The sequence below is a fragment of the Sorex fumeus genome, unplaced genomic scaffold (assembly GCF_029834395.1).
Source record: "Sorex fumeus unplaced genomic scaffold, SorFum_2.1 ptg000020l, whole genome shotgun sequence".
NCBI lineage: Eukaryota > Metazoa > Chordata > Mammalia > Eulipotyphla > Soricidae > Sorex > Sorex fumeus.
In genome coordinates this window covers 639,569-927,926 of record NW_026606077.1, presented here as the reverse complement: position 1 = coordinate 927,926, position 288,358 = coordinate 639,569, and the positions used below count along the sequence as shown (strand labels likewise).

Here is a 288,358-nt window from a genome sequence, read left to right as displayed (position 1 = left end):
AAATGGTCTCCAGTCAATATCATTTTTAAAATTTATAAGGAATCTGGATATAACTTTTATTTTTTTTGGTTTTTCTACTTGGTAATTCAATTTACATACTAACCATTTAATTCTTCTAGCCAACAATGTTATGTGATAACTATGAGTCACCGCGACTACAAATGTATTCTGTCTATGAACTTAAACGTACAAATGATGAATACAAATATTTCTCATCTGCTACAAAAAGTGAGGGGAGATATGAAAAGGAAGTTATTGCTTTCAGAAAGTGGTATGTCATATAAAGTGGGTTTTCTGCTTTTATCTAGGACAATGACCAAAGATATATTTTTATAAAAAGAAAATAAGATCAGAGGATTACATCAATGCCAATGTGTTGTTTGAAGTATAACATACAGTTTTGTGAAATGTTACTATTGAGAAAAGCTGAATAATGAGTATAGGGATCTCTCTGTATTACTCATCAGAACTTCAAGTAGACCAATAATTATCTCCAAAATTTCCCAAAATGAAATAAAACATCCTACCTTTCATCTAGTGTATCAGAGAAAACACTGATGAGGCACAAAATGCAAGTATATATGTTAGATAATATTAGATATATACTTCATAGTATATACTTTCCTGTGCACTAATCTACAGGTAAAGTTTTTAAAATATAGCATATTGGAACTGGAGAGTTATAAGTGGATAAGTTCTCTGCCTTGCACATGATAAACTGGATTCAATCCCAGTCACCACATATGGTCTTCCTAGCCTTGTCAGAGTGATCTTTGATTGCAGAGCCAGGAGTAAGATGGGATCCCCAAACAAAAACAACTAAAGAAACAAAACAAAAAACACCAAGAACAACATATTAATAGAAAAACGTGAGGTCTAGTATGAACTCAGATTAAGAAACTGACAAATAAAAGAAAGTTCTTAAAACATAGTTTCAGAGAAGAGCAGTATCTCACGCCATGAGGAATGCATTATGGAGAAGGCGACACTGTCAGAATGATGGAGGCAGGAGAGACAGTACAGCAGATAAGGTTTTGCTCTTGTATTCCGCCGACCAGGGTTTGGTCGCCAGTACCTCATATTGTCTCTGAAAACACACCAAGAGTTATCCCTGACTACATCACCAGGAGTAGACTCTGTGCACCGCCAGATGTGGCCCCCCAAACTAAAACAAAAGAAAACAGAACTACCAGAATAAGTACCAGCTTGGGCACAACAAGTATTTTACTGCAGTTTCTAAGAAAGGAACAGAATGAAAGAAGGGATTCAGATTTAGGATAGGCAAACTGAATAATCTTAGTAGGCTCTGGGATATGGCCACTGTTTCCAGCTGTCAATGGTCTTACTCCGAAGTGATTGATATGTGGGCTATGGACTAATTGTCTTGCATTTCATAAGTTCCCTTCTGCAAAGAGGAGTCTTTCCAAGAAGGAGCAGAATGAAGGGTATATTGAAGGAGGCAAGAGGCCAAGGAAAGGTGACTTTTTCAGATAATGGACTTGTTCAGATTAAGTAGTACAGAGCACGTGTATGTAGGGCAGATATTAAAACTTACAGAAGCATGAAACATGGTTGAAGCAATTAATGTCTTGGAGGTCAGCTTGTGCCAAAAACCTCAGAGAGACATAGACTTGTTTTACATTGTTTATTTCTCAGTATGAAGTATAAATTTAGACATTTGGGAAAATTAAGTATTTGTTGCTAGTAATTAAATTATACTTGGCCAGACACAACAGGTGCCACAGGCGCTCACTCCCCACCCCAACGCAACTCGGGACCCAGAAACCCAGCCACCACCACAGGGCCCCGGGAAGGGGCACCTCCAGCAACTCCAGCCACTTCTGCAGGGAGCACCGGTCCATGTAATTGCTCCCCTCCCCCCACACACACAGAGGTCTGTGGACTAGCATCTGGACTGGCTGGGGGCGTGCACATTAGTGTAGGGGCGTGGTCTCCATTGCAAGTTGGCGTGGCCTCCCCAAAAGTGGGTGTGGCCTTTTCCCCGGCGATATTTCCCACCCCCAGCACTCTGGACCCTCACCCCAGCCCTTGCCTTCTAATTCTGTGGGGAAATTTTGCAGACACCTACACTACAATACAATAAGAATCCACTAGCTTACTCCAATTCTAACAAAAGACCAATACACAATAGAAGCTGTATAAACCCAATACTAAAAGAACACCTCTTACAAACCTTCACTAGATGTCTGTCATAAGCCAGAGAAAAAAATGCCAGAAAAGATGCTCTTAATCACTTCACTTAATCACTTAACTTCCCGTTAGTCGTCGATTTGCTCGAGCGGGCGCCAGTAACGTCTCCATTTGTCCCTGTCTCGTGCTAGTGTAGCCCAATGGCATCTCTTCGCTCCGGGAACATGGAGGGCCTCAAACCGATCGTTCATGACCTTGACAAAGAAGTCTGACCATCTGGTAGGTGGGCGGCCACGCGGTCTCTTGACATCCCTTGGAATCCAATCAGTAACAGCTCTAGTCCAACGGTCGTCTTTAAATCTCATTACGTGACCAGCCCATCTGATTTTCGACACCTTGGCAAATGAGACAGCGTCCCTGATCCTTGATCATCGACGGATGTCAGAACTCCGGATTCGTTCTCTCATTTGAGTGAAACGTGTTATTCCAAGCATAGCTCTTTCTATTCTTCTTTGGGAGACCTGAATGGCGTTCTCATCTTGTTTCCGTAGGGCCCAGGTCTCTGAGGCATATGTTAATGCAGGAAGAACAGTGGAATCAAAGAGATGTGCCCGGAGCCGGAGGTTCTTCTTCCTCTTAGCTATTTCTTCGACGTTCTTGAAGGCGTTCCAAGCCGCTCTCTTCCTCCTGTGCAGCTCGGGTGCCAGGTCATTTGTCATGTTGACCTCTCGACCTAGGTACACATAGCTGTTGCATTCGGAGATGGTCGTTCCATTGAGAGCGAATGGGGCGTCAGGAACAAGGCTGTTTCTCATAAACATTGTCTTCGTAAGATTCAGCTGTAGTCCTACCTTTCCACACTCACGGTCAAAGTCGGCCAGCATTTGTGCCGCTTGGCTGATGTTTGGTGTTATTAAAACAATGTCATCAGCAAAGCGGAGGTGGTGTAGTTGCCGACCATCTATCTTCACTCCCATTCCTTCCCATTCCAGTCGTCGCATGATGTTCTCGAGGGTGGCACTGAAGAGTTTTGGTGAAATGGTAGCACCCTGCCGCACCCCTCTCTTGACATCAACGATCACTTCTTTGTAGAATGGTGAGATCCTGGTAGTGAATCCGCAATACAGCTCACGGAGGATCCTGATGTATTGGGCTTGAATGCCCTGATTGGCTAGGGCTTCAATGACCGCTTCCGTCTCAACAGAATCAAAGGCCTTCTTTAAATCAATGAACGTTAAGCAGAGCGGCATCTTGAACTCCCGAGAAACCTCAATGAGTTTGGTTATCGTGTGGATATGGTCGATGGTGCTGAATCCTTTGCGGAACCCTGCTTGCTCACATGGTTGTCCTTCATCTAGTGTTCTGCCAATCCTATTCAGGATGACTCGAGTGAACAACTTGTAGATGACAGACAATAGGCAGATCGGGCAATAGTTGCCAATGTCATGGATGTCTCCCTTCTTGAACAGTAGTACGGTCCTGCTGGTTTTCCATTGAGATGGAACCTTGCATTCAGACAGGTAGAAAAGATGCTCAGGCCCTAGAAAAAGAGAAGAGAAGGCACCTTCGACCAGCCTTATCCAGAATTCTTTCCTACAATAAGAGTGAACAATGCTAGTGAATTTCAGGGTTTTACCACTAGACAAACAAAACAACATGAAGAAAAACGCAAATTTCCACTACAAGGTGAAGACGAAGAAAAGATTTCCGAATTCTCAACCGGGGTCACATACAAAATATGCTCTCTCCAATAAAGAACTCTGGGACAAAATGCAGAGGATGTTCAAGGACCTACTCAAAGAATCAATGGAAGAGATATCCAGAAAACCAAAAGAAGAAATGAAAGAAACAATAGAAAGGTTAGTCGAGAAAATACAGGAAGAAATGAGAGCAGAAACAAAAAAAGCTATAGAAAAAAGTGTCACAGATAAAGGAGTCGATAGATGTAATTAAAAACTCAATAAGTGCCCTTAGAAATAGGATAAGTGCAGCTGAAGAGAGGATCAGTGAGCTTGAAGATGAGCAACAGAAATCCCGTAGGGAAAAACAAGCAACAGCAAAAGATCTCAAAATGGCTTTTAGGAGAATAAGAGACCTAGGGGATGACGCCAAGAGGAACAACATTAGAATCATTGGAGTACCAGAAGCGCAGGGAGGCAACCCCAATGAGAAAACCACAGTCAAAGAAAACATTGCTGAAAAGTTCCCAGAGTTAAAGAATGCAGACATACAGATCAAAGGAGCCAGGTGGGTGCCAGCGAAAAGAGTCCCTAATAAAAACACTCCAGGGCATATCATAGTCAGAACGATGGATGCTATGGACAGAGACACAATACTACAAGCAGCAAGGTCAAAGAAGGAAATCACATTTAAAGAAGCACTTCTTAGATTTACAGCAGACCTATCAGAGGAAACCCTCCAAGTACGAAGGCAATGGTGGGATACAGTGAAAAAACTCAATGAAATGAATGCTTCAACAAGAATACTTTATCCAGCTAAACTCTCACGCAAACTCGATGGAACTATACACCATTTTGTAGATAAACAACAGCTCAGGAACTTCATATACTCAAAACCAAAACTAAAAGAAGGGTTAAAGGGGCTCCTGTAGGATAAGAATGAAAACACTTAGAAACACAACCAACTTCTACAGAAACATGGCACAAAATCCCATGACAATAATCTCTCTTAATGTCAATGGCCTAAATGCACAAATCAAGAGACACAGAGGGGCAAAATGAATCCAGAAACAGACACCAGCATTCTATTGTCTATAAGAAACTCATCTGAACAATCAGAGTAAAAACAGACTCAAAGTAAAAGGATGGAAAACAATCCTGAAAGCAAACAACTCCCTCAAAAAAGCTGGGGTGGCCATACTAATATCCGACAACATTAATTTCATGTTGAAAAAGATTAGAAGGGACATCAAAGGACACTTTATCTTCATCAAGGGATATGTACAACAGGAAGAAATCACACTCTTAAATGTATATGCAAATAACGAGGGAACAGCTAAAAGAAATGGAGCAAACACTCCTGAAATTTATATGGAACAATAAGCTCCCACGAATAGCTAAAGCAATTCTTGGGAAAACGAAAATGGGAGGAATCAACCTACCTAACTTCAAGCTCTACTACAAAGCAGTAATAATCAAAACAGCATGGTACTGGAACAAAGGCAGAGCTGCAGACCAATGGAACAGAGTTGAATATACTGACATCTCTTCCCAAACATATAATCATCTAATCTTCGATAAGAGGGCAAGAAAAGTGAAATGGAGCAGGGAAAGCCTCTTTAATAAATTGTGCTGGCAAAACTGGACGGCTACATGCAAAAAAGTGGGGTCAGATCTCTGCCTAACGCATGCACAAAAGTAAGATCGAAATGGATTTATGACATCAACATCAGACCGGAATCCATAATGTTTATTGAAGACAAAGCTGGCAAAACTCTCCATGATATTGAAGTTAATGGTATCTTCAAAGATGTCACGCCACTGTCCGAGCAAGTGAAAACAGAGAGAGACAAATGGGACTATCTTAAACTAAGAAGCTTCTGCACCTCAAAAGAAACAGTTACCAAAATACAAAGATAGCCTACAGAATGGGAAAGAATATTCACCAAATATACATCCGACAAGGGGTTGATATCAAGGATATGCAAGGTACTGGTTAAATTACACAAGAAGAAATCATCCAACCCCATCAAAAAATGGGGCGAGGAAATGAACAGAAACTTTCGCAAAGAAGAAATTCGAATGGCAAAAATGGCACGTGAGAAAATGCTCTACATCACTAATCATCAGAGAGATGCAGATCAAAACAACAATGAGATATCATTCCACACCACAGAGACTGGCCCACATCCACAAGAACAAAAGCAACAGGTGCTGGCGCGGATGTGGCGAGAAAAGGACCCTCCTTCACTGCTGGTGGGAATGCCGGCTGGTCCAACCCTTTTGGAAAACAGTATGGACGATTCTCAAAAAATTAGAATTTGATCTCCCATTTGACCCAGCTATAGCACTCCTGGGAATATATCCCAGAGAGGCAAAAAGGTATAGTCGAAGTGACATCTGCAATTGTTTGTTCATTGCAGCACTCTTTACAATAGCCAGAATCTGGAAAAAACCTGAGTGCCCGAAAACAGATGACTGGTTAAAGAAACTTTGGTACATTTACACAATGGTGTACTATGTAGCTGTTAGAAAAGTTGAAGTTATGAAATTTACATACAAGTGGTACTACATGGAAAGTATCATGTTAAGCGAAATGAGTCAGAAAGAGCGGGATAGACACAGAAAGATTGCACTCATCTGGGGAACATAAAGCAACAAAACGGGAGACTAACACCCAGGAATGGCTGAGATTAGTGCCAGGATTTTTGCTCCATGACTTGAAGGCCAGCCACATGTGCTAGGTGAAAAGGAAGCTCAGATAGAGAAGAGAGCACCAAATAAAGGGTGTTGTGAAGACCCTCCCAGGGTGGGAGAGACATGCTAAAAGTAGTCTATAGACCAAACATGATTGCCACTCAATGCCTCTCTTGCAAAACACAGTACCCAAAAGAAGAGAGAGAGAACAAGGGGGAATGCCCTGCCACAGCGTCAGGGTGGGACGGGGGGGGGGACGGGGGGTGGGAGGGATGCTAGGACCCGTGGTGGGGGAGGATGGGCACTGCTGGAGGGATGGGTACTTGATCATTGTATAACTGAAACCCAAGCACAAAAATTTATAAGTCTATAAATGTACCTCATGGTGTTTAACTAATAAAAAAAATGATAAAAAAAAAAACTGCTAACAGATTTTAAGGAGGACATTTCTAGCAACACAATAGTAGCTGGAGACTTCAACATTCCCCTATCAACTCTGGATAGATCAACAAGAACAAAACTCAGCAAGGAAACATTGTCTTTGAAAGAAGAAATAGAAGAGAAAAGACTTATAGACCTGTACAGGGCTTTACACCACAAAAAGAAAGAATACACATTCTTCTCCAGTGTGCATGGAACATTTTCCAAAATAGACCATGTGCTAGGCCACAAAACATACCTCAGTAGAATCTGGAAGATAGAAATACTACCAACAATCTTTTCAGACCACGATGCACTGAGAATATAAATGAATCACACACAGACACGGAGAACCAAATCAAACACCCGGAAATTAAAAACTCAATGCTGAGCAATGAATGGATCAGGAAGGAAGTCAAGGACGAAATCAAAAGATACCTGGAAACAAACAAGAATGAAGACACAAGCTACCAGAATTTATGGGATGCAGCAAAAGCTGTATTAAGGGGAAAATTTATATCTCTGCAAGCATATCTCAAGACAGAAGAAAGGATACACATAAACAACTTGACTTCACAGCTCAAGATCTTAGAAAAGTAGCAACAGAAGGAGCCCAAAGTAGGCAGAAGGAAAGAGATCATAAATCTTAGAGCAGAAATCAATGACATGTAAACCAAAGAAACAATCCAAAAGATAAATGAAATCAAGGGCTGGTTCTTCGAGATAATAAATAAGATAGATAAGCCCCTAACAACACTCACAAAGAAACAGAGAGAGAGAACCCGAATAAACTGAATCAGAAATGAGAATGGGGATATCACAACAGAAACCAAAGAAATTCAAAAGATCAGCAGAGACTACTTTGAAAGTCTGTATGCCACGAAACAAGAGAACCTAGAAGAAATGGATAAATTCCTGGATTCCTATCATCTCCCAAAGCTGAATCAAGAAGATATAGAGTACCGATATAGAGTACCTGAATAGACCTATTAACATCAAGGAAATTGAAACTGCAATCAAAAGTCTTTCCAAAAACAAAAGCAGGTCCAGATGGCGAATTTTTCCAAACATTTAAAGAGGATGTATTGCTAGTTCTTCTCAAGCTTTTCCACGAAATTGAAAAAACAGAAATCTTCACAAACAGTTTCTATAAAGTCAATATCTCCCTAATTCCAAAATGAAACAAAGACATCGCAAAAAACAAAATTACAGGCCTATAACCCTGATGAACATGGATGCAAAGATTCTCAACAAAATACTAGCAAATAGAATCCAACAACTCATCAAATAGATCATACACAATGACCAAGTAGGATTCATCCTGGGGATGCAAGGATGGTTTAACATTAGGAAATCAATCAACATAATCCATCATATCAAAAAAAGAAAAGATAAAAATCATATGATCATATCAATAGATGCAGAGAAAGCATTTGACCAGATCCAGCACCCGTTTATGATGAAAACCCTCGCCTAATTGGGGATAGAAGGGACTTTCCTCAATATAGTTAAAGCCATCTATCACAAGCCTACAGAAAGCATCACCCTCAATGGGGAAAAACTAAGAGCCTTCCCCTTAAGATTAGGGACGAGACAAGAATGCCCATTCTCTCCACTACTGTTCAATATAGTACTGGAAGTACTTGCAATAGCAATTATACAAGAAAAAGATATTAGGGGCATTCAGGTAGGAAAGGAAGAAATCAAGCTCTCATTATTCGTAGATGATGTGATACTATTGGACAAACTTTGGACAAACTGGCAGGCTACCAAATATAACCTACCCACACGGCAGAGTCTGGCAAACTCCCTGTGGTATACCCAATATGCCAAATACCAGTAACAATGATGGGTCTCATTCTCCTAACCCTGAAAAAGCCTTGAATATGTCACTTTAAAAAAAAATCTCAGGGCTAGGACGAAGAAGACATTACTGGCACCTGCTCAGGGCAATTGACGAACAACAGGGTGGTTGTGGTCGTGGATGTGATACTATACTTAGAGAACCCTAAAACTTCTACCAAGAAGCTCCTAGAAACAATAGATCTGCATAGTAAAGTTGCAGGCTATAAAATCAATACCCAAAAGTCCGTGGCTTTCCTGTATGCAAATAGTGAGAGAGAAGAAAACAACATGAAGCAAACAATCCTGTTCACAACTGTCCCCCAGAAATTCAACTACCTAGGAATTAGCTTAACTAAAGAAGTAAAGGAACTATACAAAGAAAACTACTAAACGCTGCTTTAGGAAATAAAAGAGGACACAAGGAAATGGAAAATATCCCCTGTTCATGGATAAGGAGAATTAACATTGTCAATATGACAATACTTCCCAAAGCACTGTACAAATACAATGCGATCCCTATTAGGATACCTATGACATTCTTCAAAGAAATGGAGCAAACACTCCTGAAACTTGTATGGAACAATAAGCCCCCACGAATAGCTAAAGCAATTCTTGGGAAAAAGAAAATGGGAGGAATCAACCTCCCGAACTTCAAACTCTACTACAAAGCAGTAGTAATTAAAACAGAATGGTACTGGAACAAAAGCAGCAGAACAGCAGACCAATGTAAAAGAGTTGAATATACTGACATCTCCCCCCAAACATATGATCACCTAATCTTTGATAAAGGAGCAAGAAATGTGAAGTAGAGTAAGAAAAGCCTTTTTAACTAATGGTGCTGGCAAAACTAGACGGCTACATGCAAAAAAAATGGCTCATATCTCTGCCTAACACCATGTACAAAAGTAAGATCAAAATGGATAAAAGACCTCAACATCAGACAAGAGTACATAAGGTACATTGAAGACAAAGTCGGCAAAACCCCCCATGATATTGAAGCTAATGTTTTCTTCAAAGATGTCACGCCACTGGCTAAAGAAGTGAAAACAGAGATAGACATATGGGGCTATCTTAAACTAAGAAGCCTCTGCACCTCCAAAAAAACAATGACCAAAATACAAAGACAGTCTACAGAATGGGAAAGGATATTCGCCAAAAACACATCCGACAAGGGGTTGATATCAAGGATATACAAAGTACTGGCTGAACTCCACAAGAAGAAAACATCCAACCCTATCAGAAAATGGGGTGATGAAATGTACAGAAGCTTCCTCAAAAATGAAATCTGAATGGCTAAAAGACACAAGAGAAAATGATCTACATCATTAATCATCAGGGAGTTGCAGATCAAAACCACAGTGAGATATTTCACACAACAGAGACTGGCCCACATCCAAAAGAACAAAAGCAACAGGTGCTGGTGCAGATGTGGTGAGAAAGGGACCCTCCTTCACTGCTGGTGGGAATGCCGGCTGGTTCAGCCCTTCTGGAAAACAGTATGGACAATTCTCAAAAAACTAGAAATTGAGCTCCCATTTGAACCAGCAATTCCACTCCTGGGAATCTACTCCAGAGAGGCAAAAAAGTGTAGTCAAAACGACATCTGCAGTTGTCCGTTCATTGCAGCACTGTTTACAATAGCTAGCATCTGGGAAAAACCTGAGTGCCCGAGAACAGATGACTGGTTAAAGAAACTTTGGTATATCTACACAATGGAATACTATGTAACTGTCAGAAAGGATGAAGTCATGAAATTTACATACAAGTGGTACTACATGGAAAGTATCATGCTAAGCGAAATGAGTCAGAAAGAGAGGGATAGACATAGAAAGATTGCATTCATCTGGGGAACATCAAGTAACAAAATAGGAGACTAACACCCAAGAATAGCCAAGATAAAACCAGGAGGTTTACTCCATGGCTTGGAGGCCAGCTTCACACTCTAGGGGTAAAGGCAGCCCACATGGTGAAGGGAGCACCAAAAGAGGGGTATTGGCAGGATCCCCCCAGGATGGGAGAAGCATGCTGAGACTAGACTCTAGACCGAAATGTTGCCACTAGATGCCTCTTTTGCAGGCCACAACACCCAAAAGGAGAGAGAGAACAAAAGGAGTGCCATGCCACAGAGGCAGGGTGGGATGGGAGGATAAGGGGGGTGGGAGGGGTACTGGGATCAGTGGTGGTGCAAAATTGGCACTGGTTGACAGATGGGTACTCGATCATTGTACAACGGAAGCCCAAGAACAAAAATTTGTAAGTCTACAACTGTACCTCATGGTGTTTCACTAATAAAAAAGTTTTAAAAATATTACTCAAAAAATTATACTTGGCCAAATGCATTCATTTACATGAATTTGTACAGGTATCTGGTTTTGTGGATCAATAGCATGTAACATTTTCCTAACATTATGTGCAAATTGATATTTTAAATAACTGATAGAAACTATAAACTTAACTCAGAAAGTTCAAAAAGTTAGCGAAACTAAAATAGTGACACAAAAAGTAAATGTATAAATAGAATGCATAGAGAGTCAGAGACCTATGTTCAGTTAGTTTCACCTTAATGCAGATGCTTCTTTCTTCTGGTACCACCAGGTCTACCCCTTTGCTGCTCAGGGACTACCAATGCCACATTAATTTAGGACTTTTTCTCACCATTCTCCACATTCCCTAATTCTGCAATAATTCTTTGTATATCCCTATCTCTGCTCACACAAAATTTCATTACTTTCAGGAATTTGGTCCATTGCCTAAGCTGGTACAACAAAAATGTATACTTGCTCATGTGTAGAGGAGAAAAATATGCCCAGTCTCTTTCAGTTATATATAACCTGTATTCCTACAATATATAGTCCCTCCACACCAAGTTTCCTAAATGGACTTTTGGATTCAATAACATACTTCCTAATTGAGACACACATTATTTGGAAATGCTGATAGAGGGAATAAGATTTTAAATTCTTTTATCAATGATCACTGTTGTTTGCCCTACGCTATCCTTTACAGAATTTTCTCAGTCCTTTGAGTTTGTTTCTGAGGGTCTTAGAGTAAAGCCCTAATTCTGCTCACTATACTATCTTTGCTTACTTTGGATAATTCCTTATTATTCTAACCTTTGTTCTGCATTATAGGAATAAAAACATTGAGACGCAAATCACAGACTTTTATTAAAACTGAAGGAGTACTGTTGTAATTATCTAAACTAATTAAAAAATTTACCCTTATTGCCATTCATTATTGTGTTCAATTTCAAATTTACTATAACATTAATGACAAAAGGAGAAAGAAAAAGACAATCCTTAAAAGATTGCATGGGGGGAGATGATATTTCAAGATTTCTTTATTCTAGAGAAACATGTAAATAAATAAAATCCATAAAGTTAAATAATTACTCTTTTTTGAGCATTTCAACTGAATAGTCTCAAAATTTTCTTAGAAAAATAAGCAAATATTTCCACTAGGATTTAATGTATACCCTTTAGCATGATTAACATAACATAAATATCTTCAGCTTTGAAAGAGAAGAATCATTTCAATAAGCATTTTGGTTTTTTACTGATGCTGTTATTTGAGACATCAGAGCAGACTTGTGAAAAAATAATAATTCCTTCCTAATCCTCATAACTCCTGATTAAGAAATAAATGCCAAGAATGAAGAATAAAGAGATTTCTGACAATGAGTAAATAAATTAGCTGGCTGTGAATTTGTTTAACTAGGCAAAACACAACATATTCAATTCCAAAATACTACAAAATTTTTATAAGAACACTGAAAAGTAGAATGAAAAAATTATTACAGGAATAATCATTTATTTCTTTCTGGAAAATCATGTAAGTAGCCCTAGAAGAACACACTGAAATTTCAGTGGAGGAGGGAACTTCTCTGAAAAACAAAAACAAAAACAAAAACATGATGTTGGTAGTTGACAAATTGGGAGTACCCTGCTTAAGCAGAAGAAATACAAGGATCATTAATGCCCAAAACTCATTATCCCCATGAAAAATAGAATTAGAACCACAAATAAGAAAACAAATGAGAACATAACTGAGACAAGTAGGAGGTGGGAGGCATGCTGAGATTACCCGATGAACATCTTTTTCCCGCTAGTCAACTCTTAACATAAGCACTAAAACAATTTCTCAAGAATATTTCTTTCTTTTTTTAGAAAGTAGAAGCTCCATTCTGAACAGAGAAAAGAAGATGGAAATTCAAATGAAGTGAACTCTTCTCCAGGGGCATTATTGTGTTTGAGGAACCAGCTAAAGTCATAGTGTATTCACTACAGAACAATGACTATTAACTAAGGAAAAGATAATTCCTCAATACTTTTTTTAAATTTAAGAATTAAACTGGCATATAGCCTTAGGAATAAGCCTTATGCAAATGAAAACTAAACAGAAAAATATAAGACAAAGCAAAAAATACTGTTCAAGGATGAAATTCCACCAGCCAAATAAAAAGAAGACTGATCAGGAAATCTGGGAGTGAGAACCACAGTAAAGAACAACTATAGCTACCAGTGGTGAGATGTAAGAAATACAATGACAGATGTGAAATTTTAAATACTAAAAATGTAAAATCAATATAATATAAATATAAATTGAGAAGGTAAAAAAATAACAGGAATTAACAATATCATTCCAGAGACTTATATTCAGTCTAACAATGTTTCATCAAAACCAACTTTACAAGTTATGATATTGTCTCACCAATAACTTGAGAGGTAATGAAGCTCTAGGCATTATATAACCATAACCTCAATAATTTCATAAAACAGTCCCTAGAACTGGTTCAAGGAACTAGGGCGCATGTTTTGCATTTGGTAGGCCAGTTTTAATCTTTGACACCTCACGATTCCCATAACCACCAGCTAATGTGGTGCTGGTGATCCCTGAACATCCGCAAGGTAGATCTGGTGCTTCCCACCACAGCAGGGCTTGTGGAAATCTTCATCCTTGGATGCTCAAATTGAACTGCCCACCTGTGTGTTACACACACACACACACACAGGCACACACACACAGGCATATTTCTTATTCCTAAATTAAGACCGCAAGTTTTCTTTTTTCCCTCTTAAGACATTAGCACTCTTACAACTAATCCAAATACCTTTAGACTCAGACTGGGAGATAACTCTTCCTTTCCTGGCTTCCAAAAGTTAATAGACTGAATAATACTACTGGATTTTCCTGCTCTTTAACTTATGAAAAACAGATCTGGGATGTCTTAATCTACATAACTACATGCATCAATAATAAGTCTACAAAAATATGATGTGTCAATGATTTCTCTCTGTCTCCCCCCATCTATAAACACATCTGTAAACTCAAGTTATCTGAAGTAACCACAGATTATCTGAAGAAACAGGACTCATTATTATTATGACAACAATCAATTATGTTTTTTCTTCTACTTAAAGGAAGGTCAATATATTTACTGATAGGGATAAAGCAGGTGCTGTGAGAAATAAATAAAAAAATTTTGAAAGGATCTCCCAAACAAAACTCAGAGCTGTAATATTTATGTGTGCAATGTTAAAAACACAAAAATGATTAATTTATAGCAACAAATGAGTCAATCTAAAATGTTCATAAATGTCTTAATGAGAAATATCAAAATAATAATCAATAATTGATGTTTCAAACCACATCAGTCATAAAAATGTATTTTTAATATAAAGCTATCTTCCTATTTTACAAAAAGTGTCTACAAATGAACTGAAAAAATGAAGATATAAGCAAAGGATAGACTTAGTACTGAGGCATGTAAAAATGTAGATTAAGAAGTACAAGTAAGTAAAGAATAGGATAAAACAGCAGTATTATTCTGTCCACAAAAATATATATTTTTATTGAGTTTATAAAAATGTAATTTTGCTGAAATATTATATTTCTAATTTACAAAATGTGTCTACAAATGAACTGAAAAAATATATAATCAAAAAGATAGGAACAAAGGGAAAAACACAAAAAGAAATAAAAATGATTGAACAATTGAATATAATTTCCCATTCAGAGATTTGATGACACAACTTCATCAATGAAGTATATACATTTATGCTCATACACATTTGATAAAAATAAAAAATATTTTCAATATTCAAAAATAAAGTTACAATGCCTGTCAAAATACATGTATCTCTTTTATTTAACGTTAAGTTGGAAGAATTCACCATGAAAGATACAATTACAAATTATTCTGAGTAAACAGTACAAAGTGTACTTAAAGTCACAGGATCAAGCACACAGGAGAACTCTTAACTAGTAGTAGTCTTAGTAAATAGGTTAAATATATATATATATAAGTAAAGTAATATAGAAAAGTAAAAAAATGTAGAATGTTTTAAATAAGTTTATTTGTCTACATTGATGGCAAAATGCATCCATATATGTTACTAGGGGAAATTACAGCATGCTAAACTTTACCTTGAATCTAATATTTTTAAATGTTCAATCTAAATGTATACTAAATGTATACTATCTACATGAATGTATCTAATTTTTTTCTTTTGAAGATATAGTGCAAAAGAATAAAATGGCTTTTTTGAAAACAATGACGTGCTCTAAGGACTGAGGCACTCAGTCTGCATACGTGCTTGACTGTCTAGAAGTAGGTGAAAATTGGAATAAATAACCAAATGTAAAGAAAGTACTGAGATTGCAAATAGACCACTGGTTTGCACCTTTTTTTATGCTGGTGGACTGGCATAACTTTGTGGATTGGCAGTTGAAACCTACTAGGATTTCTCTGAGTTGGCAACACAATCCGTAACCCAAACACTTAATCACTAATCACTTAACTTCCCGTTAGTCGTCGATTTGCTCGAGCAGGCGCCAGTAACGTCTCCATTTGTCCCTGTCGTGTGCTAGTGTAGCCCAATGGCATCTGTTCACTCTGGGAACATGAAGAGCCTCAAACAGATCGTTCATGTTCTTGACGAAGAAGTCTGACCATCTGGTAGGTGGGCGGCCATGCGGTCTTTTGACATCCCGTGGAATCCAGTCAGTAACAGCTCTAGTCCAACGGTCGTCTTTAAATCTCATTATGTGACCAGCCTATCTGATTTTCGACACCTTGGCAAATGAGACAGCGTCCCTGATCCTTGATCGTCGACGGATGTCAGAACTCCGGATTCTTTCTCTCATTTGAGTGAAACGTGATATTCCAAGCATAGCTCTTTCTATTCTTCTTTGGGAGACCTGAATAGCGTTCTCATCCTGTTTGCGTAGGGCCCACGTCTCTGAGGCATATGTTAATGCAGGAAGAACAGTGGAATCAAAGAGATGTGCCCGGAGCCGGAGGTTCTTCGTCCTCTTAGCTATTTCTTCGACGTTCTTGAAGGCGTTCCAAGCCGCTCTCTTCCTCCTGCGCAGCTCGGGTGCCAGGTCATTTGTCATGTTGACTTCTCGATCTAGGTACACATAGCTGTAAACCCAAACACATTTAAATTAATCCAAAGACCAAATCAAACAGAATTATATGAAATTCTGTCCTCAAGAAATATGAGAAACCTTAGTGTAGAATCCCTTATTGTGGCAACAAAGAGAAGGTGAAGGCTCAAGGCAATTGTACCAGGAGCTCAAGGGAAATAAAATACTACAATATAGTTGTCCACACTGAATTAAGGCATGCTTTTTGTTGTACATCCTATCATTGCATGAAACACTCTGACTTACAGTCCATAGATCTTCCTGACTGTAACCTTTACCTAAAGCAATTCCCATTAGCAACCATAAACACATTAGACTCATTGACCTTTGTTCACCAGCTTCTGTCTCTGAAATGTTCTCTTCCATAACACAAATGAGATTAAAACTTTTTTCTTGAGGTCTATCTTAATAATTTTGTAACCCTGACTATAAGTGAACAATTTTCTTCAGCTCCTTAAGCCTCAGAATACTTTTCTTCAAAATAAAGGGATTGAACTTGACATCTGTTAGTTCTAAAATCCTTTGAGCTTATGTTATGTAAGCCCCAGATTTAGTCTTATGAATATATCTCATTCCTTACCTGGCATGTGAAAGAATGTTTTACTTCTTCTATAAATAAAAAGAATATTTTATGAGATTAAGTCCTATATACACTTGGATAATTTGCAAATAGTATGAGAAAAAAGGAAATTTATTTGGTATCTTTTGCTTGTATTCTTCTCTTAGAATATATTATTATGCCAATAAATGGTTTATGTATTCATTAAATATTTTGATTAAATGTTTTCATTTAGCACTGTAGCACTGTCTTCCCGTTGTTAATCGATTGGCTGGAGCTGGCACCAGTAACATCTCCATTGTGAGACTTGTTGTTACTGTTTTTGGGGAGCTTGCCAGGCTCGGCCATGCGGGCAGGATACTCTCAGTAGCTTGCCGGGCTCTCTAAGAGGGTTGGAGGAATTGAACCTGGTGAGCTGTGTGCAAGGCAATTGCCCTACCTGCTGTGCTATCATTCCAGTCCATTTTAATTTAAAATAATTACATATTAAACACTCAACACATTTATGCATACCCCACTTATACAACTTTGTAGTAATGGTTTATACAGTAAAATTATGCTGAAAATATTGGTAAATTTAAAAAAACATTTAGAATATTCTTATGAGATTGAGTAGATTAAGTGTGGATATGTTCATAGCTGTCATATGCAGTACTAATTACTAAATTGTAGTAATTCAGCAGAAGGAACAGAATTTTTTTTATTTGCTTTATGAAATTATGTCATTGAGAGCAATTTCTTGAAATGAATGCAACATATGAACCTATTGATTCTTTTTGATTCATCCTAAATATTAATAATGTGATACTTTCATTGCTCCAAAGAAAATTGCCATACCGAAGATTAGGGCAGACAATGAAACCTGTTAATATCTGAGAAAATTCACAGAAAATTTTGGTCTTGCTACTCGACTGAGAAATAGTAATAAGGTAATCAACAAATGTTATAGTACAGCCAATACTGATTAAAGCCCTGGACCGACATAAGAGCAGAAAGTCATGACTGCCAGATATTGCCCCCAAATCCAAAAATGTATAATAAATAAACAAATTTATTTACATATTTGAAGATTTTAGGTATTTAATAAAGAATACATGACTATTAAAATGTATGCATATGAGATAATCATCTATACAAAACTGAATCAATAAAAAAGCATGCTGCATTTTCTGAATATTTATAATGACATAATATGTGGTTTTCAAAAACTATCTTTTTAATAGGGAAAATAGTGGAAAAGAGTAGAATAGAAACTTTTAGTTATATTTTAAATACTACACTTGATCTTAGCCAAAAGGCCGAGGGTCTCAGTATCTAATTTAAAATATGATAAATATGGATAATGATGTTTTGTTGTGCTGTGCTGTGGAAGGGGGGCTGAGGTCACATTCAGCTATGTTCAGAACTTAACTCCTAATTCGGCACTTAGGGTTCACTGTCGGCAGTGCTCTAGAATGTATTCTGTACTGGGGACAGAACCAGCATACTCTATGTACTGCATATTCTGTACTGGGTAACGAGCCATAGTGGCTGCCTACAGGGCAAACCTTACCCTGATATTATCTCTTCAGCCCTTGAAATTTAAAAATTATAATACCAAGGAATTTAGAATTTTTAAAAATTTCAGACTAGCATATGCTAGGTAAAATGGATAATTTTTGACGTTACAAAAATGAGTAAGCTAAGGATCATATTCTTGGGAGTTTCAAAGGCCAGTGAGAAAAACCGGATACATTAAAATCCTATGATAGAAATCAATTTTATAAAGGGAGGAGTATTATCAACACTCTTTGGGAGTTGGTTGCAATAGGGTCAACCAAGAGCAACTTCACAGAGAAGCTATGTTTGCTTCAAATATAAGAATGTACTGAGGGAAACCAAGATGGGCAAGTTATACCATAAAAATATAGAAAAAAACCTTAAAACCTATGCTTCATAATAACTGGCAGTTTGGGTTCAAGGAGTCTTGGGGAGAAATGAATATGAAAATGTTTATAAAGACATATTCCTTAGTAAGTAATAGACTGATTAGACATGTAAGTTTAGAACTAATGGTACAAATTTTGTACTTACAAAGATTAACAGAACAGAAAATAAAGTCGCAAAGTAGATACTGAGATATCAATTAGGAGACCACATTAGTAATTCAGAAAGACAAAAAAAAAGGCATTGTAAAAAGCCCACAAAGGATCTTTGAGAAAAATTCAAATCCTTAAGAATGCAGAATTAGAGCTAGATACCTAGTGGAGGAATAAAAAAAGTCTTTTTTTTTTTTTAATGTAAGAATATTTCCAGAGGGGTTGGAGAGATAGCACAGCGGGTAGGGCATTTGCCTTGCACGCGGGCGACCCAGGTTTGATTCCCAGCATCCCATATGGTCCCCTAAGCACCGCCAGGGGTAATTCCTGAGTGCAGAGCCAGGAGTAACCCCTGTGCATCGCCAGGTGTGACCCAAAAAGCAAAAAAAGAAAAAAGAATATTTCCAGAAATCTTAGCACTGTAACACTGTACTGTTCTCTCATTGTTCATCGTTTTGCTTGAGTAGACACCAGTAACGTCGCTATTGTGAGACTTGTTGTTACGGTTTTTGGCATATCGAATAGGCCACAGGGAGCTTGCCAGGCTCTGCTGTGCGGGCGGGATACTCTTGGTAGCTTGCCGGGCTCTGAGAAGGACGGAGGAATCAAACCTGGGTCTGCCGCATGCAAGGCAAAGATCCTACCCGCTGTGCTATCACTCCAACTCTCCAGACTATACTTTCCAGAAATCTTATATAGATAAATTGTTGAATGGAAAAATAATTGACACATAAAACACAGAACCTGGACCAGTGAGATATAGAAAAAGGTAAGATGCTTTCCTTGCATGAAACCAACCAAGGTTTGATTCTTGTGCCCCAATATGGTCCCCCGAGTCCCACCAGGTGTGTCCTCTGAGTAAAGAACCAGGAGATAGCTCTGACACAGCAAGATAAGGCTCCAAAACCACAAACACATTGCGGTTTTGGAAAATAAATTAATTTATTCAAATATAGGGGTAGGAATTAAGTTAATAAAGAGTTTAACTGAAAAAGACGATATGCCTTCTGGTAAACTATAAGGAGTAATTTCTTATATTTTTATGGTATATATACAGACATGTGTGTGCAGGAGTGTGAGATAGTGCTTTTTATATTCAAAATTGTATATATTTGAAATTAATCTTGTAGTTAACAGTTTAAATTAAATTATTGAAAGCAAATTAGGTATGCCATGTTCTTTATCCCAGGCAACTATAGTGTAAATTTTGATATGCCACTCTCATGCATTCTAATGTATCTCAAATTGAACGACAAAGTTTAAAGCATCTCTACTATACTATACTATACTTTACTATACTATACTATACTGTACTATACTATATTTATTTCTCTCTAGTAAATACCAAAAAAGAGTATGTGAATCATCATGAAATACTGTACCAGAGACTTTAACATGCTTTTCTAAGATTTTATGAAAAATGATAAATATTTGTTAATGAAATAAAACTTTAGCAAACCACAATGTCAGTTTCCGTAAACAAAGTTTCTGCTTATAACCAACATTAAATCTCTGATATAGTGTCTTCTCTGACTCTACAAATAACTATATATATATATATATACATATGGATAGAATATTTGAGTTGATTTTTTTATAAGAACTGGAGCTGGGAGCATCCAATTTAGATTTCTGAGGAACAAAAAATTACTCAAATGAATTCCATGATTGCCCAACAAGTGCCAGAATCTTCTCAATCAGAATTTCTTTGTGCAGAGAAGCAATTAGGAGCTTAAGTGAAATAGAGTCTGACTGATTTGAACAGGCAGAGATCTAAGTGCCAAGTTGTTTAAGAAACTTCCATCTATCGGGTGGTGCTATACTTAAATGGCGAAAGCGCTTCCATGTGGAGTAAGCCTTTTCCGAAAGGAATTATCATTGGTACCTTGGCCAGATGCTGACTGCATGCCCAGGAGCAGGATCTGAGTCCCGAGTATACGGGACTGAGAGCTAATATCAGAATTCAGTCTTGAGAGACTAAAGATTGTTCAATCTAGCCAGATTGGAAGAATCTTACCGAATACCATACACACTGGAGTGATAGCACAGTGGCAGGGCATTTGCTTTGCTCACAGCCAGCCCGGCCGAGCCGGGTTCGATTCCTCCGCCCCTCTCGGAGAGCCTGGCAAGCTACCAAGAGTATTCAATATGCCAAACACAGTCACAAGAAGTCTCACAGTGGAGACGTTACTGGGCCCGCTTGAGCAAATCGATGAACAATGGGAGGACAGACAGACCATACACACTAAAGTGAGATCCCAGAAAGGCATACTTTTACAGCAATGATAATAATCTAGAGTAAGAGATGGACTCTAAAACCAAATTAAGGTACAAACAAATGTACTTTAACAATAGCAGACTAATCAAGATTTCCTGCAGGAAAAATACAATGTGAAAAACTGCTTGACATAAGAAAAAAAAACTACCTAGGAAAACATAATTCATGGCTCAAGGAAAAAGTGATCACTATTACTAGACACCAAGTTATCTTGGATATTGAAGTTGATAAATAAGTTTAATTAGGATTTATCTTTTTTGACTAGTACCATTAGGATATGACTATTTTATACTAATCTGTAATCACTTCACTTAACTTCCCGTTAGTCGTCGATTTGCTCGAGCGGGTGCCAGTAACGTCTCCAATTGTCCCTGTCGCGTGCTAGTGTAGCCCAATGGCATCTGTTCGCTCTGGGATCATGAAGAGCCTCAAACCGATTGTTCATGATCTTCACGAAGAAGTCTGACCATCCGGTAGGTGGGCGGCCACGTGGTCTTTTGACATCCAGTGGAATCCAGTCAGTAACAGTTCTAATCCAGCGGTCGTCTTTAAATCTCATTACGTGGCCAGCCCATCTGATTTTTGACAACTTGGCAAATGAGACAGCATCCCTGATTCTTGATCATCGACGGATGTCGGAACTCCGGATTTTTTCTCATTTGAGTGAAACATGATATTTCAAGCATAGCTGTATCTATTCTTCTTTGGGAGACCTGAATACCGTTCTCATCCTGTTTGCATAGGGCCCAGGTCTCTGAGGCATATGTTAATGCAGGAAGAACAGTGGAATCAAAGAGATGTGCCCGGAGCCAGAGGTTCTTTGTCCTCTTAGCTATCTCTTCAACGTTCTTGAAGGCATTCCAAGCCGCTCTCTTCCTCCTGCGCAGCTCGGGTGCCAGGTCACTTGTCATGTTGAATTCTCGATCTAGGTACACATAGCTGTTGCATTCGGAGATGGTCGTTTCGTTGAGAGCGAATGGGGCATCAGGAACGAGGCTGTTTCTCATAAACATTGTCTTCGTAAGATTCAGCTGTAGTCAGACATTTCCACACTCACGGTCAAAGTCGGCCAGCCTTTGTGCCGCTTGGCTGATGTTTGGTGTTATTAAAACAATGTCATCAGCAAAGCGGAGGTGGTGTAGTTGCCGACCATCTATCTTCACTCCCATTCCTTCCCATTCTAGTCGTCACATGATGTTCTCGAGGGTGGCACTGAAGAGTTTTGGTGAAATGGTATCACCCTGCTGAACCCCTCTCTTGACATCAACGATCACTTCTTTGTAGAATGGTGAGATCCTGGTAGTGAATCCGCAATACAGCTCACGTATCTGTAATAAATAGTAATTAATGAAATGTTATCACTGATTAAGCAAGTCATTTTAAGTGCAATATTATACTTACTCCTTATAGAAAGCCCTAAATGATAAGCACTATTGTTTTCCCCTACTGCAAGGTTAAAAACATGAAAATTACAATAAATATATCACCTAATTCTGGTGTGTATGCAGAAATTATCCACTTAACATAAATATAAAAATTATATAAAGAAAATTACATATTTAACAAAATTTCAATCATATGATGCTCAGAAATTATTTGAAAATATTGATGATTTAATATAAATTTATTAATATTAACATAGAATTAGCTTATCTCTGTGCAACTAGGCTTTGCAGTAGAAAAATCACCAAGCTATCAATTCAGTTTACCCAAGTGCATTGAACATAGCAATAAAGGAATTATAGAGCCCGGCAAGCTACTGGGAGTATTCAATATGCCAGACACAGTAACAACAAAGTCTCCAATGGAGACATTACTGGGCCCGCTGGTGCAAATTGACGATCAACGGGAGGGCCTTTACCTTTTACCTTATAGTGGGTAAAACACTTGCTTCGTACGTGGCCAACATTGATTAAATCCTTAGCCCTCCCCCCACCCCTGCCCCCATATGGTCCCTAAGCACCACCAAAGTGATTTCTCAGTGTAGAGTGAGGATTAAGGTTTATCATCACCAAATGAGGTCCCAAATGCATTGAATATATTTTAAATGACCAAGAATTAATTATTTAAATTATATTTAGTCAAGAGAAGATTATAAATACATACAATAGAAACATGAATATTCCATGTAGATTTTTATTTTTGAAGTTCTTAAAATAAAATATCTCCCACATACCTTATCAGGTATCAGTTAACTCAATAGCCACAAACTTCAACATGTTTAAAAAATGCGCCTTACCAAAATGGCAGAAGCAATATTTCCCATGGCAGAAGCAATATTTCCCATTTCAAGTTGATAGTTCAAAAATAACACCAATCCTGAGGTTGTAGTGATAGCACAGAGGTAGGGCATTTGCCTTGCACGGTGCCGACCCGGGTTCGATTCCCAGCATCCCATACGTTCCCCGGAGCACCGCCAGAAGTAATTCCTGAGAGCAGAGCCAGGAGTAACCCTTGTGCATCGGTTAAAAAAAAAAAAGCACCAATCCGATCAACAGCAGTGTGACACCAGTAACACCCAACACTGTGGGACACTGACTAATCAGCCTGACTCAGTATAGCTGGGAGAAGAAGTTCCAAATAAACACAAAATACATACAAGCACGCACACACACACGGTATGACTTCAAGTTCTATAATTCTGCTATTGATATATTGTTTTGAGATTTAGCAATGATAATAGCACAAGGATAATGGGATGATAAGCGATACAATAGCCCAAGAGAGAAGAGCAAGAAGGAGGTTCTGTACTAAGAAGACTCTTCCCCAAATTTGCATCACCACTTTCTCTGTGATGTTACCTATTCAGACAAAAGCACTTTAAAATGCTGTTAAAAATACTTTTGCTGCTCATAAGAGCAATGCATTTGTCCGGAAAGATATTTTCTTTCTACGGCAAGAATAATGATTTATTGCCTAATGAAAATAGCTGGTACTGATTATTGTGAAAACTAGTCTATTATTTGTTAAATATTGTGCTAAGTGCCATAGACAAATTCAGTTCTCATGAAACTGCCATTTAAAGACAAGGAAGTTTGAAGAGATGATAAAAGGTACCCTGTGAGCCGAGCAGCTAGTGAGTGCTATGATGGAATTAGATTTCAATTCTAACATGAACAAGTATTTCTTGTTAACCACTAGATTTCAGTCGTAAATCTTTCTCTACAGAAATGAATTTGAAGCACTATGATTCAGGAGCATTCATTTGTTCTAACATATCAAAATACCTTAAATAAATAAACAAAATCAAATATCTTTTGACAAACATGCCTTTGAATAAATAAAAGTCTACATTTAACATTTTTGATGTTTGATCTGAAAAAAGTGTAAATTATTCAATTTATTCATTTTAAACAATAAATCAAAGACATATTATTTATAATTCATGGATTTTATTCAAAATAAAATTGATGTTGTCAGTTATCACTTTCAAATTTTAATTTTTGGGGCCCATACTTAGCAGTACACAGGGATTCTTTCTGACTCAGTGGTAACTCCTCACTATTCTCAGAAAACCATATGCAATGAAGAGGATCAAATGTGGTGAGCCAAATGCAAGACATGGATGATCTCTCTAGCCCCTTTACATTTTCTTCAAAACATTTTCAATGAAGCATCATTTGAGGAATAAACTTTTAACAATTAAAGATGTCTCAAGGTAATAAATAGTCCCGAGCCATTATTAAAATAATCTTTTATGGATTTTGAAAAATAAGTCTAAAATAAATAGCAAACATCAGGATGTAATCCTCCAAGCACCAGGATGAGTAATCTCTGAACACAGAGCCAGGAGTATGTCCTGAGCAGGGACAAAACAAAGAAATAGCTGCTTAATTATGCATATGAGTGATTAAAAGAACACTTTTTGTACTATCACTGTATCACTGTCATCATGTTGATCTTCACTCGAGTGGGAGCCAGTAACATCTCTATTCATCCCAGCCCTGAGATTTTAGCAGCCTCTTGTTACTCATTTTTTCGCCAACAATTGGAGGCTCTTTCAGAGTCAGGGGAATGAGACCCATTGCCCTACTGTAATTGGCAATCAAATACTCCACAGGGAGCTTCTCAGGCTCTGCCCATGCAGGCCTGATACTCTCAGTAGCTTGCCAGGCTCTCCAAGAGGCATAAATGGGCAGGAAGTGTCTTATAATGTGTCGGCGGAATGGTCTGGAAAGCGGCCTGGAGTGTGGCTGTGGTTGGGCAGTGGAGGTTGGCTGCAGGGGCTCGGTCCCTTGGGGTGGGAAGGGCTCTCACCCGCCCCGCAGCCTGGTGCAGAGTCCCTTTTGTACTATAGAAATACCCAAAGGGAGAGAAAATTGGAGATTACTTAAAATTAAAAGTAGAATGTTTTCAACCCACCTTTTATTGATGTATCATAGTTCAAATTATGATTGAAGTCCCTGTTGCACAGATGCAGAGCACCACACCAATCTCTCCACCAGTGTTGAAAGATCCTCGACCTTAATACCAAGGTTCCTTCAAAATCCCTCTCCCTAGCCTCCTCAGTTTCCAGTTCTAATATGTCTCATGATTGCTTATATTGGGAATTGGATAACTGCTGTTTGCTTCTTTATTTTTCGCATATGAAGGCAATCACCCATCCACATTCATCTTTTACTTTCTAATTCACTTCACTAGCATGAGACCATCCAATTCCTTTTCAGTTGCAGAAAATTGCAAAATTTCATCTTATGGTATTGCATTTCATATAATCAGTTTCTTTATCTACTTATCTATTTGGGGAATTTGGATTGTTTCCAGATGAAGCAGCATAGATAAAAATTACTTCTTTTCAGGATTGTGGGTTTGTTATTTCTATTTAACTTAAATCATTGTCTAATAAGTTTCTTTCTAGTTCTTTACATAATAGAATTTGACCTTATGGTTACAGTATCATTCTCCCAGCAGACTTTCTCAGATAAAGTTTCAGAGTTATTTGGACATAAGGAATAATTACCCATCTTTTGTCATCAGAGTACGTGTAGTACCTCTGCAATAAAATGGTTTCCCAGTGTCTTAATATTGCTCAGAAGGGCTTTATCTAACAAAAGTTGTGGGAATGTAGCACTGTCCTATATCACTGTCCTCCCGCTGTTCATCAATTTGCTCGAGTGGGTACCAGTAACATCTCCATTGTGAGACTTGTTACTGTTTTTGTCATATCGAATACATCATGGGTAGCTTCCCAGGCCTTGCCATGTGGGCAGGTTACTCTCGGTAGCTTGCTGGGATCTCTGAGAGGAACGGAGCAATCAAACCCGGGTCGGTCACAATGCAAGGCAAATGCCCTACCCCAGGTGCTATCACTCCAGTTCCAGTGAGAATGTAGGAAGAATAATTCCTGATGTCATTGTCATTCTTATATCTACTTAAATTATATATCAGGAATACAACAAAGTAAAGATCAAGTAGAAAATCATAAGGAGGAAGTAGATCATGCATAATGTTCCTTTCCTCTAAAACTAATTATGGAGACTAAAATGATAGCACAGTGGATAAGGCACTTACCATGTACATGTCCAACCTGGATTTGATCCCCGGCACCCTATATGGTTCCTAGAGTACCACCTGAAGTGACCCCTGAGATCAGAGCCAGGACAAAGGCCTGTGTAACACCAGGTGTGGCACAAAAAAAAAAACAGAAAAAATAAAAATAGATCTATCTGAAAGTATATTATTAATCATTTAAAACACAGTTCAGTTTGTATGTGTGTGCTTATGATATAATCCTGAATAGAAGTAAATTTTTAAATGTTGCATAATGTGGAAACAGCCTATGTGCTATATATATGTGTGTATACATATAAAATGTAATATATGTGTATATGAATATATATAAAGGCTCTCCCGTTGATCGTCGATTTGCTCGAGCGGGCCCAGTAACGTCTCCATTGGAGACTTTGTTGTTACTGTGTTTGGCATATCGAATACTCTCGGTAGCTTGCTGGGCTCTCCGAGAGGGGCAGAGGAATCGAACTTGGGTCGTCCATGTTGGCCGCTTGTAAGGCAAACACCCTACCCGCTGTGAATAGATAAATATCTGCCATATGACTCAACCATTACACTTCTAAGTATGTTCTTAAGAAAATATGCACCCCCAGTTTCATTAACAGTATAGCTCACAATAATCAAGATAGAGGAACAATATTTTGTCCACTGATGGACAAATGGAAAGAAATAGGTAATAGTGCTGTATAGATAGAAGCATCTGCATGCATATAATGAAATAGTATTCATTCAGGCATAAAATAAAAAAAGATCTTGGTATTTGCAGATTCAACATTTGTGAGCTGGAGGGTATTATGCTACATAAAGTAAGGTAGAAAGAGAAAGACAAGTAACAGATGATCTCATTTATATGTGGAATCAAAAAATAAACTTTATTCCAAAGAAATTTCTTTTCTTCAATATTTTATAAGAGCATGAGAAAGATAGATAAAGTATCTTTGAGGATTTTGTAGAACTAACTAGTAAAGTCATTTTGACTCAGGTTTTATATTTGGGGAAGTTTATTAATTACTGTTCCAATTTCTTTGTTGGCAATTTGCATACTATTGCATGTTTTCTTCTATTTCCTCTTGATATAGTTCTAAGAAATTGTGGGTTACTGAGAATTTGTTCATTTTTTTCCAGGTTCACCAAGTGAGGTGTGAAGTTATTTGTACAGTGTCTCATAATCTTCGTGTTTCTGTGGTACATGTTGGAACTTATCCCCTTTCATCTTTCATACTATTATGTCACTCTTTAAAGATATAAAATACATAAAATGGAAAGATACAGCATCGTAAGAGTTAAAATTGTTAAAATCACTGCCCTGCCCAGAGGATTATATAGACTCAAGGCTATCACTATATAATCACTTTGGTACTTTTCAGGGAAATAAAGCAAATTAAAACAAAACAAACAAGTAAATTCATATACAAATATAAATGACTCCAGACAGCCAAACTAATACATAGCAAAACTAAGAATGAAGTCTTTATGTACCACAAATTTAAACAGTGCAGAACATAAGTAATCCGTGAACACTACTGTTTGTAGTCCCCGAATAAACAAAAAAATAAAAAAAATATTATTATAAGAAAAAGACATTTTGTTCACTTGAATAAAACATATCACACTCTCTCTATCTGACATATTATGTGAAGAACTAATAAAATTAAGTAACACATGACTACACTGATAACGTGAATGTGAAGAGCTGAACAGTTACTTCATAAAAGAATACATGCACATGGAAAATATGCAAGAGAAAATGTTAATCATCACTTATTATCTCTGTAATTTCACATCAAAACAATACCAAGATATCAATTCACACCTGAAATAATGGCCAATGTAAAAAAAATGTCAGAAACAAGAATACTTGGTAAGATTATGGAGAAAAAGAAACCCATATGCACTTCCAGTAAAACAGAAATAGGTTCAGTTTCTATGGAAAATATTGGTATCTATCAAAATACTCAAGATATAACTACCAAATGATCCAGACATGTCACTCATATGTATTATATTATATGAACTCAGCAACACTAATTTGAAAAGATGTGAAAGTCTATGTTCATTGTAAAACTACTTACAACAGCCAAGTTCTGGAAATAACTGGAGTACTTAGTGACATAGATAAGTAAAAGAAGACAATGAGGGTTATAACTACAGTGGAATAGAGCTGAGACATTAAAAAAAAAAGATGAAATCTTACTTTTTGCAACATGTTTGAATTAGAGGGTGATGTTAATTAAAATAATTCAGAAGTAGAAAAATGCTAGATAATATATATGATAGGAAATTAAAGCAAGGGAATGGATAAAGTTAAAAATAAAAAAACCACAAACTCTCAGAATCTGACAATAGAAGTGTAGTTAATAATAATGTACATGAGGAACTATTATTAACATTTTTGTAAATCAATTGTAATTACTGGTTTTGGCATATTGAATAAAAAACAGATAGCTTGTGAGCTCTGCCGTGCGGGCGGAATACTCTCAGTAGCTTGCCAGGCTTTCTGAGAGGGGTAGAGGCATTTGGGGAAACCTCTAATCGCTCTTGTAGGTGTTACCACATTTGAACCCTATCAAATATGTAGTGGAGGTAGTGGAGGTCTGCCAGTGAGGTATTTATCTGGTCCCGGTAGGGATAGGGTGGGTCATCTGTGGGCAATCCAATCCCTGGGTCTCTGGTGGTTGGTGGAAGCAGACAAAGCAGGTTAGGGTGAGGCTCCTGATTTTAATCCCTTCGTCACCTGTGATTGGTGGGAGCAAGCAGAGAATCTCTGTTCCTGGGTTCGTTGAGCCTGGAGTCCAAGGTCTCAGAGTTCCACTTATCTTGTTCTGTGGGGCTTCAATCGTGCATGAGTCTCGGCCAGAATGGCCACACGGGTCCGGAAAGCGTCCTGGAGTGTGGCAACGGCTGGGTAGTGGAGGTAGTGGAGGATATATCATTCCCAATGTTCTCCCTTCTGAAATCCGACACGCCATTTTGTCAGTAAAGAAACGAACTGCACCCGGCCCAGACAAGGTCAGACCTGAACACCCGAAGAACCTGCCAACACGCTATCTGTCTGAATGCAAGTTTCTGTCCCAATGGAAAACCAGCAGGACTGTACTACTGTACAAGAAGGGAGACATCCATGGCATTGGCAACTATCACCCGATCTGCCTATTGTCTGTCATCTATAAGTTGTTCACTCGAGTCATCCTGAATAGGATTGGCAGAACACTAGATGAAGGACAACCATGCGAGCAAGCCGGGTTCCGCAAAGGATTCAGCACCATCGACCATATCCACAAGATTACTAAGCTCATTGAGGTTTCTCGGGAGTTCAAGATGCCACTCTGTCTAACGTTAATTGATTTAAAGAAGGCCTTTGATTCTGTTGAGACGGAAGAGGTCATTGAAGCCTTAGCCAATCAGGGCATTCAAACTCAATACATCAAGATCCTCCGGGAGCTGTATTATGGATTCACTACCAGAATCTCACCATTCTACAAAGAAGTAATCATTGATGTAAAGAGAGGGGTTCGGCAGGGTGATACCATTTCACCGAAACTCTTCAGTGCCACCCTCGAGAACATCATGTGACAACTGGAATGGGAAGGAATGGGAGTGAAGATAGATGGTCGACAACTACACCACCTCCGCTTTGCTGATGACATTGTTTTAATAACACCAAACATCAGCCAAGCGGCACAAATGCTGGCCGACTTCTACCGTGAGTGTGGAAAGGTCGGACTCCAGCTGAATCTTACAAAGACAATGTTTATGAGAAAGTCTCATTCCTGATGCCCCATTCGCTCTCAATGAAACGACCATCTCCGAATGCAACAGCTATGTGTACCTAGGTCGAGAAGTCAACATGACAAGTGACCTGGCACCCGAGCTGCACAGGAGGAAGAGAGTGGCTTGGAACGCCTTCAAGAGCGTCGAAGAAATAGTTAAGAGGACGAAGAACCTCTGGCTCCGGGCACATCTCTTTGGTACCACTGTTCTTCCTGCATTAATATATGCATCAGAGACCTGGGCCCTACACAAACAGGATGAGAATGCTATTCAGGTCTCCCTGAGAGGAAATGAAAGACCTATGCTTGGAATATCACGTTTCACTCAAATGAGAGAAAGAATCCGGAGTTCCGACCTCCATTGACGATCAAGAATCAGGGACGCTGTCTCGTTTGCCAAGGTGTCAAAAATCAGATGGGCTGGTCACGTAATGAGGTTTAGAGACAACCACTGGACTAGAGCTGTTACCGACTGGATTCCACGAGATGTCAAAAGACCAAGTGGCCGCCCACCTACCAGATGGTCAGACTTCTTCATCAAGATCATGAACGATCGGTTTGAGGCTCTTCGTGTTCCTAGAGCGAACAGACGCCATTGGGCTACACTAGCACACGACAGGAACAAATGGAGATGCTACTGGTGCCCGCTCGAGCAAATTGATGATTAACGGGAAGTCAAGTGATCAAGTGATTGTAAATCAAAAGAAAAAAAGTAGTAAAGTTAGAGTGACCAAGGAAAGGTGTATCAGAGAAAAAAAAGTAGTTCATTAGGAAAATACTGGTATTTTAGCTTCCAATGTGGTAGAAGAGAGGGGTTCAGCAGGTCGTCAAATTATTTTATGAAAAACTCTCATCCCAAATCCAATGACTTGTCAAAAGTCTAAAATCTCAATATTCAGAACAGAATACAATTTTCAAGAAACCATTATTTTGTTTAGACATACCTACCCTTATGTCACTTGTGCAACTTAGATATACTGGTTCGAGTTTGTATTGACACGTTCAGATTCAGCAGCTCAGAAATATGCAGAACACATTAGGGAAAAGGTGCTTACGGAACAGCATTTCTAATACAGCATAGAAACAAGTATCCTTTGGGGGAAAGAAGATTTGTTCCTTCAGCTGGGTAACTCAAAACGAACTTCTCAATATGAAACTAATTCCTATAAAATAAAAAAGAAATACTATTATTTCTCAAAATATTTCCTTTAATAGCTTACACCTAGAGTAAGAAAGTCAGAAAATTCCCAAAATTTCATCTGTTTTCTACCCAATAAGATACCTCTGAAGTAAAAAAGCACAAAACCTAACTTCTTGAGTTAGAAGAAATGGAAGATGCAGAAGGATAACACTGTAGCACTGTCCTCCCGTTGTTCATCAATTAGCTCGAGTGGACCCAGTAACATCTCCATTGTGAGACTTGTTGTTATTGTCTTTGGCATATTGAATATGTCACGGGGAGCTTGCCAGGCTTTGGTCATGCAGGCAAGCTACTTGCCGGGCTCTCCGAGAGGGGCAGCGGAATCAAACCTGGGTCAATTCTCAAAGGAAAATACAAAATATGGTAACTTAGGCTGCTGTAACTGTAAACTACAAAAAGTGATCAAGATTGTTACCAACCTTAATAAACAGCTTTGTAATTCTATATCTCAAGGTGCTTCAATTAAAAAAAGTTTTACCACTGAAACATGAGATAAAACAATGATAAGAAATCATTATGTACTTATTAGAAAGTTTATTTTAATAAAAATAAATTGTTAATACCAAGAATTTATAAGTGTGCAGAGAAATTGAATCTTCCATATCACAAGTGGAAATACAAATACAACTTTAGGAAAGTTTGAAAATTTTCATGCGATTAAGCAAATGCTTACTTGTCCAAATGCTTACTTGTCATTCAGCACCCTCGATCCTGTATATCTACTCATGTGAAATGAAAACCGGATATGTGTATATACAACAATATACATTTAACAAATATTTAAAGTTGTCTTATTTATAGCTGTGAAATACTAAAAACTCATTGCTCTTCCATCTAAAAATGAATAAACAAATTAGACACCAAGTTTAAGTGCCACATCTATAATATTGAAGATATTTTATTCCCATTACAATATTTTAAGGATGAAAACACTAAGTAAACATAAGAAATTATAATATTTAACCATTTAGTTAATATCAAAATGATGTAAAATTAAAGTGGTAACTAAAAATGACATTAAATTACAGACATTATAATTTTTAAAAATTTTATTTAAATAATTTTTTAGAGACCTGAGAGTTAACATAATAGATAAATCACTTACCTTGCTGGCAGACAAGCCAGTTTTGATCACCTGTACCTCATATCATTCCCAGAGCACTGCCAGAAGTGAATTCTGAGCACAGAAAAAGGAATAAGTATTGAACACTGCTGGTATGGTCCCCAAACAAACAAAATATATTTTAAAAACTCTATCATGAATTGTCATGAATTATATGCAGAGGGACAAAGCCATGCGGGTTCCGGGCCGAGATCTCCAAGCCTACTCGGATTGGAGTTGAGCATCCTCCACCCAGATCCTCCAAATTCCCAGTAGGCGGGGGTCACACCCACCACCTGGCCCCCTGGCGCCATGTAATCCCATCAGCGGCCAAGACCCAGAGACTATAAAATCCAGCTCCTGGAACCGCGACATCTTATCAGGACATCTTTTTATGACATCTTATCATCTCATTCCTACTTTGGACAAACTTGCAGGCTATCGAATGTAGCCTGCCCACAGGGCAGAGTCTGGCAAACTCCCCGTGGCGTACCAAATATGCCAAATACCAGTAACAATTATGGGTCTCATTCTCCTAAAGAGCCTTGAATATAATCTCAGGGCTAGGATGAAAGAGATGTTACTGGGGCCTGCTCGAGGCAATCGACGAATAACAGGATGATGAATGAATGAATGAATGAATGAATACTATTAAATAAAATTTAAAAGAAAATGTTATTGTTAATATATGATGCACAGTATCCTATATTCTATATACTATACTATCCTATGCAATGTTTAAAGATTTCTTTATAAGTTTTCAGAAGTGCATAAAGTTATCATGTGCTAGCAGAAAAGTAAGATGAGCGGGTAGGGCGTTCGCCTTACAAGCGGCCAACATGGCCAACCCGAGTTCGATTCCTCCGCCCCTCTCGGAGAGCCCGGCAAGCTACCGAGAGTATTCGATATGCCAGACACAGTAACAACAAAGTCTCCAATGGAGACGTTACTGGGCCCGCTCGAGCGGGCCTCGAGCAACACCTGTTCTTTTTGGGCTGGAGCGATAGCACAGCGGGTAGGGCGTTCGCCTTACAAGCGGCCAACATGGCCGACCCGAGTTCGATTCCTCCGCCCCTCTCAGAGAGCCCGGCAAGCTACCGAGAGTATTCGATATGCCAGACACAGTAACAACAAAGTCTCCAATGGAGACGTTACTGGGCCCGCTCGAGCAAATCGACGATCAACGGGAGGGCCTTTACCTTTACCTTACCTTTGTGAAGCCAATTATATACATTCTATTTAAAATCTGTAGTAGGTCCTTGGTCCTACATGATTCTCAAAAGCAGTTGCAAATGATTAAGTCAATTCATGATGATTTTCATCCTATGATGATCATCCTGTTTATATTTCCATATGCTAAAGTATTCCAACTTTTTTTGACCGATTTCTAATATTAAGAATAATATTAGAGGTTATTTGCATACTTTAATTATATAAATTTCTCTTCATGTTCTTGTCCAAAGAAGATATAAAAAATGAATCTTTCCTTTTATTGTGTCATAATGTTCATAAATGTCCTCATTTAAAAGACAAGCTTCCCCATTTTGCATAAAACAATTTTAGCGCTGCTAATTATTATTTCTTTGTTATTGTGTTTTTCTAATTTTTTGATTAAGTAAATTATAACCAAACAGATACATTATTCCATCCTCTCTCTATTTGTTACATTTATGTGGCAATATTTACAATCTGTTATTTTCCAAATATTTCATCAATGATTCAAGGAAGTACCTTTATCAATTCAATTGCCACTATTGAGGGATATTTCTCTGATCAAAAATTTTTAAAGCTGGTAGGGGGTATGGTGCTGCCAGCAGGTCAATCTGTACCTGTGAGGCGAGTGCATCAGCAGCCTGATGGCACCTTCAGACTTTCATATACCCCAAAATTGCTGCTGTGCCTTTGGCCAGACCCCAAAAACTTGGGGCAAAGTTTACCAAGAAAGTAAACGGCCAAAAGTTAGGTATGTGGGAAACACACCCACAAACCACCTCCGGCTCAGCTATATAATTGGAGGCATGGCCTCTCTGGTTCCTGAGTGAACTGCTTAATGGCCATGATCCCAGAGACTGAGAAACGAATCTTGGAACCCAGCAGCTTTTGGCAGACATGCGTCCAGTCCCTGCAGTAGGTTACAGGTGCTGGGCCATCCCAGGTGAGAATAGGTTTTGTGCCTTGGCCTGTCCCCCTGGCAGCCCGGTGGCCGCCATCCTCCACTGGACAGTCAGGTTTGGGCCCGCAGTGACGACACGCAGGGTCTCACGGGATGGAGGTGGAGCTGGTCCTGTCCTCCCCACCCCAACGAGACCCCAAGTCATCGCCCACGAATGGCCTCTCTGGCTCCTGATCAAGCTGCTTAATGGCCATGATCCCAGAGACTCAGAAATAAATCTCGAAACCCAGCGGCTTTTGGCAGAAATGCGTCAAACCTCACAGTAGGTTACTGTTGCCAGGCCACCCCAGTAGGGAAAGGGTATTGTCTCTCTGCCTGCTTCCCCCTGGTGCCTCGGTGGCCGTCACCCTTCAGAGGCTTTTGGACAGTCAGATTTGGGCCCACAGTGACGAGACACACAGGGCCTCATGGGATAGGGGTGGAGCCGGTCCTCTCCTCACCACCCCAACGAGACCCCAAATCATCATCCACGAATGGCCTCTCTGGCTCCTGATCAAGCTGCTTAACGGCCATGATCCCAGAGACTCAGAAACAAATCTCAAAATCCAGTGGCTTTTGGCAGAAATGTGTCTGGAATCTGCATTAGGTTACTGTCGCCAGGTCACCCCAGGGGGGAAAGGGTGCTGTCCCTCCACCTGCTTCCCCTTGGTGGTTTGGTGAGTGCCATCCTCCAGAGACCATTGGACAGTCAGGCTTGGGCCCACAGTGATGAAACTTGTTGGGCCTCACAGGATGGGGGTGGAGCCGGTTCTGTCCTCCCCGTCCCAACGAGACCCCAAGTCATCGCTCACGAACAGCCTTTCTGACTCCTGATCAAGCTGCTTAATGGTCATGATCCCAGAGACTCAGGAGCAAACCTTGGAACCCAGCAGGTTTTGGCAGAAATCCTTCCAGATTTAAGTGTTAAAATTTTGGAATTTCAAAATCACGCAGCCACTATTGCAGCCATGCGACATCATATGTTATTCATAACCAGCAATAGAAAACAAATTGTCTACTGTTGCCTTTTCAGCAGATCTGAGTGTTGGGGTAAAATCTCAAATAATAATGGTGGGTCTGGTGTCGAAATATTGAATATTGAATGTGATCAAAGTAGAATGTGGTAATGTGGAAATCATCTGCCCCACAGGTAGGGGGAGGGTGTGGGATGGGGGTATACTGGGGTTGTTGGGGTTGGAGAATGGGCACTGGTGAAGGTACGGGTGTTTCATTGTATGACTGAGACTTAGACCTGAAAGCTTTGTAACTGCTCTCATAGTGATTCAATAAATAAAATTATTTAAAAAAATTTTTAAAGCTGAGATCATATTGGAGGATTCAATCAATAAAACATCTCTACTATAATTTGTAAGGATTTTAAAGGAAACACAAAAAAGAAAACATCAAAACAAAGTATTAGTAGAATAATTTGGGTTTCCTAGAAAGACTTAACACACCCAATTATTATTTACTGTTAAAATTGTTATCTTAATAGTTTTTATAACCATTCAGATCTCTTCCACTGACAATCACTTCAATCAATCAAGTCACTTTCGTCGTCTTGCTAAACTTTCTAGTAGGCAGATGATGGATTTGCATCCTAAGAATAGTCATGCCAGCACTTTCACAAGAAACATTTTATACAGGAATGAAGAAAATGGAAGTATTTTTCTTTAAGCTGGAAATGCTGCAGATAGTTGAACATCGAGATAGAAAGTACAATTTGTTAGGATCCTATCTTCTGGCATGTTATTTTGTAGTGCTTGACTCTGGTTATAAGTTTCTAATTAGCAGGTCATCTAATTATCATCAATTCTTTTTGCTTTGGTCCATGCAGATATTCTTTAGATTGAGTTAGAGAAAGACAAGGAAATTTTTGATACTTTGCTACATCAATAGCTTGTGCTGAGGGAAGCTGGGTTTTAAAGTACAGCTCTTTGCTCTTTATAGACTGCCTTTTTTTTCATCATGTTTCGGTATACTAGTATCAGAGTTCTTTTGTGCTTATTCTATTGTGTATACGGCAATCTCAATACAGTAATTTCTCAATAGAGGTAAAAGAATCTAAAATTTTAAATGTAAAATAATGCCAATGGAAAAAATGTTTATGGAGAAGCAAATGAAAGGAATTAGATAATCTTCCTTTCTTAAAGTCATTTGTGTCATTTAATATATACTAATCAAATATAATCCATTCCATCTAGTCTTAGTCAGCATGCAATATGCTCATATGATAGGGCAGTATATTCAGTCTCTTCTTTGAACTCTGTCATCAGTACAGTTTCCTCATTAAAAATTTAGAGAATGAGAATATTTATTAGTGTATCTTCTTGGAGTAAGAATAAACAGAGCACTTTCCATACCTGATATTAAATGTTCAAAACACAGAATTATTATTGGTAAATACATTGAAGATGGTAAATGCAGACAAAAATACTTAGGGAATTTTACCTTGCTTTCTAAAATATTCAATTTTATATAAGCACAATTAATCCCAAAAGTATGAAGGCCTGATAAGCTTGAGGTATGTCCTTTAGATTTTGTTTTCAGTGAAGTCTCTAATATAATAGCTCACAGAAGAGTAAAAAGGAGAGTGATTTATTTACTCTGTGAAGTACTGGCAACTAATCATTTGAGATCACGTACTAAATTTTTGTTGACAGATACTTTAGCTGCCTAGCTGCCTTTTCTTTTCCAATTTATAATCTGTCTCGTTAACCTAGTAGAGGGGTTTTTTTTTTTTTTGCTTATTTGTCTTTGCTTCCTGGTCTTCATTTTTTTTCTAATTGAATCACCATGAAATACATACAAAGTTGTTCATGGTCCAGTTTTAGTCCACAATGTTCCAGCTTCCATCCCTCTACCAGAACACATTTCCCAATACCAATGTCCCCAGTTTTCCTCCCATCACAGACACCCACCAATCTCTCTATGGCAATCATTTTCTCTCTCTCCCTCTCCTTCCCTCCCTTCTTCCCCCCCACTTCTTCCCTCACTCCATCCCTCCTGTGCATATTCAGCATTCTTTTTTTTAAGCATTCTTGTTCTCACTCTCTCTCTCCTTATGGGATTTGAGTACAGACACTGAGAGGTTGTCATGTTTTTTCTATTTCCTTTACCCATTTTCAACAGTTTTTTTTTTTTTTATCCAAGGCCATTCTAGCTATCGTTGTCATAAAGGTCTCTTCTCTATCCCAACTGCCTTCTTCCTAGGACTTAAAATAGGTTTACAGATGTGGACCAATCCTACTGACCCTTCTTTCTACCATCCTTGGGAATTAGTCCCATATTATGCTTTTTTATATCCCACAAAAGAGTGCAGTCATTCTATCCATCCCTCTCCTTCTGCCTCATTTTACTCAGCATGATAATCTCCGTGTCCGTGGATTTATAAGCAAATTTCATGACTTTATTTTCCCTAATAGCTTCATAGTGTTCCACTGTGTAGATGTACCATGTTTCTTCACCAGTCATCTGTTTTCAGACACTAGATTTTCTCCAGATTCCGGCTATTGTGAGCAGAGTTTCAATGAACATAGAAGTGCAGATGGCATTTCTGCCGTGTGATTTTGGTTCCCAGGATATATTTCCAGAAGCAATATTGCAGGGCCATATGGAAGCTCAATTTCTATTTTTTGAGGGATTCCAATATTGATTTTCAAAAAGACTGGACAGTCGACATTCCCACCAACAATGAAGGAGAGTCCCAATCAGCACTGGTTGTTCTTATATTTCAGAATGTGTGCCAGTCTCTGTGGTATGAGACAAAATCTCATTGTTGTTTTAATTTGCATCTCCCTAGTGATTAGTGATGTAGAGAAATTTTTCATATGTCTGGCTATCTGTATTATTTCTTTCAGGAAGTGTCTGTCATTTCTTTTCCCAATTTTTTAGGGGGTTAGGGTTTTTTTTTTTCATGTTTAGTTCTACCAGTGCCTTATATATCTTGGATATTAGCCCCTTAGCAGATGGATATTGGGTAAATAATTTTTCCCAACCTGTGGGCTGTCTAGGTACTTGGTCACAGTTTCTTTTAAGGTGCAGAAGCTTCTTGGTTTAATGTAGTCTCCTTTGTTTATCTTTGCTCCCACTTGCTTGAACAGTGTTGCTTTATCCTTGAAGATGCCATTAGCTTTCACATCATGGATGGTTCTGCCCACACTTTCCTTCATGTACCTTATGGATTCAAGTCTGGTATTGAGGTCTTTAATCCATTTTGACCTGACTTTTGTGCCTGGTGTTAGAAAGAGATCTGAGTTCTTTTCTTTGTTTATTTGTTTGTTTGTTTGCTTTCTAATAGCAGTTTTCCCAGCATCACTTGTTGAAGATTTCCTTGCTCCACTTCCTATTTCTGCATCTTTATCAAAGATTAGATGATCATATATTTTAGGGTCAGTGCCAGGATATTAAAATCTGTTCCACTGATCTGTGGGTATATTTTTAAATGCTGGTTTAATTATATAGCTTTGTATTACAGTTTGAAGCTGGAGAAGATAATGAATCCGATCTTCTTTTTCCTAGCAATGTCTTTAGATGTTCATGGGGGTTTATTGTTCCATGTGAATTAATTCTCCTAAAGAGCCTTGAATATAATCTCAGGGCTAGGATGAAAGAGACGTTACTGGGGCCTGCTCGAGGCAATCGACAAATAACAGGATGATGAAATGAAAAAAAAAAAAGAAATGAAATCTATTTCTTCGAAAAATGGCACTGGTATCCTTATAGGGATGGCATTGATTCTATATAACACTTTGGGGAGTATTGTCATTTTGACAATGTTAATCCTCTCGATCCATTAGCAGAGAATGTTTCCATTTCCTCATGTCCTCTTTTATTTCTTGAAGTAATGTTTGCTAGTTTTCATTATATAGTTCCTTCACCTCTTTAGTTAAGCTGATCCTAAGGTACTTGACTTTCTGAGGCACAGTTGTGAATGACATTGTTTTTCTAATATATCTCTCTTCTTTTTATTATTGTACATAGGAAGTCCATGGACTTTCTTGTAAATTCATTAGAATTTTATAAATATAGTATTAAGTCACCTGCAAATAGTGAAAGCTTTACTTCTTCCTTTTCGATCTGGATGCACTTGATATTTTTTTCTTGCCTGGAAATTGGCAAGTCATTTCCAGTACTGTATCGAATAGGAGTGGCTAGAGTGGGCACTCTTGTTTTTTGTATGATCTTAGGGGGAAAATCTTTGTTTTTCCAAATTGAGAATAATACTTCTGGTTGTTTTATAGAAGATAGCTGTCAGTATATTGAGGAAAAGTCCTTCAAATCTCATTTTGTTGAGAGTTTTTTTTTAATCATGAATGGGTGTTGAATCTTCAAATGTTTTCTCTGCATCTGTTGATACAATCATGTGGTTTTTATCTTTTATTGATATGTTGTATTATGTTGATTTACTTGCATATGTCAAACTTTCCTCCCTTCCCCAAAAAGAGTCTTACTTGGTCATGGCATATGATCATTTTGATAAGTTGTTGGATTCTATTTGTCAGTATTTTGTTGAGGAACTTTGCATCTGTGTTCATCAGGGATTTGGGTCTTTAATTTTGTTTTTTGGTGGTGTTTCTGTTTGGGGCCTAAGGGTGATATATTCATAGAAACTGTTTGGAAGTGTTTCAGTTTCTTCAGTTTTCTGGAAAAGCTTGAAAAGGACTGGCAGTAGGTCCACTTTAAATATTTGAAAGGATCCATCCTGCCTTGAGCTTTTGTTTGGGGAAGAGTTTTGATTGCCATTTCAATTTCTTCAATAGTAATAAGTCTGAGAGAGATAACCACAAAAAACCACCTTTCTTCGAACACTCTTGAACTTATTCACCAACGTGGCATGGCACATGCCTCAGGCAACCACAAGCGAACATCCGAACTGGCAAAACAGTGCAGAGAAGCCATCAAGGATGACCTCAAAAACAGGAGAGCAGCAGTACTGGTAGATGCGGCAGAAGCTGGGAAAAGCATTCGTAAAGCCCGCCTGTCCTTCACCAACTACAAAACCAAGATGACTACCCTCCAACATCATGATAGATCTATCACATCTTCCAGAAGGGCAATGGAGAAGATTATTCATGACTTCTACTCAGGTCTCTTTAATAACCACGTCCACTTGCCCACATACCACATACCACATGATGGATATGTCGTTCTCAATGTTCTCCCTTCCGAAATCCAACATGCCATCTCGTCGGTAAAGAAACAAAGAGCACCTGGCCCAGACAAGATCAGACCTGAACACCTGAAGAACTTACCATCAGTACTCATCAATACATTGGCTCGGCTCTTCACACGCAACCTGTCTGAATACAAGGTTCCATCCCAATGGAAAACCAGCAGGACTATACTACTATACAAGAAGGGAGACATCCACGACATTGGCAACTATCGCCCAATCTGCCTATTGTCTGTCGTCTACAAACTGTTCACTCGAGTCATCCTGAACAGGAATAGCAGAACACTAGATGAAGGACAACCATGTGAACAAGCTGGATTCCGAAAAGGATTCAGTACCATCGACCATATTCACATGATTACTAAGCTCATTGAGGTTTCTCGGGAGTTCAAGATGCCGCTCTGTCTAACGTTCATTGATTTAAAGAAGGCCTTTGATTCTGTTGAGACGGAAGCGGTTATGGAAGCCCTAGCCAATCAGGGTGTACAAACTCAATAGATCAGGATCCTTCATGAGCTCTATTGCGGATTCACTACCAAGATCTCACCATTCTACAAAGAAATAATCATCCATATCAAGAGAGGGGTTTGGCAGGGTGATACCATTTCACCAAAACTCTTTAGTGCCACCCTCGAGAACATCATGCGACGACTGGAATGGGAAAGCATGGGAGTGAAGATAGATGGTCGGCAACTACACCACCTCTGCTTTGCTAATGACATCGTTCTAATAACACCAAACATCAGCCAAGCGGCACAAATGCTGGCCTACTTTGACCGTGAGTGTGGAAAGGTAGGACTACAGCTGAATCTTACGAAGACAATGTTTATGAGAAACAGCCTTGTTCCTGACGCTCCATTTGCTCTCAACGGAACCACCATCTCCGAATGCAACAGTTATATATACCTAGGTCGAGAAATCAACACAATGAATGACCTGGCACCTGAGTTACGCAGGAGGAAGAGAGCGGCTTGGAATGCCTTCAAGAACGTTGAAGAAATACCTAAAAGGACAAAGAACCTCCAGCTACGAGCACATCTCTTTGATTCCACTGTTCTTCCTGCATTAACATATGCCTTAGAGACCTGGACCCTATAAAAACAGGATGAGAACGCTATTCGGGTCTCTCAAAGAGGAATCGAAAGAGCTATGCTTGGAATATCACGATTCACTCAAATGAGAGATAGAATCCGGAGTTCTGATCTTGTCAACGCTCAAGAATCAGGGACGCTGTCTCATTTGCCAAGACATCAAAAATCAAATGGGCTGGACACGTAATGAGGTTTACAGACAACCACTGGACTAGAGCCATTACTGATCGGATTCCACGGGACATCAAAAGATCACGTGGACGCCCACCTACAAGATGGTCAGACTTCTTCGTCAAGACCCTGAATGATCGGTTTGAGGCTCTGCATGTTCCTAGAACGAACAGATACCATTGGGCTACGCTAGCACGCAACCAGGATGAATGGAAACGTTACTGGCACCCGCTCGAGTAAATCAATGAATAACGGGGATTAAGTGATTAAGTCATTAATAGGTCTGTTTAGGTATTCTAAATCTTCTTCATTCAGCCTTGGAAGGTTATAGCAATCCAAGACTTTTTTCCATTTCTTCAAGTTTCTCTTGTTTCATAGCATAAAGATTCTCAAAGTAATCTCTGATAATTCTATGGATTTCTGTAGTTGTTGTTATGATGTTCTCCTAGTCATTTCTGGTTTCATTTACTAAGTTGATCTCTCTTTCCTTTTCTTTGTGAATCTTGCTAGTTGTTCATCGATCTTGTTTATTTTCTCAAAGAACCAGCTCTTGGTTCTTTTGGATTGTTTTTTTGGGATTCCAGCTTATTGATTTCTGCTCTAAGTCTTATTATTTCCTTCCCCTTACATAGTTTGGACTCATTTTGTTGGTCATCTGTAGGATAACACTGTTTTGTCCTTCCTTTATAGCCTCAGGTATTTAGGTTTATTGGGTTGCTCCCATCACAGTGTTCCCATTCCTCTGTGTTTATTTGTAACTTCTCTGTGCTATGTTGACTTGAAAATATTGTTTTTCTCTTCTCCCTAAGTCCTTTGCATAGTTTATTCAGAGCAATGTCCTTTTTGTATGGACACAAGAAGACATACTTTTGTAATGTAGTTCTCAGTGATATTTCCCTCCTGGGCATCTGTTCTCTCACCTAAGCCTCAGCTGCCTTTACTTCCTTTAGTGCCCCCAAAAGTTGGGTCCCAAGGAGGAACTGGATGGAACCAGGGCAAGTGGTAAGCTATGTGCTACCCTAGCATCGAGATAGGCCTGGCCACAGTGCCATCATGCTTAACTATAAGTTAAGAGCTTGGTCATGGACAAATGCAATCATGATACAAAAAGTAATAACTAGATTTGGACCCTGCTAGGGCTAGGAATGATTAATCTGGCCTGAGTGTTGTAGTCTGAGTCTGTGGCAAGATATTCCGGGAGAGCTGCCCTACAAGTCTCAGTGTTTTCTCTTACTGTGTCCATACAAAAATAATGAGTGTTAAAATGTTAACAGTTATTGGACTGAGAAAAGGAGAAAAACACCTTAGAAGGTATTTTGCTGGGGGCAGTCAGGAAAGTCTTTCTTATGTTGATTTTGCTACCTGACTGGGTTCAGTATCAGCCCAGAGTGCTGGGGAGTTGGAGTGACAAGAGGGCTGGAGAGAGAGAGCAGGGCGGCAAGATGAACCACAGAGAGTCTAGCAAGGGGGACAGAGAGAGAAGAATGTGTAATACAGGAGCAGGCAGAGAGAGAGAGAGAGAGAGAGAGAGAGGGAGAGAGAGAGAGAGAGCACCCAAGCTGCGAGATGGAGAGCAGAGAAATGAGCGGGAGAGACAGAAGGACACGGGAATGAGAAACAGTGTGAGACCAGAATAGGAGGCTCAGAGAGACTGGGGCAGGTACGTGGGGAGAATGAAATAAATAGTAGCTGATCAATCAACTGGCTTGGCCCTCGTTTGGCCCGCTGTCTGCCCCAGGGCCTAGGCTGCCCCAACTGGGGGGTCAGCCCAGGCCCCCCAGAACCTGGGCTGCCAGGGGAAGAGCCCTCATGGCCACCTCCTGGCCGCCCTCACAATTTTTTACAGTCATCTTCCAAGATCTTAATCTGTGCGGGCCCTTTCTTCATTACTAATGAATGTTTGCAGAGCTATAAACTTTCCTCTTTACACTACTTTTGCTGTGTCCCACAAGTTCTGGTAGCTCGTTTCCTCATTCTCATTTGTTTCCAGTAATCTTTTGATCTCTTCTTTAATTTCCTCTCTAAGCTACTGGTTGTTCAGTAGTAAGCTATTTAATTTCCATGGTCTTCATTCTTAAGTTAGAAATCCTAAAGTATATGGCTCACATTCACCCAAACATAAGATATTTGAGACCAATATGGTATTGCCATGGTATAGTGTATAGACCCTATATCTACAGGAGAAATCAAAATGATTTTTTAAAAATTTTTCTGATAACAGAATTTTTTTAATAAATGTTTTACATCTTGATTGAAGATGGAAAGTGATGGTTACACCACAGGGGTGAGTCTACAATTGCCAAGCCTCTTTTATGTTGATTGTAAGGTAAATGATTAAACAAATATACTAAAACACTAACTGAAATCCAGACATTTTTTAATTTAGAATGGATAAATTGCAAGTTCATGATTTAATGTTAAAAGTAAAAATTATATAGTAATTAAAATACTTGAATGAGAATTACCTACACATGAGTTAATTTCCAAGGCATATAGTTGAGTTGACTAAAAGTCTTAAGACTTAAGTCTAAGAACCTGTAAGAATGCATCACTTCCCAGGACCAAACAAATAACATAAAACATAAATAAAATTTTGTGCATGTAAATCATTACCATAGTATGAGCAGGAAGAAAGAAAATAAGAACTCACAAATAACTACAGTGGCTTTTAAGAACATAATGTAGATATAACTAATAGTAAGGTTTTAAAAGATCTACTTGTTATACTAAAAGTCATTCAGCTCTAGTACTGTAGAAAATTTATCATTATAGGATTTTAATATTTTTATTTAATTCAAATTTTCAACTAAAATGGAAAAATTGAACTTTATTAAGGTCTTTAACTATAGAGATACATATAAAATTAAAAGCACAATCTGAAATTATTTGTAAGTCAGAAACCTCATAATAAACATATTCAAAGTAAATAAATTGAGAAGTACACTAGCATCTGGGCTGGAGTGGTAGCACAGTGGGTAGGGCGTTTGCCTTGCATGTGGCCGACCCAGGTTCAGTTCCCAGCATCCCATATGGTTCCCTGAGCACCTCCAGGAGTGATTCCTGAGTACATGAACAAGGGGTAACTCATGTGCATCACTGGGTGTGACCCAAAAAAAAGTCCATTAGCACAATTATCTTTTAAAAGTACTTAGTTTGGGTCAGCATGATAATACAGAGGGTAGGGAGGGCACTTGCCTTGTATGTGACCAACCAAGTGCAATGCCGAGCATCCGTACAGTCCCCTGAAGCCACCAGGAGTTAACTCTGAGTACAGAACCAGGAGTACTTCCCCGAGGACCAGTGGGTGTTGCCCCACATCAAAAACAATTATTTGTCATATACAAAAATTTCCTCTGTCCCCTTGGAGAGCCTGGCAAGCAACCGAGAGTATCTTGCATGCATGGCAAAGCCTGGCAAGCTACCTGTGACATATTTGATATGCCAAACACAGTGACAACGAGTCTCACAATGGAGACGTGAGTCTCAAAATGGAGATGTGAGTCTCACAATGGAGATGTTACCGGGCACGCTTGAGCAAATCAATGAACAACGGGAGGACAGTGCTACAGTGCTAAAAAAATGATGAGGATGAATAAAAAAGATACATGAATGACAATGGATGGAATAAAATATTTTCAACTTCATTAGTCATTAGAAAAATCCACAAAAAAATCCATTAGAAGCTATTATGAACTGCTATAGAATGGTTACACTAGAAACCACAGGTAATACCAAAATTTGGTGAAGATTTGGAGAAACTGAAATTATCATAAATAGGTTATGGAAGTATAAAATGTTACAATTTGACATTTTCTTAAATTGCTAATCATCAGCTTGCCATATGATCTATCAATTCCACTCCAACGAATTTGTAAGGAGTTGAAATTTTTGTGTATTTTGAACATAAAATGTAGGTTTATTTGCTCATTTTGTCAATTGCATAAACCTTGCACTTAAATATCTATAAACAAAATATGTGTAAACCAAAATTTATATGCAAATGTCCATCGAAGTTTAAAAATAAACAGTGGAACCATCTAATTCATATTTGACAACTTGATTCTCTGTTTTATCATATATATTCATGAGAAAATGTAGCAGCTTATTTCTTTCCTTTCCACATGATTAATTCACTATATGTGCTTGTCATGGAAAACAACCTAAAACAACTTATCTGATCAGTAAAGCATGGGAAAATGAGCTGCAGTCTTATGATAAAGAGAAGAGTCATTTTATTCTAAAGAAAATAAGACTAACTTGTAGGGTGTTTCTATGAACAACAGAATGTCAGCAATTATTTACAAAACAAAGGGTTTAGATTAGAACATGCAACTCTAACCTTGAAAATTCAAGTATCACCCACCCCTAACTGATATCAAATGCAATGACTCGTTGATTTGTCATATATACATATATGGAGATCATATCCAATTACACACTAATGCAATGAACAGCATGATACCCCTGAAAATGTATCTAGTGGTCAATCTGAAAGTAACAGTATGTAACTCTGCTGGAAATGCTTGAATAAAGTAAGTGTGGTTAGCATAGCAACAATTAAGAGTAGATCCCATCCCAGATTGTTTAATAAGGTAAGGCTGAGAGAGCACTGGATATATATTTAATAATATTATATAGAAACCCTATGAGTTTGAATGAAAGTAAATAGCAGTTTTTCTTCTCTGCATTACTCAGAAAGTGTCAGGGCAATTTTTGATTTGAATATTTCTAACTTAATCTGCAAGAAGAAAAAAAAGACGTGGATTTTCCCTTCAGAGAGAAACAGAAAACATTTTTCTATTCCATATATGGTCTTATTCGATCTGCCAGACACAGTAACAACAAAGTCTCCAATGGAGACGTTACTGGGCCCGTTCGAGCAAATCGATGATCAACAGGAGGGCCTTTACTTTACTTATATGGTCTCAAGTGCTGGACTGATAGCACAGCGGGTAGGGCGTTTGCCTTGCACTGGGCCGACCTGGTTAGCTCAGGTTTGATTCCTCTGCCCCTCTCAAAGAGCCCGGCAAGCTACCGAGAGTATCTCACCCCCACAACAAAGCCTGGCAACCTACCTGTGACATATTGAATATGCCAAACACAGTAACAAGTCTCATAATGGAGACGTCACTGGGCTTGCTTGAGCAAATTGATGAAAAATGGGAGGATGGTGCTACACATCATATTGCCTCAGAAAAGAATAATTGAGTTGGAGGAGGGGGTGGCTTCATTGGAACAATGGCAGTAGTGGTAAGTGGACACTGGTGGGGTGTCATGTTGGAACACTGTTTGTTCGAAATCCAAGTACTAATGGAGGAAGATGGCGGGGGAGAGGGAGGAACAGAGGGAGGGAGAGAGGAAGGAAAGAAGGAAGGAAGGGAGGGAGGGAGGGAGGGAGGGAGGGAGGGAGGAAAAAAGGGAGGGAAGGAGGATGGGGAGGAAGAGAGGAAGGAAGGCAAGGCAAGAGAAGGCAAGGCAATATTAGTGCCAAAGCACAATCACAGAACCGACAGACTAGAAACATAGAATTAAAATTTTGTGGTTTTTGAACATAAAATGCAGGTTTATTTGCTCATTTTGTCAATTGCATAAACCTTGCAATTAAATAATATATCTATAAACTCCTGAATTGGATAAATCCGGCCTTTAAAGATCCAAGTGCTCAAAGTGAACATAATCAGGTAAGAATTACCACTCAGGTACTTACATGGTCTCAAGTGCTGGAGCGATAGCAAGGATATCAAGGTACCAAGGATGTGGCTCAGTGGTAAAACATGTGTCTTGCATGTGTTAGACCTGGGATTTAATTCCCAACATTTCATGGCTCCTGAGCACTTCTGGTAGTGACTCCCAAGCCACAAGCTAGAAATAGCTATAGAGCACATTTGGGTGTGTCCCAAAAAGAAACAAACAAACAACAAGAACAACAACAAAACCGAGAACTACCACGTATAATTATTTATCACAACACCATACTTACGTAGGTAATACAAAATCTCATGCTTCCCTCCATTTAATATTGTATGTAAAGGAAGTTCAAGAGGGAATAGAATATAATTGGCTTTAGACAGGTAGTTTAAGTAGATTCCACTTAATTGGAATTTTCATCCCTTCACTTAACTTTCTGTCTTCACTGCCTTGTTTCCCAGTAACTAGCCTGTGTGAACTGTATCAATGACTCATCTGCTTGCTGAATTTCACTTGGTTCAAACTGAAATGATATTGTAAGGTCATTATGTATGCAGGGAGTGAAATGCTTATCCTTCTGGTTCTCACCCCATCAGCCAAGTCAGTGGAATGTTCTCTTCATAGCATTTTCCCCTACAGTTTCCATTAATTCTTCCTTCCTCATGCCTCTTCACTTCTGGAGGTGAAAAAGGGTTTCTTCTCTGTCATATCTTGCATTGTCTTTTCTGCCTGTGTAAGCAACCCTTTTTATTAAAGTCCTCAATTGCCTAGTTCAAGTATTTAGTCTCATTATTGTCTATATCCTTATATTAGCAGGATAATTTCCATGGCTAGAGGATTCTTGCTCTATGATGCAAATAGAATCATGCAGAATAGCTGAGCTTATGAAAAGCAGATTTATTTCTCCAAGCCAAAGGGAATTCAAATATTTCAGTGGGAGAGAACCAGGGCCGTTTGCAGAGATGACAAGGCAGGATCTTCAAAATCTGCATCAACAGCAGGATTTTTTAACCTCTGTGTCTATGTGGGGGTGGAGCAATAGCACAGTGGGTAGGGTGTTTGCCTTCCACGCAGCCGACCCGGGTTGGATTCCTCTGTCCCTCTCGGAGAATCCGGCAAGTTACCGAGAGCATCTTGCCCGCATGGCAAAGCCTGACAAGCTACCCATGGCGTACTCAATATGCCAAAAACAGTAACAAGAACTCTCACAATGGAGACATTACTGGTGCCCGCTCGAGCAAAGCGATGAACAACAATGTCAGTGCAGACAGTGTGTCTATGTGGGTCCAGTGACCAGGGAATTGCTTTGGTGCTTTGTCCTAAAAGGTTGACTGGGGGTAGCAGAAATTTTTAGCAGTTTAGAAGGCACTCTTGAGTACATCTTCATAGTGGGGATGGGAAAGAGAGATGTCCAGGATTTAGAAAAGGTTTTTGTTTGATCCTATCTGTTAAATTATTCTTGGCTAACTATAAATCAGAAGGTCTGCTAGTAATGATTTGGTAGATTGAAGGGCACAACAAAATATATCAATAGTTATAACGTAGAAAAAAGTTAATATTTTAAAATTTTTCTCCTAAAAGACATATATTCTCGAAACATCCAAAATAGTAGGTCCTCATTTCTCTTCCATTGTGTCTTCCTGATGAGATGGGGCAATGGACTGATATACAGAATAGATTCCCTTTTCTATATAAAGTATCACCACTGGCTTCATTTCACACACTGAAATTAAGTATGTTTTTAAAAGGCTTAGTTGACAAAAATCTGGCAAAGAAGTCTGATTGAAAGCACAATTTCTTTTGCTGATACACAGCCAATGCATGTCAAGAATGAAAGTGATGGGCATATATGCATTGTGAGAGATAAGAGGGTTTTGTCCTCTGAGACAACAAACCTCCTTCAGACAACAGGAAAATAGAGATATATAAATACCATTTCAAGGATCCTGCATTATATATTTGAGAATACTACTTATCTGATAAAATAAGGGTATAAGATGACTTCTTCCTTGATGAGGAATCTCAGACCCTTCCCTTGTTTCATAGGTATCAAAAGGATATTGACTCATCCAGCAGAAAATCTTGGAAATAAAAGCGTTAGCATGTAAATTCTGAATCCACAGAAACAACCCTTTCATTACTTGTAAGTAAAAATTGTATTTATAAGTAAGAATTTTAATCATGTAATTTACAAGTGAAAGCTTTCTATATCTATGTTAAATTTTATAAAACAGGGTAGACTGGGCAAAGACAAGGAGGAAGTTAAAAGCTTAAAACAAACTGCAGGAAAAACAAACTTTTGTGTGTAAAACTTATTTCACTGCAATTGTTTCTTCTCCTTTAATATTCTTTCTTCGTTATCTATAAAAACATTCATTTAACAAAGAATAAAATGTAGAGTTTGAAAAGAGAATACACCAGTACTCATCTTTGTAGGAACTCAAACATAAATTTTTGAGCACACCTCAGATACTAAAGCATAAACATTATTGAATTCAACTAGAAGAAAGATAAGAATTTTCCCCACAATTTATTTTCTTCTGTCTGCTTAAGATACATCTATGTACCATGTATTGACATTTAAATGTCACACCTTATAATGGCAATTTAAAACCCCACTGCATAAAAAAAGAGAGTAGTTCCAAAAGACTGTACCATACAGTCTAGGTGTGTTGTAGACTAAAAATAATTCCCGATGTGAAATTACACTCCCTCGTAATTAGCAAGAAGCACTCACCTAATGATGCATCACTCTGAATATTCCCCTACCATTTACAAAACCTGACCTGTGTTCTCAAAAATTTACAATGCTCATTCTTTTTTCTCCACAAATCTTATACCCACAAATGACCATATTTTCCATTCTATAACCAGCAAGGTGAGAATGACCACAAATAATTTAGGGCAATTGTTTTTCCTATTTTGCTACTTCTTTGCTCTGTTGAACACTGTCAATGCTCCTTTTCAACGCCACAGATCATTATCATGATATCACCCAACAGGCCAATGTTTGGTTTGATTGGGTCTCTGGGACCCTGGGCCACTGCTATTTTCAAACGTGGGCTACTACTATTTTCTGTAATGCTGCAAAAGCATTTTGGTGATTGAACCTGAGTGTATTTTCTTCCTCCAGTTGCTGGAGAAATGCTTTTGCTTCTGATTCTCATGACTGGCTTTGCCAGAGAACTGTATAACTCCTCCTCACTTTTAAGAAAATAGCACTCAATACCGGACAAAATCCTTTCTCTATTTCTTGTGAAAAAGCACTCTTTTGTTTAAAGAAAGAAATCCTACAGCCACTACAACAAAAAGGACTCCTCCATCTTCCTTGTGAGTAAAGGTATCTGTGTATGTGATCCACTTCAAAACATAAAGATACAATTTGAAGTCACTGAGTAGAGCTGTCAGAAAAGATTTCAGCTATTACTTTAAGCATTTTTCTTTCATATCCATGTTTTTTTCTGCCCCAAACACAAATAAGATCCAAATACGCAAGCAACAATCTTCTTAATACCAATAAGACCAAATGAAAGAGAACGAACCTTATAATGTTAGGGTAGAGGAGTGTGGGAGATGAGGAGGAACTCCCCCCTCCCCCCATCACTGAGATACTGTTTCAGTCTTCGTAACCTTAGAGTCCTTATTTTGTGAAACTAATAACCCCTCTCATATTTGCTACCTTTTCTTATTGTTTTCTGCTAAAAACATTTCTTACAGATAGAATCTTCCATGATGTGTTCATTTACTCATTTTTTATTTAAAAACATTTTCCTTTGTAAAAAAATCGTTCAATTTAATTTAATTTATTTATTTATTTATATTTTAATAAAAACAGAACTGGATTTAGCCTGGTCAGGATTCGTCTGCCAAGAGAGAATCCTATACACAGAGCCAGGAACAAACCCTCAGAATAGCCACGTGGCTCACAAACTAATAATATTTAGAAAAACATCATAAAAATTCTGAGAATCTAATCTAAGAGAGCCCATCCTATGCACTCTAGAACCTTCCATTCTATTCAAGTAGTTTCAGTGTTTCTCAGGTTGTGCTATTATCCAGTTTTATAGGACACATAAAATATTTAGCTTGATTTTCAGGAATCCCACAGATTTTAGTTTATCATAATTTCTTAATCAGTCTTAAGGGTGTTGATAATTGTAAAATCTCTTACGATTAATTAAATAGTAAATAGGAAGAAAACTGTATTGCTGCAAATAACTTATTAGTGCCTCCATACACTTTTAATTCATAAATTTTCCTTCTTTCATAACTGAGTGATCATGGTTATGTCTATATGTTAAAGAAATTGAGGGAGTTAAGAAGGAAGAGACAATCCCCTGTGTTCTCTCTCTCCTTTTCGGTGTTGTGGTCTGCAAAAGAGGCATTGAGTGGCAAACATGTTCAGTCCATAGTCTACTTTCGACATGCATGATTGCCCTGCCACAGAGGCAGGGGGGGATGGGGGGATGGGGGTGGGGGGATATTATCCATGGTGGTGGAAAATGGGCACTGGTGAGGGATGGGTATCTGATCATTGTATAATCGAAACCCAAGCACAAAAAATTGTAAATCTACAACTGTACCTCATGGTGTTTCACTAATAAAAAAAAAATCAAAAAAAAAAGAAGGAAGAGACAAATGGGAGGTAACAGGGGCAGAGGCAGGGATCTTGAACACATCAGGTCTATAGAAGGAGTGGTATATGAATTTATCTAAACCACAGAGCCAAGAATCCTCTAAGCAAGAGACCCAAACTACAATAACTAATCTTAAAAAGGTGCCTGTTAATAGAGGCAGGCTGGAGGCAGCAGGGAGCCTGGGATATTGGTGGAGGGTAGCTGACAACGGTTGTGAGATGGTATTGGAATATTTTATTCCTGTAATTCTATTATGAACAACTATGCAAATCGTGAAACCACAAAAAATATTAAAGAATTGTAAACACATACAAATATATTGTTGGAGCAGCAATCCTAATATACCTGTATTTTAATCAGTATATGTTGTTTACAAGTGAGGCGTATGTGTTTAGGTTTGTTATATCTTTAGTTTGGAAATAAAATATCTATAATAGAATATAGGAAATATTATTTTTATAAAGTATGATTCCCTTTAATTTCTGCATCTAATAAAAAATTTAAAATATTCTCATAGATTCTCCACTTATTTTTCATTATGTACTTGTATAATAGATCAGATCTCCCAATCCCCAGATAGCTGACTCTCTAACCTATGAAAATCACAAATAGTCAGCATTAATTTTGCATGTAATTTTAGGCTCTCAAGCTTAAAATTAAGGTGAATTATTTTAATGCAATTATTCTGGTGTATTCAATATGTAATCAGTCAAAATGAATAATAAAATGCAAAATTGTCAAAATACTTGAGTTTGGACAAAAGAAAGGCAGACATTTCTTGACTTCTTTTGTTGCACATTATGCAATAAAAAAACAGTACCTATAATTCAGACAGCACTCCTACTGAATTCTTCATGAACACTGAAAATTTCTATTTCAAATAGAGGTAATTAGTCAGTGATTAAGAGACAGAGAGTAATTAGTACAGAAGAGAATTGTCTTGGTTTGTATAAGAACTGCCAGTCCAGAAAAAAAAAAATAAAGACTTTAGGAGAAAACTTTTTGAAGAAGTATCTAAAGTTTTAAGGTTAATTGATTCCAAAGTTAAAAGTTCAAAACTATCAGCACAGAAGTATCAAGAGAGGCAATGTAAGTACACCCTTCAATGTGTGATTTGAACTTAGTGAAATAGTCTTCCCATATCCACAATTGCCCATCTATCTCTTCATCTGTCCTCCTGTTGTTCATAGATTTGCTCGAGTGGGCCCAGTAACGTCTCCATTATGAGACTTATTACTGTGTTTGGCATATTAAATACATCATAGGGAGCTTTGCCAGGCTTTGCTGTGCGGGCGAGATACTCTCAGTAGCTTGCCGGGCACTCCAAGAGGGGCAGAGGAATTGAACCCAAGTCAGCCGGACCAGCCACATGCAAGGCAAACGCTCTACCGCTGTGCTATTGCTCCAGCCCATCTCTTCATTATCCAAGTTTATTCATAAACATCTCCTCTTCCAAGTGTTCCCTAGCTAACGTAGACCCTACACTTTACCCTGCCTTCTCTTTCTCATAATATTTATGATAAGTTAAATTTTTTTAGTGATGATGGTGCTGGAGCAATAGCACAGCAAGTAGGGCATTTGCCTTGCACACGGTTGACCGGGGTTCGATTCCCAGCATCCTATATGGTCACTTGAGCACCGCCATGAGTAATTCTTGAGTGCATGAGCCAGGAGTAATCCTTGTGCATCACAAGGTATGATCCAGAAAAAAAGAAAAATATTATTATGATGTCTTTCCATTTTGGATCACTGTCTCTTCTGTAAATATGCAAGTTTCATTGGAAGGGAATGTTTAGAATATTCTCAACTGCATCTTTTAGCGTTCATAATAGTACCTGGCACAGCAGTGAAATATACATAATATCCTAGACCCTTTCCAGTCTCAAGAAGGTTAGACAAGGCTTCAGGGAGCCTTGAAGGTAAAGTAAACCATAAGAGAGCATTGCCGTTAAATTTTTGGCACACCCTCTATCCAAGTTGCCTTCAGAAAATCTATTCATGTCTTTCTCTAACACTTTAAACTCTCATGAGAATGCATTATAAGAACATACTATTCATGTCAAGTAGTTCAGCAGACAAGAAAAAGAGGAATAAAGAACTGTGGGAGATTCTCGCTTTCTCTTGAACATCCCTGCTTGTTCAGTCACGGTCAGGAGGCAGCCTAGGGGAAGTATGGCCCCATACTGGGTCTTCTGTCAATCAGGTGCCACCGATGTGGGAGTCTCATAGCTTCCACAGTCTACTGCTCAAAAAATTAGAACTTAATTCTTGGTCCACTGGGAAAACTCACAGGAGGTGGAGTGAAAGGCTAAATCTCTTAGAGCCTGAACGTAACGACTATGGACCCCGAGGAAAGCACTGAAGGTGAGCAGTAAGAAACTTGTGTTGGTTGTTGACTTGCAAAAGTAACCAGTGGAAGACAGCTAATAGAATCTGTGCTTCAGTATTGTGGTTGTGCACTTTATTGAAAAAACTAGAAATAAATGTGAGTTGTTGATTATTTTAAATGTTAGACCCATGTTTAATTTGGGGATAAAGATAGCAAGACTTGGGAGACTGCTATTTTTTTCAGTTAAAAAATATGTATAAAACATAAACTATCATTTTATCTATTTTGAGCATACAACTGAGTAATATTTTAAATGCATTCACACTGCTGTGAAACCATCATCACTATCCATATCCTCAATTTATTCATCATTCCATTCTCTACTCATTAAACAACTCCTAAAATCACTTCCCTCAATCCCCCCATTAATTTTATTACTATCTTTATGAATTGTTGTACCTCACTCATATAAATCGACTTATGTACTATTTTCCTTTTTATGACTTATTTTATTAAACTTAATGTCTTTGAGTTACATACATGTTGTAGCATGCATCAATTTAATTTCTCTTTTGAGGGTGAGGCTGTAAATCTTATGTCACACTTTTAAATTGATTCATCTGTTCATAGGGATGTGGGTTACTTCAAATATTAGGTTATTGTGAATAATGCCCCTGCGCCTGGTTGTCCTCACCGGGCCCCTCAGAGGGGGGCGGGTTGAGTTTCCCTCCCCACCCTGAGCAGAGCCCTGGCAGCCAAAGACCTCCAGAACCAGCTACAACCATGCTGAGACCACTCTCTACACATCCAGACAAGCCTCATGCATGAAGGAACCGACAGAGGAACCCAGGCATGCAGGTCCTGGGGCTGAGATCTCCAAACCTGCCCCGACCAGGATTGGGCCTTCTCAACCCGGATCCCCCATCTTCCAGTAGGTAGGCTTTACACTCACCAGCTGCTGCCAGCGCCAGGTGGTCCTATCAACGGCCAAGACCCAGAGACTATAAAACCCAGCTCCCGGAAGTGCGTGGCCGCATTTGTTTTATTATTTAAACATCTTATTTTTTCATTTGGAGAACCTGGCAGGCTACCAAAAGTATCCTGTCCGCACGGCAGAGTCTGGCAAACTTCCCATGTCGTACTCAATATACCAAATACCAGTAACAATGATAGGTCTCATTCTCCTAGCTCTGAAAGAGCATTGAATATGGCTCTTTTAAAATCTCAGGACTAGGAAGAAGGAGACATTACTGGTGCCTGCTGAAGGCAATCAATGAACAACAGGATGATCATGATCGTGTGAATAATACTATACATATTTGTGTATAAATACCTGTTTGGTACTTGCTCAAGGTAAAGGTAAAGGCCCTCCCGTTGATCGTCGATTTGCTCGAGTGGGCCCAGTAACATCTCCATTGGAGACTTTGTTGTTACTGTGTTTGGCATATCGAATACTCTCAGTAGCTTGCCGGGCTCTCCGAGAGGGGCAGAGGAATCGAACTCGGGTCGGCCATGTTGGCCGCTTGTAAGGCGAATGCTCTACCGTGTGCTATTGGTACTTGTTTCCAATTATTTTGGGTATTTAGTTAAAAAAAATTCAGGTCATTTTGTAATCTCATCCTTATAAAGTGTTTTAGAAGAGTGCCACTTTTTAATTTTAAAAATAGTATCTATTTAATTTTATTCAAGGCATGGTAATTTTCTGTACTGTTAATGGTAGGGTATCATGCATACAATATTCCAACACTACTGCCATCACATCCTCCACCAGCATGACTGTAATCCACAACCATTGTCTCATTATTCCTCCAATCTCCATCCTCAAGTTAAGTACTGTGGACCAGATTTCATTTCCATTGCCTCTCGTCATCTGTTTTTCCCTTATTATGAAAACGTGATTTTTTTTAACCTGGTGTCTGGTGTATAAGATATGTCAAAGTTATATAAAGCCTAGACTTAGGAGATATTTCTATGTTCATCTCCAAAGATATATTTTGATGCTGACTTCTGATGCCTATTTTAAAGTTAGAAACTACCCAGTTCATGTTTAAGGCAAGACTGTGAATCAACTCTTCACATTCTGTGTAGTGATTCAACTATTGAGTTCAGTATTCCTGAAAACAAGATTTTTTCCCCGCAGGTATTAGAGGTGCATTATCTGGAATAGAATATGTGCTTTGTAACAAAAAAAAAATGTTCATGGAAAACTGTACCTGCAACTCAGCCTCTGATATATTCCTTCACTTTCGTTTTTCTATACTCTTGAATCCGTTTTCCATGAACAGATTTTGTGGAGTCATGTGAATCCCTTTAGTTATCCAAATTAAATTATTGTGTGGCTTGCAAAACCAATGCTTGTGCTGCATTTTCTTTAGGCAATTTTTTTTATCGTTTACTTTTAAAAAAGAGGGAAAGTGGGTCTAGAGAAAGAGTATAGCAGATGAGGTTCTTTCTTTGCACAGAATCAACAGCGATGTTATTGCTGGCATTGCATACAGTCCTCCGAGTTGCACCAGGAGTTATATCTGATCTTAAAAACAGGAATAAGCCCTGACAAAACAGTGTGTAGTCCAATCCTCCTCAAAAAATAAATTATTAAACAATTATAAAATTAAAACTGAAATATTCTAGTAAGTAGAATTTCTTAAATCCCTTCCCAAGCTCTATCACCCAATGTATGATAACCACAATCTTTAATTATATATCTATTTGTTAGATTTTCTCTTTTTAAAATCTAACATATAGAATTTCAGAATATATTCTCTGGGTTTTTTTTCATGAAATGATTCAAATTCTTCTACTGAACAGTATTTGATTATGTAAATGTGGTAAACTTTATTTATTTTTGCTATGACCTATACCTCCAAGGTATAAATCAATTGATAACATAGATATAGTTCTGCTGGACATAAACCTAGGAAAACAATTTCTGTATTATAAAAACGTATATATCACTCTTTTTATGCTCCTCTCTCCCACCCCCTATTTTCTTTGGATAGCAGGAAGACCTTCAATGCAGTGCTCAGGAGTTTCAGGGGGCCTTCCCAAGGAAACCCTCTGGCCATTTAAGCTAGAAGTACGATGTGAAAATCCAAGGATGCAGAATTACTTGCACTCTGCAATATTCGTGTTTAGCTAGGTCATCTCAGAATTTCCGAGGGAACCCTAGTGTGCTCAGTGATCAGGTAATAAATTGATTTTCATTACAGAAAATTTTAATAACAAGGCATGATTCAAGCATTTCAACAAATCCAACAAGCATTATGTTTACTCACCTCCAGTCCTATGTTAACATTACTCCTTTCCCTAGAGTCTGATTTACTTTCCTTCCTTGGTGAATTACTCTTTCATATGCTAAGATTATTTACCTGAAACCACAATTGGTTTTAGTTAAAGGTAGGTTTTAGTTTAGTTTGCTTCATAATCACGATCACGAACATCCTGTTGTTTGCCGATTGCCTCAAGCAGGCCCCAGTAATGTTTCCTTCGTCCTAGCCCTGAGATTTTAAGAAGTGCCATATTCAAGGCTCTTTCAGGGTTAGGAGAATGAGACCCATCATTGTTACTGGTATTTGGCATATTGGGTACATCATGGAGAGTTTGCCAGACTCTGCCGTGTGGGCGGGTAACATTCGGTAACCTGCCATGTTGTACAAAGTAAGAATGAGATAAATAAGATGTTGCGTGGCCACAAATGTGGCCGCGCGCTTCCAGAAGCTGGGTTTTATAGTCTCTGAATCTTGGCTGATGATGGGATTACACGGAGCTGGGGGTCAGATGGTGGGTGTGACCCCTGCCTACTGGAAGATGGAGGATCTGGGTGGAGGATGCTCAGCCCCGATCCAAGCAGGCTTGGAGATCTCAGCCCCGGGACCCGCATGCCTTTGTTCCTCTGCCGGTACCTTCATGTGTGTGGAAAGTGGTCTCAGCATGGTGGTGGCTGGTTCTGGAGGTCTTCGGCTGCTGGATCTCTGTTCAGGGCGGGGAGGGAAACTCAACCTGCCCCCCTCCAAGGGGCCCCGGTGTGGACAGCCAGGCACGGGGGGCAGGATTTGATTAAGTATGTATTTTTTAAATCTGAAATTTTCTCAATTACGGTACTTGAATGTCCCTTAAATATTTAAATGAAATATGTTTATTTAAATGAAATTAAACATACATTTAGTAAGTTTTGTATTTAATAAATATTTAGTAACAAATACTAGTTGAATATTTAGATAGTATGAACTTATTGCTTATGAAAGTATTTATAAACAAGATTGCTAATCATGTAGAAAATATAGTCTATTACTAAAAGAAATACCCTCACATTCCCCTTGTCAGCTGCTGAGAGAAATTCCATTTTAGCTATTTCCATTCCATATTGTCAACATTTCTGCAAAATTCCTGGGCTGTTTCTGAAAATGGGAAGTTGACATTTCCAAAAGTTCATAGATTCTGCCTCAGATCTTAGACTCACTGGAAACTAAGAGATAATGATCGTACCTAGGCAAATGGTCAAATAGATCATCTAAAAAACCTTAAAATAGTTTTGTAAAATCCTCGCATTCTCTTAACATTACTGTCAGTTGATAAGTAACACAAAGATTTGGTTTTCCCATGAAAAGATAATAAAACAATCCATGCTCAGTTATTTACTAAATACCTACCTCTTTGATGTTCTTTCTTTTCTACTTTCAAAGAAAATTCCCTATTTTCTAACTCTGAGCATCTTTATTTCTCACTGTTTTTATTCTGGAAAATACTGAAGAACCTGGGAACAGTAATTGTACACAGACACCATGTTACCACTTTCCCGCATCAATACTGCATATCTCAAACAAATTTTTTGATATATATTAAATGGAACAGAGATGGGGGTTATTGCCCTAGGAATTTCAAGAAGAGCAGCTATTTTATTTTGCCATTTAACTTCAGACTTTTATGTTTTAACAATCTATGTTCCCAAGGACAGGAATGATAAAGACTTATAAGTGATAAAGAGCTTTACACATGCTTAACTAGAAGGTCACCCAAAAAAGGCATGACATTATGCTTCTTCTTTTGAGGCCTGGCTTGTCATGTCTATTATTCTTATTTTTCTTGTTTAATTAATCATAAAATGATTTAAAAATATGTATAGTGCTTTTGCTCTTTGACATAAAATTGTTTTATATTTTCTAAGTTTGCTTTTTGCAATAGAGTTATATTATCCTGGTTCTTAAAAAAAGTCTTGAGGAACAAAACATCAGAAAGCAAAGAATAAAATTATTTTAAATATTGGTGTAATTTAAGTGTTTAAAAAAGATATTAAGCAAATACTCTATTAGGTATGCAGAATGGAATGACAAAGAAGAGATGCAGTTCCTATATTTCATGAAATTTTTCTCTTAAAAATGGAAAAAGAAACATACACAATTTTAAAACACACTTCTTAGAAGTGTTTTGTACTTTGCATTAATTCTTGGAAAGTTGATCTTTACATGCACCTAAGCCATTAATATACCTTTAATATATAGAAGGAAATTAATATGTAATAAATATATTAGATATACAAATTTATAGTTGCTATGAAGTTTGTCCCAAACCATGAATATGAACTTGACAGTTCTAAAATCTTTTTAAAAATCATGCTACTTACGCATAAAGTTCAACATTTTTAACTGTGAAGACTGACTTAAGAAATGTGACTAGTACCTTTCCACTTCTTTAAGGTAAACGAAGAAGCAGGTATGACTTCTTCGAATTGAGTTTCTTGATCTGGCAATTTATTGTTCTCTGAACCTCTTAAAATAAAACAAGTGGGAGCTGGATTGAGGAGTAGGAGAGGAAATCTGGGAACACTTGTGAAGGGAAGTTGACACTGGTGACAGTACTGGTGATGGAACATTGTATGTCAAAAACCAATTATGAATATCTTTATAATTCACAGTGCTTTTATAAAATAAAATTTTGAAAAAATTAAAATTTTATTTTTCATTAGTAAAACCAACCAAAGTGATCTAACAAAAAATAAATGTCTTATTAATATATCACGATAGTGAAATGTGACATATATGGTGAAAACAATAAGATAAAATTAGAAAAGTAGCAAACAAATATGATAATTATACTGAGGATAAATAGTGCCATAAGAATGACATATTCAAGTCCACAATTAACAGATAAAGATATTCGAGTCAAAGATAGTGACCAATATTATCATGTTTTATTAAGGTAATCATAAATTATATATTCCATGCTGAGTAAGGAATGTGGAAACTATTATAAAAGAATTTTTCAATGAAAAAATATTAATTTTTTCCTCAATAACTACTAGGAAATATGCCTAAAAGAAATATTTGAGAATGTATTTGCTTGTTCATTAGATCATTTCTGAAACCTCTACCATGACAAGCTGTTTATAAGATGCATAGTCTAGAAGAATTAAACCACTGATTTATGATTTCCTAAAATTTCTAATCACTTTAAACTAATTTAATAGAAAATGAAAGAAATAATTCTTGACTACTTTCAATATACAGAGATTTGAGAGAAAACTGCAGTAAGTAAAAAGAAAATATTCCAACTTTTTTTTTTTATTAGAGCGACAGCATAGCAGTAGGGCATTTGCCTTGCACGCAGCCAGCTTGGCCAAGCCGGGTTTGATTCCTCTGCCCCCTCTCGGAGATCCCAGCAAGCTACCGAGAGTATCTCGCCCGCACGGCAAAGCCTGGCAAGCTACCCGTGATGTATTCAATATGCCAAACAGTAACAACAAGTCTCAAAACGAAAACGTTACAGGAGCAAAGCCTTTCAGTTCAAGTCTTGGTCGGTCATACAAAGATCAAACACCCATCCCTTCACCAGTGCACATATTCCACCACCAAGAACCCCAGTATGCCCCCACTCCCACCCCCTCCCCCCCGTCTGGCAGATTTCCACTTTACTCTCTCTCTCTACTTTGACTGCATTCAATATTACGACAAAAGACCCAACATTGTTATTTGGAATTTTCCCTAACATTCAGACCTGCCAAAATGACATCATTAGATAATTTGTTTTCTATTGCTGATTATGAAGAGCATATGATGTCGTGTGGCCACAATAGCGGCCACGCGAATTTGGGTTTCTAATATTTTAGTAATAAACCTAGAGGAATTACTGCCAAAAGTCCATGGGTTCCAAGATTGGTTTGTGTGCCTCTCGGATCATGGTTGTTCAGAAACTGGAGGAGAAGTTTGAGGTTGACAACCCAGAGCATTGCTGTGGTAGGGAGCAGGGCCGATTCCACCCCCATCCCACGAGGCCCCACGTGCCTAGTCAATGCAGTCTCATACCTGCCTGCTCATTAGGCTCTAAAAGATGCAGGCCACTGTGCCGACGCTGCAAGGTGAGACAGGCAGAGGAACAAACACCCTTCCCCTCCCAGGGCGGCATAGCACCATAGTGAAATGCACAATTCAGATGCATTTCAGTTGGGTATTATATTTTTCTCAGATTTTGCCACCACCATTCAAGCTTGTTTTTCAGGGACAAACGCTAGATTATTTACTTTCCATTGATCACTTTGCATATCAGGAAATGTCACGCAGTCGTATAAGCGGCTGCGTGGTTTGGAAAATAGTCCTGGTACCTGCACACCAGAGCCAAGCTTTAGTAGCTCATGGTCACTGGGATTTCATTGGAAGAAGGCAGGGTGACAGCACTTACCCCATCTGGGACCTCCCGGTAATACGGCTCAGTACAGGACCTGGAGAATTCTCCAGGAGTTGTGGAGCCCACCAGCCTGTTTTCTTCATTACTGTGTGCTGTAAAATGGCTGAAAATATTCCAACTTTTGAAAAGAAAACAATTTCTGATAATTTAGGAAAGCCTTTTATATATGTCTATGGTACAGTTATGTATGTGCCCTTCAGACCAAGTTTAACTGGACTCTCTTTAAAATTCTTTCTACAGGTTGGAGACATAATATAGTGTTTATGGTGCTTGCTTTGCATGGGTTTGACCTGGGTTCCATCCTCAGCACCCATATGGTCCTCCATGGAGTGATGCCCAAATGTGGAGCCAAGAGTAAACCAGGAACACAGACAAATGAAAAGAAAAAAAGAAAATGAAAAAGAAAAAGAAAAAGAAAGAAAGAAAGAAAGAAAGAAAGAAAGAAAGAAAGAGAAAGTCTATTTAAGATACACATGCTATTCGTATTTCTTTTAGAAAAAAAATCTACGTATGAATGTTCACCTTACAAGAGAGTCTTAAAATCATTCTTTTTAAAATATAGCTTTAGGAGTTGGAGCTATAGTACAGCGAGTAGAGAGTTTCCCTTGCATGCGGCCAAATGGGGTTCGATCCCCAGCACCCCACTTGGTACCCTGAGCACCACCAGGACTAATTCCTGAGTCAGAGCCAGGGGTTACCCTTGTGCGTCGCTGGGTGTGACCAAGAAAAGCAAATAAATAAATAAAATTTAAAAGAATATAGCTTTATATGCTATATTACAAAACTTCTGTCCTACTGGGTCAAATTGTTATTGTTGTTTATTTGAGGGACATACCTGGTGATACTCAGGAGTTACTCCTGGCTCTGCACTCAGGAATTACTCCTAGTAGTGCTCAGGAGACCTTATTGAATGACACTATAATATTGTTTCAACCCCTACTAATTTTTTTAAAGCAAACTTACAAGCCATATATATGTATATGTGAAATAGGAAATAATTTTATCTTGTCTCCCTTACTATTTACATACTGGATTATGGTATTTAAACATTGTTTAATAAAAGAAAATTTAGAAAAAAATTACACAGAAATCTGCTGAGAATGGAAAGTAAATGATCTAACCGATAATTTCTAATAGACCACATAGCTAAAAAGAAAACTACATTAATAAGTTCTGAAGAATTGAAAGAGCTATGCTTGGAATATCACATTTCACTCAAATGAGAGAAAGAATCCGGAGTTCTGACATCCGTCGACGATCAAGAATCAGGGACGCTGTCTCGTTTGCCAAGGTGTCAAAAATCAGATGGGCAGGTCACGTAGTGAGATTTAAAGACGATCGCTGGACTAGAGCTGTTACCGACTAGATTCCACGGGGTGTCAAAAGACCGCGTGGCCGTCCACCTACCAGATGGTCAGACTTCATCAAGATCATGAACGATCAGTTTGAGGCTCTTTATGTTCCCAGAGCGAACAGATGCCATTGGGCTACACTAGCACGCGACAGGGACAAATGGAGATGTTACTGGCGCCCGCTGGAGCAAATCGATGACTAATGGGAAGTTAAGTGATTAAGTGATTAAGTGAACACCCTAAAGAATTTTGTGCTTAAAATTGTCTTTCTAGGGGCTAGTGAGATAAAATAGTGAATAGGGCACATTCCTTGTTAGCAACCTATCTGAGTTAGAGCCCTGGCATCCTATAAGATCCCCTGAATTTCCTTTCCCACAAGTTGCTATCCCTGAGTGCAGAGATAGGAGTAAACTCTAAGTACCACTGCCTTGAAACAAGAACACATGAATTAAAAAAAATAGTCAAACTTTGCCTTTAGAACAATACTTGAACAAAAAACAAGCAACCTGAACTGATACCTTAAACATAGGGCTCCAGGAAAAGTTTTAGTTCCAACCTTCTAGTTTATTAGTTTTTCTACATGAATTGGTATTACATGCATTATAATTTTACTGTTTTCTTGTCTTTCAATTTCCTAACAGTCACAGGCAGACAAAAACTATTCTAAGTATTTTTAAAATATTTCAAATACTTTAAATACAAATTTAAATTATGAACTTGTCACTCAATCAAATGGTGGGGAATTATACAATGACAAAGTTGTTCGTGATTGAATTTCAGTCATACAATATTCCGACACCTGTCCTATCACCAGTGTACGTTTCCCACCGCCAATGTCCCCTGTTTCCCTCGTGCTACCCGCCCACTTCTATGACAGGCACTTTCTCTCTCTCTTTCTCTCTCTCCTCTCCCTCTCTCTCTCATTCTCTCTCTCCCTTTTTCAACATTATGGTTTGCAGTAGATGCTGAAAGTTTATTATCGTGTATATCCCTTTACCTACTTTCAAAACTCAGTTCTTGCCCAGAATGATCATTTCTATTATTGTCATACTGGTCTCTTCTCTATCCTAACTGCCATTTACCTCACAGGCACACTCTTGTGGTAAACTTCCGATCATTGACCAGTCCTCCTGGCCCTGTTTTCCCTGGCCTTGGATATTAGTCTCATACGATTTTTTTTTAATATCCTATAAATGAGTGCAGTCGTTCTATGTCTGTTCCTCTCCTTCTGATTCACTTTACACAGCATGATATTCATCATACCCATTCATTTATAAGCAAATTTCATTTATAAGTTGAAGCAAAGATAAACAAATGGGACTATATTAACTATGAAATGTCTGCACCTCAAAAGAAATGGTGACCTAGATTCAAAGACAGCCCACAAAACGGGAAAAATTATTTACTCAATACCGATCTGATAAGGGGTTAATATCAAAGATATATAAGGCACTTGTAGAACTTTACAACAAAAGGTCTTTGTAACAAGTGGCTTATTTCATAGGAGAGTTTTTAATAAAAGAATGTATTTCAAATCAGTCTCTACCTGGGAATCTCCCACACTCTTCCAGAAAGGAATTCATTTCTTTTCATTGTGAAAGGCAGAACTTGAAATTTCTGCAGACAGTCATTTGTTTAGTGTGCCTTCCTTGCAAACCTCCCTAAATAGTGATCTCCTTTCTTCCCATAGCCTCCTAATAATTCCTAATAACCATGCTATTTAAAATTTAAAATGGAACTAAAAACTTGAGGGTCAACTACTCCATATTACCGGGCTTCTTTATTTTTTTTAACTTTTTTATTGAATCACTGTGAGAAAGACCCTTACAAAGATGTTTATGATTCGATTTTAGCCATACAGTATTCCAACACCCATCCCTCTACTGTACATTTCCCTCTACTCTACACTGTACATTTCCCAGCACCAGTGTCCCCAGGTTTCCTCCCATCATCCCCTGCCCCCCACTCCCTGCCTGCCTCTATTGCAGACATCCTTCTCTTTGTCTCTCTATCTTTCTCTCTCTTTCTTGCTCTTTGTGTGACTCTTTCGTTCTCTGTCTCTGTCTCTCCCCTTTTGGGTACTGTGGTTTGAAATATTGGCACTAAAAGTTTATCAAGAATATCCCTTTACCTACTTTTCACCTTCAGATCTTGTCCAGTGTGATCATTCCCAGCTATTATTGTCATACCAGTCTCTTCTCTCTTACCTCAGTCCCCCACACACTTGTGGTTAGATACAACCATTGACCAATACTCCTAACCCCTGTTTTCCCTGGCCATGGATATTAGTCTTCTACTCTATCTATCTATCTATCTATCTATCTATCTATCTATCTATCTATTTTATATGCCACAAATAAACGCAGCTACTCTATATCTTTCCCTCTCCTCCTGACTCATTTCACTCAGGATGATACTCTCCATGTCCACCCATTTATAGGCATAGTTCAGGTCTTCATTTTTCCTAATAGCTGTGTAGTATTCCATTGTATAGATGTGCCATAGTTTCTTTATCGATTCATCTATTATTGGGCACTCAGTTTGTTTCCAGATTCCGACTATTTTGAATACTGCTGCAGTGAACATAGGGGTGCTATGCTGTTTCTGATGTGTGTTTTTGGGCCCCCAGGATATACTTCCAAAACTGGAATTGCTGAGTGAAATGGGAGCACAATTTCTATGTTTTTGAGAAACGCCCATACTGTTTTCCAAAATGGCTGGGCCAGTCATCATTCCCACCAACAGTGAAGGAGAATACCTTTCTCACCACATCAACACCAACACTGGTTGTTTTTGCTTTTTTGGATGTGTGCTAGTCTCTAACAGCCTGTAATTGAAATGAAGATAGATCCAGGACCAGGATCTATCCCGAATAGATTCATCCAGTAATAGGGATGAATATCCTTACATACATCCTCAAATGTATGATCATTTAATCTTTGATAAGGGAGCAAGATATGAAGTGGAGCAAGGGAAACCTCTTTAACATGTGATGGTGGCAAAACTGGACAGTCACATGCAAGAAAACAGGCTCAGACCTCTACCTAACACCATGCACAAAAGTCAGATCAAAATAGATTAAAGACCTCAACATCAGACCAGAATCCATAAGAAAAGGTCAGCAAAACCCTCCACAATATTGAAGCTAAAGGTATCTTCAAAGAAGAAATGCCACTGACCAAGCAAGAGGAAGCAAAGACAAGCACATGAGACTATCTTAAACTAAGAAGCTTCTCAAAAGAAACAATGAGCAGGACACCAATACAGCCTATGGAATGGGAAAAGATACTCAACCAATATCCTTCTGATAAGGGGTTAATATCAAAGGTATACAAGACACTGGTTGAACTCTACAAGAGAAAAAAACATCCAATCCTATAAGAAAAATGGGCAATGAAATGAACAGAAACTTTCTCAAGGAAGAAATTCGAATGGCCAAAAGACATATGAAAAAATTCTCTTCATCACTAATCATCAGGGAGATACAGATCAAAAAACAATAAGATATCATCTCATACCACAGTGGTTTGTTTCTTAAGAAAGAATGCTAATACGTAATACACATGCTTTTTTACGTTCTTAGAAAATATAATATCAATAGGTTAGAATATGGCTACTTAAGCAATATCTCCAGTTATTTATATCTTACAATTAAATAGTTTAATAAAGTTTCACTTTACTAGTTTTGAGTACAAAATAAGTCTTAAAAGTTTAATATAATAGATATAATATCTGCCTTTGTTTTTCCCAGTATTCTACACACCATAAACTAAATAACTAAAATACTAGGAGAACGTTTTTCATATTTGTAATTCATGTGACAGTAATTAAAATTTGTACATAACTTCTTATCAAACTTAGTATCTTTAGTCTTTGGTTTCAGGAGACTGAAGATTATAATGATCAATTTTTTAATTTTATAAATTTTATTGGGTTATTAATTAATACAGAACAAAAAAAGAAGGGGAATGAGGAGATAATCAGAATATATTTTGTTTAGTCTATCTCTTTATCCAGCCAGACTCAGAAAGTCCCCAGGTAAAGGGTCCAATAAAAGAGCATTCCAAATTAGATTCACTGGGAATTTGAAAAGTCAAGGTGAAAGCCATACCAAGTGAATGTAGATTCACTGAATCCAAGTGCTGTGGATTCAGCAATGAAACATGAATCTCTCAGTTCTGGGTTGCCTCAGTGGTTAAGAATCCCTTGTGATACCACTGCAATGTGTATCAATATGTGTCACTGCATCAGGCATTAGAAATTAGAAGTCAGAAACTAAAGTCTCCTGGATCCAATACAGGTAATCTTTCCTGACTTTTCTTATACCAAGAAAGCAGAAAGATTGTGGTCATCAAATGAATTCCCAGAGTATTAGCTTGAAAATCATATAGATATGCTTTGAAGAGACAATTATTAGGATGCTATCCCAGAAACAAAGATGGACTGATTTGTGACTGTGATGATAATTTCCTTAGATTCTAAAGGCTAGGGTAGCCTTATTATATCCACAGCAATGCGCTAGCCTTTATGATTATATTATTCAATACTGTTTATAAATAGGTGCTACCAGACTTACATAGGAAACAATTACTTTTTTCACTGTTGATTATACTGAAGGTGTATATCAAGGAGTCCTTTAAGCTATATATTGCCTGAATGTACACTACTTTCTCTACCAAATCTAGTAGTTTAAATTTAGCCCATATTTTACTTTTTAAAAGAAAAATTTCCAAGAAAAATTCAAATACTGGATTCTATATAAAGATTTTTGAAACATAAATTAATTTTGAATAATGCAGACTTACATGATACTATTCCAGATGAAGCTTTTCCATCTAAAATTCATGAAAGATTAAGACAGTTGAAAAACAAATGTGGACGAACTCAAAGTAATAGATTGCATATAGATGTTGGAAAACAGTAAGAGAAATGGCTTCATATTCTTTTCATTTGCATATATATGTGGGTAAAGACAGGAGAAAAGATCAAGAATCTGAACTCTGAAAAGGCATTTCCATAAAACAATCTAGTGACAAAGTTGTTTTTTATAGATCAACCAATTTTCTTCTTTCAGCATTCCTTGATAAAATATGACAAACCTTACTTCCCTGTGTCCTGTAATTTTAGGAGATTTGGGAGAAAGGATTTTGGAAATACCTATATGCAATCAACTAGATGTTAGCTAGAAAATGAAATCATCATCTCTTTTTCATATCAAATTCAATTATGCTTCAATTTAAAATGCAATATACAGTGGCATATGCATCACTCCTGAATTTAAATCCATCATCATATCTGTTTTTAAAAAATGTGGTAAACTTTAATAACATAAATTTACAGGTTGAACATTAACTGAAAGTGTCTTATTTTAAAATATAAACAAAATATAGTCATCTGATACTGATGACTTTCATCTAAGACATTAGTTAATAGTTCTATTGCTTTAAATATATTAAAAATGCAAAATATTAGGAACCTAAGGTAATTTCTTAATAATTTCCAGTATTCAAAACCTATATTGTTTCAGCATCCTTAACCTCTATCAAATAGTAATATAACAAGCAAAAGGGGTGATATTCGGTTACACAATTATAAAAAAATGATTTTAAATAATTTTAACAGTAATTGTGAAATTGTCTTGAAGACAAATCTGAACACTTCCCTTTTTTATATGATAGTTATTTTCCAATGAACTATAAAACTCTGCTCTCAGAGATATTATTAACTTATTTTTAATACATTGCACAAAAAGTGATATGCTATTTCTTAAATAATCACTCCATAGTTATATCACTTGATCACATGACATCCCATTACTCATCGATTTGCTCGAGCGGGTGCCAGTAGTGTCTCCATTCATCCTTGTCACCTGCTAGTGTAGCCAATGGCATCTGCTTGTTCTAGGAACACAAAGAGCCTCAAACAGATAGTTCAGGGTCTTGATGAAGGCGTCTGATCATCTCGTAGGTGGGCAGCTATGCGAACTTTTAACGTCCCATGGAATCCACCCGGTAGTGGCTCTACTCCAGCAGTCGTCTCCAAATCTCATTACATGTCATGTCCAGCACATCTAATTTTCGACGACTTGGCAAAAGAAACAGCATCCCTAATTCTTGTTCGTCGACGGAGGTTGGAACTCCAGATTCTTTCTCTCATTTGAGTGAAGCATGATACTCCAAGCATAGCTCTTTTGATTCCTTTTTGGGAGACCAAAATAGCATTCTTATTCTGTTTTTCCAGGGCCCAGATCTTTGAGGTGTATGTTAATGCAGGAAGAACAGTGGAATCAAAGAGATGTGCCTGGAGCCAGAGGTTTTTCCATCCTTGTAGCTATTTCTTCGACGCTCCTGAAGGCGTTCCATGCCACTCTTTTCCTCCTCCACAACTCAGGTGCCAGGTCGTTCCTCAAGTTGAGTTCTTGACCTAGGTTCACATAACTGCTGCATTCGGAGATGTTTGTTCTATTGAGAGCAAATGGAATGTCAGGAAGGAGTTCGTTTCTCATGAACAATGTAATCGTGAGATTCAGTTGCAGTCTGACCTTTCCACACTCATTGTCAAAGTCGGCCAGCATTTGTGCCACTTGGCTAAAGTTTGGAGTTATTAGGATGAAGTCATCAGTGAAGCAGAGGTGGTTTAGTTGCTGACCATCTATGTTCACTCCCATTCCTTCCCATTCCAGTCACCGCATGATGTTCTAGAGGGTGACACTGAAGAGATTGGGTGAAATGGTATCACCCTGCCGAACCCCTCTCTTGACATCAATGATTACTTCCTTGTAGAATGGTGAGATCCTGGTAGTGAATCTGTAATACAGCTCACGGAAGATCCTGATGTATTGAGTTTGAACACCCTGCTTTGCTAGGGCTTTGATGACCACTTCAGTCTCAACAGAATCAAAGGCCTTCTTTAAATCAAAGAATGTTAGACAGCAGCATCTTGAACTCCCGAGAAACCTCAATGAGCTTGCTTATCATGTGGATATGATCGATTGTGCTGAATCCTTTGCTCGCATGGTTGTCCTTTATCTAGTGTTCTGCCAATCCTATTCAGGATGACTCAAGTGAACAGCTTGTATACAACGGACAACTGGCAGATCGGACAATAGTTGCCAATGTTGTACATGTCTCCCTTCTTGTACAGTAGTACAGACCTGATGGTTTTCCACTGGGACAACCTTGCATTCAGACAGGTATCATGTGAAGAGCCAAGCCAGTGTATTGATGAGTATTGATGGCAGGTTCTTCAGCTGTTCAGGTCTGACCTTGTCTGGTCCGGGTGTTGTTTGCTTCTTTACTGACGAAATGGCATGTCGGATTTCGGAAGGGAGAACATTGGGAACGATGTATCCATCTTCTGGAATTTGGTATGTGGTCAGGTGGATGTGGCTATAGAAGAGATTCGAATAGAAGTCATGGATAATCTTCTCCATTGCCCTTCTGGAAGATGTGATAGATCCATCAGGACTTGGAGGGCAGTCCTCTTGGTCTTGTAGTTGGCGAAGGACAGGTGGGCTTTGTGAATGCTTTTCCTGGCTTCTGCCACATCTGCCAGCACTGCTGCTCTTCTCTCTTTGAGGTTTTCCTTTATTGCTTCTCTGCACTGCTTCACGAGTTTGAACATTAGCTTGCAGTTGCCTGAGGCTTGTGCCAAGTCACGTTGTCAAATGAGCTCAAGAGTTTTCAAAGACAGGCGACATTTTGTTACTATCTCTCTTTTGGCATTCCTCACACAATCATGGAGGTGCTGAACCAGTTGATCATATTCCTTCTCAATGTTGTGAACAATGGCCTCTTCCCATGTTGCCGCAATCGTGCCAAAGAGTTCCCAGTTGGTGTTCATTCTGGGAGTTCTCTTAAACTTTGCAGCCCTTTCTCCCTGCTCTGTGATGTAGAATTTTTCACAAAGGAGGTGTTAGTTCGATCTTGTTTGGAATTTTAGGACAACAGAGACATTGGTCAGGCAAAACCATCAATTGAATATGATGTGGTCAATTTCATTGTGGAACCGTCCAGCAGGAAACTCCCATGTCCAACATTTAGATTCGGCCTTCTGGAGCTGTGAGTTACCATGGATGGTCTTGGCTGACATGACGAACTCAGACAGTCTCTCACCCTGTTTGTTCCATTCTAGGTCATGTGTCCTGATGTGGAGTTCTTCGGCTGATCTTCTTGGTCCTATCATGGCAATTAAATCACTGACAATGATCTTGTAGAAGGTGTGGTCTTCTTTATAAAACTTCTATAGCTCCATGTAGAACTTCTCAATTTCTTCTCCATCATAATTGAATTTTGGTGCATAGACAACAAAGATATAAACTGCCGGCAGTGATTCACATCTATTCAAGTGTAATCGTCCGAGGCATTCAAATGAATCAATGACCATGGCCAAGTTCGTGTTGACAAGGACACTGACACCTCAGATGCCCCTTTTGTCGCATGTCCTGAGGAACAGTTCTTCTCTAGTGTCGAAAACGGCATGATGTGATTGATGCCTTCTCATCTAGGTCAGACCAATGATATTGTACTTGATCTTCCATGTGTGTAACATCAGGTCCTCGATGGATATGATTAGATGCCTCCCTAAAAGCTTCTATCCCTCTCAGAGAGCCTGGCAAGCTACCGAGAATATCCCGCTTGCATGGCAGAGCCTGGCAAGCTATTCATGGCATATTCAATATACCAACACCAGTAAATACAATGGTTCTCATTCCCTTGACCTTGAAAGAGCCACTGATACAGCAGCGTTAAGAAAGATGGGGAAGGAGAGGCTGACAAAATCTCAGTGCTGAACTAGGCTGCCCAAACGAAGAAAGACAAAAATGATTGTCTGTACTTTCAATTCACATGTGCTAGCACAAATATAAATATGTACTGTAAAAGTAGGAAAACTGGTGGGATAGTCCAATCTGAACCTGAGGACACCAATCCATGAGCACCAGTGTCCAAGTGCTAAAGAGCAGAAGATTGATAGAGAAGGGAGCACCAAATAAAGGATGTTTGGAGGATCCTCCCAGGAGGGGAGATGCATGTCGAAAGTAGACTATGGACTGAACATGTTTGCCACTCAATGTCTCTTTTGCAGACCACAACACCCAAAAGGAGAGAGAGAACACAGGGGATTGCCCTGCCACAGAGACAGGGAGGATGGGGGGATGAGGGTGGGAGGGATATTATCCATGGTGGTGGAAAATGGGCACTGGTGGAGGGATGGGTATCTGATCATTGTATAATTGAAACCAAAGCACAAAAAATTGTAAATCTACAACTTTAAAAAAAATAAAATAAAATAAAGGGAAAAAAAAAGAGCAGAAGATTGATTTACCAACTTAAAACGAGAGATTAATTTTCATCTTTCCCCTATTTTCTACTGGGTCTTCAGTGGACTGAATGACATCATTTTAATTTGGGAGAGGCAATCTATTTTATTTAGCATACTAATTCAAACACCAATCTCCCCAATAATATCCTCATAGATACATCCAGAAATAACACTTTACCAACTCGCTGGCTCCTTACCCTACTCACATTGACATATCAATGTGAACCATCACAGTAGGTTATCAATTAATTTAAAATTAGCTATTGAGAACTCTCAGAGGGAATGCTTTTTTATAATTATGTTCTAAACAAAATTATTTTTAAAAGTCTATTTTTTCTACCACAGCTAAAACTAATTGATTCATCTGCTCATGATTTCTTCAATCAAGGATGACTCTACAATGTTCTTGAACTAATTTGGTTAGCAATGATTGAAGTTCTTCTGAAGCCTCTCACCAGTAGTAGATTCATTTTATTTTTGTCTTTAGTAATTTTTTTTTTGCTTTGTAATACACAGACTTAAAAGATCATTGTCATTAATTCCTTCTCTCTTCAACACATGGTATTCCACACAGTAGACTATTCTTAATCAATTTTTCAGTCTCTAAATCTGGGCTGAATTTGAGCCAACTTAATTAGTATACTGTAGAATAAGTAATGGTAATGCCACTAAAGGTCTATACTTCAAGAGCCTCATACACTCTGATCTTTTTTAAGAAAATAAAAACATTTTGGAATCTCAGCTTTGAAATATAAGGCCAAGTATTTTTTCAATTTATTATCTATTCCCTTGTTTTGTTTTCTGTAAATCATAGATAAGTGATATCATATGGTACTTGTTCTCTGCCCTCTTCCTTATTTCACTTAACATAATACATCTTAGTTCCACCCACATTGCATAAAACTATAAGATTTGATCATTTTCACTGATGTGTAATATACCATTGTGGCTATATGTAAGATACATATTTATCTAATCATTTTATGTGGATATTTGAGGTTTTTATATATTCAGACTATAGTATTCTGTGCTATACTAAACATAGGTTAGTGTACAAATTTTTGTTCTTTTCTTTTTTGTTTATTTTGAACCACAAAAATTTTGATTAAGGCATTCACCTGGTTCTTCATTCAGAGATAACTCTGGCAGGACAAGAGGGACCCTGCAGTTTACTGGGAGATGACCTCATGATTGCCACATGCAAATACCTTACCCTCTTTAATCTCTCTAGTCCCTAGAAAATGTTTTAAAGAAAGTCCACATTAACTTGGACTAAAGGGTACCCTATATGAGTGGGTCTTACACCAAATAATTTGAAGACTTGAATAGGGAAATCATATCTTCCCTCATACAAGAAATTCAAACTTTAACTGTAACAGGGACTTTTCCCTGGATCTTAAACATTTTGGATCACTGCATAGCTTGAACTTGAAAGCCTCCATAATTATATGTTATTTCCTTAAAATTAATTCCTCAGATGGGAGATAGATAGGTAGATAGATAATAAGCAGGGTGTAATTTCAAAATTCCCCATTGTGCATCATCATTAGAATGAATTTTTTACATCTCTTCTCTTCACATTCCTAGAGTAATTGTAAAACATTCTAACAGAGTCATCTTTTTCATAGTCCAGTGAATACTACAAGGTGAAAAGTGCAGCACTTTCAACCCACCTTTCCTTTCTTGAAAGCATTTGTCTATCTCTAGATTATGGTCTAATTGGTTTCTTGGTGATTTTAGCTTCCTAATAGGTTAAAGAATTGTAAATTTTCATCAAAGGAAAGACAGTACAGCAGCAGGACATTTGCCCTGCATGAAAACAATCTAAGCACGATCCCCACACACACCACATACGGTTCCCTGAACCCCACCAGGAGTGATGCCTGAGAACAGTCAGGAGTAATCCAAGTCTTGCCCTCTGCCTCACAATCCCCAACCCTTCCTCACACCTCTCTACCCAGGTAAGCTCCATTCTGCAGACCAGAATAGAATGACATCTATTGCTTGGGGGAATTTTTTTCTTAATTTACCACAGGCTTTACTATTTCACATATGAGAGATTTTGTGCTTGCTTCTCTCCTTCTTGATTCAAGTCATGGCAAATTGCATGATTTCATCTCTTCTAGGCGAGTAGCATTCCATTGTGTATAAATAACATAGTTCCTTTATCCAGGCATCCGTTCATGGGCATTTGGCTAGATTCCAGAATTTGGATACTATGAATGATGCTGGAATGAATGTAGGAATGCAAATGTCTTTTATGAGTAGAAATTTTGAGCTTTAGGTGTAGATGCTCGAGCGGGCCCAGTAACGTCTCCATTGGAGACTTTGTTGTTACTGTGTCTGGCATATCGAATACTCTCGGTAGCTTGCCGGGCTCTCCGAGTAGGTGTAGATGACCATAACTTGAAATGCTAGGGCCTATGGAAGTCCAATCCTCAGTATTTTGACAATATGGATCATATGTGTTCATATTGTTTTCCAAAAAGGTTGCACCAATCAACATTTCTACCAGCAGTGGACTATTTTCCTGTTCTCCAAAATCCACATTTTAAGTCTAAACCTAAACAATTTAAACCACTTAATTAAAAATATGACCATCCATTCGTCCTCACAGTATAAAGTGACAGATATATATATATATATTAGAAAACAAACTATACCATCTATTGAACAGACATATATGTCACATATAGTGAAAATTTGTGTCACAAAAGCAAAAAAGCAAAAAAACATTAAACAGATAACAGCAATTCAAGGTTTGAAAATAAACCAAACACTTGAAACCCATATATAGGAAAGGCAGGAAGCAGCCCTACACTCTGCAGGGTTAGAAGAACAAAGGAGACTGAGTGGGTTGGAAGTGAGGAATTTGGAGACAGTGATTTGAAACTTGGACAAACACAGTTATCTGAGTTCTCCCCATGACTGTTGCTGGTACCTCTCCAGGATCTGACTGGATGATTACAAACCGATAGAAATTATAAAAATTAAAAACAATTGCTATAGTTTAGAGGAAGGGTCTTTACTGAGATAAATCCAACAAGTTAAAACAAAAACAGCAATCTTCCCCTCATTTAATACCATTCTTCTCTATCCATTGGCATAAACTAACAATTTTCTGGTAAAGGGAATACATAATTCTTAGAATCTCAGCCCTAGCACCACAAAGCATATTTTTAAAAAAGTACATTTGGAGCTGAAAGACAATAACTTAATTACTATCCCATTTGGAATCTTCCATTTTTAACAGGCTGAGTGAACTGTAAATGAGGATTTTAAAGTGTTTTCAATTTTAGAACCCACGCCTCATTAAATACCAATACCTACATTTCACAAATAATTTACCTAAATAAACTTATTTTTGCAGAACTGGTGCATATTACCAGAGAAATTACTTCTATTCTAATGCCCTCCAGCAAATTATACTTCATATGGACTGCAGATTACTAACAGTGATGAAATACTGCATTTTGAAGAGTTCCTTCTTTGCTTGACAGTTGCATTAAGAGTTTCCGGTTAGCTGTTCAAAACATTGATTACTTTAGAAAGTATTTCTTTAGGATTGCTTATAAAATTGGTAAAATTTCATGGTGAAAAAAGGTCTTGAGCTGCCAAAAATATATATTATATTCATTTACATGCTTATTAAAATAGATGCACAAAAGTATAAAATGAATAGCTACAGAGTAAAAGATAAATGGACTCTTAAGATATAGAATCACATATCTCAAGAAAGTCTGATACTAGTAAATAGAATTCATATAAACTTTACTAAATTGACAGTTTTATTGAACAAATTTAAATTGCTTTAGCTTAACATTGGTTCATTTATATTTTCACTTATCAAAATATAGTTATAACCTATCATCAGTATGAGAGCTACACCTCTCTTTGAAATTATATAATACTGTCAATAACATTCATATCAAGATAACAATTCATGAAAAGATTAATAGATGATATAAATATAAAGATAAAATGAGTAGTTATGGATGATAGATGGACTAAGTAATTTCTTTGATACTTGAACTTTTCTGAATTTCTCACTTAGCATGAACAGTAAAGAAAAGATGGATTTCTTCTTAGGAATAGCAGGGTAAATCAAAAGAAAAATTTCATGAGAGTAAAGAATATTGTTATGAAGAATAAAGATAAATTTGAAAGTGTTTATATTACATTGATGTTGTAAACTTAATATAAAGAAATTCACATTAGAAAAACTGTAGAAAGTTCTGTAATTGATCCATATTTTCTTTGCTATTTTATTCTACCTCAAAAATATATTATTCTTTCTCTGAGAATTTTTTTTCCTTCAGTAAAAGGCATCGTAACCAGGAAATTGGGTTCTTTCTCTAAAGACAGTTATCAAAGAGATTGTTTCATATTGCTTTGGTTTGGAGACAGTCAGTTTCAGTAAAAATGCTGTTTATTTTAAAAGGAAATATTCTTTTCTTAATGCTAATAAAAATTCATTTATGAGACTTTAGAAAATATATCTAAAACCAAGTTGTAGCACTATGTAATCTTAAAAATACTTTAAAAACATTATTCCAAATACACTTATATTCAGTACTCAAAAACATTTTGTTCTAATATTTATCACAAATTACTTTCAGATTCAGCAAGGGATTTTTCTTCTAAGTATATAGTTATATGCAGCGTATATACTGTGGTAAAGTTAAGTCCTAGGTAGAGAATTGTGTAAATTATATCAAATTCATCTCAACACCTCTTCATCTAAAATAAAAATTTAATGAAACCATAATTTTATTCATAAAACAGATGACTAAATATTGAGTATAATTTTGAGTAGAATGAGCACTCTTCCAATCTCACCAAAATGAACTATACACCTAGGTAGATACATGAAATCTGATAGTTTAGATGACTATATATATATATATATCCTATTAAATCTCTGGTGCATTTAAGCCTATGTTGTTAGTTTTATTTTTTTTTTAAAGACAATTCTTGCTATTTTCACAGGGAGTACTGATGTATCTTCCCTACAGTGATAGGAGTCCTCTGGGTTCTATTTAAAAAATTTCTCCCTCCCATTTTTCATTTCTTTGTCTAGTTTTATTATCAACAGGCTACTTTACATTTTGAGTAAACTTTATAGTCACTTTATTACTTCTCTTAATCTTTTAAAAGTACTAAACCTACAAGTGGCAATACCACAATTTTACTTTTCAATCATTTTATACTTAATAACTTAATCATTTAACTTCCCGTTAGTCGTCGATCTGCTCGAGCGGGTGCCAGTAACATCTCATTTTGTCCCAATCGCGTGCTAGTGTAGCCCAATGGCCTCTGTTCGCTCTGGGAACATAAAGGGCCTCAAACCGATCGTTCATGATCTTCACGAAGAAGTCCAACCATCTGGTAGGTGGGCGGCCACGTGATCTTTTGACATCCCGTGGAATCCCGTCAGTAACAGCTCTAGTCCAGCGGTCGTCTTCAAATCTCATTACGTTACCAGCCCATCTGATTTTTGACACCTTGGCAAATGAGACAGCGTCCCTGATTCTTGATCGTCGACGGATGTCAGAACTCTGGATTCTTTCTCTCATTTGAGTGAAACGTGATATTCCAAGCATAGCTCTTTCTATTCTTCTTTGGGAGACCTGAATAGCGTTCTCATCTTGTTTGCGTAGGGCCCAGGTCTCTGAGGCATATATTAATGCAGGAAGAACAGTGGAATCAAAGACATGTGCCCGGAGCCGGAGGTTCTTCGTCCTCTTAGCTATTTCTTCGACGTTCTTGAAGGCGTTCCAAGCCGCTCTCTTCCTCCTGCGCAGCTCGGGTGCCAGGTCATTTGTCATGTTGACCTCTCAACCTAGGTACACATAGCTGTTGCATTCGGAGATGGTAATTCCATTGAGAGCGAATGTGGCATCAGGAACGAGGCTGTTTCTCATAAACATTGTCTTCGTAAAATTCAGCTGTAGTCCTACCTTTCCACACTTTGGCCATGGTCAAAGTCGGCCAGCATTTGTGCCGCTTGGCTGATGTTTGGTGTTATTAAAACAATGTCATCAGCAAAGCGGAGGTGGTGTAGTTGTCGACCATCTATCTTCACTCCCATTCCTTCCCATTTCAGTCATCGCATGATGTTCTCGAGGGTGCAACTGAAGAGTTTCAGTGAAATAGTATCACCCTGCCGCACCCCTCTCTTGACATCAGCGATCACTTCTTTGTAGAATGGTGAGATCCTGGTAGTGAATCGGCAATACAGCTCATGGAGCATCCTGATGTATTGGGCTTGAATGCCCTGATTGGCTAGGGCTTCAATGACTGCTTCCGTCTCAACAGAATCAGAGGCCTTCTTTAAATAAATGAACATTAGACAGAGCGGCATCTTGAACTCCTGAGAAACCTCAATGAGCTTGGTTATCATGTGGATATGGTCGATGGTGCTGAATTCTTTGCAGAACCCGGCTTGCTCGCATGGTTGTCCTTCATCTAGTGTTCTGCCAATCCTATTTAGGATGACTCGAGTGAACAACTTGTAGATGACAGACAATAGGCAGATCGGGCGACAGTTGCCAATGTCATGGATGTCTCCCTTCTTGAATAGTAGTACGGTCCTGCTGGTTTTCCATTGGGACGGAACCTTGCATTCAGACAGGTAGCGAGTGAAGAGCTGAGCCAGTGTATTGATGAGTACTGACAGCAGGTTCTTCAGGTGTTCAGGTCTGACCTTGTCTGGGCCGGGTGTTGTTTGTTTCTTTACCGATGAAATGGCGTGTCGGATTTTGGAAGGGAGAACGTTGGGAATGACATATCCATCCTGTGGAATTTGGTATGTCGGCAAGTGGCTATCGAAGAGATTTGAGTAGAAGTCATGGATAATCTTCTCCATTGCTGTTCTGGAGGATGTGATGGATCCATCAGGACGTCAGAGGGCAGTCATCTTGGTTTTGTAGTTGGCGAAGACAGGCGGGCGTTAGGAATACTTTTTCCGGCTTCTGCCACATCTACCAGTACTTCTGCTCTTCTCTCTTTGAGGTCTTCCTTGATCACATCTCTGCACTGCTTTGCGAGCTCGGATGTTAGCTTGCAGTTGCCTGAGGCATGCGCCAAACCACGCTGGTGAATTAGCTTAAGAGTTTTCGAAGATAGGCGATTTTTTGTGGCTATCTCTATCTTCGCGTTCCTCGCACATTCATGGAGGTGCTGAACCAGTCGATCGTTTTCCTCGTCAATGTTGTCAACAATGGCATCTTCCCATGTTGCCGCAATAGTACCAAAGAGGTCCCAGTTGGTGGTCATTCTGGGAGTTCTCTTTTTGAACTTTGCAGCCCTTTCTCCCCACCCTGTGAAGTAGAATTTTGCACGAAGGAGACGGTGGTCCGATCCCGTTCGAAATTTTGGGACAACAGCGACATCAGTCAGGTAAAACCGTGGATTGAATATGATGTGGTCTATTTCGTTGTGGAATCGTCCACCGGGAGACTCCCATGTCCATCGTTTAGATTCTGCCTTCTGGAACTCTGAGTTACCGTGAATGGTCTTGGTCGACATGATGAACTCAGACAGTCTCTCGCCCTGTTCGTTCCATTCTAGGCCATGTGAAGTTCTTCAGCTGATCTTCTTGGTCCTATCTTGGCATTAAAATCACCCACAATGATCTTGTAGGAGGTGTGGTCTTCTTTATAGAACTTCTCTAGCTCCATGTAGAACTTCTCGATTTCTCTTTCATCATAATGAGATGTTGGTGCGTAGACAACGAAGATAGAAACTGCAGGCAGTGAGTCACATCTACTCAAATGTAAACGTCCGATTCGGGTTGTTAGGCATTCGAATAAATCAATGCTCTTGGCCAAGTTTGTGTTGACAAGGACACAGACGCCTCCAACACCTCTTTTATCGCATGTTCCGAGGAACAATTCTTCTCCAGTGTCGAAAACGGCATGGTGAGATTCGTGCCTTCTTGTCTCGGTCAGACCAATGATGTCGTACTTGATCATTCGGGCTTGTACCATCAGGTCCTCGATGGATGCAACTGATGCTAGCGTAGGTGCATTGAAAGTACAGACAATCATTTTTGTCTTCCTTTGTTGTGGCAGCCTAGGTCGGCCTTGAGATTTTGTCGGCCTCTCCTTTCTCATCCTTCTCAGTGCTGCCATGTTGGTGAAGCCTTCAGGGTCAGGTGAATGAGACCAGTTGTAGTTACTGGTTTTGGTATATAGAATACACAACGGATAGCTTACCAGGCTCTTCCATGCGGGCAGAATACTCTCGGTAGCTTGCCAGTCTTTCCGAGAGGGATAGAGGCTTTTGGGGCGACTTCTAATCACCCTTGTAGGTGTTACCATATTTGAACCCTATCAAATACAGTACGCCAATTCCGGAAGATGGGTATTTAGTGTCTTATGATGTGTTCGCAGCCGCGCGGGTCCGGAAAGCGTCCTGGAGTGTGGCGACGGCTGGGTAGTGGAAGTTGTGTAGATGGTGGAGGTCTGCCAGTGGGGTATTTATCTGGGTAGGGTGGGTCTCCTGTGCGCAATTCGATCCCTGGGTGGTTGATGGAAGTAGACAGGGCAGGGTAGGGTGGGGCTCCTGATTAGAATCCCTTTGTCACCTGTGGTGGTGGGAGCAAGCAGAGAAGCTCTGTCCCTGGGTCCGCCGAGCCTGGAGTCCAAGGTCTCAGAGAGTTCCGCTTATCTTGTTCTGTGGGTCTTCAGTCGTGCATGGCTCTCGGCCGGAGCTGCCACGCAGGTCCAGAAAGCGTCCTGGAGTGTGGCGATGGCTGGGTAGTGGAAGTAGTGTCGATAGTGGAAGTCTGCCAGTGGGGTATTTATCTGGGTAGGGTGGGTCTCCTGTGCGCAATTTGATCCCTGGGTGGTTGATGGAAGCAGGCGCCCCACCCTACCCTGCCCTGTATGCTTCCATCAACCATTTTATACATATTTCTTTTTTAAGGGCAAAATTTGTTTTGTTTTTTTAAATATTGTTATCACACTCTTGGGGTTTATAGTACTGTTAATCATAATTTTTTAAAAAAATTTATTGAATCACTGTGAGAGAGAAAATTTTGTTTTGTTTTTTTAAATATTGTTATCACACTCTTGGGGTTTATAGTACTGTTAATCCTAATTTTAAAAAATTTTTTTTGAATCACTGTGAGAGAGTTACAACCTTTCATGTTTGGGTTACAAATGATCAAAATGATCTCACAATGATCAAACACCCATCCTTCCACCTGTGCACATTCCCCACCACCAATGTCCATAGTATAACTCCCCTTTTCCTGCTCTCCCTCTGCCTCCATGGCAGACTTTATTACCCATACTCTCTCTCTACTTTTGAGCATTATGGTTTGCAATACAGACACTGAGAGGTCATGATGATCAGTCCATTATCTACATTCAGCACACATCCCCCATCCTGACCGATTTCTCCAGCCATCATTTTCATAGTGATCCCTTCTCTATTCCATCTGCCTTCTCCCCTTTGCTCATGAGGTGGGCTTCCAGCTATGGAGAAATCCTCCTGGCCCTTGTACCTACTGTCCTTGGGTATCAGCCTCATGTTATGTTATTCTCTACTCCACACATGAGTGAAGTCCTATGTCTGTCCCTCTCTTTCTGATTAATTTCAATTAGCATGATACTCTCCATGTCTATCCATTTGTAAGAAAATTTCAATACTTCCTCTCTCCTAACAGCTGCATAGTATTCCATTGTGTAGATGTACCAAAGTTTCTTTAACCATGACCAGGTAGGATTCATTCCAGGGATGCAAGGGTGGTTTAACATTTGGAAATCGATCAACATAATCCATCATATCAACAAAAGAAAAGATAAAAACCATATGATCATATAAATAGATGCAGAGATAACATTTGACAAGATCCAACACCCCTTTTATGATGAAAACTCTCAGCAAAATGGGCATTGAAGGAACTATCCTCATTATAGTCAAAGCCATCTACCCACAGCAAGTATCATTTTCAATGGGGAAAAACTAAAAGCCTTCCATCTAAGATTGGGCACAAGACAAGGTTTCCCACTTTTGCCACTCTTATTCAATATAGTACTGGAAGTCCTGGGCATAGCAATTAGGCAAGAAAATGATATCAAGGGCATACAGATAGGAAAGGAAGAGGTCAAACTAAGACTATTTGCAGATGATATCAGAAGCAACCCATGCCAGCTGACTTGGCTTTGATTCATAAATATAAATGGATAATCAAGTATCACCCAACTCTTGAGGAAACTTAACAGCATGACTTAACCCGAGTTTCTATTTCCAGAAGACAGAAAATTCAGGGTGTGGGATATAATGTAGAAACAACCCAAAATTCTACACAATATCTATAATATTGCCTCTCAGAGAGCTCGGAAAACTACTGAGAGTATCCTGCCCGCACAACAGAACCTGGCAAGCTCCCCGTGGCATATTTGATATGCCAAAAACAGTAAGAATAATGGGTCTCATTCCCCTGACCCTGAAAAAGCCTCCAATACGGCACTGTTGGGAAGGATGAGTAAGGAGAGGCTGCTAAAATCTCAAGGCTGGGACGAATGGAGACAATACTGGTGCCCACTCAAGCAAATCAATGAACAACGGGATATTAGTGACAGTGATACAGTGATGGGCTGGGGCGATAGCAGAGTGGTAGGGCATTTGCCTTATGTACAGCCAGCTCGGCCGAGCCAGGTTTGATTCCCCCGGCCCTCTTGGAGAGCCCGGCAAGTTACCGAGAGTATCTTGCCCGCACAGCAAAGCCTGGCAAGCTACCCAGGACATATTCAATATGCCAAACACAGTAACAATAAGTCTCAAAAACTGGGCCTGCTCGAGCAAAATGATGAACAATGGGAGAACAGTGACAGACAGTGATGATCCTATACTTAGAAAACCCTAAAAACTGTACAAAAAGCTCTTAGAAACAAGAGTTCTGTATAGTAGTGGCAGGCTACAAAATCAACACCAAGAAATCTATGGCCTTTTTATATAGAAACAACAGAAGACGAGAAAGAGACATTAAAAAACAATCCTGTTCACAATAGTATCTCACAAAATCAAGTACCTTGGAATCAGCTTAACAAAAGAGGTGAAGGACCTATACAGGAAAATTACAAGACACTATTTCAATAAATAAAAGAGGACACTAGGAAATGGAGACACATCCCCTGCTAATGGAGGGAGGATTAAAATTATCAAAATGGCAATACTGCCCAAAGCACTATACAAATTCAATGCGGTCCCTATCAGGATACCCATGACATTTTTTTGGTAATTTATTTATTTTTTATTAATATAATTTTTACTAGTGAAACACCATGGGGTACAGTTGTAGACTTACAAACTTTTGTTCTTGGGTTTCAGTTATACAATGATCAAGTACCCATCCCTCTAGCAGTTCCCATTCTCCACCACCAATGATCCCAGCATTCCCTTTTTGCTCTCTCTTTCCTTTAGGGTGTTGTGGTTTGCAATAGAGGTATTGAGTGGCCATCGTGTTCGGTCTATATTCTACTTTCAGCACGCATCTCCCATCTCGGGTGTGTTATTCCCTTTACTTGGGGTTTCCTTCTCTATCTAAGCTGATTTTCCCCCAGCATGCACTGCTGGCTTCCAAACCATGGAGGGAACCTCCTGGTACTTATCTCAACTATTCTTGGGTGTTAGTCTCCCATTCTGTTATTTCCCAGATGAGGTTCTTTTGAGAGCGAATAGGGCATCAGGAACGAGGCTGTTTCTCATAAACATTGTTTTTGTAAGATTCAGCTGTAGTCCTACCTTTCCACACTCATGGTCAAAGTCGGCCAGCATTTTTGCCGCTTGGCTGATGGAATGACCATCTCCGAATGCAACAGCTATGTGTACCTAGGTCGAGAAGTCAACATGATAAATGACCTGGCACCCGAGCTGCGCAGGAGGAAGAGAGCGGCTTGGAACGCCTTCAAGAACGTCGAAGAAATAGCTAAGAGGACGAAGAACCTCCGGCTCCGGGCACATCTCTTTGATTCCACTGTTCTTCCTGCATTAACATATGCCTCAGAGACCCGGGCCCTACGCAAACAAGATGAGAACGCTATTCAGGTCTCCCAAAGAAGAATAGAAAGAGCTATGCTTGGAATATCACATTTCACTCAAATGAGAGAAAGAATCCAGAGTTCTGACATCTGTCGACGATCAAGAATCAGGGACGCTGTCTCATTTGCCAAGGTGTCAAAAATCAGATGGGCTGGTCACGTAATGAGATTTGAAGACGACCACTGGACTAGAGCTGTTACTGACTGGATTCCACGGGATGTCAAAAGACCACGTGGCCACCCACCTACCAGATGGTCAGACTTCTTCGTGAAGATCATGAACGATCGGTTTGAGGCCCTTCATGTTCCCAGAGCGAACAGATGCCATTGGGCTACACTAGCACATGACAGGACAAATGGAGACATTACTGGCGCCCACTCGAGCAAATCGATGACTAACAGGAAGTTAAGTTTAAGTAAGTGAGGTTCTGTTATTCCCCAGATGAGGGAAGTCTTTCTATGTCTGTCCCTCTCTTTCTGACTCATTTCACTTAGCATGATTCTTTCCATGTAGAACCACTTGTATGCAAATTTCATGACTTCAACTTTTCTAACAGCTGCATAGTATTCCATTGTATAGAGGTACCAAAGTTTCTTTAACTAGTCATCTGTTCTAGGACACTTACAGTTTTTTTTCAGATTTTGGCTATTGTAAACAGTGCAGCAATGAACATGCAAGAGCAGATGTCATTTTTACTTTACTTTTTTGCCTTTCCAAGATATATTCCCAGGAGAAAAAACACTCCTGAAATTCGTATGGAACAACAAACCCCCACGAATATCTAAAGAAATCCTTGAGAAAAATAATATGGGTGCCATTACTTTCCCCAACTCCAAACTGTACTACAAAACAGTAGTAATTAAAACAGCATGGTATTGGCTAGAAATGGACCCGCAAACCAATGGAACAGAATATTGAATATTCTGTCACAGACTTCCAAATATATGACCATTTAATCTTTGACAAATGAGCAAGAAATGTGAAGTGGAACAAGGAAAACCTTTTCAACAAGTGGTGCTGGGAAAACTGAATAGCTATCTGCAAAAAATAAACTATGACCTCTGTAGAGTGCCAGGCACAAAAGTCAGATCAACGTGTATTAAAGACCTCAATATCAGACATGAATCCATAGGTAGGTAGAGGAAAACAAAGGCAGAACACTTCATGACATTGAAGCTAAAAGCATCTTTAAGGATGAAATACCTCTGACCAAAAAAAAGTGGAAACAATCATATTTCTATTTATCTTTATCTCTCTTTCCCTTTCTCACCACTCATACAGGTACATCTTTTCATATACAACTTAATTTTTATATCCTTTATCTAGACTTATTATTTCATAGATGCAATTTTCTCATTTATTGTTATGTACAATATCTTCACTCTATGAAGGAGACAATTTGTTGGTTATTTCAATCACTATAATGATCTTGCTCTTTAAAGAATATAGCACATACATTTTAAATTTAATTTTCATACATACTTATGTAATCACCACTTATATCAAGAGAAAACTTGCTACTATACTAGAAGAAAAAAAAAATTTCTTTCTGGGTCACAGCCAGCGATGCTCAAGGGGTTACACCTGGCTCTGCACTCAGAAATCACTCTGGCGGTGCTCAGGGGACCATATGGGATGCTGGTCATCGAACCCTGTTCGGCCACATGTAAGGTAAATGCTCTACCCGCTGAGCTATTGCTCCAGCCCCATATACTAGAAAAAATTGTAATGCTTCTTTTTAGTTATGCTTCTTCATTGCTAGCAACACAATAGTAGCCAGAGACTTCTACATCTCCTTATCACCTCTGGATAGATCAGCAAGAACAAAACTCAGCAAGGAAACATTGGCTTTGAAGGAAGAAATAGAAGAGAGAGGGCAAATAGACCTCTACAGGTCTTACACCCCAAAAAGAAAGAATACACATTCTTCTCCAGTGCACAACAAACATTTTCCAAACTAGACCACATGCTAGGACACAAAACATACCTCAATAGAATCAGGAAGAAAGAAGTAGTATCAGCAATCTTTTCAGACTATGATGTGCAGAAGATAGAAGTGAATCACACAACGACACCAAGAAACAAATCAAACACCTATAAATTAAACAGCTCAATGTTGAACAATGAGTGGGTCAGGAAGGAAGTCAAGGACAAAATCAAAAGAACCTAGAAACAAATGAAAATGAAGACAGGAACTACCAGAACCTATGGGACGCAGCTAAAGCCATGCTAAGAGGAAGATGTTTAGTGTTGCAAGCATTCCTAAGGAAGGAAGAAAGAGCCTACATAGATAACCTAACCTCACAGCTCAAGATGTTAGGAAAAGACAAACAAAGGGAACCCAAATTTGGCCGAAGGAAAGAAATAATAAAACTTAGAGCAGAAATTAATGGCATGGAAACCCAAAAAACAATCCGAAAAGGTCAATGAAACCAAGAGCTGGTTCTTTGAGAAAATAAACAAAACTGATAAACAACTCATAGGACACACAAAGAAAGAGAGAACCCTAATAAACCGAATCAGAAATTAAAAAGGGGGCATCATAGCAGAAACCAATGAAATTTAAAAGATAATCAGAGAGTACTTTGAGAATCTGTATGACACAAAACAAGAGAACCTCAAAGAAATGGATAAATTACTGGATTCCTATAATCTTCAAAATTGAACGAAGAAGACTTGGGATACCTGAATAGACCCATTCATATCAAGGAAATTGAAGCAATAATCAAAAGTCTTCCCAAAAACAAAAACCCAGGCCCAGACAGATTCACTAGTGAATTTTTCTAAACATTTAAAGATATTTTTCTAAACATTTAAAGATATTTTTTCTCCTCAAGCTTTTCCAGGAAATTGAAAAACAGGAACTCTCCCAAACAGCTTCTATGAGGCACATATCTCCGTAATACCAAAAGCAAATAGAGACACCACTAACAAAGAAAACTATAGTTCAATATCTCCGAGGAATATGGATGCAAAGGTCCTCAACAAAATATTGGCAAATAGAATCCAACAACTTATCAAAAAGATCATACATCACGACCAAGTAAAATTTATCCTGGGGATGCAAGGATGATTTTACATTCAGAAATCAATCAACATAATCCATCATATCAACAAAAGTAAAGATAAAAACCATATAATCATATCAGTAGATGAAGAGAAAGCTTTTGACAAGATGCAGCACAAGTTTATAATGAAAACTCTCACCAAAATGGGTTTTCAAGGAACTTTCCTCAAGATAGTCAAAGTCAACTACAACAAACCCATGGCAAGCATTATCCTCAATGGGGAAAATTAAGGGCCTTCCCTATAAGATCAGGGACAAGACAAGGATGCCCACTATCACCACTTCTGTTCAATATAATACTGGAATTAATTGCAACAGCAATTAGGCAAGAAAAAGAAATTAAATGCATCCATATAGGAAAGGAAGATATCAAGCTCTCACTATTTGCAGATGATATGATACTATATCTTCGAGAATCCTAAATCCTCTACCAAGAAATGCCTAAAAACAATAGACTTGTACAGTAAAGTTGCAAGCTATAAAATTAATGCCCTCAAATCCTTGACCTTCCTATACGCAAATAACGAGACAGAGAAAAGTGACAGGAAAAAAAATCCTGTTCAAAATCGTGCCACAGAAAATGAAATACCTAGGAATCAACCTAACTAAAGAGGTAAAGGACCTAATACCTAGGAATCAACCTAACTAAAGAGGTAAAGGACCTCTACAATGAAAATTACAAAACACTACTTCATGAAATAAAAGAGGACACGAGGAAATGGAAATATATCCCCTGCTCGTGGATAGGAAGAATTAAGATTGTCAAAATGGCAATACTCCCCAAAGCATTATACAGATTCGATGTGATCCCTCTAAGGATACCCATGCAATTCTTCAAAAAAATAGAGCAAGCACTCCTGAAATTCATATGGGACAACAAACGCCCACGAAAAGCTAAAGAAATTCTTGGGAGAATGACTTGTGGAGGCATTTCCCCAACGTCAAACTCTACTACAAAGCAGTAATAATTAAAAGAGCATGGTACTGGAACAAAGATAGGGCCACAGACCAATGGAACAGGGTGGAATATCCCTACACACAACCCCAAATGTATGAACATCTGATCTTTTATAAGGGAGAAAGAAATGTGAAGTGGAGCAAGGAAAGTCTCAACAACAAATAGTGCTGGCATAACTAGACAACCAAATGCAAAAAAATGAGCTTAGACCTTGACCTAACACCATGCACAAATGTCAGATCAAAATGGATTAAAGATCTCAACATCATGCCAAAATCCATAAGGTACAATGAAGACAAGGTCGGCAAAACCCTCCACGATATTGAGGCCAAAGGTATCTTCAAAGATGGCACGCCACTGGCCAAGCAAGTGAAAGCAGAGATAAACAAATGGGACTATTTTAAATTAAGAAGCTTCTGCACCTCAAAAGATAGAGTGACCAGAATACAAAGACAATCTAAAGAATGGGAAAGGATGTTCACCCAATACCCATCTGATTAGGGGTTGATATCAAGGATATACAAAGCACTGGTTGAACTCGACAAGAAGAAAACGTCAAACCCCATCAAAAAACGGGGTAACAAAATGAACAAAAACTTTCCCAAAGAAGAAATCTGAATGGCTAAAAGGCACATGAGAAAATGCTCTACATCACTAATTATCAGGGAAATGCAGATCAAAACAACAATGAGATGAGATGCCATCTCACACCACAGAGACTGGCCCACATCCAAAAGAACAGAAGCAACCGGTGTTGGCGCAGATGTGGCAAGAAAGGGACCCTCCTTCACTGCTGGTGGGAATGCCGACGGGTTCAGCCCTTTTGGAAAACAGTATGGATGATTCTCAAAATATTAGAAATTGAGCTCCCATTTGACTCACAACACCACTCCTGGGAATATATATCCCGGAGTGGCAAAAAAAGTACAGTTGAAATGTCATCCACATTTCTGTGTTCATTGTAGCACTGTTTACCATAGCCAAAATCTGTAAAAAACCAGAGTGACCAAGAATGGATGACTGGTTAAAGAAACTATGGTACATCTATACAATGGAGTACTATGCAGCTGTTAGAAAAGATGGCCCTCCCGTTGATCATCGATTTGCTCGAGGGGGCCCAGTAACGTCTCCATTGGAGACTTTGTTGTTACTGTGTTTGGCATATCGCTCTCGAGCGATAGCACAGCGGTAGGGCGTTTGCCTTGCACGCAGCCAACATGGCCGACCCGAGTTCGATTCCTCCGCCCCTCTCGGAGAACCCGGCAAGCTACCGAGAGTATCTCGCCCGCACGGCAGAGCCTGTCAAGCTACCCATGATATATTCGATATGCCAAACACAGTGACAACAAAGTCTCCAATGGAGACGTTACTGGGCCTGCTCAAGAAAAGATGAAGTCATAAAATTTACATAGAAGTGCTACTACATGAAAAGTATCATGCTAAGTGAAATGAGTCAGAAAGAGAGGGACAGACATAGAAGGACTCATTCCTCTGGGGAAAATACAGTATCAAAATAGGAGACTAACATCCAAGAATAGTCGAGATAAATATCAGGAGGTTCATTCCATGTCTTGAAGGCCAGCCGCACATGCTAGGGGAAAAGGCAGCTCAAGTAGAGAAGGGAGCATCAAATAAAGGGTTTTGGGATGATCCGCCCAGGATGGGAGATGCATGCTGAAAGTAGACTATAGACCAAACATGATTGCCACTCAATGCTTCTTTTGCAAACCTCAGCACTGAAGAGAGATAACAAAAGGGAATGCCCTATCACAGAGGCGGGATGGGATGGGGAGGGGTGGGGGGTGGAAGGGATACTTGGATCATTGGTGGTGGAGAATGAGCACTGGTGGAGGAATGGGTACTTGATCATTGTATAACTGATACCCAAGCACAAAAAATGTAAGTCCACAACTGTACCTCATGGTGTTTCACTAATAAATTTTTAAAAAAAAAATACTTATTGAAGCAAGCATTGTTGGCAGCATTTGATATAATCAATACTTAATTTTCTATTTTTTGGTTTTCAAGTTGTTATAAAATTGTGTTTAATTACTGTAACAGTGTGACTTTCTTTGTGATCAATAATGATACTGGTGTACATTAGTACAGCAGTGATAGACTTGCCTTGCAAGTCGCTGACCCTGAGTTCGATATCTATTACCTCATATGGTCCCGAGTAGAGCCAGGAATAAGCTCTGACACTGCAAGTGTGAACTGAAAAAAAAATAAGTAGGTAAAATTCACAACTCTTCAAAATATAGCTTATCACAATAAAATCACAACCAAAGTATCAATATCCTTTTCTGGTGTTGCACTATATTTTGCCACACTTCAAAAATCTCTGCCTGAGTCATGTCCTGTTTTTATAATTCCCTTCTTTACAGAGAATTTACTCTTCTATACTGAAGTAATTTGGAATCTATTGAAAGAAAATTTTTGCCCCATACACAGTTTATCCCAGTAAATATTTTCATGTGTAAAAGTACATTTGGTCATATAGGTAGCTCAATGGGTCTCATGCTTGCAGAGCATGAGCTCAAATTGCCCACTGAGAGCAATCCAGAAGTCCAGAGCTAGGAATAAACTCTGAGCAACACTGAGCACGCCACAAAAAAAATCCACATCTAGACAATTCAAATCTGATTCTATTAATCTCACATATTGGTTATAAGTCACCATTTCCGAATTTTTTTGTATCTTGCCTTTCTGGCTTTCAAAAATTGCATAATGTACACTAAAATTAGAGCCTGGCAAGCTCCCCGTGACGTATTCTATATGCCAGACACAGTAACAACAAAGTCTCCAGTGGAGACGTTACTGGGCCCGCTCGAGCAAATCGATGATCAACGGGAGGGCCTTTACCTTTACCTTTACACTACAATTGGTCTATCATACGTTCTGAATGTTTTCTTCTTGTTGATTTTTTCCCCAAGTTAATTTGTGGCCATCTCTTTTAATATGTATAGTTTCTGTTTTATGACTCAGAGAAATCCCAAAAGTTCTTCTAAAATGTTGTGGCTCAAAGTCTAACGTTCTTATTACCTACTATTATTTATCACATATGTATTTTCCCAATATTAAATGTTACTCCTATATATACCTATAGACAATACCTGAAGAAAAATTTTCTTCAAAGGGCCAAATAAAAAATCTTTCGGGTTTGTAGTCCAGATGGTCTTCCCTGCAAATGTTTAATTTTTCTATGTTAATCTGAAAGCAACCATAGATAATACAAATATCAATAAGATATATGTACTATTTTGTCACAATTTTATTTTCAGAAAACAGTATGGATGAGGTCAATACTATGTAAAAATTCACTCTATATTTTATGTTAATATTTTTACTGAGGTAATGTTGGCTTATTATACTATATAGAGATATACATGTCATAAAAATAGCAGTTGTCTTTTTTTTTTCCAATTTGGATTCACTTTATATACTCATCATTTTTCTGAGAAATCGCTCCTACTAGGATTTGCAACACAATATTGCACAATAGTGACAATGGTGTATTGAACAATAGTAGCAATCTGTGTCTTATTCCTATTTTAAAGAAAAAGCTTTCATTTTTTTTCATATTGAGGATGTTTCATGTGTTTGCTGTGTAAAACCTCTTCATATTGAGATTTTCATTTCATTTCAAATTTTAGAGTTTTGTTTAATTTCTTCCCACTCCTCTAGAAAGTTTTTTCTTTAATGGATTTTGAATATTTCTGTCTGAGTTGAAAAGCTATACAGACATATTCTTTAAAATAAGGATTAAATTCAACCTCCCTGTGGAAGTTATCCAACTTTCAATTTGTTATAATTAAAATTTCATTTATTCTAATTAAATCTTGAAGCTATAATTCATTTTTTCAGTGTAAAAACTTATAAATTGGCTATTAAAGTATTACCATATATTATATAAATTAGATTTTTTGTGGAGTATAGCACATAGCACTATTAAAATATGAAATTGACACACATACTCTATCTGAAAAATATACTAGGTATCTTCTCTCTTAACAACCGAGGTTACCACTGGAGAGAGCCACAAAATATAAACCCCCAATTCCAGCATTAAATTTAACATGCCCTATAAATGAGACAATCCATATACGCACATAATTACACAGGAAAAATGAAATTAAAAAACATCTAAGACTATACGAGGTCCATAGTCTTTTAGCATTAGGACTTCATGTTAAAACTGACACTCACATATTAGATACTTTGCATAAAAGAAAAGAATTGTAAAAAATAACCTATGAAATACAGGGTGGAAAAATTACTTCTTATTAAACCATTTTTAAAAGTACTTAACATATATAACACATAATTTGTGCTAAAATTGCCTTCAGACAATTAAAAGTGAATGTAGAGAAGAATTTATTAATAAACAAGAGAGCCAAAAAGTAGTCAATAAGAAATAAAATAATTTCATATTTGGCTAAAAAAATAAAGTGCATGAGTGAAAAATAGTTCAAAGGCCAGCTACTCTGAGACCAGAACCCCAGCGGGCCTTGGGTAACATGCTAAAGATATCAAGATTGTATATCTTGTATTGAATGGAATTAAAATGAGAAAGGGTGTCTGCACAAAGAAATACTAACTTCAGGGATGTCACTCATAAATAATGCTTTGATTTCAATTGAAGATGCAACTGAATAGGTACGGATAAGAGATAAAAATGACACGAGATGCTCATAAAAGCATAAAGAAATTGTTTATGGAAGCCCAGGCTAACTTTGTAGCCTGGGATAAAAGGAAAGTGGTGATGGAGATGAGAAATACTTCAAAAGTATAATCAATAAGCTTGGAGGATAATTAGAAATGAGAGAAGAAATCATTCGTTTTTAAATTATGTCCTCGCTTCTCACTTATTCTCTATTTTGTGCCAAACAATGATCTAAAATCTAACATTTTAAAAAAGCATAGTACGTTGTGGAAAACATTCTTACAGCATCAAAGTGCAGAATATCATTGCTCTATTAAACACACGTGCAATATACAAGCTGTCTGGCGTGGTCTAACATGGAGATAATCAACACTGCAGCCTGGACAAACGCATAGACTAGGATGTTATTAATACAGACAAAGATTGAACCAGCTTAGAAAGAGAGAAAGAAGAGCTCTTTTACATATTTTAAGGTTCAATAAATGCGAAGATCAAATTAAAATGCCATCAATACATGTGATGAGAATTTCTTACCGAATCAAGTACATTGAAAAATGGGTCAATACAAGGGATAATAAATCTAACACAACCTTATGTGCGCCTAAAGTCTCTTCACAGATATTAAGCAATTAAAAAATTGCCTGCCATAAAGGCAGGCTGGAGAGTTGGGGTAGCAGGAGGAAGACTGGGGACATTGTTGGTGGGAAAGTACACTGGTGGAGAAATGGGTGTTGGAACATTGTATGACTGAAACCCAACATGAACAACTTTCCTAACAACAATTCAATTAAAAAAAGAAATTAAAAGAATATTGGCATAAACAAAAAAATACGCTTTTGAAACTGTCTCCTAGTATAAAATATTATCATTATTAAAAATGTTAAGAATGTTGATCTAATATGTAATATTGCAATCACTGTCACTATCCTCCCATTGTTCATGGATTTATTCGAGCTTGCCCAGTAACATTGTGAGACTTATTACTGTGTTTGGCATATCCAGTATACTCCAGGGGTAGCTTGCCAAGTGAGATACTGGGTAGCTTGCTGGGTTCTCCAAGAGGGGCAGAGGAATCGAACTCGGGTTGGCTGTGTTGGCTCCGTGCAAGGTAAACGCACTCTGTCGTATTGGTCCAGTCTCATAACATTGCAATAATGTCCATATATCTGAACATCTTTGGTTACTGTTACCTTAATAGTGGAGAAACGTGAATGTTAGCTGGTTAGTCTCTGGCAAGTATCCTCTCAACTGATCATTCCAAGAACTAACTTCTTAGAAAAAAATGTAGTTGTGTAAAGTACTCAGTTCCCTCCTGCACTATGTGGCAATAATTTCTTTCACCAGACACAACACCAAACTTACTATAAAATTTCAATTCATTTTAGAGTCATCACATCTTAAAAAACAATATTGAGCTTTCTAGATACTCAAGAGAAATCAGATCAAAACTTGTAAGGCTATTTAAAAGGTATATACCTGGAACCCTCAGGACCTGCCATCCCCACCTGCACGCCCTCGGAACCGGACCCCTCCCTTCCCGCACCCGGACCACCCCGGCCACCATCCTGCCCTCAGGTGAGAGCCTTTCACCTGTACCGCAGCCTTGGCCCCTGCGCCAAGTCTCTGAACATCTTGTACCCGCCATCCCTATGCCTGCGCCCTGAGACCTGGACCCCGCCTCTCCTGCAGCTGGAACCGCCCCTGGACCACCCTCCGGCCCGCAGGCGCACTACCAAGTCTGTGACCCCCCATTTATTGCACGGCGGGGGGCGTGGCCTCCATGGAAGGGGGCATGTTTTCTACAGTAGTGGGCATGGCCTCGACTGGGTCTGTGGCCAATGGGTGGAAGTCATTTCCCCCACTCCCTGCAATCTGTAATCACTTCTCAATCTTCATCACCTAAAACTGTAAGTAACATCCTAGCGATCACAAATACAATAGTTCACTAGTCTATTCCAGTTGCATCAAAATACTAGTGAACACAAGAGGTTGTACAAAGCCCAATATAAAAGATCACATCCTCAGAAAACATCACTAAAGTCTCCACATAAGGCACAGAGGAACACAGACAAAAAATAAAGTCATCGAGCTCATCCTTATTACTCTCTTGCCACAAGAGGGAACAGTGACAGTGAACAGTGAACTGGAAGGTCACACCTCCATACAACCAGGACAAAATGAAGAAAACGCAAAAATCTCCACCACGAGGAGAGGATGATGAAAAGAGTCCAGAAGCCTCAATAGGTGTCACTCACAAATATGGCAAAGAATTCAGAGATGAAATGTTGAAAATGTTCAATGAACTTAAAGAAACAGTGGAACAGACATTCAGTAAATTAAAGGAGGAGATGAAAGAAATAATGGAATGAGCAGCCAAGAACATACTGGAAGAAATTGGAAAGCTTCACACAGAAGTGTGACAAAGGATTCGGTAGATGAAATAAAAAACTTAGTGGGTGCCCTAAACAGTAGAATGGCTACAGCCAAAGACAGAATCAGTGGGCTTGAAGATGAGCTTCAGGAAGCTTACAGGCAACAACATATAATGGAAAAAGACCTCAAAATTGCTCTAGGAAAAATCAGAAACCTAGGGGATGATTTCAAGAGAAACATTAGAATCATCAGAGTACCAGAAGGACAGGGAAGAAACCCCAATGAAAAGGCCACAGTTAAAGAAATCATTGCTGAAAAGTTCCTAGAGCTGGAGAATGCAGGCATTCAGATTCAAGGAGCCCGAAGGGTGCCAGCTAAAAGAAACCCTAATAAGACATATCATAGTCCAAGACCTATCATAGTCAGAATGATGGATGTAACGGATAGAGACAAAATACTGCAAGCAGCAAGATCAAAGAAGGAAATCACTACAAAGCCCCCCTTAGGTTTACAGCCGACCTATCAGAAGAAACCCTCCAAGCCCGAAGACAATGGTGGGATCTAGTAAACAAACTCACTGAAATGAATGCTTCACCAAGAAGACTTTATCTGGCTAAACTCTCACTCAAACTCGAAGGAACAATACACAATTTTATAGATAAACAACAGCTCAGGAACTTCATAGACTCAAAATCAAACCTAAAAGAAGGACTAAAGGGGCTACTGTAAGACAAGAAAACCCCTACAAGCACAACAAACCCCTACAGAAAGATGGCACAAAACCCCATGATGATAATCCCTCTCAATGTCAATGGTCTAAATGTACCAATTAAGGGACACTGAGTGGCAAAATGGATTCGGAAACTGAGCCCAACATTCTGCTGCCTGCAAGAAACACATCTGAACAGTCAAAGCAAACACAGACTTAAAGTAAAAGTATGGAATACAATCTCGCAGACAAACAGCTCCCTCAAAAAAGCTGGGCTGGCCCTACTAGTGTCTGACAACATAGATTTCAGATTGAAAAAGTTCAGAAGGGTTGGTGAAGGATACTGAGCTTCCATTTGACCCAGCAATACCACTTCTGGAAATATATCCTGGAGAGCCAAGAAATATAGTAGAAATGACCTCTACGCTGTATGTTCATTGCAGCACTGTTTACAATAGCCAAAATCTCGAAAAAAAAAAACCCAGTGTCCAAGAACAGATGACTAAATAAAGAAACTCTGATACATTTATACAGTGAAATACTATGCAGGTTTTAGAAAAAGATGAAGTCATGAAATTTTCCTATAAGTGGATCAACACGGAAAGGATCATGTTAAGTGAGATGAGTCAGAAAGAGAGAGACAGACGTAGAAATATTTCACTCATCTGTGGAATATAAAGTATCAGAATGGGAGACTAACACCCAAGAATAGTAGAGATAAGGAGGTTTACTCCAAGAGTTGGGAGCCAGTCACAAATGCTGGGGGAAAAGGCAGCTCAGATAGAGCAGGGAACACCAAGTAAAGGGTGTCTGGAGGACCCGCTCCAGTTGGGAGATGCATGCCAAATGTAGACTATAGATCAAACACAATGACCACTTAGTGCCTCTATTACAAACTACAACACCCAAAAGGAAAGAGAGAACAAAAAAAATGTCTTTCCACAGAGGCAGGGTGGGGGTGGGATGGGTGGGGGTGGTGGGAGTGATACTGGGATCATTGGTGGTGGAAAATGGGCACTGGAGGAGGCATGGGTACTCGATCATTGTATGACTGAAATGTAAACATGAAAGTTTGTAAGTCTATAACTGTACCTCAGGGTGATTCACTTTTTAAAAAAAAGGAAAAAAAGTATATATCTAGTTAGGTAAAAAAATGTGTATTTAAATGACAATTAAAATATAACTGTGGGGCTGGAGTTTCAGTACAGAGGACAAAGGTACATGCCTCAAATACAGTCAATTGCAGTACATATCTGGGCTGTATATGATCTCTCATCAGGAGCGATCCATGAAATTGAGCCAGGAGTAAGCCCTGAGCACACATGCATGTTTTCAAAAAAAGAAATAAATAAATATAACTGAGCATAGTGGGTAGGGCATTTGCCTTGCACACGGCCCACGCAGCCCACCCAAGTTCGATTCCTCCGCCCCTCTCGGAGAACCTGGCAAGCCACCGAGAGTATCTCGCCCGCGTGGCAAAGCCTGGCAAGCTACTTGTGATGTATTCTATATGCCAAACACAGTAACAACAAGTCTCACAATGTTACTGGGCCCGCTGGAGCAAAATGATGAACAATGGGAGGACAGTGACAGTATTCAGTAAAGAAAAATTGATGACAAATTGTTGACATATCTCTATATGTCATCAATTGATATAGTATAAAGACTGTAGCTTAAAAACAACTAAACACTGCTATAAATCAAGAAATAAAAAAGTAAATTGAAACATTTTAATTCAATTATTCAATTAAAGTATGTTCGAGTATAGATTTTTCAAATCCACTTATGTAAATTCTAAGACAGTCACTGATATTTTAAGATCGATGTTCATATACTACATTACGATCAAGGAAATAGATATTTTAGGAGCTGAACAATGCCTCATTGCTCAAGTACATAGGGTAGGGCACTGGCCTTGTATATAGCAATCTCGGTTTGACCCCAGGCATCCCATATGGTTCCCCAAGCCCGCCAGGAGTGAGCCCTGAGCACAAAGCTGGGAAGAAGCCCTGAGTACCATCCGGTAGCCCAAAAATCAAACTAAAACACAATTTTTAATAAAAATAAAAGAAATACATATTTTATTCATAATTATTAATTTAAATCAACTTTAAAATTAGTAAGCAATTAATTTTTATACTTATATGGGCTAACATTATTAAAATTATTAAATAAAGGTAAAGGTAAAGTAAAGGCCCTCCCGTTGATCGTCGATTTGCTCGAGCGAGCCCAGTAACGTCTCCATTGGAGACTTTGTTGTTACTGTGTCTGGCATATCGAATACTCTCGGTAGCTTGCCGGGCTCTCCGATAACTAGATAAATATGTTAAAAGATGCCACAAGCTCTATTTCTCAAAATTCAAATAAGATTTAAATACTCAATTCTTATAATTCTATTTTTTGAATATTCATTAAATAGATTTAATTTAAGGTATTTTAATAAGCTTTCTCTCCTTGCTTTCAAAAACATTAAGAAAGAAAAGGACAAAAGAAAAAAGTCTTTTGGTCCAAGTACTTTTCTTACAGTTCCGTGGTTTGCACATTGCCTACTTTGAAAATAAACACCTCTTTCTCTTTATTAGCTCATGCAAGTCACACTTCAAAATGAGATCCAAAAAATATCTCTTGAAGCTTCTTCTAACAATTTGTTGTATCTTTTCTTGCTCTTACATTTTTTTCCCCATTTCAAATGTAACTTAATTTTTTGAAGTAATAAAAATGATCTGACTTTCTTTCATGCTCAGATTATATGTATGTCATAAATGAAACCCAAGACATTCATGTACATATCATCTATATATAAATATATATTTATATTTTAATATACAAATACATATATTACATTCAGCACTAAAAACTTAGCAAACAACAAATTGAATACTGATTATAGATAGAATACTGGTAATTAGGATTTTGAAATACTGCTTTGAAAGTCTTGCAGGTTTCATTAATTATACAGTTATTAAGGAAATAATGACATCATCATTTTGTTAGATATTTAGGATATTATGTATCATACCATTAATTGCCTTTACGGACCTCAGAGATGAACATGTATGCAAAAAGTAAAATATAATTCATAACAAATAAATGTAATGCAGGATTGTGAATTAGATTCTGTGCAGAAAAAAGAAAATAGTGGAAATGAAAAGGAAACTAAGTATTAAAATTTGAAATATATCTGTAAATTAGTTCATAGTAGTGTATGTATATTAATTTCTGAATTTAGATGATTAAATGGTATCATTAACAGAGGAAGTTGAATAACAAGAACCTAATGTGTCATTATATTTTATTTGAACTTTTTGTTAGTTTCACATTTTTTCAGTTAAAACATTTTTAAGGAACCAGAAACGCATATGATGAGATGAGCATGGAAAAGTCTGTATTGCTTTATGTTTGGATACTATTACCTTAAGAAAAGACTTGCTCTTCGTCACCCAAGCTGTGCTGGTCTTCTCTCCCACCCAGGTCAGTTTATCTGCCGGTATCCAAACCCGGGACTTGGATTTCTCCCTGCAAGCCCCCCAGGCTCCTCTCGGACCCTGAAAGAAAAGCAGCCTTGGGCCTCTGCCCCTTCCTCTTTGTCCCCCAAGCTGTGCTGGTCTTCTTCCCCAGCCAGTCTTTACTCTCCCCACACACACCAGGTATCTTGGGGGCAGGGCCTTTTCAGAAGTGGGCGTGGCTTCAGTAGAAGTGGGCGTGGTTAAATTTTAGTTGGGCCAACGCTCACGCAGCTGCAGATAGTTTAGCCATACCAAGAAACCTAGTCCCCATACCTACACACCAACATAAAGAAACAACGCAAATCCCCACCACATGTGTATGATATGATGATGAAGAGTCCAGAAGCCTCTGTAGGTGCTGCTCACCTAAGAGAGCTCTCTGATAAAGAATTCAGATATGAAGTCATAAAGATGTTCAATGAACTCAATGAAATAGTCAGACAGATATCCAGTAACATGACAGAAACTATCAACAAATTATGGGAAGAAATGAGAGCAGAAATGTCACAAATAAAAGATTCCGTAGATGAAATGAAAAACTCAAGTCTGTCCCCTCAACAGTAGATTCCCGCAGCTGAAGAGAGAATCAGTGAGCTGGAAGATCAGCTGCACCAAGCCAACAGGCAACAACAAACAATGGTATAGAGAGAATAGGTATAGAGAGAATCAGAGTTGAGGATTCTCAACTAGGACATGATTCCAAGAGGAACAACATTAGAATCATTGGACTACCAAAAACTCAGGGAAACAATCCCAGTGAAAAAAAAAAAAACATGGTTAAACAAATCATTTTTTAAAAATTCCCAGAGCTCGACAATGCAGCCATTAAGGTTCAAGGAGCCCGAAGGGTGCCAGCTAAAAGAGACCCTAACAAAAACACTCCAAGACATATCATAGTTAGAATGATCGAGGCTGCTGATTGAGACACAATACTGCAAGCATCAAAGTCAAAGAAGGAAATCACATACAAAGAAGCAACCCTTAGATTCACAGCAGACCTATCAGAGGAAACCCTCCAAGCCCGAAGGCAATGGCAATGAAAAAAAACTCACTGAAATGAATGCTTCACCAAGAATACTCTAGCCAGCTAAACTCTCACTCAAAATCTAAGGAACAGTACTCAATTTTCTAGATAAACAGCAGCTCAGGAACTTCATAGACTTAATACATAACCTAAAAGATGAGCAAAAGGGGCTACTATAAGACAAGACAAACCCTACAAGCACAACACACCCTTACAGAAAGATGACACAAAACCCCATAACAATAATCTCTCTCAATGACAACTGCCTAAATTCACCAAGTAAGAGACACAGAGTGACAAAATGGATTCAGAGACAGAACCCAACATTCTGCTGCCTACGAGAAATTCATCTCAACAGTCAGAGCAAACACAGACTCAAAGGGAAAGGATGGAATACAATCCTGCAAGCAAACAGCTCCGTCAAAAAAGCTGGGGTGGCCATAAAAGTATCCGACAACAATAATGTTAGATTGAAAAAGATTAGAAGGGACAGTTAAGGCTATTTTATCTTCATCAAGTGATACGTACAACAGAAAGAAATTACACTCTTAAATGTATATGCACCTAAATGAGGGAACAGCTAAATATTTAAAACAACTGCTAACAGATTTTAAGGAGAACATCGCTAGCAACACAATGGTAACTGGAGACTTCAACATTGTCTTATCACCTCAGCAATTAAAAATTGGCTTTGAAAGGAGAAATAGAAGAGAAAGGGCTTATAGACCTATACAGGGCTTTACACCCCAAAAAGAAAAAAATGCACATTCTTCTCCAGTGTGCAAGGAACATTTTCCAAAATAGACCATGTCCTAGGCCACAAAACATACCTCAATAGAGTCAGGAAGATAGAAATAGTATCAACAATCTTTCCAGACCATAATGCACTGAGAATAAAAGTGAATCACACACAGACACAGAGAACCAAATCAAACACCTGTAAATCAAACAACTCAATGTTGAACAACAAGTGGATGAGGAAGGAAGTCAAAGATGAAATCAAAAGATACTTGGAAACAAATGAGAATGAAGACATAAGCTACAAGAACTATTGGGATGTAGCTAACGCCGTATTAAGGGGAAAATTTATAGCTCTGCAAGCATATCTCAGGATGGAAGAAAGGATGCACATAAACAACTTGACTTCACAGCTCAAGATCTTAGAAAAGGATCAACAGAAGGAGCCCAAATCAGGCAGAAGGAAAGAGATCATAAAACTTAGAGTGAAAATCAACGACATGGAAACCAAAGAAACAATCCGAAAGATCAATGAAACCAAGAGCTCGTTCTTCGAGAAAATAAATAAGAGAGTTAAACCACTAGCAACACTCACAAAGAAACAGAGAGAACCCTAATAAACCAAATCAGAAATAAGAATGGGGATATCACAATAGAAACCAAAGAAATTCAAAAGATCATCAGAGACTACTTTGAAAGTCTGTATGTCACGAAACAAGAGAACCTAGAAAAAATGGATAAATTCCTGGATTCCTATCATCTCCCAAAGCCGAATCAAGAAAATATAGAGTACCTGAATTGACCTATTAACATCAAGGAATTGAAACTGTAATCAAAAGTCTTCACAAAAACAAAAGCCCAGTTCCAGATGGATTCACCAGCGAATTTTCCAAACATTTAAAGAGGACTTATTGCCAGTTCTTCTCAAGCTTTTCTAGCAAATTGAAAAAACAAAAACTCTCTAACAGTTTCTATGAAGCCCATATCTCTCTACTACCAAAAAGAAACAAAGAAACCACAAGAAAAGAAAACTACAGGCCTATATCCCCGATGAACACGGATGCGAAGATTCTCAACAAAATACTAGCAAATAGAATTCAACAACTCATCAATAAGATCATACCCCATGACCAAATGGGATTCACCCCGGGGATGCAAGTATGGTATAACATTAGGAAATCAATCAACAAAATCCATCATATCAACAAGAAAGCATTTGACAAGATCCAGCACCCAGTTATGATGAGAACCCTGGCCAAAATGGGGATAGAGAGGATTTCCCTCAATATGGTTAAAGTCATCTACCACAAGCCTACAGCAAGCATCATCCTCAATGGGGAAAAACTGAGAGCCTCCTCCCTAAGATCAGGGACAAGATCAGGGACGAGAGAAGGATGCACACTCTCTCCACTGTTGTTTAATATAGTACTGGATGTACTCGCAATAGCGATTAGGCAAGAAAAAGATATTAAGGGCATCCAGGTAGGAAAGGAAGAAATCAAGCTCTCACTATTTGCAATGATAAGATACTATACTTAGAGAACCCTGAAACCTCTACCAAGAAACTCCTAGAAACAATAGACTTATATAGTAAAGTGGCAGGCTATAAAGTCAATACCCAAAAGTCCATGGCTTTCCTATAGGCAAATAGTGAAAGAGAAGAAAGTCACATGAAGGAAACAATCCTATTCACAGTTGTGCACCAGAAAATCAAGTACTTGGAATTAGGTTAAATAAGGAAGTAAAGGACCTGTAGAAAGAAAACTACAAAACACTACTTCAGGAAATAAAACAGGACACAAGGAAATGGAAAAATATCCCCTGTTCATGGATGGGGAGAAATAATATTGTCAAAATGGCAATACTTCCCAAAGCACTGTACAAATTCAATGCAATCCCTATTACAATACTCTTGACATTCTTCAAAGAAATGGAGCAAACACTTTTGAAATTTATATGGAACAATAAGCCACCACGAATAGCTAAAGCAATTCTTGGGAAAAAGAAAATGGGAGGAATCAACCTCCTTAACTTCAAACTCTACTACAAAGCAGTAATAATTAAAGCAGCATGGTACTGGAACAAAGGCAGAGCTGTAGACCAATGGAACAGGGTTGAATATACTGACATGTCCCACCAAGCATATGACAAGGGGGCAAGATAAGTGAAGTGGAGCAAGGAAAGCCTCTTTAACAAATTGTAAAGGCAAAACTGGACGGCTACATGCAAAAAAATGGGCTCAGAAATCTGCCTAATGCCTTGTAAAAAAGTAAGATCAAAATGGATTAAAGACCTCAACATTAGACTGGAATCCATAAGCTACATTGAAGACAAAGTTGGCAAAATCTTCCATGATATTGAAGCTAATGGTATCTTCAAAGATGTCACGCCACTGGCCAAGCAAGTGAAAACAGAAATAGATAAATGGGCAAAAAAGTGTAGTCAAAGTGACATCTGCACTTGTTTGTTCATTGCAGCACTCTTTACAATAGCCAGAATCTGGAAAAAACCTGAGTGCCCAAGAACAGATGACTGATTAAATAAACTTTGGTACATCTACACAATGAAGTACTATGTAGCTGTTAGAAAGATGAAGCCATGAAATTTACATACAAGTGGTACTACATGGAAAGTATCATGTTAAGCGAAATGAGTCAGAAAGAGAGAGAAAGACTAGAAAGATTGCACTCATCTGGGGAACATAAAGTAACAAAATGGGACGCTAACACCCAAGAGTGGCCAAGATTAGTACCAGGAATTTTGCTCCATGGCTTGGAGGGCAGCCACACATGCTAGGGGAAAAGGCAACTCAGTTAGAAAAAGGAGCACCAAATAAAGTGTGTTGGGAGGATCCTCCCTCGATGGGAGATGCATGCTGAAAGTAGACTATAGACCAAACATGAATGCCACTGAATGCCTCTTTTGCAAACCACAACACCCAGTAAGATAGAGAGAACAAAAGGGAATGCCCTGTCACAGAGGCAGTGTAGGATGGGGGGCATAGAGGGTGGGAGGGACTCGTGGTGGTGGAAAATGGACACTGGTGGAGGGATGGAGGGAATATTTGATCATTGTATAATTGAAATCCAAGCACAAAAATTTGTAAGTCTACAACTGTACCTCATGGTGCTTCAGTAATAAAAATTAGAATAATAAATAAATAAATAAATAAATAAATAAAAAGTCTTAGTGCTTAACTGTGGGAACTGTGTTCAGATCAACACTCTCAGGTATCATCCTCTTTAGAACCTACAACTGTGGCAAAGAACCATCTCTTCTGGGCTTACCTTTCCACCACAGGTCAAATTGTCCCCTGAAAAGCAGGTTTAAAAGGACTGACCCTCCAAATAGTAACACTTCCTCAAGATCTCCCTTCGGAAACTTTGTTAAACCCTCACTTGAACAGTTTGTCCTCCATCCCCCTTTCCTTTTTCCTACACTTTCCTTTATCAATTATTATTTCCCCAACATCTTCAGCATAAGTTTTATTCTAGCACAACTGTTTGTTCTGGAAAATCTGACCAGAATTATGTTGGAGGACTCTCAGAAAAGAGAGAACAGAGAAACTCTAAGATATCCTGCTGTGTTATAAGGCAACAATAATTTTAAAAAATCATCATCTAGAGTTGGAAAATAACTCAGTGGTCAAGATCATGTGTTTTGTGTGATCTGGGATCTGAGTTCAAATCCCAGATCTATATGTTCCCCGGACACTGCCAGGCAGAACCCTGGAGACCCCAAGTACTTCAAGGAGAGCCTTGACTGATCCCCAGTTGTAACTGCTCTGTAATCTCAAGTTCAAGCAATGAATTCAAGGGGGAATGATCTGGGAGTGGCCCCCAAAACCCTGATCACTGCCTGAGACACTCCCTTCCCTGAATCATTATACTATATGAAATTTAAAACCAAAAAATACATAGGGATTTCCGGGAAGTAGAAAACAATGTGTCAGTTGGTGACATAGAAAAATAGAATTAATAACACAATTTATACAGTTTAAGTCATTTAAAAACTCATAAATACTATGATTTCTATGGCACTTGATATGAAAGAAAGATGAAATTTTCATGTGAAAGTGATCACTGAATGCTGCTTAGAGCTGGGGAGTGACTGTGAAACGGAAGGAAGTTATCTATAATTACACGGTTATTGACAACAACATGGGTTAGCTATAACATCACATGGGAAAACAATGACCTAGAATAGCTGATAGAAGTCATAAAGGGGTGTGTGTATGTGTGTTTTTATGTGTGGGATTTATGTATTCAAACATGATTTTGTCCAAATTGTATGCAGGTCTCTGTATTCACCAATGGAATAATGGAAAAGAAAATATAATAATTGCGTTATGCTAAATTTGTCTCTAACACAATCACATTGGTACAAACAGAAATTTGTTTTCGAAACAAATGCTTTAGGAGAACTAACTATACAGAACAACAAAATTACACTTCAAGTAGCATTTGATATATGGAAAATGAGTAGTGCATGACAAAAAGAAAATGACTTTTCTGAGAAGGAAAAAGTTATGCAATGCCACATGCCATGACTATAAAATGTCACCACTTGCTAGAAATATGGTGGCAAATAATTCACAATTATCACATGAATAATTTCAATATTAAGTGCCGGAATTTAACTAATGTTAGAAGTGAGTGATGCAGAATTCAGCCAATCACAGATGTGAGTTTCGTAGTAATGACTAAGCCCATAAAATATATATTTTAATATGTATTTTACATATTTTAATAAAATTAAATTAAAAAAAAAAAGGCCCTCCCGTTGATCGTCGACTTGCTCGAGCGGGCCCAGTAGCGTCTCCATTGGAGACTTTGTTGTTACTGTGTCTGGCATATCGAATACTCTCGGTAGCTTGCCAGGCTCTCCGAGAGGGGCGGAGGAATCGAACTCGGGTCGGCCATGTTGGCCGCTTGTAAAGTGAACGCCCTACCACTGTGCTATTTATTCTCTCCTGCAGGTAACAAGAAATGCATACATAACTACATAAAAATAGCATTGCTTCATTCATTCACTCAATGTTTAAATATCTATTGAGTGCCTAGATAGGCAAGAGACTGGTATAGATACTGGGAATAAAATACTGAGTGAATAAAAATATAATGCAATTCTCTTGCATCTATTATTCTAGAGAGAAAAAAGCACCATTGAGAAAAATCTACATAAATAATTTGTAACAATTAAAGTGCTATTTACAAATAATACTAATAGAACTTGAATAGAGGAAGTGATGAAAATGATAAAGAATTCACCAGAATGCCTCTATGGTTCTGTGTATTATTACTCAGTAAAAAGTAAACATCTTTTTTGGCCCAAAGAAAACTTATCCTCAGTGAAAACTTTCTACAGAGCTAAGAGAAAGGTGTGGATATTTGGTAGACAGTTATGTTTGCTGTCTCACAAAATCTATCTGTACTGAACAGCTAGAAGAATATCAGATATATTTAAAAAATTTGCTTATCTCTGATTTTAAAGGTATTGGTATGAGACTGTAGCACTACACTGTAGCACTGCCCTCCTGTTGTTCATCATTTTGCTTGAGCAGGCACCAGAAATGTCTCCATTGTGAGACTTGTTACCTTTTTTGGCATATCAATTATGCCATAGGGAGCTTGCCAGGCTCTGCCACGCAGGTAGGAAACTCTCTGTAGCTTGCTGGGCTCTCCGAGAGGGAGAAGGAGTCGAACCAGGGTAATGATAGACTAATTAGGGCTAAATGGCTAAGAATAAAAATAGACAAAATGAATTTTAGGAGTAAATGAGTGTGAGATGTAAATCCAAATGAATCAACTTCTGAAGAATTCTTATAAAATTTTAAAAGAAGTTCTTATAATTTTATATTGCACAATAGATAACACTAATAGATAATAGATAAGCACTAATAGATAAGCACTGTACACTGTCCTCCCATTATTCATCGATTTGCTCGAGAGGGCACCAGTAGGGCTTGAGTGATAGCCCAGCGGTAGGGCGTTTGCCTTGCACGCAGCCAACATGGCTGACCCGAGTTCGATTCCTCCGCCCCTCTCGGAGAGCCCAGCAAGCTACCGAGAGTATCTCGCCCGCACTGCAGAGCCTGGCAGGCTACCCGTGACGTATTCGATATGCCAAACACAGTAACAACAAAGTCTCCACTGGAGACGTTACTGGGCTCGCTCGAGCAAATTGACGAACAATGGTAGGACCTTTACCTTTCACCAGTAACATCTCACAACAAATTGTGAGACTTGTTGTTACTGTTTTTGGCATATCAAATACGTCATGGGTAGCTTGCCAAGCTTTGCCGTGCAGGCGAGATACTCTCGGTAGCTTGACGGGCTCTCTGAGAGGGACGGATAGCATATTATATTGAATTTTACTTTATATTTTCTAAATTTATTAAAAGTATATATATATTTTAAAAGAGCAGATATTTCCAAATAATGCAGAAACATGGTGTAATTATTCTATCATATAAATAATAATATAAACAGGAAATGCATAAATTAAGTTCCTTATTTATATTATTTCCTGAGACTTTCAGAAAATTGATATTGACTGTAAACATGAACATGCTTCAAATATGATACATTTCCACAGCATAGTGAATTAACAAAATGTACTGTATGGGGAATAGTTAAGTAAATAAATCTAGTGAATTATATAGAGAAATGGCATAAATGTAATTTAATGGCTGAGTAGATATTTTCAGTTTACCCATGGAACTTTGCGCATGAAATTTCAGTCTTATTTCCGACTATATTTTAATATAATTATGTATTAATGGTTATATGTTTATGTCTTATAATAAAATTCTAAATCATAATTCCATTGCGATTAGTTCTGTAAACCTTACAATGCTTAATCTTTTTCTACTTTATTTACACTGAGTAAATATTTGTAGACACTCAAATTATTAATAATTAATATGCTTCAAGAACTCTGTCCACTGTATGCTTGATTTTATGAATCCTATCTTTAGGACTCTTCTTCCTACATTTCCTGTTTATATTTTCACAATTATTTAAGTATCATCATGATCCTATGAGGAATTTTTTTTAGTGTAAACTAACTCAACTATTTTGAAGATCCTTGCTCCTATAAATAGACAAATATTAAAATTGAAATTAATCTTAACTTTAAAAACAGGTTAAATATAGTTAAACAATTTTTTGACTGTTGAATTCAGATATTTGAATATGTAAACTACATGCAAATTAAGATATAGTTTAACTGTCTTAAATGGGATTATAGAAGATATTGTTTACCTGATTTATTTGGTTGCGATTAGTCTTTTACAGAACCTATTTAGACTGAATATGTGGACGGATTTTTTGCTTGTTTTTCTGCTTTTTTTTTTGGTGCCACACCCAGCATTGCTCAGGGCACTCAGGGATCACTCCTAGCGATGTTGAGTGGACCATTTAAGTGCTGGGGATTGAACCCTAGTTGGCTGCATGCAAGAAGAGCACCCCACCCATTATACTATCACTCTGGCCTAGATTGAATACGTCCTATATTATCAAGTTTCACAGACACAGCTAACTTCATTAGAAGAAAATCATCATATGCATTAGTGAGAGGTAGTACTAAGAAGGCTATGTAGAAGTTCATAGCTAAAAACTCCAACACCAAAAATTGAGTCCTCCCAATTTCTTGTCATTTTTTCTTTAGTAAAGTGTGTTACAGCAACACTTGGTAATTCTTAAAAATAATGATCCAAAGGGCCAGAGAGACAGTATAGCAGGTAAGGTTCTTCTCTTGCATGTGGCTGAATTGGATTTGATCCCTAGCACCATATATGGTGCATGTCTGGCCCCAAAAGAAAATTGCTTGTTTGTTTGTATGTTTGTTTAAATAAAGATAATATCTTACTGGGCTTCACATCTTGCTTGTTCTTAGCCAGATATTAGCTACTAACATTCTGAGTATTAGGTATAATTTTATTCATTAAATGATTGAAGCAACAGGACTAGAACTTGCTCTCTTTTAATAAATTACTTTTTGATTCTGGGGAAAGTGTATTCCTTTCTAGTGAAAGTAAATAAGCAGCAACAACAACAAAGAAGAGGTCTCAGAAGTCTGTTTTATAATTCTGAACTGACTTATAGAGTAACTTGTGATCTGAAATTAATTAAAAGTTCTTTTGTTGTTGTTATCGCCATTACTATTATGGACAGTTTTGAAAAATAATTTTACATCCCCAAAGTTAAACAGCTAGACTTCTCCTTTTTAATTAAAATATAAATAGCATACTTAATAACTTATGGAAACAAGCACATGGATATAATTGTTGCTTATTTAGAAATGGTTTCCTTTCCTTTACCACCACTTGTTTAATTCCATGTACTAAGCCTACTTATTCATAACTCCTCAAAGTGGTCTGAGTAATTATGCTTCATTTAAAAGTCTCTCAAGTAGTAGATTATATGCTAATCTTCAAGCACACATCTGTTAACATATTTTCACCATGGAGTGCTGTATTATCTTTGCAAAATAGCTTATAATTTTGTTTATGTCTCATAAAGGCAATTGAAATTCTTTCAGTTTACCTCCTGCTTTAATTTTCAGGAAAATACATGTGGCTCCAACAATCTATCCTCTATCTTCTAAAGCCTTTGTTTGACATATGAGTGGCCTAAACATCTTTTCCAAATTACTGTTAAATCAGGTCTTATCTCCCCCCAAATTAATGCAGAATCTTCTAGCATTTGGCTTCAAATTAGTTGTTGTTTTCTTTTTTTTTTTTAATTCCCGAAGATAGTATAAAATGCAATCAAGACTGAGAAACACCTCTTTAAAGGGAAGTAATCACAGAGGCTGAAACTGAAAGACAATTTAGAACAATGTTCACCAAAGCCCAACTAGAAACCTGAGAATCCTCTCTGAGGTATTTGAAAGGCACAGTTCCCTCAGGCTCCTACTGAAAAGGAATTTATCAGTCTTTGTCATGCTTATATTTGAGAATCACTGCTTGGAAGGATTGCTAAAATGACTGAGGACATCCAGAAAACCCTGGACCAGCATTTTAAGCAGCCAACCAACTAACTAACTAACCAACCCATATACAGTAATCCCCTTCAACTTACTTCATGACTCTTCTTCATAAAATACAGTGTTTCCTTAAAAATCTTGAATGTATCTTAATGAAATGTGTTAGCTGCTAGGAGTCTAACAACCTGAGTTTAGGGTTCTAGAAGACATGGGTGAATCAAGTCACCTCTTTCATTTGATATCTATTGTTAAATTCTGGGGTTCTAATTCTCTATTTTTTATAATTTATTCTACATGATTGAAATAAAAAGGCAGTCTTGAGATCTGTTCTTAGGTGTTGAAACCCACCTAATGAGGGGCCGAAAGAGTCTGAAGTGGAGGCACAATGAATAGAGTTGAAGATGAAAAGAAATGGAACCCTGGAGCCAGAACCCTGAGCTAGGGTTTGTGGGTACAGTGATTGCCTAATTTGTCTAGTTACACAATCTCTAGGAGAATAATTTGCTGATAAAGGCCAACCAGATTCCAACCTATTAATGTGCTCATTTCAGAACACTGATGACAAGGTGCTGTGCCTGTAACAGTTTACTGGGATCTACCCTGGCAGGTCGTGGCAGTTTCCCACTGCACTGTGGTGTTTCTGTTTCTAAGATCTTGGCAAACACACATATCGGTAATCAAATTTGAGAAATAACACCTTGGAGATTACTTTACTCTTGTAAATTACACACACAACCAGTTGACAGGGCAACAATAGAAATCTGTTAAAGTATTAATTAGACGTAATTTATTTTTAAAAAATTCCTAAGCAATTTCTATAGAAAATAAAGCTCATTGATGGTTTAAAAGTCTTTTGTCATGAATCCTGTACTTCATTTTTCCAACCGTATCATTAGTTCTTTAGAATACAGATGTAGTGACATTCTATTATAAATTGATAAGAAAACAAATTTGACCACTTTGACATTCTTCCCTCAGACCTAGACTTGATATGCAAACATAGAAACAATAGTACTTTCTAAAATATTACTTACTTAAAAAATTTCATTGTAATTTTACTGTAATCTTTTTATAAAAGTGTGTTCCTTGCTAGTATATATTCAGTCAGAGAGAGGCTAACTCAAATAATATAACAGTATCTATGCTTTCTCTGATATTCAGATAAATACTTCACTGTGTATTCTTCTTAGATGTATCCATTCCTGAGTGGATACTGATACCTCAGGGCTTTTATTTTATTTTATTCAAGCATAAAAGCATTCACTCAGTGTCTTTGCTTTCTGCAACTCTGCAACTCAAGACACTCAAGTCTTTTAACAGAAGAAAACCACTTATTATCAGATGCCTAGTAGGAGTTCTCCTTCCCACCTCACCCTACATTTCCCCACTCTTTCCCCTCCCGCACCCCCTGCAAACACACACACCATTCTTTCCATCTATTTTTGTTATATTTATAAATGTACTCCAAGTTTTTTTCTAGTATCTGGCCCCACACTCCCTCTGAGTAATCTATTCTGTTAGGATTTTAATTACTATCTGAGGAAATGCTAAAATAAAATATTTCAGGAAAAATAATGGATAAGTCATTCACAGAGAAATAAAGGAATATGGCTATTCATACTTTCAAAATATATTCATTCTAACTCAAATTGAGATAAAAACAGAATGGCAAATATCAAGCAGCCTGGAAGCCGGCAGCATATGCCAGGGGGTGAGGTGGAGGAAGCAGCTCAGATAGAGAAGGGAACATTAAGTAAAGGGTTTTGGAGGATCCGCTCAGGATGAGAGATACGTGCTGAAAGTAGACTATAGACCGAACACGATGGCCATTCAATACATCTATTGCAAACCACAACACCCTAAAGGAAAGAGAGAGCAAAAGGGAATGCCCTGCCACAGAAGTGGTGGTGGTGGGGGGGTGACGTGAAGGGGATATTACTGGGATCATGCATGGTGGAGAATGGGCGCTGGGGGAGGGATGGTACTTGATCATTGTATAACTGAAATCCAAGCACAAAAGTTTGTAAATCTATAACTATACGTCATGGTGTTTCAGTAATAAAATTTTTTTTTAAAAAATTGAGCAGCTTATTAACACATTAAGTTGAAGGGGGTATGGGGAATATGTATTGCTGGTGAGAATATACATAAGCATAGCCTCAACCAGATTATTTGTCAGTTCCTATCAAAAGAAAAAAATGCACAAATATTTTTGGTACATGCACAAAATTACATATGCAAGACTCTTAACTGCAATCAAATGTACAATGTCAAAAAAATTATAAACAACTTGAATCAAGGTTTCAGTAAATGATCTACTTATATACTTAAAATACAGTTATGCTTCAAATCAAGATCTGACTCACTATGGGATGTATACACTTCCCAGAGATATAAAGCAGTGGTACATGAAGTCTAACAGTAATAATCTTCTATCAATGATGATTTTAAAAGAAACATAATGTGTCTGGGATACAATTCAAGAGATGGAGTGCATGCCTAGCATGAATTGAATTGTCAGCACTGTGTGACCCCCACTCAAGTACCACAGTGTGTAGCCCTGCTGACCCCCTGGCAGCATAAGATGATTCAGGCAGTCTCTGAGCATCACTGGACAAGAGCACCACCAGGAGAGACGCATTTTTAAATTATTTTAAAAGAAAATATACACATTGACTAGACCAAAAAAGACATTGGAACATTAGTTTTCTATATACATGAAGTGCTAGTGGTTAAGAAATTGGTAGATATAAAGATATTATTTCAAATTTCAGTCTTTATAAATTTAAAATTATCATGTACAAATAATATTCATTAGAATTAAAGAGTGATTAAATTAAATTTTAGAATGATTTAATTATCTATAAGAAGTTCTATGTTCATGCTAAGGAAATTTAATTTTATAACTTTTGTCTTTTTATTATACCCAGTATTCCTTCTCCTTTGGACTTATTTGCTCAATGTGACACCTAAGAAAATTAAATGTTATCTGAAGTTCATAGGATCTATAAACTCTTCTTAAGAAAGACTAACATGATGGAGATTATAGAAAAAAAAACATTGTGACATCACTAGTCTTTGAGCTTCAGTAGTCTGTGTGCTACAATGGTGATTTACTGCACGCTTAAATGCCTCAATTTCATCTCCTACATTCTAGGAGTGTGGTGAGAACACAGGGAATTAAAAGCTATTTAATTGATTATAGAACATATTATATAATGAGAAACACTGACAAAGAAGACCATACAAGTATTAAAGAAGATAGTTAAACAATAGCACAGAGGAAGGGAAAAAATAATATATCCTATATTTATCAGATGCATGTGATAATTTAATACAGGGAATTAAAGGGCAGTGCAATAAAGACTTAGATAATAATAATACCTAAACATAATAGAAATCATTTGTTGAAGGAAACCAATAAATTTTGTTCTAGACAAATCACTTGAACACTTGACATCCCATTACTCATCAGTTTGCTCGAGCGGACACCAGTAATGTCTCCATTCTTCCCTGTCCCCTGCTACTGTAGCCCAAAGGGATCTGCTTGCTCCAAGAACATGAAGAGATTCAATACGTTCATTCAGGGTTTGGACGAAGAAGGCTGACCATCTTGTAGGTGGAAGGCCAAATGATCTGTTGATGTCCTGTGGAATCCAATCAGTAATGGCTCTAGTCCAGTGGTTGTATCCAAATCATATTACGTGTCCAGCCCATCTGATTTTCGACACCTTGGAAAATGAGACAGTGTCCCTGATTTTGATTATTGATGGAGGTCAGAATGCCGGATTCCTTCTCTCCTTTGAGTAAAGCATGATACTCCAAGCATACCTCGTTCAATTCCTCTTTGGGAGACCCAGATAATGTTCTCATCCTGTTTTCCTAGGGCCCAGGTTTCTGAGGCATATGTTAATGCAGGAAGAATGGTGAAATCGAAAAGATGTGACCAGAGCCAGAGGATTTTCGTTCTCTTAGCTATTTCTCTGACACACTTGAAGGCGTTCCATGCCGCCTCTTCCTTCTGTGCAACTCAGGTGCCAGGTTGTTTCTCATGTTGAGTTCTCGACCTATATACACATAGCTGCTACATTCGGAGATGTTTGTTCCATTGAGAGTGAATGGAATGTCAGAAATGAGTTCGTTTCTCATGAACACTGCCATTGTGAGATTCGGCTGCAGTCTGACCTTTCCACACTCACAGTCAAAGTCGGCCAGCAATTGTACCGCTTGGCTAAAGTTTGGTGTTGTTAGAATAATGTCATCAGCAAAGCGGAGGTGGTGTAGTTGCCGACCATTTATCTTCACTCTCATTCCTTGCCATTCCAGTAGTCACATGACATTCTCAAGGGTAGTTCTGAAGAGTTTCGGTGAAATGGCATCACCCTGCAGAACCCCTCTTTTGATGTCAATGATCACTTCCTTGTAGAATGGTGAAATCCTAGTAGTGAATCCATAATACAGTTCATGGAGGATCCTGATGTATTGACTTTGAGCACACTGTTTGGCTAGGACTTTGATGACTACTTCAGTCTCAACAGAATCAAAGGTCTTTTAAATCAATGAACGTTAGACAGAGTGGCATCTTGAACTCCCGAGAAACCTCAATAATCTTGGTCACTGTGTGGATATGGTTGATCGAGCTGAACACTTTTTGGAACCCGGCTTGGTCGCATGGTTGTCCTTCCTATTCAGTGTTCTGCCAATCCTATTCAGGATGACTCGAGTGAACAGCTTGTAGATGACAGACAACAGGCAGATGGGGTGATAGTTGTCAATGTCATGGATGGCTCCCTTCTTGTACAGTAGAACTGTCCTGCTGGTTTTCCACTGGGATGGAACCTTGCATTTAGACAGGTAGCGTGTGAAGAGCTAAGCCAGTATATAGATGAGAAATGGCAGCAGGTTTTTCAGGTGTTCGGGTCTGACCATGTCTGGGCCATGTCGGATTTCAGAAGGAAGAATGTAGAGAACGAAATACCATCCTGCAAATTTGGTATGTGGGCAGGTGGACGTGGCTATCAAAGAAATCTGAGTAGAAGTCATGGATAATATTTTCCATTGCCCTTGTAGAAGATGTGATATATCTATCAGGATGTCAGAGGGCAGTCATCTTGGTCTTGTAGTTGGTGAAGGACAGGCGGGCATTGTGAATGCTTTTCCCAGTTTCTGCTGCATCTGACAGCACTTCTGCTCTTCTCTCTTTGAGGTCTTCCTTGATTGCTTCTCTGCACTGCACTGCTTTGCAAGCTCAGACATTTGCTTGCAGTTGCCTGAAGCTTTCGCAAAGCCACATTGGCAAATAAGCTCACGAGTTTTCGAAGACAGGCGATTTTTGTGGCTATCTCTCTCTTGGCGTTCCTCGCACAATCATGGAGGTGCTGAACCAGTCGATCGTATTCCTCGTCAATGTTGTGAAAGAAAGCATCTTCCCGTGTTTCCACAATAGTGCCAATGAGCTCCCAGTTGGTGGTCATTCTGGGAGTTCTCTTCTTAAACTTTTCAGCCGTTTCTCCCCACTCTGTGAAGTAGAATTTTGCATGAAGGAGACAGTGGTATGATCCCGTTTGGAATTTTGGGACAACAGTGACATCGGTCAGGCAAAACCGTCGATTGAATATGATGTGGTCAACTTCATTGTGGAACTGTCCTCTGGGATATTACAATGTCCAACATTCAGATTCTGCCTTCTGGAACCATGAGTTACCATATATGGTCTTGGTCGACATGATGAACTTACACAGTCTCTCACCCTGTTCGTTCCATTCTAGGCCCTGGGTCCCAATTTTGAGTTCTTCGACGATCTCCTCAGTCCTATCTTGGCATTGAAATCAGTGACAATGATCTTGTAGAAGTTTGGCTCTTCTTTATAGAACTTCTCCCACTCCATGTAGAACTTCTGAATTTTGTCTTTATCATAATTGGATCAGCATTATGGATTGGAGCGATAGCACAGCGGGTAGGGCGTTCGCCTTACACGCGGCCAACATGGCCAACCCAAGTTCGATTCCTCCGCCCCTCTCGGAGAGCCCGGCAAGCTACCGAGAGTATTCGATATGCCAGACACAGTAACAACAAAGTCTCCAATGGAGACGTTACTGGGCCCGCTCGAGCAAATCGACGATCAACGGGAGGGCCTTTACCTAACCTTTTACCTTATAATTGGATGTTGGTGCATCCACTACCCAGCTGCCACTATGTTCCAGGCTGCTTTCTGAACCACTCAGGCCGAGCCTCACACATGAGTGAAGCCCCACAGAACCAGATCAATATGCTTTGAACCATTGGAACACCTGCAAAGGAGATAGGCGGCCGCCCTAAAAGCCTCTATCCCTCTTGGAGAGCCTGGCAAGCTATGGAGAGTAACCTGCCTGCAAGGCAGAACCTGGCAAGCTATCTGTGGTGTATTCAATATGCCAAAACAAGTAAATACAATGGGTCTCATTTGCCTAGTCTTAAAATGCCCCCCAATATGGCAGTGTTAAGAAGGATGAGCAAGGAGAGGTTGATAAAATCTTAGGGCCAAACTAGGCTGCCAAAACAAAGAAGGGCTAACATTACTGTACTTTCAATGCACGTATGCTGGCATCAGAAGTATCCATTGAGGACCTGATGGTCCAGGCTCGGAAGATCAAGTACAACATCATTGGTCTGACTGAGATGAGAAGGCATCGATAACATCCCGCTAGTTTTGACACTGGAGAAGAACTGTTTCTCGGAACATGCGACAAAAGAGTTGTTGTTGGTGTCAGTGTCCTTGTCAACACAAACTTAGACATAAGCATGGATTCATTCGAATGCCTAACAAGCCAAATCAGATGATTACACTTGAATAGATGTGGATCACTGCCGGCAGTTTTTATCTTCATTGTTATAGACAAAAAAAAACCCTCAAAAATTGGGGCCAGAGCAACAATGCAGTGGAAGAGTAAGGCATTTGTCTTATACACTGTGGACTGAAGTTCTATCCTGGGCATGAAGTATGGTTCCCAGAGCCTGCTAAGAATGATCCTAGAGTACAGATTTAGAAGAAATCCCTGAGCACCCAGGTGTGAGCCAAAAATCCCAATATATTCATAAATAGATGTTTGTGAATTGTACAAGTGAGTGACAGGGAGAAACAAAAGAAATTTACTATATGGGTCTTGGTTTTGTAGGAAAAAATATCGATAACCTGGATGTTGTAGTTAGCAGAAATTTATTTCAATTGAAAGAGAAAATATAGTAAACAAAAATAAATTATCAACAGAAAAGAAAATGAACAGTGAAAAGACATACACTAATACAAGCAGGTAATAGATAATAGCAAACAAATATTTCTAATAAGTCAGTAATCATAAGTTTAAGAAAATTAACTTTAACTGAATTGTTTACATCAGGACTAAAAAGCATATTTAAGTCTTTTCCAGATTTAGCAACTAGAAGCTGTCCTTAGAGAAAGTAACGGCCACTGTCTGGGTAAATACACTATTAAGGAGATGACAGTTTGTCCATGAAGTGTTCAGATAAATATCAGACTGAAACCAAGTGGGAGTGGCAAAAAGTTACTATATTAAAAAAGATCAGGATTTTCTTTCTAGAAGATAGTTATGAATTTTATTCATTCTGAATTTACTCATAAATACATTTCTGTAGTAAGAAGAAAGAGCAATATGAAGTAATATGAAGCTGAGAAACAGAAAAACTGAGACAATTGTATAGAGGTTTCCTAATGGAGGCAAGAGAGGATGGAAACAAGATCTCATGTTTTGTCTTAAGTAGGGGGATTGACAAATCCTCTTCAGTGGAAGATGGAAGATTTTAAAAAGATGAAGGGTGAGATAAGTTTTGCTAGTATTTTTTAAAAGGAGAATTTCTCTTTGGGGACTTTGTTTTTCTATAAAACAGGAGAAGTTCAAAGGTCTGGAGAGCGAGGGAAGTGTGATATGGAAAATGAAGAACATTTTAGTTCAGACTAATTGGGGTTGGAAGGGAAAAGGGAGAAAAAAAGAGACAAAAGGGATAAACAAACTTTCACCTGCCAAAATGATACTTGAGGTTTATTTTTTAACTTTAAAAAGCTGACCAAGGTTATGTAGATCCAAGGTTCTTAGAGTCCCTAAACTAGAAAAACCATATGGGATCATGCAAGTGAATTTGAAAACTGCAAAAAACTTAGCAAAAAAAAAATTTCTGAATGCACATGATGAAAAATTAATTCAAGATCAAATATATAGTGAATCTAAAGTATTTCTAGAAGCACTCACCTGTGTTGTATTTCTCGGGCAAAAGGGCTCAAGCGAAGGAAATACTTAAGAATCCCTGATGTAAAGGAACTTTTAGGAAGGTGTAAATATTCTGTCGGTTTTGGAGTTCAGTGGAAATTTTGTTAGTTTTCTAAAGACAATATTGATCTAGATACTGATGGCATAGCATTGGGAATTAATTAGGAATCTGAATCTCAAGAAATATAGAATGCAGTTATTAGGCTACCCAGACCTGAAAGCAGATATTAACTCAGGACACTTAGATGGAAATTTAATTAAACCCAAAAGGAAAAGAGAAATGGCAGGCATGAGACCTTCAAGAAATGTGATCAGGGAAAAGTCAAGCAGAGGAGGCAGGGCATATTATGAAGAGTTGCCTAACTTCGATGCAGTGCAAGACAGAGGAAAGACAAAGAGATTGTATCACTCACTCACTCACTCACTCACTCTCTCACTCACTCACATCCTGTTGTTCATCAATTTGCTTGAGCAGGCACCAGTAATGTCTCCATTTGTCCTAGTCCTGAGATTTTAGCAAGTGCCACATTGGGAGCTCTTTCAGGGTCAGGGGAATGATACCCATCATGGTTACTGGGTTTTGGCATATTGAATATACCATGGGGATCTTGCCAGACTCTGTGATGGGGGCAGGATACTCTCGGTAGCCTGCTGGGTTCTCTGAGAGCAAGAACTAGACCATTCCCAAGATACTCAATTTAAAAATAGAATTCATTTATTATAAGTAAACATATCCCTCAATCCAAACTAGCTTCCCTGTATAGATAAAAACTTAAAAACTTAAAATTCTGTGACAAATCAAAGAAGGCATATTAAAAAATGCACATCTGGGAGACAGGGTTTGGGGGCCATAACCCGTGGGATTTTAGGCTTGCTCCTGACTCTGTAACTCAGGTATCATTCCTGGCTTGTTCAGGGGACCATACTGGGTGCTAGGAATCCAACCCTGATTAGTCTGATTGGCCACATGTAGAGAAGTGTTGTTTCCTCTGTATTATCATCTCTCCAGCCCCTCCAAATGCATAAATCTTACTACAAAAGTTTATGAGGAAAGAAGTTTCAAGAAAAGTACATAAATTTATGTAACACAGTATCAAAACAAAATGGTTTTGTATGAGATTAGCATCAACTTGGATTTAAAATGCTTTTATAAAGGTTTACTATATTGTGCAGCTTACTGTATGCTTTTATTTATGTAAAATTGAAGGAAATGCAACAATTTACAGTAACATACTATATCAGTGGCTGCCAAGATATCTTTGGCTGTAGATGGTCACAAAGCAATGTCAGGATTGAGAAGTTGTAGGAACTTTTGAGTGTAAGTCTACATTATTTTGACCATAGTGATATGCCAAAAAATGGTACAATTTTGAGCTTATATAATAGCTTATATATTAAGCACAATTCTAAGTCCTTAAATCTTTTTAAAACAAAACTTAAATACAGCAATTTTTTTTAAAAAAAGGGCCTATAACATTGTAAAGATTTCATAAATACGAAACACCTCATGGAGATTTTAAATGCAATTAAGACATTTTAAGTAACCTTAAAAGCTGGAGAGATAGTACAGCAGGTAGGGAACTTGCCCTGAGTGCAGTTGACCCGGGGTTGATGCCCCAGCATCCCATATAGTACCCAGGTGTGGCCTAAATATTAAATTATTTTTTAAAAAGTTCATTACTTTAAATGATTTTTTAAATTAAAAACCATTAGGTAGAAATTACTTAATATGGCCTAAAATTACTTAATGTGGTCTAAATCATCTTTATATCTTCTTTAAAATAATCATGCTATAAAACTTGAATTTTCATAAAATTCTAAAAAATTAAAGATCTCCCTATCTATAATTAAGCAAATAACAAAATAATACAAAATAGAGAATAAACCAAAAACCACTAATAATTTAAATCTGTGAATCAAATTTATGATCACAGAGAAGTCTCTTGTGGTTGCTTTTATAAATGACTCAAATAAGCTAGTAATTCTGTTTACTTGTAATGCCATTATTTTTTGGGGGGTGGGTCACATCCAGTACCGCAAAGGGGTTACTCCTGGCTCTGAACTCAGGAATCAGTTCTGGTGGTGCTTGGGGGACCATACTCACACTGGATGCTGGGGATCGAACCCGAGTCAGCCATGTGCAAGCAAACGCCCTACCAGCTGTGCTATCGCTCCAGCCCCATAATGCCACTACTAATATAAATTCATATCAAAGAGATTGAGAGACAGAAATAATAAAGACTAGAGCTCTAAAACACAGTGGTCGTCACTGCGGACCCAGGAACACAGCAGAGACTCAACAAATGAGCTCATCTCCTGAAAGGGTGATTTCTATTCCACAGTGGTGAAAGGGTTCTGTAACTTACTAAAAGAAACCAGAATTTACTAACAAATTTGCTAGGCAAAAGACTGTTCTAAGCCAGTGGTGGCTATGTACCTGTCCTCCCGCTGTTCATCGATTTGCTTGAGTGGGCGCAGTAACATCTCCATTGTGATACTTGTTACTGTGTTTGGCATATCGAATATGTCACGCGGAGCTTTCCAGGCTCTGCCGTGCGGGCGAGATGCTCTCGGTAGCTTGCCGGGCTCTCCAAGAGGGGTGGAGGAATCGAACTCAGGTCTGCCATGTTGGCTGCGTGCAAGGCAAACGCCCTACCCGCTGTGCTATTTCTCCAGCCCAGCTATGAACCAGTGATCAATAAATTATTTTTCTCTTAAAGAACAGATTAAGCAAATCAACTGTTGTAATTTATCTCCAGGAAAGTCAGAAACTTTTCTTTTCCCCTGAACAGTTAGTATCCTATTTTTTTTTGTTAGCTTTCTAATTCACAAATTACCTTTTAAAAACAAACAAACAAGCAAACAAACAAAAGCTATATGGGGAAATTTTAGTTACAACTTGAAAAATTAGCCCCATCTGAAAAGCAGTCTTGTTAAATCACAAGGGTTCTCACAGGGGAATCTCTATGGAATCCTGAAGTTGTGTTCATTAATGGGAGAAAATCGATTTTTTTCCCCTTTTCCTCTCTCAATAGTGTACCCTCCCTTATATACTTGTTCCCACCACCACTTCCTCCTATCTTTTGTTCTTAGAAAAATGACCATTTTATATGTCTTTAGTTCATATTGCTACATTTTTTAAAAAACAAGGACATCTGACTTCTTACACAATTATCTGTATTAAATTCTTTGGAAGTAGCTAAAAATAACAGTGAGGGGGGATGTAGAAGAACAAACTTTCACCTGCCAAAATGAGACTTGAGGTTTATTTTCTAGCTTGAAAATCCTTTCAACTGACATATATTTTGTATGCTTGCAATAAACAATATTCTACTGGCATAACATGCACTATACTCTGCATCCTATAATTAAGCATTTCTAAACTTTCCATGAAGATGTCATTTTAAATACCACAAAGAGATGCTGAGTTGATCACATAAAATATAAAACAGTTCATTAACATTTGCATAAGAACAAAATAACACCTACACATTTTAAGAAGAAAAGTATTCTTTTAAATCTTCAATTTATATAGTGCATTCTTCAAAGTACTTTAATATTTTTCCAGGCTAATGTGTTTGAAGAAAAGGTGTTAAAAACAACTTCAGGTTATTTTACCATGCCTGTCTTCTCTGTGTGATAGCAACAAATGGAGTCTTTCTACTATATTGCAAGTTGTCGTCAAAATCAGTATACCATAAACTCAAATATCATTGAGGAAAATATGTTTGCAACGATTCCCAAAATAAATTTCAAAAGCAAATTTACTCCTTTCCCTTTCCTTTCTCTGTTTCCCCTGCCCTGTGTAGGTGTGCAAATGCATAATAAATTTACTTGATAATAAACACAAAAATGAGAAGAATTAAATACAGTAACAATTATTTAAAACATAGTGGGTAACTTTGACATTTTGATCTGACTATTTTAAGAAATACAAGAAAATTGGTCTTTAATTTGATAGAGGACTCAGATATTAGCAATTCCAATTTTTCTATACTTTTTTACATAATACCTTTCCTTTAGCTCGTTCAACAGAAATGAGGTAGATGAAGAGACATCTTTTAATTGTTTGCTTTCTCTGGTTTTAAGGCTGCTCCTGTTCCTCTGTGGTGGCTCTTGGCAGTGTTTAGGAACTCTGAGCTGCTGGGGATTGAAACTGAGGTTCCCACAAAGAAGTTGTTTTTGAGAACTCTCTCCAGTCCTGAGAAGAAATCTCTTCTGTAAACAGTTTGAAACTAAAATATGAACAACTGGCATTAGTGATGACATTGCATGCAAATGCGTTTCTTTGCTACGTTTTATATTTCTACACAGAATGAGGATCCGGTTTCTGAAGAGTAGGTTTCTAGGATTGACAGAACTCAGAGTAGAACTTATTATGCAAAGAAAAATATCAGGGGGGAAAGGGAAGGTTGTGAAACGGAAGTACTTTGGGGATGAATAAAAAAATTGTCCCAAGGATGATATGTGTAAATAGTGCAATTATAGGGCAATGCCAAATATTGGACTGAGGGGAAAAAAAGAACCAAAATTAAGGATGCAAATTATAATTTTAAAAAATTCTGTGCTGGTGCCAACCTGAACACCTTGGCACTATTGTACCTTTCTCTCTAATAATTAAAGCCAATCTGCTTATGGAGCGTCTCTTCCCTGGATCTTTCAAGTAGCACATTAAGTAAGCGAACCACAGCATACTAATGATGCATTATTGCTCAACAGTCTTAATCACTCAGGGACTGAAAAAGGTCTAGATGCAGATTCAACATAATTAAAGGTCTACAAGGATCCAGGGCAATGAACAGACTGTCCTGGACTTCATTTTGCCATGAGGTTGAGATGTTGATATCGAATATATTCTTTTAGCATTATTAATGTCCTTTGTTCACAATAGTAGTAAGCTGTCTCAGTAATAAATATGCTGCAAAGTTTACAGAGATGCATCTGTAGGTTATTTTGATATTCAAATCCTATTGTCTTATGCCACCCATAGAGGAAAAACAAAGATGATAATTTTCGGTCTGAAATTTACAGTGGTTCCATTATAAACCTTTTCAATCACTGTAGTCTTTGTTTAAAAACGTGATGTAGAGACATCTACTCATTTTTGTAAAATAGAGGTCACACATGGCAGTGTTTAGGAGTATTGGGTCACTCCCAAGGGTGCCCAGAGAGGTGGATCTTGGGGCTGAGAACCTTACCAGCTTTGTGTAGGAGGTTTGTTAGTGAAGGGGATTAGAATTCATACCCTTGACCAAATTAGACAGAGTCTGTTCTTTAAATGATCATCGCCCTTCCTCGGAATCCTTTCTAAATAACTCTTTAGGGAGAGGCTACTGATTTTTAAGCTTATCCATGAAGTACAATATGGGTGGGATAATTCTTTTGCCAAAAGTCATGTAAGCAGCCTAGGAATTCTGAATTATTCAATTATTCACTTGCTGACCTCCTTCAAAATTCCTATAACTACGTCAGTCTGAAAAGAAAACAATAAAGACAATTTAATTTCTTCCAATAGGAATTCCAAAAATTAATGGTTCCATTCCAAACATTTCCAAACTAATTAAATGTAAGAATGGCTAGCAATTTTCCAAACTGAAAATTTGTCCTTCAGATTAATGGTGACTTAAAGCTATGGAAGCAAAGGTTCGTGTCATTATGGCCAAGCAATTATTGCTATAGTACAGACTGTGTTCCCTTGTTCACTAGTTAAGTACTGAAAAGTATAAACCTAATTACATCAGTACATAAAACAGATGTGCAACACCAACAAATCTGATGCACTGTAGCACCATCTGTAGCACTGTCTGTCCTCCCATTGTTCATCGATTTGCTCGAGCAGGCACCAGTAACGTCTCTATTGTGAAACTTGTTACCGTTTTTGGCATGTCGAATTTGTCACAGGGAGCTTGCCAGGCTTTGCTGTGTGGGCAAGATACTCTCAGTAGCTTGCCGGGCTCTCCGAGAGGGACAGAGGAATCGAACCCAGGCTGGCTGCATGCAAGGCAAACGCCCTGCCCAATGTGCTATAGCTCCAGCCCGATGCCCTGTAGAGCAATCGAAAATATGTAAGTTTGGAATCAAAATATAGGAACTAAAATGATATGGGTTTAACTTGCACTTCTCAAATTTTTGTTGAGCTACCCTGACCAACCTGGCAGGCTATCTGCCCACACAGCAGAGTCTGGCAAATTCCCCTTGGAGTACCCAATATGCCAAATACCAGTAACAATGATGGATCTCATTCTTCTAACCCTGAAAGAGCCTTGAATATAGCACTTTTTAAAATCTCAGGGCTAGGACAAAAGTGATGTTACTGGTGCCTGCTCGAGGCAATCGACAAACAACAGGCTGATCGTGATCGTGACCCTGACCAAGTAATTTAGCTCTCAGACTTTCAACTATTTCAACTAAAATATAATGTGTAAAATAATAATTATGATTATACTAAGAATTATGGGTATACTATGAAGTAAATAACACAAAATAAGCTCCAAGAGTACAACATAAACCAGCTGCTTCTTGAAATCATGCTGTTCTGTGATATCAGTAAGAACCACATCCACAAATGTCACACAAGAGAGAAAATGAAGTACTTCTTGACTTTTCATTATACTCTCTAAAAGATATCAAGTGAAAAAATCATTATTATTATATTTGTAAACTTTTTTTTTTTTTGCTTTTTGAGTCACACACAGCAATGCACAGGGATTACTCCTGGTTCTGCCCTCAGGAATTACCCCTGGTGGTCCTCAGGGGACCATATTATGGGATGCTGGGAATCGAACCTGGGTCACCCCCATGCAAGGCAAACACCTTACTTGCTGTGCTGTTGCTCCAGCCCCCCTCCAATATTTTTAAATGATGGCAAGCAAGGTAAGAGATATATGAATGAATTGACCATTAATTAACAGATGGCCATATTTGGTCATTAGAACAGTTTTTTAAATGGATCTGACCCTCTAGCAGTGATTCTCCTGAAATATGTCATTAATACAATGGGAGATGGAACAAAAAAAAAGAATCTAGCATAGCTTCACTTGGAATCAGCTTCTCTAGTCTTCCTGTGGTGCTACTGGATCTTTAATTTATGGAGTCTACAAAAAGCCCTGTCTTCAGCAGCACAGATGCTAGACCAATAGCTTGAGCAATTATTTTGGTATTTGGCCAAACTGATGGCATCATTACATATGCTGAATATCACTGTCATGAATGAAAATGTTCTATGTAGAGTCTCAGGGAAGAGAGAGGATCCGCTGGCAGTAGGAAGGAGACAAAGGAATGCAATTAGGAAGTGTATTTTCTCTTGGACCACTTGCCCTCTGTTTTAGCATTATTCAATGGGTTTTCATTTTACTATTGGTTGATGTTACAGGGATTTTCTGCATGTTAATACCACCAAACATTAGGCAAAAATATTAGTAAATAAATTTAATGTCACATCAGTACATGTTTACAATAAGACAGTTCAATATTTTATTAAAATATTTATAAAATATGCAATCAAGATTTTAACTAATTCCATGATTGAAACTGGCAACACTGAGATCAGAGCACTAGTTCAGAGTGTAGGGCCCTTGTCTTGCATATTGCCAACCAAATTTGGTCTCTGACACCCCATATTGTCACGTGAGTGATAGCAGGAGTGAACCCTGAGCGATTCTGGGTGTGTTCAAAAACAAATAAAGAAACAAACAAAAAGCCCTGACATCATTGGCCAAGAATATTACATAAATACTTGGGCAGGGGAACATAAAAAGAGCTTTCAATGTATAAAATTATCAATATCAATTTCCCTCTAATAGCAACATCCAAAAAATCATTATATAAAAGAAATTTTTAGGACATTAACTGTATTAGAGCATCCACATATAGAGTAATAGTAGAAATAAATGTAAAATAACTCTAATGCAGCTATAAATTGCATATAAAACTAATTTGTTCAAGACAATTGCATGACAAAATAATTGCTTAAATAACCTTGGAAGTAGTAGCAAACAACCTAAATTTCTTTGCTACAAAAAATGACTTTTGTTCCTATGCATATCAAGGTGGTTTTTATATAAAATGAACTATATATCTCAAATTTGCACAGAGCACACTAAACTAGGTTAATTAGCACTGGGCCACATCACCATTGAATAATATGCACATATGAAAATGATGCGCATTTCTAACTCAGCACTACTAAGTGTTCCTTGCATCACTTGACTAATTGCTCAGCCAGGGATCAAATTAAGTGTTTAAGACTCGATTCAATCCTTGAGGACCAAAAACATAATGACAGAACAATCAGTTTACTACTCTTACTGCCAAGTGGAATCCGCTTTTAATTTATCCTGCATATCAACAACATATTCACCTTTTTAAAAAGACTGATTTTATCATTTTAATAAATCTATAGTATAATAATATGCCCTAAGGCCTTGTTGTCAAGAAGGTCTTGTTCATAGCTCAACTCTGTCATTTTCTCACTATGTAAATTATAGTTTTTTATCTTGAGAGTTTGAACTTCAGTGCACTTGTCTACAAGGTGGAAATAATACTGCCACGAGTATGAAATGAGATGACATAGAAAATATACTTAACACTATAATTACTCTTTGGATGCATGTATTTTGATAGTACTACATTTATGGAATCAAGTTTAAAATCATGAACACGAAATTTGTTTTAACTTTTCAGGTTCTAATTCCTGTCTACAGATTAGAAACACATTGGAAGATTTTAAGAAAATACTGAAACATTGGCTCCACCAGAGTAAGGACACTGGTGTTTATGATCCATTATGAAACCTTCTCTTAACTGATTTAGCACCCAATTTCTTTTCCCCAATACAAGTCCATTATATATCTCAACACATCATAACCCATGGTCTCATAAATAGTGACAGACACTGTATTCCCAGCACTATATTCACTGTCAAAATTATATTAAATGGATTAGAAATTATATAAAAAGCATCAATTTATATATGATGAAAATCTCAATTTCTCTATAGACAAGAAAATACTATATGTCCACTAATGCACCTGATTGCTAGATTTATTTTACTTTGATTGGGTCTACTGTGTCATTAAATTGCTCGCCCCTCTTCCCTCTCTCATCTTTTTCTTATGTGGGTATTCACTTATATTAGATTGAATGATATCTCCAAATACAACATATCCATCTGGAACTTCAGAATGTGAATCTTTGGAAGAAAGGTCTTTATAGATGTAAATAATTAGATTTGGACAAGTTCCTACCAGATCACAATGTACCCTAAATCTAGTAACAAATATCGTTTTTTTAAGAAGTGGAGACAAAACACAGAAAGATATGTAAAGATAATAACATAGATGTAACTATAGACAAAAAAATGTCAAGAATTCCTGGGAGTAAACAGAAGCTCAAAGATTTAGAAAATATTCTACAGAGAGAATATTGTCAGGTCAACAAATAGATTTTAAATTTCTGAGTCACTAGAACTCTGAGAATAAGTTTAAGTTACAAACTTAGTGTCATTATATTATGGTAGCACTTGCATTCAGACAGGTAGCGTGTGAAGAGCTGAGCCAGTGTATTGATGAGTACTAATGGCAGGTTCCTCAGGTGTTCAGGTCTGACCTTGTCTGGGTCAGATGCTGTTCATTTCTTTACCGACAAAATGGCATGTCAGATTTCGGGAAGGAGAACATTGGGAATAACATATCCATCTTCTGGAATTTGGTATGTGGGAAGGCGGACGTGGCTATCAAAGAGATTTGAGTAGAAGTCATGCATAATCTTCTCCATTGCCCTTCTTTAAGATGTGATAGATCTATCAGGACATCATAGGGTAGTCATCTTGGTCTTGTAGTTAGTGAAGGACAGGCGGGCATTGAGAAAACTTTTCCTGGCTTCTGCCACATCTGCCAGCACTGCTGCTCTTCTCTCTTTGAGGTCTTCCTTGATTGCTTCTCTGCACTGCTTTGCAAGCTCGGACAATTGCTTGCAGTTGCCTGAAACTTGCACCAAACAACGTTAGCGAATAAGCTCAAGAGTTTTCAAAGACAGGAGTTTTTTTGGTGGCTATCTCTCTCTTGGCGTTCCTCGCACAATAATGGATGTGTTGAACCAGTCAATCGTATTCCTCATCAATGTTGTCAAAGAAAGCATCTTCCCATGTTTCCACAATAGTGCCAATGAGCTCTCAGTTTGTGGTCATTCTGGGAGTTCTCTTCTTAAACTTTTCAGCCCTTTCTCCCTGCTCTGTAAAGTAGAATTTTGCATGAAGGAGATGGTAGTCTGATCCCGTTCGGAATTTTGGGACAACAGCAACATCGGTCAGGCAAAACCATCAATTGAATATGATGTGGTCACTTTTGTTGTGGAACCGTCCACCGGGAGACTCCCATGTCCAACATTTAGATTCGGCCTTCTGGAATTGTGAGCTACCATGGATGGTCTTGGTTGACATGATGAACTCGGACAGTTTCTCACCCTGTTTGTTCTATTCTAGGCCACGGATCTCAATGTGGAATTCTTCAGCTGATCTTCTTGGCCCTATCTTGGCATTAAAATCACCAACAATGATCTTGCAGAAGGTGTGGTCTTTTTAATAGAACTTCTTCAGCTCCATGTAGAACTTCTCAATTTTTCCTTCATCAAGATTGGATGTTGGTGCATAGACAACGAAGATAGAAACTGCTGGCAGTGAGCCACATCTATTCAAGTGTAATCATCTGATTCGGGTTGTTAAGCAATCGAATGAATCAATGCTCATGGCCAAGTTTGTATTGACAAGGACACCAACACAACCGGCGTCTCTTTTATCGTATGTTCCGAGGAAGAGTTCTTCTCTAGTGTCGAAAATGGTGTGATGTGATTGATGCCTTCTTTTCTCAGTCAGACCAATGATGTCATACTTGAACTTTTGCGCTTGTACCATCAGGTACATGGATGCATCTGATACCAGCATATGTGCATTGAAAGTACAGACAGTCATTTTTGTCTTTCTTCATTTTGGCAGCCGAGTTTGGCCTTGAGATTTTATCAGCCTCTCCTTTCTCTACCTTCTCAACGCTGATATATTGGTGGCTACCTGAGGGTCAGGGGAATAAGACCCATAGTATTTACTGGTTTTGTCATATCGAATACACTATGGATAGCTTGCCAGGCTCTGCTGTGTGGGCGGTATACTCTCGGCAGCTTGCCAGGCTCTCCGAGAGGGATAGAGGCTTTTGGGGCGGCCTTTAATCGCCCTTGTAGGTGTTACCATGGTTCAAACTATATTCTGTCCCAATGGAAAACCAGCAGGACTGTACAACTGAACAAGAAAGGAGAGATCCATGACATTGGCAACTATCGCCCGATCTGCCTATTGTCTGTCATCTACAAGCTGTTCACTCGAGTCATCCTGAATAGGATTGGCAGAACACTAGATGAAGGACAACCATGCAAGCAAGCTGGGTTCCGCAAAGGATTCAGCACCATCGACCATATCCACACGATAACCAAGCTCATTGAGGTTTCTCAGGAATTTAAAATGCCATTTTATCTAACGTTCATTGACTTAAAGGAAGTCTTTGATTCTGTTGAGATGGAAGCAGTAATCGAAGCCCTAGCCAATCAGGGCATTCAAACTCAATACATCCAGATCCTCTGTGAGCTGTATTACCAATTCACTACCAGGATCTCACCATTCTACAAAGAAGTGATCATCGATATCAGGAGAGATGTTTGGCAGGGTGATACCATTTCACTGAAACCGTGCAGTGACACCACCAAGAACATCATGCGACAACTGCAATGGGAAGGAATGGGAGTGAAGATAGACGGTCTGCAACTACACCACCTTCGTTTTGTTGATGACATTGTACTAATAACACCAAATATTAGCCAAGTGGCACAAATGCTGGCTGATTTCAACTGTGAGTGTGGAAAGGTCCAACTACAGATGAATCTCATGAAGATAATGTTTATGAGAAACAGTTTTGTTCCTGAATTTCCATTCACTTCAACGAAATGACTATCTCCGAATGCAACAGTTATGTGTACCTAGGTCGAGAAGTCAACATGATGAATGACCTGGCACCTAAGTTGTGCAGGAGGAAGAGAGTGGCATGGAATGCCTTTAAGAGCGTTGAAGAAATAGCTAAGAGGATGAAGAACCTCTGGCTATGGGCACATCTCTTCGATTCCACTGTTCTTCCTGCATTAACATACGCCTCAGAGACCTGGGCCCTAGAAAACAGGCTGAGAACACTATTTGGGTCTCCCAAAGAGGAATCGAAAAAGGTATGCTTGGAGTATCACTTTTCACTCAAATGAGAGAAAGAATCCGGAGTTCCGATCTCCGTCAACGCTCAAGAATCAGGAATGCTGTCTCTTTTGCCAAGGCATCAAAAATCAGATGGGCTGGACACATAATGAGATTTGGAGACGACCGCTGGACTAGATCCGTTACCTACTGGATTACACGGTCTTTCCATCAAAAGACTGTGTGGCCGCTCACCTAGGAGATGGTCAGACTTTTTCATCAAGACCCTGAATGATTGGTTTGAGGCTCTTCGTGTTCCTAGAACAAGCAAAAGCTATTGGGCTACACTAGCGCGCGACAGGGATGAATGGAGACCTTACTGGCGCCCACTTGAGCAAATCAATGAGTAATGGTATGTCAAGTGATCAAGTGATTATGGTAGTCCAAGAAATTTTTCTCTAAAGAAAAGAGTAATATTTTTTTCTTTTTTAGATTTTTGGGCCATACCCAGCATTGCCTATAGCTCACTCCTAGCTCTGCTCAGGGATCACTCCTAGCTCTGTGTAGGATAACATTGCTTTGTCCTTTCTCCCTTGCCACAGGAGCTTAGGTTTATCAGGTTACACCCATCACAGTGGCTCCCAAGCCACTACCATTCCTTCGTTTACCTGTAACCACTTCTCGATGCTCTCTTCCCCAACCAGTTAATCAGCTTTCCCCTCTAATTCAGAATCTGTTAATTTGTAAGGTCAGATCCTTCTAGGACACTGAAATTGTATTGTATGTTTATATTGCCTTTCTCCTCTCCTTATGTCTTTTGAATAGTTTATTTTAAAGCAATATCCTTTTTGTGTAGATACAGAAAGACTGTTAATACTATGCTTTGTAATTTAGGATTTAATTGGCTTTGAATAATATTCACTCCCAGGCATCTACTTTTTCGACTTAAGCCTCAGTAGCCCTTAGTTCCTAGCACCTTAAAAGCAGGGTCCCGACGAGGGACTGAATGGACCCAGCGCAAGCTGAGAGCTACCCTGGCATCAAAATGGGCCAGCCAAAGTGCCATGATTCTTAACTATAAGAGCTTGATCATAGACAAATGCTGTCATGATCCAGAAGTAACGATGATACTAGGACCCTGCTAGGGATAAGAAAGACTATGTGGCCTGAGAACTGTAGTCTGAGATTAAGATGGCCCTAGGAGAGCAATTCTATAAGCTTATGGTGTTTCTTACTGTATCCATACAAAATGATTTATATTATATATGCTTATATGTTTATTGGACAAAGAGAAGAGAAACACACCCAAGGCATTCCACTCTAGGGTGAGTCATTCTGCTGAAAGAGTAGCTATCCTAGAAGCAACTATCCCCGAGAGAAAAAATTCTAATCCTATTGATTGTGACCACACCTAAGTGTAATTAGTTTCCCAACCCCTCGTGCTTTGGAATTTAACTGTACTGTAAGAGTGGGCTGAGGGATCAGAATTGAGAATCCAGAGAAGGAGGAGAAAGGGGATCAGTATCCAGGTTCCAGAATCAGAAGGAGAATGAAGGGGGACTGAGAAGGAGAATGAATAGCATGGGAGAGAAAGAAGCAAGGGGAGGGAGAGGAGAGAGACAGAAATGAATGGAGAGAGAGTTGGAATAAACTGCAACTAAGACCAAGCAACCTGACCCTCATTCCTTCCTTGGCCTGCCCATCGCCATCGACCTCCCCAGGGTGGGGAATTGGCGTGAGACTACAGAACATGAGCAGCGGAAGAGATAGAGCGCCACCACTGCTGTCTTTTTTGAGTTTACACAGCTCTGCTCAGGGATCAATCCTCCATGGGCTTGGGGATACTGTGGGGTGCCAGAGATTTCACCTAGGTTGGTTGAATGTAAGACAAACACCCTAAATGCTGTATTATTTCTCCAGTCCCAAAAGTAAACTGTTTTAATAGTCATGGGAAAAAACTCCACATTTTATATTGACCCATTGCAGTATGAACCACCAAGCATCCACTGTAGCCAGGAATAATCCATTCTGGCTAGGATTATTTTCCATACAGTCTCATTCATTAACTTTCTGAGGGTAGATTACATTCTCTTGTATAAACCATAGTGGTGGGCAATATAACCCTCTTTTATTCAGTCCATATGAACTCAATAATGATGATCTTGAATGATAAGCTACACCTAGGTGGAAAATATGTACAGGTTTTAATGTATAGCCTTGAATCCAACCAACTCTGGTATGAATCTCCACTGCCCATATGATCCAAAGAGCCCAATTTAGGAGTAATCCCTAGCTGGAAGCCCATAAATAAGTTCTTAACACTGTTGCTGTAACACAACTGACTCCCTCCAAAAAAACAAAATTGGATTAGACTTGTAATATCATAGGAAATCTATACTTTGTGCAATTGGTACCAAATTTCCTTCTCATATTTTTCCCCATTAGTTCAGAAATTGGTAATTGGCAATATCTGAATAGATATGTCTGAAGACAACTGGCCATCAGAAACTGTAAACTTCAAGAGAGAAAAGTTGCTGTATACAAATCTTGGCCCACAAAAAGACCATAAAAAGAGATGAAATCAGGGAAAGAAAGATGGCAGCTGCTTGGGAGCTTTGTGGAAAGCAAGGTATGAGCCTATTGTGATGGGGTGACTGAAACCTCATGGGAAGGAGGGCGTTCCTGGTTCGTCCTTCACACCCTACCGAGGTCACAAGTTGCCCCCACAAATGGCTTTCTGGCACGGCCATGGCTCCAGAAGCACAAGGACTTAATGCAGAGCCTGGCAGCTTGCAGCAGAAAAATGAATGGACTATGCCTTAACCCACGCCACCATGCCTGCCCGGAGGGGAAAGGGTGTTGGTCCCTTCCACCTTTTTCCCTCTGGAAAGAAAGATGGCAGCCTCTTGGGAGCTTTGTGGAAAGCCAGGTATGAGCCAGTCGTGATTGGGCGTCTGAAACCTCATGGGAAAGGGGACATTCCTGGCTCGTCCTTCACGCCCTACCGAGGTCACGAGTTGCCCCCCACGAGCGGCTCTCCAGCATGGCCATTGCTCCAGAGAACAGAAACCAATCTCATAACTATCTGACTCTCAGCAGAAATACTTCCAGGGTTAATAATTAAAATACCAGAAATCCAAAATTGCACGGCTGCTATCATGGCCGTGCGACATCGTTTGAATTCTTGTGACCAGCTGTTGAAAACAAATTATTTCACAATGCCTTTTCAGCATGTCTGATTTGGGGGTGTACACTATAAATATAATGGTGCATCTTATGTCAAAACAATGAATCTAGTCAAAGTAGATAGAGTGTTAACTAGAATTCATCTGCCTCACATGTATTGGGAGGGCTTGAAGGGGGGGGGGTTATTGGGGTTCTTTGTGGTGAAAAATAAGTATTGGTAAAGGGAAATGTGTTTGATATTTGCATGACCGAGACTTAAACCTGAAAGCTTTGTAACTTTTCCCACAGTGATTCAATAAATAAATAAATTAAAAAAAAGAGAGATGAAATCATGCAATATGCGGCTACCTAGATGGATTTGGAAAGTATCATGCAGAGTGAAGTTAGTCAGAAGACGGACAAATACAGAGTGGTCTCTTTCATGCATAGGATATAAAGAAACATAGTAGGGGAATAACAAGTGCCAATAAGCAATAGAAACCGAGAATGAATCTTTAGTAGAAAAGTTGGAAGGGGAACAGACGGGAGAAGGGACAATGGTAGATGGAAGCAGACACTCTCCTGGAGGGCTTGGTGCTGGGATGATTAATGCAAGAAACTACAATTAACTGTATTGCAATCCATGGTGTCTAGAACAAAATTCAACTAGAAATGTAATTAAAATTAAAAAGAGAGACACAGAAGTAATGATATGACTTTACTCTCTTCCGGATCTTTATTCACAAACCTTTATTTCCCATCATTAAATCTATCTAATAAGCAAGGAAAGAACATTGAGGTGGTGATTCATAGACTTCAGATTCATGCCAGTATGTAGCAGACTAAAGAAAGCAAGAGTGTGAATCTGGAGGGGCAAACACGTTACCCTGTACACTGACCTTCTAAGAAATAATGTAAAAAATGGATGACAAATCTGATGCAAGGTATAAATAGGAAAGTAAATGGAATGTTTTATTCATCAATTGCATCCATGATTTCAAATTATGGAAATATGATGATAAATTAGATATTCAGAAAGTTTGTATATGTCAGCAAAAATATACTTCAACTCTCACAATATATTTTAATTGACGAGTCTAAAGAGAAATTATATTATGCCATGCCTTCATTTTGCCTCTTCTGACATCTTCACAAATTTGATTTTCAAGTGTTACTTCTACACTCTGTCCAAGGTCTTTCAACTAATCTGCCTCAAGGAAACTACTAGATTTCCCATTGTCTGAATGTAAATGTAAAGGGTAGATTGGAAGTTTAGAGAACAAAAACGAGCAACCAGACAGGTTGGCATGATTGATTGTGCTTATATACACATTAGGAGGATCAATCAATTATTGAAGAAGAATATTTTTAAAGTTCAAATGACTTTGTAGCTAATCCAAAAAACAATAGATTCCCAGGGAATCCAACCGAGATGTATAATAGGGACTAGAGCACCAGCTTCTATGAGAAAAAAAAAGTCACTATTTATATAGGAATGTTACTCATCAAAGAGGCAAGCAGATCAAGCAAGCAGCTAATGTTATGACAAAGAAGACAGACAAAAGTACACACAACCAGGGCAGGGAAATAATAAATATCTCACTTTTGGGTACAGATTTGCCCTTTGTCCTCTTTGAAAAGTGCTCCCCACTTTTCACAAATAAATAGGGGGCAACTTCAGAGAAAATAATCACATCTATGAAATCAGAAAACAATCACATCTACGAAAACAAAACAAATTCAGAAGAAAAATTATTTACCATAGGCCCGGTTACCTTTAAAAATTTGTTCTTAAGTCAACGGAAGATGGCATTAAAAATAATTTTAAAAATAGATAAGATATCTCAATTATCCAACAGATATATAGTGAGAATTTTTTACCTGTAATAAATAAAATAGTATATTTTCATTAAATTACCAGAATAGCAATATCCTGAAGTCTTAGTAAAAAGATAATTTTATTAAACTATTCCAATAAAATTATGTAGTGTTTCATATAGTCATAAGTACCTGAACACAGTATCAGTTATCTGTTCACTACAGACTCTGACTTCAAGATTCTCTTCAAAATTCTCTTTGATTTATATAAAATATTATTAAAGCAATAACTTATTACACCAAGAATTACTTTCAATTTTACTTAAAAATGGAGAAAATTATCTATGAATTCTTTCTAGAGCATTATTGCATGAACTATCTTTTTAGAAAGAAAATCATACAAATAAATATGAAAGAGGAAAGTAAATTGATCTTAGAGGAGGATTGTCTCACGATTCTCAATCAAATATTGGTTCCTAATCTTTGAAGAGTTGTTTATTTTACTTTTTAAAAGCAGTTATTCAAATGTCACCCAAGTTATGAAATTACACCAATTCCAATTCTTGTACATAGAATGCACTTCTTTCAAAGAATATTTAATTTTACTGCATAGATTTTGTATTTCATAAACATGCTTCCACAGCTACATCTACAGATGTATTTTGGTATTTAAAACCTTATGAATCAGAAGCTAGTTTTCTTGTAAGTTGAGAGTACTGTAAAGTAGCCTAAAAGGTCTTAAGCCCAGTTCATTAATTTATAATAACTCTGAATATATGTCTATCCCAATTTGCAGAAAAACAATTTATATAAGAAAATTATTAACACTTAGCAAGATATTTTAATAAAAATATTCTGCTTATGTTCTGGCATTCATTACACAATTGAGGCAGATATGATCCCTATTTTCAGGAAATATATCACCTAGTCTTATAATTAAGACAAATTAAAACCTGCTATACGGAACTACTGCCAGAAGAAGTAGTTAAGCACAGAACTTGTGTGACTCACTTATATTTAAAAATACCATATTTCCATGGCTGACTTAAGTGTTATTAGAAATAGGAAATGTAAATCTGAAGATTTTGATTAAAAGGTTCCAAGGATTTGGTATAAAACAGTATTAAGACTGCAGCCCAGAGACCATGAGGTTAAGGCTGACGTTTTTAATGCTGGGAACATGAAAAGGAAATAGAGTTTCTGCTGCTGCATTCTGGTTTTCATAAGATTTTGATTCTCTCAGCACTGCGAGGGCAGAATAGGCTCAGCCTACTTTTCTTTTGCCTTAAAGAGCAGCAGGAATAGCTGAGTTTAATTTTCAGAATTAGCATTTTTCATGAACAAGTTATTTAACAGGTCTGCACTCTGACTTCTCCTGAGCAGGAGAGAATTAATTTTTATTTTTTAATAGGTTTACTTGGAGGTTGACAATAGAGCTTATAAAGTCTAACAGAAAAACATACACGGCCATCATCAAACAAGCATAGAAATAAATATAAAAGTGGGGTGGGGAGGAATGTCCAAAGAAGTAAAATAAAAGAAACCACTGGCGTAAGACATAGGGTAGCTTTGTGGAAGTTTTCAAGCAATAGCAGTAACATTTGGATTCTGAAAAAGAAATAAAAGTAGCTTTAGAAATACCACAGACATTAAGGGCCTAGAGGTCCACGGCTTCTTGTGGCGGACTGGTGGCTGGGTTACCTGATTCAGGAGGCTGATTGAATGTGACTCCAGCCCTTCTACGACAATATTATTCTAAAGGTCTCTAAAAAATCATGTTTTTTCAAACAGATCTATGGTCAGTGTTATGATCAGAGCAAACAGTAAAACCTTCATTGATTTTAACCCTCTTCAGAAACAAATCAAGTCACCACATGCCCGAAATAGGCAGCTATTCATTACAAAAGATTCCTGATTTGGCCAACTGTTTCCCATTCAGATAAAAATTTTAAAAAATCATTCAGAGTCCAGTGGCAATCTACCTTTACGAATTGAACACACAGAAACGAATCCACCCACCCACAATTTGACCTGATATTGCTACAAATCCTCCAGCTCATTCCAGCATTTTCTTTCAACTCTCCTACTTCTGGGGATGGATTCCCCCATGTCCCCCCACCGTGCTGAATAGAAAACCTAATTTAGCAAAATATCAATTGCAAGAGTTCATCTATTACTTAAACTTAAACAACACTCCAGAGATTTAATCAAGCAAACAAACCCTTCCTAACTAAGTCTATCAAAAAAGACATAAAACGCTAAAAATACAAAACAAAAGGCCTACCACAGGTCACTCAAAACTATTAGAATTATGACTCCGTATGGGCTTATTTTGTGTAATGAGACCACAGCGTTATTAAAGGAAAAACTTTTATTTTAGCAGTGTCATTATATTGTACTTACTTGTTTTAGCAGCACTCAGAAAGAAAATGGCTGATAATATCCATGCTAAGTATCCACAAAATGTATTTAATTTGCATTAGGCAAAGTGCGCTACAGCAAATGCTTTGGAACTGCTCTCTCCAACATCTTTTCCTTCCGCCTCTTTCTACAGTCATCCTCCAGGTTCCAGTTCTCATCACCCTGCATTTCACTCTTAATATAACCTGCTGTTTTGTCTCTTCCCTCTCTCTCTTCCCTTTTCAATTCGCCCCCACACTTTCCTGACAGAATTTTCTGGAAATAGCGTTTTCTAAGCACCTAAGTTCAGTAGTTAAGGTTTACATGGGTATGTTCTGACCCAGAGGCAACACATCTAAACCAGTTTACATATACCTAAGTGTCAATTAAAAGTTTATTTGTTTCTTAAATATGCACTGAACATGGGACCTGAGAGATAGTATTTCAGAAAGGGCATTTGCTTTCGTTCAGCTAAAAATCTTTAAAGCACATACTTTAAAGTGTGGGCTCTAGTCCACGAGCTGTCTTCCTGGTCTCTAGGAAGAAAACATTTAAAAGGGAGTAAGTGGAATTTAAAGCAGTATGAAACTTAGATGTAAATCAGCAATACAGCTCTAAATTTTGTCATTTATCTTTTATTTCTCCAGAAACAAACTTACGTGTAAGTCTTGATATGCCGAGGGTAGAAAAGTCATTCAACTTCAATATTAGTCTAGTATTCATGATTAGTAGTGTACAAAGAGGTAATATTCTGGGTTGAATATATTTTATTTATATTAGAAATGCACATATATTACAAATATAGAATATTTCATTTATGCCATTAATCCATGGAAATATCTTCCATGTATCTTTCACAGTTTCAAAATTTAAGTCCAGATCAGATTTAATTCAAAACGTAAACCCTACCTTCTCTAGGTTTATACAGAAAATCTTCACCCATCTTTTACATTAATTCTACTCTATGGTAATTATGTGTTAAGTGTTTTTCTCTTTAGCTTAATGAGTAGTTTTTATGTGGAATGATTTGGTTTCCACAGTCTAGTAGAGTATCTGTCTCTTAATGAGCAATAAATAAAATATGAATAAATGAACAAATAAATTAGTTCATTTTGTCTTCATGAGCATTAAAAATTATATAGAAGTTTCATTCAGGTACCATGCCTTATGTCGGAAAAAAATAACCGTTAAAACAAAGTTGAATTGTTGACCTCTGTTATTAGCATAGTCTTAGAATTTTTATAAGAATGGGTTCCACACACACCATAGCTATGAAGCACAAGATATTAAATCCAACATTAATAAAAAGTGATGGTAATTCTAAGCAAGAAAAAAAAGGGAAATGAGAGAATGAATGACAACCTTGGAGAGATTGCAGGTATAATTGGATAAGATTTACATGAATACTTCGACTTAATTTGCCTAGGGAAAAATCAGCAACAGCAGAGATATAAACTGGAAACCCATTCTCCCTTTGGAAATAAATCATGTTTTCAAAGATTTTATTTAGAGTAGATAATAACTTATATATTAACTCATTTTGCAATGCTGTTACTAAACAGTCAACTGTGTTCCCAGGAGGAGATGGATAATGGATCATTTCAAGCTGATACACATGTACACAGAGAAAATAAAGTGTCTTCAGAAATGTGAGGAACCACCTTGATTCTACTGTCTGTATTTGGAGCCCTTTTGATAGAGAAAGAATACCTGAAGTTGAAGGAAAAAAGCAATAAACATCATGAAATGAATTGGAAGCCATTTAACTTAGGGCAACTTGAAATGACTTGGCAAAAAGGTCGTTCTGTCCAGTACAACGCAGTCAGCCTGCAGCTGCTAGATAACAATAAAAATCACTGCAAGTTTATATTAAGTACTTACTCTAATCCATGCCCTGCCAAGTACCTTGAAAGCATCATTACAGGGACCAGCAATTTAGCACAGCTTCTCTTGCATGTTTTAGGATCTGGGTTTGATTCCCAGCACTGATAAAAAAAAACAAAGCAAAATTTTACAACAAATAGAATTTACTCAGTAGGTTCATGTTGTCACATGACATTATTTCCACTTAAAGATAAAGAAACCTGCTAAGGGGTATTTATGAAGTGTGAGTTGAGCTTTATAGCACTGAAGTCATAGCACCAAGATTACTACCTTGATTTCTCATAACCTAAGATCATGCATTTTTCACTCTAGTTTTATAAAGCTTTTAGCTTTATATAATTGGTATTTTATATCAATCCACGTTCCTTTGTCAAATTTCCAAGGTCTTTCATTAATTGAAGAGGCTTATTTTTTTTTTGCGGGCAGGGGGTTTGACCATACCCAGAAAATCTCAGGGTTCAATCCTGGCTTTGGGTTCAGGGATCACTCCTGGAAGGCTCAGGGCACAACATGAGGTACTGGAGATTAAACCCGGGTCAGCCATATGCAAAGCAAATGCTCTACTCGCTGTACTTTAAAGCATTGTTGTACTCCGACCCCTTAAAGAGGCCTTTAAAAAATTCTAGCTTATTATCTTTTAATACACAATTATAAGCTCCCTGGTGTTCAGAACTGCCTGCCTAATACCTTAAATCCTTTTTTTGTGTATCTTTACTTTTAGAAAAAAATTCTACTCTCAGTTAATTCTTCCAATTCTTTTTCTCAGGACCCAACTTCTCAAGGATCTCTAAATGTTATGTCCTTGAAATTATATTTAATTTTTCTCCACATAAGTCGACGTTTATTTTGTTCTACTAAGTTCTCTGTTTTCATATAATTCATAACCTAACGCCATTCAAGGCATAGAGGCAATCTATATATAAATACATATATATTGCTTTTTTGATTTTTGGGTCACATCCGGTGATGCAAAAGGTTACTCCTGGCTCATGCACTCAGGAATTACTCCTGGCGGTGCTCAGGGGACTATATGGGATACTGGGAATCTAACCCAGGTCGTTTGCGTGCAAGGCAAATGCCCTACCCGTTGTACTATCGCTCCAGCCCCAATTTCTATAATTTTTAAATTTTACTCATTGTTCTCAGAAAGAGATAGAGAGACAGGTATTTACAAACATCTTTAAAGTACCCCAAGAGAATGGTACTGTCTAGAAGAAAGAAGCTATAAAGTTTCCGCTTGTTGTTTGTTCAAACTGAATGGAATCAAAATGAGTGAAAAAAAAAACGTTATAAAGTGTATTACATCCATTACCCCATGCTTTTAGGAAATTCACAGACTTGATACTTTGAAAGTATATACTTAGTTTCAGCAATAACAGAGAGAGAGAGAGAGAGAGAGAGAGAGAGAGAGAGAGAGAGAGAGAGAGCACTATACTTTTAGACAAGAATCCTAGATGATCAAAATTGTCCATCTGTTTCTGGTACCGGGTGGTAAAAGTCTTGGTGTTATTCTCATATTTATTATGACTTCCACATATGCGATAAAAATATCAGATTTTGAAAAGGGCATGAGGTTTGAATAAACCAAAATGTAGTGATTCTCATCTCTGAAGGTGTATCCACCCGAAGGACAGCCGGCTCCTGGAAGTAATCCAAACAGTAATCCAAAAGACTAACAGCTGAACACTTGTGCATTTTACCATTATAACAACATGGGGTGGGGAGGGAAGAAGAAGCTATGATGAAGTTATCAGCTACCCTATACCGCACACACCCCATTGCCATTGAAAAACGTCCCACATCTGTGTCTTATTGCTGGCATCTGTTTCAAATTACCCTCCGATGAGCTCTCCAGCTCTTGCCTAATTGGACACTATCAAAATAATATGCTTGTTATTGCCTGGCTTCTAGTTGCCCTTTATGCAGCAGTCTGGACTAGTAATGAATCTCTTCGTATAGAAGAGCTATGCTTTTAACAGAAACTCTGCAAGTCATGCAGTTCTATAACTTACTTAAAATATCTATTTATCAATGGTTAGGTCTTACCACTTTTTTAAAATATTTCATGAGAAAATATTTTTAAAAATCACAGGTCTAAAAGCAGTTTGTGGGGGACACGCGATGAACGATAATGCAGTAGGTAGAGTGTTTGCCTTGCTTGCGGGCAAGCCGCAGGGGTCGATCCCCAGCATCTTATACGGTCCCCTGGCACTGCCAGGAATAATTCCTAAGTGCAGAGCCTGGAGTAACTGCTGAGCATTGCCGGGTGTGGCACAGCCACCCCCCTCCCAAAAAAAAGACCAAAAAATTAAAATTAAAAGTTGTTTGAAACAAAACTAACAGAAATTAAACCCAGAGTTTTTTTTTTAATTAGCTTTAGAGATAGAACAGTTAATACACAAATTTATACGTAATGAAATTAAGGACCAAGCAAGTAGTTTCCTTCAGGTTTAATGGTAAACCAGTAGTAGAATCAACAATAGGACAAAGGCTACATTCAGCACAAAAACACTTCCATCGCAGCTCTTTCCATTATCACTGTATCCATGTACCACAAGATACATGTAGTCAGCATCAAGAGGAATAAGTTCCACTTATCTTTTTGTTCTTCTTGATAAGAAGGAACATATAAAAGATCAAGTTATACAGCTTTGAAAACCTTGATAGTGAATCAGGAGCATGAAAGCCAAAATAGTTGGTCTTGAATTTGATTTATGTCAAGTCCAAGGAGTAGTAGCATCCCTTCGCACTTTTCTAAGATGAATTTGGTCAATACAGAAAAGTCAGAATATGAACCATTAGGATAACATTTTGGTATTATGTTGCTTCCTATTAAAAGTAAATCAATAAAATATTGCCAAAAATATCTTAGTAAAATTACTTATAGAAATTTGAGAGGTTATAGCATATAGCAGATTCATTTCAGTGGGGCTCTTAAATTTTTCAGCATACATAGACAATAAAATTTTATCTGTAGATGTTTCTTAAAATATCCACTATAGAAGGGATGAATTGTTATGAATATATGTCATAAAAAATCTTTACTTTTTTAATTGAATTTAGAGGTTGAATTTTTTGTATTGAATATAGAGATTAATTTTGTATTTTGGTAACTAATATTGGTATCAAAACTCAGATACCTAAATCATCTTTATGTTTTCTTATTTTCTCAATCTTTCAGCTTTTCTTCAAATTTTATTAACTTTCCTTTGTGTGTCTTATTGTCCTACTTGTTGGTACAATACCTCTGTACTAATACAATCTCATCTTATCAAAAGACTAAACAATTTGTCCAAAATAGCTTAATGAGTCTCTTAGCTTCACCTTATTTTTCCAGCTCCCACTTTATATTTCAGTGGTATTAGGTATATTTCAATGTTATTAGGTATACATTTTAAAGAGCTATTTATATTATGACTTAGGTTCAGACTATTCAGTTATATTCTCATAAACATCAGTGAAAATAATATTTCTTTGAATGACCTATATAACTATTGAATTTTGGGTGACAACAGAACCTTCTAGTCACATAACAGGCACATTCCTTTTCATATCCTAGCCTTCAAATGGCACTTAACTCTTTGTAGGATCTAACACATTCAGATAATTTGCCAATAACTCCATTACTAATTGAATTTCTTACTTTTTCTCATCTGCCAAATAAACTTTTGAATATCCTTATTAAATTATCTTAATATCCACTCTTTTGTAAATAGTTCTTGAATTTCAAATCATAAAGGTCCATACTTTATTTTATATGTAGACTACTAATCAGTCATATTTCATTTCATCTATTTTCTGTTTTTTAATGTTTCTAGCTAGTATTTTCGTCTTTGAGGTTAAGTATAATTAATATATATCCATACATTTTTAAGTAATTAGTGAAGTTGACTTCTTAATATTTTGTCATTTTCAATAGTCACAGTGATTGGTATTGGTCTTTACTCTATAAAATATTAGTTACTCATGATATTAAGTCCATGATGAACGTTCACAGTTCTATACAGATAGTGTAAATTTTCAGGAAGATAATAATAAAGAAATGTCATTGATTTTGTCAACCAAAAAATAAAATTTGGAGAGGTAATTGTTTTAGGTATTGGGGAATAAAATGGACTCAAACAATAGCTAGCACACATACTATTTTATAATATTTTTCTCACTGTCTTGCATATTTTCCTACATAAAACCTTGGGGATGAGAGGTATAACAACATTAATTATATATATATGAACATATGTATATATTTTTGTTATATATGTGTCAAATTTTAGAAAATCCTAGTTTTATGTATGTATGGTGAATTAAAAATCTCAATAAATAGGAAAAACAATCCCTATCATGACTTACCTTTACAGATTATCATTAAATGCAATAAGACAGTTTTCTGTAATGCATAAGGGAAATTCCCATTCATACTAGTAATCAGACTATGTAAGAAAAGAATAAAAGCAAACGACTAGCTCAAATTAATCGGAAGTTAAAGTTCTGCACACTAGTGTTACTGATGAAAAATTAAATACAACACAAATAAAGTATCTATGTACATATTCATGGAGAGGAATAATTCAATTGCATTGCTAAAATGTCATTATTATATAAAATAATTCTTAGCCTCTAATATACTCAGCTATGAGGAAAGATGAAATATCATGTTTTATTTTATTTGAAGGATGTAATACTAAATGAAGTGAATCAGAGGAGAAAGACAAATCCTGGATAGTCTTGCTCGGACTTGGATCTTAAAACACATACACACACTCACACACACACACACTCATACACACACAGACATGTTCTTTGAAAACAGATATTGGCAGTGTGTTGAGGCTGTCAATGCAAGCTGAGGAGTACTAGGAATAAAGGCAAACGACTGATGGAAATGAGACGTAGCACTATAAACACTGTAGCACTGTAGCACTGTCCTCCCGTTGTTCATCGATTTGCTCAAGTGGACACCAGTAAAATCTCACAACAAATTGTGGGAGTTGTTGTTACTCTTTTTGGCATATGGAATACGTCATGGGTAGCTTGCCAGGCTCTGCTGGACAGGCAGGATACTCTCGGTAGCTTGCCAGGCTCTCCGAGAGGGGCAGAGGAATCCAACCCGGATCGGCTGTGTGCAAGAAAAATGCCCCAGCCCGCTGTGCTATCGCTCCAGCCCAGTACTATAAACACAACCCAATTGATATTAATATTACTGCACACTATATTACTTTTTTAATTTAAAGTCCTGAAAAATATTACAGGAGCTAAGATGCTTACCTTTCAGGTGGCCAATACAAGTTCAATCTCCAGAAGCAAATGTGCTCCCCTGAGCAGCATCAGGAGTGAACGGAGCACAGAACCAGGAGAAAGCCCTGACCACGGCTTCATGTCCCCTCCCACGCACATCCACACATACATCCAAAATTGAGTTAGCTTTCTTCCTGTCCTTCAATTTCTCAAGTTTCAAATAATTATTCTTCATGTTGCTTTTCTCTTTAAAAGCACTACTGGAAAAAAAGGAGAAAACAATGAATTCTATGATATACACTTAAAAATACGGCAAATTTATTTATACGGATAATTTTCTTCTATACTTCCAGGAAAATATCTGCTAAATACATGGTGAATTTCCTGATCTTTGCTTTGCTCTCCCTAGATCCTAGATCATCATTTTAATTGTCCTAACCACCACATAATATTTCTGACATTTGAAGTCAACATTGTCTCACTGTATTTATATTTTGATGAGCTTGCACCTTCACAGACAACACTGTATTTTTCAACTTATCTAGAATGTAAAAAAGTAAAAGTATCTGTTTAAATATGTTAATACCTGGGGATTTATCTGGCCTCCCTTTTAAAATTGATGTTTCTTTCCCATAACTTTTTGAAACACGTTTAGTTCCTTTCACTTTTGTGAAAAATTAACATATTTTTAAAATACTACAGTGGATCAAAAAGTCCAGAATATCTCTTGTCTGCTATGTGACTGTGGGGGAAACTACTGGCACATAACACAATGTTAAAAGAAGCAAGTACAAATGGAGACCATGTAAAGTTAAGAACTCAAAGTTGGCTTAGCATATGTTGGTAACGTTTAACACATAGGCATAATCTCTTCACTGGGAAAGTATAATATCACTGGGCCATTATTGCTATATATAAATACTCAGGTTTCATAGATTTACATTGCTAAATTCATGAAAAGTATGTCACTATCACTGTCCTCCCGTTGTTCATCGATGCGGAGACTTTGTTGTTACTGTGTTTGGCATATCGAATATATCACGGGTAGCTTGCCAGGCTCTGCCGTGGGGGCGAGATACTCTCAGTCGCTTGCCAGGCTCTCTGAGAGGGGCGGAGGAATCGAACTCGGGTCGGCCATGTTGGCTGCGTGCAAGGCAAACGCCCTACCCGCTGTGCTATCGCTCCAGCCCCGTGAAAAGTATGCAATATTTGCAATCCAGGTAAGTTTTAAAAAGTACAACCAACCAAGAAATTATTCTGCTATTCTTCAGTTATATTTCAGCCATGGAAAGATGGTGAGATATCAAATACATCTATAGCCCACAATACAAACTAAGTGCTTGAAATAATCACTGTAGTGTTATGGGTTTTACCAAAGAAAACTTTCCCCCATTTCTCTTTCCAGTTATTTTTAAGTGTCTTAGTTCCGTTCCTATTCTTTTCCTATTTATTGTGTGAATCAATGAAAGTGAGTTCAAAAGTATCAACATTTTCACTAATATAAGACTGAAGATGAATTTGAGAGGCACCTAGATTTAACTGTTATTAAAATTGAGTTAGGTACATGGTCAAAACTCTATGCACTAAAGATCTTTCAGAACTTATAAAAACAGTACATTTTTATGCCTAACTGCTTGTCAAAAATAAACATTCACATGCTTTAAAATTCAGACATACCATGATATAAAATAGTTTTCTCCTTTAGAATTTCAAATATTTCAATTTGCACACATGGGATTACTTTTAGAATATTAGATTTTTGAAGTGCTCTGTGAATGACTCATAACAAAATCTTCAAATTAACTTTCAAGAAACAACCTCCTATTCTTCCCATTCTTTATTGAACAATTCTGACTCCATAACCTCCATAACCTAACTCATCAGGAAAACTCTGATCCACCAGAAAATGAGTTGTTTATAACAATTTATTCCTAGCGTTTTGCTTAGGAATAAATATAAATTTTGGTAAGAAAAACTCCCAACAGGTTTTAATTTGATGCTTCCTTTACTAATTAATGTGTTATTTAAATATTTGACATGTTTATCTCATATTTTATAGGTCACATTTTTAACATTTAAAAAATTGTATGTATTAATGCTAGTCTCCCATCTGTGGCAGGAGATATTAGACCTCCTACATGGCACCTTTATGAAAACAGCAGCGAGGCCCTATCTCATGACTCACATCTCATAATTAGTGTTCTAACTTGACAACTCCTAATCTTAGCTTCCTTTTGATAATTTAGCAGAATTTCTAATGTATACATAGGATCTTCCAGTTTTCATGTATCAAAAGAAAATTGAGTTTTTCTCAGGTATTAAACTTTTATTTATTTCGGTGACTTTTCTTATAAGAGAAATAAAGAATGCCAAACATGATTTCTTTATCACATATCTGAGATTTATGAAAATGTAATAACTATTAAGAAATATCATTCAGCATAACATACATCACTACATTTCTTTTTTTATTTTTTTTTATTAGTGAAACACCATGAGATACAGTTGTAGACTTACAAAGATCATTACTTTTCTGACCCAAATGATACTTCACTGGAGTGACTCACAAATCATTTATCAACAGATAAAATTAATTGAGCAGTTAGCATTCTTCCTAGCACTTTAATAAAGCTCCTTACATATCTAAACTCATTAATCCTCTCAACAACACTATGGTCATTGTATTATATTCCTATTAAAGATAAGGAGATTAAGGATTATAATATTTAAGTCCCTTGTTCAAGATTACACAGTTTTTGTAAGTAGAAGAGCTTGAAATTTGACACCTGCTGTATAGACCTGAAATTTTAGCCCTCAGCATCTCCATTTGTATTGTTTCTGCCTGTCTGTTCCTTTCCTTTTTCACTCTCTTGTCTAATATTTTATTTCCTTTACAATGTTGGATCACACCTGAACCACAGCTCCCATAAAGTGGTAACAATTAGAAAATAACATCTTGTGTTTTTAGAAAAATTTATCACAAAGACTTACACTTCATCATAAAATTCACCATTCACTCTTGAGAATTATAGAACTTATGAATAATAATCCCCTTGTTCAGCAATGAGTAGACAAAGCATGGAGAATATTTTTATACTTTTATCTTCTCCTTATATTTTTATCTTCTGGCCAATTCATATGAATATCTTCTATTGCCTTATTTTCACCTTGTTCCGCTGACATTAAGATAGTTTTATTGAAAGTATCTGAGAGGCAAAAATAAATGTATCTTAAAGACAGTCACATTCTATTCCTTAGGATCTGACTTTTGAATGGGGGATGCAGGTGGTTTGGGGTGGGAACGCATCATTAACTGTAGAAAAGTGTGTGTGTGTGTGTGTGTGTGTGTGTGTGTGTGTGTGTGTGTGTGTAAAGAACTAGAGATATAGCAATGGAAGATTTGTCTGATATTGCCTGTTTTAAAAGGTTGAGGAACAGCCAATAATTCAAGGTATATTGGGGCCACTAAATATTGAAAAGGGTAATTAAATGTATTATTTCCTAGAGTTTCACAGATAATAAATCTGTGCTCTTTTAAGCCACTAATTTTGTGGTAATTTATTACAACACCAATAAGCTAACTACAGACAAAAACATTTATTGCTCAGTTAGTTAACCGAGTTTTCCTGAAATCTCAGTAAAACAAGTTTCAATTGTAAATCAACCCATCTACAACTTCCCTCTTAAACTCTAAGGTAAAATCACCATGAAACATTCACATCTTTGTATCTGGCGTGCACTCATCATTACAATAACCAGAACAAACACATTGATTTAATTCTGTGTTGCATTTTGTCTTTAACAATTCTGTGCCATGACTAAAATGGGTCAAATATCAATTTCATATTCTAATTTACTCTCAGGAAATATGATCCTATTCCTGGCATGTGATCTAGTGATCTGATAAACAAATCTGACACTTGATCACATTAATTTCTTTATGACTGAAGATTTTGATTTCTTTTAATACTGACTGACTTGGTTTCTAATGGGGACTTTTTGTTTCGTTCAGGTCTGGGCCTTTGGCAATAGATAACAATTACATAACAGTAGTTTTGTCACCAGTGTATGACAGAAATCAGAGAATATTGTTTTGTGAACCTTTTTCTGCTTTTTTATTTAAGTATTTTGAGCTCAAATCAACATAGACCCTCTAACTGCTGGAAAGAGTACTCATTTATGTACATTAAGCAGTAAATTTTGTAATTATTTGTTTAGTTGGCTCAGGAAACATTAATTGTAATAAAACTATAGACTCAGCCAGTATATACTGTCCTCCCGTTGTTCATCGATCTTCTCGAGCAGGCCCAGTAACCTCTCCATCATGAGACTTGTTGTTACTGTGTTTGGCATATCGAATATGTCACAGGTAGCTTGCCAGGCTCTGCTGTGTGGGCGAGATACTCTCGGTAGTTTGCCGGGCTCTCCGGGAGGGGCGGAGGAATCGAACTTGGGTCGGCCATATTGTCTGCGTGCAAGGCAAGTGCCCTACCGCTGTGCTATCGCTCCAGCCCAGCCAGTATATACATATATGTCAATATGAATATGAATGTGTTCACCTTTAAAAGAAATTACCAAATTAGCTCACAGGATCTCATAGAAAAGAGATCTATTATTACTGACCTAAAATATGAGTCCTTCTGTAAAATCATATTCTAAAAATTTGGGAATTTAAAAAATTTCCAATAATATAAATGTCTTTCAAAGGGCAGGATATGAGGCTTGCTCTTGAAGCTAATGTTCTCCCTGGAGCACGTATCTTGCTTGCCCCTCTCTCTGTTTCTTTTTCTTGACTATTACTCCTCTCGAGAAACCTGTGTTCTCTCTTATGCACATACTTCTCTCTCTTCAAATCTTTCTGAATACGCTTTATAAAAACTATCTTGCTTCACCAAAAAAATAACAACGATAAGGAAAGTATATGAGAGTAACTAAATGTTCTTGAACGGAAACTCATATAATTTAAATGAATCCTTGGTAAATGAATTTTTATTTTCACTTCAAAACACAAAACTATGTACATAAGTCTTTCACATATGTATACCACATAGCACTGTGGCACTATCATCCCATTATTCATCGACTTGCTCAAGTGGGCGCCAGTAATGTCTCCATTTATCCCAGCCCTGAAAAGCCTTTCCTCTCGTCCTTCCCAATTGTGCCATATTGGAGGCTCTTTTGGGATCAGGGAAATGAGACCCGTTATTGTTACTGTTTTTGGCATATCGAATACACCACTTTTAGCTTGCTAGGCTCTGCCATGGGGGTGGAATACTTTCGGTAGCTTGTCGGGTTCTCTGAGAGGGATGGATACTACATACATACGTATATAACACTGTATCAATGTCATCTCGTTGTTTTACTTGACTTACTCAAGTGGGCGCCAGTAATGTCTCCTTTCTTCCCAGCCCTGAGATTTTAGCAGCCTCTTCTTACTCGACTTTCCCAATGTTTGAAGGCTCTTAAAGGGTCAGGGGAATGAGACCTGTTGTCAATACTGTTTTTGGCATATCGAATACACCACAGGGAGCTTGCCAGGCTCTGTCCATGCGGGCGAGATACACTCAGTGGCTTGTCAGACTCTTAGAGAGGGATATATTTATATATTTCTCTCTATGATTTGTTGCCTACTGTCTGAACCCCATCAAATATGGTGTGGTAATTATGGAAAATGGGTAGGAAGTGTTTTATAATGGTTCTGGAAGCCCCATTTTATACTCCCATCTGGGAGGAACAGCCGTGAGTTCTGGAGAGTGTCTGAGGACTAGATTATCTGGTGCCACCAGGATGTGACTTATGGGTGTGATCTCTGAGTCACCAGAGACTGAAGGAAGCAGGCAGAGAATCTCAGCTCCTGGGTCCTGCTGAGTCCAGAGACAAAGGTCACAAAGTTCCACATTATCTGGATTTCGTGGGACTTCATTCATGCGCGAGGCTTGGCCGGAGCATCCAGAAAGAGGCCTGGAGTGTGGCGGCATTTGGGTAGTGGAAGTAGGCTGCCAGGGCTGGATCCCTTGGGGTGAGGAGGACTCTCACCCACCCCAGCCTGGCACAGAGTATATACATGTATATATATATCACGGTCACTGTCCTCCCATTGTTCATTGATTTGCTCGAGTGGGCCCAGTAACGTCTCCATTGGAGACTTTGTTGTTACTGTGTTTGGCATATCGAATACATCACGCGGAGCTTGCCAGGCTCTGCCGTGTAGGCGAGATACTCTCGGTAGCTTGCTGGGCTCTCCGAGAGGGGCAGAGGAATCGAACTTGGGTCGGCCATGTTGGCTGCGTGCAAGGCAAATGCCCTACCGCTGTGCTATCGCTCCTATTTATATAAGATCATATATTTAAGATGATAAATTTTGAGGTATGTTAATAAATGTCACTTGACTGCGGATTATGCACCATGTAGAACATATCCTTGCATGTATGAGAACCTGAAATCAATCTGTGACACTGCCAAAATATAAACCTGATCACCTATATATTGAATTTTAAATTATATTAAACATTTAATTTAACGTTTAAATTATATCTACGGCACCTAAATTGTCTTTGCAACTTCTCAGATGACCCCTGGAAAGTTACACAGGATTTTTTGGTTTTGTTCAGTCTTAGAAGAAAGTTCTTGTAAGTAATCCTGATTAACACTGGTGAACTGGATAGGAAGAATTACCACATCAGAGGATATACTTAGATACTTTGCCTGTATACATAAATTTGTTTATATAGGCGACAAATTTATATAGGCAAAATGTTTACATATATTTTAGATACTATACGGAATTCTCTGAGAGATTTGCATGTGCCAAATTTATAATGATATGATTCTACTTTTTAGAGCACTGGCACAGATTGTCCCATAATAAATAATACTACAATGTTTTAGTAAAATGTTATTGACCGTAATCTTAGTGTCCTAAGAACAGTGGTGGAGAATCTTGGGCACTTTTTGATGGTGAAGGTGCAGTAACTCTACACCAATATCAGAAAGGTCAACACTATTATAAAACATCTTAAATATTTGGGAATAAATATTTTTAAGGGGCTCCCTAATTAGTTAATTAATATTATATCTGATGCAACTTTATTTTTATTTTGTATATAGCATCTGTTATCTCAGTCCTTATTTTGCAGGACAGTGGCGAGGGGAGGTCCATTTCCTTTTTGTTCTCAGGGGCCAAGACCCTCAATACTCAGTGCAGTAGTGCTAAACTATGGGTAGGTGTTTTCCTGGTAAGTACTAGCAGTGCAACAGTCCACCAGAACTATAGTCAGTGGTGCCATGACGTGCTGGGGACTGGAATGAACTCTTGTGGTGCAAGGCAAGTGCTCTGTCACTTTGAACTCTCTCCCTGGTCCTTAGTCAATTACGCTTTAAATGGGCTCACATCACACACCTGGGTAGTTTTGTTGATAATTAGAGCCTTCATCATATTTACTGCATCTCTTTACATGAGACATGCTTTATTTCAAACACATTCTGAGTAAATTATATTTTCATTATATATTGTCTTAGGATTATTAGCTGTATCTGAAGACTTTTCTTATAAAATTATGTCATTAATTTTTATAACTTAGATGTAACTAGATATAAACAATAAATTATAAACTAATAATTTAAAAAAACATTTGTTTGTAACACATACTATTCACCCTTTAAAAACAAATGTATTGTGTTTATAGATATTTTATCTTAAACACTTCAAATTTATTATATTTTGTATTGCCTCCCTCAAAATAGCATTTCCTGGTCAAGTGCATTATTTTTTGTAATGAACACTTATGAAATCTTCACCTTTTAAAATTCGTGATTGATTATTTAACCAAAACAATTTTAAATCCTATGTTGGATATGCCTGGCATTTTGTTTGTTCAGTTTTGCTCTTTTAATACTGATACTTCTCTGAAAGTTTTTATATGACTCTAGACCCCAAATTTTTTTTTTTCTTTTTTATTAGTGAAACAACATGAGGTACAGTTGTAGATTTACAAATTTTGTGCTTGGATCTCGGTCATACCACGATCAAATACCCATCCCTCCACCAGTGCCCATTTTCCACCACCAGGATAATATCCCTCCCCCCCATCCTCCCATCCCCCCATCCCCCCCTGCCACTGTGGCAGGGCATTCCCCCCTGTTCTCTCTCTCCTCCTGAAGACCCAAAATTTTGACCAACAAAAACTGGTTGCAGTGTCACATGGGAAAAAGTAACTTACAATTACTCTTGAGTACAGACGGCTTACGGGATTACTTAAAACAACTTTGGAACAAAATTAAGCCAGATTTGGAATACCAGAAATCTAGCTGAAAATAACATGGAAACTGTTAATTCATGTTAAGGGATAGAATAATTAATTGTGTTAGTATTTTATAAAGCTGATGAGGGATAATGGTGAGTGTTTACAAATTTGTTTTACAGTAGCAGTGCACTGTAGCACTGTCCTACCGTTGTTCATTGATTTGCTCGAGCAGGCACCAGTAACATCTCCATTGTGAGACTTGTTGTTACTGTCTTTGGCATATTGAATACGCCACAGGGAGCTTGCTGGGCTATGCCATGCGGTCGGGATACTCTCAATAGCTTGTTGGGCTCTCCGAGAGGGATGGAGGAATTGAAAGCATGGGTCGGCTACATGCAAGGCAAGCACCCTACCTGCTGTGCTCTCTCTCCAGTCCTGTTTTACAGTACTGTAGATAATTTAATAATTTATTGAGGCTCGGAGATGATAGAGCATTTGGGTTATGTGGATAGCAGACATCCTTGAGAGTTTATTCCCAGTTCCATAGGGTATGTATACTTAGGGTCGAGCCCTAAAAGCAACCAGTACACACCATGGTTAGCTCAGGTATTCCTAACATCTTGTCTCCAAGCAAAATCAGATTCTCCAGCCCTATACTTAACCAGCAGCCTGATTTTCAGAAATCATTGGTGGGGTCCCCAGACCTCCAAGCCACTAAGCCCTTTTGGGAAGACTACTCCACAAACATCCTCCTCAACAAAAACAATTAAAGCTTCATTATTTTCAATAACTTCTATCTCAAACTTTACCTTTCTAAAACTCTAAATGATTTAGTAAGCTAATTTTATAAACAGACATTAAACTTTTATCTCCTTATTTGATCCTTTCAGAATTAACAAAGTGAGTAATCTCATTTTTCACGGTAATATAATTACTTGTATGTATTCAATAAAAGTCTGTCCTCATTAGCAACACATATTGAAAATAAGGTTATACAACTGAGACTTCTCCTGAGATGCCGTATTTAAAAACTGAGCTCATCAAGGCCAGAGTGATAGCACAGAGTGTAGGGTAGAGCATTGCATACGCCAACCCTGATTCAGTCCCCAGCACTCATATGTTCTCTGGATCACTGCCAGGAGCTATTTCTGAGTGCAGAGCCAGGAGTAAGCCCTGTTAACAATAGTTTGGGCCACAAAACAAAACAAAATTTATGCTCCTGGAACCATATGTAACTACATGTAATGAGACAATTATAAGAACTCAAGGCTGACTTTATGGAGGCAATGATAATTGAGCTCTCTCTAAAAAAGTGGGCTGGAAACTGACCTACAGAATTCCCAACTGTAGATGAGGAAAGAAACTCACAGGCAGAGGCCAGAGACAGAGTACAAGCTGGTTGCTCGGCGACCCACATTTGATCTCTGACACCACATACGGATCCCCCGAGAATCTCTAGGAATTATTTCTGAGCAAAGAGCCAGGAGAAAGCTCTGTGCACTCAGCTGTGGTCCACACCACTTGGCCAACAAAGAAAACTTATATGCTGACTCAGAAGTCTCATAATATTTGGGGTATCTTGAGACAAAAATAATTTATCTAAATGTATAGGTATTGCATGGAAAATACTAAAGAATTTATTGATCTGATATTTTACCTTCAGGAAATGAAGAGATTCCCCATAAAACTTTTATCAAAGCAAATTTAAGATGTTCCCAGTTCCTAGTTCTTACATAAAAAAATGAATCTATAAAAATGACATTGGAAATATTACTGTTTTGTTAATCTAATAAATGAAATATTTCATGATAATGTTTAGAATATTGTACAGCAGTTAAGACACATGCTTAGCAAGCACCCAACCCAGGTTCTATTCCCATCACCAGCTGGTTGTCTGTGTATCCTTAGCACCACAGGGGCAAACAAGGTGGAATCACCCACCTGGTTGACCTGGAATCACAGTTGGAGGCAGGGGCATCTCCTGATCACTACTTGGGAGGTCCCCTCCCAATTTAATAAGTTGATACAAGGTGCTCTCCTGGGTTCCATATATACAAGGTTATATGAAAAGAGATCATAGAAATGTGTCTGGTTAATTTCAAATAAGCATGTAATAATCAGACTTCTTTCGAGTCTGAACTTTGGTTTTGGTTTTGGGGTGTCACACCGAGCAGTGTTTGAAAACTATGCCGGACATGCCAGGTGCTCAGATCATTGAACTATTTCTCTGGACCTCAACTTCGGTTTTAAGTAGTATTTGACTAGAAACTGATTTGATAGAGACTTTAGAGAAGGTAACACGTCCTTAAATCCAAAGATCTCTCTAAGTTTATTACATATATAGGAGTAGAAAGCATCTTTATGAGATGAACAAAATGCAGAAAGAATTTCAATGTGAAATATTAAAAGGATCAAACTTCCCTTAAAAATAAAAAATTAACAAAAATTCTGGTTTAATTTTGCCTTTTTTTGTAATTCATGACTAAATGTTAAATAACATTTCTTTATGAGAAGAAATTTAATCGAATAATCAAGAATAAAAATTGCTTGTTTAATAGCCCTGCCAGGTTTAACTGCTATGCTTTATAATAATTCATATATTATAAATTTTATGTTAATAGAAAGTTTTATATAACTGACAATTATTCAATTTCCTAACAAATACACACTGACTTATATTCTTATTCTTAATGAATAATTTGAGTTATGATGTTGTTTGTTCTTCATATTTTTATGCAACCTGAAAACTTGTATGTAGTACAGCACCTAATTGAGTATATCATAGTAAAATAATGAATTATAATACAAAAAGAATTTTATGCCAAATAATTTGACTCTGATTACATGTAATATAATTTAAACTATCAAATTATGACCCAAAGGTTTTATAAACTCACATTATAAGCATATTAGTTCTTTCTTTGTAACCCCCTATACATTTGAATTTCCCTTGACTACATACTACAAATATTTATGTCCATAAAAATTAATGGACTTGCAATATAAATTGATTATGTATTATGATTTAATGATATACTTGCATTAAATATTTATCCTTTCTCCAATTCTTCAAGGATTATTCTCCAATGACACAATTTTATAACTTCTTCAAACTGTGCAACAAAGAAAGAAAAATAGTACACCAACAACTATGCACACAAAACACAAACACACACACATATACATCTTTTTAAAGTGTGTTGAACTAATGCAGAAACACAAATTGTCTAAAAATTTAAACAACTGATGATTCTTCTGAATTTAAATATTAAAAATGGTGTTATCAATGTATTTTCAAGGTTATATATTTCTAGAGGTAAGGTTATCTTAAAATAAATGACAATCTCACTTTAAAGTAGCTAATTTCCATTTTCACAAATTTCTTCAATATTTCTTAAAAGATAAAAGTAATTTTCTCATTAATGCACTTTGTGGTAATTATTTTATAGTTTGTTTAGATAATATGCAGTAAGGTCTACTTAATTTCAAAGTCCTAAGTTTACTCCTAAATTTGTCCTTCAGAGGTAATTTTCTTAATTTGTGTGTCTACATAATATTTGTCGAGCAATAGATATTGTTCACTGTATCATTGTCATCCTGTTGTTTATCGATTTCTTTGAGCAGGCACCAGTAATGTCTCCTTCGTCCTAACCCTAGGATTTTAGAAAGTGCCACATTCGAGGCTCTTTCAGTGTCAGGAGAATGAGACGCATCATTGTCACTGGTTTTTGGCATATTGAATATGCCATGGGGAGTTTGCCAGACTCTGCATGTGGGCAGAATACTTTTGGTAGCCTGCCAGGTTCTCCAGAGTAAGAACTAGATAATAAGATGTGGCTGTGTGCTTCCAGGAGCTGAGTTTTATGGTCTTTGGGTCTTGGCCGTTGATGAGATTATACAGGCCAGTGGCAGTTGGTGGGTGTAACGTCTACATACTGGAAGATGGGGGATCTGGGTGGAGGAGGCCCAGTCCGGATTCGAGCAGGCTTGAAGATCTATGCCCCGGATCCTGCACACCTGGGTTCCTCTGCCGGTTCCTTCATGTGTGAGTCTCGTCCGAACGTGTGGAGAGTGGTCTTAAGCATGGCTGTGGCTGGAACCAGAGGTGTTCAGCTGCCAGAGCTCTGCTTGGGGTAGGGAGGGAAACTCAATCCACCCTCCTCCAAGGGGCCCGGGTGAGGACAGCCAGGTGCGGAGGCAGGAGACTGTGCTGTTCTCTTCCGGGAGCTGGGTTTTATAGTCTCTGGGTCTTGGCCATTGATGGGATTGCACGGCGCTGGGGGTGGGGGGGGGACAGTTGGTGGGTGTAATGCCTATATACTGGAAGATGGGGGACCTGGGGGGAGGATTATTATAAATAGATATTGTTATAAATGTTTATTTAATAAATGATACAAAAATAATGAAAATAATAAAAGATGTTTATGCCTCTTATACCTCACACTCTACATTTCTTAGGATACATTTCTCACTTAAACTTGGTTTACCTTTCTGATTCCTAACAATTGAAAATTCATTATAAGTCCAAAGCAAGTGTAGTAAAATAAATACTGAAACATCTGTATTCCAGAATCTTTACTCAACATAATGGAATAAAGAAATAGCAATTTCTTTATTCCCCAAGGGAAGAGGAAGAATATCACTGGCTATATTCTAGAGTTTTACAACAAAAGAATTGTCAGAACTCTTTCTGCATCTAGCACTGAGAATGCTTTAGACCAACCTCCCTACCTTTCAACAAACATTAAGTACCAGTAACTGAATCCAAAAAATGTCACACAGATGTAAAGATGGAAAGATGGATTAACAAAGAATCTAAAAGCCAATTCCAAAGAAGCACAGATTCCTTAATTTTCTTTTGAATAATGTATTTTATTGCATGGATTTCAGGAAACCATAACTCATGCTTAAAATCTATAAGCATTTTTCTCCCAAGCATAGTCAGAAATGACCTCTTAGTATAGAGCCAAGAGTAAGTTCTGAGTGCCACTGAATATGACCCCAAATCTAAAAATAAAAAAAATAAGGCAAACAACAAAGTAACATTAAAAATATGTGTAAGCATTCCCAGGGTAAAAAGCAATTTATAGAAATAATTCGTTCAACCCTAAATTATCATTGTATTTAACTCCCTAAACTTTGGATGATAATATCACACCAGTAAATATTAGCTATCTGAGCCATTTTACCTAATCATATATATATATGACTACAAAGTAAATAAATTTTAAATATGAAATTATTAAATATATCTTTTGATCTTTATTTAAACTTCCATTTAAAATATAAAAGTATATTTTATATTTTATTTATGTAGCTATACTTATATAGCTACACTACCACGCGACAGGGGTGGATGGGGACGTTACTGGAGCCTGCTCAAGCAAATCAATGAGTAACAGGATGTCAAGTGATCAAGTGATTCATAACAAGCAATATAAAATAAATTATTTAGGGCCGACTATTGCGGCAGGCTTGGGTGGTGATAGGGAAAATTGGAAATAATAGAGGTGGGTAAGGTGTAATGTTTGTGCAATTGATGTTGGAATTTTGAATGTAATAAATTATTAAAGGGCTGGAGCGATATCACAGCGGTAGGGCATTTGCCTTGCACGCAGCCAACATGGCCGACCCGAGTTCGATTCCTCCGCCCCTCTCGGAGAGCCCAGCAAGCTACCGAGAGTATCTCCCCCTCACGGCAGAGCCTAGCAAGCTCCCCGTGACGTATTCGGTATGCCAGACACAGTAACAACAAAGTCTCCGATGGAAACGTTACTGGGCCCGCTCGAGCAAATCGATGATCAATGGGAGGGCCTTTACCTTTACCTTTAAATTATTAAAAAAACTGTAAAAATTAAATTAAATATAATACTTATATATATAAAACAACAGAATACTATGTGGTTCTAACAAAACTACGCAATTTTCAGCAGCATGGATGCAACTAGAGGATCTCATGCTGAGTGAAGTCAGTTATAGAAAGAGAATAGAGGCAAAACGATTTCTCTCAAATGAGGGACATAAAGATACACAGCAAGGTAGCAGCAAAGGACCAAGGTAGCATGTTTAAGAATGTCTCCCAAGAATACAAAAAAACTAATTTGAAATGATACATGTACTCCTACGTTCATCACAAAGCTGTTTGCTATAGCCAGTACCTGCAAACTAAGTTCCCGACAACATATAATAAAGGTATTTAATAGATACACAAAGGAATACTTTTCTCGTAAATAATAAAAAAATAAATTTAGCTCATAATGGGTGAAACTGGAAGATGTCTCATTTAAAGAAATAAGAAGGCCAGTACCAATTGATCTCTCTCATATGTGTTTTTAAAAAGAAGAAAATGAACAGAAAATTTCCAATGAACAAATCCTTAGACTCTGGTTACAAAATTAGATTTCCCAGGGGGAGAATGAACAGAGAGCTCCTTTGAACAATAGTAGAGTGATATTGGCACCCTGCAGGTAGATGTGGTGGGTAATACTGTAACTCAGACACTCGCAAAGAAGACTTACACGTATGTACCATTGTTATCTCAGAAAGATAATAAATGAAATAGAAAATGAATGAAAAGTATTTCCTTGAATATAGTAACAACTATGTTCTTCACAATTTTTTGTACAATCTGAAGTGACTTACCATCCAGTTAGAAGATATGTGATCAAGGAGACTTTCCTGAGTATCAAATGAAGGTTTTTTAAAAATAAGTAAATATGACAAAAGACATATCAAGCAAATAAAAAATGGATATTCAAAATATAATTATGTGCTGCCTACCTAAACCTTATCGAGCTTATCATTAAAGAATATTTGATGTGGAAAACATGAGCAGCAGAGATAATATGCTTCAGACATGAGGATTTAGGCCTGTGGATATAAGAAAAGAATAAGTGTTGGCAGAAACTTTCTCAAAGAAGAAATTCGAATGGCCAAAAGGCCCATGAAAAAATGCTCTTCGTAACTATTCATCAGGGACATGCATATCAAAACAAATACAAAATATCATCTTACACCACAGAGACTGACACACATCCAAAAGAACAAAAGTAACCGGTGTTGATGCAAATATGGGGAGAAAGGGATTCGCAAAGTGAGATCAGAGATGAGTTATTCATCCTCTTTTATTTGGAATTGCTTTGTTAATTCTCAACAAATCACTGTCACTGTCACTGTCCTCCTGTTGTTCATTGATTTGCTCGAGCGGGCCCAGTAACACTTGTTGTTACTGTGTTTGGCATATCGAATACAGCACAGGTAGCTTGCCAGGCTTCGCTGTGCTGTGTGTGCAAGATACTCTTGGTAGCTTGACGAGATCTCCAAGAGGGGTGGAGGAATCAAACTCAGGTCAGCCCGGTAGGCTGTGTGCAAGGCAAAGGCCCTATCCACTGTGCTGTCACTCCAGCCCTCTCAGCAAATCAAAAAATATATATTTTAAGTAAAAATTTCACAGATATAATATTCTGAGCTTAAAAATACTTTCTTTTTTTATAAAAACGGAGTATTTGACAATACTGCAACTATTTCTTGGAAAGAATTGTCTGCACTTGAAAATTGACTACTTCCTGCATATAAAACAGCCTTGCTACTTATATATTCTCATCACTTTATCACTTGACATCCCGTTACTCATAGATTTGCTCGAAAGGGGCCAGTAAGGTCTCCATTCATTCCTGTCACATTCTAGTGTAGCCCAATGGCATCTGCTAGCTCCAGGAACCTGAACAGCCTCAAACCGATCATTCAGGGTTTTCACAAAGAAGTCTGACTATCTTGTAGGTGGGCGGCCACGCAATCTTTTGACATTCCTAAGAATTCAGTCAGTAACAGCTCTAGTCCAGTGGTCATCTTCAAATCACATTGCGTGTCCAGCCCACCTGATTTTCGACATCTTGGCAAACGTGACAGTTCCCTGATTCTCGATCATCAACAAAGGTCAGAACTCCGGATTCTTTCTCTCACTTGAGTGAAGCATGATACTCCAAGCATACCTCTTTCAATTCCTCTTTGGGAGACCCAAATATCGTTCTCATCCAGTTTTCATAGGGCCCAGGTCTCCGAGGCATATGTTAATGCAGGAAGAACAGTGGAATCGAAGAGATGTGCCCAGAACCAGAGGTTCTTAGCTATTTCTTTGATGCTCCTGAAGGCGTTCCAAGCCACACTCTTCTTCCTGCTCAACTCAGGTGCCAGGTCATTCGTCATGTTGACTTCTCGACCTAAGTACACATAACTGTTGCATTCAGAGATGTTCATTCCATTGAGATCGAATGGAACGTCAGCAATGAGACTGTTTCTCATAAACATTATCTTTGTGAGATTCAGCTGTATCCGACTTTTCCACACTCACTGTCGAAGTCGGCCAGGATTTGTGCCACTTGGCTAATGTTTGGTGTTATTAGAGCAATATCATTAGCGAAGTGGAGGTGGTGTAGTTGCCAACCAGATGGCATTCCTTTCACTCCCATACATTCCTATTCCAGTTGTTGCATGATGTTCTCGAGGGTGGCACTGAAGAGTTTCGGTGAAATGGTATCACCCTGCCGAGATGGATGTTCACTTCCTTGTAGAATGGTGAGATCCTGGTAGTGAATCCGTAATACAGCTCACGGAGGATCCTGATATATTGGGTTTGAATGCCTTGTTTGGCTAGGGCTTAGACTCAGCAGAATCAAAGGCCTTCTTTAAATCAATGAAGGTTAGACAGAGTGGCATCTTGAACTCCAGAGAAAACTCAATGAGCTTGGTTATCGTGTGGATATGGTCAATCGTGCTGAATCCTTTTTGGAACCCAGCTTGCTTACATGGTTGTCCTTCATCTAGTGTTTTGCCAATCCTATTAAGGATGACTCAAGTGAACAACTTGTAGAGGACAGACAACAGGCAGATTGGGCGATAGTTGCCAATGTCATGGATGTCTCCCTTGTAGTACAGTCCAGTAAATACAATGGGTCTCATATATTCTCATAATACCCACATTTTATTCCTCATAATAAATAGATCTATTTTGATTACTGATTATGAATTTCCTTTCAATGTTAATAGTAAATTTAAAATAATATTTACTTGGACTGAGGAGATGGTTCAAAGAGATTGAGCACATGCTTTACATGCCCTATTTTTTATCTCCAGCACTGCATGGTTCGCTGAGTACAAAGAAACACCCCATCTCCCATCACCAGTATTGAATCAGAAGTAACTCCAAAGTATCACAAGATGTGGCCCCCAAACTAAAAATATTACCACTACTAATGATATTTCTTTTATACAAATTCCTACCACAAATGAGTTTGGGGGTGAACTAGTCACAGGTTTCAGTTGAATAATCAGAAATAGCTATGTCAGATTAATATAATCTGAAATATGAGCATCAAATTGGATATATGAAGATAAATTTTAAGTCACAGTGTTCAAGAGGTTTAGAAAAATTGTTATTGATGCACTAGAGTGAACATTTGAGGCAATGCTTCAGATAAAGGCCCTTAATATTTTAAGGACCGATCTTAAATTATCTATAAAAATATGGGTCAGTTCTTATCAAGTTGGTACCACTCAAAATATTTAACTTAGAGTACCTAAAGAGATTTGCTGAAATAAAGGGAGCTATCTTCTATTTTTCCTATTATGGCTCTATCTGGGAGTTTGGGGTGCATTTAAAACAACTCTCCATGTGAATGAACTTTTGTACAATCTCTCTGCCATAATTAAAGAAAAATATTCACATAAGTTATAAAATAAAGATTTAATGAAATTATATGAATCATAATTTGATGACATGAGAATTTTAGGGTATGTTTTTATTCATTTTTTTTACTTTTATATAAATAATAGATATCCTCTATATGTGAATATGAGGAAATAAAATAAGATACAATATCTACCCATCTATGTATAAAACAGATCTAATATTGCTATTTTGTCATAAATTATTCCATATATATTAATTCCTCAGCTTGGTAAATAACTCTTTGAATAATCCATTTTTCCAAAGTTCATGGCAGATAAGTTTTTGCTCACACCTGTTACTGCCTTTGTCATAGATGTTTTATGACCCTGAGTTTATTCTGTTTCTAAAATGCAAAGAGTTTCCAGAAAAATAGCACAGGTGTTAGGACACTTGCCTGACATTCAGCTCACTCTAGTTTGATTTCTGACATTGCAGGTGAATGCCTGTGCATCACCAGTATCACCCCTGAGCACAGAGTCAGGAGCAGCACTGCAAGATGTGCTGCCAAATTATTGTCCCCCAAATAAAGACTGGCTTAAGCGTATAAAATAAAAGTGACAAAACCACCATAAACTTTTTAGTGAAAAGCAAAAATTTTGCTCAGTATTAACCCTATCTTACCAGAATACATAGGAGTGAAGTAGGAAAATAATTATGCTAACTGAAAGGACTATCGTATGGCTTTTTCTAATACGTCATTTAATTAAAATGTTTAATTCTTAGAGTAAACACATATAAAATGCAAATCCCCCTGACAATTTCTCCTTAAACTGAAGTATATTGGTTTACAGGTCTACTATGAATCCAACTAAATAACATTATCAGCACATTACAGATATTTTGCTTCATTATATTCTATTTGGAAAACCATGAGATAAATATTTTTCAAAGTTTAATTACTGCGACTTTAATACATATGCTAATATGCCTCTTTAATTTGAAAAATTCAGAGTTGACATCAGAATTTTATGGTGCCATGGTTCCATATAAACTGTAATCATTTCTTCTTAAAGAACATGTGAAAGTTTTAATGGTTCTTTGACACTCATAAATACACTTGCTAACTATGCTTTATATGTCATATAGTTGAAAATAGCAGTAAAATGTGTTAATATTTTTTGATTTATATAACGCCCTGTTTAATATAATTGTTCCAATATTTCACTAAACACTAATAGAGTGGATGAATAATCTTTGTTACATAAAAATGTTATTTTTACTTAAGCTGGCACAATTTTGGGAAAAGCCTTACTGTATTCTGCCAAATTTATCTGGAAGAAAATCAACATGATTGTAGAACTCACAAAATCTAAACAGGAGTTAGCACAAAATAGTCTATTTTTCAGGGATTTGTTTTGAGAACATTTTATAACACCCTAGGCCTCTCTGTGTCTCACTCCCTCTTTCATCTTCCTTCTGCCATGCAAAAAAAAAAAGTGCCAATAAAAGGTTCTTTCTGAGGCCAAACTAATTTTGTTGACAAAATGTGAAGTTCAGGCTCCAAATATTTAATTATGCATGAAGCTGTACAAGAGGTATTCAATAAAGCAAGGCTTACCTCAGAAGAAAAAACTTTCATCGAAGCGTCTGTTACATAGTCAAATATGACACATTCACTATTAAAGAAAAAGAGAAGGAGAATGCAAATAACATGATTCGGTTTGCCACATCTTACAGATCCAGAGGGAAATTTTCCTCCAGAAAATTTCTAACTGCAAGTCCTATTTACTTTTCATGATTCAAGAAAGTAATAGTTTCTCCTAAATTCATATTTCCTTTAAAATTAATTGCAATTGGGGGCTGGAGTGATAGCACAGCAGGTAGGGCATTTGCCTTGCATGTGACCAACCTGGGTTCGATTCCCAGCATCCCATATGGTTCCCTGAGCACCACCAGGAGTAATACCTGAGTGCATGAACCAGGAGCGACCCCTGTGTATCACCGGGTATGACCCAAAAAGCAATAATAATAATAATAATAATAATAATTGCAATTGATTTATTCCTGGAATACTTAGACTTCTTAGACTGTGTATTTATTGGAAAAGGTGAGCACAAACTAGTGGAAGTCATTGGCACGGTTCAAACACAGTTCATCACAATTATTAGGCAGTTAAGTCAGGATAATCATAGTGAGTCTCAGAAAATGAATATGGAATACCAGGAGACCACTTCCATGCAAGTGCATTATAACATACACAATTGAAGCGAAAAGTAAAAGCGATGAAATTCATTTTTGACTGATTGATACTTTGGTTTGGTTTGGGTTTTTTGTTTGTTTGTTTCTGGTCCACAACACACTGTGCTCGTGGTTTATTCCTGGAATGATCTGCACTCTGGGATCATTCCTGGTGGGCTTTGGTGTCATTATGGGTGCTCGGAATCTAACCTGGGTCCTGCATGTGCAAAGCCAGCACTTTACCTGCTGTCCTATTCCTCGGGGCCCCAATTGGTACTTTTTTTATGGTAGAGCTCTAAAGTCATGGACCAGTGAAAGATGAGCTTTGTAGTTCTTAATCACACATTAGTTCAGTTCCCTTGAAGACTCAGTGCCAAATGAGATGAACTAATTGTTATTAGAACTAATTGTAATTGTTCCAATAACAATTAGATGAACAATTAGACATTATTAGAAATACTGATTTACTAATACTAGAATCTGAGGCATTTTCCTTTCTGCGTGATACTAATACCAAGATAATTCTCATCTACACAAAATATGCTTAGGACCTGGAAACTTAAATTAATCAGAATTATTTGTGTTTCTCTTTTTCAGAGTAGAGGTAGAGATAGAGGGAATGACAAGAGTCTCAAGAAAAGTCTCTTTGCACAAAAGCTCCACATATAGTAACATGTGATCTCATCCAACACTGAAAGTTCAGGACAAACAGAATTTCAAGGATATCTTGCTATCTGTAGCAGGGAAAAACGAAGATTATATACTCATTCCAACTCTGACACTTTAACACTTCAAGAGGAAAAAATACTCCTGATATCTTCCTGAGTCACTCTTTCAATGTCACTAAAGACTCCACACAGCCCAATTTCTAAATTGTAACCATAATCTGTGCACAATTTTATGCTTATGAGACTTTAAATTAATGGAAAGCAGGTGCTTTGTGGTTTTTGTTTCCTACACATAGTTTATGGACCAATCAATAAATTTTATTATTTTTTATTTTATTATCATTTATTTGTTTTGGTGCCACTCCTGTTCGCGCCCAGAGCTTACTCCTGGCTCTGTTCAGGAATCACTCCTGGCAGGGCTCAGAGACCATATGGAGTGCTGGAGATGGAAACTTGTATTAACTCTCAAGTCTCCCTATAATTTTTAATTAAATGGATTCTAGATGCTTTCTCCATCTTAAAATGTTTGCCAATATCAAGTCTTTATGAGACAAATCATACTTTTTCCATTCCCAATTCCTAGCTTTTGAGTAAGAAAAATAAATCACTTAAGTTCATTGATTTGTTCCCTGAAAAATTCTTACTGATGAATTACAACTATCACCTCAACAACACTCACAAGTTTATATGTTTGCTATAAAGCACTCCCACAGAAGAAATTAAATTTTTTATATTACTTTCAATACCTTGGGCTGAAGTGATAGCATAGCGGGTAAGGCGTTTGCCTTGCACGTGGCCATCATGGCCGACCTGGGTTTGATTTCTCTGCCCCTCTCAGAGAGCCCAGCAAGCTACTGACAGCATTTTGCCCCCACGCCAAAGCCTGGCAAGGTCCCTGTGACATATTCAATATGCTAAAAACAGTAACAACAAGTCTCACAATTTTTTGTGGGACGTTACTGGTGCCCGCTTGAGCAAATCAATGAACAACGGGAGAACAGTGTTACAGTGCTATTCTCAATACCTTAATTGTTGGGACTGGAGCAATTGTACAGAAAGTATGGCACTTGCCTTGCACATGGCCATCCTGGCTTCAATTCCTGGCACAACATAACATCCCCTGAACCCACCAGAACTGACCCCTCAGTGCAGAGCTAGGAATAAGCCCTGGGTACTACCAGGTGTGGACCCAAAACAAAACAAAAACTTAATTGTTCCCATCTTCCCTTTATTTTATTTATTTTTCAATTTCCTACTCTATACAGAAATTTCATACAGATCAATGTCAGCACTAGTTGTCAGCTCATTAATCTCAATAAGTAGTACATTTCAATTTATCCTCATCAAGTTTTATTCTTTGCAAAGATAAACCCTATTTTGCTATGATATTCTTCAATAAAATTTCTCCTTTCATCAATATTTTGTTATATTCACTAATACTCCTAATTTTATTTTTAAGACTTCAAGTTTCTTGAAAACTAGATCTATTTCTATTATGTTTTAGTTTTTCTTTACTCTTGTACATAAGCTGGAGTTCTGGAAAAGTAATTATACAATAAATGTTTCTTAGAAAATGGTTAAGTACTTAAGTACTTATTCTTCTTTCAAGTATGATTCTGTTTTATGTCTCACACACACACACTCACACACACCACACACAAAGGCCCCAATTCTATTGTAGAGGTATATTTTAAGGGGGTTTGAATAGTCAACTATTTTTATCCCAAATTATCTTTAATGTTTGATACAAATACACAAAATTAAGTTGAGCATTAAGTTTCAAGTTCTTCATGCACACACACACACACACACACACACTCACACATACACACACACAAAATTGAAATTGGACCAGAAAAAAAGAAACCAGTAACATTAAGCTCAATTTTTCATTTACTGTTCATCATAGTTCTTTGTTTTGCTTATTTGTTTCTTCCTATTTATGGCATGGGAGATTTCAATATTTAAATACCTCTGAAATTTTCAAGTTCTAGGAATTAGCTATTCTGTTTACATTTTTTCCATAAATTAATGTGAATACTTTTCTCTGTACATTAAATACATTTCAGACTTAAAGAGAAAACTTGGAGGAATGCTTTCAAAAGAGCTCTTCTAAACTTTTTGCAAACAGTATACTTAAGACCCTGTATTATTATATAAAACTATGATAGCAAATTACTTGTTCAATTTTAATGATCTATTCTTCACACCATGAATAGTTTTGGAATTAACGTTTTTTCATAAATGTTATAGGATTTTATTCATCTATAATTTATAACCATATTTTCTATTTCTGAAAAATTTACTTTTAGAAGCTTTGTCAGAATCATTCTATACGAAAAGAAGCTTCTCTGTCTGAAAGCAGCTTACTACCTTTGTTTCCATAGCAATGTGACTGTACATCATTGCAGGACTCCATTTACCATTAAAAAGAAAGACTTTCTACTGAGTAAGAGAAATTAACGGATATTTATGTATTCTACCTGGAAGGAATGATTTAGTGCAGAATTTACTAATATGTTTTCTCTGAAGTATTCATTAAAATAGTGCTCTCAGTGAACAAATCATTTTTCTTATCTCTTATATTTTCTATGTCATATGGTTAGTAAGAATCTGTGCCATATTTTTAGTAAGAATTAGTGAACCATTGTGGTAAGCAAGTCTGTATAAATTGATAGAACAGTTTTTAAGTATACTTTGAATAAAGTCCAAATTTTAGTCGCACCAAGTTACATTCCACTGACCTAGCATTCTTTAGAACATATCCTCTCTTTTGCATGTGGTATTACAGAGGCATTGATCACCACGTAATTTATTTATATAATTTTTTAATAGGGGTAAGGGGTGCTCAGGCCACACTGAGCTTTGCCCAGGGCTTACTCCTGGCTCTGTTCTCAGAGAGAGTAACTCCTATTGTGCTTGAGGGAAAATAAAACAGGATTGAAAACAGTCAGTAGCTTTGCCAGCTGTACTATCTCTCTGGCTTCTTAGCACAAGAGCTTTAAATGCATAAACTTTATTTAACATAAATAATAACTCAAAATATAAAAATGCTATAGTGATTTAATGATTTTCATGTGCTGCTTTATCCACTCTGATTTACCAGGCTTCATTCTTAAACACGTAGATCTCTTTGTCTCTCCTCTCAAGTTTCTCTAAGTAAATTACCTTCAATTGAACGATTTTTCTTCATTAAAAAAGAATTTTTTTCTAGAAACATAATCTTACATTTACCAACAAAATTAGGAAAGCCTAATCAGTCTATGAAATAATTGCTGCATGCAAAATCTTTATATTCAAGTTGTATCATAAACATATATAAATCATATATCTATGCCTTATTACTATATCAATAGAGTTTATTTCCATAAAATATTTGCACAGTGACAATAAATAAACCTATATTTTGCTACTTTAGTCTATAAAGAAAATTTTAAACTGAGGACTTGTATGTAAATAATGTATTTTAGAAAGTTACTCTAGGAAACAAGGGAGCATCAAACTAAGAACAGGTAAAAAAGGAAAGTCATTACTGAGTTGTTAATTGCTGTGTTTAAATTGTGGTTCAGGCCTTTAGGAAATAGATTGTACCTCATAATTGTCACCCTTGACTTGCAAGGAATATTTGTTCACTGATTCCCATTTTCTAATCAATGGTTACCCTAAGAGTTGAATCCCTTGCAATTACAGTTATGCAATTCATTACAATAGTGAACAGGAAACACAGCATACACTCTGCATATAGCAGAAGACAATTACAAATACACACACACACACGCGCGCGCGCGCACACACACACACACACACACACACACACATATATATACATGTGCATATATATCAGATCAATGGTGCAGATGAGGCATAGTGTTAGAGTGTTATGAATACTATACATCTTCAGGCATCTAATTACTCTATAGCCTACAATAAAAAGGTGAACTAAAAAAATGTATATATTGAAACAATATATCCCTTATTCCAGTCAGATATGTTCAATTCCAGTATATTCCAGTATATACATCATAGGGCTATCAAATGGTGAAATGCAGTTCATTAAAAAGTGCGAGTCATCAAAAATCTTGAATTTATTTTTAAAAACTCTAAAATCTATTAAGCCTGAAAACAAAATTGTTCAATTATCAAATGCTTTTAAACTGAAATTGGTATTTATCATCTGTCCTTCACTAGTTTTCCTTAACATACAGACATCACTTTAATGATCTTTAAATATTGCATACTAAATGTAACCCTGATTTTAATTTTTGATCAATTTATTCATGTGACTAAGTCTTTCTTGGAAGCATTACACAAAGGTTTCATTTTTTTATTTAAAAAAATCCAGGAAACACTAAGATATACTTTAATAAATCCTTTAAGTATTGGTTATATTCTTTTCATTCCCATTTTTTCAGCAAAGCTATGAAACCCAGAGACATATGTAAAGATATTTAAATATATGTAAGTATATCTATTTATATAAATATGTATATGTGTGTATGATTACATGCTTAATGAAAACCAAAAGATAGTTAATATCATTTTAACAGTATCTTCCTATTATTTATTCTATTTAACATAAAAAATATTTAATTCCCTGTAGTCAATATTAGAGTCAACATAATTTTAAACAAATCTGAGTATATATTACATTCTTTGCATATAATATAAACTCAGTTATTATAGCTGGACACTAAAAAGACATTTACCATATTAACACTATTGATATGTGTTGAACTATTCCAGAGAAGATGTCATTTGGCTGAATTCAATATCCCAGTGACTATATATTCCAATATTTCATTATTTCATACTGAAAGTATTAACCCTTAACTTACAACTAGAACTGAAAAAAAATCAAAGAAAACATTGACCTAATTAGTTAGATTCCATTTTAAGGGAATTTTATGTGTAGAGCAAACTAATGGGAATGGAAAGTTAGCAAATTAGTGCTGTTAATGGCAACTATCTAAAGATAATATCACGAAACTCAGTACTAAGTTTCCTGGAATACTACCTTGGTTGCTTTCCTTTCTTGTTCCTTGATTGTCCAATTTTTTTCTCTAATTATGTGTGGAGATTCGATTTCCTTCTAGTAATAATCCTCCTACTTTATTTAAGGTAAATTGAATGACTTTTTTATTTATAAAAGATGTTATCTAATAAATAATAATAAGCACCATCTAAGAGAATTAGTGTACTTAGTTCAATATTTTTCTTTTAGAGTCTTTACTTTGCCCACAAATTTTCTTCCTTAATACTCTAATTGTTAATAAAGTGATGGCACTTATCTATTAAACCAGATGTATAGGTTAATTTTTTGGACACATGGGACAATTATTCTTCTAACAGTGACACGCAGTTAATTTTTTCTTAGGAGATGGCAATCATAGTAGAAGCACAAGATGGTGATTTTATTTTCCTTGACTTATAAAAGATAAAATTATTCAGAAGCCTGTTTTAAAAAGAATAGAAATCAATGCATTTGAAAAGTAGTCATATGACCAAATTATATTAAAATTCTATTCATTATATGAGATATTGAGCTATAGAGATAATAAAGGCATTAATGTGCTTGCATATGGCCGATCCCAGCTTAATCCCTGATTCCACATAAAGTCTTCCAATTACTTCCAGCTATGACTGCTGAGCACAGATCTAGGAATAAGCTTTGAACATACAGAATATGGTTACACAACAGAAAAAAGATGATTTAGGATATCATTTATACTACAATAATGAAAGGTAACCGTCAATAATTAAGTAGGAGAAAAGTTGAATTAAGCCAAGTTAAGCAGATCATTTTCTGGATTTTTAATATTCAGCATATGTTATGAATCTCTAAACATCTGAGAATACTCTAGAAGTATTTGCAAATTTGTTTGACTATGAATCATATTTCTTAAAGGACATCAGAAAGAATTGAGATTCTCTAATATTCTTTTTGAAATGCTATACTTAAGACCGGGCTGGAGCAATAGCACAGCTGGTAGGGCGTTTGCCTTGCACGAGACCAACCCGGGTTTGATTCCTTCGTCCCTCTTGAAGAGCTCGGCAAGCTGCCAAGAGTATCCCACCTGCACAGCAAAGCCTGGCAAGCTACCCATGACGTATTTGACATGCCAAAAACAGTAAGAACAGGTCTCACAGTGGAAACATTATTGGTGCCTGCTCGAGCAAACCAATAACAACGGGAGGATAGTGCTACAGTTGCTACATACTTAAGACAAAAAAATTACTGAAATTCACAATCTATATTCTCTTCAATACCAATAAAATCTCTTGTCACATTTTACTATCCCAAATATTATCATGATTTCACATTTAATCAATGATTAAAAGGAAGTTTAAAGAGTTATTGTCCAAGGGTACTAAGCTAATGAATGGAGAAATCAATATGGAGCCCAGTTTCTTGCTACTTCTGTATCCTAAACTTAATGCTAGCATCATGTTATCACTACTTTTATTTCAAATATTGTGCTATTTTAAAAATAACAATAGTATGTACAAGAAATGTGGAAGCACAGGTTTTTTTTTTCCTTTTAGAACAACACTGGGAATAAACAACAGAACTAACGTTAAATAATAATATATCCTACATACAATTAGGACAAAAATGTGTACTGCTATTCTTCCAAATAGGTAAAGGTAAAGGCCCTCCCGTTGTTCGTCGATTTGCTCAAGCGGGCCCAGTAACGTCTCCATTGGAGACTTTGTTGTTACTGTGTTTGGCATATCCAATACGTCACGGGGAACTTGCCAGGCTCTGCCGTGCGGGCGAGATACTCTCGGCAGCTTGCCGGGCTCTCCGAGAGGGGCGGAGGAATCGAACTCGGGTCGGCCATGTTGGCTGCGTGCAAGGCAAACGCCCTACCGCTGTGCTATCGTTCCAGCCCTAGTCAATTAAAACTTGAATCTATCCTAGTTTTTAAGGCTGTTGGTCCTTTATGTTTCTCCTTACAAAATGGAGACAAACTTGAATAAACTAAAAAACTAACCAGAAAACAAGTATTGAAATTTCATTCCCTATATTTTCCAGAATAATTTTATAGAAGATAGTTACTAATTTCATCTACAAATATGTAGTCTCTTTCATAAGACATTACTAAAAGAGCCAAATATTTATTGTGTATAATGTACTTCAATCAGGGTCTCATTCATAGAAAACATAGGCTAGTTACTTATAATAAAACAAAAATCTAGGCTGGCACAGTGTGGGGGGGTGCAGAAAAAAATCTACCACACCAAAATATCTATGCGTGAAGTATACATGCTGCTAATAAATATTTTGATTTTTCTCTATCGATATGTCTGATGAATGATTATTTACCCAAGTTCTGAAAAAACAGAAGGGTCTGGGATGATTTTCTTTGCATACTTACAAACATAATGACTAGTAGTTTATCGGAAAATATTTTACATATCCCAGTCCCATCGCAATCCATACATAGCAATTCATGCCACAAAAATCCCGGTATTAGTTTTATTTCATTCATTTTCTGTGCCTGATATCTTCACTTTCATAAAATGCAAGCAAAAACATTAAATTATCATAAGGCACTGAGACTAAACCCAAAATCACAAAGCCAGGAGTATTCCCCAAGTACCACTGGGTATAGCCTCCAAAGCAAAAACATAAAATTTAACCCTGCATATAGGTCTCTGGACGATGTAAGAAACCCTAAGATGTATAAGAATGAGATAATACAAAGGTATAAGGAGTATAGTAGTAATTTAGATCAATAATAATCTTGGGTCTGATTATCTTTTAATTTTTTATAAAAAAATAGACACATCTCGAAAATCTTAGTTTAACATTTTTAACAAAGATCAGATGGAACAAGGGCCAGAGAATTAGTGCAAGGTTAAGACATTTGCCTTGTGTGCTGCCCAACACAATTTAATCCCCAGCACTGTAAATTGTCCCCTGACCACAACCAGGAGTGATTCTTGGGCAGAGAGACAGGAGAAAGCCTTAACTATCCAACATTATTGACACAACACTTTAGAATAAATATTCTAATAATGCAGAATTGTCTAGCTATAAGGACTTCATAATTGATTTCCTCTTCTCTCTCATCTTTGAATTTATCTTATAGTATTAGTCCCAGAAAGCATTCCTAACTTGCTAACCAGCGAATGTCTGAAACTTAGATATCTTTTCTTTATATCCAGCATCACTCATTCAATAAACTTTTACTGTGAGTCTACATATTAACAATTAAATCACAGTAAATTAACCTCAATTTCTGATTAACTGAAAATATTTTAATAGTATACTTAGAAATGGGTTAAACAGTTACAAATTCCCTTTGTAATTGGAAATTAAATTTACTATCTGCCCCATTTTTGAGTCAAAAAAATAAAAAGTTTTTTGATAAATTGAGATTAGAACATACATACATTTTAATATATAATTATGATTTTTTAAAAAAGTTGAGCTTTACCTTTTACTATAATAAAAGAATAGAAATCAAGACAGCTAATTCTAATAGTTTTGAGCATACTTTTAAAATACATATCTCACAAATTTATTTCTTCTGAAACCTCATATACCTCTGCATGCATATAGATTTGCCAATTGGGCAATTCAGGGTCTAGTAGGCTCAGCTTCTTATTCAAATATAGAAAAAATAACACTGACCTTTGATCAAAAACATTCTCAATGTGTTCATGAAATAGCAGATAAATGAAAAGTAACAATCATCCCAAGCACTGACTTGTTATTACCTTATTTTCAATTCCATATGTCAAATGGAATCCTAGAGAAATCAGATATAACACTAGAAAGTACATTACAAGGGGAAAAAGCTCTCTATTACTCTGATGATAAAACTAGATAAACAAGCACCTCTTTTCCTTCTCTAATTTTCTAGAATGCTTTCCTGCCCAGAGGTAAAAGTATAAATTTCAAATAGAAGCAATCAAGTATCTATGTATCTGTCTATTAGTTTATGGCTTCCCAACCAATTTCAAAAGGAAATGTTTAACTATATTTCATCTTATTACTTTCAGTAGGAAGAGAAAAAATGTTAAGTGATATCTATAGACATATGAAAACTCTTAAGGTAGTATCATAAGAATCCTAAACATTTTAATTCAATGGAAAACACGACTAATTAACTGAATTTTTCACACTATCAAAATTATTGTTTTGAGAATTGAACAACTAAAAATAGAAGTTTAGGCGTTTAGATAAATTTGTGAGTGGTGATTTATTAGCCTACATAATGCTATAAGCCATTGCTTAAAAGAACTAAGTTAATGATAAGCTATTAAAGTCTGAAATATTTTCAGTAAAAAGTTTAAATATAATATTTATTATTAATCTTCAGGCTGATATGAATTTCTAATGCACTTGTATAAGAGGTTTTGTTTTCTTTTTATGACTTAAGATCTTTTTAATATGCTGGATAGAAGATAGTTCAGGGGTCGCAGGCCCATCCATATTTTGCATATTCAAGTCCCTGAGTTTGATCCTTGGCACGTAAAACCCCTCAAGCACCACTAGAGTCTACTTTAGAGACCTATGAGAACCTCCAGATGTGGAAATACTGGCCTCTCACACTACTGGGCATGAGTAATGCCACAACCCCAGTATTAGCATTTGACTTCACATCAAATCAGGCAAGTATCATCAAGAGGTTTTCCTGGACTTCCTGAGCAAGATTCGGAGAACTCTCACTCATTAAAAAATGGATGTGGTCTAGATTTATATGTTCAATTAGAACAAACGGCTTGACCCAACAGGATGATTAATAACCAAAAGTATGAAAGGTAAACAATCTTAATTAGAGAAAGTCTAGTACTTCCTTACAACTAAGTAGTTCCTATAGTTTCCACCGTATTGTATTTGTGTTTTGTTCACTATTTGAGTCACCCAAGAGGTGCTCATGGGGCCATTGGCACCAATTCCCAGACAACTGGGCCAGACAGTCCAACGCTGGGGCTCCAGGATTTTGGGGTGCCAGAGACCAACCAGGTCATCTTGGTGGTGCTCAGTGCCTCTAAGGCTATTTCTGACACATTTCAAGAGATCAGATGGTGCTGGAATTCCAGGCAGGATAGGTCAAATGCCTGACATATATCCTCATCCCTGTACTAGCTCTTCTGCTCCTGCTGAAAATTTTTAATGAAAAATTTATCTTATAACACTTTATGTAAATAAGTTTTTATATGATCACAATGCATTGCATATATCTCTTATGCAAACCAATTCTTTTTATTCAAATTAGAGAAGGAAAAGAGGTGTTTGTTTATTTAGTTTGCAAACCAGTACCACCTGGTTCCTTAAACACTGTCTGGTGTGGCCCCAGAGACCCCAGAATACTGTTAAGGTGGCCCAGGTAATCCCCAGGCTAGCAGCCCCCTCAGCAACACCACATCTCTGCATTTCCCATCATCTCATACTGTAACACTGGCCAGCTGAATGAGAAGATTGAAGGAAATAATCAAGAGTCCAGCTGGACACAGGTTGATTTTGAGACTCCTAAGGCTTAAGTATCTAACAGGAATTCACTTATCTAATAGGGAGTTAGACATTCAAATGTGGATTTTTAAAAACATGCTTTAGGCTAGTACACTGAGTTCAACATCAATAATATGCCTGATATTTAAATGATATTTAAAGGCCCGAGAATTGGTCAGATCCTCTGGTGAGTTGAAGGTGAAAGGAGGATTGTTCCTTGGGAAACTTCAAATTTCAGAGATTGCAGAATCAAAAAGTAGACTTAGAAAGAATGAATAGGGAGATAAAGGTTAGACTAGGAATTTCCTGTTGCTTCCAGAATCCAGGAGTTAAAAACAAATGTATGCCAAATGAAAGGGTAAAAAAACTAAGTGAATGCTTCCAATAGGTCAAGTAAGCTATAACCTATAAATTTAACACTGGATTTAGTACATGGATATCATCATTAACATTGGCAGTAGCAGTTTCAGTAGACTATTAGAAGAGAAATTCTGTTAGAATGAATTCAAAAGCCAATAGTGAAAAGGAAATTGAAGATAGAAAGTATTGATGAATTTCTGTAGCATAAAAAGTGAAATAAAAATAGAGTTTGTTTGCTTTGCTGCTGTGGTGACATATCATGTTGTAGAGGATTTTGTTTTATTGTATTGTTTTTCATTTTTCTTACAAATGTTGGCTAAAAAAAAGACAAGGGTTAACTTATAATATGAAGTAAAAATAAAATCTGTTTGTTTTGCTTCTGTGGTGACTCTTATATCATGTTTCAGAGGATTTTGTTTTTTGTCTTTCATTTCCCAGAAAAGTATTCTCTTTATTCCTCCTTCTGTATCCAGAGAGTAGGCATGGTCAAACTGTTGAATTGGAGGATAGAATCAATGAAAGCTAACTTTGGATTTTTTCACAAATAAAACTCTGTGAATGATTTTTTTCAAAAGGTCTTAGCTGAAGCATTTTTTGATCTCCATGGAAAAGGACTGCATTAAGATACATAATATCTTGAGAAAATTTTCCTTGCCTTGTGCCCAACTGAAGAGAAAAGACTTTCAGTTATATGTTATTGAGTATGTTATTTGCTGAGGTTTGTTGTAAAAACCTTTACTATCATGAGGAAATTTCTTTCGATTCTCATTTTGTTGAGGTTTTTTGTTTTGAGCAAATGTTGAATTTTATCAAAAAGCTTTCTCTGTGTTGATTTATATGATTATGTGATTTGATCTCTTCTTTTTTTAACATGGTGTATCACTTAAATTTATTTGCCTATGTGAGACCATCTTTGCATCCCTGACATTAATCCTAGTGGATCATGTGTATTATCCTTTTAATAAGTTTTTGAATTCCATTTTTCTAATACTTTGTTGAGAAATTCTGCACTTATGTTTATCAGGGACATTGATATACTATTTTATTTTTCATTAACATTTCCATTTGTGTTTGGTATTCAAAAAGATACATACATATCTGTAGTTTTAATAATTATTAAAATAGATGAGTATGGAAATAACCAAAATGTCCAATTACAGTGAAATAGACAAAGAATTTGTTGTATACATACACAGTAAAATACTAAGCAACTTTAAGAATATAAGAGGGGCTGATGAAGCAGCACAATAGGTTAGATGCTTGCTTTGCATGCAGCCAACTTGGGCTTTATTCCAGCACTACAAACCATCCCCTATGCTTACCAGGAGTGACCACTCAGCACGAAGCCAGGAGTAGGCCTGAGCACCACCAAATATGGTCCAACACCCAGAAATTAAACACTATTGAAAAAAGATGAAATCATGCAGTTTGCAACAACATGGATGAAACTGCATGGTATGCTGAATGAAATAAGGCAGAAGGAGGAAAAGAAGCACAAGATGATCTCTCTGTTCTGTAGCATATAAGAAAATAAAGCAAAAGTATAGATAATATCAATTGATTTTAAACCTTGAGTGCTGGAATGCATAATGAGAAGATGAGATTAGGGTCAAGTAGACAAACTGGATGTGACGCAGGGAAATGGGGGTAGAATCCTAGGTACTTAGATGGTGGTGAGGTAACTCAGTACTCCAAAACCATAAATTTCAAAAACATTGAGATCACTTTGTCTAAACTACAATAATTTTTTTTAATTTAAAGATAATTATTTGAATACCTTTGTTCAGGCTCTGAATAAGGTTAAAAAGGAGATTGTTTTACTCATAATTTGAAGTAGTACTTAAAATGCATAATACCTAATACTCCTTATTTCTATATATTTTTTGTGTGTATGTTTGTAAAACTGCATGTATCTGTTTGGAAGTACTAATGCTAACAATTCATAAATGTTTGCCTTATGTTGTCCTAGAGGATTAAATGTAAATTCTATTTTAGAAGGATTTAGTATTTGATAATAATAACTTGATAATGATATTTCCCATATATGACATGCCTGAGCTGCTCAATGTATAAATATATTTTCTACATTGTATTATTAAAATAATTTTTATTCCTAAAACAATTTTATCAGGAATATAAAAAAATATTAAGAGTATTTCCATCAACCATTCTCAACTCATTATAGCATGTGATGGTTAAACATCTCATTAATTTTGAATGTGTCAAACTGAAAATTAACAAATGAGCTTTTTGAAGCTTTCTAGTTTTGCCACTTTCTTTGTTAGTTCATTAAAAGTACTTTGCATTTTAAAAAGTTTTTATCCTGACAATTTGTAAATAAGAAGAAATATGCTCACCAATCACTCTACTGTGACACAATAATTCTAAAAGGCATGTAAACCTGATAATCAATAGATTTCAGTACTAACAGATTACGCATGACCATATATGACATTTTTACCTTATAAACAAATCCATTTATGACCCCAAACACCAAAGAAATGAATCAGTACAGCAAAGAACTCCTAGTCCAAATCACTTTCACGTCCATCTGTTACAATCAGGACTTTGAGACTATTTCTTCAAAATTACCAACTAAGGGGTAGGAGATATAGCTCAACTGGCTAGCCCCAAACAAACAAATATCCAACTAACCAATCAAAAGTAAAACAAAATATGCAACGTATTGTATCTCTGTAAACTCACAGTTTGTGAGACTTTTCCCACTTTTAATTTACTTTATTATTATTATTGTTATTATTACTAGGGCTGGAGCGATAGCACAGCGGTAGGGCGTTTGCCTTGCACGCAGCCAACATGACTGACTTGAGTTCGATTCCTCCGTCCCTCTCGGAGAGCCCAGCAAGCTACCGAGAGTATCTCGCCGGCACGGCAGAGACTGGCAAGCTCCCCATGATGTATTCGATATGCCAGACACAGTAACAACAAAGTCTCCAATGGAGACGTTACTGGGCCCGCTTGAGAAAATTGATGAACAATGGGAGGACAGTGACAGTGATTACTAGCATTGTGAAAAAATCACAATCACAATCACAAATCATCCTGTTATTCGTCGATTGCCTCGAGCAGGCCCCAGTAACGTCTCCTTCATCCTAGCCCTGAGATTATATTCAAGGCTCTTTAGGAGAATGAGACCCATCATTGTTACTGGTATTTGGCATATTGGGTATGCCACGGGGAGTTTGCCAGACTCTGCCGTGTGGGCAGGCTACATTCGGTAGCCTGCCAGTTTGTCCAAAGTAGGATGAAAAAATCAGCAAAATAAAATTAAGGTGAAAAACAAAAAGTCCAGCTTCCTGGATTTTCTCCTCCTTTCTCCTCCTCCAGCTACTAGTCCTAAGTAAACAAAAATTGAACTCTGTGATGCAGAGGAGAACTACACACTCCAGAGAATAAGAAATGTGAGTTCTCTCTATACTGAGATTACAATCGAAGCTACAGTTTTCTTTGACCTCTAACCCCCATTAAATCAATAGGCAGTCCAACCTGACAGGAATTTGATGGATGGGGATAAATTCAGAGAACACTCAACAAGGCTATTTTTCATTGGATAAAATTATTACTCTTCACATTTTGCACGAGTCTCTATTTTAATTGAATTTCTACAATGCAGAACTATATTACTCCACACGATACCAAAATCATGGAGTGTTGAAAATATATTTGCAGTCTGTGCTCCCTTCAAGAACACTACGTTTTTTCCTAGGTTTTTATCCAGAGTAGAGAGAAGTGAAAACTGGAGTGATTGGCATCTCAAGGAATTAAAGACACCTTGCCGAGCTCTCAGGTAGGTTGCGAGCAGTGAAAGGCGCCTCCAAGATAGAAACGCATTAGCAATTTTGTCCCTTGCCACTTGTACTTAGTTTTCAAAATGGAATCTTGAAGACTTCTACATGACCCTTATTTCTAGGGTTGTGCCTGCAGATCATTTCAAACATTCTAGTTAAGCTGTATAGAATTATAATTAGACTGGCTCATAAGAAGATTTCATATGAAATTAATGAAACACCATTTAGCTCAGGCAAGAGCTGTGAAAGCTTGGAGAATTTTCCTGGGGTGCATTTTTTCTCAAATATCAACTCTGTCTTAAGTTACGAAAAAACAAAATAAAATAAAACAACAAAAAGACAAAACCTCAAAGCATAATAAAATTGCAATTCAAGAAACCAATTTCACTAAATGTTTTTCTTTATTTTGTGTGTTTTTCTTAATTTGAGAATATCAAATTTCCTCTAGTCTTTCATAAACAATGGTCTGTTTAATTAAAATCAATAGAAAAAATTATAGAGAAAACTAAAAACAGAGACATGAAACTGCCGTATTTCAAAAATATTCAATACCCCTTGTTTTCACTATATAATTAGCAGAAGTAAAGAAACTAATCAATTAATTCTGAATCCCAAAACTCAATGTGCTTTCTCCAGATATAGAATAAAATTTACTTTTATGGGTTGCATATATGAAATTTAAATAACTACATTTTCTTATGAAATATAGGAAAAAATGTACATCAAGTCGAGTAAGAAGTTCTTTCATTTTAATGACATGTTTATTCATGTCATTTCAAAGTGACTCTCATATCAGTTGTAGAAAAAACAAGTAGGAAAAATATAATAAAGTATTTGCCCTATTAAATTGTCCCACTCTTCTTTCTTGGTATAGACATTTGCCCTCACCATCTCCCTTATCAGCACTTTGTTATCCAATTATTTATTTCACTCCAGTGTAACATGTTATATGATGGGTCACTACTTTTCTTAATTAGTACTGAGATCCACATTTCTATAACCACATATCTACAATACTTTATAGACATTCATTACTTTTCTTCTACCTGACCTATGTTCTTATGGCCTAGAAATTCATTAAAAAAATTCATTTCCTTTGTCACCAGGAAATTTAGGGTACAATAAGTATAGAATTTAGTCCCTAATATACATATTCCTGCATCAGAGCCACTTACAAATATTATGTAATTTTAAGTATCACCATAGCATAATAGTTTTCTTTAACAATGGAAACCTCGATGAAAATTAATTTACTATGAAATAAAATCTCTTTAAATTAGTTACTATTTAATTAATAATATGATTTGTGTATTTAAAAGTGAAAACGCTTTCATAAATAAAGAACACTAATTTGTATAGGGGATTAAGGATATACTATTTTAAATAGACTTTCTTCTTGCTAAGTAACATTGAGCAAGTATTTAAACATCATTAATACTCTTCAGTAAAGAACAATGTACTTCTTAGAGTTAATGCCAGGATCAACTATGGTGACAAATTTAGATATTTGGGAAAGTAGTTAGTTCATGTTGTTTTGGAAATTAGTTTGTCTTACAATTTTTATGATTATACCTCCCGATGATGTTTGGGGACTATTTCAGAATCTAAGTAAATAAGAAATAGGCATCTGTTGTTCTTAGGGGTTAAACATCTACATATAAAAAAAGTTGCCATTAAAATGTAGTAGATTAAGATTTTGCCAAAATGGACATCTCTATTGTCAGGAAGAACTAATATTAATTTCCAGAAGAACATAAACATATTATTTTACCATTGCCTACATAAATATTTTGCATATTGTAGAACATATATTAAATTTACTGCTATTGCCAAAACTTGAGGATAAAGTAAAGAATAGAAAAGCTTAATCATGCAAATCACAGGAGACTATTTTTTGCAAATATAGAAAAATACAGAATTTTTTTTTATAATACAAGCAAAACAAACACTGTCCTCCCGTTGTTCATCGATTTGCTCGAGCGAGCCCAGTAACGTCTCCATTGTCAGACTTCTTGTTACTGTTTGGCATATCGAATACATCACGGGTGGCTTGCCAGGCTTTGCCATGCAGGCGAGACACACTCGGTAGCTTGCTGGGCTCTCTGAGATGGGTGGAGGAATCAAACCCTACTCGGCCGGGCTGGCTGCATGCAAGGCAAACACCCCACCACTGTGCTATCGCTCCAGCCCTATTTACAGAGCAAAAATCAGACTATTTAAATTTTCTTTATTTTTCAGATTTTTTTAAACTAATATTTTGACTATATATGATTTCCTAATATTTATTACCTGTGTGTTTCTTCCACTACCTCTTATTTTCATTAATACATACATACCACCAATTTAGTTCAAAGAAACTATAGACCTGAATGTAGTAGGGAAATCTTAGCATGTAGCAGTGTCCTCTAACAATTGGACTGCCAAACTACACACAAAATCACAAAAGGAAAAAAGGAAAAAGCAGCCTATACACTAGAAAGGGCAAGCATAAAAGGTAGATCTTAAATCTTAAAATATGGATGAACTCATTTGATGAAAAATATATGAATACTGTGAAGTAGAGGTAAAATGGGATTCATTTTCAATAACAACACTCTGTGACCCTAATGTTCCCATTTCCACTTCACTTTCTCAGAACCCACAACAAATGGCACTTAAAAATGCATTTAACTCCTCTCCAGAGAATATTAAACTTTTAAAGCATTAAAGAGCACCTGCCAATGAACGGGAACTCATCTAAAACTTCAAGATTAGTAGTTGCCTTCCCACTGAATTCTAAAAAGCAAATTTTCACTTCTCTTCACTCATATAACATTCAGCATAACTGTGAATTAGTTCCCCAGCTCTCACATTTAAGTTTCTTGTTGGTATAACAGTTTTTTCTCCTATAGTCATCGAGGAAGGGGATATAGTAAAAATGACTTTTATTCTTCTCATGCCCTACTCTTGCACCAAATGTTATTAAAAGCTCACCTACTGAGACACTAATTAGCAAGAATCTAAAAAATATGAATTGATCCATTTTCTGCACCTTCCTAAAATATTACTGATGGAAATAAGATATTCCCTATGACCCTTTCAAGGATTTCCCACATTTTCAGTCAAGGTCATCAAAGTAATTTGTAAATCTAAAAAATATTAGAATATAGCTCTAGAAACACCTCAGAAATGTATATATTTTTATACATATGAAAAATAGCAAGGGTTGGGATATGGTTTGAGGGATAAAACATGTTTTTCACTAGCAACGCCCTGGATTCAACCCCCAGTATCATACGCCTCACTACCTAGCACCGTTGGGAATAGCCTCATCTCCCCCCCCCAAAAAATTAATAGAACATGCTGAGGGAGGGTGTATTGGTATAAAACTAATAGTGTATGAATGATAATTTTGTATACCAGTATATAATCTTTCTCATCTGATCACTGCTTACAAGAAAATAATCCAAATAAATCTTAATGTTCTCTCAGAAACTATGAGCTTCTCACTAGATATAAACGCTGTATTTTCTCTCTTCTTTATAAAGTCATTGATTTTACAAAGTCAGCTTTATCAGTCTTTTTCATGTGGATAAAAATCAACAGATTGGCTAAAGAAAAAAAGTAATCAGTTTCACAACAGAATTGTGGATAGAAACATAAGAAAAGAAGATCACTGATTGTGAAAATAACCAATAATCTTGCTATCTAACAGTATGAAATTAATAGCAGATTATATAGAGCTGAATGCATACAAGAAAACTAAATAAAATATTTTCGAGCTAGTACAACAGTGAAAGATAAGTTACATCAAGTTCATGTAAATATGCTTTGGAATACAAGTTTGTTTATAAGTTGTCATTTAATTTGAATATTTAGTCATAAATGGAAAAGTACCTTGATTAATTTAATCCTAGTAAAGTTTCATCTAGTTTCTAGTTCACTAATTTTTGTCTTGGTTCTATGTAAATTATTATTAATTTCATTATGTGATTTAGCAGAGGAGAAAGGGAGAGAATAACGATACTAAGAGTTCTGAGAAATTTTTACAAATCATAGAAATAATAAAGAAATAAAAAATCATATAAAACCTCAGTCAGCAAACTTTAGAAAAGGAAGATATTAGCAAAATTAGAAAAAATTCTAATAATTTTCTTCACATTTTATTTATTCTGTAAATCCAAATAGTATATATTTTATCTTTTAGTATATCCTATATGACTTTTATCTTACTGTGAATCTGTTCATCTTTTATTTCTCTGTTCTTAATTTTGTGTCCTTCACTCTCATCTAGATTCCAGTTATCTATTTTCCTTTTCAGCTCTATATAATCTGCTATTAATTTCATACTGTCTTATAGCAATTTGTATTTTTATATTTTTAATTCTTTAATTATTATTTACATCATTTTATATTTTAAGATTAGTTGCCAAATTTCTCAGTCTCCTTTTAACTCCTTGATATTAAAATTAAGTACTTTCTTATTTTGTATTTGATAACTCGAACATATTGGGTCCTTTATTTTTATTTTTTTAATTTTTAAGCTCTTCTTTGCATATACTATTATAATTTATGACATTGGCTTGTTTCTACTAAGCATTTTATTAGAATATTTTTATTTTTAACGTTTAAAATAGTTGAGGCATGAATGATGTTTTCTCCATGAGTATTTAATTTTGTTTCTTCCAGGTCATTGGGGACACTATCAATCTGGTCTAACTTAAATTTAATTCAGGATTTTGAATGATATTAAGTTGAGAGACAGTTTTCCTCAAGGCATTGCTAAATAGCCATTCAAACTTTGTCCTGAGCATAGCACCTTATATCAAGGTCAGGGACTTCAAATCTTTGTCAAAATGAAATGAACCTTCAAAATGTTTTTTCAGCATCTCAGCATCTTTATTGTCCCTTTAAGAATAAACAAACATCCAAGCCCTTGAGAAAATCTACAGTTTTTTCAAGGAAATTGTGAATTAATCTCAGAAAATTTCAGCCACAAATCCAAGTGAAACCATTTTTTCCCCACAATGTTATTTGAAAGCTGATATCTTCACATACATACATTTGGTAGTATTGCATTATATTCTAACCTATCTTCAAATGGAGAATCACATTCAATTCTGATATTTTTCCAAACTGCTTATTATCCTCTATGGGAAAAGGAAGGGTATTCTCTGGAAAGTGACTTTTATTATATATTTAATTTATAGTATTTTCAGATTTCCATATTTTCTATCTGTGTTTAGTTGAGAATTCTGTGGGTTTGTTGTTGTTTGCTTTTTGTGTTTTTTTTTTTTATACTAGCACTGGTACCAGTTCTGGTATTCAGGTCTTAGTCCTGGCTCTGGGCCCAGGGATCTCTCCTGGTGGGGCTTGGGGAACTATATGTGGTACTGAGAATAAAACCCTGTTCTGCGGCATATAAGGAAAGTGCCTTCCCCTTCCTATAGCTCTTGAGTCCCTGTGTGTGTGTGTGTGTGTGTGTGTGTGTGTGTGTGTGTGTGTTTTGCCAAATTAGTTATCCTCTCCATGTGGAAAGGGAAGGTATTTGACTATTCTCTGGAAAGTTCCCCATTCATTTAATCTCAGCATACTTTTAAATGCTTCCACTTTCGGGGTGAGAAAAACATCTATTTTCTATGAGACTGCTTTTTATTGTGAAATTTAAAGTCACTGGGAAAAATCATCATAGTCTAATAGCCCACAAATAATGAACTAAATAATAGGGAACACAAACAGGGGTTTAAATTTTTTCACATCAGATGTAAGCAGAAAAGCATCACTGCTCTTCCTTGCAGAGGATCCTTCAAAGCAATCCACAACTGAGACATAATCTTCAAGCAGAGGACCCAAGAGAAACCTGCTTCACTGCAACTGTCCACTTCAAAATTCCATGAGGAATCTCTTTTGTCTTTTAATTTACCAAAGTGCCTATGTAGCAGCTGAGACCTGCGCAATCTGGAGTAGAGGCTCCTCTAGCAATAAAAGTAGGGCAGGAACAAACTTTTCCCGCTGTCTGTTCAATACCTTTGCATCCTCAAGTAAATAGGCATGAACACTGACAAACAATAAAAATTCAATTAAGAAGGCTTTAAGATTCTATCTTTATTTTCAGTATCCCGGTAAACCTAATAGTTTGCAAGGGCAAAAACTTAAAAAGTAACAGTAAATTAGATTTTGGAATCCTAAGTCACATTGTTTTTATTCTTAACTGAAAAATAAGGGTTCCTGATACCTAACATATAGGTTTGCAAAGGGTAGCAGTTCATTAAAGATATTTTCTGTAATTCATGTACTTTTCTAAAGAATAGTTCAGCTAATGGTGTGGTTATAATGTGAATTAAAATATAACATGTAAAAAACATAATATGGATTATAATGTGGTTTTTAAAAGTATAATGTTGATGTTTTAAATATAATGTGGATTTTAAAAGTATACCCACAAGAGAATTATTTGTCAAAATAATTGACTAATAGCTCTACTTCATGTTTAGAGAGTTCTACTTTTATAGAGTCCAATATTTTTCTTAGACAAACTTTAAGAAACAGCTGATACTCACTGCCAAAAATAATATTATTTGGAGTTAGATCTGGATTTTAATCCTATTTTTAACATGAATTACAATGAAACTTTTCACAGATCATCTATTTTCTTCCATCTTCTTATATGCAAACTAATACAAACTAATATCTACCTTACATGGGCTGGAGTGATAGCACAGTGGTAGGGCATTTGCCTTGCATGCAGCCAACATGGCTGACCCGAGTTCGATTCCTCCGCCCCTCTCGGAGAGCCCGGCAAGTTACCGAGAGTATCTCGCCCGCTTGGCAGAGCCTGGCAAGCTCCCCGTGACCTGTTCGATACGCCAAACACAGTAACAACAAGTCTCATGATGGAGACGTTACTGGGCCCGCTCGAGCAAATCGATGAACAACGGGAGGACAGTGTTCACAGTGTTCATCTACCTTTCATATTTGAGGGATAATCAGGTGGCATATGTAAAATATGCTTATTTCTATGGGAAAATAGGCACTCAAGAGTAGTTTGTGTTGCCCAAAAGGAGAGAGAACGAAAGGGAATACCCTGGGACTGGAGAAATAGCACAGAGGGTAGGGCATTTGCCTTGCACCTGGTCAACCCGAGTTCGATTCCCAGCATCCCATATGGTCCCCTGAGCACCGCCAGGAGTAACTCCTGAGTGCAGAGCCAGGAGTAACCCCTGTGCATCGCCGGGTATGACCCAAAAAGAAAAAATTACAAAATAAACAAATAAATGTGTAGATAATTAAAAAAAAGGGGGGAATGCCCTGACACAGAAGCGAAGTGGGGTGGTAGGGGATGGAGGGGGTGTGGTGGGAGGGATACTGGGAACATTGGTGGAGGAGAATGGGCCCTGGTGGGGGGATGGATAAACAATCATTGTGTGACAGAAATGCAAACACGAAAGTTTGTAAGTTTGTAACTGTCCCGCACAGTGATTCAATAATAATAAAAAAATAAATATCACCATCACTGTCCTCCCATTGTTCATCGATTTGCTCGAGCGGGTCCAGTAACGTCTCCATTGTGACAATTGTTTGGCATATCAAATACGAAATAAATAAATAAATTTTTATAGTTGGTGTTGTAGGGGGCAAGGAAATAGCACAGCAGGTAAGGTACTTGCACATAGTCAACCTGGGATTCGACCCCTGAAACTGCTTAAGGTCTCCTGAACACCTCCAGGAATGATCTCTGAGTAGAACCAGAAGAAACCCTATGCACAGATGAGTATTTTGCCCAATCCCAAAAAGTGTTGGTGTCGGCACCTTTGAGGCGATTGCATCAGCAGCCTGATGGCACCGTCAGGCCTTCAGATACCCCAAAATTGTTGCTGTGCCTTTGGCCAGACCCCAAAAACTTGGGCCAAAGTTCACCAAGAAAGTAAACGGCCAAAAGTTAGGTATGTGGGAAAAACACCCACAAACCACGGCCGGCTCAGCTATATAATTGGAGGCATGGCCTCTCTGGTTCCTGATCGAACTGCTTAATGGCCATGGTCCCAGAGACTCAAAAACAAATCTCGGAACCCAAAGGCTTTTGGCAGAAATGCTTCCAGTACCTGCAGTTGGTTACTGGCGCTGGGCCACTCCAGGTGGGAATAGGTTTTGTGCCTTGGCCTGTTCCCCTTAGCGGCCTGGTGACTGTCATCCTCCAGAGGCCACAAGACAGTCAGGTTTGGGCCTGTAGTGATGAGACACGCAGAGCCTCACCAGATGGGGGTGAAACCGGCCCTTCCTCACCATCCAAGAGAGACCTCGAATTACCACCTACAAACGGCCTCTCTGGCTCCTGATCAAGCTGATTAATGGCCACAATCTCAGAGACTCAAAAACAAATTTCGAAACCTAGCGGCTTTTGGCATAAATGCATCTGGACTGCATACACAGCCAAGGCTCCAGAGGCAAAAGGACTTAATCCAGAGCCCGACACCTTGCGGCAGAAAGGTGAATGGATCATGCGTTAAACTACGGCACCATGCCTCCCCAGGAGGGAAAGGGTGTTGCTCCCTTCCACCTTTTTCTCCTGGCAGCAAGGTGGCCGCTGCCTCAGATCTTATTGAAAATCCAGGTATGAGCCGGTGGTGACGGGGCAACTGCAGTCTCATGGGAAGGGAGGCGGTACCGGCTCATCCTTCATGCCATACCAATGTCACAAGTTGCCCCCCACGAGTGGCTCTCTGGCACAGCCATGGCTCCAGAGGCAAAAGGACTTAATCCAGAACCCGGCAGCTTGCGGCAGAAAAGTGAATGGACCATGTGTTAAACTATGGCGCCATGCCTCCCTGGGAGGGAAAGGGTGTTGCTCCCTTCCACCTTTTCTCCCCCCCCGGCAGCAAGGTGGCTGCCGCCTCAGAGCTTATAGGAAAGCCAGGTATGAGCCGGCGGTGATGGGGCAACTGCAGTCTCATGGGAAGGGGGGCGGTACCAGCTCGTCCTTCATGCCCTACCAAGGTCCTGAGCTGCCCCCCAAGAGTGACTCTTCGGCACAACCATAACACCAGACGCACAGAAACCAATCTCTAAATTATCCTTGCAGAAATCCAAAATTATACGATTCTAAATACGATTAAATTATCTTTGCAGAAATCCAAAATTATACGATTCTAAATTATACGATTATAAATCCAACATTATACGATTCTCATATCCAGCTATAGAAAACAAAGTATTTCACAATTCTGATTGTTGGGGGGGGGGAAATTCTAAACAATAGTGGTGCATTTTTTGTCTAAATGATGAATGTAATCAATATAGAGAAGAGTTAAGTAGAAATCATCTGCCTCATAGGCATTGGGTGGGGTGGGAGGGGGGCATATTGGGGTTAATAAATAAAACTATGGAAAATAATTAAGGTGGAGTTCATGCCCAATTCAATCAGCTAATCCGTGGCTGAATAAATAGCAGTGTAGGGACTTTGCCTTGCATGCAGCCAACATGACCGACCCGAGTTCGATTCCTCCACCCCTCTCGGAGAGCCCAGCAAGCTACCGAGAGTATCTCGCCCGTACGGCAGAGCCTGGCAAGCTCCCCATGACGTATTCGATATGCCAAACACAGTAACAACAAAGTCTCCAATGGAGATGTTACTGGGCCCGCTAGAGCAAATCGATGATCAATGGGAGGGCCTTTACTTTACTTACTTTACTCCTACATATTAAAATAATTGTTGGTGTCTTACTAGCTCTTGTTTAAAGATAAACCAAAAGTCACAGAGCTAACAGTTACTACATGAAACTAAAACAAATGCCACTGAAAATAATGTTTAATTAAAATAACATCTATTCCAGCTCTCTACTTGATGACCATGTTATATTTTTGTTCTTGTGAAGTCTTTAGTATGACAAAAATGCTGAATTTTATTCAATTTATTATACTCATTTACTGTCTCAAGTATATTATTAGACTACCTGCTTTTCATATATATAGGTATAAATATGGAATAATATATGCTGAAATATACCCAATTATCCATTAAGACATATTTCCCTCAACATGCATTCAAGAAAAGAGAGTTTGTATGCCACTCAGAAGGTATGTGCAAGATAAGGTATTGACTTAAATGTGTACTAGAGGTTATAAGAAACCATGAAAGTCATTTGAATGTGTACTAGAGGTTATAAGAAACCTCAGTCATTTCAAAGTCTAAAGAAAATCACATTATAAGCTTTTTTTGCTTTTATTTTGTCTCTGTCTGAAAACAAAAATGCACACTATGAAAATAAAAGTTATAAAAATGTATAACTTAAGCAGAAACTGGGCTTAATAAACGTCTATACCTTTCAAAGTGCTGTATGGCTTAACAAAGACCATAGAAAGAAGAGCCTTAACATCTAATTGAAAAGATATCTAAAAGCATTCTCGAGCATAAAGAAAATCTTCTCTGTATGATATATTCTTACCTGTGAAATTACTGCAATCTGAAAGTCTTCAAAATGAAACCAAAAATAAGGCTTCCTGATGGAGCAATTAAACTGTAACTAGCACAGTGATGATCATATATTTCGAATTTTCCATTTGCTGAGAGGACCATCTGGTTAATTCAAAGAAGGGAAATTCAACTAATACAATTTGAGAGTGAGAGTGGACTATGAGAATAAACTGCCCTTCGTGCCTGGCTGCTTAGTTAGGATCCTCACTTCTTGACCTTTCACCTCCCCTCTAGTCTTGAGAGGCAGAGGACCCCATGATTTCATTACAGTAAATTAGATGTCACAAGCTGTTGTGATCGGTCATCTAAGTTTAACACGACATTGAGAGGCTTCTTGCTACTCTCTAAGAAATCAATAATGCCTCCCTCTGCAGCAGGATCCTGAGCTCACATCACTTTGTCACATTTCAAAGCAAATGATGCAGCATGTGGAATTGGGTAGGAGACAAAAAAAAAGTCAAGATGTCCAGAGGACTGAAAGCACACCATCCTTGGGGGAGAATTTTGGACTGTATTAAAGAGTTTCTTATACTATTTTATGTCTTTCAGATGAGTGTCAAAAATTAAGGAGTTGCTCATTCAGAATTTTATACTAGTAAATTTCTGATAAACAGTGATTCATTTCGAAGATTCCACATTTGAAAAGATAAAAAATCTAGAGATTCTAGTGACCTGGGGACAGAATTCAGAAGAAATCTTTTTTACTGTGGTCCCATAAACACAATGGCTACATGATGAATGCTATTTATACAGTCATTAGTTTACGATGATTTCCAAATCACAGATAAGTCAGAGCAAAGTCCTTTGAATTGATTTTACAGAGATGAGAAGATTTGATTCACCTCTGTTCTTCACCTAACCTTCAAAGAATTGATTATTTTGTGAGGATCTGAAAAGAAAACAGTAAAAAATGTAGATACAAATTCTAGATCGGCAAACTACAGAACACATATTAAACTCCTTCTTGGTTTTGTAAAGTTTTAGTGCAATGCAGATGAACTCAGTAGTTTATATATGGTTTAAAGCTACTTCTCTTCTGTACCTGCAGTCGTGACCAATTCAGACAAAGACCAGGTGAACTATAATATAAATCCTATCTACACAAAAGTAAAGTTTGAAGGGCTGTGATATAAGATATGCCAAAGAGATCCCTCCATGCAACTAAAAACATCAAATCCTCACATGCCTGGTTGTGTTTTACCTTCCAAGAGATTTTTCAGAGGACAATTTACATGAAGGTAGAATAGAAAATTATCCCAAAGCAAAGAGGTACGGAGACAAGTGTAGAAGTAAAAAATATAACCTAGTTCTAATTATTTAACAAGCATTGTGCATTACATAAATTTTCTATTAAAGCTGTAATACAAAGTCTCAAAGTCGTTCATGATTGAGTTTGTCACACAATGTTCAAGAACCCATCCCTCCAACAGTGTCCACTTTCCTCCACCAATGCTCACAGTTTCCCTCCCATCCACAACCTGCCTTTAGTGACAGACACTTTTATTTTTGCCTTTTAGGCACTGTGATGTGTAATATTGTTACTAACAGGTTGTCATGCATATCAGCGTACCTCCTTTCAGCACCAGGTCTTATTCATAGTGATCATTTCCCAGTATCATTTAGATGGAGGTGGAACTTTAAAAATAAATTCTTTAGAGAAAGTCCAGTACTGACTTTTCACTCACTTCAGAAACCAAACACTTTCCTTACAGATCAATATAAATTTGGGGAAAAAATACATTGCAGAACCAGGGTTGGCATAAATATATTGGTCTTGTAGCTCTTGGCAGTGTTTCACCTAGAGAATAATGAATCATACCTACCACTAGATCACACTGTATAATTCTACCTTCGTGGTTCTGCTGTAATTTGTATCAAAATCTGAGTCTAAAAATGTAAAGATAACTCTCATTTTCCCTCTGTTAGTTACTCAAACAACAACAAAACAGTCAATATTTGCATAAATTCTAATAATTCTTCTCTGAAAAATTTCCTCTGAAAACTTCCCAAGAATCAAAAGTGCTGATTCAAAGAGAAAGGGTTGCTAGTTACCCATTACCTCAGTCCGTATGGAAGAACTGATACTTCTGGATCTTCTTAAAATTAGGGCTCCACAATTTGATAGTCATGTTCTGATGCCTCTAGTTCTTCTGTCTTTACCCATCTACTTCTGTTATTATTATACTCCAGTTCCCTTAGATGAAATTTCAGTTCAGGATTTTATTTTCAGGCATTTCTAAGAGATAATTTGAATTTGGATGATCCTATTGTCTCAACAACCACTATGCAAAAGAAGCACCTCTTGTTCTTGATATATATTTTGTCTTAACACAAAGGGATTTCCCTCTTGTAGTCACAGGAGACCCTTTTTTGCAACAAACTTCAATGACTGCATGACTGTTTGTTCCTAGCAGGAAAAATGCCCACCTCATTTCTAGCAAGTAGTTATGTTTCTCAAATAATACTGTGAGGATCCTGGTCATTACAGTAAAAATCCCTATTGGTGAGGCAAACTATTGCCTCACATATAATTTTAAAATGACATATGAGTACATTTTCCTTAAACAATTTTTTAGCCTGATGTATTGTCTCAATATTGAACATGGAGGAGGAATTACAATTACTTCATTTCATCATTTAACAAATGTTCTTTCATATCTCAACTGTTTCTTAAGTTTTTGAAATTGAGGATTTCCTTTAAAGTCATTTCTTGTAATACTGAGAAGTAATTAAGCAGATATTAAGGGAGGAAATTTTCATTTTCACTCTAGTTATGCCATCCTCCCTGATTAGATAAAAATAAGTAGCAAACTTATAAAATTCTCAAAACTTCATCTCTGCACAAGACCTTTGTTTTATTAATACTTTAGAATCTCTCTAATACCTCATTTTGTGCATTTATATTTTAAAATAATTTCAGAATTACATAAATGCTTGAGCTAAAGTATACCTATGACAGTTTCTCCTAATATTAATAGTTTACATACCTATAGCACAATAATTAAAACCATGATATTACCATGAAAATCATATAACCATTTTACAACTAAATTCAAAAAGTCCCAATTGTCCCGTGAATGAATTTAGTAGACACACAGAATCTAGTCCAGAATTGACCCAACACTTAGCTGGACCTACTTCCCTATGCATAATTTGGTACAGTAGCTCCTTCTTTTTTTTTTTAATTACCCTGATATTTCCAAGAGTTATGCCATTTGTAGGATGTCTCTGATTTTTGAAACTCAAATTATTGTATTTACTGTGTTTATTAATTGGCAAAAAAATCATAAAAGCGTTATTTGGAAAACTGTGATATGCTCCTTAATAATGCACCATATCAGAAGTAAAGTGTGTTTTAATGATCCATCACTGGCAATGTTAACTTGATCACTTCATTAAGGTGCTGTATGCCATATTCCTTCTTTAAAGCAAATATTAATTTTCTTTGCTTTAATTAATGGATGCCTTCAGGGATATTGCTTTGAGACCATAAAAAATATATTTTTCTGTTCTAATTTTTCTCATTAATTCTATTTAAGATTTTTGCCTGAAACAATTATTGCTGTGATATTTTCCAAAGAATGATGTGATATTATCATCATCCCATCTGTGTTTAACTAATAGGAATTATATGATAAGGAAAATCTTTCCTTTCTTCTGCACACATTAACTTATCCAATTATTTATTTACACAGTTACATGTCATGGATATATAACTTGTCTTGTATGTCACTCTAATTAAATCTTAATTATATTCAGGCATTATTTGTTTGTTATTTGTTTGTTATTTGTAATTATTTGTTTTTTATGAAAGTGATCCAAATACTTTGGACAAACCGGCAGGCTACCAAATATAACCTGCCCACACGGCAGAGTCTGGCAAACTCCCCGTGGCATACCCAATCTGCCAAATAGCAGTAACAATGATGGGTCTCATTCTCTTAAGCCTGAAACAGCCTTGAATATGACACTTTTTAAAAATCTCAGGGCTAGGAAGAAGGAGACATTACTGGGACCTGCTCGAGGCAATCGACGAACAACAGGATGGTCGTGATCATCATCGTGATCCAAATACAATTTTGGAAGTTTTTTATCTAGGTTTATTTTGTTTTTCATTTTTTTTTGGCCACACCAAGTGATATTCATGGATTACTCTGGGATCTGTGCTCAGAAATCACTCCTGGCAGGCCTCGGGGACCACATGAAGTGCCAGAGATGAAGCTGGGTCAACTGCACTGCAGTGCCATGGTTCTGGCCCACTTGATCAAGATTTCTGTTATTTGAGCATGCTTTGGTCCATTTGTGTCTGCTTTTTTATTTTCTAGCATAAGAAAATGTTTCTGTGTCACTTTTGTACTTTCGCTAGTTCACCTTGGAGGCAAAAATTCAGTCATTACTTAATTGCTTTGTTTACTAGTTAGCGGGCTGGGGAGACAGAGCAGTGAGTAGGGGATTTGACTTGCATTCCAGGTTCGATTCCTCCACCCCTCTCTGAGAGCCCGCAAACTACCGAGAGTTTCTTGCCCTCACAGCAAAGCCTGGCAAGCTACTCGTGACATATTCGATATGCCAAAAACAGTAACAAGTCTCACAATGAACACGTTACTGGTGCCTGCTCGAGCAAATCTGTGAACAATGAGAGGACAGTGACAGTGACTAGTTAGCAGTGCTAGAATATGTAGGTGGGAATAGATAAACTGACAGCTAAATATGTAGATAATAGTCAAATGTTGTTGCATTGTAGGTACATGTATACGTATGTGAATATATATGTGTAAATATGTATCATTTTATGCACAATATATGTGCACTTGTAAACATTTTGCAAATGCATCACAGTTTTTTATGCAAACGATTTGCATTCTTGGTGTCTCAGTTTCTCTATAACAATTAGTAATAGTAACAACTCCTATTAGATTTTTACATTTTAGTTTTCATATTATTGATATATTTTCAATTTAATTCTTACCAGTAGAAGCGCTGGAAATAAATGTAAGAGTGTATGTTGTTCTGTTGGGTGTCATCCATTAAGGCTGCCTGCCACAGTCTAGTTGTTCTCTCCCAAAGATTTATCATTTTTTCAAACATGAATAGAGATGCGACTTACCCAAATCTTTACCATTCTTTTTTAACTTTTGTTCAACAAATCTATCTTCAAGTCATTTGACTCTTCTTATATTTAAAAGTACAGAATAAGTCAAGATTGTTTTTATATTCAGAACTTTAAGAAATTTCTTCAGCCTTTCCGCGCTGCCCAGTGAGGGACCCATACGGCATTGTTCATGATTCCCCTCGTAACTTAAAAGGAAATTTCACAATGTCCAGAGCCCTCCATGTCCTGCAGATGAGGGAGGAGGATGCCCTCAAATTCCTTGCAGCAGGCACCCACTTAGGTGGCACCAATTTGGACTTCCAGATGGAACAGTGCATCTACAAAAGGAAAAGTGATGGCATCTACATCATAAATTTGAAGAGAACCTGGGAGAAGCTTCTGCTGGCAGCTCGTGCCACTGTTGCCACTGAAAACCCAGCGGAGGTCAGTGTGATCTCATCCAGGAATCCTGGCCAGCGTGCTGTGCTGAAGTTCGCTGCTGCCAGGGTGCCACTCCAATCACTGGCCGCTTCACTCCTGGAACTTTCACCAATCAAATCCAGGCAGTTTTCCGGGAGCCGAGACTTCTGGTGGTTCCTGATCCCAGGGCTGACCACCAGCCCCTCACAGAGGCTACTTACGTCCACCTGCCTACTATTGCTCTGTGGAACACAGACTCTCCTCTGTGCTATGTGGACACTGCCATCCCCTGCAACAACAAGGGAGCTGACTCTGTGGGTCTCATGTGGTGGATGCTGGCCCGGGAGGTTCTGCACATGTGAGGCACCATCTCCCAGGAGCACCCACGGGAGGTCGTGCCTGATCTCTACGTCTACAGAAGTTCTTCTAGACTCAAAGGGAAATGAAAATAAGGTTGACGGAAAATAAATGATTTTCTAAAAGAAAAAAAGAAAATAAAGAAATGTCTCATTTATGTGTCTAATGTTAACACTAAGAAATGCTATCTTTCATAAAATAGTAGACAGAGTTCTTTCCCACTTTAGAAGCTTTCCTTAAATTTCGAATCACGTGTTTCTCCTTTCCATTTGAGATTTCACCAAACAGCCTTTACTGTGATTTCCACCAATATTCTGTTCTGGTAGAATCTGAAACTTTCTTTAAGATTGAGGAGGCTTTTTATAGCTATTCTCTTTTCTTTTCGAGTTCTCAACAGAACTATCCTTAATAGTCCAATTATGTGAATGTGGACCTTTATTTCTACACACCTTAAAATTCTACTAACCTCACTCTACTTTCACATGTTTAGGATTTGTATTCGCTACTACAACACTCCATTACTCAGTGCCAAGTTCTGCCTTAGTCTATTTGGATACTGTGAAAAACAAAATCAAGCACAAAAAATATTGCCTGGTTCCATGTAAATAAATTATTTTCAAGTTTAGAATCTGTATAATATCTCCAATTCCCCCGCCCCATGCTTTTTATATTGAAGACAATGCTCAGTTTCTGATCATAATTATACAGTACTTTGGCAGTTCAAATTATTCTAATTTACATAGTACCAAAATCCTGTCTAATCTACAGAAAACCAAAATCCCGAAAGGTGCAACTCTGGGCAGTAAATTTCTTTCAACACACAGGCATATAGAACACTCAACAAATACTTTCAGTAGGTACTTTGCAAATATATTTTCTTATAAGGTGTTACTGGTTTTGTTGGTTCATCATTGATTTAAACTACCATGAAAGTTTAGAGGATTAGCTTCGCCGCTCCATACCGTGAAACTGTCACCACTTCCACTAACAAAGTTGTAGTACCATCCACCCAAAAGTCCCCTCTGCTGATCTCTCTTAATCCACCTTCCCATTCTTTTCTTTCCTTCCAATGTCTTTGTAGAGCCTAGAAGTTCGCTTTGTTGTTTGTTGATGAAGCAATGGAAAGAAAAGAAATAGCAACAGATAGCCAAAATATATACGAAAGTGTGAGTAAATGTAAACCATTCTCCAAAGTTTAAGAAGAAAATGGAAATTTTCAATGTTACATTTTAAAATTTTACCAATATTTTATTGAATATTAAAAAAAGTTTGGTATACAGGAAATACTTGCCAAGTTAATTGTAAAAGTAAATGCAAAATAATTTCAGAAAAGTGAAAAATATATTGTAGGAAAGATAAATAATATGAAGTACAAAAGATAAAGTATTTGATTATAAGCATTAAAAATAGTCATTTATAATAAGCATTTTAAAAGCTTGTTTTTGTCTGTATAAAGCTTTGAATGATCACATCTTCTGAAACATCATTATGACTAGTAAGCAGACACCCCGAACTTGCACATCATTCATCATACATGTTCTTTTAAAATTTCAATTACCCAGGACCAGAGAAACAGTACTGGATGTAGAGCAGCAGGCCTAGGCTTAATTCCTGGCATCCCATATGGTCCTTGAGTACTGCCAAGAGTAATTCCTAAGCACAGATCCAGGAGTAACCAGTAAGTGTCTCCAGGCCTGGTCCCAAAACGAACAAAAAGATCCAATTACTCAAAATTTAAAAATCAAAATACACACACACGCATAAACACACACACACACACACACACACACACACACACACACACACACTTCTGATCTGCAAATGTGCAATTTTAAAACGGTGTTATAAAAGAATGACTTCTTTGGATTTATAGATTACATGGTGGTATTTGCATTCTTTTACTAGTCCTCGTTATAGAAAAATAGGATGTGCAAAGAAAACTATTCTTAGCCTGGTTTCCCAGGAAACCAAGGTGCTTGTATCTCCTATGTGTCACTCTGTTTCCATCAAAATCACCTGATTTCATGCATATTTTGAAAAGTCAGCTAAAATCAGAAAGAAAGTATTTCAAACTAAACATATTCCCATTAATTAAAAAAACTATCACCTATCATTAGATTATGACAGGGACTAGGAGTCTATTTTGTGTGATGAAATTATTCATTGATTAATCTGTCCCAGACTGTGCAACATATACTTCAAAATTGGGCACTCATGTAAGTTACAGATACATAATGTCCAGGGATTTTTTCAGTATAGAACCTCTCCAATTTATACACAGTGAGTCTGATGTTATAATCAGATAACATCATTCAGTATATGTAAAATATGCAAAGAGAGATACCATAATAACACAAGGGTCACCCATCCAAAACTAAGATGAAAAATTGAAAATCCAGTTTTGTTATATTCAATAGGAAAAAATAACCAAATGTTAAAAACCAGAATTAGAGGTTTTGAAAAGGATCATTTAGACATACCATAAATGCAACTGTAAATTGCTCTTATAAATTATCCTGGGGTATTTGTTGAGCAAATAACCAATTACTTGCAATATCAACTGCAACTGAATTTCACAATATGTTTATCCATACATTTATGTAGCAAAAATTAACTGAGAAGTCAGAGACATAGTCATATTGGGAAGACACTAGCCTTGCATGTGACTGACCTCGATTTGATTCCCATTATCACTTCTGGTCACCCGAGCACCAACATTAGTGTCCATGAGCACAGAGTCAGAAGTCCTGAGCACACCAGGATGTGGTCCAGATACCCACTCCCAAAATTGATATCTTTCATATGCAGTACAGTAATATTTTTAATATGCACTACCAAAAAATAAATGTTTATTCAACAAGATTATACTTTTCAATCCTAGAAATTGAGAATACAATACGGTATGTTATCCCAATACTAAAACAGTATTATATATATATATATATAATTATATATAAGAGATCTATTAAATGTCATGTAAAGGTACTATCTTCTAAACCACAGGTAAGGTGTTTTGTTACTGTTTCTCAAGTAAAATATATAATACTTGTCCCAAAATAATAAGATAGGCAATAAACATATATCTCTTAAAATAATATAAAAGTGAGAATTGTTACATTAAAAAATGAGCTAAATGAGGACACCACGCTCCGGGACACTTTCCGGACACTCAGGCTGAGATTCACGCACGAGTGAAGCCCCACAGAACCAGGGAAGCAGAACTCTGTAACCTTGGGCTCCAGGCTCAATAGACCCAGGAACGGAGATCCTCTGCCTGCTCCCAGCAGCCCGGCAGACCTCCACTAACTCCACTACCTCCTCTACCCAGATGCCACCACACTCCAGGACATTTTCCGGACACATCATATAACACTTAATACAAGATTACCGCACCATATTTGATGGGGTTCAAATATGGCTTGAATCATGGGAACACCTGCAAGGATAATTAGAGGCCGCCCTAAAAGCCTGTATCCCTCTCGGAAAGCCTGGCAAGCTACTGAGAGTTTCTCACCCGCACGGCAGAGCCTGGCAAGCTGTCTGTGGTATATTCGATATGCCAAACCCAGTAAATACAAGAGATATCATTCCCCTGACCCTGAAAAAGCCACTAATACAGGAGTGTTAAGAAGGATGATGAAGGAGAGGCTGATAAAATCTCAGGGCCGAACTAGGCTGCCAAATCGAAGGACAAATATGACTGTATGTACTTTCAATGCACGTACGCTGGCATAGGATAAATCTATTGAGGACCTAATGGTGTAAGGGCAAAAGATCAAGCATGACATCATTAGTCTGACCGAGAGAAGAATGCATTCATCACATCACGCTGTTTTCGACCTGATGAAGAACTGTTCCTCGGAGCATGTGATAAAAGAGGCATTGGTGGTGTCGGTCTCCTTCTCAACACAAACTTGGCCATAAACATTGATTAATTCGAATGCCTAACAACCTGAATCAGATGATTACACTTGAATAGATGTGACTCACTGCCAAGAAGTTCCTGTTTTCGTTATCTATGCACCAACATCCAATTGTGATGAAGGAGAAATTGAGAAGTTCTACATGAAGCTGGAAACGTTCTATTAAGAAGACCACACCTTCTAAAAGATCATTGTTGGTGATTTTAATGCCAAGATAGAACCAAGAAGATTAGCTGAAGAACTCCACATCAGGACCCGTGGCCTAGAATGGAATGAACAGGGTGAGAGACTGTCTGACTTCATCATGTAGACCAGGATCATCCATGGTAATTCACAATTCCAGAAGGCCAAATCTAAATGTTGGACATGGGAGTCTCCCGGTGGATGGTTCCACAATGAAATTGACCGCATCATATTGATGGTTTTGCCTGACCTATGTCACTGTTGTCCCAAAATTCCAAACTGGATCGATCCACTGTCTTCTTTGTGCAAAATTTTATTTCACAGAGTGGGTAGATAGGGCTGTGAAGTTTAAGAGAACTCCCAGAACGACAACCAAGTGGGAGTTCTTTGGCACTATTGCAGCAACATGGGTAGATGCCGTGGTTGACAACATTGACGAGGAATATGAACGGCTGGTCCAGCACCTCCATGATTGTGCAAAGAATGCCAAAGAGAGATAGCCACAAAAATAGGCCTGTCTTCAAAAACTCTCAGCTCATTCGCCAACATGGCTTGGCAAAAGCCTCAGGCAACCACAAGCGAACATATGAGATGGCAAAACAGTGCAGAGAAGCAATAAAGGAAGACCTGAAAGGGAGAGGAGCAGTAGTGCTGGCAGATGTGGCAGAAGCTGGGAAAAGTTTTCTCAAAGCCCGCCTGTTCTTTGCCTACTACAAGACCAAGGTGACTGGCCTGTGATGTCCTGATGGATCTATCACATCTTCCAGAAGAGCAATCGAGAAGATTATCCATGAATTCTACCTGGTTCTCTTCAATAGCCATGTCCACCTGCCCACATACCAAATTCTGCAGGATGGGTATGCCATTCCCAATCTTCTCCCTTCCGAAATCCAACACGCCATTTCATTGGGAAAGAAGCGAACAGCACCCAGTCCCAAAAAGGTCAGACCCAAACACCTGAAGAACCTGCCGTCAGTACTCATCAATACACTGGCTTGCTCTTCACATGCAATGTGTCTGAATGCAAGATTCTGTCCCAATGGAAAACCAGCAGGTCTGTACTACTGTACAAGAAGGGAGACTTGCACGACTTTGGCAACTATCGCCTAATCTGCCTGTTGTCTGTTGTCTACAAGCTGTTCACTTGAGTCATCCATATAGGATTGGCAGAACACTAGATGAAGGACAACCATGTGAGCAAGCTGGTGTGCGAAAAGGATTCAGCACATTCAACCATATCCATATGATAACCAAGCTCATTGAGGTTTCTTGGGAGTTCAAGATGCCACTCTGTCTAACGTTCATTGATTTAAAGAAGGTCCTTGATTTGTTGAGACAGAAGCAGTCACTGAAGCCCTAGCCAATCAGGGCATTTAAAATCAATACATCAGGATCCTCTGTGAGCTGTATTATGGATTCACTACCAGGATCTCACCATTTTACAAAGAAGTGATCATCCATGTCAAGAGAGGGGTTTGGCAGGGTGATACCATTTCACCGAAACTTCAGTGCCACCCTCGAAAACATCATGCGACTACTAGAATGGGAAGGAATGGTAGTGAAGATAGATGGTCAGCAACTACACCACCTCCCCTTTGCTGATGACATTGTTCTAATAACACCAAACATTAGCCAAGCAGCACAAATACTGGCCAACTTCGACCGTGAGTGTGGAAAAGTCGGACTACAGCTGAATCTTACGAAGACAGTGTTTATGAGAAATAGTCTTGTTCCTGACGTTCCATTTTCTTTCAAAGGAATGAACATCTCCGAATGCAACAGTTATGTGTACCTAGGTCAAGAAGTCAACATGACAAATGACCTGGCACCTGAGTTGCTCAGGAGGAAGAGAGTGGCTTGAAAAGCCTTCAAGAGCACCAAAGAAATAGCTACGAGGATGAAGAACCTCTGGCTCGGGCACATCTCTTCAATTCCACTGTTATTCCTGCATTAACATATGACTTAGAGACCTGGACCCTACGAAAACAGGATGAGAACACTATTCTGGTCTTCCAAAGAGGAATAGAAAGAGCTATGCTTGGAATATCACGCTTTACTCAAATGAGAGAAAAAATCCAAAGTTCTGACATCCATCAACAATCAAGAATCAGGGATACTGTCTCATTTGCCAAGGTGTCAAAAATCAGATGGGCTGTACATGTAATGGGAATTGGAGATAACCCCTGGACAAGAGCTGTTACCAACTGGATTCCACGGGATGTCAAAAGATCGCATGGTCACCCACCTATGAAATTGTCACACTTCTTCGTCAAGACCCTGAACGATCAGTTTGAAGCTATTCATGTTTCTAGAACGAGCAGACACCATTGGGCTACACTAGAATGTGACAGGTCGAATGGAGACGTTACTGGTGCCTGCTCGAGAAAATCGATGAGTAGCGGGATATCAAGTGATAAAGTGATCCAGTGAGGAAATAATATCAGGAGTGATATTGAGTGGGACAAAAATTTAAATAATGAAAAGGAAGACAATATTGAAGTGAATATCTGAGCTAGAAAGCCCAATTTAGGAATTCTTTCCTGCAAGATAATAAGAAATAAAAATGCAACATTTTTCAAGAAATAATATTCAGATAAAAAGAGAGAAAGCATGGAGAAATATAATTTGCATATAATTTAGTGTTAGCTTATTGAAGGAAAATGACGTGTAATATTACAAGATAATTAAAATTAGCAGTCTAGCTTAAGACTTTTATAAAACCAAAATACGAACTTCTAGGAAACTGTTGGAAAATATAATATATGGGCTTCATACTGATAATTAAATTTTGAATTTTAAGGAGGAGTATTATTAGCATCATTATTATATATATTCCAAGTATAGTTGCTTTGTGAATGAGATTTACCAAGGATTTGATATAAATAAAATTTAAGACATTGTTCATGAAAAATGATCAAATGGAAAGTGCAATAAAAGAAATGCAATGTTTAGGAAGACATAGGAAGTTCAAGACTAAAGACTTTCTAAAACTAAAAAAAATATTAAAGAAGCACTAAAGAGAGTTTGTAAGATAAATTTTCATTGGCCACCAAAAAAGGTAATAAAAGTGGAATCAATAAGGGGTTTCAGAGAGAACTATGATATCCTAATTACACAGAAAATTATACATAAAAGAACACCCAATACACTGGGTACGAAAGATTTCTATCGAGTCCTTCTTAAAAATGAAAGTAAATCTTCAGGGACTGGACTGGTAGTCTAACTGGTAGGGCATTTGGCTTGCATATGGCCAACCCAGGTTTTATTTCCATCATCCATATGGTCCCAGCAGTCCACCAGAAGTGATCTCTGAGTTCAGAGCAAGGAGTAAATCCTGAGCACTTTGAGGTGTAGTCAAAAAAACAAAATAAATTAGCACTGTAGCACTGTTCATTGATTTGCTCGAGTGGGCACCAGTAATGTCTCCATTGTGAGACTTGTTACTGTTTTTGTCATATCAAATACAATACGGGAAGCTTGTCAGGTTCTGCCATGCGGGTAGGATACTCTTGGTAGCTTGTCGGGCTCTTGGACAGGGATGGAGGAGTTGAACCTGGGTCGACCATGTGCAAGGCCCTACCCACTGTGCTATTGCTCTAGCCCAAAATAAATTCACTGTCACTGTCACTGTAATTGTCACTGTCCTCCCGTTGTTCTTCGATTTGCTCGAGCTGGGCAAGCAATGTCTCCATTGTGACACTTGTTACTGTTTGGCATATCGAATACATCACAGGTAGCTTGCCAGGCTTTGCTATGCGGGCGAGATACTCTCAGTAGCTTGCCAGGCTCTCCGAGAGTGGTGGGGAATCGAACCGGATCGGCCATGTGCAAGGCCATGTGCTATCGCTCCAGCCCCCAAAATAAATTAACTAATTAAAATTAAGCCTTCAACTGTGGCATAAAATAATTCTTAGTAAGAGAAGCCCAACTGGAATACCACATTTTTATTATTGTAAATGAACACCTAGGAGGAAATCTAACAAACTCTGGTGCAGATCAGAAAAATAACATGAAATCCATTTGGTCCTTTGCCTCCATAAAAATAAGCACAAGCTTATTCCTGTTCTATATCATACAATAACATTTCAAAGTCCCAAAGATGGTCTTACCTGGAATTCAGTGACATTTGTCCTTGACAGGTGTTAAGTGATATAGTAATATATTCTATTTTAAAATCTACACCTCAACCAATGGGCTTATGCCACATGACTGTAATATTTTAAATAATTAGTTTTAGTCATGTTGTTATGAAATGTCTATTTCTGACTTAAAAATCGAACATATATGTAATTATACAAAATTTTTATTGTTATTTATTTCATTTCTTTTCCCTAAATCCGATTTTGGGCTGGAGTGATAGCACAGTGGCTAGGGCATTTTTTTCTTGCAAGCAACCAATGCGGACTCAATTCTTCTGTACCTCTCGAACAGCCCGGCAAACTACTAAGAGTATCCCAAACACTCAGCAAATCCTGGCAAGCTAACCCCGATGTATTCAATATGCCAAAAACAGTAACAACAAGTCTCACAAAGTAGACGTTACTGGGCCTGCTAGAGCAAATCGATGAACAATGGGAGGACAGTGCTATAGTGCTAAAAATCTGATTTTAACAGAGAAACTCATTTATGCAAATCACTAAATTTATTAATAATTAATTTTAAGTTTTATATACCTTTGATTGGCAAAAAAATAACATTACTTCAATTTACAATATATTTCCTCAAAGTTTGTGTATATTATACTAATTGGGATCTTGGCCTATTAAAAAGATTCAATTTTCATGGTTTAAAAGCATATAGCAAAGAAGAAAATAAGTAGAATCCAAAAGAAGGGAAAATGTATTTCTTATAAAGCAATACACTATACAAGAAAATATTTTGCTCTTGGGTAACCCAAAGTTCAGAATCTGTCTGGGCTACTAGAAATGAAAAAGAAAGAAAATAGAGAATTCTAAGAATCCAGGGAATATTTTCTCTCCATCTGTCATATCTAGTCTCTTAATAGGTCTTCTTTGAACATAAAAGAAAATAGCTGCCTCACTGCTTCTGACATTTCATGTCTTCTATATTTCATTGATTCCACAATTGCAAGAGTGAACATATGATTGGTTCAGCTTGGTCAGGTTTCCACTCTTCAATAATAAACGAAAATCAGATGAAACAAATCTGTGTGGAGTCTTATACTTATGAAAAGTGTGGGCAGTACTGAGTAAAAGCAGAAGATTAAATTTTCAGTTAAGCTCAAAATCAGTAGTTTCCATCACAAAATTATAGAACCTTTCAAATGTGTGTTTATTGATGCCAATCTAACAGATATGATGAGGATATCCTATTCTACTCAAAGAATAGTGCTGTTTTCATGCACACAAAACAATTCCTCCCCTGAATTCTGTAAGTTGGAATCAAACTAATTAAAACTATATCATGTTTTTTTCAACCTTACAAAAAACAATAATAATCAAAATGCCAACATTTTGGACACCAGTTTTATGTTCCTGACATAAATTACATATTTATAAAGTTGTCATTGTTCAACCAAACAAAAAATTTTAAAACAGCCCCATCAGAAATAGAGAAAAACGGTACCTTAGTTGTGGAGTTGTAAATTGGTGCAATCACTCTGGAAAACAGACTAAAAAATCCCCAAGATAAATTCTTCATGACTTTATAATTTCAACTGTATGTCGAATTCCTTTTTTGTTTAACTAAAAGAAACCAAGCTCTCAAACTTGCAAGTTATCAAAGGCAGAGAGTGGAAGGGGAGGGAGAGTTGGAAGAAGGTGATCAAAGAGTACATTAACTTAAAGATAAATACGTATGAGGGAGGTGATGATTAACACTGTACAAGTGATGACTAATACAGCTAGTATGCTGATTGATATATGAAACAGTTGCTGAAAGAGTAAAGCCTAGCCGTTCTCATCACATCAAGCATCTATTTCCTTTTCTCTCCATTTATTATTATACTATTTCTAGAGAAGAATGTTTCTGAGACTATTGTGGTAATTATTTCAAAATACATGTATATCAAATTGTCATTCATAAACTTTAAATAGACTTACATCACTGATTTCACAATAAAACATTAAAAGATAAAAATTTTACATAACACTGTCATGGACAGAATATGTCCACCCAAACTTCACTTGTGAAAACTCAATCCTGAATATAATGGTATTTAGTGATACATTCATTTATAGCATCTGGATTAAATTAGATGACTGTTAGATGGGAAATAACTGTGGAAATATTGGCCTTGTTTGAGCTCTGTGTGTGTGAGAGAGAGTGAGAGAGAGAAAGAGACTGAGAGAAAGAGAGAAAGAAGGACATAGAAACAGAGACGAGAGATGTAATGCACAAGGAGGAAAGGTCTTGTGAGGACACAGTGCATTAAAATCACTGTCTATAAGTCAGGAAGAAACCATCAAAACTCACTTCATAATATTGTTTGGTCCATGTTCAGAACTGTAAGAAAAATATGCATTTCTGTTGTCACTGTGTCTATGTATGTATTCAGCAACTGAAGGCTGAGCAGACTATAAATTTTATTTATAGTCTGAACAGATTATTTGTTTACTTTAAAATCAATAGAATAGGGGCTGGAGCAATAGCACAGCGGGTAGGGCATTTGCCTTGCACGTTTCTGACCCGGGTTCGATTCCCAGCATCCCATATGGTCCCCCAAGCACCGCCAGGAGTAATTCCTGAGTGCAGAGCCAGGAGTAACCCCTGAGTGTTGCTGGGTGTGATCCAAAAAGCAAAAAAAAATATCAATGAAGAAATGATATTGATATAGATATAATAAGCCTCATTACATAATTATAAAAGGTGACTTTAAAATGAGGACATAGAAATCCCAAAAAACTATTATGAAACAACCTTAACTCAAAATATGTAAAGCAAAGGCAAAAAATAAAAGTATAAATAAATCTGCAATTATGGTTAGACTTGTAAATTCTTCTTTCAATGAGTCACAGAAAGAGAATTCTCAAAGTCAGCATCAACAATCTACAGTATCTAAAGCAGTTTTAGAAAATACTCTATCCAATATATCATGCTGAAATTTAATTTTACTGCTAGTTTTGCTCACCAAAAACACTCCTGGCAGAGCATGGGGTGTGCTGGGATTGAACCCAAGTCACCCATGTGCAAGGTAAGAGCCCTACCAACTATAATAATATCTCCCCAGCCCAAACACACCATTTTTCTTAAGAAAGAAACTCCTTAAAGCAAAAGATATGAGGCAAAACACTACCTACCCACCCCTGCCCCAGTCTGGACAGGTTTACTTACAAGCGAACTGTGGCTTACTAAACCAGAGGCTAAAAAGTCTATTGCAGGAAGCAGCACTCATCAGAAAAATCTGATCAGTACTTGATGACTCACAGAGACTCAGGTAGTCACAGCTAGGCTAAGCTCCTGAGAGGAAGGGGAGGACTTCACAGCATTGTGGGATTTACCCTCAGGAACCTAACCATAATCCCACAGTAAATATCCCAGACAAACTCAGAATTTTGCCTGGGTGAGGGGGAAATAAACCATTTTTAAATACATTATAGTACCCTGAAGTTTTAATTAAACAACCCGCAGGTGAAACTTGTCCAGAAACCTGCTTTCCACGACATTAGAAGAATCTAACTTGGAAGATGGGAAAGAAACCAGCTCCACCCCACCTTAAGAATGTCACTTAAAACAATGATAGAGTTAACAGAGTAAGAAGATAAAAAGAAATAATAATAATCAGAGTAGATACTGCCAAAATTGAAAACGGAAAATCAATAATCAATAAAACATGACAGTAGTTCTTTGAAAAACTTAATATAAACCTCTAGCTAGATTGAATCATTCCAACACCGCATCCTCTCCCTGCCTCAGGTGGCATTATGGCCCTTTGGGAAAAAGCAATAAATACCTGTAAGAGAGTATCGAGTGCTCAAGCACAGACTTGACATGTGAGAGGCCCTGTTTTTTGCTGCTTGGCACCATATTGCTTCGAGAGTGCCAGGGTTTAGTCCTATGACCTCCAATGCCTCTGAGTCCTAGAATCATTGTAAGACTAGATCACAGCACTTGGACCAAAAGCCTGTTAAGGACAGAGCCCTAACAGTACAGCTTGTAGGGTGCTTGCCTTGCACTCGGCCAACCCAGGTTTGACCCCCAGTATCCCATTTTTTCCCCTGAGCCCATCAGGAGTGATTCCTGAGTACAGAGCCAGGAGTAACCTCTGAGCATCACTAAGTGTGGGTCAATCAATCAATCAATCAATCAATCAATAACAAACAAAAAAGCTTCCTAGACAGGCAGCCCAAGTATTGCAGGGAGTGGTCTCTGGGTCTCCAGGCATCCCTGTCAAGGCTCAAGGTAAACAGATGACAGAAAAAAATTGTATATGAAAATACACAAATACACCAATAAGAACATAATAATAATAATAAAATAATAAAAGGCCAGGATTACACAAAATAGTAACATAAGAAATAACAAAAAGAGGAACAGAGAGAGAGTGTAGCAGGTAGGGCACTTGTCTTACATGCAGTAAACCTGGCTTAAAGAAAATATAAATAAATAAAATGCATCACAATTTCCATATAATTTTAAAAGGTTAAAATAAAAGCTTATGAACAATTTTATGCAAGCCTGATAGCAGAAATGAGATGGCTAGTTGAAACACATTGTTGGCCAGAATTCACAAAAGATTAAATAGATAATCCAAATTTGCTTATATCTATAAGAAAATTAAATCAATACCTTTAAAAACTTTCCAAAACGTAAATTACCAATTCCAGATGGATTCCCTGGTTAATTCCAAAAATCATTTAAGTTTTTCCACTATGACCTTTTGAAGATGGAATAGAGACTAATTTCTAAATCATGTTGTAAAGCCATTTTATAGACTACAGATACCAAGGAGTTTTAAAAAATAAAGTCCAGCAAAACATCTAAAGAAGTATGTACCAAAACCAAGTGAAATTTTAATAATCATCAATAGTCCAAATACAAGAAATTCAAAAACATATCAATAGACATAGAAGCATCTGAAAAAGTTAATATCTATTCATGATACAAAAAAGTCACTATCAAACAAAATCAGGAGCATTATGAACTTTATAAAGAATATTTACCATACTCAATGTTAAGAAACTTGAAGTTTCTGTGTCCTCTTACCACTCCTTTTAAACTTTGGACTGTAATTCTAATGTATTATAATTAGACTTTAAAAGGAAATTAAAAAAATAAATTGAGAAGGATAAAATAAAAACAAAGCTCTCTGTGGATAACAAGATTGTCTATGTAGAAAATCCAACATAATCCTGACACCAATAAGTGATTATTGCAAGGTTGAAGGATAGAGGGTTAAACCAGCAAAAGTCACTCACTTTGCTGTTTATGAGCAACAAACAGGGAGAATTTAAAGCTGAAAGTAAAATACTGACTACATTTGTGTCACCAAGTGTGCACAGGTTCCAAGAAAATATTTACAAGATGGATATAAGAACTACAAAATTCTAATTAATTATATCCAATGAGCTTAATCAATAAAGAGACAGGAATATTCATAAGAGAGAAGATTGAATACTATAACGATGTCAGTTCTTCTCCCAAATGACCCAGAATAAAGACTCCCAAACTTATATGGCCAACTATATAATTTTTAGGAAAAAATATTATTCATAAACCCCTTGAAATTATACCTTCTTCAAGCAAACAAAAGGAGCGCTCCAATACACCCAAGGCTAATACCATTCTTTTGATCACCCCTTGCCTCAACCCCACCCCAGCTGACAGTAAGGCCTATATCTATATAATCAGTGCAGTAGCAATCAAATCATGGCAATTTATTTTATGAATATTAATAGATTACTTCTAAACTTTTTATTGAAAGTTGAAAGATCCAAAACAGCCTACATAAATTTGAGGGGAAAAAATTCAGCCAGAGAATTACCTGTACTTCTTTTAATGTTGTAATAATTGAAATACTACCATATTGGTGGAATATTAGAAATAGAACATTACTAGAGTCTAGAAATAGACATACTTATATATAATTAAAAGACATTTTTCAACAAATTGCACTAGACATCCACATTTTTAAAAGGTGACTCTAGAACTTCCGGAAAGAGGACAGAATAAACATTAGCAAATAGCACTCCATTAAAACAACTATAAGGTAAAGGTAAAAGCCCTCCCATTGATCATCGATTTGCTCGAGCGGGCCCAGTAACGTCTCCATTGGAGACGTTGTTGTTACTGTGTCTGGCATTTCGAATACTCTCGGTAGCTTGCCAGGCTCTCAGAGAGGGGCGGAGGAATTGAACTCGGGTCGGCCATGTTGGCCGCTTGTAAGGTGAACGCCCTACCTGCTGTGCTATCGCTCCAGCCCATAAATGAAAAGAAAAATCTCATCAGTTAACAGTCTGATTTATTTGAGAGACACACAACACGCAAACATATGTGTGAAGGGATTTGTGTTGTGGGATTTAGTAGTCACATTTAATATAGCTGATTTGACCCTGCTGAAGGGCAGGAATCATGGAAACAGTAGTTCTTATCATAGGTGAAGTTTTAGACAGGATGAAAGATTCAATGTTGGAAGAAACTGAGCTGGGGGATAAAATATGGAGGGCTAGTTAGCCTAGAGACAGCTGAACCATTTGAGTCAACTCCTACATCTCCTTCAAGAAACTGAATAGCTGGTTATAGTCCGAGGTCTGCAACTTTGGTGCAACCATTTGGCATGGTTAGGGGTAGAGAAGAATGGGACTCTTTTAATCACTGTCCTTGAGATGTCCGACACTGTAGGACTAAGCAAAGTAGTATTAAAAGAGGTGTTCATAATGCTATGAGTTCACATAAATAAAAAATGTTACACACACACACGGGCTGGAGCGATAGCACAGCGGTAGGGCGTTCGCCTTACAAGCGGCCAACATGGCCGACCCGAGTTCGATTCCTCCGCCCCTCTCGGAGAGCCCGGCAAGCTACCGAGAGTATTGGATATGCCAGACACAGTAACAACAAAGTCTCCAATGGAGACGTTACTGGGCCCGCTCGAGCAAATCGACGATCAACGGGAGGGCCTTTACTTTTTACTTTACTTTACTTACACACACACACACACACACACACACACACACACACACACACACACACACACCATAATAAAGCCTAACATAGGAAAAACTAGAAAAGAAGAAACAAGAAACCATCAGTACACAAATTAACAGGAACCAAGTAATAATTAAAACTGCGGCATAAATAAATGAGACAGGACTGGAGAGAGATCTAAATGGGCCGAACACATTCAAAGTATGCTTTGCATGCCGGAAACCCGGGGTCCATAGTGGGATCAAAAGTCCCCTGAGCATCACAAGGAGCAAACCTGAGCAGGGAGCTGGGAGGAGTCCCCAAGTACCAAAGGTTGTACTGTGAATGTATAATTTTCTGCCTCCCTTTTGAGTCTGTTGTTTTATTAACTGGTAAGAATTTTATATATTTTGTACAGAATTGTCAGAAATATCAATCACACTTTTTCTCAGAGTGCATCTTTCATTTTTATCTTCCCAATGGTTTATTTCAAAAGGTAGTTTTTTTTTTCTCTATAATTTATGACTTTGGTCATTTCTTTTGAAATATCCTTTGTTTCAGCATTGCAATGATATATTGAATTTGTTTGGGGTCCACACATAGCGAGCCTCAAAAGCTACATCTATCTCTGGGTGTACCCCTTGAGCTTCTTAGGGACCATGAGCAGCTGTAGATTAAACCCAGGAGTCCCACATAGAGCATGTGCTTCAACCCCTTGAGCACATGACCAGAGTGATCAATCACTGTATCACTATTTCACTGTCATCCCATTGATTTACTAGAGCAGGCACCAGTAACGTCTCCATTCGTCCCAGCCCTGAGCTTTTAGCAGCCTCTCCTTACTCGTCTTTCCCAATGATTGGAGGCTTTCTTAGGGTCAGGGGAATGAGACCTGTTATTTTACTGTTTTTGGCATATTGAATACGACACGGTTGCTTGCCAGGCTCTGCCGTGCGGCCAGGCTCTGCCAGACACTTATCAGAGTGATCAATAACTTTTTATTGACACTTTAAAAATTATTGTTCCCTTATAAACACTTTAGAAATTTAATATTTATTTTTGTGTTTATGACTTAAAATTTAATATGGACTGAAGATAAAATATTGTTTTTCTATATGCATATCTAGTTGTTTAGCATAATTTGTTAAAACACTAACCTTTCTCAACAGATTCCCTTGACATCTTCATTGAAAATCAATTGGCCATATTTAGTTGCACAGAAATGTCTTTGGCCAAAAATAGCACAGATTCATAATTAAAATTTCTAGTGAATGAGGAGCTAAAAATAATTTGTCTGAAATAACCTCTACAGATTTTTAGAAAATAAATTCTTGTAAGTTATATCATTTCAATTCATTTTTTTATTTTCTATATGTATCTATATGTTAAAGTAGATTCAAGTAGGCTAATTTTCCTTTAATGTGATTGTGTGAATTTTTCATTTTAGATAATGAATTTTCATCTCTGGAAGTTTCATTTCTTTCATTTTGCTTCTTTAATTTCTCCTCTCATTATGTTTGTATTTTCCTTTAAATCCTTGAACATATTGAGGATATGTGTAACAGGCATTTTACACTCTTCGTATGCTAATTCTATTATCACTATCTTCCCAGGGACTGTTTTTATTGACTTATTTTCTTGTTCAAGATCAGATTTTCCTCTTTCTCTTTTCTATTGTTCTTAGTGGAAGCTGGAGATAGTGAATTTTACATAATTGAGTGCTGAATTTTGTTGTTTCAAAAGGCATTAGAATTTCTATGAAAAGCATTTATTTGCAGCTAAGTTTAGTCCTTTAAAAATCTTGTTACTCTCTTTCATTAGAAATATTTAAAGTGGTCTTCACTCTTCTCCTACTACTTAGAAATGCCTTTTATTGGGATTTTAATGAATGTACAGCTGGTTTGAGTGTAAAACTCTCTCCCCCACCCCCAAGTAATATATGGCCTTTGAACATTTTTTATTTTCATTTTCCTATTTGTTTCTTTGACCTTATAATCATACTTCATATACAGCAATCTATGGGAAGCCAGAATACATTATTTCTATTTGTAGCTTCTTTCTCTGTTATTCTTCCCACGAATTTGCAGCCTACCTTAGATTTTATCTCTTCAATTTGATGAAAATATTTTTTAAAATATCATTTCATTTTTGATTCCCCAAATGATCTGGAAAGTGCTTCTAAGCTGAGATATGTTTTTTTTAAGCTATCTTATTGATTCTCATTCTATCTGGGATTGCAGAGTAAAGCTGTCATTTCAATATCTAAAAATATGATTCTTTCCTTATAATTTGCAAACTTCTCTAGTTGTTTGGAATCAGAAGCAAGTCCAAATCACTACATCATCATCAGATCAGATTTCTATTCTATGCTATCAATTGCAGTAATGGGAAGTTGAGTTGAAGCACACAGAAATCTATAGAGATCATCCCAAAGCAGAAAATACCTTGGAAGAGTACACAAGGGGGAAAATTGCACTGAAATCAGCAGTATCAGTTAGAATAGAAAGAACTGATGAACTCAAAACAATTTCAAAAAGAAATAACATTCATTTATTTATTTTTATTGAATGAAGAGAGAGAAGGAGTTACAGTGTTATCAAGACCCTTTACAAACCTGCTCTTGGGACTGAAGAGATCTGACAATGGGTAGGGCACTTGCTATTCAAGCAGATCATGGACGTTTGATCTTCAAAACCACATATGGCCCCTGAGAACCTTCAAGCAAAGTCCCTGAGCACAGAGCCAAGAGTAAGCATTGCACACTACTTTGCAATGGCCCAAAAAGCAAAACAATCTTTAAAACATGATCTTTAAAAAGCCATCGCTTATCCCAGCTACTTTTTAAGTGGTTATAATTGTAGGAATAGGCCGAGCTATAGAAAAACACTAATTTGTATATGTATATACAATATATGCGTTCTATACTCGATTACTTTCTTTCACTATTCCAATCAATGTACCTTCAGATAATAACATTCTAGAAACCAGAACCCATATAGATTATCTCTCTCATATAGAATGTCTCTATATACTAATAGAAATTTTATAAACATTTCCTACATAACTACTTAGAATATGTTGTATAACTAAATTCACTCGGGGGGGGGGGGGGGGTATGGTGCCGCCAGCAGGTCAATCTGTACCTGTGAGGCGAGTGCATCAGCAGCCTCATGGCACCTTCAGACTTCCAGATACCCCAAAATTGCTGCTGTGCCTTTGGCCAGACCCCAAAAACTTGGGGCAAAGTTTACCAAGAAAATAAACGGCCAAAACTTAGGTATCTGGAAACACACCCACAAACCACCTCCAGCTCAGCTATATAAATGGAGGCAAGGCCTCTTTGGTTCCTGATTGAACTGCTTAATGGACATGATCCCAGAGACTCAGAAACCGATCTCAAAACCCAGTGGCTTTAGGTAGAAATGCGTCTGGTCTCTGCAGTAGGCTACCAGTGCTGGGCCAACCCAGGTGGGAATAGGTTTCGTGCCTTGGCCTGTTCCCCCTGGCGGCCCAGTGGCCGCCATCCGTCTGAGGCCACTGGATAGTCACATTTGGGCCCCCAGTGACGAGACACACAGGGCCTCACGGGATGGGGGTGGAGCCGGGCTTGTCCTCCCCACCCCAACGAGACCCCAAGTCATCGCACACGAATGGCCTCTCTGGCTCCTGATCCCAGAGACTCAGAACCAAATCTCAAAACCCAGTGACTTTTGGCAGAAATGCACCCGGACTCCACAGTACGTTACTGTCGCCGGGCCACCCCAGGGAGGAAAGGGTGTTGTCCCTCCGCCTAATCCCTCTTGGCGACTTGGTGGCTGTCATCCTCCAGAGACTATTGGACAGTCAGGCTTGGGCCCGCAGTGACGAAACTTGTTGGGCCTCACGAGATGGGAGGGGGGGGGTGGAGCCGGGCCTGTCCTCCCCACCCCAATGAGACCCCAAGTCATCGCCCACGAACGGCCTCTCTGGCTCCTCATCAAGCTGCTCAACGGCCTTGATCCCAGAGACCCTGAAACAAATCTTGAAACCCAGCAGCTTTTGGCAGAAATGTGTCTGGACCCTGCAGTAGGTTACTGTCGCGGGGCCACCCCAGGGGGGAATGGGTGCTGTCCCTCTGACTGCTCCCTCTTGGCAACTTGGTGGCTGTCATCCTCTAGAGGCCACTGGACAGTCAGGCTTGGGCCCGCAGTGACGAAACTTGTTGGGCCTCACGGGATGTGGGGGGGAGCTGGGCCTGTCCTCCCCACCTCAACGAGACCACCCCAACGAGACCCCAAGTCATCGCCCACGAACGGCCTCTCTGGCTCCTCATCAAGCTGCTCAACAGCCATGATCCCAGAGACTCAGGAGCAGATCTCTAAACCCAGTGACTTTTGGCAGAAATCCCTCCAGATTTATTTATTTTTTTTCCTTTTTTTTATTAGTGAAAAACCATGAGGTACAGTTATAGGCTTACAAATTTTGTGCTTGGGTTTCAGTTATACAATGATCAAGTCCCCATCCCTCCACCAATGCCCGTCATCCATCCCCATGGGTCCCAGCATCCCCCCCACCCTCATCCCCCCCCCCCCGTCCCATCCTGCCTCTGTGGCAGGGTATTCCCCCTTGTTCTCTCTCTCTTCTTTTGGGTACTGTGTTTTGCAAGAGAGGCTTTGAGTGGCAATCATGTTTGGTCTATCGACTACTTTTAGCATGCTTCTCCCACCCTGGGAGGGCCCTCACAACACCCTTCCTCCCAAACATATAATCATCTAATTTTTGATAAGGGGGCAAGAAAAGTGAAATGGAGCAGGGAAAGCCTCTTCAACAAACTGTGCTGGCAAAATTGAACGGCTACATGCAAAAAATTGGGCTCAGATCTCTGCCTAACACCATGCACAAAAGTAAGATCAAAATGGATTTATGACCTCAACATCAGACCAGAATCCATAATGTTTATTGAAGACAAAGTCGGCAAAACTCTCCATGATATTGAAGCTAATGGTATCTTCAAAGATGTCACGCCACTGGCCGAGCAAGTGAAAACAGAGATAGACAAATGGGACTATCTTAAACTAAGAAGCTTCTGCACCTCAAAAGAAACAGTGACCAAAATACAAAGACAGCCTACAGAATGGGAAAGGATATTCACCAAGTACACATTCGACAAGGGGTTGATATCAAGGATATACAAGGTACTGGTCAAACTCCACAAGAAGAAATCACCCAACCCCATCAAAAAATGGGGTGAGGAAATGAACAGAAACTTTCGCAAAGAAGAAATTCGAATGGCAAAAAGGCACATGAGAAAATGCTCTACATCACCAATCATCAGAGAGATGCAGATCAAAACAACAATGAGATATCATTTCACACCACAGAGACTGGCCCACATCCACAAGAACAAAAGCAACCGGTGCTGGCGCAGATGTGGCGAGAAAGGGACCCTCCTTCACTGCTGGTGGGAATGCCGGCTGGTCCAACCCTTTTGGAAAACAGTATGGACGACTCTCAAAAAATTAGAATTTGATCTGCCATTTGACCCAGCTATAGCACTCCTGGGAATATATCCCAGAGAGGCAAAAAGGTATAATCCCTCCAGATTTAAGTGTTAAAATTTTGGAATTTCAAAACCACATGGCCCTACTGCAGCCACAGGACATCATATGTTATTCATAACCAGCAATAGAACACAAATTGTCTACTGTTTCCTTTTCAGCAGTTCTGAGTGTTGGGGTAAAATCTCAAATAATGGTGGGTCTGGTGTCGAAATAGTGAATGTGATCAAAGTAGAGAGTGAGTAATGTGGAAATCATCTGCCCCACAGGCAGGGGGAGGGTATGGGATGCGGGTATACTGGGATTTTTGGTGGTGGCGAATGGGCACTGGTGAAGGCACGGGTGTTTCATTGTATGACTGAGACTTAGACCCAAAAGCTTTGTAACTGCTCTCATGGTGATTCAATAAATAAAATTATAAAAAATGGAAAAAAAAAAGTAAGGTGGAGTTCATGCACAATTCAATCAGCTAATCAGTGGCTGAATAAATAGCAGTACTCTTACAAAAAAAAATTCACTCTAGGTTGTTTTGAGGGATGTGAACAGCCAGGACACAGATAGTACAATAGAAGAGGAAGCTCAGCTAACCGGTATGTTTATTAATATTTATGATTATTAAAATTTTAATATGTGTTAACAGATATTATGTACCCACTTATATTTTGGCTCATATCCCATGCATTAACTCAAATAATACATTTGATCATGATATTACTTTAAAAATATGAATATTAATACGTACATACAATATTAATACATGCAAGATGCAGGAGAGAGACAACCTCTGTGTATGTATATGTACAAATATATGCTAGTAAAGGAAGCAACACAGGCAAAATAAACAAGTTATTTCAAAGGTGTTAACACTTTGATCCAGTAATAATAATATTAGCACAGAGGTAAGAAATAAAGTGAATTTTAACTTTAAAATCGAATGATATTTGAACTTGAACTGGGCTGGAGCGAGAACAGAGCGGTAGAGCATTTGCCTTGTGCACAGCCAGCCCGGCTAAGCCAGGTTTTATTCCTCCGCTCCCCTCAGAGAGCCTGGCAAGCTCCCGAGACTATCTTGACCACACTGCAAAGCCTGGATATGCCAAACACAGTAACAACAATTCTCAAAATGGAGACGTTAGGGGGCCCGGTCAAGCAATTCGATGAACAATGGATGGACAGTGACAGTGACAGATATTTGAACTGGTCTTCAAAATATTGAGGAAAATTAAATTTAAAGGGCAGTACCAGAGGGACAAAAGTATATCAGGAGACAAACTGGTCAACTGTCATATGATTCTATGCTTCGTTGAGTTCATTTCCTTCGGCATGACTTTGTGTGGTTTTATAGAAAGTGTACCTTTGAGATTCTAATGAGACAGACATAATTATTAGAAAAGTACATTGGAAAGTAATATTTTAAGTAAATTTTTTTTAGTATCTTTTGTTGAAAACACTAATTTCTTCATTGTATTGCTTTCTTTCTCTATGAAAGAACAACTGAATACATGTGTGCTTATTGCTGAATCCTCTGCCTTCATCTTTTGATATATTTGTCTATACCTTAACTATTACTTCATTATCTTTACTATAATAGCCATATTTTGAGTTGAACTTGGGTTGTATCAATTTTAAACTTTGTTGTCCTTTGACCTTATAATCATACTTCATATACAGCAATCTATGGGAAGCCAGCATACATTATTTCTATTTGTAGCTTCTTTCTCTGTTATTCTTCTGGCAATTCTGTGTCTTTTGTCTAGTCTAAATTTTAGAATCAATTAATATTCACAAAAGAACATCTAATAGCTTGTAAGACATTTTTAATTAAATAAAGACTTGTTGAGATCACATGCCCTTCTCTCCTGGAAGGATGCATAATATGATGCTCACCAAATTCATAATATTCATCCTTAGACTTTGAGACAATAGTGTTTTTTAAAATTTTTTGTTTGTTTACCTGTATTTAAAATAATAGCACTACACTTTAGCACCGTCCTCCCTTTGTTCCTCGATTTGCTCTTGCGGGCCCAGTAACGTCTCCATTGCTAGACTTGTTGTCACAAAAAGTTTTTAGTATCTATACAATAAAATATATTAAAGTCTTAATAACATTTGTATCAGATGTTGGATATAATTATTTTATAGATATAACATTTAATATTTTAAAAATTTACATGTTTTCTTAGATTTTACAAGTTTCTATCTTTTATTAGGCATTTTTAGATAATTTTTTCCCCTCAACTTATAAAGCACAAGCTTTCCATTAGAAAAACATATAATTTGTTTTATGGCATTTCTATGAGTTGATTTAATCACGTCAACTGTCAGAAATATTTAAGAATTTGTATTTATTTATTGGAGCCACATGGTGTTCAAAAAAATAAAGTCAAAAGAGAATAAAATAAAATAAATGCCCCAAATAGACAAGCATGCGAGTATACCAACATAGATTAGTTCCTATGGTGATAGGAGGATGTGAGGAAATTAAGTGAATTCACAATGAAGTAAAAACATTAAAAAGATTACTGTTAGAGAATGTCATACTGCCAAATTATAATTATGGGTCTCTCTCACCTGACTCTGAGGTATATCTTTTCTGGACTTATCCTAAGAATTTGGCCATCTTTTAGACAGTGGACATTATAATAGTGGAGAATTAGAATGCACAAATGGAAAGATCAAATAAATTAAAAAAAATCTTAAAAAATTTTTAGTTGAAGAATAGTTAGAACATCGCTGAATAATACTTTTTTCTAAATCAACACATGTACACAGTAGAATAGTAGAATATGTGCACTTCAGAACAGAAGTAACCACAATAAAATAATTCTAAGAAATTATCATAAGGCTCCAGGACCAACAGGTGTGAAATTGTGGCTTAAGATTTCTTTTCTCCCTCTAATTCCCTCCATCCTTCCTTCTGAATTCACTTACTACTAGACAACAAATTAATATCGCTAAACATCATTCCCTCTAAACCCTTCCTAAATATAATATTCTGTGATTCTCATTTTGTGAGCATCTTAGAGATATTCATGTTAAGTTTAAGAATAAAGCTCAGTGTAACTGAAACCCAAGCACAAAAATTTGTAAGTCTACAACTGTACCTCATGGTGTTTAACTAATAAAAATTTTTAAAAAAAAGAGTAAAGCTCATATATTTGAGAAGATGATTTAGCCAATTGGAATCTGGTAAGGAGGCCAGTGGTATAAGAAAATTCTGGAATTGGGAGAGTGTTCCAAAGAAACGTCAGCCTGTGGATCAGTGGCAGCACCGGGGTATATACTCTTGGCTATTGCTATTAGCTGTGTTTTGTTTATGAAATATATGACCAGCTGAGCAGGGAAATATCTGACAAGTCTGATATTTTGTGTGTGTGGTTGATTGCTTCTACCAAGGGCTCTGAACGAAATGGTTGGGGAGCAGTTTTTACCTAGTACATGAATAAGATATTCATTTCTAAAATGGATTAAACCAATATACTGAGTGATCCATTAATTCTTTCCACACTGCATTTGGATTTCATTACTGGGGAAGTCAAAAGGGCATTTTCATTTTGGACCTTGAAAAGGTCATTTGTTACTCACACTTTTATTTCCCAGGTCTTAGTTTTGATGATGAGGAGAGAAAAAAGAATGTGCTAGTAGTTTTTTATTAGTCTCACCGTGAATTCATTATTTTCTAACTTTGACAGCTGGGCTTTAGATTCTAATTGTATCTGTCAACATGAGAAAAACAGTTTGGATTTAGTGTGACCACTGTAGAGAGTTTGATATTGCCATTTCAGAAGAGGAAGTTTCAAGTTTTTGGAAGCTTTTCTAAGGTTAAGATATCAGAAAGCAGATAAAGCACTTCTGGCACAGTATAATGAAATAAATTCTCACTTAAAGGCAAAAGTAAATTATTAAAAATTTTCTCAACTCGTCTTTTGATGGATAAACCTGGAGCATATTTCAAAAAATTAATAATAAAAAATTTTGAAATTACAAAATTGACCTTAATGATTTAGAAGTTTCACTGACCTAAGTTTATCAACTTGATTGTTTTAATTTTAAGCAATAGTGTCAACATTTTATTCAATGAGAATAAACTAATTTTTCTTTTATCAAATAGTTCTTATTTTTTATAACTACTATATTCTTGGGCTGGAGAGATAGCACAGCGAGACTATATTCTTATTCTTAATAGTAAGTTGCTGCCACTGCAATCACATATTTGGTTAAAATTTGCGATTTGACTGGACTGCAAGAAGCTGACCTGGATTTCACCCCCAGCACTCCATACTCTGAACCCCTTCAGGAGTGATCCCTGAGCACAGGCCGAGTGGCCCCAAAACTAAAACAAACAAGCAAAAGACCTTATATATATTCAAGTGTAGAAGACAGATAATAAGTATAAAATACGTAGTCAGTCAAACGAAGATAAGGAAGTTATAGAGGAAATGCAAAAGAGAAAGTAAAGTAATAGGAGCAAGATGGGAAAATGTGTTAAATTACATGGAGTAGTCAAGGAAAACCCCACCTGTGAGATAAGATTGACGAGAGAGAAAAGCATTCAGTTTTCGTGTTTTTTGAAAATAATATCTACTATAATGAAAGTCTCAAAGGGGCAAGATTCTATCTGTTTCAATTGCTCTGTTTTTAAGTCTTTAATAATATATACTACTCAGAAATTGGTGTAATTAATAGATAAGCATTACATAATTATTATATAATAATTATTATTCATTGTATTTATAAACAAATATTTATATTTTATTATTTATTTTTATTATAACTATTATATAATTATAATATAATTAGTATAGCTGTAAAAAACTAACATTGTAAGTGGAAGGTGATTGGGAGAAGGTGTGGTAGAGGAAAGATTATAATTTGGTGGAGGGTGTGGTTTTCGAATTTTATATATATATATGAAACCTTATTAATAACAGAATTATAAACAACCTTACTTCAAATAATAAAGTAAAATAAAGGAAATCCATCCCCCAAATATAAAAGATATAAACAGAACAAATCTATAAAAAAGTTAATACAGTCAATGAAATGAATAGTTATGGATTATAACTGAACAGAGTTACTATAAGATTTTTTTGTACATGAAAGGCAAGCCACAGTACAATATTTTAAATATATCATTTGATATAACTAAATTAATGAGATTTTCATAATATCATTTACAATACTTTCTAATTTACAACTATTTATAAAATGAGAATGCGGCATTCAATTAAAACAAGCTTTATTTTTCAATAATTTTTTTTATTTTATAAAGTATCACTGTATCACTGTCATCCCTTTGTTTATCAATTTTCTCGAGCAGACACCAGTCACATCTCCATTCATCCTAGCCCTGAGATTTTAGCGGCCTCTTTTTACTCCTCCTTCCCAACAGTGCCACATTGGAGGCTTTTTCAGGGTCAGAGGAATAAAACCCATCATTGTTGATGGGTTTTGGCATATCTAATACACCACCAAGAGCTTGCCGTTAATCTCATTAATTTTATAAAGCAGTTCACAATATTTCATTACATTTAATATTCGAACACCAATCCCACCACCGTTACTCTTTTCTACCACCATATTTCAGATGCTTTTAACCCCAATCCCTGCCCCAAAGCAGAACCAAAATAATATATTTTGTATTGTTTGTAATGAAAAAACGCTGAAAATGCTATAAAAAAAAATACCCTTAGAAGAAAGAGTCTGGAGATTGTTGTATTTCCCCCAGGGATCATTAAGTCCTTCTATAAGAGATCTCTAGCATGTTGTTAACGGTTGAGCCCTGTATGCTTTATATATCAGGGTCCGGTCACGGTCCTCCCGTTGATCATGGATTTGCTCGAGCGGGCCCAGTAACATCTCCATCGTGAGACTTGTTGTTACTGTGTTTGGCATATCGAATACGTCACGGGGAGCTTGCCAGGCTCTGCCGTGCAGGTGAGATACTCTCGGTAGCTTGACGGGCTCTCCGAGAGGGGCTGAGGAATCGAACTAGGGTCAGCCATGTTGGCCGCTTGTAAAGCAAACGCCCTACCGCTGTGCTATCGCTCCAGCCCCTTGCTTTATATGTATGTGTGTGTGTGTGTGTGTGTGTGTGTGTGTGTGTGTGTGTGTGTGTGTAAAAATGCATATTTACCTCTAAGATTGGTTGCTTCTTACTTTGAACCCTATCAAACATTGGAGAATGGGTAGGGTGTGTGGTTTGAAGCATCCAGGCTGTGAGGACCAGGAATAGATTCACTCATGGGTGAGGCTCAGTCCAAGCCTGAGCATGCAGTGAGCATGGCAGTGGCTGGGTTCTGGAGGTTTTTAGCTGCAGGGGCTGGGTCCCTTCGGTCAGGGAGGGGTCTCACCGGCCCCCTCTGGTGCTCCGTGAGTGAAACAGCCTGGTGCTGGGTGTGGTGGCCTCGATGAACAATGGGAGGACAGTGACAGTGACTCAAAATTACTTTAATTACTTTAATTAAAATTTAAGTAAAATTCTACAGGAAAATAGAGGGGAGAGGGAATTCATCCTCCAGGGTTTTTATTTGTCATTTTGATTTGGGGTCACACCTGGCTGTATTCCTGGAATTATGCTCCAGGATCATTCTTAACAGTGCATGGGATACCGTATGCAGTGTAGGGATCCAACCAAGTGCAGCAGGCAAAGCAAACACCATACCACTCTACTCTCCTTCCAACCCAGTCATCTTCCAGGTTTTATGTTATATTGATCCTCATACACCCACTAATAAGAGCAACATGTAGCTTTCTGTGTACCAACTACAAATTATAGGAAAGGAGAGAGAGGATGAAAATCAATAAGTGTGACTCCATTTTATTCTGTTGTATTATAGTTCTAAACATTTTAGGTTTAACATTGGTTTATCCTTTCTCCTCCACCTCTGATGCAAGGAGTTTAGTTCTTTTTCTTTTTTAATTTTTATTAGTGAAACACTACGAGGTACAGTTGTAGACTTACAAATTTTTGTGCTTGGGTTTCAGTTATAAAATGATTGAGTACCCATCCCTCCACCAGTGCCCATTCTCCACCACCAATGATCCTAGTATCCCTCCCACCCCCATTTCCCACCCCCCCAATCCCATCCCGCCTCTGTGGCAGGGCATTCCCTTTTCTCTCTCTCCTTTTGGGTGCTGTGGTTTGCAAAAGAGGCATTGAGTGGCAATCATGTTCGGTCTAAAGTCCACTCTCAGCACGCATCTCCCATCCTGGGAGGATCCTCCCAGCACCTTTTTTCGGTGCTCCCTTCTCTATCTGAGCTGCCTTTTCCCCTAGCGTGTGCGGCTGGCCTCCAAGCCATGGAGTGAACCTCTTCGTTCTTGTCTCGGCTATTCTTGGGTGTTAGTCTCCTATTTTTTACTTTATGTTTCTCAGATGAATGCAATCTTTCTATGTCTGTCCCTCTCTTTCTGACTTGTAAGGAGTTTAGGTTTATTGGATTACAGTCATCACAGTGCTCCCAAGGCACTCCCGTTCCTCTGTGTTTTTATTTTTCTTGAACCTCTTCTCTGTGCTCTACTTCCCCTGTTAATCACTTATGTCCCCAAATCAGACCCTGTGACTTGTAAGGTCCATTCTTCTAAGGACTCTGAATTTTGTATTTGTAAGTGAAATAATGCTTTCCCCTTTCCCTTATATCCTTTGAACAGTTTACTTTAGAGCAATGCCTTTTGTATAGACATTGGAAGACAATTAATGCTATGCTTTTGTAACTTGGGAGTTAATTGACTCTGAATAATATTTACTTATGGGCATCTGTCATATTTACTTGAATAAGCATCAGTTGCCCTTAGTTCCTGGCACCCTGAAAGCAGGATTCCGACAAAGGGAGTGGATGGACCCAGGGCAAGCTGTAAGCTACCCTGGTATCTAAATGGGACAGTCCAAGCACCATAAAAGTTTACTGTAACTTAAGACCATGGTCATGGACAAATTCTGTCGTGAACCACAAGGAAACAACTGTATAAGAACGCTGCTGCGGTTAGGAAGGACTAATCTGGCCCGAGGATTGTAGTCCAGGATCGATAATGAGATTTCCCCAGGAAAGCCACTCTATATGCTTAACATATCTCTTACTGTGTCCATACAAAATGACTAATATCATTAATATGTAGAATTAAGTTGAATGTTTAAATGGTTATTGGACCAAGGAGAGGAGATATGAACTCCTAGATGGTATTTCACCCTTAGGTGGATCACCTCGCTCAATGAGAATTTGTTCTAGAAGGACGTTCTCCTTTGAGAAGAACATTGCATCTGTCTATTGTATAACCACACTTACATGTAATTGCTGTCCCTAACCCTTCACTATTTGCTCCATAACTAAGTCTGTGAGAGTAGGTACCAGGGGGAAGAATATAGGAGTGGGTGAAACTGGAAGGAGGTAGAACGAGACGAGACTGGAATAAACTGCAACTGACCACCAACCAGCCAGGCCTTCATTTCTTCATCTGCCTGTTGCCAGGAGTTAGGGAAGCAGCTGCAGAACACTGAACGCCCACAGCGAGGGCACCGCATTTATTTGGTGAACAGACATCATTCCTAAGGTATTATTGAGCTTGACTAAAGTTATCTGGAAGCCAAACACAGAGGACCTTCAGATGGATATTTTAGTTAACCTAAAATTGTTCTTACCCTATATAGTGTTCTACAGGCATGCTTTGTTCTTCTGACTTAGGAGCAGTTGGGCAGTGCCAAAGATGTCCACTAGGAGCTCTGTCATTTCTTACATGGGTAAATCTCTAGGTTGAATTCTTGACACAGGAGAAAAGAAAAAAAACTGCCTTGTACATTAGGTGGCTATCATTTTTTAAAAGATACTTTCAAACTATCAGGCACCAAGAACCAGGGCAAGCACTAATACTAATGATGGCACCTGGTACTTGAAAATAAAAAATATATTATGATAATATTTGTTAAATATTATATTATGGCCCCACACATTGTTTTTTACCAGTAGTTTTTGGATGATCATATTACATATAGTAAATATTACCTGTTAGGCTTTCTTCCAAAGGAAGATTATGGAGACATGGTATGTCTATGAGCACAAGTTTTGAAATTCTGGTTATGGGCTGGGTCTTAACCTGGTCCAGCCACCCCTTTGTGTGTGTCTTTCCTTGTGTGCCTTTGATGTTCATCTGTAAAATGGGAGAAGGAAATCGATTTCAATAGCCAAATGAGAAACTTAAATGAATTAGCTTTTTAATAGCACTAGTTCATTTCCTGATATAGAGTAACTGACATATTAGTGTTATTCATTGTTCTTGTTTTTACTACTCTGACAAGTGAGAAACCCTCGACATTAAAAGCTGAACTTTTATAAACCTCTCTACCAAAACTAGAGTTTTAAAAATAATATTTGAATGAGAAAAATATTTAATAAAATATATGAAAACATTTCAAGAGTCTGGCAAACTCCCTGTGGTGTACCCAATATGCCAAATACCAGTAACAATGATGGGTCTCATTCTCCTAAAGAGCTTTGAATATAATCTCAGGGGCCTGCTCGAGGCAATCGACGATTAACAGGATGATTTGTGATTTGTGATGAAAACATTTATTGATAGAAATAACTAAATAAATGTTCAATCCATTAAATTAAGGTATATATTTTTTTTCATTTATAAGTCAAAATAACTCATCTTAATTACATTGAAGTTCTAATTGTGATTAAAATTTGTTGAGTAATAATTGCTAACTTAATTCCTATTCATCTTAGATGATTTAAACATTATCAAAGTGAGTCAATGTTTTTCTTCTTTCTTTATTCCCCAGACAGATATATTCCAAGACTTAGGTAGAGGTTATTATACATCAATTATCAGAGTACAGTCATGCGTCTATATTCTTATTGTCATTAGCCTCTAAATATTCACTATGTGCTAGTATGTTAAGACAGCACTCACTCTCCTATATTTCTCTAATAGTTTATTTTTCTCTTTCTTTTCTCTTCTTTCTTTCTCTTTTTTTCTTTCTTTCTTTCTTTCTTTCTTTCTTTCTTTCTTTCTTTCTTTCTTTCTTCCTTTTTCCTTTCTTTCTTTCTTTCTTTCTTTCTCCCTCCCTCCCTATCTCCCTCCCTTCCTCCCTCCTTCCCTCCCTCCCTTTCTTCCTTCACCTTCTTTCTTTCTTTTTCTTTCTCCTTCCATGATTTACATAGTCATTCAGAACAGCATTTCAGGCATACGATGTTCCAACACCAATTCTTTTCACCACTGTTCACTTCTCCACTGAATTCCCCAGTTACCCTCCCATGCCCCAGCCTCCCTCTATGACAGGCACCTTATTTATTTACTTTTTTCCTTAAGTGCTGTGGTTATAATACTGTTATTGGAGGGTTTCGTGCAGTGGTTTTTCATTCTTCCTATTATTTTTCTTGTTTTAGCAGTCTTTTTAATTTCCTTTCTCTCTCATTCTCTCTCTCACTCTCACACACACATAAATGTACACTCTGTGTTTCTCACTCCCCTACTTCCTTCCTGTCTCTCTTCTTCACTTCCCTTTTCTTTTATTCTTTCTAGAATTTCTGGGATTCTCTTGAATCCAAAGGGAATTGAGTATTCTCCTTTTGTGATTGAGTATATTCCCCTATATTACTTGACACAGGGCAGGACACAGGTATGTCTAGGTTCACATATTGTGGCTAACCTGTGGCTTTCTACTTTAGAAAGATATATTGTGGAAGGCATCTGTGAAGAATGTAGGATCTTCAATCTGCATACATACACCAAGAAACTTCTGTACAGGTATTCTCTGTCATCATAACTCTAGCTACAGAACAAACAAATAGCAGGGAATAAACAAATACTTTTTTAATACTGGAACTTTTCCTAACGAGTCCATTTCTGATAATGATTCCTATGCCTCAAAATAATCAGTGAGTGACTTGTTGAAAGGAATGCCCGATAAAATGTATTTTTCATTGTGGTTTTGATCTGCATCTCCCTGATAATTAATGATGTGGAGCATTTTCTCATGTGACTTTTAGCCATTCAGATTTCTTCTTTTTGAAAGTTTCTATTAATTTCATCTCCCTATTTTTTGATGGGGTTGAATGTTTTCTTTTTGTGGAGTTCAACCAGTACTTTGTATATCCTTGACATTAATCCCTTATCAGATGTGTATTTGGCGAATATCCTTTCCCATTCTGTAGACTGTCTTTGTATTTTGGTCACTGTTTCTTTCGAGTTGCAGAAGCTTCTTAGTTTAAGATAGTCCCATTTGTCTATCTCTGTTTTCACTTGCTTGGCCAGTGGTGTGACATCTTTGAAGACAACATTAGCTTCTATGTCATGGAGGGTTTTGCCAACTTTTTCCTCAATGTACCTTATAGATTTGGGTCTGATGTTGAGGTCTTTAATCCACTTAGATCTCACTTTTGCACATGGAGTTAGGCAGAGATCTGAGCCCACTTTTTTGCATGTAGCCGTCCAGTTTTGCCAGCACAATTTGTTAAAGAGGCTTTCCCTGTTCCACTTCACTTTTCTTGCCCCCTTATCGAAGATTAGATGCTCGTATGCTTGGAGGGAGATGTCAGTATATTCAACCCTGTTCCATTGGTCTATCCATTGGTCTATCCATTGGTCTACAGCTCTGCTTTTGTTCCAGCACCATGCTGTTTTAATTATTACTGCCTTGTATTAGAGTTTGAAGTTAGGGAGGTTGATTCCTCCCATTTTCTTTTTCCCAAGAACTGCTTTAGCTATTCGTGGGAGCTTATTGTTCCATATAAATTTCAGGAGTATTTGCTCCACTTCTTTGAAGAATGTCATGGGTATCCTAATAGGGATTGCATTGAATTTATACAGTGCTTTGGAATGTATTGCCATTTTGACAATGTTAATTCTCCCAATCCATGAACAGGGGATATTTTTCATTTCCTCGTGTACTCTTTTATTTCCTGAAGTAGCGTTTTGTAAAGGTAAAGGTAAAGGCCCTCCCGTTGATCGTCGATTTGCTCGAGCGGGCCCAGTAACGTCTCATTGGAGACTTTGTTGTTACTGTGTCTGGCATTTCGAATACTCTCGGTAGCTTGCCGGGCTCTCCGAGAGGGGCGGAGGAATCGAACTCGGGTCGGCCATGTTGGCCGCGTGTAAGGCGAACGCCCTACCCGCTGTGCTAGTGTTTTGTAGTTTTCTTTTTACAGGTCCTTTACTTCCTTAGTTAAGGTGATTCCTAGGTACTTGATTTTCTGGGGCACAATTGTAAATGGGATTGTTTTCTTCATGTCACTTTCTTCTCTTTCACTATTTGCATATAGGAAAACCATGGATTTTTGGGTATTGATTTTATAGCCTGCAACTTTATTATATAAGCATATTGTTTCTAGAAGTTTCTTGGCAGAGGTTTTAGGATTCTCTAAGTATAGTATCATATCATCTGCGAATAGTGAGAGCTTGATTTCTTACTTTCCTGCCTCGATGCCCCTAATATCTTTTTCTTGCCTAATCGCTATTGCAAGTACTTCCAGTACTATATTGAACAGCAGTGGAGAGAATGGACATCCTTGTTTCATCCCTGATCTTAGAGGGATGGCTCTCATTTTTTCGCCATTGAGGATGATGCTTGCTGTAGGCTTGTGGTAGATGGCTTTAACTATGTTGAGGAAAGTCCTCTCTATACCCATTTAGGCTAGGGTTTTCATCATAAAGCGGTGCTGGATCTTGTCAAATGCTTTCTCTGCATCTATTGATATGATCATATGATTTTTATCTTTTCTTTTGTTGATATGTTGGATTATGTTGATTGATTTCCGAGTGTTAAACCAGCATTGCATCCCCGCGATGAATCCTGCTTGGTTATGGTATATGATCTTTTTGATGAGTAGTTGAATTCTATTTGCTAGTATTTTGTTGAGAGTCTTCACATCCGTGTTCATCAGGGATATCGGCCTGTAGTTTTCTTTTCTCGTGGTGTCTTTGTTTCCTTTTGGTATTAGATACATATGGGCTTCATAGAAACTGTTTGGGAGAGTTTCCGTTTTTTTCAATTTCCTGGAAAAGCTTGAGAAGGACTGGCAGTAGGTCCTCTTTAAATATTTGGAAAAATTCGCTAGTGAATCCATCTGGACCTGGGTTTTTGTTTTGGGGAAGACTTTTGATTACAGTTTCGATTTCGTTGATGTTAATAGGTCTATTCAAATAATCCAGATCGTCTTGATTCAGCTTTGGGAGATTATAGGAGTCCAGGAATTTGTCCATTTCTTCTAGGTTCTCTTGTTTCATGGCATACAGACTTACAAAGTAGTCTCTGATGATCTTTTGGATTTCTTTGGTTTCTGTTGTGATATCCCCCGTCTCATTTCTGATTTGGTTTATTAGGTTTCTCTCTCTCAGTTTTTTTGTGAGTGTTGCTAGTGGTTTATCTATCTTGTTTATTTTCTCGAAGTACCAGTGCATTTTTCTATGCATTTTATTGATGTCATTTTCTACTGAGAACTTTTTAGGTTCTATTTTCTTGTTCACCAGTCAACTCAATGACTTCCTTTGAAATGCTTTAGATAGTATTTTCTGCAGTATCTTGGAACAGGAAGGCATTTCTCATAATTCAGTTCTGAAAGCATCCAGAACACACAGATTTTACTTCATAAAGTACATCTTAAAGATTCTGAAGAAAATCAGTATTATTTGTAACCAGGTTGCCTGTGGGGACTCTCATATAAATAAAATAGTGACTACATATTCAATGCTGGTTAAAATGTCATAAGCTTGACTTTGATAAAAGACTAAATTTATAAAAAAAAAAGTATGTTGCTTTGCATGAGTCAACTTTATGACCTTTTAAATGTTTATTTTTCTGCTGAAGATTGCCTTAATTTAGTTTGTGTTTGTATTTTATTGGTATCTTGACAGTGTTAAAGTCTGTATAGTTCAACTGTGGATTTGTTTAGGTCCTAGTTTACTAGGACCAAATGAGGGAAATAACCACAGTACAAGAATGGGTCAGAAGTCTGCAGTTTGGAGGAAAGCAACATCTAGCCTCAGGGAAATGTGTTTTGTTTTTAAGTTAACAATTTTCACCAAGAAAATATTATATTGCTTTGCTTCTATCTGACTTGATAATATTTTCCTCTGATTTACTTGACTCTCATAGAGGACCTCTGAAGAAACTTCAGATGGAAGTCCTTGTTGTTTTGAAATAAGGCCTACATATAGTAATGTTGAGTCCTCTGGGATTACTCCTGAGGATGCTTAGTATGATGGAGTGGGTACAGCTTCTGGTGCTGGGTATCAAACACAGTTGCTATGTGCTGCTCTATCACTTGAATTACCTCTGGCTCTGTGCTCTCTGATTACGGTGGAAGACTAAAAGCAGTGGGTACTTCATAATTGTAGAATTTTCATGAAGAGAATAACTTCTAACATCAGAACCAAAAGACAGAAGCTGAATAAACTTGGATTTTTAACGCTTCTTCTCCAGGATGGTGCTAAACAACTCGTAAGAAGCTGAAGGACTGTATAAAATGTTCATATGGTTCCAAAAAGTCACAGAGCAAAAATAAACTCATACTAAACAACAACTGTGAGTTTATTTTATACATAAACTCAAATTTCACATTAGTCCAGAGGGAGCTATTATTGTGTGTTTTATAAATATGGTTTAGAGAAGAGGAAGCCAAAGCCATAGATCAAGTAGTTGGTAAAACTTCTTCTTAAGTGAAGTCAGTCTATTTGCAAGAGTGAGATGCTAGTGCTATGTTCTTGTGGATGAATACTGGTATTATTGAAATACTCATTTCTTTTCTGTAATTTATATAAAAGAGGGTTTTATATAAATTACATTTAAATTTACATTTAAATTTATTAATTTAAATGCAAAAAGAGTGTATGAATTGGTATGTACATTTTCTTAGGAGGAGCATGATTTTTATTGGATTCTTAAAAGAGAACACTAACCAAGAATAAAGCTAAGGAAACTGAATATACCATAAGAAGTTATTTGCTAAATTGGCCTTATCCAAAAAGTATATGTTTCTGACATAATTTATTTACCTTTCTTAGAAAAACCCTTTAGAGTGTTTTCCCTAAAGCCAATATATTTTAATGGAAAAGTAGGTTTTAAAGCAGCTTCTGGGTTTATAAAAAATCTATTTATATAAAGAGTTATGTGTATCTTTTAAAGTCTGGAAAAACACACTCCAAAAATTCATAATATTCATCCTTAGACATTGAGGCAATAGTGTTTTTTAAAAATTTTTTTGTTTACCCTTATTTAAAATAATAGCACTGCACTGTAGCACTGTCCTCCCGTTGTTCATCAATTTGCTCGAGAGGGCCCAGTAACGTCTCCATTGTGACACTTGTTACTGTGTTTGGCATATCAAATACATCACGGGGAGCTTGCCAGGCTTTGCCATGTGGGCGAGATACTCTCGGTAGCTTGCCGGGCTCTCCGAGAGGGGCGGAGGAATCGAACCCAGGTCGGCCATGTTGGCCGCTTACAAGGCAAACGCCCTACCCACTGTGCTTATAAATAATTAATTTTTTCTCTTGCAAGTTTCACAGATATATGAATATCTTTCTGAAGGACCGGAGAGCCATTTCTCCCGAATATAATCCCGAAAATGATGTAGCCCTTTGCTCTAATTCTAAATGAGGACAAAGGTCCAGTGTCTATAGGTTCCTGACTCCTAGGTGCAAAAGGTCTTCTGAAGATATGAAGTGTAAAATTTCCTTTGATAAGGCCTATAAACTAACACATGTGATCACTCTAGTTACTACGCAATTTTATTTTATTTTATTTTAATTAATTAATTTATTTATTTATTGAATCACTGTGGGAAAAGTTACAAAGCTTTCAGGTTTAGGTCTCAGTCATGCAAATATCAAACGCATTTCCCTTTACCAATACTTATTTTTCACCACGAAGATCCCCAATAACCCCCCACCCCCCAAACCACCCAATGCCTGTGAGTGAGGCAGATGAATTCTAGTTAACACTCTATCTACTTTGACTAGATTCATTGTTTCGATAAAAGATGCACCATTATTATTTAGAGTTTACACCCCCAAATCAGACATGCTGAAAAGGCATTACGAAATTATTTGCTTTCTACAGCTGGGTTCAAGAATTAAATGATGTCACTCGGCCGCGGTTTTGGATTTCTGCTATTTTACTTACTAAGCCTGGAAGTATTTCTGCTGAGAGTCAGATAATTAAGAGATTGGTTTCTGTGCTCTGGAGCCATGGCTGTGCCAGAGAGCCACTCACGGGGGGCAACTGGTGACCTCAGTAGGGCGTGAAGGACGAGCCGGGAATGCCCCCCTTCCCATGAGGTTTTAGTCTCCCCATCACGACCAGCTCATACCTGGCTTTCCACAAAGCTCACAAGCGGCTGCCATCTTTCTTTCCAGAGGGAAGAAGGCGGAAGGGACCAACACCCTTTCCCCTCCGGGAAGACATGGTGGTGTGGACTAACGCATAGTCCGTTCACTTTTCTGCTGCAAGCTACTACACAATTTTAGAATGAGCTATGCACTATCAGTAATCATTTATCTTGAAAACATGTATATAGTGGTTTAGATCGCCTTACCTATTAACAAAAGATGAAATTTCTGTTTTTGCAATTTCTCAGGAAATTTCCTATAATGTGTATCACTTTCTTCTTTAATTATTATTTGAAAATTTTGACCAGAGCAATTTCCCAGCAAGTAGAGAATTTTCCTGGAACATGGCCATCCTGGTTTCCATCCCCAGAAACCCATCTGGTCCCCCAAGAGTTGCCAAGAGTGATCCCTGACTGCAAAGCTAGGAGTAATCCCTGAGCAGCCTCCGATGTGGCTCCCAAAGCAGCCAACCAAACAAATAAACAACAACAAAACCCAGGAAAAAAAATCCTGTTTTATTTCTCTATTTCCTTTGTACAGAGTAATTAATAAAATATAGATTTTATTAATTATATTTTCCCAACAGAGAGAAATAATTCTCTCATACATCTTTGTCTTGGTTCTAGCTTATTTCTCCATTCCAAATGATACTTATTTCATCTAGCTCTTAAATATGTTCACACCAGGCTCCAAATCTACTGGGAATAGATGTATCATCATTCTATCTTCCTTGAGAGGAATGGTGCTGCATATTTTGACATGTTTTATAAAATCATTAATGTCTCCATAGCCCTGTATCAACAGCTAAAGTTCATGTGAGCTAAAGGAGTCCAGATACTTTATAAAACTCTAAGTCATTTTCCGAGTCATATTTGAAATGGTGCCGTAATGTCTTAAAATATGAGATCTTTGGAACATATGCATCCTTTATTTCTAGTGTGCCAGGATTATGTGAAAGACCCTTACTGCAGTTATAAATGAAGCATGTAGATGGGGAAAAAGAACATCAGAACCCCAGTTATTATTCATATTATGTATAATTGAAAAAAGACCTGAACCTCTCTTAAATGCATGTCAGTTTCCATTTGCAAAGTAAACAATTTGAGGGTTTGAATTTTTTCCTTTTTATAGCACATATGTGTTGACTCTTGATGGTTAAATTCTTAGAGATCTCCTTTCATTTCTGATTAAGAAAGAAAGCAAATTTAGCTTACCATGTTTAGAATTTTTAACAGAAAAGCTCACTTCCATAGAAGCAAAAATATTATTGAGCTGGTGAAACACTTAGGATCTTTAAAAATGAAGAAAGGACATTTACTGCCAACTCATTGTAAGGGCAAAAAAAATCAAATGGGATAAGGAGATCTCCTAGCCTGTGGACAGACTAAATAATATGATTAAAAACCTGCAAACTAATGAAAATCAAAACATTTTCATCTATACTTACAAAAACTCAATATATTCAGAGATCATCCAACTTAACACCTAACAAAATGTATTGCAATGGGTCTATCAATAGAGGAGAGATACTTTGAGGAACACTATAGTAAAAGGACCCTTTTCTTCATGTAGATTCCCAACACTAAACCACAAAACTTGACTCTGGCTATTTCTCTTCTATGGCAGTATCTTCTCATAAACAAAAAGTGGCCAAACCTTTGGAGGAGAGGTTAGTTTGGCACTAACTAAATCATACTAATCATTTTTTGAATCTATATCTGTCTTCTATAGGCTGTAATAATCTTCCCTGGCTCAAGGAAATAACCTCATCTAAAGCTAAATTACAATGTATTGTTAATGAAAGCTAATAAAAAGAAACCAGATCATCTGACAATGTTATAAACATGCCCACATGAGACTTTTCCAAAGATAAAATAGAGAACAATACACCTATAGTTGTATGAAACTTAGCCTAAAACATGAGTGCTGTGGAATTTTAGAATTAGTTGGATTATTTAAAAAAAATACTAACATATATTCTGTATTCTGTTAAACAGTTTCCTTAAAATAAGTAAGGCTACTTCTTGAGTAAAACAACAAAAAATTTAAATTTGTTTTTTTGCACTGTAATTTAGCAAATACAGATTGAGAACCTATTATAAAATATCAAGTATACAACAGCAAACTTTTTATGGTACTCTTTAGGTACATGATACTTTTCAGGACAAAATAGTTGGAAAAAAATAAATAATTTGAATTATATCAATGTAATGTAGATTGTAAATTATTTCACTGTTGATGTACATTTAGACTAATTTTGGTCTGGAACTATAATATATAATGCCACATTGAACTTCCAGTAGTAGATTGATATACTAGCAAATTGGAGTTCAAGTGATCGAATATATAAAAAGTAGTCGAATATATGAAATTTAATATAATCAACCTAAAAAAACCACAAACTTATTAATTTATCTTTAGCTTTGTAGCACAATCAAGTTTTACCATTCAGGATATCATTCAAAAAAAAAACTTACCATTCACTTAAGGACTTCAGTAAATTCCTGCTAGTCATATTTTCAGACCCCAATTTCATTTTCTCGGCTATAATCACCTGTGAGCAATCCTGATCAGTACACTCTTACATTTCTCTAAAAAACTTCTTATAATCCTTACTTGATGTTCAGTCAACACAAGCTAATGAAGGTAGTTTAAAACCTAGTCTGAGAAAGCAGGGGGTAAACTGGGGTTTTGAGATTGGGTAGTTTATTGGCAAGTAGTAATAATCAGATAGTACATGCAATACCCAACTTCTAGACACAGATAGCAAACACTTGCTAAGCTTTCATTTGTGGCGACTTGGAAACATTTGCTGGCAATCGCGCTAGTGGTCTAGCATTTAAGAAAGGGGCCAATATAATCAAATACTTTGAAATCAAGTACTTATCACTAGACAGAGTTGATATACTAAGGGTAGATACTGTAAGCTAAGGGCTAGTAACAACTCACTGAAAACTAATGAAGGACGTGGATTCAATCCTTAGTACCTCAAATGATTCACTGAGACTTGCCAGGAATGACCCCTGAGCTCAGAGCCAAAGGAAAGCCCTGAGCACCGCTGAGTGTGGTCAAAACAAAAAAGGGAAGAAAAAAATCTAATGAAGGGCAGAGAGGCCACTGTGTAGTTAAAGAGGCCCCTATTATCTATACAGAAGTGTAGAAAGATTCTAAGGACAAAACTTACTATTTAATATTTGAAGTTATATACATTTAAAAAGTAGCTGAGGGCTTGGGTGATAGCACAGCGGGTAGGGCATTTGTCTTGCACGCGGCCAACCAGGGTTCGATTCCCAGCATCCCGTATGGTCCCCTGAGCATCGCCAGGGGTAATTCCAGAGTGCAGAGCCAGAAGTAACCCCTGAGCATCGCCGGATGTGACCCAAAAAGCAAAAAATAAATAAATAAATAAATAAATAAAAAGTAGCTGAATACTATATCAAGATAAGTATGTTTTGCAAAATCTGGATCAGAGAAACTTGGAACCTTAATATGTATCACAGGCATATGTGGATGGATGCCCTGGGGATCTGGGCTCCCCATCTCTAAGACTTTAGAGATGAGGAAAAAAATTGCCTGTTTTATAGCATGATTCCTGTGTGCTATTTAGTTGTTTCTCTTTTTATCATATTGTATTTCACACAAGTTTTTGTTTTGTAGGTTTAACCTTAAAAATACTGTCTCCCAAAGTATGACTTACCTCTTCACTTTTTAATGCTATCATTTGAAGCAGAGAATTTTATGTCACTCATTTTATTAGTCTTGCCAATTTTATTTGTAGGTTTGAAATATTATTTCAGAAGTACACATTAATCCAAATCTTTAGACTTGCTCCTATATGTGCCCCTCTAGATTTTAAATATTCTTTTATGTCTCTTATCTACATAAAAAATATATGATATGTAGCAGAAAGGCCCTTAAAACATTATTTTTCCATGTATATGGCCAATTGTTTTAGCACAATTTGTTGCACTCTAGCCTTCCCTCTGACCTACAATTCAATCTCCTTTATATATCTGACTTCTGTGTGTGGACCTATTTCAGTGACCTTTATTCTGTTTCATTAGTAATTTGTCAGTTGAAAACTTATGTCAGTAACTTAATTACTACAAATTTGGGAACTGATGATTCAAATCTACTGTTAAACCGGGCTTGGGCTAGAAGTAAGAGACCTCTCTGTGATGCAAAAGCAAGGAATTTTATTGCTAGATCGAGCTAGGATCCAAGTCTTATCCAACGCAGTGGGGCCTTGACAAGGAGCCTGACTCTAATTTTTGTCAGCATTTTATACCATAGGGTTACATAAGTTTCCCATTCTTTGCAATTAACAATGATTTATATGATGGTTTATTTTTGATGTTGGCCCTACTGATTCGGTGCTTGTTAATTGGTTGACCCAATTAATAGGCCATGGGACTTCCCAAGGAGGGTCTGGTTGACTAGTTTCATATTGTTCCATTTCAGGGAAGTGGAAACAACTCAGTTTCAGGAACTTAACTCAGTTTCAGGAACTGAACTTTTGCCGAGCTGGAATCTTTTTACTTTTGCTGCCTGTCATGGCATTGCCATTGCGCATGGTGTGGCTACTTTCTTCACTATTAATCACTATCACTGTATCACTGTCATCCCATTGTTCATGGATTTATTTGAGTGGGTGCCAGTAACATCTCCATTCAGCTAAGCCCTGAGATTTTAGCTCAATACTGATCTTTCCCAACGGTATTGGAGGATCTTTCAGGGTCAGGGGAATGAGACCCGTTATTGTTACTGCTTTTGGCATATCCAATATGCTACAGGTAGCTTGCCAGGGTCTGCTGTGCACGTGGGATACTCTTGGTAACTTGCTGGGCTCTCCGAGAGGGAAATATATATGTCCCTCTATAATTTGCTGCCTACTATCTGAACCCCACCAAATATGTTGTGTTAATTATGGAAAATGGGTAGGGAGTGTCCAGTAATATGTTCACTCATATGTGAGGCTCGACCAGAGTATGTGGAAAGCAGCCTGGAGTATGGCAGCAGTTGGGTAGTGGAACCAAGAAAATAAAGTCATTAAATTTGCTTATAAATGGATGGGCTTGGAGAATATCATGCTGAGTGATGTAAGTCCAAAGGAGAGAACTCATGGCTGCTTCTCCTGGAAGGGAGCTTAAAATGAGGCCCCCATATCCATGCCACTGGACTCTGTGCCAGGCTGTTTTCACTTGGGATGCTCCACATGGGGGTGGGTGAAAGCCTTCCTCGACCCAGTGGACCCAGTCCTGGCAGCCAACCTCCACTACCCAACAGTAACTACTAATACATTATAAAAAATTTCTCATCCATTCTTAGTCTTTTTTAGTCTTTCACAGATATCTCATAAGCATTGAATATAAGAATCATTGAACAAAGAAGCTTTAAATCTTTAAAAATCTAACATTTTTATTATTTGACTTTATAATTATAAGTTAATACTTCATACAAATAACATTTGTTAAGAATTACCAATGACTTCTTAACTAACACGGTCAGTTGATATTTAAAATTTCTATCCTTCATGTCTTCAGCCTACAACTAGGAATAAAGCCTCTGTAGAACCAGAGAGATCGTAGAAAGGACTGGGGCAGATGCCTTGCTTACAGAAGCAGAGTCTGATGCCTGAGGCCACATAGATCTACAGTATTGTGGTCTCCTCCAAAATAATAAACTACCAGAAATGTCTATCAACAGAATTGTTTAAATTATATATAAATTACTTGTAATTTTTTAAAAAATTTTCTTCTTTTGCATCTTTACTAAGACAGGGCAGCATCTATAATAACTTACATCTCTGTCATCATACCAAGGTAAAAGAATTCTGCTAAAAATATTAATGTTTAGCACTATCCTCCTGATGTTCATCAATTTGCTTGAGCAGGCAACAGTAACGTCTCCATTGTGAGACTTGCTGGTATTGTGTTTGGCATATCAAGTACACCACAGGGAACTTGCCAGGATCTGCCATACAGGCGGGATACTCTTGGTAGCTTGCCGGGCTCTCTGAGAGGGACGGAGAAATAACACCCAGGTTGGCCATGTACAAGGCAAACGTTTTACCTGCCGAGCTATCCCTCTAGCCCAAAATATTAATAATAAAGAATTTGTAATCACATCATTAAGAGTGCTGCTCTTATAACTGTTATTGTTTTGGGGTCATGTTTTGGAGAATCAATATTGTACACATCAAATAACTTTAAAAAAGCGAGTTCAAGTTAAACCATAATTTCTTTATAAAAGTTTCTTATAGTGTTACCTAAATGCTGGAAAAACTTGTTTACTTTAAGACTTTGATGTATATAATAAATTTACATCCCCAGTAAAATGTATAAGATCCTTGACCAATATACTTACCGTTATCACCAGTCTCCTGGCCATCCTCCCTTTCTCTCCTTTCATCTGGGAATCACTTCTATAGTTTGTTAAAAATGTTTTTGTAGTAGTCCTTTTTCAATATTCATATAATCTCACTGAATATTTCAAATTTTCACAATGTTAATTAGATCATCATTTGATCACTTAACATCCCATTACTTATCGATTTGCTCAAGCGGGCATCAGTAACGTCTCCATTAGTCCCTGTCCATGGTAGTATAGCCCAATGGTGCCTGCTCGTTCTTGGAACACGAAGAACTGAAAAATGATCATTCAGGGTCTTGACAAGGAATTCTGACCATCTTGTAGGTAGGTGGCCATGCAATTTTTTGATGTCCCATGGAATCTAGTCGGTAATGGCTCTAGTACAGTGGTCGTCTCCAAATTTCATTATGTGTCCAGCCCATCTGATTTTCAACACCTTGGCAAACGAAACAGCATCCCTGATTCTTGATTGTTGAGGGAGGTCAGAACTCTGGATTCTTTCTCTTATTTGAATCAAGTGTGATACTCCAAGCATAGTTTTTTTTATTCCTCTTTGGGAGACCCGAATAGCGTTCTCATCCTGTTTTTGTAGGGCCCAGGTCTCTGAGGCGTATGTTAATGCAGGAAGAACAGTGTAATCGAAGAGATATGTCAGGAGCCAGAGGTTCTTCATACTCTTAGCTATTTCTTCAATGCTTTTGAAGGCATTCCAAGTCACTCTCTTCCTCCTGCGCAACTCTGGTGACAGGTCATTCGTCATGTTGACTTCTCGACCTAGGTACACATAACTGTTGCATTCAGAGATGTTCATTCTGTTGAGAGTGAATGGAACGTCAGGAATGAGACCATTTCTCATAAATATCGTCTTCATGAGATTCAGCTGTAGTCTGAACTTTCCACACTCACAGTCGAAGTAGGCCAGCATTTGTGCCACTTGGCTGATGTTTTGTGTTATTAGAACGAAGTCATCAGTGAAGCAGAGGTGGTGTCGTTGCTGACCATCTATCTTCACCCCCATTCCTTCCCATTCCAGTTGTCGCATGATGTTCTTGAGGGTGGCACTGAAGAGTTTCAGTGAAATGATTTCACCCTGCCAAATGCCTCTCTTAACATGAATGATCACTTCCTTGTAGAATGGTGAGATCCTGGTAGTGAATCCATAATATAGCTCATGGAGAATCCTGATGTATTGAGTTTGAACACCCTGCTTGGCTAGGGCTTTGATGACCGCTTCAGTCTCAACAGAATCAAAGACCTTCTTTTGATCAATGAATGTTAGACAGCAGCATCTTGAACTCCCAAGAAACCTCAATGAGCTTGGTTATCATGTGGATATGATCAATTGTGCTGAATCCTTTGCTCGCATGGTTGTCCTTCATCTAGTGTTCTGCCAATCCTATTCAGGATGATTCAAGTGAACAGCTTGTATACAACGGACAACAGGCAGATTGGGCAATAGTTGCCAATGTCATGGATGTCTCCCTTCTTGTACAGTAGTACAGTCCTGCTGATTTTCCATTGGAACAGAACCTTGCATTCAGACAGGTAGCATGTGAAGAGCCAAGTCAGTGTATTGATGAATATTGACAGCAGGTTCTTCATCTGTTCGGGTCTGACCGTGTATTGGCTGGGTGCTGTTTGCTTCTTTACCAACGAAATGGCATGTAGGATTTCGAAAGGAAGTCCATCTGGAATGACATATCCATCCTGCAGAATTTAGTATGTGGGTAGTTGGATATGGCTATCAAAGAGATACAAGTAGAAGTCATGGATAATCTTCTCGATTGCCCTTCTGGAAGATGTGATAGATCCATCAGGATGTCGGAGGGCAGTCATCTTGGCCTTGTAGTTGGCAAAGAACAGGCGGGCTATGAGAAAACTTTTCCCGGCTTCTACCACATCTGCCAGCACTGCTGCTCCTCTCTCTTTGAGGTCTTCCTTTAACACTTCTTTGTACTGCTTTGTGAGCTCGGAGCTTGGACATTCGCTTGCAGTTGCCTGAGGCATGAGCCAAGACATCTTGGTGAATGAGCTCAAAAGTTTTAGAAGACAGACATCTTTTTTGCCTATCTCTGTCTCAGCATTCCTTGCACAATCATAGAGGTGCTGAGCCAGTCGATCATATTCCTTGTCGATGTTGTCAATGACGGCATCTTCCCATGTTGCTGCAATAGTGCTGAAGAGCTCTTGGTTGGTGTTGTTCTGGGAGTTCTCTTCTTAAACTTTGCAGTTCTTTCTCCCCGCTCCATGAAGTAGAATTTTGCATGAAGGAGACGGTGGTCCGATCCTATTTGGAATTTTGGGACAACAGCGACATAGGTCAGGCAAAACTGTCAATTGAATATGATGTGGTCAATTTCGTTGTGGAACCGTCCACTGGGAGACTCCCAAGTCCAACATTTAGATTCGGCCTTTTGGAACTGTGAGTTACCATGGATGGGCTTGGTTGATATGATGAACTCAGACTATCTCTCACCCTGTTCATTCCATTCTAGGCCATGGGTCCCAATGTGGAGTTCTTTGGCTGATCTTCTCGGTCCTATCTTGACATTAAAATCACCAACAGTCATCTTGTAGAAGGTGTGGTTTTCTTTATAGAACTTCTCCAGTTCCATGTAGAACTTCTCAATTTCTCCTTCATCATAATTGGATGTTGGTGCATAGACAACGAAGATAGAAACTGCTGGCAGTGAGCCACATGTATTCAAGTGTAATTGTCCAATTTGGGTTGTTAGGCATTCGAATGAAATCAATGCTTATGGCCAAGTTCATGTTGACAAGGACACCGACACCACGGACACCTCTTTTGTCGCATGTTCCGAGGAACAGTTTTTCTGCAGTGTCGAAAACAGCGTGATGTGATTGATGCCTTCTTGTCTCGGTCAGATCAATGATGTTGTACTTGATCTTTCGCGCTTGTACCATAAGGTCCTCAATGGATGCATCCAATGTCAGCGTGGGTGCATTGCAAGTACAGACAGTCATTTTTGTCTTTCTTCGTTTTGGCAGCCTAGTTCGACCTTGAGATTTTATCAGCCTCTCCTTCCATATCCTTCTTAATGCTGCAGAGCCTGTCAAGCTATCCTTGGCGTATTTGATATGCCAAAATCAGTAAATACAATGGGTCTCATTCCCCTGACCCTGAAAGAGCCACCAATATGTTTAGTTAGATAATATTTTTTTAATTTCCAATGAAAGCAATTTTAAAAACAAGTTTATTGCTTATTTCCATTAAAAAGAAAGGCTTTCTTATTAAGTCCATTGCTATTCAATATAACATTTAAAATGTTTTATAAAAATTTGGGGGGGTAGAATGATAGTACAGTGGGTAGGGCATTTGCTTTGCATGCGGCAGACCCAGGTTTGATTCCCGGCATCCCTATGGTTCCCCCCAGCACTGCCATGAGTAATTCCTGAGTGCAGAGCCAGGAGTAATCCCTGAGCATCGGTGGGTGTGACCCAAAAAGTAAAAAGAAAAAATGTGCTTTTTGTTCCACACCCAGTGGTGCTCAGGGCTTACTCCTGTCTCTGTGCTGAGGGATCAATCCTAGAGGGGCTTGCAAGATGCCTAGGATCTAATCACTGGTCAGGAAAAGCAAGCACTCCATGTACTTTATTATCACTCCAGCCCACATTTGAAATGTTACCTCAATGACACAAAGATAGTTAAAAATTAAAAAAAAAAAAACTGGAAAAATATGGCCTTGTATGGACAAGGCCCCAAGTTCAATCTGCAACAATGTGTGCTTTTCCAAATACCCCCCTGTGTAAATCTAGAGTCCTGTTGGGTATGGTTGGGGTGACTGGGAGCAAGACCTTAATAACGTTGCATCACTGAGTCCAAGCATTGACACATGAAGGCCAGTTTGCTGTGAATTGCCCAGAAAAGACCACCAAGTGCCCTGACCATTATTAGGCAGGCACCTCAAAGTAAAATGAAATAAAGTGATATCTCTGTATATTCAATTCAGATTGCATGTGAACTTAATATTTTCAGTAAGGTATATTTGTCAGCGGTCAATTTTCATGAAGTACTGAATATGTAGATAGCAAAGGGAGGTTGGAAAGATGTTTAAAAGGAAGGGGAAAGAAAGCAAAATATTTTTATTTGATATTAACTTGAAATGTTTACTAAAAGATTTTGTAACATAGACGTGTCTATGATAATGACTTAACATTTGCTAAGTCACTCTTTTCAGTATTGTGCTAATAGTAACACATCAGCAGTGTCAATCTGAAATATTGTCATTATTATTTATTACTCTGAAGTGTTCCATTGTACTTCATCTTAAAAGAATATGAGTCCACAAAACATAGTAGATTTTTTACTGTGGGAAGGGAAGCCACACTTAATCATGCTCAGGGATTACTTCGGTGTCTGTGTTCAGGAGTTACTCCTGGTAGTACTCAGGGGATCATATGCAGTGCAGAGGATCCAGGAACTTTGCCATGCATAACGCAAGCCTGGACTTACCTCCTGAACTATCTCTCCAACCCTAAAATGTAAACATTTACTGGACACTCTAAACCTCAACCCCAAGGACAATGATCCAATGTAAATGTAAATGTTTCTCCTCCTTCACAAACCTAGATTTTAAAAACATAGAAATAATAGCAAATGTATAGTATTAAAATATATTTTAGGGCTGGAGCAATAGCACAGCGGGGAAGGCGTTAGTTTTGCACGCGGCCAACCCGGGTTCGATTCCCAGCACCCCATATGGTCCTTTGAACATTGCCAGGAGTGATTCCTGAGTGCAGAACCAGAAGTAACCCCTGAGCATCGCTGGGTGTGACCCAAAAATCCAATATATATATATATATGTATATATATACATATATATTTTAATAATGCTTTCAATATTCTAGAAAGAAACCCCTGTAGAAAAAAATAGCATGTAAATGAAAAGGATAAAAATAAAGCATTATTATCTCTGACACAAAACTCATTAGTTTATTAGTTTTCATCCCTGGGAGTTTACAACTCATTAAAAAATTCAATAAGTGCTGTATTCTATTCATATATTGTGATGATCATCACAAAGAAAAACTGAACTCAACTTATCTCTGAGAAAACTTCTTGTCATATACAATGCTTACACAATAGCCAAATACTAAAAGAAAGAAACTAATTCTAGTATGTGAGTATCAAAAATACAAGTGTTACAAAGGAAGTAAAATCCTGAATATAAATAAGTAAAAGTGCACCTCCTATTAAGAAATTATAAGTCATTCTAGGTTACAAAAGCCCAGTCTAAATCTTTTAGGGAGAGATAAGAATACAGTCAAGCAGATAATAGCATATGCCTCGTATAATCAATGAACCTATATTCCACCAAGGAAATCATATATAAAATAGATAAGATAAATTTAGTTATGTCGTAGTATTCTAAAACAAAGATGAACTGAGTACTCTTAAACTAGTAAATCACAAAACATACTGGTGTGCAAGTATAATGGTTAGGTCCAGTTTGATCCCTAGCATCATGTGGCCTCCTGAGCATCATCAGATTAGCCTGGAGGCCCTCTAGCACTGCTGGAGTGATCATAGTAGTCCAGAATGCATAAGTGCTAAAGAAGTACAACATACCTGCATTCTCGGGCTCTGGCTTTGAACCACAATCTGGAATGATCAAGAATTATAAGTAACTCCTGGGTCCCCTGAGCATGCTATAGGAGAAGAAAAAGTTATGGGGAAAATAAAAGTGATTTAGTTAATTATTTAAAAGTAGCTATATTAAAAATAATAGAAGCAAAACAGAAATTATTTTAAAGTAGCAGCATTACAAAGATAGAGGGGAAACATCAGATTGAAACAAGTTAATACATAAAAAAATTTCTCCTATAATATAGCAGTTACCTTATAATTAAAATATGAACTGATTCTCTCCAAGATAAAGTGATATATAACAAATGTGGGAAGACATCTTAGACAAAGGTAGGTAGGAAGAGTCGTGGTATAGACTGGATTATACATTACTTGAAGAATATACATAGACAATATATATGCAGTATATACGCAATATATACACAATATCTTATCAAACTTATCAATGTACTAAATTTAAAATGTTGTGAGTTCATTACCTACTTTATTGGTGTTGCTTTCCCTTTGTTTTGGCTGTGCAAAGAAACAAATCTAGGTTTGATTCCTAGTACACTGCTTGAAGTGATCTCCACAACAGCCAAATAAAAAGAAGAAATTTTCATTTCCATGACGATAAGTGATGCAGAACATTTTAATGTACTTTTGGGTCATCTCTATGTCTTTTCTGAAGGAGTTTCTGTTTATCTCTTCCTCTCTTTTTTTATTTTTTCTTGTAAAGTTCTACCAGTGTTTTATATATATTGGACATTAACCCATTGTCAGATGCACGGTGAGCAGATACTTACTCTCAGTCTGTGGAATGTCTTTTTTTCTGATTACCTATTCTTTCCCAGTATGCTGAAGCTTCTTAATTTGATCAAGTCCAGTTTGTTTATATTTGATTCTGTTTACTTGGACAATGACATTGACAATGAATCAAGTCCAGTTTGTTTATATTTGATTCTGTTTACTTGTACAATGACATTGACAATGAATCATTGAAGTTTCCTTTAGATTCAATGTAATGAAATGTACTACCTATATTTTCCACTGGACTGGAGCAATAGCACAGTGGATAGGGTGTTTGCTTTGCACACGGCCAATCTGGGTTCGATTTTTCCTCCGCCCCTCTCGATGAGCCCACCAAGCTACTGAGAGTATCGTGCCCCACTGCAAAGTCTGGCAAGTTACTCGTGACATATCCGATATGACAAAAACAGTAACAAGTCTCACAATGGAGACGTTAATGGTGCCCACTGGAGCAAATTGATGAACAATGGGAGGACAGTGCTACTGTGCTACAGTGCTATATTTTCCACTATATAGTTTATACACTCAGGTTTAATATAAAGGTCTTTAATCCATTTTAATTTAATTTAATTTAATTGTGCTTGGGGTTGAAAGAAGTCTGAGATCACATTTTTCCATGTGACCAACCAGTTTTCCAATTCCATTTGTTGAAAGAACTTTCCATGCTTTGTATTATACCTTTTTGCTACTCTATCAACGAATAACTAACCATACCCCTTAGAATCTGCCTTTTGACAATTATATAACTTCAACATTATATGTCAATTATACCACAGTATATCACTGTATCACTGTATCACTGTCATTCCATTGAACTTCGAATTACTCGCTAGGGCAGTAGTAATGTCTCTATTCCTCGCAACCCTGAGATTTTAGCATATTCTTCTTACTCGTCTTTTTCCAATGCTCGGAGGATCTTTCAGGATCAGGGGAATGAGACCTATTGTCATTACTATATTTGGCATATAGAATATGCCATGGGGAGATTGCCAGGCTCTGTCTGTGTGGGCGAGACACTCTCGGGAGCTTGCTGGCCTCTCTGAGAGGCATAAATGGGTAGAACATGTCTTATGATGTGTCCAGAAAGTGGCATGGAGCGTGGTTGTGGTTGGGTAGTGGAGGTTGGCTGCAGGGGCTGAGTCCCTTGGGGCGGAGGAGCTCTCACCCACCCCACAGCCTGGTGCAGAGTATATAAAACCTGAAAATAACAATAACAACAAATGGTGAAAGAAAAATCACCATTATATAACCACCACAGTTACAGTTAATTTAGAATTGGTATGAGTGGAGAGAAAGGCAGCAGTGCAATAAAAGTCTGATTCAACTGTTGACACATCTTAATTATGCCTTCAAGCTTTCTTTTGCTCAGTGCTGTATGTAACAAATCCATCTTACTTTGAATTGATTCTAGGTATCCTAGGCCTTTTGAAATAGTGAGTCTGACAAAATACACTTCACGATAGTGTTTTCAAGCACTTTTTTTTGATGTTCCACAATCAAATTTTCTTAGTCTACCAAGTATTTAATAATGTGATCACAACTGTTGCTGAAATGGATATGATTTTACACTATAAATAAAACCAGAGGAATTTATATAGTGTTTCTCCTATTAATAAGGACCTGTAGTAAATATAGAATCTTTTATCCCCATAGAGATATTCAATACACTAAGTTTGTCTTGGTGTATGATCCCTTTAGTTGTAGCAACTATTTCTGCAAAGATAATTTTTACCTTTACATATTTAATGTAAAACACAATTTTGAAAAATTTTTGTTTGGAGGCTACGTTTATGGTGTTCAGGACTTACTCCCATCACTGAACCCAGGGATCACTCCTAACTGGCTTGACAGACCATGTGGGATGAAAAAATGCCAGTCAAAATTTGGTTGGCTGTGTGCAAGGCTAACACTCTAGCTGTTGAAATAGTCTCAAACAGAATTTTGAGAGTATTTAAATTAATCGTTCTGCAAAATTCTCAACTGATACCTGATATGAGGAAGAGGAGGAGGAGGAAAAAGGTGGAGGAGGAGGAGGAGGAGAAGGAGGAAGAGGAGGAGAGAGAGAAGGAGAAGAAGAGGAAGAAGAAGAAGAAGGAGAAGAGAAGGAGAAGGAGGAGGAAGAGGAGGAGAATTTGATGATTCCTACATCAAATGTGAAACTGAACTTATGTTTTTAACAAAGATTTAAATTAGAATTACATGGATATTTTTCTCCCAAATCATTAAACTCAGAACTTTATCGTTCTATTTCTGCAGACTGTAAGACTTTCCAGTATTCTTATGAAAAGCTCAGTAATCTAACTAGAAGATTCAAGGGTTTTTTTTTAAATAACATTGATCACTTGATCACTTGATCACTTGACATCCCTTTACTCATCGATTTACTTGAGCGGGCGCCAGTAACGTCTCCATTCATCTCTGTTGCATGCTAGTGTAGTCCAATGGTGTCTGCTGGCTCCAGGAACATGAAGTGCCTCAAACCGATCGTTCAGGGTCTTTTTTTTCTTGATAAGCATTTTTATTCCATAGTATAATTTGCTTTTCTGAAAAAGTGTTACTGTAGTTCAAATTAACATATGAGTAGGTTTTTTAAAAATTTTTATTAGTGAGGGCTGGAGAGGTAGCACAGTGGTAGGGCATTTGCCTTGCGTGCAGCCAGCCCAGTCAAGCCAGGTTTGATTCCTCTGCCCCTCTCAGAGAGCCTGGCAAGCTACTGAGAGTATTCAGTACAACAAATACAGGAACAAGAAGTCTCACAATGGAGACGTTACTGGGCCTGCTCGAGCAAATCAATGAACAACGGGAGGACAGTGTTTGTTTGTTTTTGTTTTTATTAGTGAAATATCATGAAATAAAGTTGTAGACTTACAAGTTTATGTGCATGGGTTTCAGTTATATAGTGATCTAGTACCCATCCCTCCACCAGGGCCCAGTCTCCACCACCAATGATCCCAGTATCCCCAGCCCTTTCCCCCCAATTCCATCCCGCCTCTGTTGCAGGGCATTACCTTTTGTTCTCTCTCTCCTTTTTGGTGCTGAGGTTTGCAAAAGAGGCATAGAATGGCAATCATGTTTGGTCTATAGTCTACTTTCAGCATGCATCTCCCATCCTGGCAGGATCCTCCAGCACCCTTTATTTGATACTCCCTTCTCTATCTGAGCTGCCTTTCCCCCTAGCATGTGTGGCTGGCCTTCAAGCCATGTTCAGGGTCTTGACAAAGAAGTCTGGCCACCTCGTAGGTGGGCGGGCATGCGATCTTTTGATGTCCTGTGGAATTCAGCCGGTAATGGCTCTAGTCCAGCAGTCATCTCCAAATTGCATTACATGTCCAACCCATCTGATTTTCGATGCCTTGGCAAACGAGGCAGCGTCCCTGATTCTCGAACCCATGGATGGAACTCGGAACTCCGGATTCCTTCTCTCACTTGAGTGAAGCATGATACTCCAAGCATAGCTCTTTTGATAGCTCTTTGGGAAACCTGAATAGCATTCTCATCCTATTTTTGTAGAGCCCAGATCTCAGAGGCGTATGTTAATGCAGGAAGAATGGTGGAGTCGAAGAGATGTGCCCGGAGCCAGAGGTTCTTCATTCTCTTAGATATTTCTTTGATGCTCTTGAAGGCATTCCAAGCCATTCTATTCCTCCTGCGCAACTCAGGTGCAAGGTCATTCAATGTAAACGAGACACTGAAAAAAGAAAGAAACACTAACTGCTAAAAAATAATTCATTTTTAGTCAATATTTTCACTCCACCTTAATCCCAGAAAATAATTGACTAGTCCATGATTTTTCATGTGATATCAAATAATTCTAATATACAGAAAAAGTTCATTGACATTAGATAAATAATCAATAGAAATTCCTGGTATTATTAAGAACAAATATGATTATTATGTCTTAATAAATATTAACTATCCTTACCCTATGTTGCTATAATAATTGATTTCTGTAGAATTAAGTGGACTATATAAATTTCCATTGAATATAACTAATTTTTCCTTTCCTGTAAAGGCTTCATCATTTTATAAGTGTACTTTCTCAGTTTTTAAAGTTCCCTAGAGGCACACATAAGGAAGCTGAGAAAAGGTTGCAATATTTAAAATGAAGGGATGAGTTTAGTGTAGCATATTTTTGTCTTACTGATATGTAAACATTGCAGCAAGTTTTAGATATGAATGCAATGTTTCCTTGAACATTTTTCAGAAGGTCACAAAATCAAGTAAAATTCAACTTTACTGATTAATAAATCTAAAAGCACACCACAAAGAAATGTGTTTCTTCCCCAGCAGAGCAAAGCAGGCATGACTTCAACATTCTAAGTCTATACAACAGTACCTGACAGTAATCTAACAATCTTGGTAAATACTGAAATTCAGAGGCCTAGAAGAGATTTTAAGAAAACATCTATTCTGTCCAGTGTTAGCCAATCATGTTTGGGAGTCAGACATTTGAAATATACTTGTAAATTCATTATTTCTGTGTGAACTCGGATAGCCCACCTCATCTTTCTAAGCCAATCAAATATTCCAAAAATAATAAATGAGCTGAAACATTTAATTATTTACAAGGCAGACACTTACCTGTGTCTAAAGCCTAGTAGAGTAGGAGCAGTAAGATACTACAGGGGTTTCTTCCTTTTGTCCTAATATTGAATATCAGGTATTTAATTATATAATAATATCCCAGAAAGTTTTTTTCATATATGATTCATTGCCTTGCATACAGCCAACATGAACAACCCAAGTTCGATTTCTCCGGCCCTCTCGGAGAGCCCGGCAAGCTACTGAGAGTATCTCACCCACACGGGAAAGCCTGGCAAGCTCCTCGTGACATATTCGATATGCCAAACACAGTAACAACAAAGTCTCCAATGGAGACGTTACTGGGCCCACTCGAGAAAAATCAATGAACAACGGGAGGACAGTGACAGTGACAGTGATTCACAAAATAATCTCAGTTTCAAAGAACTTTTAAAATTAGACATAATTCCTTCATTCTACCTTATAAGACAGCCAAAGATCCAAAGAGTTATGACCCAATATGAATCTTCTGGACTCCCTGCATTGATATTGTTTATTCTGTGCTGAAATTTTAAAACTGTCTGTTTTAAACTCCAAGTTCCTGACTGCTTATTACAAGTAGCAATTCTAATACTGGCAAATGCCATGAGCTGCAGTGGACAGGAATGCCAAAGATTTAATTGCAGTCCAGGGCAAGAGTATAAATAAACACCATCTACTATATGCTTACTTCATTCATATTATAAATCAAGTTTCAAACTACTACCTCTTTTCTTCATATATATAGAGTGAACATTTATAAAGACAAAACTGAAATCTGTATGCTAATATATAATTACCTGTTGTTTAATATAAATTTTATATGAATAAAAGTGACAGAATATCAAAGACAACTAAATTCAATCGTTAGTGTACATGAATGAATAAAATATTAGAGGATGATATTATTATATATTTACTCCACAAAATTTAATTTTTATTTGTTTAGTCACTAATTATGCTGTTGTAATTAAAGTTTTCACATTATTCAAGTTTTATTTACAATCACTGTCTAAAGAACTATAAAACATAAATATGTACACTGTCACTGTCCTCCCGTTGTTCATTGATTTTCTGGAGTGGGCCCAGTAACATCTCCACTGTGACACTTGTTACTGTGTTTGGTATATCAAATACATCACGGGTAGCTTGCCAGGCTTTGCCGTTTGGGCGAGATATTCTCGGTAGCTTGTTGGGCTCTCCGAGAGGGGCGGAGGAATCGAAGCCAGGTCCGCTGGGTCAGTCACATGCAAGGCAAATGCCTAACCCAAGTATACATAAATTTAACCTATTTATAAAATAATATTAAGGAGAAAATAAATGAAAATTATTTTAAACTTACGTTTTAAGATTTCTCAAGACAGATTCAAAATTATTCAACATTTAAGGAAATACAGATTATAATAAATGCATACTGAGCTGGAGCAATATGACAGCAAGTAGGATGTATGCCTTGCATGTGGCCTATCCAGGTTTGATGACCAGCGTCCCATATGATCTCCTGAGCAGCACTAGGAACAATTCCTGAGTGCAGAGACAGGAGTAAACCCTGAGGATCTTCAGGTAGGGGCTACAAAGAATAACAACAAAAATGCATCTGAAATTTTAAAATCAAAATTGTCTAAATAAGTCCAATAGTTTTACATTTCATCCTTTGAAAGTTTAAATTATATTAAATATTAATATAAAAACAAAAACATTCTCAAAATTGACATCGAAATTGTTTCTACTTATTAAGAATGTAAAGAATCAGGACACACTTCCTCAATATTATGTCTAGAACTGAAGAGATAGTGCAGGGTTTAAGGTACTTTCTTTGCATATAGTCAAACCCTATTTGATCCTTGATAACCCTTAGGTCCTGCTCACAGAGCCAGGGATGAGTCCTGAGAACTATTAGGTATGGCCCAAATTCCCCTGCCCCAAATTTATGTTAAGAATAACCTGTGTGCAAATCTAATGAGAAGAAAAATCTCATAAGTTTTGTAAATGTTGCCATTGTTCAATATAGGCACTTGTAGCAAACAGTTTTGAGCAAAAAGAAGAGCAGATAATGATACTGGACACTAAGGAAATAATACTATTTTTTTTGAAAAGCTGTATTACAGTATTGAATTTTGATTATAAAGAGTATGGTTAATTACTAATTTACATCTACATACACTACTTCAATCCTTCCTATATTCCAGAACATTGTTCCTACCTGACTTTCATAGTAGTCATGACCTTGAAACAATTACACAAAATCAAGGCTGTGTGTTTTGTGAAGATATGGAGTAACCCTTTGGGTTATTTCAAGTGATTCATAATAAAGACTTAATATACCACTTTAAAAATATTCTGATCTGAACATCAGAGGCAGGCATCTTAAATTATTTGGCTTATGGTTGTTAGGGAGATCCTCTAAAGTTCAGAGAACAAAGAAGTCTCTGTGAAGCACCATTGCCTAGGACAAAATCATTTAGATCCCACATACCCAGTGTCCTAGGGTTTAAGGGACATTTGCATTTTCAAAGGGACAAAAATCGGTCTACACTTTGCAATTTAGAAGTCCATAAAAAGTACTGGTTTCCCACATTCTCTTTAAAATACGGAAGATCTGCAGTTAATATTAGAGAAACTGCTGTATAATAACCTTCTTCTTGAAAATTCAGTGTACAGTACTATGCTTTGAGCTCATGAAAAAAAAAGCCCTAAAGGAAAGAAACCTGTTTAACTTTGTTTCCCTAAAGCATTCATCCATTGAAATCATTTCTCAAAAGAACAGTTACTGATGTTGGTGTTCCTCAACTCAGTGTATAAAATATTGCTTTAACGTTTAAATGTCTAGTATTTTTTCCATACATCTTTTCAACTAGCTTTTCTACTAATGAATTCATTAACACAGGAAGGAATTTACATTTCTATCTATTGCCTATGTCAGCAATTACCACGACAGAGCAACTGACAATTTTAGATCTCCAATAAGTAAAACAGCAACCATTAGACAAAGAAATCAATTTTAAGTCCAGAATATACTAGCTGAAACTTTTCTTCATTGTTTATTTTGGGAGAGTTTCAGGGTAGCTGAGAGCACATCACTTGAGAGAAGTCAGAAAAGGTAAAAGCATTTAACTTATCACCTACTTGCCCTTAGTGTCACCTACTTAATGTGTGAACACAACTCAGCCAAGAGGCAGTTATTTTATCATTTTGTCTACTAAATCTTGAAATCATCTGGTTTGTCAGTGATCTTTCATCAAGATCTAGATCAGAGGGATCAAAACACTATCCATTTCTAATAAACCAGTCTGTTTCTAGCCATCTGAATAACTCTACTTAAATACAGCAAATTATAAAATTAAAGGAAAATTCAGTAATTTATAATTTATACGATTGTAGATAGGCTTTATAAAATGTATTTACCAACTATCAGTTGCAGATGTGGATAATCAGGCTTGTAAGTGAAATTGAACAAATCACAGAACAGAATTTTGTGGTCCAGAAGCAGTTTTTAATGAGCAGAACGGAAGTGCTACAGATTAGCATAATTTATAGCATTCAGTGGCAAATTTCCTTCCCTCTTACCCAATGACAATGTCAGAAAATTTGTTCTGTTTAATATAGGCATTATTTCAAACTAAAAGTAAATGGAAGGAAAAGAGGAGCAGAGACATAAGAACAGTAACTCTTAGATATGTGTATAAATTGATAACATTCTCTCAAAATTGACTGAAATTGATAGCAAAGTTTGATTGACTTAAATAAGTTAGTCTACACTGAAAGAGAAAAACTTATTTATTCTTTCAAATATTTTCTATGTTCTACAGAGAATATAAACTCCTGAATTTATGAGACTAAATATCTTATGGGGGGGGGTGAGATGTGGTAAATAAAAGAACCAAAAGATGCCCAAAAAATGTGATACACAAAACAAAAGTGAAACTTCTTTTCACTTTGATTTTTCCCTTGACCAACCTTAATTATAAGGTAATTTTGAAAGTATCTCTGAATAACATCTGGAAAGAATAGTGAAGCGTAAGATTACACAGGTTGATAAGAATGTTACAAAAAAACTAAGAGCATGAAGAAACTACCCCTTTCGAACCTGTTCTCTTTTGAAGTGAGTAGTTTATCTTCTGTGTTGGTGACTGAGAACTCTGAAAATAGAATTTTGGAAAGGAATAGAGTGGAATGAAATGGAATGGGTAGTTATTTCAGTGAAAACAAAGTCAGAATTTAAAAAGAGTAAAAATTCACCAAGAAAGCTAAGTTAATCACACTTAATCACTTAACTTCCCGTTAGTCATTGATTTGCTCGAGCGGGCACCAGTAATGTCTCCATTTGTCCCTGTCGCGTGCTAGTGTAGCCCAGTGGCATCTGTTCGCTCCGGGAACATGAAGAGCCTCAAACCAATCGTTCATGATCTTGACAAAGAAGTCTGACCATCTGGTAGGTGGGCGGCCACTCGGTCTTTTGACATCCCGTGAAATCCAGTCGGTAACAGCTCTAGTCCAGCGGTCGTCTTTAAATCTCATTACGTGACCTGCCCATCTGATTTTCGACACCTTGGCAAATGAGACAGCGTCCCTGATTCTTGATCGTCGATGGATGTCAGAACTCCGGATAAGTTAGTATCTATAAATTAAGCCAGTTGGATCAAGGGTCATATGACTTCAGCTGAGAATATAGTTCTTCAGAAAGGAACTTGCCTTGCAAGTGGTTCAATCCCCAGTAAAACACACACACACACACACACACACACAGACATTCACACACACACACACACATACATACACACACATGCTCAAGGCACATGTGCACATATGCACTCATACATACAATGGCTTGCTGGGTCTCCAGAGGCTGCAGACAGCTCTTCGGTGTTTTTTCTCTATAAGCGTACAAGCATTAGAAACTACATCTTTTTCTCCACATACATGTATGTCTGTAACCTCTAACTAACCTTTGCCTTTGCTATTATATATTTCATTTTTTAGTATATTATGAATTAGCCAGTCATGGCAGAAAATAATCAGCTCTGGAGAAAGATCTCATGGTGATCGGGTAGGTATTGTGAAAGAGGAATATTTATCTTAAAGCTTTACAGAAGCAGACCACTATCATCAAGCAACAAATGTCAGATAAGACCAGTACTCACTAACATTGTCCCACAATCTTTTTCCCTGATATAAATCCTAAGCCGCAATCAAGGTTACTTGGGAGTAAGATTTTGGGAAGAACAATAATAATCCTTCAATTTTGGGGAGTCATTATGAATAATTTCTGAATAAATTCTTTTTCTCAATAAATTCTGAGAAAAAGAATAAATTATTTTTCTCAAACCAACAATTGTCATTTAAGATTGACCTTTCAATGTCTAGAATTACCTTCAATTTGATAATAACTCCATTTAGATTTCGTGGAACAAACTTCCAATATAATTGGGAAAATTTTATTTTCTGATATAAGTTTGCAGCATTAGTATGACCCAAGGAGAAGTAAGAAAACTACATTAATCTCTGTCTCTGTCTGTCTGTCTCTGTCTGTCTGTCTCTGTCTGCTGTCTGCCTGCCTGCCTGCCTGCCTGTCTGTCTGTCTGTCTGTCTGTCTGTCTCTCTCTCACACACACACACACACACACACATACACACACACACACACACACACACACACACACACATACACACACACACACACACACACACACACACACACTTCCTGCCCTTTATAGCTTCAATCTCTTATGTGAGAAAGTGGGAATCCCTTTGTTATATACACAAACATTTTGCAAACAAAAAACAATCCTTATAAAATGGGGAAATAAATTTTTTCTCTGTCTTTAAAATTTCTCAAGATTTTGGTGAACATAGTTCAAAACAAATAAAGAATGTATTTGGGAAGAGTTGACTATTGCTAAAAAGTCAGGAAAAAATGACTTCCTTTTCTTCCTAAATTAAAATACATATAGTAAATTTTTCCTATTTATGCTCGGTAGTTAATCGTATGCATATTCTGGTGTGGTGCAGCAGACACGAACTCACCAGGGCTTGTACTTTCTGGTCATGGTACCTACACATTTTGTTGCAGTGCATAGTAGGGATTGCACCCATTTCTTGTGCTCACATATACTTGACAGCAGTACTGCCATAAATTTCTTGCAGTGCTGTACAGCATAGATATCAGAGTCGCCAACTCAAACAGCAGAGCTAGCAGGATTTTAGTAGCTGGATAAGCTTTAGTTGGTCCTTGGAGAGTTATCTGGCTGTAGAGGTTTGGACTTGACTGTTAGCACTCAGGTGTGAACTGGCTTAGACCACATTTACTTTGTCAAGAGTAAGGAGTCGAGATAATTGTCTCTCTGCCTCCAGCTAGTTTAATTATTTGCTAGAGGTAGGTGGAATTCTCAGGGATTTGCCCTCTGGGTCTGTTACTATAAGAGAGAGCTAATGTAGCATTCTTGAGCACTGTTATCTGGTAATGAGGTAGCCAATATGGTGCCTGCTGGTACTTTGACAAGTTTATAACTTAGTATTTCTGGCCTCCCATTTTTCTATTGCATAGGATCATAAAATCAACTCAGGGTAATTAGGTATTCAGTGGCACCTCAGGGTAAAGTTCTACACATAAGAAATCTTATCTCTCCTCAGTATTAGTTAGTTACCCTGCTCTGGAGATGTTTGTTTGTTTTTTTCTTGGCAACACCATGTCCCTGTCTCCAGTCGATTTAGATGCAGTCCTCTGTCTCTCTCAGTGGAAGCTTGATTCTTCTGGGTTTCAGCCTTTAGATGAGTCCTAGACTTGATTATATTTGATTTGAATGCAGGAGAAAGTTAACTCGTGTTTCTGTTATTTGGTTCACTAGCCGTATCTGACTATATGTATTTTTATTTGATCACACTTTTTTATTTTGGTCACTCTATTCTCTTAAAGGTTTGAGTCAAGGATATTTTAATAGTCTCTTGTATTCAAGATCTCCTTGATCTACTAGATCTACTTAATCTAATTTCCATTTGCTTATTGATATAACCTGTGTTTCTTTTTTCTTCTTTCTTCTTATTTTGTTTTTGTTTTGTTTGAGGGGTCATATATGGCAGTGCTCAGGACTCACAGCTCTGTCTGTGTTCAGAGATCATTCCTGGCAGTGCTTGGTGTGTCAGGAGTCTTGTTGCCCACATGCAGAGCAAGTGCTCAACCTATTGCACTGATGTTTCCTATAATTTATGATTAGTCATTTTAAGCAGTGATCATCAGCCACTGATCCATGGGCAAGTCCACAAATGTAGAAGTGTTGGACACCATTGGCCCACTACCTTGGTTATAACTACCTGTCCAGGCACCAGCATTAAGAACAGGATCTGGTCTACAGGTCTAGTGGAAGAACACTAGTTTAAATTATTTGATCACAGATATATTTGGTCTTACACGATTATCCTTCCTATGTTCCTGGCATTGTGTTCGGTGTTCGCCTCATGTATCACTTAACTTTCCAGTATATAACTTTATTATAAAAATTATGCCAGGCTAAGTTTATATAGATCTCTAAATTCTGTTTTATAATTCCTTGTTATAAGTCATAGTGAAATTAAAATGCCCTTATTCCCTCAGCCTCTATTGTTAATCTCCATTAATTGGTTTTATTAATTTTATTATTCTAATATTTTTCATTTTATAAATAAAAATCCTCATAACCATTGTTTGATTTAGTTATAAATCATTTCTTTTAATTTCTTGCTATAAAAGACAAAGAAACCAATATCCTTTTCCTTCCCAATCTTACTAGGTTTTGATTATATTCATTAATTCTTCTATATTCTCCACTTTGACTTTATGTCTGAATTAAACTTTTACTATTTTCCAGATTCTGCTACTCACATATGGATTCCTTTTTCTTTCTCTCTCTCTCTCTCTTTCATTCTTTATTTTTTTCTTTCTTTCTTTTATATTTAGGCAGCTTTTTATTTTTAATTTTTTAATTTTTTTTATTTTATAAAGTAGTTCACAATATTTGATAACATTTAATATTCAAACACCAATCCCACCACTCTAACACCTTCCTACCACCATGCTTCATATGTTTTCATCCCGAACCCGAACCCCTGTCCCAAAGCAGGTAAGGTAAAAAGGTAAAGGCCCTCCCATTGATCATCGATTTGCTCGAGTGGGCCCAGTAACGTCTCCATTGGAGAATTTGTTGTTACTGTGTTTGGCATATCGAATATGTCACGGGGAGCTTGCCAGGCTCTGCCGTGTGGGTGAGATCCCAAAGCAGAACCAAAATAATATATTTTGTATTGTTTGTTATGAAAAATCACTGAAAATGCTACAAAAAAGTATCCTTTAGGGAAAAGCGTGGAAAGATTGTTGTATATCATCCAGGGGTCATTAAGCCTTTATATAAGAGATAATTAACATGTTGTTAAACTTTGATCCTTTTGTTCTTTTACATATATATATATATATATATATATATATAATATTTCCCTCCAAGATTGGTTGCCTTCTACTTTGAACCTAATCAAATGTGGTGCGGTACTCTTGGAGTATGGATAGGGTGTGTGGTATTAAGTGTCCAGGAATAGGTTCACTCTTGGGTGAGGCTCAGCCTGAGCATATGGAAAGTGGCCGTGAGAGCCTGGTGGCAGTTAAGTTCTGGAGGTTTTTCAGCTGCCCGGAGCTGGGTCCCTAGGGTCTCACCAGCCCTGCTCTGGGGCGCTGGAGTGAAACAGCCTGGTGTGGGTCCAGCGGCATGGTTATGGCAAGCATCATGTTATGTTCCCTTCCGGAAGAGAAGGACATGCGATCTGGATGGTGGCCGATGACAAGATTATCTGGCACCAGACAGAGGTGGTTTATGGATGTGACTAAGTTGCCAGAGACCTGGGGGTAAGGTGGAAATATGGGGAGACCACCCTGAACTCGCCCAATCTTATCATATGGATTTTATTTAAATAATACTTGTATTTTTGTCTTTTCATGAATTGAGACAAAATTATTATTTTTCAATAATATGAAAAATAATAATCATTATTTTTCAATGACATGTTTTAGGTAATCTATTAAAATTTGTTTCTTCTTGGGTCTATTATTATTTGTACGTAAATGTTTCACAGAAAAATATCTTGACATGTACCCTCAAATATATGATTGTTTAATCTTTGACAAAGGGGCAAGAAATGTGAAATGGAACAAGGATAGCCTGTTCAACAAGTGGTGTTGATAAAATTGGGCAACTATATGCAAAAAAGAAAAAAGGGAACTCATGACTCTTTCTAATGACACATACAAAAGTCAGATGAAAATGGATTAAAGAGCTCTGTATCAGACCATAAATTCATGGAAGAAAACATATGCAGAGTCCTCCATGATACTGAACATAAAGGCATCTTCAAAGCTGAAACACCACTAGAAGCAAAGACAAAAAAATGGTACTACATTAAACTAAAACTACTGCACCTCAAAGGAAATAGTGGCCAGGATACAAAAATAGCTGACAGAATGAGGAAAAATTATTTCCTCAATACTCAGCTGATAAGGGATTAATAGCACTGTAGCACTGTGGCACTGTACTCCCCTTGATCATCGATTTTCTTGAGTGGCCACCAGTAACATCTCCATTGTGAGCCCTGTTGTTACTGTTTTGGGCATACCAAATACACCAATAGGGAGCTTGCCAGGCTCTGCCGTGTGGGCTGGATACTCTCGGTAGCTTGCTGGGCTCTTGAGAGAAAGGGAGGAATCAAATCTGGGTCGGCCTTGTGCAAGGCAAATGCCCTACCTGCTGTGCTATTGCTCAAGCCAATAAGAGGTTAATATCAAAGATATATAGGGCACTGGTAGAACTGTACAAGGAAAAAAAACTGAAATCCCATCAAAAAATGAAGAAAAGAAAGAAATGGAAAAAAAGAATAAAAAGAAAAAATGGAGAAAACAAACAAAAGAAGAAATTGACAGATATTTCCTCAAAGAAGAAATACAAATTGCCAAAAGGCACATGAATAAAATGTTCTACATCACTAATCATGAGGAAGATGCAAATCAAAACTGAAATATCATCTCATACCACAGAGACTAGCACATAAAACAGTGCTGGCCTGGATTCAAGAATAAAGAGTCCTTCATTGTTGGTGGGAATGTCGACTAGTCCAAGGTTTTTGGAAAAAGAAATATGGGCATTCTTCAAAAAACTAGAATTGAGTTTCCACACGACCTAGCAATATCACTCCTGGGAATATAACCTAGGGACCCCAAAACACAATGCAGAAAAGCCATCTGCACTTCGATGCTCATTGCAACATCATTCACAATTGACCAGAATCTGGAAACAAACCAAGTGCCTGAGAACTGGAAAACAGATAACCGGATAAAGAAACTATGACACATGTGCACAGCGAGATACTACTCAGCCATCAGGAAAAATGAAGTCATGAAATTTGTTTACAAATGGATGAACATAGGGACTATCATGCTGAGCGAAATGAGTCAGAGGGAAGGAACAGACACAGAATGATTACACGTAGATAGCCCCCTAACATAAAATTTTTATCTCTTTGTGTTGTTATGAAATTATGATTATAGAACTGAAAGGGAGTCTGTGTAGTGGGAAGGCCACTTGCCTTGCATGCAGCTAATCCAGTTTCAATCCTAGTATCCCAAGCCTTCTTAGGGATAATCCTTGAGCACAGAGACAGGAGTCCTGTGCATCACCAGGTGTGGCTAAACAGCCCCATGTCTAACATTATGATTATATTGCATGGTAGCACTGTAGCACTTTCCTTCCATTGTTCATCCATTTGCTCGAGCGGGCGCTACTAAGGCCTCCTTTGTGAGACTTGTTGATACTGTTTTTGTCATCTTGAATACGCCACAGGGAGATTGCCAGGCTCTGCTTTGCAGACAAGATATTCTCAATAGCTTGCCGGGCTCTCCTAGAGGGACGGTGGAATCGAACCCAGATCGGCCTCATGCAAAGCAAATGCCCTACCTACTGTGCTATTGCTCCAGCCATGATTATATTATGAAGTTTTATAATTCACACACAATATTTAGTCACAAATATCTGCTCGATGAAATAATTTTTCTTATAAGTATATTCATATATATCGAATGTAGCCTGCCCACAGGGCAGAGTCTGGCAAACTCCCTGTGGCGTACCAAATATGCCAAATACCAGTAACAATGATGGGTCTCATTCTCCTAAAGAGCCTTGAATATAGTCTCAGGGCTAGGATGAAAGAGACGTTACTGGGGCCTGCTCGAGGCAATCGACGAATAACAGGATGATGAAATGAAATGAAAAAAAAATATATATATATATATATTCAAGATCCAGAGACTATAAAACCCAGCTCCCGGAGGAGAATAGCTCAGAGTCCTCACCCCCACACCTGGCTGTCCTCGCCGGGGCCCCTTGGAGGGGGGCAGGTTGAGTTTCCTTCCCCGCTCAGACCAGAGCTCTGGCAGCTGAAGACCTCCAGAACCAGCCACCACCATGCTGAGACCACTCTCCACATGCATGAAGGTACCGGCAGAGGAACAAAGGCAACAAAGGCACACGGATCCTGGGGTTGAGATCTCCAAGCCTGCTCGGATCAGGGCTGAGCATCCTCCACCCAGATCCTCCACCTTCCAGTAGGCAGGGGTCACACCCACCAACTGGCCCCCTGGCGCCGTGTAATCCCATCAACGGCCAAGATCCAGAGACTATAAAACCCAGCTCCCGGAAGCACGCAGCTGCATTTGCAGCTGCGCAACATCTTATTATGTCAGTCCTATTTTGGACGAACTGGCAGGCTACTGAATGTAAACTGCCCACACAGCAGAGTCTGGAAAACTCCCCGTGGTGTACCCAATATGTCAAATACTAGTAACAATGATGGGTCTCATTCTCCTAAGCCTGGAAGAGCCTTGAATATGGCACTTTTTAAAAATCTCAGGGTTAGGACGAAGGAGACGTTACTGGGGCCTGCTCGAGGCAATCGACGAACAACAGGATGGGTATGTGATTTCTATAATTTATGTATTCTATTGGCACCTTTGGTTTCTCATCATTGAAATGGATGGATTTTTCTTAAGCAATATTTACACTAGATATAGAACTACCAAGACCATAATACAAAACAGCAGGAATTTTCGCATGACTTTGGGTTGTACATCTGTGCCCTTTTAGCCTTTTATTTCCCTTATACAATTAAGATTAGCTTCAAGGCTTCTCACCCTTCAGGCATTATTTCTAGATCTGTTTTATTGATAGGTAACTCCTGGCAGCTTATCATTGTACAAGCTAATTCAGCCTGCCCACCAGTTTTATTGCAACACAAATTGGTCTACCAGCCTGGACAAAATTTCAAGTTGCAAACTAGGGTGGAACTTTTTGTACTATTTCATCGATACTACAAAAGGAGGCAACACAGCCTGGGGTGGGGGTGGGGTGGCAGAAGAAAGGTAGCTGCTTCAGGAATAACTGGGGGTACTTTCTTATTGTTCTATTAAAAATGTGGTAGATTTCCAGGGAGGCATTCAGTGATATTTTTTTCTGAGTTAGAAGCAGGCCAATTAAATTTGGCAACCTCTGTTTTACAGTGTGATGGTAATTAGTTTTAGAGAGAACTATGATATTGATTTGTCTGAACTCTTACTATCCTCATGTCCTCATTAATTTTTAATTTCTTTCTTTAGACAACTTATCTATTTATTTGTAATTTACAACTTGAGATGCTTTTTAGTTCAGTTAGAACCACAATATACATATCTGATTTTAGCTCTATTGTTTTCTCTACATTATTTGTAAAAATATTTGGAAAAGTATTTTTTCATTTTATAACTGGAAATCCCAGAGATAAAATAGCACTGTCGCACTGTCCTCCTATTGATTTGCTCGAGCGGGCACCAGTACCGTCCTCATTGTGAGACTTGTTCATACTGTTTTTGGCATATTGAATACATTACAGGTAGCTTGCCAGGCTTTGCTGTGAGGGCGGGATACTCTCAGTAGTGTGCCAGGCTTTCCAAGAGGGATGGAGGAATCGAACCCGGGTCAGCTGCATGCAAGGCACCTACCCGTAGTGCTATTGCTCCAGCCCAAAGATAAAATAAATTAATTAAACATAAACAATAGGTAAATTTAATCTTGCCAACCAAAAAGTAGTTGTAGTAATAGTAGTAATAAAAACAGATAATATTCATTAAGAATTAATGAGTGCCAAAAATTATCATAAGTATTTCACATATATTGGGTTTGTATTAAGAGAAAGTTTATTAAATGACTTCACTATCATCCCACTTTACAGATAAGAAAATGGGTGCTTGTAAAGATAAGAAAATTGAAATTGGGTCACACAGCTAGAGGTTACCAACGCAGAACGTAAATTATTGAGTTAGGTTTCAAATTCTTCAGTTTGACTATTTTACCACTTTGCTTTTCAATATCTGACCAGATAAATTGCATACTAACGATATTGTGACTTTGGGGGGATGTAGGTGGCATTAATTATTCTTTTATCAGAAGCTGTCTGATTGGTTTGAGTCAATAGAGTTGAAGGAAATTGAATCATTCCAAAAGAAAAGTGCTACCAGTGTGTCATACAAAAAGACAATCAGTTTTTCAGTTAGCTAGAATTCCATGTACGTTCATGCTAATTGAGAAGGAAGGAAATTCATATTTAAACTTCAAGACAACAGGTCCAGTACAAATAAATGCAAAATGATGTTCAATGACCTGAAATTGCTTTATTTCATTAATAGCTGGGTTCTTTTAACCAAAAAAATTGTTCCATGCACATAAAAGCCACGTTTAACATTTGTAAATTTATGATTTCAATAACAATACTCAGGAGGTCTGGGACCCCATTGGTCATTCTAAGCACCCTAACTAGAGATTCCCTGCAAGAGCCTAATGATATCTTGAGTTTAGGCCCTGCAGTGCCAGGAATTGCCCTGGCCACCCCCATGATGCTGGGGTCTACAGGGCTGCACAGAATGAAGCTGAGGTGAAATAATGGTGCTGGGAATCAAACCGGAAACACTGTAGTATCTCCATACCCTGGTTCTCAACAGTCTTACCAAGATGACTGTAGCAATAAAACATTTGCAATATTAATATTAAATATCAGTAAATGGTTAGGTCTCTTGGCTTTCCTGAACAGTTTCTACCAGTTTCTCATCTAGAAAATAAAGTGACAATATATTTTGGATTCCCAGGAGAGTCCACCAACTCATGCCAAACTTAGTTCTCCAATATCTGTATACTCTAATATCATGAGCATCGTGCTTTGCACTAAAAAGATAACCTCTTATTTTGTGTTATATATATTCTCCAAAGAGACAATTGAAGAGGAATAGACCTTTTTTTATGTTATGCATTAGAAATTAGGTGGTTAATTTTCAAAGGCTGCTTCAATAAATCCCAATTGAATTAGCTAGTATTAGCATGTGAAAGCGATCAAGAGACACTGCAAAAACACAATGCAAAATGAATACAAATTATTTGGTTCCAGATCTGATCAAATAAAGAGGAGGATTGAATTAACTAGTGAACAAAATTAAGTGGAAATGACAGCATTTCACAGTTAGTAAGCTGTAGCTATGAAACTTTATACTGAAAAAATTAGATAACCATTCTCATCTTTCTTATTTTTTCCAACCTAAAGAATGTTTTAAATTATACATTTCTTTATATATTAATTTAACATCTTAATGTCATTAGTGATTTGGCATTCTAGGTTACATTTATTTATCAGTTTTTAAACACATTCAAAGTAACAAAAACAATTATCAGCTGAGCATACACTGCATCCAATATGAAATATATTGATTCTTTTTGTTTTCATTTTATTTAAATCAGGAGGACATGGGGAAGATGAAGGAATATGATGAAAGAAGAGAGGAAATAGATGAATTTTTATATAAAGCTTCTAATCTATTAACTTGCCTGCAATTTAATATATCATAAGAAACAAAAGTATAGTTTTGAAGTTATTCTTTAGGCACTATTCCAATTCAATCTCTACTAATTAGAAAATTATGATCCATATTCTAGTGCCACAATATTAACATTAAAAAGGGTGATTGATAAAAGCTGTTCACTCGAATCATCCTGAATAGGATTGGCAGAACACTAGATGAAGGACAACTACGCGAGCAAGCAGGGTTCCGCAAAGGAATCAGCACCATCGACCATATTCACACGATAACCAAGCTCATTGAGGTTTCTCAGGAGTTCAAGATGCCGCTTTGTTTAACGTTCATTGATTTGAAGAAGGCCTTTGATTCTGTTAAGATGGAAGTGGTCATTGAAGCCCTAGCCAATAAGGGCATTCAAGCCCAATACATCAAGATCCTCCGTGAGCTGTATTGCAGATTCACTACCAGGATCTCACCATTCTACAAAGAAGTGATCATTGATGTCAAGAGAGGGGTGCGGCAGGGTGATACCATTTCACCGAAACTCTTCAGTGCCACCGTCGAGAACATCATGCGACAGCTGAAATGGGAAGGAATCGGAGTGAAGATAGATGGTCGGCAACTACACCACCTCTGCTTTGCTTATGACATTGTTCTTTTTTTTTTTGAATTTATTTTTTATTAGTGAAACACCATGAGGTACAGTTGTAGATTTACAAATTTTTGTGCTTGGATTTCGGTCATACCATGATCAAATACCAATCCCTCCACCAGTGCCCATTTTCCACCACCAAGGATAATATCCCTCCCCCCCATTCCCCCCATCCACCCCTGCCACTGTGGCAGGGCATTTCCTTTTGTTTTCTCTCTCCTTTAGGGTGTTGTGATCAGCAAAAGAGGCATTGAGTGGCAAACATGTTCAGTCCAGTCTACTTTCAACCTGAATCTCCCCTCCTGGGAGGATCCTCCAAACACCCTCCATTTATTTGGTGCTCCCTTCTTTACCTGAACTGTCCTTTCCCATAGAATACCCGGCTGCCCTCTAAGCTATGGAGTAATCCTCCTGGTGTTGATCTCAGCTATTCTTGGGTATTAATCTCATATTTTGTTATTTTATATCCCCCAGATGAATGGAATATTTCTATGTCTATCCCTCTCTTTCTGATTCATTTCGCTTAGCATAATACTTTCCATATTGTACCACTTGTATGTAAATTTCATGACTTCATCTTTTCTAAGAGCTACATAGTACTCCATTGTGTAGATGTACCAAAGTTTCTTTAACCAGTCATCTGTTCTTGGGAACTCAGGTTTCTTCCAGTTTCTGGCTACTGTAAAGAGTGCTGCAATGAACAAACAAGTGCAGATGTCACTTCGACTACACATTTTTGCCTCTCTGGGATATATTCCCAGGAGTGGTATCGCTGGGTCAAATGGGAGCTCAATTTCTAATTTTTTGAGAATTGTCCATACTGTTTTCCAGAAAGGCTGAACCAGTTGACATTCCCACCAACAGTGAAACAGTGTCCCTTTCTCGCCACATCTGCGCCAGCATCGGTTGATTTTGTTCTTTTGAATGTGGGCCAGTCTCTGAGGTGTGAGATGGTATCTCATTGTGGTTTAGATCTGCATCTCCCTGATGATTAATGATGTAGAACATTTTCTCATGTGCTTTTTTGCCATTCGGATTTCTTCTTTGAGAAAGTCTCTGTTCATTTCCTTGCCCCATTTTTTGATGGGGTTGGATGTTTTCTTCTTGTGGAGTTCAACCAGTATTTTGTATATCCTTGATATCAACCCCTTGTCAGATGTGAATTCGGTGAATATTCTTTCCCATTCTGTAGACTGTCTTTGTATTTTGGTCACTGTTTCTTTGGAGGTGCAGAAGCTTCTTAGTTTAAGATAGTCCCATTTCTCTATCTCTGTTTTCACTTGCTTGGCCAGTGGCGTGACATCTTTGAAAATACCATTAGCCTCAATGTCATGGAAGGTTTTGCCAACTTTGTCTTCAATGTACCTTATGGTTTCTGGTCTGATGTTGAGGTCTTTAATCCATTTTGATCTTACCTTTGTACATGGTGTTAGGCAGAGTTCTGAGCCCATTTTTTTGCATGTAGCCATCCAGAGATGCCAGCACAATTTGTTCAAGAGGCTTTCCTTACTCCACTTCACATTTCTTGCACCTTTGTCAAAGATTAGATGGTCATATGATTAAGGGGAGATGTCCGTGTATTCAACTCTGTTCCATTGGTCTGCCATTCTTCCTTTGTTCCAGTACCAGGCTGTTTTGATTATTACCGCTTTGTAGTAAAGTTTGAATTTAGGGAGGTTGATTCCTCCCATTTTCCTTTTCCCAAGAATTGCTTTAGCTATTCGTGGGGGCTTATTGTTCCATATAAATTTCAGGAGTGTTTGCTCCATTTCTTTGAAGAATGTCATGGGTATCCTTATAGGGATTGCATTGAATTTATACAATGCTTTCAGTAGTATTGCCATTTTGACAATGTTAAGTCTCCCGACCCATGAGTAGGGGATATCTTTCCATTTCCTCATGTCCTCTTTTATTTCCTGAAGTAGCGTTTTGTAGTTTTCTTTGTACAGGTCCTTTACTTACTTAGTTAAGCTTATTCCTAGGTACTTGATTTTCTGGGGCACAATTGTGAATGGGATTGATTTTTTCATGTAACTTTCCTCTCTCTCACTGTTTTCATATAGGAAAGCCATGGACTTTTGGGTATTGATTTTATAGCCTGCAACTTTACTATACAAGTCTATTGTTTCTATGAGTTTTTTTGGTGGAGGTTATTGGGTTCACTAAGTATAGTATCATATCATCTGCGAATAGTGAGAGCTTGATTTCTTCCTTTCCTATCTTAATGCCCTTAATATCTTTTTCTTGCCTAATTGCTATTGCAAGTACTTCCAGTACTATATTGAACAGCAGTGTAGAGAATGGGCATCCTTGTCTTGTCCCTGATCTTAGAGGGAAGGCTCTCATTTTTTCCCCATTGAGGATGATGCTTGCTGTAGGCTTGTGGTAGATGGCTTTAACTATGTTGAGGAAAGTCCCCTCTATACCCATTTTGGCTAGGGTTTTCATCATAAAGGGATGCTGGATATTGTCAAATGCTTTCTCTGCATCTATTGATATGATCATATGCTTTTTATCTTTTCTTTTGTTGATATGATGGATTATGTTGATTGATTTCCAAATGTTAAACCATCCTTGCATCCCTGGGATGAATCCTACTTGGTCATGGTGTATGATCTTTTTGATGAGTAGTTGGATTCTATTTGCTAGTAGTTTGTTGAGGATCTTTGCATCTGTGTTCATCAGGGATATCGGCCTGTAGATCTCTTTCTTTTGTTATCTTTGTTTGCTTTTGGTATCAGTGTGATATTTGCTTAGTAGAAACTGTTTGGAAGTGTATTTGATATTTCAATTTCGTGGAAAAGCTTAAAGAGGATTGGGAGTAAGTCTTCTTTAAAGATTTGGAAGAATTCACTAGTGAATCCATCCGGGCCAGGGCTTTTGTGCTTGGGGAGACTTTTTATTACCATTTCAATTTCCTTGATGGTGATAGGTCTGTTCAGGTATTCCAGGTCTTCTTGGTTCAGCCTTGGGAGTCTGTAAGAGTCTAGGAATTTATCCATTTCCTTGAGGTTTTGATGTTTCGTGGCATAAAGCTTCTCAAAGTATTCCCTGAGGATCCCTTGAATTTCTGTAATTTCTGTTGTAATGACCCTCTTTTCATTTCTGATTCGATTTATTAGGGTTTTCTCTCTCCCTTTCTTTGTGAGTTTTGCTAGGGGTTTATCAATCTTGTTAATTTCTCGAAAAGCCAGCTCTGGGTTTCATTGATCTTTCGGATTGTTTTTTGTGTTTCCATCTCATTAATCTCTGCTCTGAGTTTTATTATTTCCTTCCTCCTCTTAGGGTTGGGCTCCTTTTGTTGGTCCTTCTCCAAGTTCTTAAGCTGTGAGGTTAGTTTATTTATGTGGGCTCGCTCCTCCTTTCTGAGGAATGCTTGTAGAGCTATAAATTTTCCTCTTAACACAGCTTTTGCTGTGTCCCATAAGTTTTGGTAACTCGTGTCCTCATTTTCATTCGTTTCTAGGAATCTTTTGATTTCCTCTTTAATTTCCAGTCTAGGTCAGTCGTTGTTCAGTAGCGCACTGTTTAATTTCCAGGTGTTTTATTTAGTTTTCTGTTTTTGTGTGTGATTTACTTCTAAATTCAGCGCATTATGGTCTGAGAAGATTGTTGATATAATCTCTATCTTCTTAATTTTATGGAGGCATGTTTTGTGGCTCAGCATGTGGTCTATCTTGGAGAATGTTCCATGTACGCTTGAGAAGAATGTGTATTCAGCTTTTTGTGGATGAAGTGTCCTGTCTATATCTACTAAGTCCCTTTCTTCCATTGTTTCCCTCAGATGAAGTATGTCTTTGCTAAGCTTGAGTCTGGTTGATCTATCAAGAGGTGACAAAGCGGTGTTGAAGTCTCCCACTAGTATTGTGTTGCTATTGATGTCTTTTTCCAAATCTATGAGTAGTTGTTTTAAGTATTTTGCTGGTCTCTCATTAGGTGCATATACATTTATTATTGTAAGTTCTTCCTGTTGTACAGATCCTTTGATCAATAGGAAATGGCCTTCACTATCTCTTATGAACTTCTTCACTCTGAAATCGATGTGGTCTGATATTAGGATGGCTACCCCAGCTTTTTAATGGGAGCTGTTTGCCTGTAGGATTGTTTTCCAGCCTTTTACTCTGAGTCTGTGTTTGCTTTGACTATTGAGATGTGTTTCTTGCAGGCAGCAGAATGTTGGGTTCAATTTTCTAATCCATTCTGCCACTCTATGTCTTTTAATTGGTGCATTTAGCCCATTGACATTGAGAGAGATTATTGTTATAGGATTTTGTCCCATTGTTCTGTTGAAATTTGGTGTATTTGAGGGGTCTGTCTTGCCTTAAAGTAGCCCATTTAGTTGTACTTGTAACCATGGTTTTGAGTCTATGAAGTTCCTGAGCTGTTGTTTGTCTGTGAAACTGTGTGTTGTTCCTTCTAGTATGAATGAGAGTCTCACTGGGTAAAGTATTTTTGGAGAGGCATTTATTTCGTTGAGTTTTTTCACTATGTCCCACCACTGTTTTCGGGCCCTGAGGGTTTCATCAGAAAAATCAGCTGTGAATTTTAAGGATGCTCCTTTTTAAGAGATTTCTTTCTTCGATCTTGCTGCTTTCAGAATTTTGTCTCTGTCTAAAGTTTTGGTCATTTTGATCAGGATATGTCTTGGGGTATTTTTATTCGGATTTCTTCTAGCTGGTACCCTTCGGGCCTCCTGGATGTGGTCACAAGTTTTCTTCAGCTCTGGGAACGTTGTAGCAATGATTTCTTTGACAGTTTCTTCTTCATTAAGGTTTTCTTCCTGTACCTCTGGGACTCCAATGATTCTTATGTTACCCCTCTTGGCTTCATCATGATCTTCTCTTGCCATCTGTTCCTGAATTGTGAGTCTCTTTTCCATTTTCTGCTCTTTCCTGGAGAGTCTCTGAACTTCATCTTCTAGCTCACTGATTCTGTTCTCAGCCGCTGTTACTCTGCTGCTGAGGCCTTCCACTGAGGTTTTCAATTGGGCTACCAGGTTTTTCAGGTCCAACATTTCCGATTGCATTTTCCTCATTTCTGCCTTCAAATCCTCTTGTCTTTTATTGGCATTGCTTTCCATTGTTTCTTTTAGTTCCCTAAGCATCCTAAGTAGCTCCCTTCTGAATTCCTTGTCAGAGAGGTTGTCTAACGCTACAGTACTGTTGGTGTCTTCTGGGCTAGCCTCTTCAATAAGAAAACTTGGTGGGCTTTTGCGTTGCTTTACTATTGTGACCAGTGTGGTTTGGTCCTTCACGTTCACTGTTACTATTCTGGTTGAGTGAGGAGAGACTGCCAGGAGCCGTTCAGCTTTGTTGCTGCTAGATGAGCCTCTTCTACCTTTCTGAGTCTTACCTTCTCCTCAATCATGTGTTATTCTTTGTTTTATAACTGACATTGAGTGAAACTTTTGGAGGAGGTGCTATTTACTACTGAGCTCGTACAGCTATTTTCAAACAGGACTTTAGTTGGAAATGGAGTAGGTGAGTGGGATGTTGTTGAGTTGTAGTAGAAGAGGTGAGAAATTTTTGGTTGGTATTAGGTGATAAGTTGATGAAAAGCATGAAAGGATGAAAGTCCAAATTGCTTGGAGTTAGTGATATACCTGCCACCGCATAAACGGCCGCCCGCAAGGAAGAAGGCCATGCCCTCTTTTGGGAGGCCACGCCCCCTTCTTAGAGGCCACACCCCTAGCTAGTCCCAGGCCACTCCCTCCCAGGATCCTGAATGGGGGCCGTCCTCCGCGCTGTCCTTCCGTGGGGATCGGTGGGCGGCGCGCAGCTGGGGTCAGGGGCGGGGATCGGCTGGGCTCCTCCAACCCACCTGGATGTGGGGGGGGCGATGGACTGCCGGGCCGGTCCGGAGCTGGAACGCGCTGTCCTTCAGTGGGGATCGGTGGGCGGCCTCTTCCCTTTCTATCTGTATTCCCTTGATACCTTTCTCTTGCCTAACTGCAATGGCCAGGACTTCCAGTACTATATTGAATAGGAGTGGCGAAAGTGGGCAACCTTGTCTTGTGCCCGATCTTAGAGGGAAGGCTTTTAGTTGAGAATGATACTTCTGTGGGCTTGTGGTAGATGGCTTTGACTATATTGAGGAAAGTTCTTTTAATGCCTATTTTGCTGGGATTTTTTAACATTAACTGGTGCTGGATCTTGTCAAATGCTTTCTCTGCGTCTATTGATATGATCATATGCTTTTTATCTTTTCTTTTGTTGATATGATGGATTATGTTGATCGATTTTCAAATGTTTAACCATTCTTGCATCCCTGGATGAATCCTACTTGGTCATGGTGTATGATTTTTTTGATGAGTCGTTGGATTCTATTTGCTAATAGTTTGTTGAGTATCTTTGCATCTGTGTTCATCAGGGATATCGGGCTGTCACTCTCTTTCTTTATGGTATCTCTGTCTGCTTTAGGTATTAGGGTAATATTTGCTTCATAGAAACTGTTCAGAAGTGTTTTTGATATTTCAATTTCATGGAAAAGCTTAAAGAGGATTGGGAGTTAGTCTTCTTTAAAGATTTGGAAGAATTCACTAGTGAATCTATTTGTGCTTGGGGAGAATTTTTATTACTGTTTCAATTTCCTTGATGGTGATAGGTCTATTCAGGTATTCCAGGTCTTCTTGGTTCAGCCTTGGGAGGCTATAGGAATCTAGGAATTTATCCATTTCCTCAAGGCTTTGATGTTCCGTGGCATAAGGCTTCTCAAAGTACTTTTTGAGGATCCTTTGAATCTCTGTAGTTTCTGTTGTAATGACCCCCTTTTCATTTCTGATTTGGTTTATTAGGGTTTTCTTTCTCGCTTTCCTTGTGAGTTTTGCTTGAGGCTTATCGATCTTCTTTATTTTCTCAAAGAACCAGCTCTTGGCTTCATTGATCTTTCGGATTTTTTTGGGGGGTTTCTGTCTCATTAATCTCTGTTCTGAGTTTTATTTTTTCCTTCCTCCTGTTGGGATCGGGCTCCTTTTGTTGGTCATTCTCCAAGCTCTTAAGCTGTGAGGTTAGGTTACTTATGTGGGCTCGCTTCTCCTTCCTGAGGAATACTTGTAGAGCATAAACTTTCCTCTGAACACAGCTTTTGCTGTGTCCTATAATACAAACAAAAATACTTTCACTTCTTTTTGGTACTGAAAGACTTTTAAATCTCTTATTATGACAAGTCATCCCAACCTCTTATGTTTTAACAAAAAGTGAAGTGTTTATTGTTTTTCTCTGCTCAATAGTTTTTGTTTTTTGTTTATTTTCTTTGCCTGAAAGGTATACTGTCTTGAGCTGTTACACGACCTCAAGTAAATAAAATAACTGCAATTATTATTTAACAATTGTCACAATGGAGACATTACTGGGTCTGCTCGAGCAAATTGATGAACAACCGGAAGACAGTGACAGTGACAGTAATTATTTATCACTGGGTAGGAGAGAGTACAGGAGTTATAGCACTTGCCTTGCATGTGTCAGATCCCCTTTCTATCGATGGCACCACATAAACTTTTGTTCAGAAGTGAACCCTGATCAGAGAGCCAGAACTATGCCCTGAGCACCACTACACATGGTCAAAAAAAAAAAAAAAACCAAAACCTCAGTAGCACTATAGCAGTGTCCTCCCGTTGTTCATCAATTTGCTTGACTGGTCACCAGTAACACCTCCATTGTGAGACTTGTTACTGTTTTGGGCATATTGAATATGCCACAGGGAGCTTTCCAGTCTTTGCTATGGGGCAGTATACTCTCGGTAGCTTGCTGGGCTCTCCGAGAGGGGTGGAGGAATTGAACCTGGGTCAGCCGCGTGCAAGGCAAATGCCCTACCGGCTGTGCTATCGCTCCAGCTCAGTAAGTGTGCAAATGAAATAAGACAGCAAGTCACAACCTTTAACTCTCAGTAGTAGTATGATCTTGGAGATCAGCTCTGATTGTAGTGGTGTATGATTTTTATTTGGTTCTTGCATTCCGATGGATGGTTTAACTTTGAAGACCAGAATGTCTATAATATTAGTCTTGAAATCGCTACTGACCTCCTATTCTTGATAATTTTTTTGTGTGTGCTTGTTTCCACTCATTCCAAACTTTTTTTCAGAAAATGAGAGAGGGAAGCAGCAAAAAGGAGGTAATTTTCACTTTTCTTGCTTACATACTTCATGCTTATCCTTACAAAATCCAGTTTTCACTTTTATTATTCAACCTTTAAGAAATATCTAGCTTCTCCTATCTTTTGCTTTATTTTTGGTAGTCATTTCATAGAGGTATATTGAGACAGCTAATCTATGCTTAAATGGTCCATTTGACAGATTGAAATACCCCAGGAGTGCTCAGCAGACCAGAGACCACTCCTGGTGGTTTTAGCAGTAGTGTGGGCCTAACTGCCAACATTGGGAGTGGCACCTCCAGCAGTGCAGGGAACACTTTGGGCTGGTAGTCATCCTGGTTGCAGACCTGATGATTCAGTTATCTGTCCCTAAATGTTGGGGACCATCACCAGCGATGCCTGGGATGGCATTCAACACTTGTAATCCAAGCTGAAGACTTTTACAGATAAGGTAAGCACTCCACCCCTACTCTTCCCTGATTCTATAACTTAACATAAATAAATATACTATGAGTTAATTTGAATATTCTAATGCCATTTTCACATTTTGTCTAACATCTAATTCTTGACGTATTAATTATTTAAATTATTATTTTATTTAGGTAAGTCCTAAAAACTTTTTTCTGGTATAGAGAATGCTATTAATTCTCTTGTTGAATATGTTTTTTATACATGATATGACTACTGTGCTCCCATTGTTCATCAATTTACTCGAGCGGGTCCAGTAACATCTCCATCGTGAGACTTGTTGTTACTATGTTTGGCATATCTAATACATAACTGGTAGCTTTCCAGGCTTTGCAGTGGGGTAAGATACTCTCGGTAGATTGCCGGGATCTCCGAGAGGGACGAAGGAATCGAATCCAGGTTGGCTGCGTGCAAGGCAAACGCCCTACCTGCTGTGCTTTGCTCCAGCACAGGCAAAGTATTATAGAAAATACTATTCTACAGAAAAGTTTTAATCTACAGAAATAAAAAAGTGGGAAGGAAAAGTTATTTCACTGAATAAACTATGAGTGTTAAGAGATAGAAAGTCTTCAATAATACAATGCACAAAGAGCTGAGCACAGGAAGAATCCTAATGTAAATTCATCATAAGCATAAGTTTTATTCTAGTGACCCACTAAATAATAACAATTCTTGTATTTTCCCACTTTTATTATTTAATTATTTGTATTATATGAACATACTATGAAATTCAAAATGTGCTTTTTACGACAACAAAACTCTCCTGCTTGCTCCAGAACCCATTTTCTTAGAGCTCTTCCACAGATCCTACCCACAACATTTTAAGAAACACACTTAAAAGTTTAGTTGCAGTTTTATAGTTAATAATACATCATTTTTCTTCATTACAAGGACCAGCATTATTGTGATAAGCTGATGGTGCTAATATTTTAAATTTTATACTACATTTTTATTCTGATTCTATAAAATTATCCTGCTCTTCCAACTCCATGAATACACAAATATTTTGGATGCTGATTCACTTCAACTAATAATTTATTGGTTAATCGAATTCTCTTATCTCCACTAGCCATGTGCTGACCTCTGCCATCAGTATCGCAGATTACATTAACTATGTCATCGCAAATTTAATTTTAGGCTAACATTTAACTTTTGCAAGATCCAAATCGATGCAACTTGTTGGAAGAAGGCAACATTTATCTGTGTTTATCATGTGACAGGTATAAATCTCAACAAAATTGAGATCTATTCATGCTGCTAATTTAATCCATTCTGCTCTAGCTGTTCTGATAGAAGTTAATCAAAATTGATACCCATTCTGTCCCAGAACCTTTTAACAAATGAAGATCCCTATTGTCAGCTATTGTTGTTTTCTTAGCATTTATTGATTGCTAATTAAGAAGGAATGGGGAAAGTGCTTGCAAAAATTAATACTGTTATTTGTACAAAGCATGAGTTTTTTGACAATTACACTTAATTTCAATTTATAATCATTATTCATTATTAATCTTTATTTAGAGATCTAAAACAGTCCTTCTCAACAATGTTTTAACAACTTATAAAATGCCATTAGCTACTTTGTGAAATCTTGCTGTAAGTTAGGAGAAAAAAGTGTAGAAAGAGGAGGTAAAAATTTGAATGTTGAGTTTTTCATTTTATGAAAACAGGGCTCTAAGAAATATTCCTCTCATTAAATTAGTAAATCTCAAAGGATATGAAAAGTCTTTGATTTCCAGTATCAGAATTATTGTTCTGTTGTATATAACAGAACTCCTATTCTGGTGACTAATTCAATTTGTAATTTTTCCCCATCATAAAAGAAAAAAGAATGGATTGGACATTTTAGGTGAGTGTTTAACCATCTAATATTATCAGTCCACCAGTATATCCATCGTTTTGCCCTGCTACTTCATTTATTTAGCCCTGCTATTTTCATATGTGGTTTTATATCTCACACATGACAGTGTAAAAATAAGAAAAATTTAAAAAATGAGAAGATATGAACAAGTAATTTCATCAAGTTAATAAACCACTGGAGAATTTCTGCTTAAAATGTCATTTTCAATGCTAAATAATACTATCATTTCCAAGGGAGTCTGAAAAGAAAAATTTTATTATTGTGTACATTATTGATCTTCCAAACTGGAGGTAATTTTAAGAAGAAATAAGTGAATATGCATATTGATCAGAAAATAAACACTATCTGATGTATTTCAGGCCTTTATATAAGTGACATCAATTCATATATTTCCTTTCCCCAATTAAGCAAGATAGCACGGGGGTAGAGCGTTTGCTTTGCACGCAGCAAGGCCTGCCTAGCTGGTTTCAATTCCTTCGTCCCTCTCGGAGAGCGTGGTGAGCTACTGAGAGCCCGCACGGCAAAGCCTGGCAAGCTCCCTGTGACGTATTTGATATGCCAAACACAGTAACTACAAAGCGTCACAATGGCGACGTTACTGGGCCTGCTCGAGAAAATTGATGAAAAATGGGAGGACAGTGACAGTGATAGTGACCCAAATTTTATACAACTGTTCTATGCAATTCAAATCCCCTGGGCTCTTCAGAGCATTAGAGATTGGCATATATTCCCACCTTAAATGCACAATTAAAAAAGTTGTATGCACTCAACATACATAGTTTAAAAGGCTCAAACAGAAGAAACCAACCAAATAAATATTTCCATTCAGAACAGTGAAGTAACTGTGAGGCACACAGCTGGGCAACAGTAGCATGAACTCTGCACTGACCATATGAAGCTTGTCTTCACCCTCTGTGAGGATCTGAGTGAGAGATCCACTGTCCACTGTGCTGCAGAGTTCTAGGATTTGCCATTTTAGAGGATGTCCTCTATCATTTTGCATGGCTACTTCTAGGGTAGCTTTTGAGATGAATTACCTTAGGAAGACTCTAGGTACTTGGAAGCGTACTTTATCTGGGTGTATATCCAGGTGCTGAGAGATTGCGTTTTACAATTAAACAATCTGACACCAGTAACAACAACAACTTTATTTTCTGTTTTAAAATTTATTTTTATTTAGGGGCTGGAATGATAGCACAGCGGACAGGGCATTTTCCTTGCATGCGGCCAACCCGGATTCGATTCCCAGCATCCTATATGGTGCCCTGAGCACTGCCAGAGCCAGGAGTAACCTCTGTACATAGCCAGATGTGACCAAAAAAGAAAACTAAAATTATTTTTATTGAGTCACTGTGGAATATAAATTATTCAGGATTAGGTTTCAGACGTGCAATGTTTCAACACTCATCCCTTTACCAGTGTCACCTTTTCTCCACTAATGTGCCCCTGACCACATTTGCTTTGCTTTCCACCAGTCTGCCTCTACGAGGCACATTCACACACACACACACACACACACACACACACACACACACACACACACATATATATAATGCAACTGGTATATGCAATTCAAATCCCATGGGCTCTTCATAGTATTAGATATTGGCATATATTTCCACATTAAATGCACAATGTGTATATATATATATATACATATATATACATATATATATATATATTGCAATGAGATTTACAGTGTTATTGATGGTAGGGTTTCACATACAACCTTTTGCCACCCCTTCCTCCAGATTGAATGTTTCCCTCCGCCATAGCCTTTGCCTTCTTCCAGTCCTATCCTCCACTACCACCTCCACCCCACCCCAAATCCCTGGAAGCAAGTTTTCTACTGAATATCAGTTCTCATGTTCTTTGTTTCCATTGTCTCCAAAGATCTTTTCAAGCCATAGTTTAAGTACAACAATCTTTCTGCCTTTATAATAACATGACTAGCTCAAGTTCACTGTTTCATTTTTAATTGGGCCAGGTGTGGGTGGGGGACTTTCCAAAGAAAATCCAAAGTGAACAATATCTAAAATAAACACACAAATTTATATACAATTTCTTTTACAAATAGTCTTAGGCAATGTTTGATTCCCTAAGGAATAAAAAGCAATAGTTTGAGTAAAAAAAAAAAAAAGAAAACAAGAATCACTAGCTTTGTCAGGCTTGCAATAAATAATTCTTCAAAGAATCTCCTTTATTCCATTCATTTAGTTACCTTTTGTTTTCCACTTTCAGTACCATAACGTCAGGAACCATACCTTTTATGTATTGGAGTGGTGCAAAGCAAAATTTCATCTTAATATCCTTCCTTATCCAAACAAGAGGAATACATTTCTCTTCCAAGTATATTTTCCTTCTAATGTTATTTTAAATCAGAATATCTGCATAAATATGTTCATCGATCCTCTTAGTACAATAGTCAGGAAACAATCCAAATGCACAACTATGAATAAGCGACTGGAGCAATAGCACACAGTGTAGGGCGTTTGCCTTGCATGCATCCAACATGTCCAACCCGAGTTCGATTTCTCTGCCCCTTTCGGAGAACCTAGCAAGCTACCGAGAGTATCTTGCCCACACAGCAAAGCCTGGCAAGCTCCCCGTGGTGCAATTGATATGCCAAACACAGTAACAACAAAGTCTCACAATGGAGACGTTACTGGGCCCGCTAGAGAAAATTGATGAACAATGGGAGGACAGTGACAGTAAATAAGCATCAATAAATTGTGATATGTATACATAATGGATTATGATGCAACCATAGAAAAGATGAAAGAATGCAGATTTCTGCATGTGGATGGAATTGGAGTGTATTATATTAAATAAAATTTTTAAAAAGGGAGTAGTACATGATCTCATCATCTATGAATATGAAAAGTCAAAACAAGAGAACTGAACATTGACAAGTCCTATACATTGGAATACGTAGTGAATCACCAAACAGTGCTAGAAGAAGAGGCAGGAAAGTCAAGAATAGAAGAGCTGTAGGGTTATTGGTGATGGATTCAGGGCCCTTTCGTAGACATTGTGGGCAGTTAATTTTCATACCACTACATAAATTTTACACTATTGTAACTACCTAAACAGTAAGAGATAAAAATTTATTTAGAAGACAGAATTTACTTTAGGGCCAGAGAGACAACACAATGGATGGAGTGCTTGTCTTTCACACAGCTGACCCTGGTTCAATCCCTGGCACCCCGTGTGTTTCCCCAAGTCAGCTAAGAGTGATCACTGAGAATACAGCCAAGTGTCCTGAGCACAGGTCATTTGGGACCCAAAGCCCCCAAACCCAAACAAAGTAAAGCAGACACATAATTTAATTCACAAAATAAGAACCATACAGGTAGATCAATCAAAATTTCAACATCCGGCTTCACACTGTGTTTTGCGTCCCACATCTCAATTTTCTACTCTGTTGTTATTAATTTCCATCAAGGTGCTGCAGCCTCATTGCCACAATACGTGTTCCAGTGCTAGAAATAAGTGAGGAAGTGTAGAAAAGAGTAGCACTTAATTAGAAAATTCATTCTCAGAAATTTCAAGCAGACTAACAGTCATATTCCAAAGTACCATCAAGTGGCCCCCTCTAGCTATAAGAGAATACTAGTAAGGTAAACCTTTTAGTCGGACGCATTACTACCCCAAATTAAAAGTGAGTTCTACTTTGAAGACAGAAGGGAAGAAAAACTTTACATTTACAGCTACTTGCATCCACCATCATCTGTCATTCCAGCAGATTGGGATATCCGCAGAACACACATTATCATTTATGAAACAAATTGAAAGACCAAAAGGAAAATTTCCACAGCCCTGTTTGTATTAAGGATGAACAATAAGAGGACAGTGATAGACTATTGATAATATGCTGAAATGGAAGAAATATGCTTTGTAGTCTCAGCTGTTTCCATAAATTAGAACAACTTGAGTAGATAAAATATGTTGGCGTGTAGAATGTCCAGTGGAATAAATAAGCAATTCCAAAAAGCAATAAGCAAAAGTCACGGTTAAAATAAGAATCAGTATCAAAACATGCATTTTATAGTTTGACCATTCCCTCCAATAGCAGTAATCTTTTAGAATGAAATTTGTCATTCATGGATTATGAAATATATCAATCTAGCATCACTTTTTAGTTTATAGTCTACTATATCTTATCTTTCCACTTTTCCAACTCCAGTTGGTTATTTTTGGTTTCAGGACATTATTTTCTGTAAGCCTGCTCACCTTCTACTGATGTATTCAACCATTTTTATTGAAGTCACTCCAATTTTTCTCCTTTCATTATTTCCCAGAATCACTCATTCTATGCTGCCTCGGTAGTCATTTAAAAAAAATAATGTAAGTCTGAGTGAAAAATACCCTGATCTAAAGAAAAGCATAAAACACAGTACAAATAAGTTTATTTAAAATGTATTTGTTAGAAAATCTTGATGCCAATAACCTCATATTATAAGGATGAGCCCATTAAGGTCATCTAAGCAAGGTTATTACATTTAGTCAAATGACGCTATTTTTTTTTCATTTTTTTTCTTTTTATTAGTGAAACACCATGAAGTACAGTTGTAGATTTACAATTTTTTGTGCTTGGGTTTCGATTATACAATAATCAAATCAAATCAAGTCTACTTTCAACATGCATCTCCCCTCCTAGGAGGATCCTCCAAACACACTTTATTTGGTGCTCCCTTCTCTATCTGAGCTGTTCTTTCCCCTAGAATGCCCAGCTGGCCTCTAAGCTATTTAGTAATCCTCCTGATGTTGATCTCAGCTATTCTTGGGTATTAATCTCATATTTTGTTACTTTATATCCCCAGATGAATGCAATATTTCTATGTCTATCCCTCTCTTTCTGACTCATTTTGCTTAGCATGATACTTTCCATGTTGTACCACTTGTATGTAAATTTTATGACTTCATCTTTTCTAACAGCTACATAGTACTCCATTGTGTAGATGTACCAAAGTTTCTTTAACCAGTCATCTGTTCTTGGGCATTCAGGTTTCTTCCAGTTTCTGGCTATTGTAAAGAGCGCTGCAATGAACAAACAAAGTGCAGATGTCGCTTCGACTATACATTTTTGCCTCTCTGGGATATATTCCCAGGAGTGATATTGCTGGGTCAAATGGGAGCTCAATTTCTAATTTTTTGAGAATCGTCCATACTGTTGTCCAGAAGGGCTGAACCAGTCGACATTCCCACCAACATGAAGGAGTGTCCCTTTCTCGCCACATCCAGGCCAGCATCGGTTGCTTTTGTTCTTTTGAATGTGGACTAGTCTCTGAGGTGTGAGATGGTATCTCATTATGGTTTTGATCTGCATCTCCCTGATGATTAATGATGTACAGCATTTTCTCATGTGCTTTTTTGCCACTCTGATTTCTTCTTTGAGAAAGTTTCTGTTCATTTCATTGCCCCATTTTTGGATGGGGCTGGATGTTTTCTTCTTGTGGAGTTTAACCAGTACTTTGTATATCCTGGATATCAACCCCTTGTCAGATGTGTATTCGGCACATATATTTTCCCATTCTGTAGACTGTCTTTGTATTTTGGAAATGACGCTATTTTTATTCTAGTTAGAACTGCAATGCATTATGATTTACAGAGATGATGCTTCCCTGTATAAAATATTTGAGAGGCGACCAGGGAGAGGCCCCAACGGTTCTTCCCCTAGCCGCCCGGGTTCTGGTTGCCCCAGGCCACTCGCCCAGCCTGGGCAGCCAGGGACATGGGGAAGACAGCGGAGGAGACGAGGGCCAAGCTTGTTGATTATCAGATGCCACTTATTTCATTCTCCCCACGCACCTGCCCCAGTCTCTCTGGACCTCCCATTCTAGTCTTCACTGCTCCTCATTCCTGTCTCTTCCTGTCTCTCCTGCTCATCTCTCTGTGCTCCATATCGCAGCCTGGGCTCTCTCTTTCTCCACATGCTTGCTCCTGTATTCTTCTACATTCTTCTCTCTGTCCTCCTTGCTAGTCTCCCCATGGTCCATCTTGCCGCCCTGCTCTTTCTCTCCCTCTCACCAGCTCTTTCTCCAGCTCTCTTGCCTCTCCAACTCCCCAGCACTCTGGGCTGACACTGCACCCAGTCAGGTAGCAAAATCAACACAAGAAAGCCCTTCCTGAGGGTCCACCTAAAAGGTATTCCAAAGCCCTTCCTGACTGCCCCAAGCAAAATACCTCCTAAGGTGTTTTTCTCCTTTCCTCAGTCCAGTAACTATCAACATCTTAATACTAGTTATTTTTGTATGGAGCGATAGCACAGCGGGTAGGGCGTTCGCCTTACAAGCGGCCAACATGGCCGACCCGAGTTCGATTCCTCCGCCCCTCTCGGAGAGCCCGGCAAGCTACCGAGAGTATTCGATATGCCAGACACAGTAACAACAAAGTCTCCAATGGAGACGTTACTGGGTCCGCTCGAGCAAATCGACGATCAACGGGAGGGCCTTTACCTTTACCTTTACCTTTGTATGGACACAGTAAGAGATACTATTGAGGCTTTTGGACAGCTCTCCTGGGAACATCTTGCCACACTCAGACTACAGCGCTCAGGTCAGATTAATCATTCCTAACACTAGCAGGGTCCAAATCTAGTTATTACTTTTTGGATCATGACAGCATTTGTCCATGACCAAGCTCTTCACTTTTAGTTAAGCATTATGGCACTTTGGCAAAGCCCATCTAGATGCCAGCCTAGCACATAGCTTACCACTTGCCCTGGATCCATCTAGTCCCTCGTCGGGACCCTGCTTTGAGGGGCGCTTGGAAGTAAGAGCAGCTGAGACTTAGGTGAGAGAACAGATGCCCAGGAGGAAAATATCACTGAAAGTCACATTACAAAAGCATAGCATAAACTGTCTTCTTGTATCCATACAAAAAGGACATTGCTCTGAATAAACTATACAAAGAACTTAGGAAGAAGAGAAAAACAATATTTACAAGTCAACAGAGCACAAAGAAAGAAGTTACAAATAAACCCAGAGGAATGGGAGCACTGTGATGGGAGCAACCCAATAAACCTAAACTACCTGAGGCTATGCAGGAAGGACAGAACAGTATTGTCCTACACTTCTCTTCTAAGACTATTCCAGGTAAGACCCTGCACATATTTGGCAGATGGTTTACTCTGCATCTCTACGTTTTCCTTTAGAAAGTAGAAATAATTCATGGCCGTGGTTACTTTGGAATCTTTCTTCTGCCACTTAACCTTATGCTTGCAACTCCAATTACATTTACATGATTTTTATTCTCTATAGCAACTATATTGTTTTACATAATGGGATTTTGTTAATGCTATCTTCTGTCTCCAATGCCTTTAGCTTAAATTTCTTTAGCTAGATAATTCATAGCATTTATTTTCTACTTTAATAAAAAGACTCAAAGAATTTTATGCAGACCTGACTGGGGGATGAGGATCCTCTGTACAACAAAATCCTTTACCATGTTCACATTTTATTTTTTATTTTTTTATTTTTTTATTAGTGAAACACCATGAGGTACAGTTATAGACTTACACATGTTTGTGCTTGGCTTTCAGTTGTACAATGATCAAGTACCCATCTCTCCACCTGCGCCCATCCTCCACCACCACGGGTGCCAGCATCCTCCCAACCCCCATCTCCCCATCCCACCCTGCCTCTGTGGCAGGGCATTCCCCCTATTCTCTCTCTCTTCTTTTGGGTCCTGTGGTTTGCAAGAGAGGCATTGAGTGGCAATCCTGTTTGGTCTGTAATCTACTTTCAGCATACTTCTTCCACCCTGGGAGGATCCTCGCAACACCCTTTATTTGGTGCTCTCTTCTCTATCTGAGCTTCCTTTTCCCCTAGCACGTGTGGCTGGCCTCCAAGTCATGGAACAAAAATCCTGGCACTAATCTCAGCCATTCTTGGGTGTTAGTTTCCTATTTTGTTGCTTTATGTTCCCCAGATGAATGTAATCTTTCTATGTCTATCCCTCTCTTTCTGACTTATTTCGCTTATCATGACACTTTCCATGTAGTGCCACTTGTATGTAAATTTCATGACTTCATCTTTTCTGGGCTGGAGCGATAGCACAGTGGGTAGGGCGTCTGCCTTGCACGCGGCCAACATGGCCGACCCGAGTTCGATTCCTCCGCCCCTCTCGGAGAGCCCGGCAAGCTACCGAGAGTATTCGATATGCCAGCCACAGTAACAACAAAGTCTCCAATGGAGACGTTACTGGGCCCGCTTGAGCAAATCGACGATCAACGGGAGGGCCTTTACCTATACCATCTTTTCTAACAGCTACATAGTACTCCATTGTGTAAATGTACCAAAGTTTCTTTAATCAGTTATCTGTTCTCCAGCACTCAGGTTTTTTCCAAATTCTGGCTATTGTAAAGAGTGCTGCAATGAACAAACAAGTGCAGATGTCACTTCGACTATACTTTTTTCCTCTCTGGGATATATTCCCAGGAGTGGTATTGCTGGGTCAAATGGGAGATTAAATTCTAATTTTTTGAGAATCATCCATATTGTTTTCCAAAAGGGTTGGACCAGTCGGCATTCCCACCAGTAGTGAAGGAGGGTCCCTTTCTCGCCACATCCGCGCCAGCACTGGTTGCTTTTATTCTTGTGGATGTGGGCCAGTCTCTGTGGTGTGAAATGATATCTCATTGTTGTTTTGATCTGCATCTCTCTGAAGATTAGTAATGTAGAGCAATTTCTCATGTGCCTTTTTGCCATTCAGATTTCTTCTTTGTGAAAGTTTCTGTTCATTTCCTCGCCCCATTTTTTGATGGGGTTGGGTGCTTTCTTCTTGTCAACCAGTACCTTGTATATCCTTGATATCAACCCCTTGTCGGATGTGTATTTGGCGAATATCCTTTCCCATTCTGTAGACTGTCTTTGTATTTTGGTCACTGTTCACATTTTATCTTCAAACTACAGTGCAACCTTTGCAGAGGCCAGAGGGGTGAGGGTGGGGATGGGGGAAACCAAACATGTTTGCATGCAATTTCCTTATATTAAAGAAGAAAGAACACAGCAATAACTTTCACCACTATAGTTTCTATTGGGGGGAGGGGGGAGGAGGGGCTCAGGGACTCTTACTACCTTACTGTAATAGCCTAAAAGAAGCCACATTATTGTGTCACTGAAGTCAGAGTCTTCAGAGACTGTGTTTCCAACAATATGCACACTCTCTGAAGCTGATGAGAAAATGACAGTTTTGAATTCAATTCCATCAATTTGAGTTGTTCATTTTCAACATCTTTGGTCAATCTTATATAAATGAAATTTCCCTTTGCACATTGTTTTCCTGAAGAGTGCTTAATCCCTTCTAGTTCAGGGGAAATTTCTCAGGGAAACAACAAATCTTTAAAATATAGTTATATTCCCTTCTCATTAGAGCTTTTTTCTCTTCACATTTATCAATTTACTGAAATTATACAAAAATTCTATAATTCATAGAGAACATATAGCCTTTAAATTTCTAAGATTTTACTAACCTTGCAAAAAGCATTGCAGTATTTGTTCATTTATGTTCTAATTCCGGAGCAGCAGAAGGTTTTCAAAAAAGAAAGAAAAAAAAAGAACAAAAAAGAGTTCAGAATCCTTGTTTCCCTCACAAATACACAAGGGAAAATAAATACACATATTAAAACAGAAAAAACTTATTTATGCATGATGCTTTCATATTCAAACCATTCTTCATTTGGTAGCTCTTAGTCAAACCAAACTGTAAACAAAATAAAGATCTAACAAGGGAAGAGTAAATTACCTGAGACAAAGTCTCATTATTTACTGACTCAAAAATTCAGGGCATTAAATATGTCAGTTACTAAATTCAGTTCATGGATATATATATAGCCAATTTGATTATCATTGTGTTCTCTTTCTCTCTCCTCC

The 288,358-nt window shown here is 37.7% G+C and overlaps 1 pseudogene; it reads left to right on the top strand.

Annotated features, from left to right (window-relative positions):
• Positions 1 to 197,598: 197,598 nt before the first annotated feature.
• LOC130022604 (40S ribosomal protein SA-like) lies at positions 197,599 to 198,239 on the top strand (annotated as a pseudogene).
• Positions 198,240 to 288,358: the final 90,119 nt, after the last annotated feature.